The 245,265-nt window shown below is 39.3% G+C and overlaps 3 protein-coding genes across 7 annotated transcripts in view; 1 reads left to right on the top strand and 2 right to left on the bottom strand.

The window, feature by feature from the left end:
- Positions 1-2,596: 2,596 nt before the first annotated feature.
- Positions 2,597-167,423, bottom strand: MYH15 (myosin heavy chain 15). Its single transcript, XM_049709855.1, is given in 57 exon segments — positions 2,597-2,620; positions 2,714-2,910; positions 11,036-11,072; positions 13,177-13,210; positions 14,099-14,103; positions 14,420-14,524; positions 16,305-16,387; positions 16,390-16,471; positions 18,910-19,035; positions 22,770-22,796; positions 22,799-22,975; positions 23,208-23,400; positions 29,290-29,405; positions 32,242-32,291; positions 32,294-32,365; positions 34,478-34,582; positions 34,585-34,826; positions 38,348-38,544; positions 40,923-41,041; positions 51,877-51,972; positions 51,975-52,002; positions 65,419-65,726; positions 65,729-65,807; positions 69,586-69,676; positions 72,795-72,940; positions 74,592-74,695; positions 74,698-74,767; positions 76,158-76,310; positions 76,313-76,404; positions 81,154-81,160; positions 83,032-83,287; positions 87,123-87,259; positions 89,074-89,197; positions 90,102-90,121; positions 90,123-90,220; positions 93,773-93,808; positions 93,811-93,859; positions 94,693-94,760; positions 97,745-97,877; positions 98,948-99,091; positions 99,093-99,128; positions 106,276-106,446; positions 107,057-107,173; positions 125,651-125,760; positions 140,752-140,890; positions 142,116-142,219; positions 151,751-151,846; positions 151,924-151,987; positions 155,036-155,128; positions 157,138-157,217; positions 158,085-158,107; positions 158,498-158,525; positions 159,166-159,313; positions 160,769-160,912; positions 163,302-163,478; positions 164,431-164,623; positions 167,323-167,423. Coding segments are annotated over 57 exon segments (6,054 nt in total).
- A 33,103-nt stretch (positions 167,424-200,526) lies between these two features.
- On the bottom strand, positions 200,527-237,546 carry CIP2A (cellular inhibitor of PP2A). 2 transcript variants are annotated; one of them, XM_004272078.3, is made up of 21 exons: positions 237,254-237,542; positions 232,307-232,454; positions 231,387-231,499; positions 230,449-230,543; positions 229,827-229,923; positions 228,479-228,601; positions 228,176-228,321; positions 227,718-227,793; positions 225,217-225,435; positions 223,544-223,703; positions 222,101-222,242; positions 220,923-221,022; positions 219,299-219,417; positions 216,937-217,132; positions 216,400-216,474; positions 216,195-216,305; positions 214,666-214,862; positions 212,527-212,640; positions 212,193-212,275; positions 211,313-211,452; positions 200,527-210,252 (listed from the first exon to the last, which is right to left on the bottom strand). In XM_004272078.3, the coding sequence occupies exons 1-21, from the start codon at positions 237,353-237,355 to the stop codon at positions 210,082-210,084; spliced, it is 2,727 nt and encodes a 908-aa protein (XP_004272126.1). In that variant the 5' UTR covers positions 237,356-237,542; the 3' UTR covers positions 200,527-210,081. The 2 variants fall into 2 exon arrangements, with proteins under 2 accessions (XP_004272126.1, XP_033288094.1); XM_033432203.2 differs by lacking the exon at positions 216,400-216,474 and having other exon boundaries at positions 237,254-237,546.
- Positions 237,547-237,567: 21 nt separating this feature from the next.
- The window catches only part of DZIP3 (DAZ interacting zinc finger protein 3), a 122,006-nt gene continuing 114,308 nt past the window's right edge, over positions 237,568-245,265 (top strand). The window contains exon 1 of one of the 4 annotated variants that reach the window (XR_004484476.2): positions 237,568-237,878. The gene's annotated coding sequence lies outside the window, so the exon portion shown is untranslated. Of the gene's footprint in view, positions 237,879-237,903; positions 238,141-245,265 lie in introns of those variants that run through there. The other 3 variants (XM_004272077.3, XM_033432201.2, XM_033432199.2) reach the window with 3 other exon arrangements.

Genomic DNA, 245,265 nt, shown 5'->3' with positions numbered 1-245,265 from the left:
AAATGTCGACTCACTATGTTGTACACCTGAAACTAATATAACATTGTAAATCAACTATACTTCAGTAAAAAAATTAAGTGTATGTTTCAAATGCAACTTAAGTTTCTGGCCATAAAACAGTACCTCCTTGTACTTCTCCAGCCTCTCTGTCCTTTATAAACAAGGACTGGTCATTCTTCATGAACCTGAAAAACAGAATATCAGCGTGTTCTGTGAGATTCCTGTGACTTTCATTAGTGCAACACATACCAAGAACCAAACCCAGTGCTTTCCAGACGTAAGCAGGACTTAGCCAACTCTTCATTAGCTTCAAAGGGAGGCAGGGAATTGAGGCAATTGTCTGCATCAGAGAAAGCAGACACCGGTAATTCACCGCAAGGGTGTGCTCGGTCACTCAAATTTTTGCTCGCCTTGCATTGCCAGCGAAGGCAGCACCCTCTATAGAAGACCCCATGAGGGAGACACTAGCCACATCACCGATTTGCTCCATAGACCTGATGCACAGTTCTATGAGAAAACCTTTTCCTTTGGTTTATGACAGTTGAAGGAATTTCAGGCTCTCCTCCTGTGAATGGAAAACAGTCATTGCACTGCCAAGGACGATTTTCCTATTCATCTCTGGCCTCTCAGAAGCAATTTCTGCTTCACTCATTTTATTCTTTGTTGGAAATAATCGTGACAAAGTCGAATGCATTACATCTGTTTCCGAGGCCCTTCGACCTCCTGCAGCTGAGTGCAATTGCCGCACGTGTGAAGTATTTCCCTAAACAAATCCATTACGTGGGGTTGCTGGGCAGGTTCTGCACAGAAGACCCCAATCTGAGGCCATAACACTTCTCAAACTGAGGCCAGAGTTCAAACCACTTAACTGGATCTCTCCATATAGGCCTTATCCCTGAGACAACTACTTGCTCATCGATAGGAAATTTCTGGAGTCTGCAAATGTCTCATATTTCTCATATTTGGATCCAAATATATTCAATATAACCAACCAGTCTCTTCTTCAAAAGAGATCCTTCGCCCTCCCATAAGGTAGTATTTATTATTGGCTGCCCTATCTACTTATCTTGAATGGTTATTAGTAATTCATTTATAATAAATAAGAAAGACCAAGCATGTACCATGTTTTTAAAACTGAAATGATGGTGCCTGTGCTAAGTACTCTGTAGGCATTCTGTGGAGGGTATCCAACCCCCTTTAATTCTCTCCTTCTAAAGCCAGATCACACTTTAAAACTGTGTTTCTGGGAACAATCTCAATGAGGAAGCTTAGGCTACTCTAACTGCCACAGTATGAAGTTTGTGTCCCCGCCCACAAAATTCATAGGTTGAAATCCTAACCCCCATGGTGATGGTAGTAGGAGATGGGGCCTTTGGGAAGTGATTAGGTCATGAGGGTTGAGTCCTCGTGACTGGGATTAATGCCCTTATGCAAAAAAGACCCCAGAGAGCTTCTTCCTTCTCTTTCTACCATGGGAGGTTACAGTGGGAAGAGGGCCGTCTACAGGGAAGTGGCCCTCACCAGATACCAAACCTGCCAGCACCATGACCTTGGACTTCCCAGCCTCCAGAACCGTGAGAATATTTGTAGTTTGTAAGCCATTCAGTCTCTGGTATTCTGTTATGGCAGCCTGAACAGACTAAGATAATGACGCTGCCAAGCCTACAGTTTAGTGCTGTCACTCTATCACTTTACCAGGAAAATTAGGGCACTGGCCCCTACTATTGGATCGGGACTAAAGTTTGGGGGACCAGAGATGTAGACAGTCCCTTTCTCTGTTTTAGGGAAGATAGCTAAAAAGCAGGACTCTTGCATTTGTTCTCATTCATGGCCTCAATTTTTTTTTTTTTTTTTTTTTTTTTTTTGCTGTACGCGGGCCTCTCACTGTTGTGGCCTCTCCCGTTGCGGAGCACAGGCTCCGGATGCGCAGGCTCAGCGGCCATGGCTCATGGGCCCAGCCACTCCGCGGCATGTGGGATCCTCCCGGACCGGGGCACGAACCCGTGTCCCCTGAATCGGCAGGAGGACTCTCAACCACTGCGCCACCGGGGAAGCCCCATGGCCTCAATTTTAAACGTGTCCGCCTGGGGTCTCCATATCAATATGATACAAAGTCACATACTTGCCCACAATAGAAGGAGTTCACTTAGAACTTCAAGCAGATCCATCTGTGCTTCTTTAATCATCTTTGCTCCCTGGACTTCTGACGGTTCTACCCACATGAATCTAGGCCCTGGAGCTCAGAGCCTGCACATTAACCTAGAATTAAGCATTTGAGAATCGTAAATACAGTGTGCATCCCACTCAAATGCTTAGTGCTTCATACTCCCTGGACAAGTATAATTAATAAATATAGGAAAATTTTGTCAGAACCAGTTTTTTTTGTTTTTTTTTGCGGTACGCGGGCCTGTCACTGCTGTGGCCTCTCCTGTTGCGGAGCACAGGCTCCAGATGCGCAGGCTCAGCGGCCATGGCTCACGGGCCCAGCCACTCCGCGGCATGTGGGATCTTCCCGGACCGGGGCACGAACCCACATCCCCTGCATCGGCAGGCAGACTCTCAACCACTGTGCCACCAAGGAAGCCCCAGAACCTGTTTATTGATGTAGTTTTTTAAAAGCCTTTAAGAGAGAAACAAGAAATTTCCATGTGATGACATGAACCTGAAACACAAATGCTTTAAAAGTTAGAGCAGAGCTGAATATCTGACGTACCTTTTCCCCAAACTCTTTTGCTTTAATCTTGAGCTTATTAACTTGAGATTCGGCTATCTCTGCCCTTTACTTAGCTTCATTCTACTCATGTTGCTGCTTCTTATACTTGGAAAGTTATGGACTAGCTTCTGCTTCCTGTAAAAATAAAAAATGAAAAAAAAAAAGGAATCCCTGAGCCTACTACTCATATTTTTGTTCTTCTCTGACATTAGAAAGTTGAAAAATGTGTGAAAGTAAACTAAACTTCTGAGTATTGAATGGAATATCATATATTGGTATGATATATATGGATTCAGATTCCTAGCAGGCACCAGATCCATTTTACAACTGTTGTTCCCTGGAAATTTAGAACATGGTCAGCACTTTCCACAAACTGGATGTAGTCCAGCTTTCACAGATTTGGTATGTAATAGATTAACCGCAGTTATTTGTTTTGTAATCAGTTTAACATCCTATTCTGGGTAGAGGGAGCTTGTCTTTACAATTATAAGGGTCAACAGGTAATTATTAGACATAGCAGTATTTTAGCCCAAAGCATTTAAATAATCAATTCAAAACCCTTCAAGATATATTATTATTAGGCATAAGCCATTATATATGGTGCTTTTCAATTACATTCCATGGAGCTACGGCTACTAACCAGGGTTGACAAGTACATTTCAAGAGATGGTAGTTTTGGCCACAGTTATGTCCAGGCACATCAGATAAAAGGACTGTGGGCTGCATTTATGCTCAAGCAAGGTTTTAGAGTAAGGAAAGCCCTAGGGTGAGGAAGGTCTCAGGGTGATTACGCAACCAAAAATTTTCCATCTTTACATGATACCATGCTGTTATTTGGCTCATTTTTTTGCAATGCACATGTTTGGGCATAACCACAAGGTCAAGGGAGAGAGCTCTGTCTCCCTGAAGGGAAAAGTTGCACAAATTTTAACGATAGGTAATAATTCTAGTATGAGAAAAAACAGAATGAGCGGACTAAGCTGAGCTGGTCCTCTCTGACAAGCTGCTCATCTAGCTTAGGGCCACATATCTCTATTAATCAAAAGTAAATGGGGGGAGGGGAAGATGACGGAAGAGTACGACACGGAGATCACCTTCCTCCCCACAGATACATCAGAAATACATCTAAAGGTGGAACAACTCCTACAGAACACCTACTGAATGCTGGCAGAAGACCTCAGACCTCCCAAAAGGCAAGAAACTCCCCACGTACCTGGGTAGGGCAAAAGAAAAAGCAAAGACAAAAGAATAGGGACGGGATCTGCCAGTGGGAGGGAGCTGTGAAGGAGGAAAGGTTTCCACACACTAGGAAGCCCCTTCGCGGGCGGAGACTGCGGGTGGCGGAGGCGGGAAGCTTCGGAGCCGCAGAGGAGAGCGCAGCAACAGGGGTGCAGAGGGCAAAGCGGGGAGATTCCCGCACAGAGGATCGGGGCCGACCGGCATTCACCAGCCCGAGAGGCTTGTCTGCTCACCCGCCGGGGCAGGCGGGTCTGCGAGCTGAGGCTCCGGCTTCAGTTGGAGCGCAGGGAGAGGACTGGGGTTGGCTGCGTGAACACAGCCTGAAGGGGTTAGTGCACCACGGCTAGCTGGGAGGGAGTCCAGGAAAAGGTCTGGAGCTGGCGAAGAGGCAAGAGACTTTCTCTTCCCTCTTTGTTTCCTGGTGCGCGAGGAGAGGGGATTAAGAGTGCTGCTTAAAGGAGATCCAGAGATGGGCGCAAGCCGCGGCTGACAGCGCGGACCCCAGAGACGGGCATGAGACGCTAAGGCTGCTGCTGCCGCCACCAAGAAGCCTGTATGTGAGCACAGGTCACTATCCACACCTCCCTTCTGGGGAGCCTGTGCAGCCCGCCACTGCCAGGGTCCCAGGATACAGGGACAACTTCCCGGGGAGAACGCACGACGTGCCTCAGGCTGGTGCAACATCATGCTGGCCTCTGCCACCGCAGGCTTGCCCCACACACCGTACCCCTCCCTCCCCCCGGCCTGAGTGAGCCAGAGGCCCCGAAACAGCGGCTACTTTAACCCCGTCCTGTCTGAGCGGAAAAACAGACGCCCTCCGGGGACCTACATGCGGAGGTGGGGCCAAATACAAAGCTGAGCCCCTGCGAGCTGTGAGAACAAAGAAGAGAAAGGGAAATCTCTCCCAGCAGCCTCAGAAGCAGTGGATTAAAGCTCCACAATCAACTTGATGTACCCTGCATCTGTGGAATACATGAATAGACAACGAATCATCCCAAATTGAGGAGGAGGTCTTTTAGAGCAAGATTTATGATTTTTTCCCCTTTTCCTCTTTTTGTGAGTGTGTATGTGTATACTTCTTTGTGAGATTTTCTCTGCATAGCATTCCTTCCACCATCTGTCCTAGGGTTCTATCCGTCAGTTTTTTCTTTTTAATTTTTTTCTTAATAATTAATTTTAATAACTTTATTTTACCCTTCCTTCCTTCCTTCCTTCCTTCCTTCCTTCCTTCCTTCCCTCCCTCCCTCCCTCCCTGCTTTAGATAACGAATCATCCCAAATTGAGGAGGTGGACTTTGAGAGCAAGATTTATGATTTTTTCCACTTTTCCTCTTTTTGTGAGTGTGTATGTGTATGCTCCTATATGAGATTTTGTCAGTATAGCTTTGCTTCCACCATTTGTCCTAAGGTTCTATCCGTCCATTTTTTTTCTTAATAATTATTTTTTAATTTAATAACTTTATTATATTTTATTTTACTTTACCTTCTTTCTTTCTTTCCTTTTTCCTTCCCTCCTTCCTTCCTTCCTTCCTCCCTCCCTCCCTCCTTCCTTTCTTTCTTTATTCTTTCCTTCCTTCCTTCTTTCTTTCTTCCTTCCTTCCTCCCTTTCTTTCTTTTTTCTTCCTACTTTACTAATTCTTTCTCTCTACTTTTTATCCTGAGCTGTGTGGATGAAAGGCTCTTGGTGCTGCAGCCAGGAGTGAGTACTGTCCCTCTGAGGTGGGAGAGCCAACTTCAGGACACTGGTCAACAAGAGACCTCCCTGCTCCACATAATATCAAATGGCGAAAATCTCCCAGAGACCTCCATCTCAATGCCAGCACCCAGCTTCACTCAATGACCAGCAAGCTACAGTGCTGGATATCCTATGCCAAACAACTAGCAAAACAGGAACACAACCCCACCCATTAGCAGAGAGGCTGCCTAAAATCATAATAATTCCACAGAAACCCCAAAACACACCACCAGACGTGGACCTGCCCACCAGAAAGACAAGATCCAGCCTCATCCGCCAGAACACAGGCACTAGTTGCCTCCACCAGGAAGCCTACACAACCCACTAAACCAACTTTAGCCACTGGGGACAGACACCAAAAACAATGGGAACTACGAACCTGCAGCCTGCAAAAAGGAGACCCCAAACACAGTAAGATAAGCAAAATTAGAAGACAGAAAAACACACCACAGATGAAGGAGCAAGATAAAAACCCACCAGACCTAACAAATGAAGAGAAAATAGATAGTCTACCTGAAAAAGAATTCAGAATAATGGTAGTAAAGATGATCCAAAATCTTGGAAATAGAATAGACAAAATGCAAGAAACATTTAACAAGGACCTAGAAGAACTAAAGATGAAACAAACAACGATGAACAACACAATAAATGAAATTAAAAGTACTCTAGATGGGATCAATAGCAGAATAACTGAGGCAGAAGAACGGATAAGTGACCTGGAAGATAAAATAGTTGAAATAACTACTGCAGAGCAGAATAAAGAAAAAAGAATGAAAAGAACTGAGGACAGTCTCAGAGACCTCTGGGACAACATTAAACGCACCAACATTCGAATTATAGGGGTTCCAGAGGAAGAAGAGACAAAGAAAGGGACTGAGAAAATATTTGAAGAGATTATAGTTGAAAACTTCACTAATATGGGAAAGGAAATAGTTAATCAAGTCCAGGAAGCACAGAGAGTCCCATACAGGATATATCCAAGGAGAAATATGCCAAGACACATATTAATCAAGCTGTCAAAAATTAAACACAAAGAAAGCATATTAAAAGCAGCAAGGGAAAAACAACAAATAACACACAAGGGAATCCCCATAAGGTTAACAGCTGATCTTTCAGCAGAAACTCTACAAGCCAGAAGGGAGTGGCATGACATATTTAAAGTGATGAAGGAGAAAAACCTGCAACCAAGATTACTCTACCCAGCAAAGATCTCATTCAGATTTGATGGAGAAATTAAAACTTTACAGACAAGCAAAAGCTGAGAGAGTTCAGCACCACCAAACCAGCTTTACAACAAGTGCTAAAGGAACTTCTCTAGGCAAGAAACACAAGAGAAGGAAAAGACCTACAATAACGAACCCAAAACTATTTAGAAAATGGGAATAGGAACATACATATCGATAATTACCTTAAATGTAAATGGACTAAATGCTCCCACCAAAAGACACAGATTGGCTGAATGGGTAAAAAAACAAGACCCATATATATGCTGTCTACAAGAGACCCACTTCAGACCTAGAGACACATACAGACTGAAAGTAAGGGGATGGAAAAAGATGTATCATGCAAATGGAAACCAAAAGAAAGCTGGTGTAGCAATTCTCATATCAGACAAAATAGACTTTAAAATAAAGACTATTAGAAGAGACAAAGAAGGACACTACATAATGATCAAGGGACTGATCCAAGAAGAAGATATAACAATTGTAAATATTTATGCACCCAACATACGAGCACCTCAATACTTAAGGCAAATATTAACAGCCATAAAAGGGGAAAGCGACAGTAACACATTCATAGTAGGGGACTTTAACACCCCACTTTCACCAATGGACAGATCATCCAAAATGAAAATAAATAAGGAAACACAAGCTTGAAATGATGCATTAAACAAGATGGACTTAATTGATATTTATAGGACACTCCATCCAAGAACAACAGAATATGCATTTTTCTCAAGTGCTCATGGAACATTCTCCAGGACAGATCATATCTTGGGCCACAAGTCAAACCTTGGTAAATTTAAGAAAATTGAAATTGTATCAAGTATCTTTTCCGACCACAGCGCTAAGAGACTAGATATCAATTACAGGAAAAGATCTGTAAAAAATACAAACACAAGGAGGCTAAACAATACACTACTTAATAACGAAGTGATCACTGAAGAAATCAAAGAGGAAATTAAAAAATACCTAGAAACAAATGACAATGGAGACAAGACAACCCAAAACATGTGGGATGCAGCAAAAGCAGTTCTAAGAGGGAAGTTTATAGCAATACAAGCCCACCTTAAGAAACAGGAAATATCTTGAATAAACAACCTAACCTTGCACCTAAAGCAATTAGAGAAAGAAGAACAAAAAAACCCCAAAGTTAGCAGAAGGAAAGAAATCATAAAAATCAGATCAGAAATAAATGAAAAAGAAATGAAGGAAACGATAGCAAAGATCAATAAAACTAACAGCTGGTTCTTTGAGAAGATAAACAAAATTGATAAACCATTAGCCAGACTCATCAAGAAAAAAAGGAAGAAGGCTCAAATCAATAGAATTAGAAATGAAAAAGGAGAAGTAACAACTGACACTGCAGAAATACAAAAGGTTATGAGATATTACTACAAGCAACTCTATGCCAATAAAATGGACAACCTGGAAGAAATGGATAAATTCTTAGAAATGCACAACATGCCATGACTAAATCAGGAAGTAAGAGAAAATATGAACAGACCAATCACAAGCACTGAAATTGAAACTGTGATTCAAAATCTTCCAACAAACAAAAGCCCAGGACCAGATGGCTTCACAGGCGAATTCTATCAAACATTTGGAGAAGAGCTAAGACCTATCTTAGCTTAACTCTATCTTAACTCTTCCAAAATATAGCAGAGGGAGGAACACTCCCAAATTCATTCTACAAGGCCACCATCACCTTGATACCAAAGCCAGACAAGGATGTCACAAAGAAAGAAAACTACAGGCCAATATCACTGATGAACATACATGCAAAAATCCTCAACAAAATACTAACAAACACAATCCAACAGCACATTAAAAGGATCATACACCATGATCAAGTGGGGTTTATTCCAGGAATGCAAGGATTCTTTAATATACACAAATCAATCAATGTGATAAACCACATTAACAAATTGAAGGATAAAAACCATATGATCATCTCAATAGATGCTGAGAAAGCTTTTGATAAAATTCAACACCCATTTATGATAAAAACCCTCCAGAAAGTAGGCATAGAGGGAACTTTACTCAACATAATAAAGGCCATATATGACAAACCCACAGCCAACATCATCCTCAATGGTGAAAAACTGAAAGCATTTCCACTAAGATCAGGAATAAGACAGGGATGTCCATTCTTGCCGCTTTTATTCAACGTAGTACTGGAAGTCCCAGTCAGAGCAATTGGGCAAGAAAAAGAGATAAAAGGCATCCACATTGGAAAGGAAGAAGTAAAAGTCTCTCTATTTACAGATGACATGATATTTTATATAGAAAACCCTAAAGACTTCAATAAAACTGTTAGAACTAATAAAAGGATTCAGTAAATTTGCAGGATACAAAATCATTATACAAAAACCAGTTATGTTTCTGTACACTAATATGAACTATCACAAAGAGAAATTAAGAAAACAATACCATTTATAATTGCAACAAAAAGAATAAAATACTTAGGAATAAATTTAACCAAGAGGAGTGAAAGATTTGCACACTGAAAACTATAAGACATTAATGAAAGAAAGTGAAGAAGACACAAATAAGTGGAAAGATATTCTGTGCTCATGGATTGGAAGAATTAGTGTTAAAATATCCATACTACCCAAAGCAATCTACAAAGTCAATGCAATCACTACCATAATTACAATGGCACCTTTCACAGAAATAGAATGGAACCACAAAAGACCCCGAATAGCCAAAGCAACCTTGGGAAAGAAGGACAAAGCTGAAGGCATCATGCTCCCTGATTTCAATTTCAAACATATTACGAAGGTATAGTAATTGAAACAGTATGGTATTGGAATAAAAACAGACATGTAGATCAACTGAACAGAATAGAGAGCCCAGAAATATTCATATATAAATGGCCAATTTATGACAAATGAGTCAGGAGTATATAATGGAGAAAAGACAGCCACCTCTTCAATAAATGGTGTTGGGAAAATTGGACAGCCATACGCAAAAGTATGAAATTTGACTGTTATCTTACACCATACATAAAAATGAACTCAAAATGGATACAAATTTGAATCTAAGACCTGGAATCATAAGACTCAGACAACAGAAGACAACACAGAGTGTAAGCTCCATGACATTGGTCTTGACAAGGATTTTTTTTCTTATTTGATGCCAAAAGCAAAAGCAATAGAAGCAAAAATAAACAAGTGAGACTACATCAAACTTTAAAACTTCTATACAGCAAAGGAAACTATCAACAAAATGAAAAGGCAACCTGTGGAATGGGAGAAAATATTTTCACATCATTTATCTGAGAAGAGGTTAATATCTAAAAAAATAAAGAAAGTATACAACTGAATGTCAAAAAAATTAAAAACCTGATTAAAAATGGATAGATGATCTGAATAGACAATTTTCCCAAAAAAACATACAAATGGCCAACAGGTACATCAAAAGGTACTCAATATCACTAATCATCAGGGAAATGCAAATCAAGACCACAATGAGGTATCATCTCACACTAGTTAGAATGGCTATCACCAAAAAAATAAGAAATAACAAGTGTTGGTGAGAATGTGAAGAAAAGGAGTCCTTGTACACTCTTGGTAGGAATGCAAATTGGTGTAGCCACTATGAAAAGTAGTATGGAGTTTCCTCAAAAAAGTAAAAATAGAACTACCATATGATCCAGCAATTCCTCTTGTAGGTATTTATCTGCAGGAAATGAAATCACTATCTCAAAAAAGATATCTTCACCCCCATGTTCATGGCAACAGTATTTACAGTAGCCAAAATATGGAAGCAATCTAAGTATCCATCAACAGCTGAACAGAAAAAGAAGATGTGGTGTGTGTGTGTGTACACACACAGGAATATTACTTAGCCATAAAAAAGACGGAAATCCTGCCATTTGTGACAACATGGATGGATCTTGAGGGCATTATAATAGGTGAAATAAATCAGTCAGAGAAAGACAATATATTATCTCATCTATATGTGGAATCTAAAAAAACTGAACTCACATAAATATGAGAACGGATTAGAGGCTGCCAGAGGGGGGTGATTGGGGGTGGGGTAAATGGGTGATTGTGGTCAAAAGGTACAAACTTCTAGTTATAGGATGAATAAGTCCTGGGAATGTAATATAGAGCATGGTGACTATAGTTAACAATGCTGTATTGTATATTTGAAAGTTGCTAAGAGAATAGATCTTAAGAGTTCTCATCACAAGAAAAAAAAATTTGCAACTATGTGGGGTGATGTGTGTTAACTAAACTTGTTGTAATAATCATATTGCAATGTAAACATATATCAAATCATTAAGTTGTACACCCCAAAGTGATACAATGTTATCTATTATATATATATATATATATATATATATATATATATATATATATATATATATATATGTAAAGGAAGGGAGGGAGGAAGGAGAGTTTGGTTTAACCAACTCTTTGTGTTGCCTAGAGCACTCCTCCCCCACTTCCACCTTAAAGTACAATCTGATAGTAGATAATTAATTACTAATTTTAAACTTCCTAAGGCAGGGGCCAATATATAAGAACTAACCTGACTGGGGAAATGAGATATCTACTTTAAAAATAAAATCCCTCTTTGTTTTAATCCGCCTAGCTCTCTACCTCTCAGGTTTAAGAAACTTGAAGACTCACAGAATTATGTGGTCATAGGGAATTCCAAACCCAATAGAGGTTTAACTGCTTAAAACCAATTTACTCAGGTGAGTAAATTTACTGTGTGGTAAAGGAGGCCACACAGAAGAAAACTGAAAAAGGCTAGGTGGCTGCTGCTATTAATGTTCCCCCCACGTGGGGAGGCAAAGCCTCTGTTAGGTTTACGTTCATATCTCAGCTCCCTCCAAGGCATTAAGTAACTGTGGTTGCCATAGTTGTGCAGGGCTCAGATTTCCCTTCAAGAAAACAACCTGCCACTCAGCTGTGAGGCGTGCAGGTACCTGAAACCCTCCAACTGCAGTGCCTTTGGGATCTGCTGTAGCATTTATACTGAGATCACACACTCCCCAAGCAGCCCCCAGCCGATAGTGGGGCACAGCCAAGTTACCAGGAGCTGGCATTTTTGCCCAGCATCGGACTTCTTACAGCAATCTATGTGCTGGAGACTTGCCCAGAGCTGCACTGCAACCGGAGGCTCCTTTTATCCCATCCTCCTTCCTTCACCCTTTCCTTTCACAGGTGTCAGACTCGCAAGGTGCTCTGAAAGCTTCCTCTGCCTCAGCCTGCTTGCTCTCCCCTTTAACTTTCCCAGGTGTTACCTCCAATAAATCTCTTGTACTTTAACCCCATCCTGGCATCCGGTTCCTGGAGAACACACCCAAGACTAAATTTTGTTTTCTTATCCCTAGAAATGAAGATACTATATCCATATTTAGATTGGTAAGGATTAAATAACATCTACACACAGATCCCTGAATATAGGAAGTAGACAAAGGTAACATGGAGCAGGTGGATGGAAAGGTGGGAGGAGGGGAGGAAAACTGTCTTTACCTTCTATAACGAGTACAGGTTCCTAATCCTATGTCCTGCTTTATAGCATACCTTTTTAGACACTGGGGAGAGGAAAATAGGGTGAATTTCCAGATGCTAGAGGGACATATTGGGAAGATAAATGCTCAGTGGGGACTGGCCATAGAACTGTTGTGGATGGGGTGACACTTGATTCCCTTTTCCAATACAGTATGATCTTCCTGGAGGATTTTTCCTAGGAAAGGAAAACCGTATTTATGTCCCTTTCAAAATGACATTTCACAATGGCATCTACAATGTACTGTCACTAAACACCCTGCCTCATAGTCCTTATGGTTATTTTGATGTTAAAGGAGAACAGATTGAGTTGACTCGACATCTACCTTGAACATTTCAAAACCAGGCATTGATATCAAAGAACGTGGAGAGCTCTCTAATGTCTCTTTAAACTGACAGGGTCTAGCCTGTTATCTTGCATAAAAAGGTACTCAATAGGTATTATCTGACTTGATGGCAGAAAATCACTGCATAATTGAATAGATATACTCTAAACATTGGGCAGACACTTGGAAGAAATCAAGAAGTACACCACCATACTAGTACAAGGGAAACACTAAGATTATTACTACCAAGAAACAAAGATAAAAATACAATAGAATAAGATTGTATTCCTTGGGACAACAGAAACCAACGAAAGTATAGCTTTGGTGCATTGTTTATGATGAACCTGTTTACAGAAGAAAACGGTAAGAATAATCCATAGGAAAATAGAAAGAAAAAGCCAGACATAATTAACAAGCAGCATTTTGCTTCCTCGTGTTTTATCCTTGCTCAAGAAAAGAGTAGAATAGCACACCTTTCACGTTCCCCAGGTGTTTACTTCCTCAGCCACACATTCCATGGGCGCATTCCCCAGTGTCAGACTGACCCGCCTTAGAAAAGAACCACTTATTCAGCGAAGAAGAACTGTGCAAATAGCTCATTTCATTTCATCTTAATTAGCCCAAGATGATGCTTCTGAAGCGTTCTGCTTTCTTATCAACACTATCCTTCCTACTGCAAGGAAGGAAGACTTTGATGTCTTTGACACCAACTCAACCTCAGGGACCAGCATCAGGACCAGCAGATCTTGTGTGAGTGCTGTCCAAGTTGCTGTAAAGCGGGCGCCTAGGATGGGTTTGCCTTTTCATTGGAACAAGCTGTACTGTGCAGCGGAGAGGGCTAGAAAGTGACCTTTGGCATCTGTGTTTAACAACTGAAACACGTGCACTTACTCTGTGCTAGGAAGGTGCTGGGCCCAGAGTGATGAGCACTGTGCCTCTGCTACCATGGAATCTCTGGTATTCTCCATTTGAAGGAAAGGGAAGAAAGGCTAGAAAATGAAAACACAAGTGAAGGAGTACGTTGCTTGTTTGGCAATACATTAGTTACTGGTAAGAAGTCTGCCCACCTCTTTTCAGTTATTTGCTTAGACCAAGGCTAGTCCACAGGGAAACAGTCAGAAAGCTGCAGGGACCTCTCAGCATTTGCTGTGTTTCCACCTGGCACCAGCACCAGATAGAGTCCTCGGTGGCCTGGAGTGTTCATGCGGCCAGAAAACAAGAGTGGAAATGTCCCCTGCTCCAATTAAGCTAGCGTCCCATGCAACCTGATGGCTGAGTCACACACACCCCCCTTCCCCGTCTCTGCCAGTCACTTCATTTACACATTGTTCTCACTCAGCCTCTCACAGGAAGGCGTCTTTCTGAAAGTGCTTGCAGACATTATGTGTGAAAAAAACAAGGAGAGTATAAATAGCTTTTCCCTTCTAATTGCAACTTGCTGCTCACATTTTGCTTCCTGAGAGCTCTGAAACGGGACTACCCCAAACCAATAACAGCACAGGAGCCCTGGAAGGGCAGGTTGATGTCTCCCGCTGAAGGAGACCAAAGATGGAGAGCGAACTACAGGAGACCTAGGGGGTCATTTCAGACTTGAGGGAGCACATCTGCCCAGGGTGGAGCACAGCCAGGGGAACAGGGAGTGGCTTTCTGGAGTACCTGGTGGGTCAGCTCTTTGATGCATCGCTCAAACCTGCGGGCTCCCCACTGGGCCTCCGCGATGCGTCGGACTTCGCTTTCCAGTTCACCATCCAGTTCACAGACCTGCAAGCAAACCACGGTCTCAGATGACAGACGGGCAGCCAGCAAGCCAGGCGGGCATTGCATTTGCCTGTCGGCACGATCATTTGAAATAGTGACACCATCAGGGAAGACGGGTGCACTCTCATTCTGGCCGTGGTGAAACAGGGCAAACTCTCTGGGAAAACTGCCTTGCCAAAAGTGAGCTGGCTGAACTATGTGAGCTCATAAAAGGGCTGTTTAGACTCAAGGATGTGAAAGGCTAATCCATGCAGAGGTGATAAACTTCCCCTCTTGGATTACAAAATTACACACACATGTGTATGATGAGTGTACGTAGTGTATATAGAGAGAATAAGCTATATATAGCACTCTTTAAGAATTCAGCCAATGTACTGCCTCATCTTAAGCTAATTTCTCCGTGTTAAGCTCTGACTCTCTAAAGAAATCAGACTCTGAGTTTTTGTCACACATATGTCACCCACAGCCCCATAGCCCTGCTTTGTGGGAGAGCTGTAGTGCAGATGAACAGCTGGCCTGCAGCCTTACAGAGTTATACAACCAAGGTTAACATAATATTCATTCAACAAATATTTGTTGCCTACTATGCACCAGACACCAGGGCCAGGGATACAGCAGGGAACAAAACAGACAAGAATCTCTCCCCTCTATAAGCATCCATTCTAAGGAAGGGAAACACACAAATGAAACAAAATAAAATATAGACTATGTTAGATGGTGATAAGTGGTATGGAGAGAAATAAAGCAGCTCACGGGGTAGGGGGTTGAAGGGGGAGGGTGTGTTTCATATGATTTTGCAATCACACCAACTACACAAGTTACATTCAGAAGGTCTAGCTTTTATCTCTGTGTTCTCTTCCTATGAGTAATTGTTTTTATTAGTCCTTGTTTTATTCTGTCACCAATTCTTTTTGAAAATACAAGCAAATGTGTACATGTCTTCATATTTCCCCTCTTTCTTGCACAGAAGTTTGTATACCCTCAACATCGCCTGTACCTTTTATCATCATTATACCACTAGCCATGATCTCCAGGACATTACAGAGCTCTTCCTCGCTCCTTTCTAATCAGTGTGATTATATGGATGTACCATAAATGTGCATTGGTATTCCATTATACGGATATACCATAAATGTGCAAAGGCAATACTTTATTTTTCAGGGGCCCTTCTGAACCATGAAATCCCAGTCAAATATTCTTTCCATCCTTATAGCATTTGTCACATGACCTATACGGTGTCACTGAAATTGATTCGATAATTTTAAAAATCCTATTTTCAAGCTAGGTCTTCCTATTTATTTTTGAGCTCCCTAAAGGCAGGTACTACATCATTTCTGTCAGGCCTTACTATATTTTCACTAAGTCTTTTTTGATCCTTGATTTAGTTATTTCCCTCCCCTTTCTCTGGCTGTTAGGAAACGGGCATTCTCCACAGAGGAAATAACAGGAGCAAAGGCACAGAAGCAAGACTGCGAGGGTGTGTTTGGAAACAGTTGGTCTCCCTGGCTGTGGGGAGCCCTAGAGCTGGCGCAGGTGAGCGGGAGGTACCGCATTGTCACTTAGCAGGATGGCGGATTGCACCCAGTCCAAGAAAAGTCCTATTTAGTGGCCCAAAGTCAAGAAGAATGAAAGAATATACTGAGCTCTGACACTGTCAAAGATCAGAGCATGTTACAAGCAAAAGTGAGGAGGGAGGCAGGGACTATCTGGTGTGATATTATGGGACAATAAGCTTCGAATTGGGAGTTGTCAAGACCCCATGATTATGCAGGTGAGCTCCTACCCTGGATTCGAGTTTCTGGCTTTGCTTTCTATTCCCTATCACGACAGTCTGCTCAGCGTCATCCAGCCTTTCCTGTAAGTCTCTGTCCGCTCCATGTTCTCTCTCATCCTCTCCAAGCGGGCATTGGTGTCTTGCTCCTTCTTCAGTTCTTCTGACGTGTTTGCTACCTAGAAAAGAAGGAAAGGGACTGAGACAGTCCAGCAGCCAATCAAGCTTAACATTTCTACCCACAGTCTTCTGTTCCTGATGTGACTAGGTGCCATGCCTTGCCTCTGTGTACTTAATCTCTTCCCACCACGCTCTCCCTGACCTCTGTGGCCCTCGAGTTTGTTAACCAGAAGGCAATCACGATAGCAGCAGCTACTGGAGATTAGGGTGAGGGGTGGTGGAAACAGACCAGAGATGAAACACCATGTGAATATTATTATACAACACCTGTATTGAAAGAAAGATGACCAACTGAAGGTACAGCTTTTAACTGAGTAAAGCACCAGGACGCGTCCTGTTAACATCATGCACCAGGAAACGTGTGGAGTGCCTATGAGAACCTTTTTCACGTCTCACTTCTATAATTCTGTGATTCGCAACTGCAAACAAATTTAGGCTCCAGGAATTTGGTAGCAGCTGAGGCTCTCAGTGCCAACAATCTGGCACAAGGAGGGTTAATTCTTGCGAAGCCCACTCTTGGCTTTGGCTATGTACACTAAGGGCTTGGCGTCTGGCTGCAATTGTTAAGAACTGTTTCATGACTCTCTCAGTGCCTTTAATGTAAGAACACTGCCCTCCCAGACAAAGTTTCTCTGTCTATCAGGTTACCAACCATCTGTATAATTTAAGTGTGAGACGTCTGTGTAGATGGTGGGGGCAAAGAATGAATGACGGAGGTAACTGAGTTCTGCTGTGTGGGGTTGGAACTCACAGCTGAACTATTGGAGGATTAAAGCGAGGAAAGAGGTAGTGAGTTCATTTCTCAACACTGCTAAGGAAATCTTATAAAGGTGAGGTTATGCAGATAGAGTCTTCCTAACGTGTGACTGCATATACCTACCAAGCAGGAGTAAAAGCTCTTTTTATTCCTTTCTATCCATGTGGATTTTCGTGAATGTTAAGCATATTATTTTTTCCTTGGCCAAACGCTTTTAAGCTTTCACACACCTCTTTTCCATCAGAAAGCATCTGCTTTGATACAAAATGGCTGAGTGCTAGGCACGCTTCCCCATTCGTCTGGATTCTACAGTGATCTGGTAGCTAGGATTTGGTGCAAAAGTTTTGTTTAGCTCCCCAAATGCTAAATAACTCAGTAAGCTTTTCCCTCCTCTTGAATTTTAAAACGACTAATGTAAAATCGAATTGAATATCTTGTCTCCTCGATTCCCATATACTTTTTAGCGAGAGCATCAGTTTTCATTCACAGGGCAAGGTCAGGGCTGCTGCATGTGTTTGTGTGTCTGATGGACTACACAGACCACCTGATGGGGATGGAGTGGGTGGAGGCTGAAATCAAGCCCAAGCTCTTCTCAGCAAGTACTGGCACTTGCAAGGCTGGGTTCTTCACACACACACTTCTCCTCACCTCCCTCCTCCATGACATTTTTTTTTTTTTTTGCTGAGTATTGCCTTCTGCTTGCCATGCCTTTTGAGAGAAGTCTGCATCTACCCACGGTGGGGGTCCAGCAGGTGTCTTTTTCCAGTTCCCACAAAGGTACAGTCAAGGCAGCCAACCCTGAGCTTAGTCTCATTCAGGAAAAGCACCACTATCAACAATTTTAAACTTGCAGATAACGAAGGTACACCAATCCTGAAGCCCTTCTTCACCAACCTGACTCTGTTACTGAAGCAATAGTATGGGCTGTAAAAAATAAGTGAAATAGGGACTTCCCGGGTGGCGCAGTGATTAAGAATCCACCTGCCAATGCAGGGGACATGGGTTCAAGCCCTGGTCCGGGAAGATCCCACATGCCGTGGAGCAACTAAGCCCGTGTGCCACAACAACTGAGCCTGCGCTCTGCAGCCCGTGAGCCACAACTACTGAAGCTCGCATGCCTAGAACCCGTGCTCTGCAACAAGAGAAGCCACTGCGATGAGAAGCCCGCGCACCGCAATGAAGAGCAGCCCCCGCTCGCTGCAACTAGAGAAAGCCTGTGCACAGCAATGAAGACTCAGTGCAGCCAAAAATAAATAAATAAATAAAAATTTTAAAAAAATAAGTGCAATAAGCATTCTTTGCAGATCATCATAAAGCTATTACAGACCCCAGGAAAAATGGCTATGGGTAAGGAAACACAAGAGGAATTGTTTCTAGACACTTGATATATTGATTTGCAAGTGGAAAGTGGATTAACTTTTTAAAAAATCTCTTGCTTTCATAAGATTTTGCCTATGGCAATTCAGCTGCTCCTTTTCACTGTGTGGACAGGGTGGAAGGGAGGAGCCAGTTGGCCTAATTTTTCAAAATGGGGACAGAGGCAGAGGGGTCAGCTAACCTCCCGCTAGCTATATGGAGAATCAATGGAATCCTTTTTGTCTGCAGCTTTGCCCTTGCCCCTTGGCTACCGCTCCCATCAACTCTGAGAGACAGGAGTAAGCAGACAGTCAATGGACCCACCTCTGTAGGTGGCTTCTTGGCCTTCTCTTCTGCACTTTGACACCCTCGCATCGCCTCTTCAGCTTCCTTCTGCATCCTGGCAACATCAACCTCCAGTTTCTTCTTCTGGCTGAGGAGACTCGTGTTCTAAGGAAAAGCAACATCCTCATTAGGCAAGTTGAGATCATTGGTGCAAAGGCAAGCTGGTCTGTTCAGAACATGCAATGGGAGGGGCTCTGACCAGGAGGGTGTTTTCCTCTCCTCAGCCACACTCATGAAGCCATACTTCCAGGCCCAGGAGACCACGTTAGACTTGAATGCAAGGGATTTCATCCATCAGAGGTTTAGTACCGGAGAGATGACAGCCTGAGTCAGAAAGGAGAAATGGACCCAGACAACCTACAAGCCCCAAACATGTGTTTGGTTTTCAGCTGGCTGAGGAATACGTTTTTCTGCCTTTTGCTCTTTGATGGGGAAGGAGCAAGTGTCCCAGAGCAGAAGTCAGGGTCAAAAGCAGACATGTGGAGAGCAGGGGTTTAGGGAATAAAACTCAGTGTCCTGCATGCTGCTCCAGGGGAAGAACATCTTCCTCACTATCTACCTCTGCTTCTATTAATTTTGCAGTGAGGGGGTGGGCAAAGCAATTTAGATGAGCCTCATCCCCCAGGCCTGAGAAACCTCCATTACACTGGAGGATTATTTGTGTTCTTTGGCTGACGCTGCCCTAATCCTTTCCTTCCTGGGTTGTGACATTAGAGGCTGAAACTCGTTTTTGGTCTGTGTTTGTAGCACAGTTTTTCTGAGGGTGTGAAATCTTAGCATAGAGAATGTATTTAAAAGGCATAGCCTTCCTATTTTTAATTTCTCTTCTGTTCATTCACTTTTCCTCTAGCTAGTACCTCTCCCAGTGGCAAGATTAAGCCTTTGGAAATAGGAAGAGAGATACTCCAGCCTCACAGGTTCTACCCTACCTCCTTGATGGCGTGAAGCATCTTCATCTTCAAGGTTGCTTCTTCTGTCCTTATGGAGAGCCAGGCTCTGTGTGCCTCAGGCCTCCCACTGCCATGGGTGTGGCCTGGAGGGATGAGGGTATTTCCTGGAGTATGCTGGGATGCTCACTGCACATAACTCCATAGGAACTCTTTCTTTGTAAAGAAAGGTACAGTATAAATGGTGATTCATTTATACATAGAATCATTTAAAACCTGCTAGGGAGTTGATGGTTAAAATCTTTTCAAGCTGAATGATTGGTTCGGTTTGGGAAGCAGCGGGTGAGGGAGTACTGTGCAGAAGAGCAATCTAGATTGTCACAGCTCAGGTTTGAAAAAGGACACATGTAATTAGACAAGGATAAGTTTGGCCTCATATGTTCGTTCCAGGCTAGAAATCTGGGGATGCAGAAGGTTCTAGAAAATACTCATTGTATGTCAATCAGAAGATTGACGGTGTTCCAGTAATTGCAAGGGGGCCACCAATGGCTAAGGTGGGGGAGAAGTCCTTTGTGAGCAACACGTCACCTAGGCCAGAGCTGCTCAAAGGGTAGTTTCTGCACTGGCAGCATCACCTGAAAACTCGTTTGATTCCTCCTACTGCAGAGATTCTGATTCAGTGGGTCTGGGATGAGGCCTGAGACTGTGCATTTTTGTGTTAGTTTCTCTTGTACGCGTAAAGTTTCAGAAACTCTGCTCTGGAGATCAGGGCTATTACCTAATTTTCTTTCTTCTTTTTCACATCTATCTCCTTCTCTCTATGTCTGCTTTTGCTCTGGTTGATGTCCTTATCTCTCTCTAGGCTAGTGGTTTTTCATCATACTGGGACCCACTGGTATATCATCAGTTATAACATGAATGGCAAATAATTTGTTACCAACAGATATTAAGTACTACAGACAGTGAATGATTTACTTTTTAAAACTTCAATATTCTACTTTATAAGATTCCCACTCATTGTATTTAGTTAAGTTTTCTTGAGAGATAAAGAAAATATTGAAGTAAGTTAGCCTGTTGGGAATTATGCATAACATATAGCCTATTTGTTTTATACCACATGGTATCCTAATAGGATCGTGTCATGCACATGGGCACAAACTGTAGGCACAAACTAAATGCACTGCCTTCCAGCAGGTACATCTTTGGTTTATATCAATACTTCCTTTTATCCAGTGTTTCTCAGTGGGGTCACAGTTGGCATTCTGGGAGGAGCAATTCTTTGGGATGTTGAGTTATCCTGTATCTTGCGGGAGCATTAGTATCTTTGGACCTTGCCCACTAAATGTCAGTGGTACTCCCCAGTCTCTATGGCAACCAAAATGATCCCACAGATGTTTCTAAATATCCCAGAGAATGGCACATCTGCCCCTAGTTGCATTAATCCATCCTTCACAACAATCACCAGAGTAAACTTCCTAAAATGCAAATCTAATAACTTGCCTCCCAGTTACTCACAATTCTTCAGCAGACCCCCATTAGCCGCATGATAGAATTCAAACTCCATCAGTCTCAAAATCAAGATCCCTGGTGACCTGGCTCTACCTGCCTCTCCCTTAGCATCAATCCTGCTGATCTCTCCTACCCCCTACCGTATGCTATAGTAAGTATATCAATTTTCCTTAACATCCTAAATTCCCTCTTTTCCCCATGCCTCTGACCTTGACTTTTCTCTCTACTTGGCTGGCTTCTTCCATGTCCTTCATGACTCAGATTAAGCATACTGTGCATCTACCTAAGTCTAGGATCATCAGGGAAGGCTTTCTGTAGGGGTGTGCTTGCTTTATCACTACAATCCCAGCAGTGCACTGCAGTGTGTTAACTTAGATCTCCACCTTTTTAGGACGATGGAGATATTTTGCATCTGTCTATACCATGCATACCTGTTCAGCTTACGGTGGGTGCCCTAAAAATGTTTATCGAGCTTTTGTCCTAGCCACTATGGCTTCTCCTGATTCCATGAGAATGGCAACGATTTAAGAATTCTTGCTTTGTGTCACTTACATAACCTTCCATGAGAAGCCAGAGTCCTGACAGTTCATCATATCTGTCAGCAGCCACTCAGAATTGTTTGAAATCTCCTGGCTCTGAAGCAGGAGCATTTATTTTGAATCCTGGGATGCTCGGGGAATACATGGCTTAGCAGGAAAAGGAGAAGCAGGCAAATGATTCTGGAACCCTAGCGAATGTTCCTCTCTCTCTCCCCAGCATCCTAGCTATATGAGTACCCTGACAGTTCATTCTTCTGGCAGGGCTTAGTGTTTTGGTTCAAATTGTGTCCCTCCCCCCAAAAACATATGTTGAAGTCCTAACCCCCAATCCTCGGAATGTGACCTTACTTGGAAATAGGGTCTTTAGAGAGGTAGTCAAGTTAAAATGAGGTCATTAGAGTGCGTCCAAATCTAATATGACTGATATCCTCATAAAAATTTGGAAATTTGCACAATGACAGATACAGAAGGAAGATGATGTTAAGACGCAGAGAAAATGCCATGTGAAGGAGGTGAATTGGAGTGACGTATCTATAAGCTACGGAACACCAATGATTGCCAACAAACCACCAGAAGCTGGGAAAATGCAAGGAAGGACTCCCTGCAAGATTCAGAGGGTGCACGACCCTGCCAATGCCGTGATTTCAGACTTCTAGCCTTTAGAACTGTGAGAGATTACATTTCTCTAATCAGTTTGGGAACTTGGCTGCTGCAGCCCTAGGGAACCAATGCATCTGGGGATGAATGAAGGGCGAGACCGCCACTCTGCTGCCAAAGGCTCTCCCTGCCTCACCGGCCACCTGCAAGGCTCCACGTGGCAACCGTGTACCGTCCTAGGCCAACCAGTGTGGATCCATTGCCTCCCACCAGCTGACATGGCTAATGGCGAGTTTATGGGCCCCACCTGGGTGTAGAAAAGATTGATTTTTTTCCTGTGGCTTTCAGGAGCTCTTCCTCTGCCAGCCTGCGCCCGCATTCTGTCTGCTCATGCGAGGCCCTCAGCTCCTCGAGTTCAGCCTGGAGAAGAGCGTTGCGCAGCTTGGCCACCGCCAACTGCTGCTTCAGCTCACTGTTCAGGCGTGTGCTGTCCTCCAGCTGCGCCCGAAGGTCCTGTGAGAGAAAACACACACGAGGGACGTGGATCCCTGGCAGTTCAGCGGGACCTGCGCTTACGCATGCGTGCTCTGAACAAGCCCCAGCGATTCAACGTAAGCATCTTCCTGCTCTCCTGAAGGATTAGATTTGTTGTCCTCACGTTTATTGCTCAACACAACCTGCCGCTTGGTTTGCTTCCATAAGCAGAGACATCCCTGCCTCACCCCTGCATTACAATTGAAAATACCTTGATCTGGATCTGAAGCTGGCCCAGGGATTTGGTTGCCTCTGACACCTGGCGGTTGACACGGCTGAGCTGGAGTTCCATCTCAGTGAGGTCCCCTTCCATGCTCCTCTTCAGCCCAGTGGCCTCAATTCTGCTCCGAACTTCAGAATCCAGACTCGACCGCAGGGAGTCAATAGCACACTGCTGCTTCCTCCTAATTTTAGAATAATATTCAGGGGAAAAATCATACACCCAAATTAAGAAAGGTTACCTGCTTTGTACACACAATTGTTTAGGAATCAGAAAAAATTAAAATTCAAGAAAAATTCTGTGTAATTAACAAAATGAGTCTAAAGGGTCTTCATTTGGAAACAATGGAGATGGAAGGGTTAGGTCAGTGAGCATTTGTCCATCATAACAGACTAATGTCCATCATTCCCAGACCAACTTCCCGGAAAAATCAAGAAAAGCACCAGAATCTTTTTGAGGTTCCTGTGGGGCAGCCTTCGCCTTATCTAAGACCCCCTCCAGGACGGTCTAGATTCCCTAGAGTGGCTAAGGGTGAAGGAAGGATGCACTTTCAGACAGGCATAATATTTAAATACTTTCAACGGTGAAACATGTCTGAACATGGCAAGAAAGAGCCACCCAGGTTGGAATAAGTCCTGATCGCCAGCAATCCTGCTCTAACAGCCTGTGACACCAAATTCCCCTAGAATAGCATGGTTATCTTTCTCCAGGAGTTTGGGAGTACAACCAAGGATAGGCTGAGAAAACCAACTGCTGTGTGATATTGAATTACTTCAATATGCCTTTATAACAATGAAAGGTCCATGCTGAAATCATTTTTGCAAAGTGACAGAAGCTTACACAATAGATGTGTGTTCAGAGAGACAATGAAAAACTGTGGGGAACCCATGGCAATCATTTCCTAGGACTCTTGCAGTAAGTCTGGGACCATGTGACTGAATGCTGACCAATGGACTACAGGCAGAAGTGTTTCCAAGCCTCACACATACAGCCTTTTACTTGTGTGATCCTGTGCTCTCTCTTCCCCATCTATAGCAAACTTGGTGGCCACACATGGATGATCTGGCATCAGAAGATGGAAGGAACCTGGGTTCTTGAGAGACTTGGGATAGTGGCCCACTCTCCATCCTACCCCACATTGGACTCTGACACAAAGTAAAAATAAGCTTTGATGGTTTTAAGCCATCAAGATTTGGTGGTTGTGAGTCAGGACAGTGTAACTCTTATAACACAGGCCCTGTTAAGCTCACCCTATGAAACAGGGCCTAGAACTGGGCAGATAAGACAAGACATACTATAGAGCCCATCAGCACACAAATAGCAGACACATATTCATCTTGATTCAGAATTAGGTTCCACACTGAGCTGTCTTTGAGCCTGTATTCCGATCTCTGAGGCCAGCAGCAAGTCACACAGCCTACAGAGGAGTAAGAGTGTGGTCAGAGTTTCCCGTTGGGTGACAGGTGGAGGGGCCACTTTTTGTGACCACCCTCACCCCATGGATGGGGCGGAGGTTTCAGAAGTAGTTATGCAAATGTACAGGAAAGAACTCTTTCTGGTTCCAGAGTCAGCACCTCTCCTTTGCCAACGCCATGTCCTGTCTCCCACATGCTGCGGCCAGCCTCTCCTGCCTATCCTTAGGTCCTGGGCTTTTGTTCTGCTCCCAGATCAGAATCCTACAGGAATGCCAGCATGTAATGTTACTAGAGACTGTTATGGCTGAATTTTGTCCCTCCTCTCTTCCCCCCAGCCAAATTCATATGTTGAAGCCCCTAACCCCCAGTACCTCAGAATGCAAGTAAATTTGGAGACAGGGCCTTTAAAGAGGTGATTAAGTTAAACGAGGCCCTTAGGGTAGGCCCTAATCCAATCTGACTGATGTCCTTATAAGAAGAGGAAATACGGACACACAAAGAGACACAGGGATGGGTGTGCACAGAGCAAAAGAAAATGTGAGGACCCAGCAAGTTGGCCACCTGTGAGCCCAGGAGAGAGGTCTTAGGCCCAGACTCGCCAGCAACTTGATCGTGGACCTCCAGCCTTCAGAAATGTGGGAAAAGAAATTTCTGTTGTTTAAGCCACGCAGTCTATTTTGTTATGGCAGCCCTAGCCCGTAATACTACAGTGACACACACTCAGCATCACTGAAAGCTTTAAGACACTGTTCTGTCTTACATGAGGAAACTCATTTTTGCCACAGTTGACTCTCCATTTGCAGGAACACTAAGGCGTCTCTAAGCTGGTGTCAAAATCCTCTGCACAGAGATATATTCTACTTAGGCAGACAAAATGAATGTTTCAAATTGTACTTTTTCCACCGTTGTTTATGAAACTTCATGAGTGCCTGCAGACAAGTAGAAAGTGCTACGGTTTAAGAGGCTTCTGTATAACACAGGCCTAGAGAATGGCCACTCAACAATCAGTGCATTCCATGCAGAGTCAAGAAATCTTTAAAATGAAAGCTCCTTGAGTACGTTTCTTAAGAAAAATGAAGCAGTCAGGACCAGGGCAATATGGTAAGAAGTTCCTTTTCTTTCTTTCCTCTCTTTTTTCTGAACTGTGAAACACAATTTGAGGGAAGAAACCAAATGCAAACAAGAACAAAATCGTTCTTTTATAAAACTTGAAAAAGTTAAGGATTTAAATTGACAGTCAATTCAATCAGTAATATTTTTCTCTTGCCATGTTGCTCGTCTATATCAGGGAAATGAAAGATTTTCCTTAATTCTAATACATGCGATTCAGCTTTAAAGTGATTAACAAGATATTTTGCTAACTAAATGCCATGTCTGAGTTTGAGCTGCTACTTCTTGAAGTCGCACTAAAATATTTTACTTAGAAATGAGAAGAGATTTAAACATATTCTTCTGGCAGAGACTCAAACAATAAAAGAAATTAAGTTGGATAGTACATGTAAATTGAGACCGTGTGGCAAAGTTCACTATTACTGAACTCAGAGGAGTGAACAATATGGAAGGAAAAGATGACAGAATGTTACCAGGTACCTGAGGCCATAGGCTGGGGGTGGGCAAACTATGGGCTATGGGCCCAGCCATGACCATTTACTTTCTTATGGTCTATGGCTGCTTTCAAGCTATAATTGCAGAGTTGAGTAGCTACAACAGAGACTCTATGTCCTGCAAAGCCAAAAATATCTACCGTGTGACCCCATACATCTAACCCTTCCACAGATGATCAAACCAAAGCAAACAAGCACACTTCGATAGAGTAAGGCATTTCGATACCTCATTCCCAAAAGCTCCTTCCACAGCACCTCACTGGGTGTGTCCAGGGAGAGCAGAATGCAGGCCAGGGGCACCCTGGTTCTGGGTCACTGAGAAGACTGCCACACATTTCAGCATTTCCTTGAATACCCTGAGTTGGGAGGGGGATGTATATAGTCAGTGGCCCCAGAAGATTCAGGATGCAACTGACCAACTTGTTCTCGACCCAGTCTGGGGCCTTGCAGCAGGGCCTGACTTAAACTGCAGTCATGGCCGCCAGCCGGCCTTCAAGGAGCCATGATGTCACTCTTCCTTTCCTGTGTGGATGAGGGCAAGGATCAAAGCCGGCCATCAAAGCTCCTCCCCTCCTTCCAGCAGTGACTGCACTGTCACCTGCCTACCTCTAGCTCTGCTAATTATAACATTTGTAGGGAAACAAAAAAGCCCTAACACTCCATAAAAGTTTGGGAAGCCCCGTCTAGAAGAGCAGGCACAGTGTCTTGCCAACATGAAGCGCTCAGATATCTGTTGAGCAAGTGAAACATACAACTCGTGTACCAGCTGCTCATTCTTTCACCACCAACAGGCTTCCAGCCCGGCTCATACAGGATCAGTCCTCACCGAATGGAAGAGCAGCGGGCTGGGTGGCAGAGAATGAGTGAATGAGTTGCCCAGTTTGCAGCTCTACCAAGGTTTTGCCTTTGCCTCTGAGTCTCTCTCCTGTCCTCCTGGTCCCTTCAGCTTCTCGGGTCCTGCTTCACAGACCTCCTTCGGTTTCTATGGAGCTTCCCAAGGATTATGTGAAAGAGGACCTTGAACCTCATCTTTCCCTCAGGCAATATTTCCCTTGAGTTCTGGATTTTACCTGGTTTACCCTTGATTGCTCAAAATCGTCTGCTTTGCTAGTATTTCCCCCTGGCATTCTCTTCAGTTTCCTTAAGATCCCATCCTCTCCTAGCCCTGAAGTCAGATTAAACCCTTGGATTTGACCGAGGCATTGTGATCCAATCTCCACTGGCACAGGGCACTCACACCGAAAGGGTCTGCATGGTATTTGTGGTATTTTGTTAAGATATGCTCATCTTTCCTTTCTGGATGTACCTGTGACAGTTATTATGAATCACTAACTAAAACTCATGAATAGCTTATTCCTCCCTTCAGCCCGCCCTTCTTTTTTCAGCCCCTTTGCAGCTCCTGCCTCGTCTTCAGTTCTTTCTTCTCCCAGTCCTAGCTGTTTGGATCTCCAGCTTCCTTTGCACTGAAATTATTATAATTGGGGAACAGCTCTACAACATTCAGATGTATCTGACAAGATGCAGACTCTCAGGGTTCAGTTGTACTTAGCTGGGTTTATTAATAGGCACAGGTTTGACGTTACCTGAAACGAGGGGGGTTTTTTTGTTGTTTTTTTTAACGGCGCAAGGAGACATTCGTTTTTGTTCCTCATGGAAGGAAGTAGGGCAAATATCAAGGCCCAATGTTTTTGCCCTCCATCAAAAACAAAAAATTCTTTTACACAAGGACTCAGAGCCTCTTAAGTAGACCAGAATTCACCCCTACAGTCAGTCCTACAGAGGAAAGTGCCAGTGAGTGAGAGCAAAGATAACTCAAAGCACACAGAGGACCAAATTTGGCTTGACATCCTCATTAAAAAAATGACCCCCATGGGAGTTTTGTCTGAAGATGGGCTATGGGTAAGAGGCCAGTTCAACTGAACATGGTAACTTTTTCTTTTAATTGTTTAACAAACACGTTAAAAGCAAGTTGCCAGTCGAACCTCAGACTCAAAAATGCTTTTCCATGCTGACATACGGCATTGACTTAAGGGAACAGATCAGATGCATAATACAATCATAGTTAATTCCATGTGTTTATAATTGTGCCTTTGATCTAGAGTGTGAAGTGCTTTGCCAACATCAGCTTACTGATCTTCCTCACCACCTTCTGTGACACGGAGGGGGCTGCTTTCATCCCCTCACTTCACTGAGAAGCTAAGAAGCAAAATTTCTAAAATCATCAGCTTGTTATTATGAAGCTAAGAAGAGATCCTGCAACCCAGGACTCCTGTTTAATTCAGTTTCCTGACTATTAAGACTCAGCTGCTTCAACAGGGATTCATAAGCAGCTTAGCTCTTGGCTCCGGCCCCTCTCCAAACAAATGGCTACAGGTACAGGCAGGGGGGATGTGGAAACTTCACTCTGATCTGACATTAATTTTAATGCCCAGCATCACATCTTTTAGTTCTTTTCCTCCACTGTTTAGCATTACCAGTCAGTGTCTTGAACGCCCAAGAAAGCAGCTTGTTGTAGGGAAACCCAGACAGTATACACAGTCCTTGTCCACATACTTATTCTTTTTTGGTGTGTTATCTTGAGTCTTGTATGCAAGTAGAAGCTGCTCAAAAAGAATTTTATAAGAGCTTCCCTGGTGGCGCAGTGGTTGAGAGTCCACCTGCCGATGCAGGGCACACGGATTCATGCCCTGGTCTGGGAAGATCCCACATGCCGTGGAGCGGCTGGGCCCGTGAGCCATGGCCACTGAGCCTGCGCGTCCGGAGCCTGTGCTCTGCGACGGGAGAGGCCACAGCAGTGAGAGGCCCGCGTACCGCAAAAAAAAAAAAAAAAGAATTTTATAAGAAAATCATACAAAACTGATAGTAATCGTGTAGAGGTATTCCTTTATATTAACAGTGCTGAGCTTACTAGAAAGATTCTAGTGTTGGGTTAGACTGGCTGTTTCTTTGGTAATAGTCCAACAAGGGTCATAAAAGCAGCCAAACACAGTGGGTTCTGTTCAGTTAAGGATTCTAAAATATGCAACTGTTGCTCATCAAAATAATTGTAAATACCTACATTTTTCTATCTCTTCATCTTTCTCTGAAAGCTTTCTTTCAATTTCCGCTTTAGTTTCTGAGAGTTCAAGCTGCAGACGAAGAATCTTGCTTTCATTGCGTTCCAGAGCTTCCTGAAATATATAAATAAAAAGCACTTAATTCAGCCCACTTTTGGACAAAACTTTTTTTTCTCTAAACGTATATCATTAATGGAGCTCTCTTTAGAATTGCTAAGAACAATCTAAGGTCAAATCACATCCCTGAAGATTGGATGAGACAATGAGACAGGATGAGAGACAAGTGATTACTTTTGTTTGTCACGTCACCTATAGATCTGATGTTCTGAGGGCCTTCAGCTGTAGTTCAAGAACTGGAATCTAAAGCATTTTTAAAATAGACATTTTCAATCTTGTCTGTGACTATATTTCAATTTTTTAATTTATTACCCTTGACTTTTTCTAATGTTTCCATCGTTGGGATGAATCAATAAAAGCATCAAAACTAAAACAAGGAAGGTGATAACTCCTACCTGGAAACTTTTATTTATTTCTGGACATCACAGGGGGATAGAAAAAAAGTTGAAAGCATTCAGAGAGCAAGAAACAGGACAGCACTCAAATAAAGGAATTTATGATGTACCTGACACATAATGCTTGGTGTGAGCCATTATCACCATAATTACCACTATTATTTCAAATGGATTGCTTTGACAGGCAGGGAGATTTCCTGCCCCCTTGAGTATTTAAATATAGGCAAGGCACATACTGCCAGGGATGTTATAAAGGTGTTTCAAGTTTGAAAGCGTAGGTTTGATTAAATCTTTAAAGCCTGTTCCAAAGATAAAATTCATATAGAAGAAACAAACAGAACACTGGGGGTGGATGTTTATAAAGGGCACAAGGGGTGACCACCATCTATTGGTCAGTTAACCATTGGCAGACAGTCCTGAGGGCAAACGCAATTTTTCTAGCCCCTTCTGAGGAGTGCTTAGCACATACCATCAAAAGTAAAAGGTAAAACTGAATAGCAATTTCAAAATAAAAATAAGAAAGATGTTGGGACTTTAATATGGCTTACAGCCTTGCTGCTGTTCTCTCAATACTAACTTCAATATAATAGAAAATAAATAAAAAACAAATGCTGGTATAGCAATTTCCTCCGAGGGAATGATGCCCTTCCTTCAGGGGGAAACTGTCACCTCTAACCCTTTTGAATGCACTGAGAAAGTGAAGCTTTGAAGGTGACCTGGGATAATTTGAGTTTTGTGACTTCAAAAATAATCTGATAACGTTTTTCATAAAGGCTCACTCAGGAAAAGAAATAACCCAGTTTTACAAATACATGTCCAAGCTGATGAAGTATTTATGGATGCAGCTGAAGACAAAACTTGAGAAAATGCGAATAGAATATAATGCCATCTAGTGCTACTGAATGGTATGAGCGCTGTGGCCTTAGTCGTCTCACCTTCAATGGGCAGCTCAATTTAACGTACAAAGATGTTAGTCTACACGTTATATAGGACTAAAGTTGCCCCGCCCAATCACAGCTCTCATTGGCTTCTCATGTTGCTTGAAATTTCCACCATAAAAGTTACTTCTTTGGGTTAAGGTGGTGGCTTTAGAAAGTCCCTAGCCAGGGTGGCCAGAGAACAGACGGGGAACAAAAGGAACAAGTGAATGAGACAAAGTTCACCCACTTTACGAGGACCGGCCTTGTTAGGGGACACCACACTGTCAACTGAAAGGATTCTACATAAAATGTAGAGGCCTCAGAAAACAATTTGCATAAAAAGACAAGAGCTGTGTCAAGAGCGGGCCACTTGACACATCTTCTGTCTGGTAGATTTCTTACAGAAATGTGGTGGTGAGGTAAATTGATCGGACATTGCTTGACTCAGAGCAATCCTCTGGGGTCTAATTTTTTCATTATCACACCTTTGAAAAGGCCCATGCCTGAAATGGACTTGCTGTGCCTTTTAAAAATTATTGTCTCTGTTGGAGGGTGAGTGGGTGAGGGATGCATTTTTAATGTGACTGGGTGTTTAGTCAAAGGGTAGGTCAAGAAAATGAAATTCAGCTGCGAGAAAAGAGGCTTTGTAGGCCTTGTTGACTACTTAATGACTGTGACAGGATAACTTCCTTCTGAGTTCACCCTCTTTAGCAAAAAGATTTTCTCAGGGGTCCTTTCAATCACTAGCACACACCTAGGGATCAAGTCAGAGATTTTTCCTGAAATTTAATCCATAACACTGAAAACACTCCTGTCAAACAACCCACACAAAGATAAGCTTTCAGCAACAAATGTTTGAGAACATTGCTTTGAATTCATTTTTCAAACTACCTAAAGGTTTTTTTGCAAAAAAAAAAAAAAAGTGTTTCGACTGATTTTATTTAAAGAGAGGGGCAGGTATGAGGATATTTAGCTATTCAACATTCAACAAATATTTATTGAACCGCTACTGTATGCCAGGCAATGTTCTAGTCCAGTGCTTCTCAAATGTTAGGGTAAATATGAACCACCCAGGGATCTTGTTAAAATTCAAATTCTGATCCAACAGAGCTGGAGAGAGGCTGAGAGTCTGAATTTCTAACAAGCTCCCCGGTGATGCCCATGCAACCAGTCCACAGGCCACGTTTAGAGTAGTGAGGGTCTAGGTACTGAGGATAAATTAGCGAACAAGATAGACATAGTTCTTGTTTTCTTTATAATCAAGAGAGTTGCATCCACGATTGTTTATCCTGTTCCCCTAGCCTCGATTTCCTCATTTGTACAATGAGGACAATAGTTTGCTAGGGTGATTACATAAAATAGTGCATACAAAGAGCCAGGCATAGTGCCTAGCACGCAGTTAACCCCTGAATAAGGGTCAAGGGTTATAAGCGTGTTCTTGCTGTTGTTGTGACTAGAATGCAGGTCTTCTGCACTGTCACAGTGATGGAAGCCTGCTTTGCTCCCTGGAGGTAATACCTCGGCCTCTTCCGATGCCATTTGGACTTCAGTCTTTTCTTGTTCAATTACTTCTTGACCTTTTCCATTTCACTTAAGTTCTTCTTTCCTACTTTCATCTGATTTTTCAGATTAGAAATCTCTTCTGGAGAGGGATGAAAAACAAAGTTAGTGAAAAGAACCAGTCTCAGATCCATGATATCAGCAAAAGAGACTGTTCCCAGAGGCCCAATGGGACCCTGGTCATGCCATCCTTGGTAACTTGATGGCAAGGCCACCGCTGGCACGTATGGGACGTTTGTTTGAATTAGAAAAAAGAATCGCCTCTTCAAAGTATTCTTTTGGCATCTGCCACAAAGTTGCCTACAACAGCTGGTGAGGATGGTGTTTCTTAGAGTATTGTGCATTGAACAACCTGTGTGACTGTACATGGCGGTCCTGCTTGTCAGAGCCATGCCAGATATTGCCCGGTGGGGCTCTAGGACCCAGACCTGGAATCCTATCCAGTGGAAGAGCTTAGCTATCAACACGGGTGGCGGCCACTGTGTCAGCTGTTGCTCAACACCAGAATGGGAACTTACAGCATAAGCTGGGTCACTGTCTGCCAGAAGCCAATGCGTGAACCCTCTGATGAATACACGTCTCTGAAAGAGCAAGGCAGCCAGAAGTGACAAAACCTCCAGCACCTGACACTGTTACCGTCAGTTCCGCCTGTTCATGAAGGAAGCCTCTGCAGCCTAGGAGGTGTGGAGCAGGGCCAAGTGCTCTGGGAATTACCCACAGTCCAGAGGCAGTGGAAGGAACTCAGGAGCTTGACCGCTCCTCTGGCTCTGAGATCCCCGGCTAGGATAGGCTGTGACAAGAATTTTTTAGTTACAAAAACAAACCCATGAGATGGCAAGTCTCATGCGAATAATAAATCCTTCTCTGATAAAACCTCTCCAGAAGAGGGGCTCCCAGGAGAAAACTCAAGGCAGTGGTTCTCTACTCTGACCATACCGTAGAAGCACTCAGAGAGCTTTTGAAAAAGACTTCTTCCCAGGCTCCAGCCCAGAGCAAGTATGGTCCCCACACGAACAGCACCAGCTTCGCCTGGGGACTTCTTAGAAATACAAACTCTTAGACCCCCTCCTAGACTTACCGGATCAGAAACTCTTGACGGTGGGACCCAGCCAACCGCGTTTTAACAAGCCCTCCAGGTGGTTCAGATGCCATGAAAGTTTTCTAACTGTTCCAGCACCTCTCACAGGCCCAGTCAGTGACCTGCTCATGGACTAGGTAGGTCAACAGAGAAAGCAAGTTTCATTTATGCCTCCAATAGTAATGAACTTACTCCCAGGGCATCTCAGGGTTGTAATGCACATCACTGTTGGTGCTGGTATAAGTTGGCAGCCTCTTTGAAGGGCTGCTGGGCAATATCTCAGAATTTGAAAACTCACTCCTTTAATCCTGCAATTTCATTTCTAGGAATCTACCCTACTGAAATATTTGTACACGTCCCCATTGTACACGGATGTACAATATAGGATTATTTATAATTGTGAAACATTTTATCTAAAATTAATAAGGTCTAGTTAAACGTGTTAGTCAGCCTTATCATAAAACACTGTGTCGCTAATAACAGTCACTTGGTAGGGCTCCAGCTACAGGCACATGGGAGGTGGCAGAGCCCATAGTTGAGTGTGTATATGCCGGAATCAAGCTGGCTGGGCTCAAACCTCAGATCTGCTACTCATCAAATGCGAATTTGGCCAAGTTCTTAACCTTAAATGACTCAATCTAATCTGCATTTTACAGATAAACTAACACATAAGGCTGCTCTGAGACTTAAACAATGAATAGTTATATATAGAACAGTGCCTGGCACGTAGTATGGGCTATAGAGATATTTGTTAAATTAGAAAATAAATTAATAAATGGAAAAAATAAAAGGTATAGAATAACGTGTAATTTAAGTAAAAAAATACCTGTACGCATATTATGCAGGTTATGGATATAAAGAAATCCTTAATAGACTTCCTTTACGGACAGGAACTGGGGCTAAAGTTAGGAAAGTACTCTTATGTTTAGAACTCCTTTAATGAAAATAGTATCTGTAGTATAAAAAAAAAGACAAAATCCAAAGTTAGTATTCAAAACGGAAAAGTTAAGACCCAAGCGAGGCCAGGACGATGCTAAGGTTTCTGCGCATCGAGGCAGCCTTGCCCTTGGCGCAGGGCCCTCCCAGGACCCTGCTCCGGTCCCCAGGGCAACGTACCCTTCAGGTTCTTGTTCGCCCTCCGGAGGGTCCGCTGGCTCGCGGCGCTCTCCTCGTAGGTGTGCCTGAGCTCGAGGAGCCGGGCGCTGAGGGCCCGGGCCTCCTCTGCGGGGCGTCTGGCATCGCCTGAGGCTACTCGTGCTCCCGCCTCCAGCCGTCCAAGCACTGGTTGAAGTGCTGCTGCCGCCGGTCCAGCGCAGCAGCCACGCGGTGCGCCTTCCCATGATGCAACAGGGTGTCCCCGAGCTCGAGCTGCGGTCGGGGCCTGGCCCTCTCCAGGGAGGCCCTTCTGGCATGGGCCACCCCCATGGCTTCGGCAGCCTCCTGCGACCGAATTGCCAGCTTCTTCCTGAGAAGGGGAGGTCCAAAGGGCGAGTGAAGCCACAACCCTCAGAGAGCTCGTGCAGTGTGTCCTTATTAAACACAGCACTCGGGTACAAATGGGGGGTGAGGGGGCTCCTGAGGGTGGCTTCATAGTCTGAAGGGGAAGCAGCTTGTGCCTGACAATGACCTCCTTGTGCCTGTGGAAGCAGATGTCTGCTGACCACCACACTCTGGCTTCTGTGTCCACATGTCCTTTATTCCCTCCCCACCCTTTGCCAACCTGGACTTGACACTCAGAACCTCTGAATTCCTGTAAGTATCTGCTTCCCCTGAACCTTAAGTAAGCAATACAGACTTTATCGAAGACTTCATAAGAAATGGGAGAAAGAGAAAGATGGTACTGAACACCCAACAGTAAGCAACCGTTAAAAGTCTTGGGGCACGTCTAGTCTCTAAAGAGCTCCTTGGCTTTATTGCTTCCAAGCAGCATTCTTTGGCTCTCTCCTGCTCAGTCTCCCCCTCTCATCATGGGACTCCTAAACATGCCCGAGTATCTTTTCTCTGAATTTCTTCTCCATCTCAGCTCCACTTCCCAAATTTATATACCCACATCCATCCCAGCGTTATGCTCACTTATCAGGTCCTACTGCTGTCAGGGGTACTTTAGCCCCTGTCTGTCCTCCCTCCAGAATCCTCTGAGATGCAGTGGCTTATTAAAATGCTTCCTCTACCGTCCTTAAAATGTTCATTCGCTTCCTTATGGTTGCAAAGTGTTCTCTTGCTTCCATCTCCTGCAGGGAGAGTGGCAGTCCCATTCTTACTCATTCATCACACCTCTTAGATGAAAGGTACTGTATGTACCAAAGCTTTTTCCAATCTCCAGTTATTAAACAGAAAAAGATCCTCAGGAATTAACATGTTCCACACAGCAGCCCAACAGAGCAGTGTGTTCATAAAGCCCCCTTTTGGTGGAATCCGGCCAAAACCAGTCTGTGCTCAGTGTCTAAGAAAGACCTGGGCTCTAACAACTACTCCTTGCTCACTGGCTTTCTAACCATAGTCACTTCACATCTTTGCTTCATTTTTCTTAACTGGTAAGAAGAGATTCTTCTGTACCACATGGTGACTATCATTAATAATACTGTATTGTGGGCTTCCCTGGTGGCACAGTGGTTAAAGAATCTGCCTGCCAATGCAGGGCACACAGGTTCGAGCCCTGGTCCGGGAAGATCCCATATGCCGAGGATCAACTAAGCCCATGCGCCACAACTACTGAGTCTGTGCTCTGCAGCCCATGAGCCCCAACTGCTGAGCCTGTTCTCTGCAACAAGAGAAGCCACTGCAATGAGAAGCCTGCGCACCGCAATGAAGAGTAGCCCCCGCTCGCCACAACTAGAGAAAGCCCGCACACAGCAACGAAGACCCAACGCAGCCAAAAATAAATAAATGTATAAAATAATAATAATACTGTATCTTATATGTGAGAGTTGCTATGAGAATAGAGCTTTAGTGTTCTCACCATGACAACAACAATAAAATGGTAATTTAGTGGGGTAAAGGAAGTGTTAACTAATCATGCTGTGGTAAAGATTTCTCAACATGTGCATATAACGAATTATCACATTCTACACCTTACTTGTACACCCTACACAATGGTATATGTCAATTATATCTCAATAAGGGAGAAAAAAAAGGAGATTCTGATGCTTTATCCCACCTAAAACAGGAGTCTTGTAAAACAATTACACATATTTTAACTACTTTAGAAGTGCTCAGTTGGAACCAGAAAATAGGAATTTTACTTTGGGTGACCAACTGGTGGGGGACTGAGGGGTTGTACCAGGACACGGGGCTATCAGTGCTCAAACTGGGCAAGTCCAGGGCAAACTGGACAATTGATCACCTTCATTTGATTGATAACGTTGCTCTACATTTACTACCAGCTACAATTTTGCTGCTCAACTTGCCAACCATAAGCACCTATGTAGTTTCCTAGAATACGCAAGAAGGTGTAGGAGATGAAGAAATCAGATTCCTATCCTTGGGGAACTCAGAAGCGGTAAATGGGGTCTCAGGGGAGCTTGATTCCACTAAACTAACTCATCATGTGAACCCCAGCCTGGAAATCTAAGTAGACAGATCCTCAGCTTTCCAATTAAAAAAAATGGAATCCTAGATTTTTTTTGCAGTTCCATGTCCCTTAGGGGTTTTAGTGGGAAATCATAATACAGACAATGCTTTATTTATTTGATGTTCAACTAAGTTTAAAGCAAAAAAAAAAAAGTCTTTGGATATTATCTAATTTGCCCATCATTTCTCTTCAGCTGTCATGTACTACTGGACCACAATTTGTTAGTTCCAACAAATCCATGTGGTCATAAGTAACCTATATACTTTCCCTCTTTTCTGTCCCTCCCTAGGAAACCTTCAAACAGAATGACTGGTAGACACTTTCACCAGAATTCTTCAATTATTAGGAAAAAAAAAAAAAATCTTACTTTAGAAGCAAATACCATATTTTGGATATGAGGCACCATTTCAGTTCAAAGCCCCACTTTTCTGCAGTCCAGAGTTTTGAACACATTTACTGCAGGTATTTTTAGTATCTGTCATCCCAAAGCCCTTTTTAAGTTACTGTGGCTACAGAGACAGATTGCTTGGTACCCCTTCAGGGACAGAACACAGCAGCTGTTCAGCACGTGCACAGCAATGCCTTTCAAAGATTTAGGTGAAGAACTGAAAAAATACTATTTTTGGTTGATGCTAAAGAGAAATGTATTGATCTGCCCTGAATTTCTGCCAAGCTACCAAGCCAGGGATACACTCTTTTGAGTCAACCTTTAATGATTATAAGCCGGGGATGGTTTGACACTTTCTCTCAAAGACACACAGTCCTTTGACCTCTGAGCAAAATGCTTTAGAACTACATCCTGGTACTAAGTCTGGATTCACGTGGGCCCCAAACTTCTGTAGTTCCTGAGAAGAACTTCTAAAGCCTTTATGTAGTGTTGCCTATAAAACCGATATCCTCACCTTAGAGGTGACCCCAAAGTGTTTTCTTTTCAAAGAAACCTTTGTCCCATAGGCAGGATGACAAATCCTAATACGTTTCCAGCTGCCCCTGTCCACCTTCACAGACCACTTTGTAGTGTACAAGTTGTAGACCAGAGACATGATGACTTTAAGGTACGGAGACATGTACACACATGGATTCCATTATTTTGGCGTTCCAAATGAAACACAGGATTTTCGTGCTAGCCTACTTTCAAACCCTAGTTCAAAGTCACATCTATGAAGACTTCCCTTGTACCCCTAGAAATAAACTCTTTTTTTCCCCCAGGACTGCTCTCTAGTCTTTGTCACTCTGTATTCTAATTTTCATTTTTGAACCCCTCTAGAGCATGTGCTTCTTGCCAGTGGTGGCTGTTTCAGCTTTGGTCTTGGGTTAGTTCACACACTTGGTGAGGATTAGCTTAGTGTACACATGTGGCCTCGAAGACACAGTCACTGTTCTCAGAGTCCTCTGTGCAGCCCTGCCCCACTCACTTGGCATCCTCCAAGTCCTCAGTGCTCTGGATGGTGTCGTCTTCATACTTGGTTCTCCACTTAACAATTTCAGCATTGTCTTTGAACAGGGCCCAGAGCAGCTCAGCCTTGGCCTCTTGCTCTTCCTGGTACTGCTCTCATAGCAGGTCACAGTCACGCTTGGCCGACTTCACGGCCTGGGCCAGGGCACTCTGTGACTGCAGGGGACACAACACATGTTACAAAAAGGCACCACAGCCATTAACAAAAAATGAAAGGCTTGGAGGTGACATCATCTTTTTTAGATAAGGTTAATAACCACCTGTCACAAATGCAAGCTGAACCTGAACCTCGTAAGATGATACCAGGGAGAGAATTTGGGACAAGAAGAGAAAGGAGAGAGTATCTAACTGCTGCCGTTACAACAAGGAAGAGGGTTCTATTTAGGGAAATGCCAGCCTGACTATGTGGGCTTCAACAATAGACAGGCCTGGAGTTCTAGAAATAGTGCAGAATGCAACGGTAGCAAGAGGAACACTCACCATCATTTAGGTAATCAGATTTATATTTAGCAATATACAAGAGTTAGATCTTGTTTGGACTAGAAAGGACCAATGAGTTTTGTCTAGCCTTTTCATTCTATTCATAAGGAGAACAGAACCTTTTCTTTCACATGTAAATTCCTAAAAACTTTAAAACTTTAAAGCAGTACTAGCCAATAGAACTTTCCATAGTGATGAAAATATTCTATATGTGCACTGCCAATATGGTAACCACTAGCCACGTGGCTGTTAAACACTCAAAATGTGCCCCAAACAAGGTCAAATTCAGTCAAAACTGAATTTAAAAATTATTTGATTTTAATTAATGTCAATTTAAATTCAGGTCGCCACCTGTAGTGTAGTAGTGGCTGTTGTATTTACTGGACAGTAGAGCTCAGTTTAATGACTACTGCTGGCACTTAAGGGGTGGTCTGGTTAACCTAGCAACATCATTCCCAAGAGATAACCTAGTCTAGTGTGAAGAACCAGGGTCGCTGCCAGTCCTCATGGGTCCTTAATGTAAATTAGGAAACGGCATCTTCTTAGGTAGATGCAGCTCTGAAAGCACAGGCTTGGTTAATGGCAGCCTCAGGCAGACACCTTTGGGCAGTGAATGAGGAGCAATAATACATAGCGACCCTAAGAAGGACACAGGCTTTGGAATCTGGGAAACTTGGCTTCAAATTGCTACCCTTCCTCTTATTTAATATATATTTATTGAGCGCCTGTTCTAAGCAATAGTGTTAACTGAAGTAAAAGAGATGGAGACAAAGCCTTTGTCCAAAGGAGCTAAAAGGAGTAAGAGGATATGTAAAACAAACATGTACAAAAATTACTAAATAAAATTGCTGACTGCACTGAGAACGAAAACAGATTGACATGATGAGGAATGTTTGGTTCTTTCTCATCGTCCCCAAAGGCCTTGGGGAAGGGCCTTCAAACAGTGGGAATAGCAGCTACAAACGTCCTAAGGCCTGAATGATGACAGCTTGTATAAGGGGCAGCAAGGAGGCCAGGGTGACTGGAGGGGAGTAAATGACAGAGGCAGCTGTGGAAGGTAAGGTCACAAAAGGAGGCCGGAGCCAAGAAAGGGGGCCTTGTATGCCAGTTGGAAGCCACTGGGAAGTCAGCCAGAGAGATCTTCTAAACTATAAATCTAGTCATTTCACAACCTGCTAAACTTCCTTCACAGTATACTACCAGCTGTATGACCTTGGATGAGTTGTCTTCTCAAAGCCTTGGTTACTTCATGTAAAAAAATATAATTCTACCAGTTTCATATGACTTATATATGAAGGTTTATATGGCATGAGAGAAGCGTCTAGCATGATGTCTGATGCACAAATCATGACAGTAATTTGAAAATGTACATATGATATAGAAAATAAGGAGAGTGGAAGGAATAAAATAAAACATTTAAAAACTGAAGTCTGAAGAGTTGCAGTGAGATTATATGCAAGTGAAGTCTTTTGGGGTCTTAGTAAGAAAGAGGCCTTGAATATGAACTAAGAACAGACTTGAATACCAGGGCTCAAAAATCCATCTCTCATCTTAGTCACTATGCTTTAACATTAAAGAACCACTTTCACTGTGGTCACCTGCGAGCAACATTATATATTCTCTTGGGAAGAAATGACTAATAATGACTAATATTTATAATATATTGACAATTTGAAAATAATATTGAGCTAATCCAGCCCCATTCATTTTATCCTGCTCTTTTATTTAATTCCACTTCTTTGTGCAATTCAGAATCAAAGACCCATAAAGAACTTTGCCGACTTTCTGTTCTAGCAATAATGCAAAATGAAAATGCATACTTTGTTTGCTCTAAATCTGACAAACTAGAGAAGTGATCTAAATTACTGAGGATGTTCCTTCAGTGATCAGAGTCCTCCCTGGCACGTATAAGATCCAACACATCTTTTTCCATAACTTCTAGGGCACTTTCCCCCCTTCTTTTATATGAGAAGATATTCAGGCTGACCTAGCAAGCACTATTTTTTTTTTTAACATACAGTCAAGCTCCTGGTGAGAAACAATAGATGCATGACTTTGGTCTCTTCTGCCAATTGCCATTTCAGGTCTTGAATCTGCAGAGTGAAGGTAATATTTTCCCTGGAAAGTTGGTTTATCAGAGCTTCCTTTTCTTCTAGCCTTTTTAGGAACTCACCTACAAAAAGATTTCACAAAATAAGTTAATCATGGTCTTCTTATCTACTGCCTCTCCCACTTAACTTGTTGGCTTAAGAGCAACTAATATGATCCACATATTTTTGATATTTATAAAGAGTCAAGGGTCCAGTTATCAGCAAACCATGGCAATGATCCTTTCCAGAACTCTCGAGAGTGAGCTACCATTTATTGAGAATCTTCCATAGAGCAAGTACTTTATATATATTACCTAGTTTAATTCTCATAGCTACTTGATAACATAGGTATTATGTTACCCATTTTTCAGAAGGGAAAATATGGTAACTGACTTAAACGTGATTGAGACACAAACCTGGTTACCAGCTATGCAATGGACGTAGATTCAAGTTAAGCTCTTAATCCTGAGGAACGCATTCTTTCTTCTGTGCCATGCTCCCTTGTGTACTATATGTGGCTCTACACATTTCTGACCACATGATCTTTAGATAATTACAACTTCTTTGCCTCATTTGTAAATTGAGGATGGCGATAAAATATTGTTAATGAAAATTAAATGAGTGTGAATGTACTTTGTAGACTGACTTGCTAAATAACTATTAGAAAGCGTCATTAAATGGTACAGAATGTGACCAAGAGAAGGGTAAATTTTATTTCACTCTAGTCTACTTTCCCAGCTTAGCTTACTTCATTAATGATAGGTGAGAAATGCCTTGGTTATTAGAAATGGTATTAAAGCAGAGCCAATCCTGATCAAAGGCAGTTAATTCTATTATGCAATTAGTGCAATAATAAAAGCCTCAAATATTTATGATTCCCACCCCTCTTGCTACAAACAAGTTCTAAAACTCTCAACATTATAAGAGTGTTTGGGTTAAAACAGCAATTCCCAAACTTTTGGGTCTCAGGAACACTTTATACGCTTAAAAAATTTTGAGGACCCCACAGAGATTTTGTTTACATGAGTTTTATATTAACAGTGTATTCGAAATTAAAAGAGGAATTTAAGGTATGTATTTACTCATTTTAACATAATAAAAATCTTAATGACATGTTAACAGAAGCAACGATTTTTAGAGGGAAAACTATGTTCCAAAACAAACAAAAAATTAGAAAAATAAGCTTATTTTATATTTTTTTAAATCTCTGGCTTAATAAAAGTCAGCTGGTTGAAGAATCCAACTGTTCTGGTTGAAGCATATGAAGAAATCCAGCCTCTCACAGATAAGTAATTAGAAAAGGGAGATGTGTTTTCATAGTCTTTTCAGATAATTGTGACTATTGTTTGATACTGTACCAAAACTCAACAAATAGAAGTTTCTTAAGGGTTAATGGTATAATCCCTATAAATGAATTTTTTATTCTGTTACATTAAAATTCATGCATCTGTCTTAAACTTTGAATGGATCTTTTACCTACACATGATTTTGCAACATCAAGCAGTGGTGATTTGAAAAGTATACGTTTACTGAATTATGCAGATTTTCCAAATGTTAACACATTTCATCACAGAATATTAAAAAAAATCATATCTGTTAACATCACCACTTATCTCATAAGAAAAGCCTTTAAGGTTCAGCTCAAGATGGGGGAGTTAGAAGATCCTGAGTTCATCTCCTCCCATGGACACACCAAAACTACAACTACGTATAGAAAAACTGTCTCTGAGAACAGCCTAAAGACTAGCAGAACAGATTTTCTACAACTAAGGCTATAAAGAAAAGGCCATGTGGGGAATGGGTAAGAGGGCAGAGATGTGGTCTAATCAGAGCTCATACCCCCGATAAGGCAACTAATAAGTGGGAGGGATATCACAACTGTGGAGGTCCCCACTGGGGAGTGAGGGGTCCAAGCCCCACATCATGCTCCCCAGCCCAGGGTTCTTGCACCGGGAAGACAAGCCTTCGTAATGTCTGGCTTTGAAAACCAGTGGGGCTCAGGGCCGGGAGGGCCAGAGGACTGCGGGAAACTGCAGACAATGCTTGTGTACAAACTCACTTGCTCCTGGTCCCAATAGAGAGGCAACAGCTTGAAAAACACCTGAGTCATACAAGAAGGAAATTCATTGGCTAATATTGGGACATATTTTGGAGGGGCAGGGATCTGGCAGAACTTTCTCCAGTGGCAGAAGCACTTGTGCACACCTTTTTATTTTTATTTTTTTAACTCTTCTGCCACCTAGCTGGCTGGTCCAGGACTGGTGGGCACCATTTCTGTTACTTTCAGTCAATCTAGCTAACACAGTGTACCCTGCCCCAACATTCCCTTGAGGACCCACCTTGGAAGGCCCCTCAAAAGCCACTCCATGTCCACTCCATCGGGCAGGTGGCACGAGCTGGCACTGGTGCCCCTCCAAAGTGGCTCTTACCCCATCCAACCTGGTGAGCCACCTTGGCCAGCATCAGCACCCCCTCCAAGAAGCTCCCACTTGGGGGTCACCCCAAGTGACCCACAGCACACCTACAGCAGTCACAACCAAGCTATGCAGCCAGCCAGGCCTGGGGCCAGCCCCCTCCACCAGTGTGCCCACAGCAATTGTGGCCCAACCACAATAAGAGGGTGCATGAAGCCCAAACAGGGGAAACCCCAGGAAAAACTGGCTCTGGTGACCATGGGGAATTGTGCCACACATAAGGCCACTCTCTCAAGACTAGGATATGGAGCTGATCTACCTAATACATAGAAACAAACACAAAGAGTTAGGCAAAGCGAGGAGACAAAGGAATACTTTCCAAATGAAAGAACAAGACAAAACTCCAGAAAAAGAACTAAACAAAATGGAGATAAGCAATTTATCAGAAAAGAATTCAAAGTAATACTCACAAAGATGCTTACCAAACTTAAGAGAAGAAGGGGTGAACTCAGTGAGAACTTCAACAAAAATATAGACAATATAAAAAAGAACCAATCAGAACTGAAGATTATAATGACTGAAATGAGAACACATTAAGGGAATCAACAGCAGATTAAAAGATCCCAGAGAACAGATCAGCAATCTGGAAGATGAGGTATTGGAAATCACCCGATCATAACAGCAAAAAAGAAATCTCTCTTTTTAAGAGAGATTAGTTTAAGGGACCTCTGGGACAACATCAGGCATACTAACATTTGTGCTATAGAGGTCCCAGAAGGAGGGGAGAGAGAGAGAGAGAAAGACATAGAGAGAGACAGAGAACATATAGAGGGAAAATACCTCAACATAATAAAGACCATCTATGACAAAAGCACAGCTAACATAATACTCAATGGTGAAAACTCAATGGTGAAGATGGCTCAAAGATCAGGAACAAAACAAGGATATTCGTTTTTGCCACTTTTATTCTACACAGTACTGGAAGTCCTAGACATAGCAATCAGAAAAGAAAAAGAGATAAAGACATCTAAATTGGAAAGAAAGAAATAAAACTGTCACTATTTGCAGATGATATGATACTATACATAGAAAACCCTAAAGACTCCATCAAAAAACTATTAGAACTAAAAAACGAATTCAATAAATTTGCAGGATACAAAACCAATATACAGAATCAGTTACATTTCTGTACACTAATAACAAACTATCAGAAAGAGAAATGAAGAAGACAATTCCATTTACAATTGCATCAAAATGAATAAAATACCTAGGATTAAATTTGTTTGTTTGTTTTGTGGTACTCAGGCCTCTCACTGTTGTGGTCTCTCCTGTTGCAGAGCACAGGCTCCAGACGTGCAGGCTCAGTGACCATGGCTCACAGGCCTAGCCGCTCCATGGTATGTGGGATCTTCCCTGACCAGGGCACGAACCTGTGTCCCCTGCATCGGCAGGTGGACTCTCAACCACTGCGCCACCAGGGAAGCCCCCTAGGATTAAATTTAACCAAGAAGGTGAAAGACCTGTACTTGGAAAACTATAAGACACTGATGAAAGAAACTGAAGATACAAGTAAATGGAAAGATATTCTATGTTCATAGATTGGAAGAATTAGTATTGCTAAAATATTCCTACCCAAAGCAATCTACAGATTCAATGCAACCCCTATCCAAATACATTTTTGGCATTTTTCACAAAACTAGAACAAATAACCCTAAAATTTGTGTAGAACCACAGAAGACCCAGAATAGCCAAAGTAATCATGAGAAAGAACAAAGCTGGAGGTATCATACTCCTTGATTTCAAACTATGCTACAAAGCTACAGTAATCAAAACTTTATGATACTAGTACAAAACTAGACACATAGTTCGATGGAACAGAATAGAGAGCCCAGAAATAAACCCACACTTACATGGGCGGTTAATTTACAACTAAGGAGCCAAGAACATACAGTGGGGAAAAGACAGTCTTCAATAAATGGTGCTGGGAAAACTGGAAGTTAAATGAAAGGAATCAAAATGGACTATTTTCTCACACCATGCACAAAAATAAATTCAAAATGACTTAAAGACTTAAATGTAAGACTTGAAACTATAAAACTCCTAGAAGAAAACATAGACTATATACTTTTTGACACTGGTCTCAGCAATATGCTTTTGGGTCTCTTTCCTCAGGCAAGGGAAACAAAAGTAAAAATAAACTAATGGGACCTAATCAAACTAAAAAGCTTTGGCACAGCAAAGGAAACCATCACAAAATGAAAAGACAACCTACTGAATGGGAGAAGATATTTGCAAATGATATATACAATAAAGGGTTAATATCTAAAATATACAAAGAATTCACACAACTCAATATCAACAAAACAAAAAATCTGATTTAAAAATGGGCAGAGGGGGCTTCCCTGGTGGCGCAGCGGTTGAGAGTCCGCCTGCCGATGCAGGGGACACGGGTTCGTGCCCCGGTTCGGGAAGATCCCACATGCCGCGGGGCGGCTAGGCCCGTGAGCCATGGCCGCTGAGCCTGCGCGTCCAGAGCCTGTGCTCCACAACGGGAGAGGCCACAACAGTGAGAAGCTCGTGTACCGCAAAAAAATAAAAATAAAAAAATAAAATAAAAATAAAAATGGGCAGAGGACCTGAATAAACATTTCCCCCCCCCAGGGAAGACATTCAAATGGCCAACAGACACATGAGAAGATGCTCAACATCACTAATCATCAGGAAAATGCAAATCAAAAGCACAATGAGATATCATTTCACACCTGTCAGAATGGATACATCAAAAAGACAACAAATAACAAGTGTTGGTGAGAATGTGGAGAAAAGGGAGCCCTCATGCACTGTTGATGGGACTGTAAATTGGAACAACCACTATGGAAACAGTATGGTGGTTCCTTAAAAACTTTAAAAAATTTTAAAACCTTATACAATCTATCAGTTCCACTTCTGGATACTTACTGGAAGAAAATAAAAACACTAATTTGAAAAGATATGTGCACCCCTATATCCATAGCATCATTATTTATAATAGCCAAGATATGGAAGCAACCTAAGTTGTCTTTCAATAGATAAATAATGAAGATGCAGTGTGTGTGTGTGTGTATGCAATAGAATATTACTCAGCCATAAAAAATAGTGAAATTATGTCATTTGCAATAACATGGATGAGCCTAGAGGGTATTATGCTAAATAAAATAAGTCAGACAAACAAAGACAAATACCTTATTATTTCACTAATACATGGAATCTAAAAAAAAAAAGGAACAAACACAACAATACAGAAACAGACTCATAGATACAGAGAACAAAGTGGTGGTTGCCAGAGGGGAAGGTGGTGGGAGGGTTAAGTGAAACAGGTGAAGGGGATTAAGAGGTACAAACTTCTTATTTTAGTTATAAAATAGGTAAGTCATGGGGACATGATGGACAGTATAGGGAATACAGTCAACGGTACTGAAATAACTTTGTATGATGACAGATGGTTACTAGACTTATTGTGGTGAGCAATTTGAAATATAAATAAATGTTGAATCACTATGTTATATACCTGAAACTAATATCATATTTCATGTCAACTATATTTCAATAAAAAAGAAAGAAAAAAGAAAAGTCTTCAAGAATTGATAGCCATCAAGCTTATGATGGTACCTAACTGTTTTCCGAAATCTAATTTTACCTAAAAGCTCCACTTTTATTATTGGCAACAAATATTGTCAGCTGTTTCCCTTGTAGTGACAGGCTCATTTTGTTCATTTTTGAGAAAATATCTGCAATATCTAAGTCTGAATAAGCATAGTTTGTCAAATGTTCTTTCAAGTAAATATGATTCTTCCTGAAAAGATTGCTAGTTCAACTCAGAACTTGCACAATCACACATCCTACTTCAGTATGAAATGGAAGTGCTTTATGCATACTTTTTGTTTTGTCACACAGAATATTAAAAAGATATATACTCGGGGTTGAGATGTAGTATAATTAATTTTTACTTTTTCATTAAAGACATTCTTAAGTAAAACTGACTTTTTTTATTTTAAACTGTTGAGTATGGACCAGCAAATACAATGATTATAACTGCAGTGTGGTGCTACTGCCTCAGCTTGTGATAAAGCTCCAGCAGTTTTAATCGTCATTGCTTTTGCACCATCAATAACAGCAGCAAAAGAATTTAAAAAGCAAACAGAATCTTAGTATTAGAATGAAATAGTTCTAACCTCTTACTTAGTTCCCCTAAAAGAGTCTTGACAATTGCTGGGGTTGCATAGACCAAAACTGAGAAGCTCTGGGTGATACATCATATTTAAAAGTTTTCTGGGGAAATGCCAATCCATTAGGGCAGCAGTCCCCAACCTTTTTTTGCACCAGGGACTGGTTTTGTGGAAGACGATTTTTCCACAGACGGGGTCGTGGGGGATGGTTCAGGTGATAATGCAAGCAATGGGAAGCGATGGGGAGCGGCAGATGAAGCTTCGCTCTCTCGCCCACCACTCACCTCCTGCTGTGCGGCCTGGTTCCTAATAGGTTGTGGACTGCAGCCCAGGGATTAGGAACCCCTGCATTAGGGGGTGAAGACAAACATATCACATATTTTATAGAACTAGGACCCACTTAACATGGCTTAATTGTTCACATTTACTATTGGTCTCCTTTGAAAGCAGAGTATAATCAGTGGCCAGGACAGGCCATGAAAAAGAAACTTTGGTGATAGTAGCAAAAAAAGCAGCAAAAAATCTGGAGCATAGACCTAGTGAGAGGAGGGGAGGTTTGGATAGGTATATACCTAAAATTTAATTTGTACAAAAGCCAAAAGGTAAAGCTAAGAATAAAGGAGGAAATAAAAGGTCCTGCATCCTAAGCAGAATTATCATCTCAGGTCCACTTTCATTTCACTCACCCACCAATTTCCTCATCAAAAAAGTGAGTAGAAAATTAATGCCAATAGGTGGAGAGGTAGGCAATGCCTATGAAAAAACTTGTATACAATACTACCTTCAGAGCTGGACAAAAAGGTATACTCCAGCTTAGTCTCTGAACTGAACAGTCCCCACGCAGACTATATCCTAAATGGCACAGAAGATCAAACTGGGGGTTTTGTAATGAGGCCAAGTGTGATATACCCTGTCACCAGCATAAGAGTCCTACTTAGTGTCCCTGCTAGAATCCAAAACTCTTTCCTCTTCTAGATTTCCAGGTTTGTTATTTTGCCAGTTCATTTTAATTTAGCTTTGACTCTAGATTAACATCTAGAAACAGAGGTGTCCATAGGCAGAAGGATAAACGGTTTTCACTCTCGTTTTAAAGTGAGTGCCTCTGGGCATCAAAAACACATTGTTTATTTTCATTGACCTAGGAATTCTATCTTTGGGAATATATTACTAAAAATAATTCTAATTACAGACAAACAGCTAGTCACATGCTGTTCATAGCAGACAAGCAAGTTACAGGACAAGATGAAGTAACCATTGTCCATCTACTTGATGGATTCGAAGCACTCTTGTAAGTGATTGAGTATGCAAGATACAAAAAAGCTCATGACAAACTGAAATTGAAAAACCTCAAATAGATTGCCACCATGTAAAATATAGGAAAAAGATCTAACTAACAATAGCGGTTGACAGTTAAGAATAAGCCAACGGAACATTGTTCTACTTTCAATTGATCAAATGTTTGTGGATCTCCAATAAGTGGCAGGCATGGTCTAGATGACTGACAAAAATCAGTGATCAAAACAAAGACCCCTGCCCTTGTGTAGGGTACATTCTGGCAGGTGGAGACATGACAAACTTATTTATTATGTCAAGCATGTAGCTTCTTTGAAGGTATTAAATGCTATGAAAATAGAAGCACATGGAGAAAACTGGTTGAGAGCACTCAAATGTCACCTTCCCAACAAGGCCAATCCTGACTCCTCCCAGATCTATTTGATTAACCCTCATCTTTAAGTCTTTGCTGAAATAGTCAGGACAAGGGGAAATAGTCAGGGCAAGACTCTAGGGTGGGAGTGTGCATGGTATGTTCAAAACACAGCAAAGAGGTCAAAGTGACCAAGGCAGAATGAGAGAAGAGAAAGTAGAAGAGGTCAGAGAGATAATGGGGCCCAAGCATCTGACCCTTGTAGGCCATTGTACAGACTATGGCTTTTTTTTTTTTTTTTTTTTTTAGTACGTGGGCCTCTCACTGTTGTGGCCTCTCCTGTTGTGGAGCACAGGCTCTGGACGAGCAGGCTCAGCGGCCATGGCTTACGGGCCTAGCCGCTCTGTGGCATGTGGGATCTTCCCAAACCGGGGCACGAACCTGTGTCCCCTACATTGGCAGGTGGCCTCTCAACCACTGCGCCACCAGGGAAGCCCCAGACTATGGCTTTTACTGACTGTAAAAAAGGGGTGTGGGTTCATACTACCCAAGGCAATCTACAGATTCAATGTGATCCCTATCAAATTACCAGTGGCATTTTTCACAGAACTAGAACAAAAAAATTTTTAATTTGTATGGAAACACAAAAGACCCTGAATAGCCAAAACAATCTTGAGAAAGGAGGACACGGCTGTAGGAATCATGCTCCTTGACTTCAGACTATACTACAAAGCTACAGTAATCAAAACAGTATGGTACTGGCACAAAAACATACATATGGATCAATGAAACAGGATAGAAAGCCCAGAAAAAAACCCACACAATACGGTCAATTAATCTATGACAAAGAAGGCAAGAATATACAATGGAGAAAAGACAGTCTCTTCAAGAAGTGGTGCTGGGAAAACTGGGCAGCTGCATGTAAAAGAATGAAATTAGAACATTCTCTAACACCATACACAAAAATAAACTCAAAATCGATTAAAGACTTAAATGTAATACTGGATACTATAAAACTCCTAGAGGAAAACATAGGCAGAACACACTGTGACATAAATCACATAAGTATCTTTTTGCATCTGTCTCCTAGGGTAAAGGAAATAAAAACAAAAATAAATTAATGGGACTTAATTAAACTTAAAAGCTTTTGCACAGCAAAGGAATCCAGAAACAGAGGAAAAAGACAACTCTCAGAATGGGAGAAAATATTTGCAAGCAATGCAGCCCACAAGGTATTAATTTCCAAAATATACAAACAGCTCATACAGCTTAATATCAGAAAAACCAACAACCCAATCAAAAAGTGGGCAGAAGACCTAAATAGACATTTCTCCAAAGAAGACATACAGATGGCCAACAGGCACATGAAAAGATGCTCAGCTTCACAAATTATTAGAGAAATGCAAATCAAATCTACAATGAGGTATCACCTCACACCAGTCAGAACTGTCATCATCAAAAAGTCGACAAACAATTAATGCTGGAGAGGATATGCAGAAAAGGGAACCCTCCTACACTGTTGGTGGAAATGTTAACTGGTGCAGCCACTATGGAGAACAGTATGGAGGTGTCTGAAAAACTAAAAAAAGAATTACCATATGATCCACAATCCCACTCCTGGCCATATATCTAGAGGAAACCAATGTTCATAGCAGCACTATTTACAATAGCCAAGACATGGAAACAACCTAAATGTCAATCCACAACTGAATGGGTAAAGAAGCTATGATGTGTATGTGTATATATATATGTGTGTGTATACATATATACACATACACACACACAATGGAATATTACTCGGCCATAAAAAAGAATGAAATAATGTCATTTGAAGCAACATGGATGGACCTAGAGATTATCATATTAAGTGAAGTAAGTCAGAAAGAGAAAGACAAATATCATATGATATCACTTATATGTGGAATTTTAAAAAATGATACAAATGAACTTATTTACAAAACAAATAGTAGACTCACAGACATAGAAAACAAACTTATGGTTACCAAAGGGGATAGCAGGGATGGGGGAGGGACATAAATTAGGAGTTTGGGATTAACATACACACACTACTATATATAAAATAGGTAAACAAGGACCTACTGTATAGCACAGGGAACTATACTCAGTATTTTGTAATATCCTACCATGCAAAAGAATCTGAAAAAGAATACATATATATGTATAACTGAATCACTTTGCTGTACACTTGAAAGCAACACAACATTGTAAATTACCTATACTTCAATTTAAAAAATAAATTTAAATAAATTTAGATATAGAAAAGAGGTGTGGGTTCATTACTGAAAATTAGGAAAAATACCTATTTCAATGAGGTAGATGTGATGAAGAGGCATGTTTGTAGACTGTGTGGACAGCCCCTACCATCCTTTGATCTTGAAAGCTGCTCCAGTCAACTGCATGTTGCATTTTCCCTTCAAGGAGGAGACCTGGGCGGGGACTCCCAAGGTGGTACAGAGGTGATCTTTCCCAGACAAGAGCGTGTCTGTGGACAAGGTAACATCAAGGGCCTCATTGTCCCCTAGAATTTTTAAGTGCCCACCTAGGCTCAATAACTGTTTCACCATTTCAGTGGTCTCTCTACCAGTCTATGGGATTGAGACTCGTAAGTGAAGCATCACTGAAAGTTTACTTACCATTTTCACTCTGTAGTGTTGTTTTCTGTGCTGTCAGATCATTTGCCAACTGAGTCACTTCATCTGGTTCTGCATTTTCTTCATTCAAGTGCTCTCATACAGACTACAGAGCTTCTCAGCATTACCCTATGAGTTGAGAAGGAAAGATTGGACATGGTTTATAGAGACCATGCTGAATTAGCTGCATAAGGAAGGAGGGGAGGGGTGGTTCCTGGGACCCTTGTGCTCTCCTCTGCCCTGAAAGCCACAGCCAGCATTGGGAAACCATGTCTTCTAATTTAGGAAAGCACAATACACTCAGGGTCTGGGCCCCTCAGAGGCCCAAGCTTTTCAGATTATAGGTATTAATGGAGAAATGACTCTTTGGGTATCGGGGACCCTCTCTAGCATTCATTGCTTTTCTGAAGAAGAAAACGTGTCAGTGATGAAGTACATATTCACTTCCTGACATTGTATTATATATTTAACCATCTTTCTTTCCTGCTAGAATATGTTTCATGAGGGTAGAGATTCCATCTAATCACAGATTATGCCCCCAGTGCCTTGAATCGTGTCTAGCACGTATTAGGAGCTCAGTTAACAAGGGGGTAGGCTCAGAGGGAAGGGAAAGGAAAGATGGGAAGAGATGGAGGAGGAAGGAAGGAAATCCAAAGGGTTGACCAAGAAGGATAGGAGAAAGCAGATGGATCTGAGCTGCAGTAGCACAATCACAGAAATTTAAACTGTCAAAACAACTGGACCCTCCCGATCACTAAGGCTGCAGGCTCCTGGTTACCCTGTTGAGTTAACATTTCAATACTAAACTCTAACTCTCAGAATTGTTCATGTTTGAAGAAATGGATATGCCATGTGGCCTTTGCACTTCTACCTGGTTAAGTAACCAATCTAATCATCAGACTCTTGCCACACTCTGGAAACTAATGCCAATACCATGAAACCCAATATTTTCAGGACGAAGAGCTGCCAAATATAAGGTGGTGCTATCCTCTTTACCTAGCTATAATTTGCATTCTCATTATTAATATGGTCAGAAGTCATAAAATGACACTGGTGGTACTCTAGAACCACAGTTCCATAGATTTCACATAGCTGTGTTTGTGTTTTCCTCTTTACATGTATTAAATCACAATTCATAAAACAGCCCTATGAGACTTTCGTCTCTACAAAGAAATAGTACTATGGAAAAAGTAGGAAGAGGAGGGACATCTACAACAAAGAAAGGATCACACCAATGGCATTCCAAGAAAATAGTGAAAACTGTGAAATCTGGTAGTGAGTCTAATAGTTTCCATGTTAAACTAATTTTTATGATATAGCAATGGCCAAGGACCAAAGACATTTCAAAGATGACACCAGGTTTGGTTCTCCGGGAAACTTCTGAATCAGCAAATGTTGGAGCTCTTCTGCTGGGGCCTATGCTCTGTTGAAGACTGTTCTCTTTAAGCTTACCCTAATGACTATTTTAAACTCTTTATGAAAGACTCCTAGATTACATCTTATATTCCCAAGGCCAAATGTAGTGCTTGACACAAAATAGGCACTTAATAAATGTCTAGGACACTCAAATTACTGCAGACTTTTGTGAGAGGTTGGCCAACATACCCACCACAGTTTACTTAGAAGTCACCTTCAAGATTTCCTTATAAACCCCAACCCTCAGACTTGTTTTGTTTTGTTTTTTTAACTGACTTGGGATATTATCCACTGATTAGCAAACAAGGGAAGAGGCACATCAGGTGCCTGCCCATTTGGAGGCTGACAAGGAATAGTTCTATTCTCAGATGTTCCATAGCACACCCACGCTTAGTGGTGGTTATGAAACCAGACCTGGCAAAGATTCAATGATCAGCTCCCTCTACAATGCCATCAGCATCACGTAGTTTAGAGCACTGATGGCAAATGCCAGCCACACTCAATTATCCACATTCTCCACTTGCTACTAGAAGCTATAGTAGTGACACAGGTAACAGTTTTTAGATAGTCTGTACTTTCTAATATTTCAAAGGTTGAATATGTTTGCTCCCACTTCTGAAAGTCATTTGATAGTCAAAGTTGGCACACTTGCTGTTTTCCTCACAATATTCCTCAAGAACTCAGATTGCCTCTGTTTTATAAATGAGAAAACAGAGTTAGAGAGGCTAAATACCTTGCCCAAATTCACACAGCTAGTATGCATTGGGTTTAGGATTTGAACTGATAATTGCCTGTGCAGATGCAAAAAAAAAAAAAAAAGTCAGGCACTAGATACCTAAGCATCCATTGTATGATATAACAACAAAGGAAATGTTAAGGATGAATTGACTTAACGTCCTAGTTGGCTCAAATTGTCATGAATCCTGGGTCCCAGAAGAAACTGGATAAAAATATGATGACTCTGTGAACCATCTTTATTTTATGTTCTCTCCAATAATAAATGACCCATGAACTGGGGCCAAGAGGAACACAGCCAGATGGGGGAAATGCCAATTCTGCTTGTGGTCATGAGTGTGCACTGCTACATGCCTGTTTGCTGAGGGTAAAAGAATACAGATCTCTATAAGACAACTTAGTCAGTTTTGTGGATATGGCAAGCAAAGGAGCCAGAGAATCCCCGGTTTTCAAGAGAAGCTGGCTGTGCACATCTGCAGAGTAGGCAGCCACTGGGCACACAGGAAAGACACTTGCCCTTAGGCACCGCTTCAGATGGTAGTTATCCATGGGCATTGTTTACACTGGTATAGTATTTTCAATTGGAAAAGTATTTTCATAAGCAGGGTCTGCAAAAGACAATGAGGTTGTTCATCTAAAGGTGGCCTGTACAGAGGTATAACATTCAAAGGGGTGGTACCTTCCAAAGAACTTCAAGTTTAAGCCTAAAGATAGACACTAAATTTTGATACCAAGAAGGAAAAGGTTAATGAAATAATGCACACTCATCCTAAAGCTGGCTCTTAAAATGATGCATAAAAATGCTGCCTCCTAGAAATTCGGAACCAATGGGAATTCAAAATGATCAAGATAATTGTGAGATTACCTATAACTTCTAAATTTCCCTGGGCCTCTCTGTCAGCCGAATATACTTTCAAAAATGCTTCAGTTTCCACCGTACCGTGGAGTATTGGCATTTCTGGCATTATAAGTCAAGAAAAGATGAAGTAAACAATACAAGATAAAGTTCAGCATAATGGATATGCCTATGAGGGTGAACAGAATCACTTTATCCCACCAACAAATATGTAAGGCAGAATGAAGTCACCCACAGATATACACAGGATTTGGAGCGGAGGCCCAGCTCTGCCATATAATTTTTGTGACCCTGGACAAATTGTTAAACCCATGAGCCACAGAATTCCCAAGAGACATATGTAACAGATTAATGCTAGTAACTGAGTGTACAGATTATGGAAAGCATGTAGTAAACATGAGTAAAATAAGACCTAGCTTCTGACTTAGAGATGTCTTCTACTGAAGCAAAGTGAAAAGACCATACAATGCAGCAGTAAAGGGGGACACCAAAAGTGCTACAAGAATTAAGAAATAGATAAAATTTTAATAAGAAAAGTTGAACTTGAGCATTCCAGGGGGACAGTTTAGCTGGAAAAGGCATATTGGTGGGAAAGTGGATATTTGGCTGAAATAGAGGGTCCAGGAAACAAAGTACCAGAATCTAAAATATTCAGAGAAAGTGGAGTCAGATCACAAGCCACAGGGTACCTTGAAGGGCACAAGTTTGGAGTTCACTTTGAAGCAGGGACATGATTCAATAAAGCCATCTCTCAAAATATTCATACAGATACTGTTTAAAATAGAGGGGGAAAAAAAAGACTAAAAGCAAAAAAACATAATTTAGAAAACCACTGCAATAGTCCAGTTAAAAGATAATGAAAGTCATACACGTGAGTGGGAATGGAATAAAAAATTGCAAGACAGTGCAAAATTGACCTGCTGTAATAATTGACTGGAAAGCCAAGAACAGAGAGGAAACAAATAACCAATTCTAGGCTTAGAGTCTGGGTGATGGAAGAAACAAGGTGCTGCTGGTAACAAAAATGTCCACAGGAAATGTGTCAGCTTCAGGAGAAGGGGATAAGTTTGGTTTTAGACATGCTAATTTGAGGAAAGGGAGACATTACTGAATTTTGAAAGAACCAATTAAGAAAATTCTTTTAAGAGAGACCTTCAAGATGGCGGAGAAGTACGACATGGAGATCACCTTCCTCCCCACAAATACATTACAAATACATCTACATGTGGAACAACCCCTACAGAACACCTACTGAACGCTGGCAGAAAACCTCAGACCTCCCAAAAGGCAAGAAACTCCCCACGTACCTGGGTAGGGCAAAAGAAAAAAGAAAAAACAGAGACAAAAGAATAGGGACGGGACCTGCACCAGTGGAGGGAGCTGTGAAGGAGGAAAGGTTTCCACACACTAGGAAGCCCCTTGGCGGGCGGAGACTGCGGGTGGCGGAGGCGGGAAGCTTCGGGGCCGCGCAGGAGAGCACAGCAACAGGGGTGCGGAGGGCAAAGCGGGGGGATTCCCGCACAGAGGATCGATGCCGACCAGCACTCACCAGCCTGAGAGGCTTGTCTGCTCACCCGCTGGGGCGGGCGGGGCTGGGAGCTGAGGCTCGGGCTTCGGTTGGAGCGCCCGGAGAGGACTGGGGTTGGCAGCGTGAACAGAGCCTGAAGGGGTTAGTGCGCCACGGCTAGCTGGGAGTGCGTCCGGGAAAAAGTCTGGACCTGCCGAAGAGGCAAGAGACTTTTTCTTGCCTCATTGTTTCCTGGTGCGCGAGGAGAGGGGATTAGGAGCTCCGTTTAAAGGAGCTCCAGAGACGGGCGCGAGCCGCGGCTATCAGCGCGGAGCCCAGATACGGGCAAGAAATGCTAAGGCTGCTGCTGCTGCCACCAAGAAGCCTGTGTGCGAGCACAGGTCACTATCCACACCTCCCCTCCCAGGATCCTAGGCAGCCCACCACTGCCAGGGTCCCGTGATCCAGGGACAACTTCCCTGGGTGAACACACAGCGCCTCAGGCTGGTGCAACGTCACGCTGGCCTCTGCCGCCACAGGCTCGCCCCGCACTCCGTGCCCCTCCCTTCCCCCCGGCCTGAGTGAGCCAGAGCCCCCGAATCAGCAGCTCCGTTAACCCCGTCCTGTCTGAGCGAAGAAAACACGCCCTCAGGCGACCTACATGCAGAGGCCGGGCCAATCCAAAGCTGAACCCCAGGAGCTGTAACAAAGCAGAGAAAGGGAAATCTCTCCCAGCAGCCTCAGGAGCAGCGGATTAAATCTCCACAATCAACTCGTGCCCTGCATTTGTGGAATACCTGAATAGACAACGAATCATTCCAAAATTGAGGCAGTGGACTTTGGGAGCAACTGTAGACGTGGGGTTTGCTGTATGCAACTGACTGGTTTCTTGTTTTATGTTTATCTTAGTTTAGTATTTAGAGTTTATTATCATTGGTAAATTTGTTTATTGATTTGGTTGCTCTCTTCCTTTTTTTAAAAATATATAGATATATATTTTTTTTTTCCTTTTTCTCTTTTTGTGAGTGTCTATGTGTATGCTTCCTTGTGTGATTTTGTCTGTATAGCTTTGCTTTTAACATTTGTCCTAGGGTTCTGCCTGTCCTTTTTTTTTTTTTTAATAAAGTTTTTAGCACTTGTTATCATTGGTGGATTTGTTTTTTGGTTTTCTTGCTCTCTTCCATCTTTCTTTTTTTTAAAAAAAAACTTTAATTTTTTATTTTTAATACTTTTTTTAGGTTTTATTTTAATAACTGTAATTCTTTTTATTTATATTTTTTCTTTCTCTCTTTTTTCCCTTTTCTTCTGAGCCATGTGGCTGACAGGATCCTGGTGCTCTGGCCTAGTGCCAGGCCTGTGCCTCTGACGTGGTAGAGCTGAGTTCAGGACATTGGTCCACCAGAGACCTCCTGGCTCCATGTAATATCAAACGGCGAAAGCTCTCCCAGAGACCTCCACCTCAACACTAAGACCCAGCTCCACTCAACAACCAGCAAGCTACAGTGCTGGACACCCTATGCCAAACAACTAGCAAGACAGGAATACAACCCGACCCATTAGCAGAGAGGCTCCCTGAAATCATAATAAGGTCACAGAAACTCCAAAACACACCACCGGACGTAGTCCTGCACAACAGAAAGACAAGACCCAGCCTCATCCACCAGAACACAGGCACCAGTCCCCTCCACCAGGAAGCCTACACAACCCACTGAATCAAACTTACCCACAGGGGGCAGACACCAAAAACAATGGGAACTACGAACCTGCAGTCTGTGAAAAGGAGACACCAAACACAGTAAGTTAAGCAAAATGAGAAGACAGAGAAACACAGAGCAGATGAAGGAGCAAGGTAAAAACCCACCAGACCAAACAAATGAAGAGGAAATAGCAGTCTACCTGAAAAAGAATTCAGAGTAGTCATAGTAAAGATGATCTAAAATCTTGGATATAGAATGGACAGATAGAATGAAACGTTTAACAAGGACCTAGAAGATGATGAACAACAAACAATGATGAACAACACAATAAAGGAAATTAAAAATTCTCTAGAAGGAATCAATAGCAGAATAACTGAGGCAGAAGAATGGATAAGTGACCTGGAAGATAAAATAGTGGAAATAACTACTGCAGAGCAGAATAAAGAAAAAAGAATGAAAAGAATTCAGAACAGTCTTAGAGACCTCTGGGACATTAAATGCACCAACATTCGAATTATAAGGGTCCCAGAAGAAGAGAAAAAGAAAGGGACTGAGAAAATATTTAAAGAGGTTAGAGTTGAAAACTTCCCTAATATGGTAAAGGAAATACTCAATCAAGTCCAGGAAGCACAGAGAGTCCCATACAGGATAAATCCAAGGAGAAACATGCCAAGACACATAGTAATCAAACTATCAAAAATTAAATACAAAGAAAAAATATTAAAAGCAGCAAGGGAAAAGCAACAAATAACATACAAGGGAATCCCCAAAAGGCTACGAGCTGATCTTTCAGCATAAACTCTGCAAGTCAGAAGGGAGGGGCAGGACATATTTAAAGTGATGAAAGGGAAAAAACTACAACAAAGATTACTCTACCCAGCAAGAATCTCATTCAGATTTAACAGAGAAATTAAAACCTTTACAGACAAAGGAATGTTAAGAGAATTCAGCACCACCAAACCAGCTTTAAAACAAATGCTAAGGGAACTTATCTAGGTGGGGAAACATAAGAGAAGAAAAAGACCTACAAACCCAAAATAAATAAGAAAATGGTAATAGGAAAATACATATCAATAATTACCTTAAATGTAAATGGATTGAATGCCCCAACAAAAAGACACAGACTAGCAGAATGGATACAAAAATGAGGCCCATATATATGCTCTCTACAAGAGACACACTTCAGACCTATGGACACATACGGACTAAAACTCAGGGGATGGAAAAAGATATTCCATGCAAATGGAAATCAAAATAAAGCTGGAGTAGCAATTCTCATATCAGACAAAATAGACTTTAAAACAAAGACTATTACAAGAGACAAAGAAGGACACTACATAATAACCAATGGAACAATCCAAGAAGAAGATAAACAATTGTAAATATTTATTCACCCAACACAGGAGCATCTCAATACATAAGGCAAATGCTAACAGCCGTAAAAGGGGAAATCGACAGTAACACAATCATAGTAGGGGACTTTAACACTGCACTTTCACCAATGGACAGATCATCCAAAATGAAAATAAATAAGGAAACACAAGCTTTAAATGATACATTAAACAAGATGGACATAATTGATAGTTAAAGGACATTCCATCCAAAACCACAGAAGGCACTTTCTTCTCAAGTGCTCATGGAACATTCTCCAGGATAGATCATACCTTGTGTCACAAATCAAGCGTTGGTAAATTTAAGAAAATTGAAATCGTATCAAGTATCTTTTCTGACCAGAATGCTATGAGACTAGATATCAATTACATGAAAAAATATGTAAAAATTAAAAACACATGGAGGCTAAACAATACACTACTTAATAACCAAGAGATCACTGAAGAAATCAAAGAGGAAATCAAAAAATACTTAGAAACAAATGAGAATGAAAACATGACGACCCAAAACCTATGGGATGCAGCAAAAGCAGTTGTAAGAGAGAAGTTTATAGCAGTACAATCCTACCTCAAGAAACAAGAAACATCTCAAATAAACAATCTAACCTTACACCTAAAGCAATTAGAGAAACAGGAACCAAGAAACCCTGAAGTTGGCAGAAGGAAGGAAATCATAAAGTTCAGGTCAGAAATAAATGAAAAAGAAATGAAGGAAATGATAGCAAAGATCAATAAAACTAAAGCTGGCTCTTTGAGAAGATAAACAAAATTGGTAAACCATTAGCCAGACTCATCAAGAAAAAAAAGGAGAAGACTCAAATCAATAGAATTAGAAATGAAACAGGAGAAGTAACAACTGACACTGCAGAAAAACAAAGAATCATGAGAGATTACTACAAGCATCTATATGCCAACAAAATGGATAACCTGGAAGAAATGGACAAATTCTTAGGAAAGCACAATCTTCCGAGACTGAATTAGGAAGAAATAGAAAATATAAACAGACCAATCACAAGGACTGAAATTGAGACTGTGATTAAAAATCTTCCAACAAACAAAAGTCCAGGACCAGATGGCTTCACAGGCAAATTCTATCAAACATTTAGAGAAGAGCTAAAACCTATCCTTCTCAAACTCTTCCAAAATATAGCAGAGGGAGGAACACCCCGAAACTCATTCTACGAGGCCACCATAACCCTGATACCAAACCAGACAAAGATGTCACAAAGAAAGAAAACTACAGGCCAATATCACTGATGAACACAGATGCAAAAATCCTCAACAAAATACTAGCAAACAGAATCCAACAGCACATTAAAAGGATCATACACTACGATCAAGTGGGGTTTATCCTAGGGATGCAAGGATTCTTCAATATACGCAAATCAATCAATGTGATAAACCATATTAACAAATTGAAGGATAAAAACCATATGATAATCTCAATAGATGCAGAGAAAGCTTTCAACAAAATTCAACACCCATTTATGATAAAAACCCTCCAGAAAGTAGGCATAGAGGGAACTTACTTCAACATAATAAAGGCCATATATGACAAACCCACAGCAAACATCGTTCTCAATGGTGAAAAACTGAAAACATTTCATCTAAGATCAGGAACAAGACAAGGTTGTCCACTCTCACCACTATTATTCAAAATAGTTTTGAAAGCTTTAGCCACAGCAATCAGAGAAGAAAAAGAAATAAAAGCAATCCAAATCGGAAAAGAAGAAGTAAAGCTGTCACTAGTTGCAGAAGAAATACTATACATAGAGAATCCTAAAGATACTATGAGAAAACTACTACAGCTAATCAATGAATTTGGTAAAGTAGCAGAATACAAAATTAATGCACAGAAATTCTTGCATTCCTATACACTAATGATGAAAAATCTGAAAGAGAAATTAAGGAATCGCTCCCATTTACCACTGCAACAAAAAGAATAAAATACCTAGGAATAAACGTACCTAAGGAGACAAAAGACCTGTATGCAGAAAATTATAAGACCCTAATGAAAGAAATTAAAGATGATACAAACAGATGGAGAGATATACCATGTTCTTGGATTGGAAGAATCAACATTGTAAAAATGATATACTACCCAAAGCAATCTACAGATTCAATGCAATCCCTGTCAAAGTACCAATGAAATTTTTCACAGAAGTAGAACAAAAAATTTCACAGCTTGCATGGAAACACAAAAGACCCCGAATAGCCAAAGCAATCTTGAGAAAGAAAACCAGAGCTGGAGTAATAGACTCCCTGACTTCAGACTTTACTACAAAGCTACAGTAATCAAGACCATATGGTACTGGCACAGAAACAGAAATACAGATCAATGGAACAGGATAGAAAGCCCAGAGATAAACCCATGCACATATGGTCACCTTATTTTTGATAAAGGAGACAAGAATATACAATGGAGAAAAGACAGCCTCTTCAATAAGTGGTGCTGGGAAAACTGGACAGCTACATGTAAAAGAATGAAATTAGAACACTCCCTAACACCATACACAAAAATAAACTCAAAATGCATTAAAGACCTAAATGTAAGGCCAGACACTATAAAAACTCTTAGAGGAAAACAGAGGCAGAACACTCTATGACATAAATCAAAGCAAGGTCCTTTTTGACCCATCTCCTAGAGAAATAGAAATAAAAATAAACAAATGGGACCTAATGAAACTTAAAAGCTTTTGCACAGCAAAGGAAACCATAAACAAGACAAAAAGACCACCCTCAGAATGGGAGAAAATATTTTCAAATGAAGCAACAGACGAAGGATTAATCTCCAAAATATACAAGCAGCTCATGCAACTCAATATCAAAAAAACAAACAACTTAATCCAAAAATGGGCAGAAAAAGTAAATATACATTTCTCCAAAAAGATATACAGATGGCCAACAAACACATGAAAGGATGCTCAACATCACTAATCATTAAAGAATGCAAATCAAAACCACAATAAGGTATCACCTCACTCTGGTCTGAATGGTCATCAATAAAAATCTAGAAACAATAAATGCTGGAGAGGATGAGGAGAAAAGGGAAGCCTCTTGCACTGTTGGTGGGAATGTAAATTGATACAGCCACTATGGAGAACAGTGTGGAGGTTCCTTATAAAACTAAAAATAGAACTACCATATGACCCAGCAATCCCACTACTGGGCATATACCCTGAGAAAACCATAATTCAAAAAGAGTCATGTACCACAATGTTCATTGCAGCTCTATTTACAATAGCCAGGACATGGAAGCAAACTAAGTGTCCATCGACAGATGAGTTGAGAAAAGATATGTGGCACATATATACGATGGAATATTACTCAGCCATAAAAAGAAATGAAATTGAGTTATTTGTAGTGAGGTGGAAGGACTTAGAGACTGTCATACAGAGTGAAGTAAGTGAGAAAGAGAAAAATAAATACCGTATGCTAACACACATATATATGGAATCTAAATAAATAAATAAATGGTTCTGAAGACCCTAGGGGCAGGACAGGAATAAAGACGCAGACATAGAGAATGGACTTGAGGACATGGGGAGGGGGAAGGGTAAGCTGGGACGAAGTGAGAGAGTGGCATAGATTTATATGTACTACCAAATGTAAAACAGATAGCTAGTGAGAAGCAGCCGCATAGCACAGGGATATCAGCTCGGTGCTTTGTGACCACCTAGAGGGATGGGATAGGGAGGGTGGGAGGGAGACGCAAGAGGGAGGAGATATGGGGATATATGTATATGTATAATTGATTCACTTTATTATAAAGCAGAAACTAACACACCATTGTAAAGCAATTACACTCCAATAAAGATGTTAAAAAAAAAAGAAAATAGTTTAAATATAATCAGAGGAAATAAAAGAAATTGCAGGAGTTAAAGGAGTAGGATGTAGTGAGGTATACACCTACTTGTGGGAACTAGTCTCCAAAGATGGCCCTCCAGGGAGCCACAGTCTCTAGTATTTGCAGCCATGTGTAGACCTTACCCCTGTGACTCATCACTGTTGGGAGTCACACAGAATCACTCCACTGTATTGTAAGCCTTCCTCACAAGAGTTTTTGCACCTTTGGTCTCTTGGAATATTTGCTTTTAGTGCCCTGAATTGCCATGTAAGAAGTCCAACTCCCCTATGCCTGCCATGCTATGAGGAAACCCAAGTTAGCTACATGGAGAGGTCACACAAAAAGAGAGATTTCCAACCAGCCCCCAACTGTCTAGCTATCCCAGACCAGGAGCCAGACACACAAATGAGTAAACCTTCGGATGATTCCAGTCTCAACCGCCATCTGCGATAAGCCTGTCAACCTCCAGAACCAAGAGAGAGAATAATAAATTATTGTTTTAACTCTAAGTGATTTGTTACATATCAGTAGATAAATAGAACATTACTTTTTGGTCAAGGAGTCAGATTAAGACAGATATGGACAGACTTTGCTTTTTTCTCAAAATACCATTCTTAGTGTGGAAAAGCCTTTTGTTTTTGGCAGTGGGTGAATAATGCCCATGTGGAAGAATATTTTATTCTTTGGAACAAGAAGGAAATAAATGGATGAGTGAATAGCTTATAAGGTGAAGAGAGAAGTTATAATTAATGGTCTTAATCTTATCAGTAAGATGTTAACATTTATTAAAAGGAAGGATTCAGAAAGGCAGCATTTATTAAAAGGAAGGATTTAGAAAGGCAGGGTTAGAAGTCTGTTTCTCTTCTAAAATAAAACAAAGTGAGTTAGAAGAACAAAGAACTTCTGAGCAGCAATGAAATTCTATAGGAAGTTGGAAAGTATAAAATTCACACCTAATTAGTATGGATTTATGGTGAACCTATCAACAGTTTTATGATTTTATGACTTCCTACTAAAATGTACAGAAACAAAAGAGTTCCTGAGGATGAATGAGAGGCAAAGAGTATGAAGAGAGTGAGGTCTTCCAGGGCTCACTTGGGCTGACAAAAGAAGATGAAGCCTACAAGGGCAAGGAGTGAGAATATTTTCATTGTTGAGGACAGAATCGATACAAAATGCAGAATACAGAAGAGACGGAGGAAGAGAGGTCCTAAGTCCTCACTAGATTTATATTTTAAGATAATTGGAGGTGGGTTGGCAGGGACAGTGGAAAGAAAGAGAAGGAAAAGCAGGGTAGTTGTGTTTCTACTCAACGTGGTCTTTAAAGGAAATTAATGCTAAACGTTTCAGGAGTCACTCAGTATCTGAAGAAATTCTACATTTTTCTGACCACCGTCCATAAAGATCAAGCTTTATTGTTGGTTCGTCTTTCCCGGGTGATTATAAATTCTGCTCACAAGGACAATTTGGCACAAGCTACTTGCTCTGTGTGACCTCAAGCAAGGCTCCTCTCAACTGCCGGGAGGTAAGGCAGCTCTCACCTGTGATCTGATACTAGTCATTCAAGATGAGAGCTGGCAGTGTAGAGATTAACGGGCTCAGTGAAGAAAGAACATGTGATAAAGTTTCTCCTAGTGTTGGCTCGTTAAAGAGATGCCAGAGGACATGAAGGAGAAAAAGTTCTCTCCTCCCCGCAAAGCTATTTGTGCTGCCATTTGTTCAGAAGGACTCAAAGTACCTGAGCCCCACCGTGGAGTGCTCCCAACTCAAAGCCATCCTTCAAGAGAGAAGCACCACTCATGAGCTAGTGGTTTCACTTGTCCAGTCTACTTACTACATCATCACTAGAGAGACCCACAAGGAACATGGACTGGAATTCCAATGAAACCAGAAGCCACTGTCAGGCTACCTTCAGGGGATGGTCATGTGACTTTAACAATCACTGAGATTAGACCTGATCTAGCCAATCTGAAGATCTCTAGCCTCCACTAGCAAATACTCTGAGTCACCAATTTGCTTTAACTTTCTTTTCCTTCCCCTCCTCTGCCTACTTCCATGTCCTAAATCCTCAAGGAGGGCTTGGCAATGTTCCTTACCTTAGCTCTGGTCATCTGCTCAACATGGGTCAGGACATCATTCACTTTGAGCTGCAGGTCACTCTTGTCTTTTTCCAGTGTCTGCTAGACCTGTTGTAGATTTTCTACCTGGCTCTCCAGCTCAGCCAGGCTGTCTCCGTGCCTCTTCTTCAAAGAGGCAGAGGTTGCCTCAAAGTGCAGTGTGGACTCTTCCATGTCTCAGCGGAGCTTCTGGAATTTTGTTTCTTGTTTCTTAGTTATTTCCAGTTGAGCCAAACTGGCCCCTGCTGTCTCCTCCAGCCCCTCATTCAGGTCTTCCAGCTCTTGGTGAGGTCAGTTCTCTCCCTTTCTACCTTGGCTCGAGTGGTCCTTTAAGCTTCCAGTTCGTCTTTCAAAACCTGTATCTGAGCCTGTAGCAATAAATAATTTTGATTTTACTAAGCACTTGTAGCATATTTTATATTCAAGAGCTCTACTGTATTTTTTTTTTATTTCTCACAACTAACACTTTTGGTTCTCATTTTATAGTTAAAGAAGATAGAATACAGAGAAATTAAATGATTTGATCCAAACCAATACCAAGAGCAGGATTAAAATTTGTAATTCCTCTCAATTTCCCAGGCTTTGGTGATAAGCAACCTCATTATACTATATACATGAAGAGGAAATTTTAATAAAGAGCACTTTCCAAAGGAATAGAAAATATTTTTCATATAACAAGGAATCATTTTAAAGAGAGCTTATTAAAAAAATAACATGATGAATGTTATATACAATACCTCATTTATCTAGAATTTGCTTACCTGACAACCTCAACTATTGGAAACTTGGGCAAAGATCTGATTAATAGACTAAATATTTTGAGTTCAAGCAACTAACTCACAAGCATCAATTTAATTTTACACACAATTCTGACAAACCTGGTTACTTGGTTTCTTAGTCTGTAGGTGATTTAAGGTAGCAGGAAAATTGAAATAAAAAATAATTTTAATTTGGTGGAGGAATGAGACTACTAAATTGGATAGTAATCTGATATCATTAGAAGCAGAATTATAAGACAAAGAAAAGAAGTGATAAGAACTCTCAGAGCCCAAAAGTCTTTCAGTGTAACGGCAAAGAGCTCAACAAATCTTGATAGCATCGTTGTGGGACAGTACAGTAAAACCAAGGATGGTGGGCTTCCCTGGTGGCGCAGTCATTGAGAATTTGCCTACCAATGAAGGGGACATGGGTTCGAGCCCTGGTCTGGGAAGATCCCACATACCGCAGAGCAACTAGGCCCGTGAACCACAACTACTGAGCCTGCGCGTCTGGAGCTTGTGCTCCGCAACAAGAAAGGCCACGACAGTGAGAGGCCTGCACACCATGATGAAGAGTGGCCCCTGCTCGCCGCAACTAAAGAAAGCCCTCACACAGAAACGAAGACCCAACACAGCCAAAAATAAATAAATTAATTAATTAATTAAATAAAATTTAAAAAAAAAACAAGGATGGTCATTAACATCACCTTAAATAATTAGGCATAGGTTAGAGTATAGGGAAAAAAGGATAACTTCTATTTTAGAATATTAAAATTTCATTAAATAAGAGTATGATTGCTGAGAGGAAGCTAATTTCTAGACCAGCCCATTAAGTAAGGCTATCTAATCTGTAGATGAGTTATGACAGAGAAGGTGCCAAAAAATGTATGATTTCCATATCCAGGTAATCGTGATCCCCTTCCAATTAGTTATCTTGGGATCCAATACCTTTATTTATAACAATACTGTCACTGAACCAAACATTTCTGAAACATTTCTTTAGAAATAACTTTAGTGCTACAGTAATCAAGACAATATGGTACTGGCACAAAAACAGAAACATAGATCAACAGAACAAGATAGAAAGCCCAGAGATAAACCCACACACCTATGGTCAACTAATCTATGAAAAAGGAGGCAAAGATATACAATGGAGAAAAGACAGTCTCTTCAATAAGTGGTGCTGGGAAAACTGGACAGCTACATGTAAAAGAATGAAATTAGAACACTCCCTAACACCATACACAAAAATAAACTCAGAATGGATTCAAGATCTAAATGTAAGACTGGACACTATAAAACTCTTGGAGGAAAACATAGGCAGAACACTCTTTGACATAAATCACAGCAAGATCTTTTTTGATCCACCTCCTAGAATACTGGACATAAACACAAAAATAAACAGGTGGGACCTAATGACACTTAAAAGCTTTTACACAGCAAAGGAAACCATAAACAAGATGAAAAGACAACCCTCAGAATGGGAGAAAATATTTGCAAATGAATCATCAGACAGAGGATTAATCTTCAAAATATATAAACAGCTCATGCAGCTCAATATTAAAAAAACAAACAACCCAATCCAAAAATGGGCAGAAGACCTAAATAGACATTTCTCCAAAGAAGACATACAGATGGCCAAGAAGCACATGAAAAGCTGCTCAACATCACTAATTATTAGAGAAATGCAAATCAAAACTACAATGAGATATCACCTCATACCACTTAGAATGGGCATCAACAGAAAATCTACAAACAACAAATGCTGGAGAGGGTGTGGAGAAAAGGGAACCCTCTTGCACTGTCGGTGGGAATGTAAATTGATATAGCCACTATGGAGAACAGTATGGAGTTTCCTTAAAAAACTAAAAATAGAATTACCATATGATCCAGCAATCCCACTGCTGGGCATATACCCAGAGAAAACCATAATTCAAAAAGACACATGCACCCCAATGTTCATTGCAGCACTATTTACAATAGCCAGGTCATGGAAGCAACCTAAGTGCCCATCGACAGACAAATGGATAAAGAAGATGTGGTACATATATACAAAGGAATATTACTCAGCCATAAAAAGGAATGAAATTGAGTTGAATGAAAGTTGTTGAGACGTGGATGGATCTAAAGACTGTCATACAGAGTGAAGTAAGTCAGAAAGAGAAAAACAAATATCGTATATTAATGCATGTATGTGGAACCTAGAAAAATGGTACAGATAAACCAGTTTGCAGGGCAGAAGTTGAGACATAGGTGTAGAGAACAAACGTACGTATGGACACCAAGGGGGGAAAGCCGCGGGGGTGTGGGGATGGTGGTGTGATGAATTGGGCGATTGGGATTGACATGTATACACTGATGTGTATAAAACTGATGACTAATAAGAACCTGCAGTATAAAAAAACAAAAAACAACTAATACTGAACTTTCTTTGGGTTATTTGTATGGATATATGTTAATATAAATGTTTCAGACATTAAAAATAAAAAGAAATAACCTTTAGATTGTATTTTTTAAATCATCAGGGTAAGAAAATTTGTATTTTGGATAAATTGAACATTTTTTGGATAAAGTATCATTTGAAGAGAAGTCTGGTGAATATGATAGGCAGTCACTTGGAGATTAATATTGTCTGAAAGCTTGCCCATAAAGCAGTGAGACTGGTCTAATTTGGCTCAAAATATCTCAGAAGGTAATAATCAGAAAAAAGTTCCAAAATTATTTTGAATAATAGTTACATTAGTGAGATAACTACTTACCTTCAAAGGAAAAAAAATCCATCTGCATGTATACATGAGGAGTTAAACGTATCCATGCTTTAAATTACTTTATAATGTGGTCATATAGTATAAAACAGTTGCCTGGTCTAAAACTTATAAATAGCCGCCCATTATCAAATAATGTTTTGAGGCTACAAGTAGCTACAAGACAGATTTTCAGCATAATTGCCTTCTAAGCACAAAAACTAATCATCATAAAAAATTAAATTGGTAGCATTGAATGCTTACCATGGGTCAGGCACTGAGCTTACCACTTAAATGTACTGTTGCATTTAATTTTAGCTCAAAGGTTGTCAGGAGGATTAATGAGTAAAAATGTAGATGTTCAGGGTTTTAGCACAATACCTAGTTTATGTCAAACGTTCAAAAAATTAGCTACTTGTTTTTTTACTACCTTCGTGATTAGGAAATCTAAGCTTAAACAGTAATGTTCTCCAGAGTCACGTATCTATAGAATACCAGGTTACCTTCTCAACCACTGCTCTTTTCTGCCTCATCTATAGTTGGCTAGAGCTATGGGTACCTTGGCAGAGCGTTTGTCACTGAAGTGTCAATCATCACCCATGGATCTAACTACAGGTGCACACAGGTATTTGATAAATGATTACCTGGAGCTCTTTAACCATCTTCTGAAGCTGAGCCACCAGGCCTTTCTCATTCTCCACCTTTGAGCTCATCTGATTCATTTCTAATTCTTTCCTGTTAGGGAAAAGAGGTATCAAGTGGAATTGCTCAGAGTAATAACATTTTGTTTAAATATTCTTTAAATTATAGTAATAACACAGGAAGTCATTCACTGTAAAAAATTCAACTATTACATCTATAGCTGAAGTCTTCTTGGCTATTATACCCAATCTCTCTTCCTTGCCTAGAGGTAACCACCATAATCAGTTCGGTGTGAATCCTCCAGACATTTTTCTGAGGATTGACATATGTTTGTGCTTATATATCAGTAGAAATAGTTTCATTTTCTTTACTCTGAAAGGTATAATACTGTATACATTTGAATTTATAATTCTACAACATTTTTAACCCAATAATACATGGAGATTTTTCCATGTTGGCCTACACATAGATTACTTCACTTAAAAATTAACTGTGACATACTAGCTTATGATTTAGATTTCATGTGGTTATTTATCCATTTCCCTATTAATAAACATTGAGGTTTTCCCCCAAATTTTACTTTTACAAATAATGCTGTTCATATACATGCACCCTTGTGTACATGTGAGTGTCTCTACAGAGTGGATATTGAGCAGGGAATTGGTGCGTCGGGTATAGGTATGTGTTTAAAAACTTATAACCTTGCCCTTTGGCCTCCAATAGCAGTGTGAGGTTATTTCTCTACATTTACACTTAACATTAGCACACTTCTAAATTTTTCCTAATCTAACAGATTAGTATGTCATTGTTTTATAATGAATGTCCTTGTTTACTAGTGAGGACAGCATGTTATCAACTATGAGGATTTTAAAATGGGCAATAAAACAAATGAACTGTGTCCGTTGCCCATTTTTCTGTTAGGTTGTTCATCTAATTATTGAATTATAGATTTTCCTTTAATACTCTTGATATTTATTTTTTGATATCTGCTGCAGATATTTTTCCCACTTTCTAATTTGCCCCAGTTTTATTTATGTCGGCTTTTGCCACATAAATGTTTAAAATGTCAAGGTATCAACATCAAATTTATCAATATATTCCTTTTATGCCTTTGGATTTTTGTGACTCATTCAGTCTGACCTGCCAGTTTCCTAAGACTTACCACCTATATTGTCTTTTAATGGTTTTGTTTTTTAATGGTTTTTGCTGTTTTTTTTTAATTGAAGAACATTTAACAGGAGATCTACCCTCTCAACAAATATTTAAGTGTACAATTTTATTAACTATAGGCACAACATTGTATGTCACTCTAGAACTTAATCATCTCTAGAACTTAATCATCTTGCACGATGGAAGCTTTATGCCCATTGAAGAGCAACTCCACCTTTCCCCCTGCCTCCAAGCCCCTGGATGCCACCATTCTACTCTGTTTCTATGAGTTTGGGATGCCTCATATAAGTGGAATCATGCACTATTTGTCCTTCTGTGACCGACTTATTGCATTTAGCATAATGTCCTCCAGGTTCACCCATGTTGTTGCATACGGCAGGATTTCCTTTAAAAAGAGGCTGAATAATGTTCCATTAAATGTATACACCACATTTTCTTTACCCATCCATCCATCAGTGGGCATTTAGGTTGTTTCCATATCTTGGCTATGGTGAATAATGCTGCATTTTCTAATGATTTTAAAGCTTGATTTTTGCATTTAATTCTTTAATGAAACTGGATTTTGTGTTTGTGTGAATAGCGTGAGGAAGAAATTTAACTTTTATCTCAGAAGATGAAGGGCTTATAATCTGTGTTATTTCTTAAGTATTCTATCCTGTCATCACCATTTTAAAATGCCACATTTTCATGTATTGTCTCCATATATACATAGGTCCATTTAGAGAAAATGCTGTATAATAAATTTATCATTTCCTGAAAACATGGGTTTCTGAAATGCCAGAGCTCTTTGACCTGTGGCCTACAAGGACATAGAGTATCATTTTCACTTTGCTGAGCTGAAACACAATCTTCAAAATTGAATGCTTAGGGAACTCTATCATCATTTTACCTTTCACTGTTCCGTTACATTCATAGGGTTACTTATTTCATCTTTTCCTACTTATCAGGTCGGAAACACCTATCAAGTTCAGTAACTTATTGGCAGGCTATTAATCAAGTCTGACCACAAGCATGTGTAATGGAAACTCATGTACACAGACAGGAAAACCAGAAGCTCATAGTTGCTCACTTGACTTTCTTCTTCACTGTGGGCTCCAATAACCAGTGGGCTCCCAGCTTTAACCTGGCCTTATCTCACTCTTAGATCTCACTGTTTCCCTCTCTTATTTGATCTATTCCAAATAACTGGAAAATTCCTAATCGTTAGAAGAAAGTCTAGCTGGGGACTCCCCTGGCAGTCCAGTGGTTAAGACTATGGGTTCCCACTTCAGGGGGCATAGGTTCAATCCCTGGTCAGAAAACTGAGATACTGCATGCTGCATAGCTCAGCCAAAATTTTTTTAAAATATGGAGAAGAAGAAGAAAGTCTAGCTGAACAGAGGAAGACAAAAGGGACAAGGTGAGAAAATCCATTTCACTGAATGATGAAACTAAACTGAGAGGGCCGTCTTGCCCTGAGCTCCTTGGGAATCCATGTGAACTGAAGATCTACTGATTTTGATCATGTTATGTTTTGCTTTCAATTTTAAGGTTTAATACTTATACAGTAAATTATTTGACCAAAAAAAGTTAGATAAATGTTAATGAGGTTATATCTGGCAAATAAGTTTTGTTTTGTTTTTTTTAAAATGATCAGATGTTATATGGGACTTCACATTAGGATTTATTTTCTATTTTTTTTTTTTTTACTTTAGGCCATTGGTCTCATGATGAGTAAAAGAAGTGAGCGATTTTTATTTTGACTTGTAACTTCAAATTCCAATAATTCGCATCTCCTGTGCCTTACACCTTTCATTCGCATCTACTGGTCAGCCTTCTCAGTTACTTTCTTGTAGGTTATTACATAATTATAAAAAGAAAGTTCACATAAAGTCTAGCAAAAGAAAAAAAAATCAATTTCCTAGGCTTGTTATCCTTCTTATCCTCCCCTTCAGGTCTTAAGACATCTGGCCCTAGGGTCATGAGGATAAATGACATGAGAGAGCTGTTTCCTCCAATAAAAGGTCTCCCAGAATCTCGAGTCAACAGAAAGGTGACTCACCTCCTCAGCTTTCCTGCTAGCTGCAGCTGCCTGCTCTCCAGGTCCTCCATGCTTTCCCGGTTCAGCTTTACCTCGCCCTCCAGTTTGCACCTTTCCTTTTCCCAGTTCATTCTCGCTTTGCTCTCCTGTTCAAGGGCACCCTCAAGCTGACAGAAGGAGACATTATTGAGCCCAATAAATAAGTAAAGTTTATACTTTACTAGATGTGTTCATTAACCACTTACCTTCTGGAAAAAGAAAGAAAAATACAAGCAGAGTCTGTAAATGATGCCCAGTTATGTAGATATTTTAAAATAAATATTGTACACATCAATAGGACAACAAAAGAATCTAGAAATCACGGTGATGAAGGAAAACTTTAAAGATTAAGGAATACGTGTTCTAGCCTACAGAAGAAGCCAATAATAGATGCCTAGTGAGCCCTTGTTTGATTGCTTTCCAGTGATGGGAAGCTCACTTCTTCACATGGCAGCTCATTTCATGGGTAGATAAGTCCATTTACTCAGGAGCACTTCTTCATAAGAAGCCAAAGTAGTCTCTGTAAGTTCATCCCACCGGCCTCAGCCCTGCTCCCTGGAGCAGCACCAAGCAAATCTGTCTCCACATGATCATTCACGAATATTAGCAGCTGTCCTGAGTCTCCCAACTCAGTATCACTGACCCTTTCAAACGCATCTCACATGGCATGATTTCCACACCCTCCTTTACCACCTTGGTACCCTCTACGGTCCATAACATTGTGTCATATTCTGGTACCTCCAACAAGGTGATCAGAACATTCAAGTTCTGTCTGTAGTGTTGCCAACCATGATGTTGAGGTTAGCTTAGCAGGAGGCTAAATAACAGTTACAATATGGCTAGTTTTCAGTGATATATTTACTTTGCCACAATAGAAGCTATTTCCTGTGACTAGCAAAAGATATAAAATTCGAATAGGGGAGAAGGGGGAATTTCTGGAGGGCATATGCAAAAACCTGAAAATAAATGAACTCTGCGAGAGAACAAGTGTGTGTGTTGTTTGCACACAACCAATAAATCCCCATATTGAGGCTTTGTGAGATATGTATCAGTGGAAATAGGAAGAGAAGTGAGACGACTAATAGGTAATAGAGGAAACTGATAGAAAGGCATGAGGAAAAAGAAGCAGATAATAAAAAAAAAAAACCCTAACCACCCTTGTCAGCAATTTAATAAAGGCTAAGCTTTGGGGACTAATAAAACAGTGAATGCACACACTGTCAGCTGGGAGGAAACAGGAAGAGTGATGAACCTAACCACTGAGACTCGTCTGAAGCATCTTTATTTCACAGGGTATTTGGAGACAGAACAGGGGCACCATCTCCAGAATCTTACAAGTGTTTTCCAATAGTGTTGGTAGAACACAGCTTGTGACTTACATATCTTTTTACTTTAATAAACCTCAGTGCATGGCTGGAGACACAACAGGGCCTTAAAGCAATCCTTCAGTACTAGTGTCAGATAAAGCGCCAACATATCTGAGGGGCAAAACACCAGGTTCTGTGGGGAACAGTCAGTCAGATTGATACCCCTTCACGACTCATCTCAGTGTTCTCCCACTGCCCAGGGTTGTGTGAAAGTTGCATATAAAAACAGACAGATTACATGCTGGGGCCTTTCTTCTACTGTAGTGGCTCACCTCTTATTTCTAAATAATGAGGGAAACTAACCATGCTACTAAGTTTTCCTGAAAATGTCAAGATAAATGAACTAAGTAAAACGTGGAGGTTTGTACAGATGTAGACACACAGCTAACTAGCAAGACATATCACTACTGACCTCGTTCGCTGGCTGCTCTAGTGTCAGCTTGGTTTTGCTCAGGGTGAGGGTTTTCTCCTCTTCCGCGTGCAGGTCCTCCAGGGTCCGCTGGCAGGCCTCCCGCGCACCCTGGCTGCTCGCTGAAGTTTGCTGACGTCCTCACTGAGAGACTCCACCTCCTCAGTCAGATTCTTAACCTGTGGGGAGAAGACGACAACAGTTCCATGAGAGCCACTTATGGAAGGTGGGGTATAAACACTAAGGGCCATCTCCTCTCTTTTCTAGGACCAAAAATCTCATGCGGTATCCACTGTCATAAAGAACTAAATTTAGCCAAATTCCTGATGGACTTTTTAAAACTCTAAATTCACTTTTTCTTTTACACACAGACACAAATGATCTGTTAGCTCTCCTGGTCGGGGAATGGGGTATTCTGGTTAATCAAATATTATCAGCATAGTGGCTTCCCTGGTGGCGCAGTGGTTGAGAATCCGCCTGCCAATGCAGGGGACAAGGTTTCAAGCCCTGGCCTGGGAAGATCCCACATGCCGCGGAGCAACTAGGCCCGTGAGCCACAACTACTGAGCCTGCGCGTCTGGAGCCCGTGCTCTGCAACAAGAGAGGCCGCGATAGTGAGAGGCCCACGCACTGCGATGAAGACTGGCCCCCGCTCGCCGCAACTAGAGAAAGCCCTCACACAGAAACGAAGACCCAACACAGCCAAAAATTAATTAATTAAAAATATATATATATATATATATATATATATAATCAGCATAGGTCAGTGGATGGCCAGTATTCAGAGTGTCGTATTATTTGTATAACAAGAACACCACTAAAGGTAATTTAGCTTTCTTTAGAGTATTCGGGGCAATATTAATCTTGTGCCTCAAATCCTAAGAAAGTGGCAGTTAAAGAGAGTTCCAGCTGATAAAATAGGCAAAAGTGTAAGCCATTTATATCAGGTCCAAGTGCTTTTTATGAAAGGGAACTGATGTACAAGAGTTGCTATTTAATCATATGCCAAAATTACGATATTATTCTGGAGGCTTTTTTTTTTTATCAAAGGTTTGATACAGACCCCTCAGCTGACTTCAGTCTATACACAGATGCACAAGATAAAAACCTCAGTTAAAATGAACAAAACATTAAGGTCCTTAGCTGGAATTAAAATGACATCTCAAGGTCAAGCTCCAAATCAACGACAGAGGTGGGAATTCAGACGTGTCCCAAATCACCTTTCAATAAACTGCATCCTGTTCCCTCTCCTTCCAAAAAAGGATACTTAGAGAGGCCCAATGAAACCATTTTGCTCTTTCTATCAGATTTCACATGCAATTAGATTGGAACAAATGAAAACGTTTCATTTGGGAGATTAAGTGGGGTTCCATAAATTCAAGTTGGAACTTTGAATTAGGATGGCACAGTTCACCAGATCCTTCATTTGATGCCAGTTCTGACTCCCAGTGCTGTAAAGTTGCGGACCACTGTGTTAATTAATATAAACAGAGCAAGTCTGGTCCTGGAGCCCGATTGAGAGTGTGGAATTCAGGCATCTAGGCCTTCCTGACATTATAGAAAAAGTACCTTGTACTCTGAAGCACGCTTCTCCTTCTGTGACTTTGCCAATAGTGTCTCCAGGTCATCGATTTCTTTCTTCTTCGACGCGGAACATTCATCTTCGAGTCTCCGCCCTCCGGCAGTCAGCTGGGAATTTACCTCCTCTTCTTCCTCCCCCCAACCTCCAACGCAGGCAGCGCCTGGACGCTGGCCTCCAGCTGGATCTTGGATTTAATCAGCGACTCGCGCTGCTCTTCAGCATTTGCCAGGGTCTCTCGTTCCCGCCATGATGAGGAGAAAATTGTTGCCAACAGCTGGAAGTAATTTAACAGCCAGGCGAAATGCTGCTTAACACACAGCAGAGAGATAATTGCCTGTCCTCTGCCCGGCACTTTCACCTACCTTTCCTAAGCAGTTGAAATAATATTCCCAGTTCCCTGACCCTATGGTTGAGAAGTGGAGGAGTTGCTTGTGTTTGGAGGTGCTTTTGATCTTTCAGGCCATTCAGTAGATTAGATTACCTCTTCTAAAGCACTTAATAGAATCCTGGTGGGCTAAAGGAGCTAACGTGCCTCCAAAAATCAGTGGTGTGCTGATTAAATCACAGCTACTGGAAGCATCCCTGCAGGCATATAGTTTGAGGGCGGTACCTGCTCAGAATATGGTCTTTTAAGAAAGTGGTGTTCCCTCAGACAATAGAATATTTATAATATTATTATAAGGACCCTGATGCACTTATTTAATATATAAGCATCTTCTAATAAATAGAGCTGGGCTGTATATTTTTTTATTCATAAGATGAATTTACAATTCATGAGGTTCCTTGAATATCACTAACTAGACTTTACTATTATTTCCAACTAAAATATTTTTCTCGAAGGTTCTGCCAGCAGTAAATTCCCCAAGTTATAACCATAGAGTGTGCAGTCCTCCTTCCTCTTATTTTTTCAAACATACTGCTGCCAGCTCTCTCTGTGTGGCCCACTCTTTCTGTGTTATGGTCCAAGTCAAAAAAGAAGGGGCCGATTGCTTTTTGCTACAAAAGCACCTGTGTAACTTTGAACTCCTTTCACTTGTCTCCATTTAGAGGCTAAATAAAACCTCTTTTCTGTGAGCAAGTTCTTAATTACTAGAGGTCTCGTTGTGACATAACTTCACACATATCTCCATATTTCATCTTCAGACCTCATCCATCCTCTGCAATTTGGGCAATCAATTACCTAACTATTTGCTTGGCTTACGTTGTTTCATCTACTTAGATCAAGAGCAGAGAAGGGCAAAAATCCAGGCTATTGGATCCTGGCTAACTCTCAGCCTGTCTGCCCAACAAATGGGGCTCAAAGAGGCACAGATGGGGGAGGTATAAAACAGTGAATCCCCAACATCATTGAACACCCAAGAGAAGGGCTAAACTAAAAACAAACAAAAATGTTAAGGATCCATGCATATCAGAGAAGCTTCCAATGCTTGAGCAATAATGGGGATATTTGATCTTAGCTCATCCCAGCTTGACAGGCAGAATAGCTCTTTGCTCTCTTCCATTCAGCACTTGTACAGGACCTGTCACCATCACCAAATGAAGCCAACAATCCAATCGACCATCATCGATCCTCTCATTTAACATGATGGCAGGTTTGGGGCCAGCTGAGCAGTGGTGTGACAGCTTAACAGTAGGGACATCCTTTCCCCAGTGGCAGTTATTTTCTCATGTACTCACAGTGTTAATTGAAATGGGTTCACTCAGTGCTTCCGGTATTTTGAGTTAGTGAATAATTTGAAAAGAATCCTTGTTTCCTTGATTCCTACTGTATGGAGGTGTGTTTCTTAAAAATCAATGAGATAAAAAAAATCAATAAGATAAAATATTTCATAGCCAGGTCAGCTTTTTAAATCAGTTACAATTTGAACTCATCTCAGCCTTCCAGGACTTGCCCTGCGATTGGCTTCATGTGTCTCCTATGCTCCCCACAATGATCTTTATTCATGTATCCCAGACTTTTACCCACCTTTCCCTTCACAAGTTGGGTGTATTTCTATCCCCACATCAGCCCAGGTAGTACTGGCCACTCTTTTTGTTGAGAGGAAGAATGATGAAAACTAGGAGGCCAGGTCTCATCCTAGGCTCCCTGTGTCCTAAGCCAGACAAAATATGATATTACAAACTGTGATTCTCACAATATGGATCTTAATGTAGGTTTGGAGCGGGGCCTAGGAATCTGTATTTCTAACAAGCATCCCAGGTGAGGCTGATACACACTAAAGTTCTTGAACCACTGCTATATTAAATATGTATCAGAAATGTGGGTCTGAATGTAAACTCTCGTAAAATATGGCCTATTGGAACACTGATGGGTAGCAGAGTCCCAAAAGAAACGAATAACTTCGGTCAGCCTAAAACTACTAAATTTTCTGTTTTCTGTAAGTCCAAAAAGCAGGAAAAAATACAATATGTTTATATAATGTATTTGAACCCAGTATTATTTAACTTAGCACTGTGCTAAGTGCAGTGGAGAGTACAATAAAGGTGGATAAAATTTCATACCTGCCTTTGGGATGTAACAGTAGTCCTGGTAGCTAGAGAAGAGGAATAAAAAAGGGAGTGAATAAGGGCACATCGGCATCAGATTAGAGATGGAGGCTCAGATGCCTGGGCCAAGGGTTTGGATCCTATAATGCACATATTGCAGGATCTGAAGCTTGTTCATCAGGGAAGCAACATATTTGTTCAAGACAATGGTTCTCAATCCTGGCTGGATATCAGAATCACCCATACAGATGATTTGGACCCACACAAGACCCACTTAGTCAAAGTATCTGAGAGTGGAGTCTAGGCACCTTTCTTTTTATTTGTTAATGCTTCACAAATAACTTTGATGCAAAGTCAAGGTTGAAAACTGCTGTTTTAAGAACTCACCTCATTGTGATATTGACTTGGACTGGGAAAGGGCAAGTAGGGAGATCTAAATCAGGAAAACCAGTTAGGGGCATACTGCAATAATCCTGAAGATCTCAGTAAAGCTTTTCTCAGGACCTATTAAGATCCTATCTTTTTTTTTTTTTAACACCTTTATTGGAGTATAATTGCTTTACAATGGTGTGTTAGTTTCTGCTTTATAACAAAGTGAATCAGTTATACATATACATATGTTCCCATATCTCTTCCCTCTTGTGTCTCCTCCCTCCCACCCCTCTAGGTGGTCACAAAGCACCGAGCTGATCTCCCTGTACTATGCGGCTACTTCCCCCTAGCTATCTATTTTATGTTTGGTAGTGTATATATGTCCATGCCACTCTCTCACTTTGTCACAGCTTACCCTTCCCCCTCTCCATATCTTCAAGTCCATTCTCCAGTAGGTCTGTGTCTTTATTCCCATCTTACCCCTAAGTTCTTCAGGACCTTTTTTTTTTCTTAGATTCCATATATATGTGTTAGCATACGGTATTTGTTTTCCTCTTTCTGACTTACTTCACTGTGTATGACAGACTCTAGGTCCATCCACCTCACTACAAATAACTCAATTTGTTTCTTTTTATGGCTGAGTAATATTCCATTGTATATATGTGCCACATCTTCTTCATCCATTCATCCGATGATGGGCACTTAGGTTGTTTCTATCTCTGGGCTATTGTAAATAGAGCTGCAATGAACATTTTGGTACATGACTGTTTTTGAATTATGGTTTTCTCAGGGTATATGCCCAGGAGTGGGATTGCTGGGTCGTATGGTAGATCTATTTGTAGATTTTTAAGGAACCTCCATACTGTTCTCCACAGTAGCTTTATCAATTTACATTCCCACCAGCAGTGCAAGAGTGTTCCCTTTTCTCCACACCCTCTCCAGCATTTATTGTTCCTAGATTTTTTGATGATGGCCATTCTGACAGGTGTGAGATGATACCTCATTGTAGTTTTGATTTGCATTTCTCTAATGATTAATGATGTTGAGGATTCTTTCATGTGTTTGTTGGCAATCTGTATATCTTCTTTGGAGAAATGTCTATTTAGGTCTTCTGCCCATTTTTGGATTGGGTTGTTTTTTTGTTATTGAGCTGCATGAGCTGCTTGTACATTTTGGAGATTAATCCTTTGTCAGTTGCTTCATTTGCAAATATTTTCTCCCATTCTGAGGGTTGTCTTTTGGTCTTGTTTATGGTTTCCTTGGCTGGGCAAAAGCTTTGAAGTTTCATTAGGTTCCACTTGTTTCTTTTTGATTGTATTTCCATTTCGTTAGCAGGTGGGTCAAAAAGGATCTTGCTGTGATTTATGTCACAGAGTGTTCTACCTATGTTTTCCTCTAAGAGTTTGATAGTTTCTGGCCTTACATTTAGATCTTTAATCCACTTTGAGCTTATTTTTGTGTATGGTGTTAGGGAGTGATCTAATCTCATACTTTACATGTACCTGTCGAATTTTCCCAGCACCACTTATTGAAGAGGCTGTCTTTTCTCCACTGTATATTCTTGCCTCCTTTATCAAAGATAAGGTGACCATATGTGCATGGGTTTATCTCTGGGCTTTCTATCCTGTTCCATTGATCTATCTTTCTGTTTTTGTGCCAGTACCATACTGTCTTGATTACTGTAGCTTTATAGTATAGTCTGAAGTCAGGGAGCCTGATTCCTCCAGCTCCATTTTTCATTCTCAAGATTGCTTTGTCTATTCAGGGTCTTTTGTGTTTCCATACAAATTGTGAAATCTTTTGTTAGAGTTCTGTGAAAAATACCAGTGGTAGTTTGATAGGGATTACATTGAGTCTGTAGATTGCTTTGGGTAGTAGGGTCATTTTCACAATGTTGATTCTTCCAATCCAAGAACATGGTATAACTCTCCATCTATTTGTATCATCTTTAATTTCTTTCATCAGTGTCTTATAATTTTCTGAATACAGGTCTTTTGTCTCCTTAGGTAGATTTAGTCCTAGATATTTTATTCTTTTTGTTGCAATGGTAAATGGGAGTGTTTTCTTAATTTCAATACAATCTTACCTTAAGAAACAGGAAACATCTCAAATAAACAACCTAACCTTGCACCTAAAGCAATTAGAGAAAGAAGAACCAAAAAACCCAAAGTTAGCAGAAGGAAAGAAATCATAAAGATCAGATCAGAAATAAATGAAAAAGAAATGAAGGAAACAATAGCAAAGATCAATAAAACTAAAAGGTGGTTCTTTGAGAAGATAAACAAAATTGATAAACCATTAGCCAAACTCATCAAGAAAAAAAGGGAGAAGACTCAAATCAATAGAATTAGAAATGAAAAAGGAGAAGTAACAACTGACACTGCAGAAATACAAAAGCTCATGAGAGAGTACTACAAGCAACTCTATGCCAATAAAATGGACAACCTGGAAGAAATGGACAAATTCTTAGAAATGCACAACCTGCCAAGACTAAACCAGGAAGAAATAGAAAATATGAACAGACCAATCACAAGCACTGATGTTGCGACTGTGATTTAAAATCTTCCAAAAAACAAAAGCCCAGGACCAGATGGCTTCACAGGCAAATTCTATCAAACATTTAGAGAAGAGCTAACACCCATCCTTCTCAAACTCGTCCAAAACATAGCAGAGGGAGGAACACTCCCACACTCATCCTACGAGGCCACCATCACCCTGATACCAAAACCAGACAAAGATGTCACAAAGAAAGAAAACTACAGGCCAATATCACTGATGAACATAGATGCAAAAATTCTCAACAAAATAGTAGCAAACAGAATCCAACAGCACATTAAAAGGATCATACACCATGATCAAGTGGGGTTTATTCCAGGAATGCAAGGATTCTTCAATATATGCAAATCAATCAACGTGATACACCATATTAACAAATTGAAGGATAAAAACCATATGATCGGGCTTCCCTGGTGGCGCAGTGGTTGAGAGTCCGCCTGCCGATGCAGGGGACACGGGTTCGTGCCCCGGTCTGGGAAGATCCCACATGCCGCGGAGCGGCTAGGCCCGTGAGCCATGGCCGCTGAGCCTGTGCGTCCAGAGCCTGTGCTCCGCAACGGGAGAGGCCACAGCAGTGAGAGGCCCGTGTACCGCAAAAAAACAAACAAACAAACAAACAAACAAAAAAACCATATGATCATTTCAATAGATGCAGAGAAAGCTTTCAACAAAATTCAATACCCATTTATGATAAAAACCCTGCAGAAAGTAGGCATAGAGGGAACTTACCTCAACATAATAAATGCCATATATGACAAACCCACAGCAAACATCGTCCTTAATGGTGAAAAACTGAAACCATTTCCACTAAGATCAGGATCAAGACAAGTGTGCCCACTCTCACCACTCTTATTCAATATAGTTTTGGAAGTTTTAGCCACAGCAATCAGAGAAGAAAAAGAAATAAAAGGAATCCAAATCAGAAAAGAAGAAGTAAAGCTGTCACTGTTTGCAGATGACATGATACTACACATAGAGAATCCCAAAGATGCTACCAGAAAACTACTAGAGCTAAGCAATGAATTTGGTAAACTAGCAGGATACAAAATTAATGCACAGAAATCTCTGGCATTCCTATACACTAATGATGAAAAATCTGAAAATGAAATTAAGAAAGAGCCTGTCTTTTGATTTGCTAATGGGTTACGTGCTAACTACAGAATTTGAATTAAGATCCAGAGCTTCCTGACTCCCATGATAGATTTCCATCTGTTTATATAGTTAAAACCCATCTAAAAGTTTGTCCCTTTTTCAAAGACATACTGTCAATGAAATCACTTCACTGTAAAGGGTGTCTCTCTAAGTGTTTCCACTGTCTGTGTTGGATGAAATTCTACAGTATTTGCATAGCACGTGCCTCTATTTTTTTTCAAGTCAATACTGCCTGCAAAACAAGGGAATCTAATTAGAAACTTGATTTGAAGAAGAAATGGTGGGGCTAGTCACAGCCTGCAGCTGAAGAAGCAAGTCATTCTTTTCCTGGTGTAGGGAGATTTGCTTGGCTTTCAGCTCCTCCCTCGGAGATTCTGATTTCGCCAACGCTTTTTGCAGCTGCACACACTCTTCCTTCAGTCCAGCTACCTCCTTTCCCATTCCAGCAGATCTAACAAAAGGCTTGATCTTGAAGAAGAGCCTCATCCACGGCCAGCCCTTCACAGCCATGAAAGCTCTTACGTTCCACTGGATCAAAAGAAGTGCATCCCTAAGTTGAGGGGGAAAAAAAGAAAAGAAAAGAAAGTTAACCTAGACTATTTAAAAGAGTTACTTTCCGGATTTCCCTGGTGTTGGGTGGTTAAGAATCTGCCTGCCAATTCAGGGGACACAGATTCGATCCCTGGTCCAGGAAGATCCCACATGCTGCGGAGCAACTAAGCCCGTGCACCACAACTACTGAGCGTCCGAGCCACGTGTTGCAACTACCGAACCCGTGTGCTGCAACTACTGAAGCCCACATTCATAGAGCTCGTGCTCTGCAACAAGAGAAGCCATTGCAATGAGAAGCCCGTGCACTGTAATGAAGCGTAGCCCCCACTTGCTGCAACTAGAGAAAGCCCACACGCAGCAACGAAGACCCAACGCAGCCAAAAATAAATAAAATTTTAAAAAATAAAAAAATTTAAAAGTAAAAGAGTTATTTTCCAAATTAAGATCCCTAATAAGCACATCTTTTTAGGAGTCATTATAAATCCTCATTAGTCTTCAAAGCACTTCTACATCCAAGCTCTCATCTGATTCTATCAAAAACCCTTTGAGGGACTTCTGGGGCTAACAATGTTGTGGACTATTTGTCCTGAAAATGTTTCCACTACAAACATCCTTTAAATGAGAGCTGACCCTTAAAGAGGGTAAGAACTATAGAGGGCGCTAAAAAAAAAAAGCAGAGCGAAGAGTGAATGCTTGTACAGTTTGACCATCCTTATGGAAGGAGGAAGCCAGGCTTGGTATTGTAGGGTTTGTATTTTTATATCCTTGTGGATAAAGAGACAGGCTGTGATTTTCAAAGAATTTCACCCTTAATGAAAAGGAGGATTTAAAAATTCACCCACTGGCACAGAGAGAAGTCAAAGAGAAGCACATCTGATTTGGTCTGGGCTCAGGGTGAAGAAAAAAGATCCTACGCTAAGAATGTTTTTTATATACTATGAACCAGCACCACCGGCGTGTTTGAGATTTAAATTATACTACCTGATTAGTGTAGAAATACACAAGAAATTAGCATAATCATTTTTTTACACTGGTAATAAATACCCTTTGGGCCCTTGGGGGAAAAATACAAAAGTGCACTGAAGAAAATACCCTAAAATCAAGCACTAGAGATTTTCTTAAAGTCCCCTTGAAGATGAGCTTACAGTTCAAAATTACAAAACACATATAGAGGGGCTTCCCTGGTGGCACAGTGGTTGAGAGTCCGCCTGCCGATGCAAGGGACACAGGTTCGTGCCCCGGTCTGGGAGGATCCCACATGCCGTGAAGTGGCTGGGCCCGTGAGCCATGGCCGCTGGGCCTGTGCATCCGGAGCCTGTGCTCCGCAACGGGAGAGGCCACAACAGTGAGAGGCCCGCGTACTGAAAAAAAAAAAAAAGAAAGGAATTAATCTAAACTGGTTCAAGAAGAAAAAAATCTCAATAGGCTTATATCTATTAAATAAATTAAATCAAAATTGTAAAATCTTTCATGAAAGAAACACCAGATCTAGATGGTTTTATAGGCAAATTTTACCAAGCACTCAAAGACAGATAATCAAAATAAATTGTTTCATGTTTTGAAAAGAGAAAATATTGCCTAACTCTTTTATGAGGTTAAGGTAACCTTGATTCAAAGTCAGATAACAGCAGAAGAAACAATTACAGGCCAAACTTATTCATGAACATTGAGGCAAAAATACTATAATACTATAAACCATCCCACAATGTATGAAAAATATCATATTTTATAAACAAAGTGGGTTTAACTTTTTTTAATCTATTAATTTAATTCAACACATTTATGGGTTAGATGCAAAAGAAGAATTTAACCCTTTCTTGGTAAACGTGCTTAACAAAATAAGATGGAACGAATGTCCTCTATACAATAAATCATATCTACCAAAAAAAAATCTACAGAAAACATGATATTAAGAGGAAAGCGATATCTTTCCCCAAAGTCAGAAATATGACTAAGTCTGGCAAAAGTTTTTGAAGTTGAAATACCACAAGTTGGTGAGAATATAGAGCCATGGGACTTTCATATACTTCTGGTAAAGAGCAAAACAGAAAGCATTTTGGCAACATCTCATAAAGTTGGAGTTGTGTATAGCCTAAAACCTAATAATTCATACCTTAGAGAAATGCCACTCAAAGTGTGGGCCTCAGTCAGCTGCTACCTAGGTACTATCAGCCAATGGACCAGCATTTTGAGTAACATTGCCCTCAAGAAACTCTTGCATATATGCAGGGGAAGACATTTACAAAAACGTCACTGCAGAACTGTTTGTAATAGCAAAAACTTTTAAATAACTTAAGTTTACTTGAGCTGGGAAATGGATAAATAAATTGTGGTATATTCATATGATGGAATACTATATACGAGTTAAGATCAAAAATCTAACCTTAGATTTATCAACATTAATAAATTTAAAAGCTAGTACTGAATGTAAAGAACAAATTTTAAGATAATACACAGAGCATATTTATGTGAAGACTAAAAACATGCAAAATCATGTAACTTTTTAAGGACACCTGCATATCTCCACAGAACTTGGATCAAGGGAGAAATACGCAAGGGGCTTCAACTGAGTCTGTTAGTTTATTTTTTAAATATATTGTGAGTAACTACAGAAGAATGTTAAACTTTATATGCTTTATATATGAAATATGAATGAAACAGAGGGATAAAAACGAATTCAGGATCTCAGGAGCTAGGAATAGGATCTGGATCAAGGGAGAAATACACAAAGGTTTCAACTTTTTTAATTATTTATTTTTAAGAGAAAATGTTAGGAACTGATGTACTTTGATGATAGTTCCATGAGTATGCATTATAATATTTTCTGTATTTTTTGTATTTTAAATATTATATAATAATTCCTTTAAAGTCATTCTATGATTTAGAGAGAATGGATAGTAAAGACCTCATTTTAGAGATGAAGGAAGTGAACTTGAGAAATTAAGAGTCTTACCCAAGTTTACAAAACTGGTCATAGAAGGCATATCTCCTGAACCCCAAACTCTCATAAACTCCCACACCACATTGGGCACTGTATGGAGGTCACAGAAGACTCTTAGTAAATGTCTCTCTAATATCCTTGACATCACCATGTAATAATATTTTTCTTCTTCGGGGAAACAGAGGGAATTAACAGACTGTCAAGTAAGCAAATTATACCAAGACCTGTGGACCTCTCTCCAGAAGGTAAACTGTGCTATGGTAAAAAGTAAATACGACAACCACAGAATCCCTTACTCATAGTCCCTCTATTTGGAGATTTTGTTAGCTTGCTTTCCATGATTCTATTAAAGGTTTTCTTCTATTAAACAAAATCTATGCCTCAGTGTCCAGAGGTGATGATAAATGTCCCTAGTGAACCTGCCTGAAATGAAGTAACAGAGTTATGGTTACATGTCACCAAGAGTAAGTTTCTGACCCAGGGGAGGCTGTAAAGTGATCAGAACACCTACCTACTTTGCAGCAAACTTCCCCACAGAGCTGGCTGTGAGATGCATGCAAACACTTCTAGGTCTGCTTCTGTTTTGAATTATGAGTCACACTGCTCTCAGAGATCCAGACTTGGCCAATTATAAAGAATCCCTCCAAAGGGAAGACTGGAAGCAGTGCAAGAAATATCTGAATTATGCTTATTCTTAGTTAGATAGGGTAGTAGAAGCCCTTTGTGCTCTGTTTGGTGTTCCATAATTTTAAAAATTTCAAGTTAAGTCCCAGACTAAGCAGAGGTGGCAGAGCTCTTTACCCTGACCTATTGTAAGGCAATGAGCTAAAGTCACATTGACTGAGGCACACCATTACTCTAGCAGTGGGGACGCAGGGTGGGGATATCATACCTCTCTCCCAGAATCCTCTGGAATTTGATTTGCATCAATTTTCCCCGTACCCTGGCTTGGAACAATGTAAAGACTTTAGATGGTCTCTCATCTCTCATTGCTTTCAGTTGGCCCAGAAAGCCGGCTTTTAAAAACACCTAAAAGAAATGTCAGATGTTACTTCTACTCATAGTGGGCATTCAGTAAATGCCTGTTGAAAGGCCCTGTGAGCGATTGATGTATTTGTTTAGCAGTTCTACTACTTGTTAATATTTCTTAATGTGTAAAATGTAAATTCTAGAAAGTTTGGTTTTTTAAACCTAAAGTTTGCCACACACACACAAAAAAACAACTTTATTTAATCCTGTGGTTATATTGGTTCCTTAAGAACTTAGACTATCCTCCTCCTGATCTATTAGTAATGTCTAGGTTGTCTAGGGAACTTGGTTTACGTTTTAAGATAGGCCCAGGCAGGGGTCTGCACAGTTTTTCTGTAAAGGGCCAGATAGTAAATACTTTTAGGCTTTACAGGTCACACACAGTCTCTGTAGAACCTCCACTCCCACCCCCATCGCCCTCCTCCTCCACCTCCTCTCTTTCTTCTATTTCTTCTTCTTCCTCCTCTTTAAAAATAACCCTTAAAAAATGTCAAACCATATTCATCTAGGGGGGCCATATAAAAAATAGGCCATGGATATGACCCTTAGGCCATAATTTGCTGACCTCTGCTCTAGAGAAAGTCACTTTTGTCTTAGACAATAAAAAATACACATAAATATTTTTTCAAGAATCATTAGTAATGGCCAAGATGAGGTGAGTGAGGTACCTAAAGCACAAATTTTAAGGAAGCACTCACTTTCAGGGTTGTACAAGTCAGTACTTATACAACCTGAAGAGTGAGTGCTGCCTTACATTCTGTGCCTTAGGAGGCTGTCTCAACTCATGCTAGTCCTGCCCTAGATGAGTAGTATACAGCAAAAATAACTAAACATACAAGGAAGCAAGGCACCAGGAGTGAAAATCAGCAGAAACAGACTCTCAGGTATTCAAAACGTGGGAGTTGAGTAATATTTTATAATCATGTCCAACAGAGTTCTTTTTCTTAAGCTCTTCATCCCAGACCCTCCAATTCTCCTTCAAATAATTTGGCCTTTATATGGATGTCATTAGAAACAACCTGATATTGACTAATGGATAAAACCAAATCTGTTAGTCAGAAGTTTCCCAAAATATGTGGATCATGTTAAGATCTTCAAGATGAAGCAGAATTTAGTGAATCACATTTAAGGAAATTAATTTTGGATTAATTTTTTGGATGGTAGGGTTGAACTTAACATTTTTTTTTTTTCCTGCGGTACGCGGGCCTCTCACTGCTGTGGCCTCTCCCGTTGTGGAGCACAGGCTCCAGACGCGCAGGGTCAGTGGCCATGGCTCACGGGCCCAGCCGCTCCGCGGCATGTGGGATCCTCCCGGACCGGGGCACGAACCCGCGTCCCCTGCATCGGCAGGCAGACTCTCAACCACTGCGCCACCAGGGAAGCCCGACCTTAACATTTTTAGACAGTCTTTCAGAATTAATTTCCTGAAAGTGTACTTGTGGATGAATCAGTTCACATGCAGACAAGCAGTTATCTCCAGTAAGTTGGTTCAATTTTGTCTAGCTCTGATGTGTATACACATTTTCTAGCACACTAAAGTTGATTCAGTATTTTATATCTTGGCACAAACTTGCTTAGATGAATAATTATAAAAATGTAAATGTAGTCAAGACTGAGGTTCAAAAAACATTGAATTTTGAATTCGCTCTCTCAAATAGTGCTGAAGTTTTCAGTTTCATCGGAGCTCTGTTTGTATTAGTTGTGGTCACAAGAGCTGTAGAATGCCTTATAATTGCACTTTCATGGGTATTTTAAGACACACAGACTTTCCTCCCACTTTTCTCCAAAAGCATTCTTTGTAGTTCTCTGGTTACCTTAGTGATTCCAAAGTGGTACTGTGTATGGTCTATCTCCAAGGAGCCAAGTAATTCTTCAGCTGCTTTTCTGCTGCTCACAAACTTGCTCTTTGGAAAGGCCCTTTGGTTCAGAATGTAGTACCTAATTTAAAATAAGTAAAGAATAAATCCTGAGGTTGAGGTGCAAATAAAGGAAAATCTGGACAAGTGAGACAAAAGGAGGTATATATAGACTTCCACCCCTCCTACCAATATGTTCAATTTTCACAAAACTCTTGGCAGTAATAATGAGGATACGAGCAATAATTCCTTACTTTGGAATAATAGTTTGTACTTTTCATAGTGCTGTAGAGACCACCTCACTTGATTCTCGGCTCAATTAGGGAGGGAGGGAGGGAGAGATTAGGAGAAAGAGAAAGAAAGAGGCAGGCTTAAGTACATCTCTATCGTGCAGATAAGGAAACTGAAAAGCAGAGACGTTAAAGGTCTTTTCCAAGATTCCCTCACCCTAATGGTGAATTGGTGGAAAGCTAGAAATATACTTCTTAATTCTGACACAGGTACTCTTTCTACTCTACTCTACTTTGCTCACATTTGCTTGATCACCTATAATTTACACATTTAGAATTTGGGAAATAGAAAGCAAAGGTGCCTCTTCTGCCTTCTGCTGCACTCCCTGCTGGCTTCCTTCCTCTCACAGGATTGCTAGTAAAGCAACAGCCTGCTTGGATGGCAGCTACGATTAAGTACATACAACATTTCAGAGACTCAATTCAGCTTCCATATCGTTCTTCTCTATATATTTCTTCTATATGTGGGTCTATTATCCAGTAATAGAGATTTAAGGATATTACATCTACATAGATGTTGGATTTAAGGGGAAATAACAATGGAACTCTGTCATCATATATCTCACCGCCACCAAAACACATCGATCTGTAGTCTGGAGGATATCAACCAAACAAACAATGCATGCCTAAACACTCCAAGAGAAGAAAACGAAATGGACTGCCCCAGGCTTCTTGGATCCTGGGATGTATGTTTACCTTTGTTTAAAATCAGCATACAGCGGGTCGCTTTGGAAAACCTTCACTGCATATCCTGATCCCTTCCAAGACACCATTACAGCGCAGCTGCTGTAGAACCAAATAAGCATCCATTACATCTGAAGAAAAACGGTCACAATGAGTCCACGTCTAAAAAAATGCTTACCCTAGATTTTTTCCTAATTGCTGCATCTGAGGTTAAAAGAGTTTGAATCTAGTGTTCTCTACATCATAGGTAAGAGGATTCACTCACTCCCAGCCTCATGGCACTCAAAGTACCCATCCTATTATGTAGGAGTCTCCGAATAGGATTTACCTGGAATGAAACCTTTAGTTCACAGTTAGTCAAGATTTTATAAGCAAATACTCCTAGAAGATGAAAAAAATACATTTTTGCTAGAAGGTAAATGACTGGCATTATACTCATTTGCCAGCCAAAAACCAGCTAAAGAGGGGATAAAACACAAAAGAGAACTGGCATCTCCAAGTAAGAAGGGGAGGGATTACAAGAAGGGGGAATACAATGAAAGGGGAAGGTGAGAACAGCCACAACATTGTGTTTACTGTTCTGTATTAGGAAAGAATGGGCCACATCCCGGCCTACTTTCTCTCCTGATTATCTTGAGAAAGCCTAAGTTGTATTCGATAGTATAAGCATTCTCCTAGTACCCCTTTGTTCCTGAGATGGAGCCCACTAGAACTGCAGCTGCAATCTCTGATAGGAGCCTTAGAAAAGCCAACCAATGAGCCACTGTATCTGGCTCTCAGCAAGGCTTCTGGAAGAAGCCAAGCAGCACTCTCCTAACAAAGACCTGCTAGAGTGATATAAGGAAAATGGAATGAGATGATTCTCTGCTTATGCCCGGGGTCACAGAAATAAACTCTAAGCCATATATTCATAGTCCTGCACTCCCATCCCTTTCATAGACAGAAACAGATCATCTGTAAGAAGGAGCAGAAGTGGAGTTCTATGACACAATAGGGTCAAGCATGCTCATTCCCTTTAAGGACATATGAAGAACTGTTTTGATTAGATCATGAAGCTTTTCTTATGACTTTCTCTTAAGACTTAGAAAAAAAAAAAAAAAAACCTGCTGAAATCAGAGCTGATTCGATGGGAGTCAACTCTAATAGGTAACAGAATTGCTCCAAAATAGAGGTAGCTAATTAGATTCCTTGCTAGATGGAAGCAGTGTCCCTAGATGCATTCAGAAACCTAGCTGATAAGAAACAATGAGGCAAAAACATACAGCGTGAATGCACATGAAGGGTTTGCGTTGCAAAAACTCAAACTGCAGCATCATTGTTTAGCATCACACTTTCCCAGAATAGGTCACAGGCTGTCAAGATGGGAGTCTTAATTACAGGAGGTTAATAAAAATGCAAGGTACTACAGAACCTCAGAAATCAGAATCAACAACATCTGGCTACATATTCCAAGGGTGATTAGTGCTCTGAAGACATAAGTGTTTGTCACATATACAACTTTGAGGCTGACAGCCTCCAACCAAGCTCCACAGAAGCCTGTATTTCCAAACAGAAGCCTGGGAATCTTCAAATCCAAGATGTAAGGAAAGTGATCCATGTAATTAATATCTGTAAAAACTTTGTTTTGTTAATTAAAAACATAAATAATTCACAACCACCTATCTATCTCATCACCACCCTAGCACCATCCATTCATCAAAAAGTATTCACTACAAAAGCCAAGAAATGGAAACATTCTAAGTGTCCACTGATGGATGAATGGATAAAAAAGTTGTGATATATGTGTATAATGGAATATTATTCAGCCATATAAAAGGAGGAAATCCTGCCATGTGTGATAACACAGAAGGACCTCGAGGGCATTATGCTAAGGGAAATAAGCCAGACAGAGAAAGACAAATACCATACAATCTCATTTATGGTTCTAGATATTTTCACCATAAGCTTCTTTGTCAAAAGCATTTTTGCTACAAATGTTTTCACCGCATAACTAATTGGCCATGCAGCAATTTTGCCATAAAAGATAAAATAACTGGTTGAGAGTTTGGTTTCAACTGGTTGACAATTTGGTTTCATTTCTCCATTGACACAATACTCCCATTTTCTATACATGAATCTGAAAGAGGCTGAGGGCCTCAGAGGTGCAGAGTTGAACCCACATTTTCCATAGAACTTGGAACATCTACCAACAGACATGTGACAATATGCCAAAAACAAACAACAGTGTGGAAGGCTTTCATAACACAACACAAAGCTGTTACAAACATGTATCCTAGTATTTGGAAACCGATACCTCTCTCAATGAGGGAAGAAATTTTAGCAAAAAAGAAAGTGTGTGATGCAGAACAAGGAGATGAATCAACAAGCCAAAAAATGTACAATGAACTATGAACAAAGACTTGGAAGATAAATGCTTAGGTTCAACCCACAAAGTAAAATCAGATATTTGTACCATATTGTCGTGAATCTACACACATTTTAAATTTATTCAAATATTTTATATTTCACAATAGTCTTTTTAATTTTGTTATTCATTTTTCATGTTTCATTATGTCCTTTTTAATGTCCCTCTTTTATTTTTTGTTATTTTATCTTTTATGACAAAATTGCCTTATGGCCAATTAGTTATGTGGGGAAACCGTTTGCAGCAAAAATGCTTGGGGCAAAGATGTTAATAGCAAAGAAGCTTATGGTGAAAATGCCAGACACACTCACTTAAATGTGGAATCTTCAAAAACCAAACAAACTCATAGAAAAAGAGATTCGATTTGTGGTTACCAGAGGTGGGGTGGAGGAGTGGAACTTGGATGAAGGTGGTCAAAAGATACAAACCTCCATTTTTCAGATAAACAAGTACAAGGGATGTAATGTGCAACATGATGACTATAGTTAACACTGCAGTATGGTATGTTGAAAGTTATTAAGAGAGTAAATACTAAGAGTTCTCATCACAAGGAAACATTTTTTTTTCTCTTTCTTTTTTTTGTATCTATAAGAGGCGATGGATGTCAACTAAACTTATAATCATTTCATGATGTATGTAAGGCAAACCATTATGCTGTATACCTTAAACGTATAGAGTGCTGCATGCCAATTATATCTCAATAAAATTGGAAGAAAAATAAAATACTTCTTAAAAAGTATCTACTGCCCAGAAGTACATAACTAAAGAGACAGGTAGTTTTAAGGAAAGGGAAGATATTACTATTATGAAGGAAGACTAGAGGGAGTTCTCAACAATTAGAAATGGATTTAGAAACTCTCTTGATGGTCAATTTAGATAATTTAGAACAAATGATTTCCTTTATGCTTAAATATCTACTTTAATCCCCAAATTGATTATTCAATCCCTTCTTATTATATTTTGCCCTTGTAGACAATGGCACAGAAGCTCATCCACATTTTAGCGTGAAATTCAAGGAGGAATTTAAATGATAATGTCAAGCATTCTAATGTTATCCAATTGAGTCTGCTTTATGAAATCCTTCTGTATGTCCACTTGAATCTCAATTCAAAGGCAATCTTGAGGAGGTTTAAAAAACTCACTTTTAACTTATTTTAGCTTTTCTATCTGAAAATCTACCCTTATATAAAACAAACTGGTAAATATTTCATTAAAAGACATTCAACATAGCTTAAATCAAATGAATTTCCTAGTGTGGATTACAAAGAAATCTATTTACCTGACATTTTGTTCACATTGGGATTTATGCATCTCAAAAATGAGGTGCTGTTGATTTCAGGTTAGTCATCAACTTATTTAGGTTTTCCTAAAACAGAGACCATAACCAACACAAAATCACTTTGCAAATCATTAAAAACACCAATCTATGCCACAAAAGTCTCCATGTTGACCAACTTAGTCTTAAAGCCAGATGCATAGCAACAATGAAATAATGAATTCAACATTCTTCCTTGCTTACCAAAATACATTATTTCCTTCCCTTGACAAGTCAATATTTATCTGACTGACATAGTTCTGTTGTGTATCATATCTACCTGTTTTAAATTTGGTAGCAATACTTTATGAATGGGCAATAAAATGGCTTGAAGAAAGAAACTGTTTCTCAAGTTTCCTGCCTGGAAAATTTTTATCTTAGCTCAGTTTCTCTGGAAGCAGAATCTGAGATGGAGATTCTCGTTCAAGAGATTTATTTGGAGAAGGAGGGAAGTACAGTAGGGCAGGGGGAGAAAAAAGCAGTGGTATGGACTCAGTTTAGTCTGAGTCCTGCAGAAGCTCTGAGCACAAATGCACCAATTATACTACAGTTGGTACCTCCTTGAGACAAGGGAGGGGCCAGAATCTGAAGAGGAGAGGAAGGAGACAGATTAGCTTCCCATTCGACCAAGGGCAATTCTGGCAACTGTGAGTTATTATGAGCTAATATTTTCATAAGTGGTAAGATGGGCTGATAAAGGGGATCTAAGTAGGACACTGACAGTGTCCACAAAAGTCCATTAATATCAAGATAATCTTTAACTTTTCCAACTTGGTTAACTTCAGATACTTTATCCTTATTTGAAGATGTAAAATTTCAAATAAGTAATAACATATGCAGATTGTGAGGTAGTTAATATATGAATAGATGCAATTAAAAATTACTTTATGCAGAGATGCAACCATTTGGAATGAAGCTCCTTTCTTGCCTTTCTTCTCCCCAAACTGTAGAGCTAAAAAAAAGAAGAAGAAAAGCACTAAAAAGGCCCTTTTCTGTCACATTACCAAACCCTGCTGATGAAAGCATAAATGTGTCAAAGTTCTAGAAGCAATATGGCTATGTCTACCAAAAGCTTTAAAAATATTCATGTCTCAACACAAAAGTCTATTTCTGGTGCTTTTCCTTAAGGAAATAGGCAACTGTGCACAGATACTCACTGCAGCATTGTTTAGTCATTAAAAAAAAAAATAAGCAAAAAATTTAAATGGTAACAAATGTCTACCAACAGGAGATTGGTTACTTAAATTATGAAAGAGTATGCGTACAATGAAACACTGCAATCTTTTAAAATGATGATGCAGATCCATAGAACTGGCATGGGAAGATTGCTCGGATTTATTTTGAGAGAAAAATTAGGCTACAAAATAGTTTGTATATTATGATACTGAGTGTGTATACATGTTTTTAAGTGTGATTGTATTACGGGTGACTATATACATAAAAAATGTTGGGTAGAGTATACACTAAAATATTAGCAATAGTGATCTCTCTATGTGAGATCAAAGGTAACTTTTATGTTCCTCTTTTTAGTTTTTCTATATTGTCTGTGTTTGGGGCAACACTCATGCATTACTTCTGTAATTTATAAAAACAATCTATTCCCACTTTCTTGAAGCAAAGGAATCTATGCAAAGCCAAACTGTTTTACAAACATTTGTGTAGCGCTAACTCATGAAGGTACAAAAGCATAACAACAAAACCCATAGGCAATCTGGAAAAAAAGGGCCAGCTGTCAATATGAAAAACTGATAAAATACTCTCTAGCTTGAGTAGCAACTGTGCTGGGGCAGATGTCATGAAGTTTAATCACTGATGTCCTATTGACATGCCCCAAGCCTTCCAAGTGAATCACTTGACTTCTTTGTACTTCCCCATGGAAAGGGGATACTACTACCTTCCTTTAATTTTTTAAAAGAATTGTAACTGGTTTACAGTACTTGGATTCTCCAGAAGAAAGTATGGTTATTATGAGTAATTTAATTGGGATGAGTCAGAAACTTGGAGGCAAGTCCTTTTTCAGGGGGTCCTTAAAAAATAATGAAAAAGGACATTCTGGACAATTCTCTTCTAGTTCAAAAGAACACAGCACACCCGGAAGAGTCAGAAGATGATTTCCTCTCTCATTCTCTGCCCAAACCACTCTCTGATTTCTTATGACCAGAGAATTACTCATCTGGGAGCCATACACTTATGTGGCCACTGTTTATCAGACTTCTCAGAGGTACTTTAGAAGCTATTAGAATCAAGCAAACGCACTACCTGCAGATTTTCAGGGTCCATACACAATAGATTCCATTTCTCAAGCTCCTCTTGAGGCGGGCCAACAGGATTTCAGGCATGCTTCTGAATTATGTCATCATGTGCTAATGCGGCTGGGAAGTGCTAAATTCTCTCCATTCCCTGGCCATGCCATCAGGAGTCCTAAAGCAGGCAACACGGGACAGGAGTGAGCTTGAAGCTGGGTGTAAGACAAGAGGGTGAGAATGTCAGAAAGTAAGAGGACACATCCCACTTAAAGAACAGCTAGTACAGTTTGCCCCATTGCTACAAGGGCATCTGAAACCAGACTGGCCAGATTTTCTATTTTCCCATAATTTCAATTTTTCAAAAGAAGGAAACCCAAATGTGTACGTGAGAACTTCCAATTTTTTTTTTTTTAATCAGTGTGGACCAAACGTGTTTGAAGACCAGTTCTGCTCAGGAGATGCCAATCTGGCAGCTGTGAACTGTGACAACTGTGTCCCTCTGCTGCTGGCAGTAGTCCAGATGTGAGGGTAATGGCAGCAACCTGGCCTCTGTGTCCTCCAAGGCTTTGTATCACGGTGCAGAAGTCTGAATTGGATCCTGAATCCAGGTAGCCTGTCCATCTCTCTGTTTTGTTTGTTTCCAGAAGACAGTGAGAGTGGAATAGGCACGAGGCTAGTAAGCACAAGTCCTGTTTCCTACCTTACCTTTGCCATTTAGTAGTGTTAAATTAATGAAGCAAGGAGGCCATCAGACTGAGGTGGCTCTAATGCTGTGTGGCAGCCTATGTAAGCAAACAAAATCTAAGTCTGTTAATGCCCCAAGGTTACCAAATCAAAATGCTAAGGACAACCAATCGCAAACAGCCAACTGGGCTTTAGATACAGCTAATCAATAATTTCTTTACTTTGCTTCTACCTTTTTTCTATAAGTCTCTCCCTGAGCTCCTGTGGGTGGAATGCTGTTAACCACTTCTGATTTGGTGCTGCCCAATTTCAATTGCTTTTTCCTCAAATAAACTCTTAAAAATTTTAATATGCCCGAGTTTATCTTTCAACAGTATGTTTGTGAAACTTTAATTCTGTACTTGCTCCTATAAGATAGGGAGAGATTTCCCTTTACATGAATCTAAAAGGGCTAGGACAAGGATTGAGTAAGATAATGTATCTAAAAGTGCTTTGTAAATTACAGACTACTAAACAAGATTGGTTGTTAGTTGGTCAGCAAGTATTTATGGAGTGCCTGCTAAACAGGCATCTGCTACATGCTTGAGGATACACTTGAACAAGTGAGACATAATCTCTGCTCTCGTGAAGCTTACAAAAACCCCATTACTATAATATAAAAGCACTGTGAAAGAGAATTCCAAGATATTTGGGGGATATGTATTAAAGGAGCTTGTTATCTCTCCCAAATCACTTATCAAAACATGGTTTTCTGCTGTCTCTTCAGCTTGGTTAGGTAGAAGATAAAAGCAGGCTGGAGCAGTCTCCTTGAAATCTATCTACCTTAGAGCACCATTTCTCCGAAAAACCACCAGCCAGAGGACGGAAAGGCTAATAAGAGGGGATGACGCAGACCACAGGGATCAAACACAGATATCACAGGAAAGAAGCCAGGATTTTATAAGTGCTGAGGCAGACATGGGTTCCATTCGGAGGCTGAAAAATTGAGGAAGATTTTTCAACTCACCAGTGTTGGTACTGATGTAATTTTCAAAGAGTTTTGCCCGGAGTCTGTTGGACGACTTCTAAAATATAGCCACCACTGTTTCATTAAGAAAGGCTTTGTTCTTTTCAAGCCAGCCACTGATGTTATAAGGCACCTTTGGAAAGGCATGCAGTTCAGGTAACAAAAGAGGTGAATGCATAAGTTACTTAGAAAATTATGTATTCCTTTTAAAAAAATCATAAATTGTGTGGGTCCTTTAATTTTAAATCAGTTTGATGTAACAGTACTGAATAAATACTCCAGAAATCTATGTGTAACCCAAAGAGATTCTCAGGCTTTACCATTTACATTGTGGAAAGAAAGGACGAGAAGGGGAGGGAGGGAGAGGGAGAAAGAATCAGGGAGGGAAAGAAACACCAAGGAGAGGGAGGAAGAAATAGATGACATTTCCAGGAGAAACAATTCACATCAGCCCTCCTTCATAGGCAAGAACAGATGCAATAAAACAACTGTCTCTGACACACAGTGAGCATTCCAAAAACATTATCAATGATATTTTACTATAAATATCATTATAATTAATATTCAAGGATATCAAAGAAGAGATTTACAAGCATATCTAGGTACAACTGGCAGGTCATTTTTAGGTCAAAGTATTATTTTATCCTTCGTCAGTTCTCTTTTTGTGCCATTCAGAATTACTGACCAGAAGCATAAAAGCAGAAAGAAGGGGCATGTGCACGCACACATACACACACACACACTCCAGTGGGGAAATGAGGAGAGGGAGTGAGGGTTATTAGGAATCTTTGTTGGTCATAGTTTGGAGACCATTACTTCACAGTACTCTTTATGAGAGAAGGGGAAAAAAATCTTCAATAAAAAGATCAATTGAAATCACTCGTTCACACAATGTTAAGTTGAAAGGAAGGACAAGTAAGGAAAAGCCCATGTCTTTGATGGTCTCCATAACTTTCTGAAGCTGTCTTACTTTGAGTTGGGGTGACAGAGTCGATTTTGAGATTTTTGACCTCTGTTTTTATAGTATGGGTGTTTCATATCCTAAGTGCTAAAAGGCTACACCAACTTTTTTTCGGGACCTGAGATTTATTTTGTTCATCTCTTTAATCTAAACTTTACTTATATATTATCTAAGGATTTGGGCTGAGTACATTTGAAACAGAGGCAGGAAAATTCAGGGCTGAGGGTCTAGAGGTAACTTACCACTCCTGCACAATGGACAAGGTCAAAGTGAGCTTCATCTTTCTTCTTATTGTCAGGCTTGGGCTTCTGGAAATGAACTGGCTTTCCAAAATGGTTGTCAGAAAGTTTGGTCTTGAAAGTCACATCTGCAGCCTGATGAAACATAACATTCCTCTTCAAGGATGGAAAAGATGCCCATTGGCTGTTGGAGATACAGATGAACAGCAGCTGAAAAAAACACCAGTAAGCAGTATTTTCAGTAGAGGGTCAATGTAAGTTCTTTCCTATGAACCTAATTAGTTGACAAGGAGAAAGGAGCTTCACTACATATAATTAGCCAATCATCCATTCAACAAATATTTATTAAATACCTACTAGGTACCAGGCACCAGCAGGAGCTGGGGATGAAGCCATGAGCCACATTCACAAAGTGTCTGTCCTCAGGGTACTTACATTCTAGTGGAGCAGACAGACAATAAACAAGTAAACACTAAATAAATAACTTAGTTTCCCATAAAGGCTCTGAAGAAATCATGCAAAGTAAAGAGAGAGAATGACTGGGGCTATGTGAGAGCTATTTTAGTAGGAGAGTCCAGTAAAACCCTCTGACCTGAATGAGAAGAGAAAATCCTGAGAAGACCTGTGCACAACTGTACTGGGCAGAAAAATGAAGAGTGCAAAGGCCCTGAGGCAGGAGCACACTTGGCAAATTTCAGGTCCTACCAGAGGCAAGTGTGGACAGAGCAGAGCTAGTCGGAGAGAGTGTGTGGAAGGAGAGATGCAGTACTGGATCCCAAAGGCTTTATAGGCCATGGTAAGACATTTGGATTTTACTTTAAGTGTAATGGGAGGCCTTTGGAGATTTTTTAAGTGATGTGATCTAATTAATACTTGAAAAGGATTATTTGTTTAGGAAGGGGTTGGCAAAGTAAAGCCTATGGGCTAATCCTGCCTATGGTCTGTATTGGAAAGCCGGTGAGCTAATAATGGTTTTTACATGTTTAAAGGGTTGTTTAAAAAAGCAACCAAGAAAGGATATGTGATAGAAAACTGATGACAGCATCAGAAAGCTTTTTCTCTAAAGGGCCATATAGTAAAGCTCTTAGACTTTGTGGGCCACAGAGTCTCTGCTGCTCCTTTGCCATCAACTCAGTCATTTCAGTCCTGAAAGCACTAATTGACGATATGTAAATAAAACAGGTGTGACAATGTTGCATTCAAACTTTATTTACAAAAATAGGCTACAGGCTGACTTTGGCCCACAGGGTCATAGTTTGCTGAACGCTGATCTAGTTGATTGATAGCGTTGGAGACTGTGAGAGGTCACTGAAACGTGATGCTGGTGGAGAGTAGAGCTGAGTCATAGCTTGCTGATGGATAGAACGTGGGGTGTAGTAGAAAGAGGAAGGATGACCAGGTTTTGGTTTGAGCAAATGGGTAGTGGATGCTGCCATTAACCAATATAGGGTATATACAGATGGGGAAAAACAGGTATGGGTGGGGGGGAAAGATGAAGGATTCCTACATTTGCGAATCTATTTGTGGATTTGTATGTTCATTTATCTACTCCACAAACATTTTTGAAATGCCTTCTATGAACAAATCACTGTACCAAACACTTTGGGTTATAACAGAAGAATCAGACATGGGCTCTGGCTGCAGAGCATCTAACTGAGAAGACAAGACATGCACATAATATGTAGACTACAAAGCAAACAGAAAATATCATGAGAGTTCCAAGATAGAACCATGACCCCTTGGTCCAACAACATAGATTTCATGATTCTCTACCAATCCTTTGTACCTAAGAACCACAAATGCTCAGGTTTGGGAGAGACATAGGTCTGGCCCAACCCACCGAAAAGCTCCTTGAATTCCATTTACAATTTCTCTCTAAAAAGTAAGTTAGCCTATGCTTGAATATTTTCATGGAGAAGGAACACACCAACTTCGAGTCAAGGCTCTGGCTGGGTGATATATGAAAGGAAAATTTGTTTGTGGTTTAGAATCCTTTGTTCAAAATTATGCCACTGGAGCATACGAATGGGTCTAATTTGGATTATTACATCCTTGAAGAACATGTTTTTTATCCACCTGAGTCTATCATTCTAATATACGGACTATGGTTTTCTACCTCTTTTGTCTAGTCTCATAGACTTAGAATCTACACTTTATAGAAAATGTATTGAATGACATTCCATCAATAACTCTTGTACTGAAGGGCTCTGGCACATCTTCTTTCCTCCCAAGCATCCAGGTGGGGGATGATGCAGTGAGTAAATATGCAAAGTCTTGCTCCTGGCAGCACTGACCTTGCAAGTTCTTGGCAAAGTGAGAAATGTGGAGGAGAACAAGCAGGAGGAAGGAGAACCTGATAAAACTAAACAATTGAGTCACCGGTACAGGGTCTTAGAGGTGTGGACTCCATCTTGTATTGCATATTTTCCTACCACAGAAATAGTCAACCTTCAGTGAACACTAGAATGAATCATTTAAAAATGTAAGCATCTCCTGGGATGGTGCCTGTTAACAAGAGGGATGTGGCAAAGCCTCACAGGGAGCAGCAGCCCCCATCTCCAGTAGAGCCACCTTCCATACATGAGGACCATCGTGTCCCTGGGGCACCAATGAAGCCATCTTCTGTTTGGAGATGAATGGATGTTTTATGCAAAGCAAGTAGATGTCACAGCTCAAAACGTAACAATTAAACCACTGAGGAGGGAAAAAACGCTATTTCTTCAGGGTCTTCTCTATTTCTCCAATGCTTAGGAAGTATAAAACCCCTAATAAATTTGAGGCCTTCTAGCAAATTAATTTCCAAATAGGTCAGGAAAAAAAGTAATTATGTTCTGTCCCGTAGCATCAATTGTCTTCTAGCACACAGTATATGGTCTAAGTCAGTTGCCCTGACTCTGAACATTAATGCTGTAACCTCTCCTTCTTCAAATCTTATCAATTCTGCCTTCCTCTCTTTTTACATCTGTTACTTTCTTATTATTTCCATGTCTGCTGTCCTGATTCAGGGCTTCTATTTCTCACCTGCTGTAATAGATTCTTAATTGCCCTAACTCTAGCTTTCCTCCCATCCCAGACCCCATACATAAACCCACCAGATTAAACCCAAGCATCTATGACTGCCCCATTGCCCGATGTGGAAACTTCTCTGGCTCCCCATTGCCTAAACAACTGTCAAAATTCATTAAGATCCCTTCACAGCCTGACCCTCCGTTTTTACTTCTAGATACTTCCGTTTGTATACTCCGAGCTCTAAGCAGATTTTGAAATGTGTCCATTGCTTTCCTGTCTCTAAGGCTTTGCTCTTGCCTGTCCCTTCACATGCTCACTATCTTCCTCTTTTCACCTGCTGAAATCATATCCATTTCTTCAGACCCAGTTGAAAATTTACCCCCCTTCCCAGCAGGCCTTCCTAGATTCCTGCAGGCAGAGGTGACCTCTGCTCTTCTGAGCTCTGTGGGCCTTTGTCTGTGCCTTTACTGCATTTATCCTGACACATATTTCTACATTTATTAGACTTACAAATATCCTATTTGACTGCATACATCCTAAGGGCAAGGGCTATTTTTAACAAATGCTTAAGTTTTCCACAGCATTTCATTCAAAGTTTTATAAATAGTAATGTAGTATTAGGCCTAAAATTAAGGTCCAATATTTTGTGGGCTTTGACATCAGGGGAACACCAGGAAAGCCTCAAATGACCTGATCAGGGGTTCCCTTCCCCATGTTCTACAGTGGGTTAGGTCCTCCAGCCATGCAACATTCTTTATCATGGGAACAGGCACAGAGCCTGCTTCTTCTTTTTTTTTTTTTTTAATTTTATTTATTTATTTATTTTTGGCTGCATTGAATCTTTGTTGCTGCACACGGGCTTTCTCTAGTTGCAGCGAGCAGGGGCTACTCTTCGCTGTGGTGCACTGGCTTCTCATTGCAGTGGCTTCTCTTGTTGCGGAGCACGGGCTCTAGGCGTGCAGGCTTCAGTAGTTGTGGCACACGGGCTCAGTAGTTGTGTCTCATGGGCTCTAGAGCGCAGGCTCAGTAGTTGTGGTGCACGGGCTTAGTTGCTCTGCGGGCATGTGGGATCTTCCCGGACCAGGGCTCCAACCCATGTCCCCTGCACTGGCAGGTGGATTCTTAACCACTGCGCCAACAGGGAAGTCCCGAGCCTGCTTATTCTTGAGCAAGGGATTTCAGTTACCTGCAAGCCCATATTCAAACAAGACAATCACATCCTCCAGTGGGAATCAGTGTCACCTCACCCTATTATTACTACAAAGCCCGGCTCCCACAGCTCTCGCTTTTTCATTCTGCTCCCAAGTGTAACTTCCATGTGACCTCACATGGCAGGCAGTGTCCTCCTCCCCCAGGCTGTGAGTATATGTGACTTATAAGCTGCTGTCAATCTCATCTGTCCAGTGTCAGGGGTCATATGTTCAGCCATTCCCATAACACTAGGATAGGAATCCCTCTCTCACCTGTGGAGTGAGGAGGAATTGATCAAAATAAGTAGTTGCTAAATATATTTACTTGTTAAACTTTGGAAACTAGTAAAATTTTGGTCTTATGACATCTTTGCAATTATATCCTCAGTACCTTGAGTGCCAGGATGATGTCTCTGGTTTGTGTTTCTCACAACCCTTAGCAGAGTAGGCCCTGAGGTGACTAAAATCTAGGTCCTCAGCAAATTTCTGTTAAGGAATTGATTGATAGGCGAACACTAAGACATACAGGTTCAAGCTTTGGGACCTGGGCTGCTTTGCTGTGGGCAATAGTTAGGCAGAAAGTAAGAGTTGTGAGCCAAAAAACACAATGTTATATGTTTAAAGAAAATATTCATGTGCATACAAGGGATAACTAACTAGATATTAATGTGATTCATTTTATAATAAAAACACCAGAATTAGCATATCCAAAGAACTCTACTTGGGAGACAACAACAGTCATTGCCAGGATGCTACCAGGATTTAAATATTTTAGAAACTTCTATGGGATATCTGACACCTTTGACTATTGGCATGTGGAAACATCCTGTTGTCTGACCATGGATCATTGCATAGAAACAATCACAAGTTATTTGGGTCAAGTCAGACAAATAAGGTGAAAAATGTGACAAAGTTGGTAATACAGTCTGGACTCGAAAACAGTTAAGATGATCAGTATTAAAGTTAATTTTCTCTCAAAGATAGTGACAATCTAACAATTTATCCCAATCCCTGTCCCATGAGGGACTTTTTCCAAAAGGGCTGAATTGTTGGAAGAAGGACGTAGCCTCTCAAGGTGACTCATTGAAGGGGCAACAGTTTTTAAATATATAATTTTGGATGTATTTGTTTTAAAAAATAATAAAAAGAATCTCTTTACCAATACCTAATGTAAAACCATAAATGTAATCAATGTTAATACTTTGATATGTAAATTATTGATGCTCAAGTTCTAAACAAACTAGAACATTTCAAGTAATCAGATAAGTGTGAGCTAATCCTGTAATAGATCTGTTCACTGCATATGTATAGAAGATTACTGTATGTTTGAAGACCAAATTAACAAAGTTGGTATGAAAATACTTTTTTTTAGTTTGATATAAACTTTTCTGTACCTGTAAAAACACAAAACTTACATGTATGAAAATCTCTCTTTTCCTGATATACACACACACAGATGCATTCTATAAGACATATTACATGTACTGATGTATTTTAGTTCCTTTGAAAACTTCCCATGATGCATTCTGTTTCAAGGAGTGAGTTTGATCATTAATATTTCCTACAAATTTCCTTCACGTACCTGAGCAAAGACAATGATCTTTTCAAAATATAGAATCGTTTCAAGAAACATTTTGGTATTCTGCATTTGCCTGACCTGAACACCTTTGAAATCATTCACAGGAAACCAAAGACTTATCTTTTCCTTCTATCATCTGCTCAGTTTTGTTTCTTTTTTCTCATTTTATCATATCAGTAGAAAGTACAACAGGAAATTACATCTAGGTTGCTAGTGTCTTATTTAGAATAACCTTGTCATAAATAAGATAACAGGCTTCAGATCAACTACAAATCAGCAGCATTCACAGGGCTATTAGGATCTGAATAATGTCTGCATCCCACCTTCCTGCCTGAACACAGTATCTTGTCATAATCAGAGTAAGTAGATATTATAGGTGACAACTGCCCAAAGATAAATCTGCCCCTAGAAGGGGCTCCAGTTCTATTGTTTCATTTCTAATTAGGAAACTATAGCTTTAATAATGCCACCAAATATTTACCAGATCATGGTTAGGTCATTATTATCATTATTTTTAATCAGCTCACAAGCTGGTTCATTATCATTATTTTTTTAATCAGCCTGTCCTCCCCCCAGGAAGTTCACTGGTTATAAAACAAGAAAAATCAATGTGATGTCCACTCCTGTTAGGAATAATGGCTACTATCAAGGAAGATTTAGTTTCATCTAAGTCTAACGTATAAAATGGGTGGGACAGTGATCGATACAATCTGGACCCCACAAAGGACAGTGAAAGGTCAGTCACCCTTGCCCCTTCCTGACAGGATTGCTGAGAATCAGATGTGACAGCACAGCATAGCTTCCTAGACCTGTGTCCAGAATTCACTGCAATCCATGGCTATAGCAAGACACAAGGGCATGTAGCTGCTCACACCCCACCATGGTTGCTCCCTTGGACAAAGCCACAGGAAAAACCATACTGAATTTCCCCAGAAAATCTGGTTTATCTTTTCCAGAACACATGGAAATAGTTCAAAGTAGAGGAACATCATCGAATTCAGAAACCATACACTGCAGCTAATTTACTAATAAGCCATGAAGTATTGTCATAAATTACTTAAACTAACTGGTACTTGTCCAATTAAATGAACAAACTACATCCTTCAAGGTAGAGGCCTTGAGGATTTATGGCAATGGTTTGTTTGCATGCTAATTTGCCAAATTTTGTTAAGCTGCTCTGGGTCTACTCATGCACCTTATGTTAATCAGCCAGGCCCTACAGGGTTCATCTTTTCAGCTCTGTGTTTTTCCAGTCAAGAACAGGACCCTTTTTCATCTCAACAAGCTTCCTCACCTATTAACAGTGGAGGTCATGCGTAAGCAGCAAATGTGTAGCGACAGTGTGAGTTAGAGATGATGGAGTAGGTAACTGACGTGAGAGTTTAGTTGCGATGCCACGGTGCTGCACAAAAAAGAACATTAAGAGAAAATGTGCAGAGCTCTCCTGCCCTATTTCCCATCCCCTTCACAGAGCCTGGGTCCTGACATGGATCAACATGGCAGGCAGGGACAAGTCTTAAACGAAGATGGATGAGGAGAAAAACACGCATCACCTTCTCAATGAGATCTTTGCAGGCTTGCAAGTCCAGGACAAACTCAATGGACACCCAGTCAATGCCTTCTCTCCTCTTTTCCTCTTGCTTCAAAACCAGCATGTGCTGACTGAAGAACTGTTGTAAATTTTCAATGGTAAAATTAATGCAAATTTCTTCAAGGCTGTTATACTTCAAGGCTGTGATTAGGTAGGAAGAAGAGATAAAAATAAAATTGAGAAAATGGTTATTATTGAAGGTGATGGTTAATTAACTTAATTGTGGTGATTATTTCACAGTGTATATGTGCACCAAATCATTAAGTTGTGCTACTTAAATATATACATTTTTTAGTTGTCAAATATAACTCAATAAAAAAATGAAATAAAATTGAGGTCCACTTGCAAAAATGTAAAGAGAAAACCATAACCACTATCATATGTTGGCAAGTAGACCCAATAAGTAAAAATAGCACAATTAAATTCTTACCTCCTTCATCTATACCTGCAAACTAAAGATTATGACAGTCAAATAACACTTAATGATACTACAATTCAAAATCATAAAAGATGTCTTTATTTACCTCTATTTAAGGCTGAATTAATTTCTTAGCACTATTAATTATAATAATAGTTATTGTTATTTGCTACTATTAATAATAGCTTTTTCCAACCAAAGTAACTCTTCAGGTTTGCACAGAATGAATCTCACCATGCTTTGACTAAATTTTCTGAAATTCAATTCACATAGTCTAATCTCCTTGTAAATATACATTGACTTCATTCTTACTAAATATACTTACATTAAGCATCTCAAAACCAACGATGTCAAGAATGCCAATGAAGATTAGCTTCAAGATGGCGAACAAGTAAGACATGGAGATCACCTTCCTCCCCACAAATACATCAGAAATACATCTACACGTGGAACAACTCCTACAGAACACCTACTGAACGCTGGCAGAAGACCTCAGACCTCCCAAAAGGTAAGAAACTCCCCACGTACCTGGGTAGGGCAAAAGAAAAAAGGGAAAACAGAGACAAAAGAATAGGGACGGGACCTGCACCAGTGGGAGGGAACTGTGAAGGAGGAAAGGTTTCCACACACTAGGAAGCCCCTTCACTGGTGGGGACATGAGGTGGCAGGGGTGAAGCTTCAGAGCCACGGAGGAGAGCGCAGCAACAGGGGTGCAGAGGGCAAAGCGGAGAGATTCCCGCACAGAGGATCGGTGCCAACCAGCACTCACCAGCTCGAGAGGCTTGTCTGCTCACCCACCGGGGCGGGCAGGGGCTGCGAGTTGAGGCTCGGGCTTCGGTCGGAGCGCAGGGAGAGGACTGGGGTTGGCTGCGTGAACAAAGCCTGAAGGGGGCTAGTGCGCCACAGCTAGCTGGGAGGGAGTCCGGGAAAGTCTGGAGGTGCCGAAGAGGCAAGAGACTTTTTCTTCCCTCTTTGTTTCCTGGTGCGCGAAGAGAGGGGATTCAGAGCACCGCCTAAATGAGCTCCAGAGACGGGTGCGAGCCGCGGCTATCAGCACGGACCCCAGAGACGGGAGCCTGTGCAGCCTGCCACTGCCAGGGTCCCGTGATCCAGGGACAACTTCCCCGGGAGAACGTACGGGGAACCTCAGGCTTGTGCAACGTCACGCTGGCCTCTGCCGCCGCAGGCTCGCCCCGCACTCCGTGCCCCTCCCTCCCCCTGCCCTGAATGAGCCAGAGCCCCCGCATCAGCGGCTCCTTTAACCCCGTCCTGTCTGAGCGAACAACAGACGCCTTCGGTGACCTACCACAGAGGTGGGTCCAAATCCAAAGCTGAACCCCGGGAGCTGTGCGAACAAAGAAAAGAGAGGGAAATTTCTCCCAGCAGCCTCAGGAGCAGCGGATTAAATCTCCACAATCAACTTGATGCACCCTGCATCTGTGGAATACCCTAATAGACAACGAATCAACCCAAATTGAGGAGGTGGAGTTTGGGAGCAATGATATATATATATTTTTTCCCTTTTTCTCTTTTTGTGAGTGTGTATGTGTATGCTTCTGTGTGTGATTTTGTCTGTATAGCTTTGCTTTTACCATGTGTCCTAGGGTTCTGTCCATCAAATTTTTCTTTCTTTTTTTTTTAGTATAGTTTTTAGCACTTGTAATTGGTGGATTTGTTTTTTGCTTTGGTTGCTCTTTTCTTTCTTTCTTATTTTTTATTACTTTTTAAATTTTTTTATATTTAATAATTATTTTTTATTTTAATAACTTTGTTTTATTTTTCTCATTCTTTCCTTCTGTTTTCTCCCTTTTATTCTGAGCTGTGTGGATGACAGCATCTTGGTGCTCTGGCTAGGTGTCAGATTTGTGCCTCTGAGGTGGGAGAGCCAAGTTCAGGACATTCGTCCACCAGAGACCTCCCAGCTCCACGTAATATCAAACGGCGAAAATCTCCCACAGATCTCATTTTCAACATCAAGACCCAGCTCCACTCAATGAACAGCAAGCTACAGTGCTGGACATCCTATGAAAAACAACTAGCAAGACAGGAACACAAGCCACCCATTAGCAGAGAGCCTCCCTAAAATAATATTAAGGTCACAGACACCACAAAACACACCACCAGACGCAGACCTGCCAACCAGAAAGACAAGATCCAGTCTCATCTATCAGAACAAAGGCACTAGACCCCTCCACCAGGAAGCCTACATAATCCACTGAACCAACCTTAGCCACTGGGGGCAGACACCAAAAACAACAGGAACTACAAACCTTCAGCCTGCGAAAAGTAGACCCCAAACACAGTAAGTGAAGCAAAATGTGAATACAAAGAAACACAAAGCAGATGAAGGAGCTAGGTAAAAACCCACCAGACCGAACAAATGAAGAGGAAATAGGCAGTCTACCTGAAAAAGAATTCAGAGTAATGATAGTGGAGATAATCCAAAATCTTGGAAATAGAATGGAGAATATACAAGAAACTTTTAACAAGGACCCAGAAGAACGAAAGAGCAAACAAACAATGATGAACAACACAATAAATGAACTTAAAACTTCTCTAGAAGGAATCAGTAGCAGAAAAACTGAGGCAGAAGAATGGATAAGTGACCTGGAAGACAAAATAGTGGAAATAACTTCTGCAGAGCAGAATGAAGAGAAAAGAATGAAGATAATAGAGGACAGTCTCACAGACCTCTGGGACAACATAAAATGCACCAGTATTCGAATTATAGGGGTCCCAGAAGAAGAAGAGAAAAAGAAAGGGACTGAGAAAATATTTGAAGAGATTATAGTTGAAAGCTTCCCTAACATGGGAAAGGAAGTAATTAGTCAAGTCCAGGAAGTGCAGAGAGTCCCATACAGGATAAAACCAAGGAGAAACACGCCAAGACACATATTAATCAAACTACTGAAAATTAAATACAAAGAAAAAATATTAAAAGCAGCAAGGGACAAACAACAAATACCATACAAGAAATCCCCATAAGGTTAACAGCTGATCTTAGAGCAGAAACTCTGCAGGCCAGAAGGCAGGGGCAGGACATATTTAAAATGATGAAAGGGAAAAAACTACAACCAAGATTACTCTACCCAGCAACGATCTCATTCAGATTTGACAGAGAAATTAAAACCTTTACAGACAAGCAAAAGCTAAGAGAATTCAGCACCACCAAAGAAGCTTTACAACAAATTCTAAAAGAACTTCTCTAGGCAGGAAACACAAGAGAAGGAAAAGACCTACAATAACAAACTCAAAACAATTAAGAAAATGGTAATAGGAACATACATATCGATAATTACCTTAAATGTAAATGGATTAAATGCTCCTACCAAAAGACATAGACTGGCTGAATGGATACAAAAACAAGGCCCATACATAGGCTGTCTACACGAGACCCATGTCAGACCTAGGGACACATACAAACTAAAAGTGAGGGGATGGAAAAAGATATTCCATGCAAATGGAAATCAAAAGAAAGCTGGAGTAGCAATCATATCAGACAAAATAGACTTTAACACAAAGACTATTACAAGAGACAAAGAAGGACACTAAATAATGATCAAGGGACCAATTGGAGAAGAAGATATAACAATTGTAAATACTTATGAACCCAACAAAGGAGCACCACAATATATAAGGCAAATGCTAACAGCCAAAAAAGGGGAAAATGACAGTAACACAATCATAGTAGGGGACTTTAACACCCCACTTTCACCAATGGACAGATCAACCAAAAAGAAAATAAATAAGCAAACACAAGCTTTAAATGATACATTAAACAAGATGGACTTAATTGATATTTATAGGACATTCCATCTAAAAACAACAGAATACACTTTCTTCTCAAGTGCTCATGGAACATTCTCCAGGATAGACCATATCTTGGGTCACAAATCAAGCCTTGGTAAACTTAAGAAAATTGAAATCATATCAAGTATCTTTTCTGACCACAACACTATGAAACCAGATATCAATTACAGGAAAAAATCGGTAAAAAATACAAACACATGGAGGGTAAACAATACACTACTTAATAACCAAGAGATCACTGAAGAAATCAAAGAGGAAATAAAAAAATACTTATAAACAAATGACAATGAAACCACAACAATCCAAAACCTGTGGGATGCAGCAAAGGCAGTTCTAAGATGGAAGTTTATGGCAATAGAGTCCTACCTTAAGAAACAGGAGGAATCTCAAATAAACAACCTAAACTTACACCTAAAGCAATTAGAGAAAGAGGAACCAAAAAACCCTGAAGTTGGCAGAAGGAAGGAAGTCATAAAGATCAGATCAGAAATAACTGAAAGAGAAACAAGGGAAACAATGGCAAAGATCAGTAAAACTAAAAGCTGGTTCTTTGTGAAGATAAAATTGATAAACCATTGGTCAGATTCCTCAAGAAAAAAAGGAAGAAGGCTCAAATCACCAGAATTAGAAATAAAAAAGGAGAAGTAACAACTGACACTGCAGAAATACAAAGGATCATGAGACATTACTACAAGCAACTCTATGCCAAAAAAATGGATGACCTAAAAGACATGGACAAATTCTTAGAAAAGCACAACCATCTGAGACTGAACAAGGAAGAAATAGAAACTATAAACACACCAATCACAAGGACTGAAATTGAGACTGTGATTAAAAATCTTCCAACAGATAAAAACCCAGGACCAGATGGCTTCACAGGCAAATTCTACCAAACATTTAGAGAAGAGCTAACACCTATCCTTCTCAAACTCTTCCAAAATATAGCAGAGGGAGGAACAAACCCCAAACTCATTCTACAAGGCCACCATCACCCTGATAACAAAACCAGACAAAGATGTCACAAACAAGAAAACTACAGGCCAATATCACTGATGAACATAGATGCAAAAATCCTCAACAAAATACTAGCAAACAGAATCCAACAGCACATTAAAAGGATCATACACCATGATCAAGTGCAGTTTATCCCAGGAATGCAAGGAGTCTTCAATATATGCAAATCAATCAGTGTGATAAACCACATTAAAAATTGAAGAATAAAAACCATATGATCATCTCAATAGATGCAGAAAAAGCCTTCAACAAACTTCAACACCCATTTATGATAAAAATCCTCCAGAAAGTAGGCAAAGAGGGAACTTGACTTACCTCAACATAATAAATGCCATATATGACAAATCCACAGCCAACATTATTCTCAATGGTGAAAAACTGAAACCATTTCCTCTAAGATCAGCAACAAGACAAGGTTGTCCATTCTCACCACTATTATTCAACATTGTTTTGGAAGTTTTAGCCACAGCAATCAGAGAAGAAAAAGAAACAAAAGGAATCCAAATCAGAAAAGAAGAAGTAAAGCTGTCACTGTTTGCAGATGACATGACACTATAAATACAGAATCCTAAAGATGCTACCACAAAACTACTAGAGCTAATAAATGAATTTGGTAAAGTAGCAGGATATAAAATTAATGCACAAAAATCTCTTGCATTCCTATATATTAATGATGAAAAATCTGAAAGAGAAATTAAGGAAACACTCCCATTTACCACTGCAACAAAAAGAATAAAGTACCTAGGAATAAACCTGCCTAAGGAGACAATGCCTCCTTAGGCATTACAATAGGCATGACATGGAAGCAACCTAAGTGTCTATCAACAGATGAATAGATAAAGAAGATGTGAACATATATACAATGGAATATTACTCAGCCATAAAAAGAAATGAAATTGAGTTATTTGTAGTGAAGTGGATGGACCTAGAGTCTGTCATACAGAGTGAATTAAGTCAGAAAGAGAAAAATGTATATATATATATATATATATATATATATATATATATATATTCCATATATATACAGAATCTATAAAAAAAAATGATCATGAAGAACCTAGGAGCAGGATGGAAATAAAGATGCAGACCTACTAGAGAATGGAATATCTTTTTCCATCCCCTCACTTTTGGTCTGCATGTGCCCCTAGGTCTGAATTGGGTCTCGTGTAGACAGCCTATGTACGGATCTTGTTTTTGTATCCATTCAGCTAGTCTATGTCTTTTGGTGGGAGCATTTAATCCATTTACATTTAAGGTAATCATCGATATGTATGTTCCTATTACCATTTTCTTAATTGTTTTGAGTTTGTTATTGTAGGTCTTTTCCTTCTCTTGTGTTTCCTGCCTAGAGAAGTTCTTTTAGAATTTGTTGTAAAGCTGCTTTGGTGGTGCTGAATTCTCTTAGCCTTTGCTTGTCTATAAAGGTTTTAATTTCTCCAACAAATCTGAATGAGATCCTTGCTGGGTAGAGTAATCTTGGTTATAAGTTTTTCCCTTTCACCACTTTAAATATGTCTTGCCACTCCCTTTTGGTTTGCAGAGTTTCTGCTCTAAGATCAGCTGTTAACCTTATGGGGATTCCCTTGTATATTATTTGCTGTTTTCCCTTGCTGCTTTTAATATTTTTTCTTTGTATTTAATTTTCAGTAGTTTGATTAATATGTGTCTTGACATGTTTCTCCTTGGATTTCTCCTGTATGGGACTCTCTGCACTTCCTGGAATTGATTGACTATTTCCTTTCCCATATTAGGGAAGTTTTCAACTATAATATCTTCAAACATTTTCTCAGTATATTTCTTTTTCCCTTCTTCTTCTGGGACCCCTATAATTCGAATGTTGGTGTGTTTAATGTTGTCGCAGTGGTGTCCAAGACTGTCCTCAATTCTTTTCATTCCCTTTTCTTTATTCTGCTCTACAGTAATTATTTCCACTATTTTATCTTCCTGGTCACTTATCCATTCTTCTGCCTCGGTTATTCTGCTATTGATTCTTTCTAGAGAATTTTTAACTTCATTTATTCAATAATGTTCATCATTGTTTGTTTGCTCTTTAGTTCTTCTAAGTCCTTGTTAAACGTTTCTCGTTTTTTCTCCATTCTATTTCCAAGATTTTGGATCATCTTTACTATCACTACTCTGAATTCTTTTTCAGGTAGACTGCCTATTTCCTCTTCATTTGTTTGGTCTGGTGGGTTTTTACCTTGCTCCTTTATCTCCTGTGTGTTTCTCTGTCTTCTCATTTTGCTTAACTTACTGTGTTTGCAGTCTCCTTTTCACAGGCTGCAGTTTCATAGTTCTAGTTGTTTTTGGTGTCTGCCCCCAGTGGCTAAGGTTTGTTCAGTGGGTTGTGTAGGCTCCCTGGTCGAGGGGACTAGTGCCTGTCTTCTGGTGGATGAGGCTAGATTTTGTCTTTCTGGTGGGCAGCACCACGTCTGGCTGTGTGTTTCAGGGTGGCTGTGACCTTATGATTTTAGGCAGCCTCTCTCCTAAGGGGTGGGGTTGTGTTCCTGTCTTTCTCATTGTTTTGCATAGGGTGTCCAGCACTGTAGCTTGCCGGTTGTTGAGTGGAGCTAGGTCTTAGTGTTGAGATGGAGATCTCTGGGAGAGCTTTCGCCATTTGATATTACATGGAGCTGAGAGGTCTCTGGTGGACCAATGTCCTGAACTCAGCTCTCCCACCTCAGAGGCACAGGCCTGACACCCAGCTGGGGAACCAAGACCCTGTCAGCCACATGGCTTTTGGAAAGTCTGATGTCTTCTGCCAGCGTTCATTAGGTGTTCTGTAGGAGTTGTTCCACATGTAGATGTATTTCTGATGTAATTTTGGAGAGGAAGGTGATCTCCACGTCTTAATCCTCCACCATCTTGAGGGTTTCCCCCCATCCCAGATCTATAAACCAGAATTTTTACTCTAACACAATCCCCTCTGACTCCTACACACCATAAAGTTTGAAAAATACTGGTAGAGTACGTTAGGAATCTCGAATCCCCAGCCCTCGTCCTTCTGCTGCTGTTGCTAATAAATTGTATAACCTTTGGCAAGTGACCTAACCTCCCTGGGCTGCAGTCTCTTCACCTGAATTATGCTCTTAAAGATTCTTTCCAGCCTCAGCTTCCACCTTCTTTATTATATTAATTCCCAGGGCCGTTCTCAACTCTGTGCAGGGAGAATGGCAATTTAGTGCGTCATTCTGACTCAGATTCTCCTACTATAAAACTCAGGCTGCATTTCCCCTCCCTGGAGGTGTGTGGCAAAAGCTCTCTCATAACCTACTAGGGAGAGCTCCAACCTCTGTGCCTGCTGCTGCTGTACAGATGCAGATCCTGTTGCCGTGATGCAAAGGCACTGCTGTAGTAGCAGGTTTCTGATGGACTCCAAGTAGGAGTGACTTTCAGCTGGACAGTCTCCAAGCCTGGAAGCAGAATGTGCTCCAACGACTTAACATTTAAAATAGGCCTATTGCATCCATCCTTTAGCTGCCCAGGAGAGTGAACACAGCAGGAGACAGTTTGTGTCTGGTAGTGATTTAGTTATGAGTCACTCACTCCCTTATCAGTTATCTTGAGTCATTTCCACAGTAATCCATAAGCCGATGGCATCACAGTTTTTTATTATTGGCGTCAAGAGCACACCCGCACAAATAAAGCACCAGGAATGATTTTTATCCTCCAGAGCACTGAGGAATCATTCTCTGTCTATAGCAGTCACTTTGAAAGTTAAAAAGAACATGACTAACTTGTTCACTCCCTTTTAATTCCCTAAATACTTGAGAAGTAGGAGTGGGAGAGAAACTGGCCATGGGTGGGGAGTAGCAAAGAAACAGGAAGAAAGCCTGAAGTTGTAGCAGAGGAAGAAATGGATGGTATGATGTGTGCTGAATCAATTAATAAAACTGATAATCCAATATACTGCTCACCAATTAATCATTTTCATCACTTTCTGTCCAATGAAGGACGACAGAGGCAGGAAAATCTACATGCCCACTTTTCAGGGACTAAATGGACGTATGTCTGAGCTCTTTTCAAAATAACCTCACAGAAGACTTTGATTACTTGGGGTTCGAGAGTATATGACAGAAAAAAACAAAACTGAAAAGAAGTGGAGTCAAATAGCCATATTTTTAACCACCTTGATCCCTCACTTTCTCATCTGTAAAATAACAATATTAAAATATTCTTGTCTCATGGTTGTTGGGAGAGGTTCAATGAGACAGTGGATGTAAATATACATAGCACAACATTTGACACTTAGCATCCAATAAATATTAGTTTCCCCTTTCCCATCCCTTTTCCACTTTTATCACTTCCTCCCCCTCAATCCAGTATTTATTACCCATGTTGCCTTGAGCAGTTAATCGTTCTAAGGTTCACTGTCTTTAACTATAAAATGGAAATGTAAATAAGATCAATTTTGCAGGCTTGCTGTTAGATTAAATAAGCTATCCATACAAAGCACATAGCATAGCACCCATAGTGAACATTCAATGGCTACTTATTATTATTATTGTTTGATCATTATTAATCTTTTTAAAGTAAAATAACTTATTTCTGATCAGCACAGTTAGAACTCTCCTGAAATCATAAAATACTAGGCCTGAAGAACCATACTTCCTGATAATCACGTATAGTGTCTCTCAACTCGGGATGGTGCCTCCCCCTAAGGGTGGGGGGCATTTGGAAACAGGGTGGGCATTTTTCCGTTGTTATAGTGACTGAGAGTATTACTGGTATTTAGCACCTTGGAGCAGGAATGCAAAGCCTCCTACCATGTGTAGACATGCTCATACACAAAGAATCATCCCCTTTAGATGCCAATCACCCCACCACTAAGACACACAGAAGAATTTAACTTCTTCATGGGTGCTCAGAGAGATGGAGTATTTGACCAAAGTCCAAGAGTTAGTTAGCATTAGAGTTAGAACTAAATTTTGTATAGCGTGTTAACACTGCAAGAATTTTTGCCATCTTTTGCAATTGTCATCAACAGCATATACATCTCTATTCTTAGCCATGACAATTGTCTCTATAAAGTCAGTACAATTCCTAAGAAAAGAAAAGCCTTACAGTGTGCTTTCTTGCTTTGTCTCCAGGAGATGGAAGAAGAGAGAGAGAGAAATAGAGAGAGTGCATGAGCAAGAGGGAGAGTCGGGGAGGGAGGGAGAGGATGGAGGATGAGGGTTTCTTTTCTTTTACTGTTGAATAATAATATATTAGCTTGCTTCACTGATTCCATTATAGTAGAGGCTGGGGTAGTAACTCAGTCCCTGAGAACATAATATTAAAGAGACGAAGGTTTGATTTCAGTCCTCCTATGGGCTCATTAGTTTTACACAGAGCAAGTCCTCTTCTATAATCATAGCATGTCATGCAGGCATGTGGTGGCGAATGTCTTAAAAGGCAAGAAGCTGCCAAACACCTATAACCTCACTACCAAGAAATAGCTTAGCTACTTGTCCTGCTGAGTATGGTTCAACGTCAGCTCAATATTTTATTTTAACATTTATGGCTGTGATTAGATGGCCACTGTCTTGAAAGAGCGTGGGTGAGGTGCTGGTGAGCACAGGGAACTTCCAGGGGCTGAGTGAAGAGGTGTCTCTGATGTCCGTGAAGAACAGTCAGGGATCAGTGTCTTTCAAGGATGTAACTGTAGACTTTGGCAGGGAGGAGTGCCAACTGTTGGACCTTGCTCAGAAAAGTCTGTACAGGGATGTAATGCTGGAAAACGATTTCAATTTGATCTCAATGGTGTGTCAAGTTCCCAAACCAGAAGTCATTTTCAGCTTCGTGAAATATCAAGCCAGAGCTGTCTAGAATACATAGGAAGTACAGAATGGCTAACATACACCTCTGCAAAAAAGAAACATAGGCAGACCTTGAAGACAGCAGAGGAATAAGACGTGGAGATCACCTTCCTCCCCACAAATACATCAAAAGTACATCTACATGTGGAACAACTCCTACAGAACGCCTACTGAATGCTGGCAGAAGACCTCGGACTTCCCAAAAGGCAAGAAAATCCCCACATATCTGGGTAGGGCAAAAGAAAAAAGAAAACACAGAGATAAAAGAATAGGAACAGGACCTGAACTTCTGGGAGGGAGCTGTGAAGGAAGAAAAGTTTCCACACACTAGGAAGTCCCTTCACTGGTATGGATGGGGGTGGGAAGCTTTGGAGCCACAGAAGACAGCACAGCAACAGGGGTGCAGAGGGCAAAGCAGAGAGGTTCCCACACAGAGGATCAGTGCCAACTGGCACTCACCAGATTGAGATGGTTGTCTGCTCACCCACTGGGGCAGGTGAGGGCTGGGAGCTGAGGCTTGAGATTCAGAGGTCAGACCCTAGGGAGTTGACTGGGGTTGGCTGCATGAAGACAGCCTGAAGGGGGCTAGTGCACTAGAGCTAGCCAGGAGGGAGTCCGAGAAAAAGTCTGGACCTGATGGAGAGTCAAGAGACCATTGTTTTAGGGTGTGTGAAGAGAGGGGCTTCCTGCTTCATGTGCCCACAGATGGCAGAGCACCACCTAAGTGAACTCCAGAGACAGGCATGACAAATGGCTAACATCTTGGACCCCAGAGGCAGGCAAAGACCTCTATTACTGCCGCCACTGCACCAAGAATCCTGTGTGCAAGCACAGGTCACTACCCACACCCCTCCAGAAGCCTGTGCAGCCCGCCACTGCCAGGATCCCATGATCTAGGGCCACCTTCCCTGGAAGAACACATGGTGCACCTCAGGCTGTTGCAACATCATGCTGGTCTCTGCCACTGCAGGCATGCCCCGCATTCCAATTATGACTACCATACTCCTCCCTCTAACTAGCCTGAGGGAGTAAGAGAGCCCTAATCAGCCACAGCTTTAACAACCTCCTCTCTGGGTGGGGAAGAGATGCCTGAGAGCGGCCTACACGCAGAGGTGGGGCCAAAACCAAAGCTGAACCCCAGGAGCTGTGCAAAGAAAGTAGAGAAAGGGAAATTTCTCTGTGCAGCCTCAAGAGCAGCAGATTAAATCCCCGCAATCAGCTTGATAAACCCTACATCTGTGGAGTACCTGAATAGACAACAAATGTCCCAAAATTGAGGCGATGGAATTTGGGAGCAACTGTAGCCTTGGGGTTTTCTTATTGCGTTTGATTCGTTTTTGGTTTTATGTTTATCTTAGCTTAGTTTTTAGTGCTTGTTTTCATTGGTGGGTTTGTTTACTGGTTTGGTTTCTCTCTTCCTTTTTTTTTTCTCTTTTTGTGAGTGTGTGTGTGTGTATGTTTTTTTGTGTGATTTTGTCAATTTAATTTTGCTTTTACCATTTGTTTTGGGGTTCTGTCTGTTCACTTTTTTTTTCTTCATTTTATTCCATGCCATGCAGTTGGCAGGGTTATGGTGCTCCAGCCGGGTGTTGGGCCTGAGCCTCCAAGTTGGGAGAGCTGATTCCAGGACACTGGGCTGCCAGAGACCTTCAGAGTCCTTCCAGCTCCACATAATATAAATTGGTGAGAGCTCTCTCAGAGATCTCCATCTCAACATTAAGACTGAGCTCCACCCAATGGCCAACAAGCTCCAGTGCTGGAAAACCCACGCCAAACAACTAGTAAGAGAGGAACACAGCTCCATTCATTAGCACACAGGCTGCCTAAAGTCATATTAAGTTCAAAGACACCCCAAAACACACCAGCTGCGGCCCTGCCCACAAAAGAGACAAGATCCAGCCCCACCCAAAAGAAGACAGGAACCAGTCCCCCCCCACCAGGAAACCTACACAACCCACTGAAACAACTTCACCCACTGGGGGCAGACAAGAGAAATAAGAGGAACTACGAACCTGCAGCCTGCAAAAAGGAGACTGCAAACACAGTGAGTTAAACAAAATGAAAAGACAGAGAAATATGCACCAGATGCAGAAGCAAGGTAAAAACCCACCAGACCAAACAAATGAGGAAGAAATAGACAGTCTACCTGAAAAAGGATTCAGAGTAGTGATAGTAAAGATGATCCAAAATCTTGGAAATAGAATGGAGAAAATAGAATAAATGTTTAACAAGGACCTAGAAGAACTAAAGAGCAAACAAACAATGATGAACAACACAATAAATGAAGTTAAAAATACTCTAGAAGGAATCAATAGCAGAATTACTGAGGCAGAAGAATGGACAATGACCTGGAAGATAGAATACTGGAAATAACGGCTGCAGAGCAGATAAAGAGAAAAGAATGAAAAGAACTGACAACAGTCTCAGAGATTTCTGGGACAATATTAAATGTACCAACTTTTGAATTATAGGGGACCTAGAAGAAGAAGAGAAAAATAAAGAGTCTGAGAAAATATTTGAAGAGATTATACTTGAAAACTTCCCTAACATGGGAAAGGAAATAGTCAATCAAGTCCAGGAAGCACAGAGAGTCCATAAAGGATAAATCCGAGGAGAAACATGCCAAAACACATATTAATCAAACTATCAAAAATTAAATACAAAGAAAAAATATTTAAAGCAGGAAGGGAAAAGCAACAAATAACATACAAGGGAATCCCTATAAGGTTAAGAGCTGATCTTTAAGCAGAAACTCTGCAAGCCAGAAAGGAATGGCAAGACATATTTAAAGTGATGAAAGGGAAAACTCTACAACCAAGATTACTCTACATAGCAAGGATCTCATTCAGATTTGACGGAGAAATTAAAACCTTTACAGACAAGCAAAAGCTAAGAGAACTCAGCACCACCAAACCAGCTTTACAACAAATGCTAAAGGAACTTCTATAGGTGGGGGAAAACAAGAGAAGAAAAAGACCTACAAAAACAAACCGGAAACAATTAAGAAAATGGTAATAGGAACATACATATCAATAATTACTTTAAATTAAATGGATTAAATACTCCAACGAAAAGAAACAGACTGGCTGAAAGGATACAAAAACAAGGCCCATATATATGCTGTCTACAAGAGACCCACTTCAGACCTAGGGACACACACAGACTGAAAGTGAGGGGATGGAAAAAGATATTCTATGCAAATGGAAATCAAAAGAAAGCTGGAGTAGCAGTTCTCATATCAGACAAAATAGACGTTAAAATAAAGACTATAACAAGAGACAAAGAAGAAAACCACATAATTATCAAGGGATCAATCCAAGAAGAAGATAAAACAATTGTAAATATTTATGAACCCAACAAAGGAGCACCTCAATATAAAAGGCAAATGCTAACAGCTATAAAAGGGGAAACTGACAGTAACACAATAATAATAGGGGACTTTACACCCCACTTTCACCAATGGACGGATCATCCAAAATGAAAAAAAATAAGGAAACACAAGCTTTAAATGACACATTAGACTACATGGACTTAACTGATATTTATAGGACATTCCATCCAAAAACAACAGAATACACTTTCTTCTCAAGTGCACATGGAACATTCTCCAGGATAGATCATATCTTGGGTCACAAATCAAGCCTTGGTAAAGTTAAGAAAATTGAAATCATATCAAGTACATTTTCTGACCACAATGCTATAAGACTAGATATCATTTACAGGAAAAAATCTGTAAAAAATACAAACACATGGAGGCTAAACAACATGCTACTAAAGAACCAAGAGATGACTGAAGAAATCAAAGAGGAAATCAAAAAATACCTAGAAACAAATGACAACGAAAACACGATGACCCAAAACCAATGGGATGCAGCAAAAGCAATTCTAAAGGGAAGTTTATAGCAATACAATCCCACCTCAAGAAACAAGAAACATCTCAAATAAACAACCTAACCTTACACCGAAAGCAATTAGACAAAGCAGAACAAAAAAACCCCAAAGCTAGCAGAAGGAAATAAATCATAAAGACCAGATCAGAACCTCCTAGAGAAATGGAAATAAAAACAAAAATTAAAAAACGGGACCTATTGAAACTTCAAAGCCTTTGCACAGCAAAGGAAACCATAAACAAGACCAAAAGACAACCCTCAGAATGGGAGAAAATATTTGCAAATGAAGCAACTGACAAAGGATTAATCTCCAAAATGTACAAGCAGCTCATGCAGCCCAATAACAAAAAAACAAACAACCCAATCCAAAAATGGGCAGAAGACCTAAATAGACATTTCTCCAAAGAAGATATACAGACTGCCAACAAACACATGAAAGAATGCTCAACATCATTAATCATTAGAGAAATGCAAGTCAAAACTAAAATGAGATGTCATCTCACACCAGTCAGAACGGCCATCATCAAAAAATCTAGAAACAATAAATGCTGGAGAGGGTGTGGAGAAAAGGGAACACTCTTGCACTGCTGGTGGGAATGTGAATTGGTTCAGCCACTATGGAGAACAGTATGGAGGTTCCTTAAAAAAACTACAAATAGAACTACCATATGACCCAGCAATCCCACTACTGGGCATATACCCTGAGAAAACCAAAACACAAAAAGAGTCATGTACCAAAATGTTCATTGCAGCTCTGTTTACAATAGCCCGGAGATGAAAACAACCTAAGTGCCCATCATCGGATGAATGGATAAAGAAGATGTGGGACATATATACAATGGAATATTACTCAGCCATAAAAAGAAATGAAATTGAGCTATTTGTAATGAGGTGGATAGACCTAAAGTCTGTCATACAGAGTGAAGTAAGTCAGAAAGAAAAAGACAAATACCATATGCTAACACATATATATGGAATTTAAGGGGAAAAAAATGTCATGAAGAACCTAGGGGTAAGACAGGAATAAAGACACAGACCTACTGGAGAACAGACTTGAGGATATGGGGAGGGGGAAGGGTGAGCTGTGACAGGGCGAGAGAGAGGCATGGACATATATTCACTAACAATCGTAAGGTAGATAGCTAGTGGGAAGCAGCCGCATGGCACAGGGATATCGGCTCGGTACTTTGTGACCGCCTGGAGGGGTGGGATAGGGAGGGTGGGAGGGAGGGAGATGCAAGAGGGAAGAGATATGGGAACATATGTATATGTATAACTGATTCACTTTGTTATAAAGCGCAAACTAACACACCATTGTAAAGCAATTATACCCCAATAAAGATGTTAAAAATAAATAAATAAATAAATAACAATATAAAATAACCCAAAAAAAAGAAAAGAAAAAAAATGATGAAGAAGAAAAAAACTATCCTCTATAGTTCACCCCCACCAAAAAAAAGTATTAAATATAATATGACTTAAAATTCACAGGAGGAGAAACAAGTGAAGGTGAAAGTATTGCTAAAATTAATATAAAATTTTCCTCAAAACAAGAGCTATTAGTACTGAAAAGTTCCATTTAAACAGTTTTTAAAAATCAAGTTTGTCTCTTAGGGGAAAACATAGACAGAACACTCTATGACATAAATCACAGCAAGATCGTTTTTGACCCACTCCTAGAGAAATGGAAATAAAAACAAAAATAAAATAATGGGACCTAATGAAACTCAAAAGCTTTTGCACAGCAAAGGAAAACATAAAAAAGACGAAAAGATAACCCTCAGAATGGCAGAAAATATTTGCAAATGAAGCAACTGACAAAGGATTAATCTCCAAAATTTACAAGCAGCTCATGCAGCTCAATATCAAAAAAACAAACAATCCAAAAATGGGCAGAAGACCTAAATAGACATTTCTCCAAAGAAGATATACATATGGCCAGCAAACAATGAAAGGATGTTCAACATCACTAATCATTAGAGAAATGCAAATCAAAACTACAATGAGGTATCATCTCACACCCATCTGAATGGCCATCATCAAAAAATCTACAAACAATAAATGCTGGATGGGGTGTGGAGAAAAGAGAACCTTCTTGCACTGTTGGTGGGAATGTATATTGATACAACCACCATGGAGAACAGTGTGGAGGTTCCTTAAAAAACTAAAAATAGAATTACCATATGACCCAGCAATCCCACTACTGGGCATGTACCCTGAGAAAACCATAATTCAAAAAGAGACATGTACCCCAATGTTCATTGCAGCACTATTTACAATAGCCAGGGCATGGAAGCAACCTAAGTGTCCATCGACAGATGAATGGATAAAGAAGATGTGGTACATATATACAATGGAATATTACTCAGCCATAAAAAGAAACAAAATTGCATTATTTGTAGTGAGGTGGATGGATATAGAATCTGTCATACATAGTGAAGTAAGTCAGAAAGAGAAAAACAAATACTGTATGCTAACACATATATATGGAATCTAAAAAAAATAAATGGTTCTGATGAACCTAGGAGCAGGACAGGAATAAATACACAGACACAGAGAATGGACTTGAGGACACAGGGGTTGGGAGGGGAAGCTGGGACGAAGTGATAGGGTAGCATTGACATATATACACTACCAAATGTAAAATAGATAGCTAGTGGGAAGCAGCTGCATAGCACAGGGAGATCAGTTCAGTGCTTTGTGACCACCTAGAAGGGTGGGATAGAGAGGGTGTGAGAGAGATGTAAGAGGGAGGGGATATGGAGATATATGTATACATATAGCTGATTCACTTTGTTATACAGCAGAAACTAACACAACATTGTAAAGCAATTATACTCCAATAAAGATGCAAAAAAAAAAGAAACCCAACCATTTATGGAGCACCTACTGCTTGCAGGGCACTGTGCTAGATGCTGAGGTATTAAGATGAATTAGACACAGTCCATGGCCTCAAGGAACTCTGATTACCACAGAGGACAAAAATGTAAGCAAATTATTCCCATAGAATTGGTATTACGGTAGAGGAAGAATTATTGATTTATAGAGTAAGCTGAACTAGGAAATTGATTTTGATTAGTTGTTGAACTGTTTTAAATAACATAGTCACACCAGATGCCTTAATAAACCAAAAGAAAGAGAGTTTATTGTAGTCAAAATAACTGTCTTCTATCACAAATTTCCACATTTGTCTATCTCATTTTCAGATTTAAGATGTATATAGAGTAAGACAGTCTAAGCGTCACCTGAATACTAGCTGTACGTCCTTTGGAATGTTATTTATGTTCCCTAAGCCTTGGTTTCCTCAACTGGAAAAAACATAAGTTAAGTATCCCTGCCCTACTTAACTCTGAGTATTGTTGTAGGAATGGAAGGAGACAATATGAATGCTTTATATATATTATATATGATCAAACCACTTCTTCTTTCCAGAAAGACTACATTTCTGAGCCCCTTGTAGCTAAGGAGAGAATTCGACTAATTCTCACCAATAGAATATTAGTAAAGGTGATATCACTTCTAGCCCCAAGCATTTAAAGTGGGTGTATTTTCTTCACAAATCATCTTTTCCCCTGTGCAGCAACATGGGAGGCCTTGCATTCCAGATTGCCTAAGTACAAAATTGAAGAAGGTGGTCCAATCTGTATTGGACTTGGTATGAGTAAGAAATAAATGCCTACTTTATTGTCACTGAGATTTTACTGTGTGTGTATTACTGCAGCATGGCCTACCTCATACTGACTAACACCTAACAGATGTAAATTATTATTTTGAAATGCACTAGCATACTTAGATGGTCTCATTACCTGGCAGCTCTGGGACTGTTTATTGCAAAGCCTCAGGATCAGCAGTCCTTAGAGCACTTGTTATTCTATAGTTAAAACATTCTCCTGAATACTGAATAAAACCTATATGACCTTCCATCTCTCACTTCTGGTCTCATTTTCCCCTCTCTTCAAATCAAATGCTAACTTCAGCATATGTTCTGAAACTCTTAATGAATGTGTCTGATTGCCTAAAAAGTCAATATTCCAAATAGGTGATAGATGTCAATTTGCCAATTTTATTCATGTCAGAAACCAATAGCTTTAAAAACTTCTTAGCTGGACAACAAAGATGTTGATCACAACAAGTAAAGGACTTGTCTGCATCTGCAAAGAGACTTGTTACCTAAGGGAAAGCTGTCAAAATGGTATATTTCAGACTAGAAAGACTCAACACAAGAGCATTTACTGTGGTGTACATCACAGATGAAAACATTTGGAATACTTACCAAAGTCACTTTTTTATAGAAGTTCTTGTTGCAGACATCATCAGAAGTTGAAAAATACACAAATACGAAATGTATACAATTACTACAAGATCATAGAATCGTAATGCTCTGGAAATACCTTACCTGTTCTAAATTTGGCCTCTAGTAACATATTCATTACCAATTTTGATTCTAGGATGGATCAAGCCCTTCACCAGCTCAGAGGAGTTAACGCCCATGAGGAAAGCAGCTTTGTCAGCATCTGGTCAGAAGAAAGGAAGGAAAAGAAGGGAAGGAGGGAGGGAGAGAGAAAAAGAGAAGGAGGAAAGTTGGGAGGGGGAGAGAGCAAGGAAAACACTATTAAAATTCATTCCACTATAGCCCAATAGACTATCCAAAAGATGGAAGGATGGTTTGTTTAGAATGATATAGCAAGGTAGATTGTAGTTTGGGAATAAATGCATGAATCCTAAATGTTTAAAAGCCTCTATTTCTTAGAAATGCAAATCAAAACCACAATGAACTGCCACTTCACACCCACTAGAATAGCTATAATCAAAAAGACAGACAATAACGAGTTTTGGTGAAGAAGTGGAGAAGTTGGAACCTTCATACGCTACTAGAATATAAAATGGTACAGCTGCTATAGAAAACCATTTGGCAGCTCCTCAAGAGTTAAACATAGTTACTATAGGACCCAGAAATTCCACTCTTAGGTATACACCCAAGAGAAGTAAAAAGTATGTTCACACAAAATCGTTGTACACAAACGTTCCCAGTAGCATTATTCATTATGGCCAAAACATGAAAAAAACACAAATGTCCATCAGCTGATGACTGGATAAACAAAATGTGGTATATTAATACAATGGAACTTTTTTAGTCGTAAAATGGAATGAAGTATTGATGCATGCTACAACATGGATGAGGCTTGAAAACTTTATAGTAAGGGAAAGAATCCTGACACAAAGGCCATATATTGTACGATTTTATTTATATGAACTGTCCAGAATAGGCAAGTCCATAGAGACAGAAAGTAGATTTGTAGTTGCCAGGGGCTAGGAGAGAAAGGAATGGAGAGTAGCTACTTTAGGGTACAGGATTTCTTTTTGGAGTAATGAAACGTTCTGGAATTAAGTGGGCGTGATGGTCACACAACATTGTGAATATGCTTAAACTCACTAAACTGTGCATCTTAAAAGGATAAATTTTATAATACGGGAATTATAACTCAATTTTTAAAAAGAATCTTTTTCTTGATACTGGCCCTCTTCTGAAAAGAACTATTTATCTGAAGGACATGAAAAATCTCATTTTCGTTATTTGCCTATTTTCCCCTTCTACATTACATTTGTAGATCCTTTCAATGAAACCGGAACTTGGACCATGTCATTGGATAATTCAAGACAGCTGCCAATCAACAGAAGCCAGAACACTTGCCCAGTATCTTTCAGAAACCTTTCCTTTTCCTGTGAAATCTCTGCCCCATAGTGCCCTCTGCTGCCTAACAAGAATACTTACAACCCATACAATTGTACTTTTATAAAACAGCACTTCTATCTTCTAAGGAAAGAAGTGAAGAATAAGTGTTATCAGAAGGAAAAGTAAATAGACATGTATCACACCAGGTGTTAAAAAATGGCAATAACACAAAAGAATGCCACAGGCAAAAAGTTATAAACACATTTCAAATTGCAGATTTTTTCAGTTATCAGACAAAAGAAATATTTTACTCAATTGAACCTCTCTGCTGTCTTCCATTTTTTTTTTTTTTTTTTTTTTTTTAGCGGTACGCGGGCCTCTCACTGTTGTGGCCTCTCCCATCGCGGAGCACAGGCTCCGGACGCGCAGGCTCAGCGGCCATGGCTCACAGGCCCAGCCGCTCCGCGGCATGTGGGATCTTCCTGGACCGGGGCACGAACCCGTGTCCCCTGCATCGGCAGGCGGACTCTCAACCACTGCACCACCAGGGAAGCCCTGTCTTCCATTTTAAATGAATCCTGAGATATGCTAGTATATCTGATGTAGTAACTCCATAAAATTAATGTCTTAATATAGAAGAAAATCCAGTCTTTCCTTACTTCACTAAGAAGTACAAAATTTCCTGAGCAGTAACCACAAATAGAGAACAAAGTAAAAACAAAACACATTTAGAGAGCTGTATGTCATTTGTACTAACAATATCCATTTCCTTTCTGTCAGCCTTTAAAATTTTCAAAGGCTTGAAAAGCTTGAAATGTTTGATTTGCTTGTTAAATAAAATCAATGTATACTATACATACATTTCTAGAAGCTCTACACCTACTCCATATCAATGATAATGGTCTAGGTACTCAGTTGCTGTGAAACCTTTCAAAATGCAAAGCCTTTTGGGAAAATAAATGGAAAAATCAAAAGTAAAGCAGATATGCTCATCCTATGCTGAGTTATTCCTGCTAGGAGTGCCATGTTTGGAGACAAAAGCCTGATTATTTCAAGTTGAGAAGCCAATGGGTCAGAATCATAGACTTTTTGAACCAGAAGAGACTTTAAAGAGCATCTAACCCAAAATGAAAATATTTCAAAGGAAGGGAGAAATGCAGCGTGCCTGATGAATCTGAGCAGAGATGAATAGTAACCAACAATGTGAAAAACGAACAATTCCACAATATCTGTCCAGAAAAAAAAAGACAGGAGTCCGATTTTCTATGCATTGGAAGCATTCAGATGGACAATATAGGTAACAATAGTCTCAATCTCATACAACCTTTTCCCAGTGTTAAGGACAGTCCTTTGAGTCTATTTTTATCCATGAACAAAGGAAACCAAAATTCTCTGTACAGTATCCCAACTTAAGCTCTAACAGAAATAGCCTTCAACATTACAGAATTATTTCTCATCTACTCCAGAGACACTCAAGGATATGCAGATAGAGGAGTAGTGGATTTATCCCACAGGTGTACATTAGACATCTCATGTTCTCCTTTTTTTTTTTTTTACAGAAAATAATAGTTGTCATCATATTCCAAAAAAAAAAAAAAACTTCATTTGCATTAAAAGTTAAATCTATGAATAAATGTCCTGACATTTAGGAGATGCCATCATGAAGACAGCATCATCTGTAAACATATTTTCAACATGTAAGCTGATGTGTTCCCCAAAGAGGCTTTATGAAATTCCTATCAATAAACATCATTTTCTAGGACGTTGTGAATAAAACCATGAATTTTAACTTAGGTTTTATGATATTACCTGGGAGAGGTTTAGCTAGAGGGGGTTCTCAAATGGTGGTGTGGATTAGAATAGCCTGGGGAGCTCATAAAGGAACAAAGGACTAGCTCACTGAAGAAGGTTAGGGTCTGGGCCCATTTTTTAGCATGTTTGCCGGGTGATTCTGATACACATGAGGGTCTGAGAACAGTCCTTCTCAGAGGGCCCTCAACCTTGTCTGTACATTGGGGTCACCTGGCAAGTTATAAAAACAAATCCTTATGCTTGCATCCTCCCTCAGAGATTGGTTTCCTTTGGTCTGGGTGAGGCCTGAGCTTCAGGAATTAAAAAGCTCCCCAGGTGCTTTCTGATGTGCAACCAAGTTTGAGAACTACTCTCTAGAGAAGGGTAGACAGGTTTGGTAAATACATTTAGAAGATGGAGAGAACAAAGTCTGACTGCAACTGAAAACAGGTAAGGAGGTAGAGAAAAACAAGAGGCAATCCTTTCCAGTGTGACAATTCTATCCCAGTTCTATCTGATCTGTAAATAACCAGATACAAAGAAACAAAATCCAGTTTTGTCAAACCACAATCTGGCTAATGTGGAAAAGGGTTTTGAAAATGATCTTCAATTAGTCTTTTATGTAGGGTTATAATACGGTTTCTGAGCTGTTCAAACTTCCTTAATTTATTGAACTGAGTTTCTGAGCACTTGCTATGTGCAAGGCCTGGTGCTAGATGCTATAGTAAGAAGATAGATAAACAAGAAAAAATCCTTGCTGTCAAGGGGTTTATAATCCATGAAAGTAAATAAAACACAGGCAAAAATAGCACGTCAATAAAACAACTGCCTATAAGAGACAAATCATGAGTATCATGAAAGTTTGAAAGAGAAAGAGATCCCTTCTGGACTGCATGACCAGAGAAGACTTCAAGAAAGAAACAGCATTTCATCTGAGCTTTGGAGGATGAGAAGGGTTTTGATGGGCAAGTATGGGAGAACAAGCATTTCTGAGATAGGGAACAGCATGACTTAAAGGCCCAGAGGCAGGCAGTGCAGCGATGGTCAAAGACGGTGGATAGTACCAACAAGTTAGGAAGTGAGATAAACAGAAATGTGGGTGATTTGTGGTCTCAGGAGACATCTGATGCCACTGTAGGTATTAATTAAATAATGGGGATATGTTAAAGGGCTGTTAGCAGAGAAATGGCATAATAAGAGTCAGGCTTCAGAACGATTAATGTTGTGGAAGCATGCAAGATAGACGAGAGTGAGATTACAGAGAAAGCGAACCCACTGTGGGACACTGGAGTGCAAAATTGCTGAAAGTCTAAACTAAGAACGGGAAAGGGAAAAAGAGAGACTGAGAAACATGACCAAGAGGTTTCTAACCCAAGAAGCAGAGAGAAGAGCAGTACTGTGAATATGAATAGAAAAGTCAACAGGAAGACATCACTTGGGGGACGCTATGATACACTGAGTTTTAGCCACGCAGGGTTTAGGGTAGCAGTAGAATATGCAGTAGAAAGTTAGAAATATGAGGTTGGGACTCAAGAAGGAGGTAAAGGCAAGGATGTCCCCTTAGGTTTGGGTCCCTTCCCCCTTTCCATCCTCTTCTCCATCTGTCCAGCTCCTTCAATTCCTTCTTAAATGACTGGGAGGAAATGTACAAGTGCTTAATATATTAATATTAAGAGCCCTTAGATATCAATAAGAAAAATCCCGTACCTCAATTTTAAAAATGGGCTAACAATGGAAATAAAAATTCAAAAAAGAAACAATACAAATAGGTAATAGCCCACAAAAATGTTAACTTTATTAATACTTAAATGTAAAATAAAATCTGGCTAACTGGCAGGAGGAAAATTGTAACTGCTAATATCGGTGAGCATATTGAGAAAGTCACTCAACTAGAAAAAGACAAAGGATATGTCCTATGTCCCTGAGTGGGTAGGATTCATTTAACAAATAATTATTTACTACTACAGTAAGGGCTACTATGATACAGTGCCAGGCACTGTATTAAAACCTAGAAATACAGCAGTGCATAACAAATTAGGCCCCTGCTCCTAGGGAGCTTACATCTGATGGAGACTGGGGAGTAAGACACCCAATAAAAAACAGCTGTATGAATGACACAAACAAAAATATTCAGGGTAAGGAGATAGAGGATGATGAGAAGGAGGTGGGGGCAGTCATGGAAGGGTTTTCTGATAATATAACATCCAAGAAGGCACCTTGACAAAGTGAGGGAGTCAGCCATGAAGATACCTAGGAAGAGCCCCAGATAGAAGGAGGAGTTAGTGAAAATGTCCTGCAACAGGAGAGCTCGAATGATCCCAAAAGAGCCAAGAGACCTGTGGGCTGAGTGAGAGGAGTGAGTGAATGGGGAAAGGGTAGGTAGGTGGGGGTTCTGCACCTGATTCCACTGAGGTGCGTGGGTCCATGCTAGGCAGTTCTGTGGCACCAGCTGGATGTCTCAACTCTTACACCAACCACCTGGAGATAGCATCAGATTCCACACGTTAAGAGTTCAGTCCTACAAGACTGCTTCCCCCAATTCAGATGCCAATTGTGAGTCCAGGTTGTCACTTAGGCTACTGACCGACCAGCTACAGATTGGAGGTTCCAACAACACCCTCCTTGGGTTCAGTTAATTTGCTAGAGGCTCACAGAACTCAGAAAGACACTTTACTTATTAGATCAATGATTTATTGTAAAAGAATATAATTCGGGAATAGCCAAATGGGGAAGATGTATAGGACAAGGTATGCGTAAAGGGTACAGAGCTTCCACGCCTTCTCCAAGGATGCCAGTTTCCCCAAATCTCCACGTGCTCAGCAACCAAGAAGATACCTGAACACTGTCCTTTTAAGATTTCATTTTTTAGGCTTCATTACATAGGCATGGTCGATTGAATTATTGGCCATTGGTGATTGAACTCAATCTCTAGCCCTGCTCCTCTGCCCTGACAGGGGTGGGATTGAAAGTTCCAACTCTCTAATCATAGGGTTAGTTCTTGTGGTGACAAGACCCTATCCATAGGTACAGTCCAAAAGTCACCTTGTTAACATAAAAGGCATCTTTATGGCTCTCATCACTCAAGAAATTCCAAATTAAGAGCTCTGTGCCAGATATTGGGACAAAGACCAAATATAAGTTTCATATTATCAAGCATAATATGGAGATGGGATTATAGAGAGATTTAGAGAGGTAACAGAAGGAGGCTATGATGAGGATTGAGGGTTTATTTTGAGTAAGATGGAAGCCACGCATGAACCTAGCACCAAGGAGGGAACATGGGCTAGTTTACTCTATGAAAGGATCACTGCTGGCTGCAATATGTAGAACTACAGTGATGGGATGAGGGAGGAGACAGGGAGATCAGTAAGGAGGTTATCACAACAGTCTGGTGAGAAATGGTGGCTCAGGCTAAGCGGTGGCAGTGAACATGTGATTGTGGGTAGTTGTGAGTTTTACATATATTTAAAGGTAGAGACAACAAGAAAGAGAGAAGTTCAGGATGACTCTAAGATTTGAGTCAGGAGAATCCAGTTGACATTTATTAAGAAGACTGAGAAATGAAGGGGCAGGAAGAGATGAAGAGTTCAGTTCTATACATGTTGAGTTTGAGTTGATCAGCTAAGAAATGAGCAGAGAAAAGTTTCAAGAGTTGAGCTCAGCAGACTTATAGCAGTTAGAAGTAAGGAAGATGAGGACGCTCCAGTAAAGAACCTGAGAAGGAACCACCATGGAGACTGTATGAGATGTGTTGTTTCATTTGCTTATCTGTATTTTCTAATTAATAACTATGCCTTGTTTTTGTAATAAAAATAATTTTAAAAACTTTGTTTCAAAGCGTTGGAAAAGCAAAAAAAAGAACAAGGACAAAAACAGCAAAATAAGGCAGCAAGATGCCATGAAAGCATATATTAATACATTAATATAGAAGATGTTTACACAATATTCAGGGCACATTTCCTTACTGTATTTTCCTCTGAGCTCAAGTGTCCTCTTCTCTGAGGGGACTTTCTGACCACCCTATCAACGATAACCCCCTAACTCCTATTATTTTTTATTCTTTTACTCTGCTTTAATTTTTTCATTCTGACTTCACGCATATTTGTCCATTTATGTATATATTGTCTATCTCCCACACTAGACAATCAAGACAGGGATTATATCTTGTTCATAGGTATATCTCTAGCACCAGGAATAGTCCCCCACACAGACTGCCCCCCAAAAATATTTGTTAAACAATAAAAAAACAAACAATGCAACCAAAAAATGGGCAAAGGAATTGAATAGATATTTCTGCAAAGAAGATATACAAATGTCCAATAAATACATGAAGATACTCAACATCACTATTCATCAAGGAAATGCAATTCAAAACCACAATGAGCGTGTCTCCCCACAACTAGAGTACCTGCTGGCTGCTGGTGGGGGACCCTGGTGCCCAAGGAGATGGGAGGAACCCCCAAATGAACTAGTAGGATGTGGGGGTACTGAGGGAGGAGGAGAAGTGGAGACCAGACAGATCAGTGACCCTGAGGCTGGGGAGATCAGGAGAGGCAGGTGGGAGAGGCCCTCTAGGAGGAGCAGGAGAGGAGGCAATTGCCCCAGCCACTCAGGCCTGGGGAGCCTGCCGGGCTCCCAGGCTGGTCCCCTGCCCTCCAGGGCGCACCCCCTCCCCCTGGCCACATTGGTCCTGGGGACATAGGAGGGAGGTCAGGAGATCAGGAGAGGCAGGTGGGAGGGGCCCTCCAGGAGGAGCGGGAGAGGAGAGGGCATTTGTCTCGCCCACTTGAAACCAGGAAGCCTGCTGGGCTCCCAGGTGAGGTCCCTGCCCTCTGACATGGGGGCGGGAGGCATGCCTGGGCCCCTTCTGTTCTGTTGAGCCTAAGCCCCGACGCCCCCACAGCCCCCAGGGCATTTTCCAGCCCTGTGGGTCCTAAGGATACACCCCACCCACCGCCCAAACCTTGCCCTTGCTTAGGCCCCACCTTCTACAGCTAAGGCCCTCACCCCCCCCTTTTTTTTCTTTTCTTTTTCTTTTCCCTCCTCCTCTTTTTTTTTACTATTGTGGTACGTTGTACCTTCCAGTTGTTGATTCATCTATATTTTAATTTTTTTATTCTTTCTAATATATCTGTTAGTTTTCTAGTCTAATTTTGTTTTTTACTTTGTTATTGTACTCTCTCTCTCTTTTTTTTTTTTTTTTTTGCAACCCCATGTGGCTTGCGAGCTCTTGGTTTGTGAGCATGGGTTTGGGCTGAAGCTCCTACAGTGGGAGCTCCAAGTCTGAACCACTGAACTAACAGAGAACCTGAGACCCCAGGGAATATTCATCAGAATGAGGTCTCACAGAGGTCCTCATTTCAGCACCAGGACCCAGCTCTACCCAACAGCCTACAAACTCCAGTGTTGGAAGCCTATGGCCAAACAGAAAGTAAGACAGGAATACAATCCCACTCATAAAAAAAAAAAAAAAGAGAGAGAGATGACAAAAAATACGTCACAGATGAAGGAGCAAGGTAAAAACCTACAATACCAAATAAATGAACAGGAAATAGGCAATCTACCTGAAAAAGAATTCAGAGTAATGATAATAAAGATGATCCAGAATCTCAGAAATAGAATGGAGGCACAGAATGAGAAAATACAAGAAATTCTTAACAAAGATCTAGAAGAACTAAAGAACAAACAAACAGAGATGAACAACACAATAACTGAAATGAAAAATACATTAGAAGGAATCAATAACAGAATAATGGAGGCTGAAGAAAGAATAAGTGAGCTGGAGACAAAATGCTGGAAATAACCGCCAAGGAGCGGAATAAAGAGAAAAGAATGAAAAGAATTGAAGACAATCTCAGAGACCTCTGGGACAACACTAAATGCACCAATATTCGAATTATAGGGGTCCCAGAAGAAGAAAAGAAAAAGAAACGGTCTAAGAAGATATGTGAAGAGATTACAGTCCAAAACTTCCCTAACATGGGAAAGGAAAGAGTCATCTAAGTTGAGGAAGCACAGAGAGTCCCATATAGGATAAACCTTAGGAGGAACACACCAAGGTACATATTAATCAAATTAACAAAAATTAAATTCAAAGAAAAAGTATTAAAAGCAGGAAGGGAAAAACAAAAAATAACATACAAAGGAATCCCCATAAGGTTATCAGTTGATTTTTCAGCAGAAACTCTGCAGGCCAGAAGGGAGTAGCAAGGTATACTTAAAGTGTTAAAGAGAAAAACCTACAAACAAGATTATTCTACCCAGCAAGGATTTCATTCAGATTTGATGGAGAAATCAAAAGCTTTTCAGACAAGCAAAAGCTAAGAGAATTCAGCACCATCAAACCAGCTTTACAGCAAATGCTAAAGAAACTTCTCTAGGTGGGAAACACATGAGTAGAAAAAGACTCACAAAAACAAGCCCAAAACAATTAAGAAAATGGTAATAGGAACATACACATCGATAATAACCTTGAACGTAAATGGATTAAGTGTGCCAACCAAGAGACACAGACTGGCTGAATGGATAGAAAAACAAGACCCATATATATGCTGTCTACAAGAGACCCACTTCAGATGTAGGGACACATACAGACTCAAAGAGAAGGGATGGAAAAATATATTCCATGCAAATGGAAATCAAAAGAAAGCTGGAGTAGCAATACTCATATCAGATAAAATAGACTTTAAAATAAAGACTGTTACAAGAGCTAAGGAAGGACACTACATATGATCAAGGGATCAATCCAAGAAGAAGATATAAAAATTATAAATGTTTATGCACCCAACATAGGAGCACCTCAATTCATAAGGCAAATGCTAACAACCATGAAAGGCAAAATCGACAGTAACACAATAATAATAGGAGACTTTAACACCCCACTTTCACCAATGGACAGATCATCCAAAATGAAAATAAATAAGGAAACACAAGCTTTAAATGACACAATAGGCCAGATAGATTTAACTGGTATTTATAGAACATTCCACCCAAAAGTGGCAGGATACACTTTCTTCTCAAGTGCACACAGAACATTCTCCAGGATAGATCACATCATGGGTCACAAATCAAGCCTCAGAATATTTAATAAAATTGAAATCATATGAAGCATCTTTTCTGACAACAATGCTATAAGATTGGAAATCAATTACAGGAAAAAAACTGTAAAAAACACAAATACATGGAGGCTAAACAGTGCACTACTAAATAACGAAGAGATCACTGAAGAAATCAAAGAAGAAAAAAAAATACAAAGGAACAAATGACAGTGAAAAGATGATCCAAAACCTATGGGGCACAGCTAAAGCAGTTCTAAGAGGGAAGTTTATAGCAATTCAATCTCACCTCAAGAAACAAGAAAAATCTCAAATAAACAATCTAACCGTACACTTAAAACAATGAGAGAAAGAAGAACAAAGAAAACCCAAAATCAGTAGAAGGAAAGAAATCATAAAGATCGGAGCAGAAATAAATGAAATAGAAACGAAGAAAACAATAGCAAAGATCAATAAAACTAAAATCTGGTCCTTTGAGAAGACAAACAAAATTGATAAACCCTTAGCCAGACTCATCAAGAAAAAAAGGGAGAGGATGCAAATCAATAAAATTAGAAATGAAAAAGGAGAATCACAACTGACACCGCAGAAATACAAAGTATTATAAGAGACTACTACAAACAACTATATGCCAATAAAATGGACAACCATGAAGAAATGGACAAATTCTTCGAAAGGTACAATTTTCCAAGACAGAACCAGGAAGAATTAGAAAATATAAACAGAAATATCACAAGTAATGAAATTGAAACCATAATTAAAACTCTTTCAACAAACAAAAGTCCAGGACCAGACAGATAGAATTCACTTCACAGGTGAATTCTATCAAACATTTAGAGAAGAGCTAACACCCGTCCTTCTCAAACTCTTCCAAAAAGTTGTAGAAGGAGAAACACTCCCAAATTCATTCTATGAAGCCACCATTACCCTGATACCAAAACCAGAAAAAGATATCACAAAATAAGAAAATTATAGACCAATATCACTGATGAACATAGATGCAAAAATCCTGAACAGAGTACTAGCAAACAGAATCCAACAACACATTAAAAACATCATACACCATGATCAAGTGGGATTTATCCCAGGGATACAAGGATTCTTCAATATATGCAAATCAATCAATGTGATACACCACATTAACAAATTAAGGAATAAAAACCATATGATCATCTCAACAGATGGAGAAAAAGCTTTTGACAAAATTCAACACCCATTTATGATAAAAACTCTCCAGAAAGTGGGCATAGAGGGAACCTACCTCAACATAATAAAGGCCATATACGTCAAACCCACAGCAAGCATCATACTAAATGGTGAAAAACGGAAAGCATTTCCACTAAGATCAGGAACAAGACAAGGATGTCCACTCTCGCCACTCTTATTCAACATAGTTTTAGAAGTCCTAGCCACGGCATTCAGAGAAGAAAAAGAAATAAAAAGAATACAAATTGGAAAAGAAGTAAAACTGTCACTTTTTGCAGATGACATAATACTATACATAGAAAATCCTGAAGATGCCACCAGAAAACTACTAGAACTAATCAGTGAATTTGGTAAGGTTGCAGGATACAAATTAATGCACAGAAATCTCTGGCACTCCTATACATCAACAATGAAAAATCAGGAAGAGAAATTAAGGAAATAATCCCATTTACCATCGCAGTAAAAAGAATAAAATACCTAGGAATAAACCTGCCTAAGGAAGCAAAAGACTAGTACTCAGAAAACTATAAAACACTGATAAAAGAAATCAAAGATGACATAAACAGATGGAGAAATATGCCACGTTCTTGGATTGGAAGAATCAACATTGTGAAAATGACTATACTACCCAAAGCAATCTACAGATTCAATGCAATCCTTATCAAACTACCAATGGCATTCTTCACAGAATTAGAACAAAAATTTTTACAATTTGTATGGAAACACAAAAGGCCCCAAATAGCCAAAGCAATCTTGAGGAAGAAAAAGGTAGTTGGAAGAATCAGGCTCCCTGACTTCAAACTATACCACAAAGCTACAGTAATCAAGACAGTATGGCACTGGCACAAAAACAGAAATATAGATCAATGGTAAAGGATAGAAAGTCCAGAGATAAACCCAAACACATATGATCACCTAATTTACAACAAAGAAGGCAAGAACATACAATGGAGAAAAGACAGTCTCTTCAATGAGTGGTGCTGGGAAAACTGGACAGCTACATGTAAAAAAATGAAATTAGAACACTACATAACACCACACACAAAAATAAACTCCAAATGAATTAAAGACCTAGATGTAAGACCAGGCACTATAAAACTCTTAAAGGAAAATATAGGGAAAACACTCTTTGATATAAACTACAGCAAGATCGTTTTTGACCCACCTCCTAGAGTAACGGAAATAAAAGCAAAAATAAACAAATGGGAGTTAATTAAACTTAAAAGCTTTTGCACATCAAAGGAAACCATAAACAAGACAAAAAGACAACCCTCAGAACAGGAGAAAATATTTGCAAATGAAACAACAGGCAAAGGATTAATCTCAAAAATATACAAACAGCTCATGGAGCTCAATATCAAAAAACCCCCAAATAATCCAATTAAAAAATGGGTGGAAGACCTAAATAGACATTTCACTAAGGAAGACATACAAATAGCCAAGAGGCACATGAAAAGATGCTCAACATCACTAATTATTAGAGAAATGCAAATCAAAAATCAAAACAATGAGATATCACCTCATACCAGTCAGAATGGCCATTATCAAAAAATCTAGAAATAATAAATGCTGGAAAGGGTATGATGAAAAGGGAACCCTCCTGCACTATTGGTGGGAATGTAAATTGATACAGCCACTATGGAGAACAGTGTGGAGGTTCTTTAAGAAACTAAAAATAACTACCATATGACCAAGCAATACCACTACTGGACATATACCTGAGAAAACCATAATTCAAAAAGAGACATGTACCACAATGTTCATTGCAGCACTATTTACAATAGCCAGGACATGGAAGCAACCTAAATGTCCATCAACAGATGAATGGCTAAAGAAGATGTGGCACATATATACAATGGAATATTACTCAGCCATAAAAAGGAAACAAAATTGAGTGTAGTGAGGTGGATGGACCTAGAGTCTGTCATACAGAGTGAAGTAAGTCAGAAAGAAAAAAACAAATACCGTATGCTAACACATATATATGGAATCTTAAAAAAAAAGTACTGATGAACCTAGTTGCAGGGCAGGAATAAAGATGTAGACATAGAGAATGGCCTTGAGGACACAGGTAGGAGGGGGAATCTGGGGTGAACTGAGAGTAGCATTGACATATATACACTACTGAATGTAAAATAGTTAGTTAGTGGGAAGCAGCAGCATAGCACAGGGAGATCAGCTTGGTGCTTTACGATGACCTAAAGGGGTGGGATAGGGATGATGGGAGGGAGGCTCAAGAGGGAGGGGACATGGGGACATATGTATGCATATATCTGATTCACCTTGGTGTACAACAGAAACTAACACAGTATTGTGAAGCAATTATATTCCTATAAAGATCTATTTAAAAAAAAACCACACAATGAGACACCACCACCTTATACCCATTAAGATGGCTCTTATCAAAAAAAAACAAAAAACAAAACGAAAAAAAAACACGGAAAACAACAAGTGTTGGTGAGGATGTAGAAAAATTTGAACCCTTGTGCATCGCTGGTGAGAATGGAAAATGGTGCAGCCACCATGGAAAATATGGTGGTTCCTTAAAAAATTAAACATAGAATTTCCATTTAATCCAGCAATTCCACTTCTATGTATATACACAAAAGAAGTGAAAGCACAGACTCAAACAGATATTTGAACACTAATGTTCACAGCAGCATTATTCACACTAGTGAAAAGTGGAAGTAACTCAAGTGTTTATAAAGAGATGAATGGATAAACAAAAAGTAGAATATACATACGATGGAATGTTATGCAGCCTTAGAAAGGAATGAAATTCTGACACTTAGCACAACATGTCTTGAAGACATCACGCTAAGTGAAATAGACCAGACACAAAAGGACAATATATATTGTATGAATGCACTTATATGAGGTACCCAGAGTAGTCAAATTCATAGAGACAGAAAGACTAAAATTTTCCAGGGGTTAGGGGTAGGCGGTAATAGGAAATTATTGTTTTATGGGTATAAAGTTTCAGTTTGGGATGATGAGAAAGTTCTGGAGATGAATAATGGTGATGGTTGCACAACAATGTGAAAGTACTTAATGCCACTAATATGTACAGTTAAAATGGGTAAAATTTTATGCTGTGTATATTTTACCACAATTAAAAATATAAAATTTTTAAAATTATTTGTTGAAAGATTTGAATGAATGTTTTTTCCTTTTTGTTGCAATTGCCAGGAATTTTAATATTAAATGAAATAATTATGACTATGATTCCTTCTTTTCATAATTGTGATTTTCTATTTTGATGATCATTCTAGACAGATAACTCATTATAGATCTTTTTGGTAAGCAGGCATGACTATAGATTTTTAGAATATGAATAACAAACAAAGGGAAAAGAAGCCATTTTGTTTTCAACCCAGTGGAAAACTCCTGCTTTGGAATTCTACAGGTCTTTGTTCACACCTTCATTATGTCACTTCATGCATCTCATGGTAATTTGTTCCTTTTTCTGTTTTTCTCAATAGTCTATATGCTGAAGGCAGGCTACGTCTTAGTCAATCCTATGTCACCCAAGTTTAGCAAATTTACTGGCATCATCAATAATTAATTAAGGAATGTGTCTTATCCTGAGATACAAGAATTCTAATTCAGAATGTTGGCTGAGAGAATAATTTGGTGGCACAGCAATTGAGGGAGATTGCTGATTAATTTCAACATTTTCCAAAAACTAAGAGGTGAGTTTAACTGCAAGGAAAAGGGGAGCAGACCTGGGGTCAGGGATTTGAAGAGCATACATGCCATGTCTTTAAAGTAATCCTTACTTTCTGTGCCATCTGCTTCCACTTGCTCTTCTCTGGGCTTCTGTTTAAATTTCATGTTTCTGAAGTGCAGGATGGCTCCAGTGAGTTTGTAGGATCCGTACTTCTCATCAGGAAGAAAGCCCAAAATGTCCATGGCTTGCTGTAAAAAGAGAAGCAGATGGCCAAGTCTTCAGTTGCCTAATGGCTGCAGTAAGCACCTCACCCCCGCTGTGTGTCACACCTCCCTCCACTCAGTGGGCTGTGGGCTGCCAGGAGACAGATCACCACAGCCCCGAAGTGAAGTGTGACAGCTCTGCTCAAAGCAATGCAAATTGGCCCTGTTGGTGCTTGGTCACCCACAGTCTGCTTATCCCTTTAAAAGAGAATTAGGAAGTCTTATGACTTGACTTGTTTAATTTCCAGTAGTTTTAGAACTTTCCTCGGCTGCCCTGACCCCCTCCTCTCCTTTCCAATAATCTATCATTAACTGGCTATATGAGCTAAATTATTTTGCTTTCATGGTTATGGAAGAAAGTAGCACCATATCTGATAGGTTGCTTATTTCTGGGATCCCATATGTTCTCCCAGCTTTATTCCAGATACATTTTAAAGACTGGCAAAAGGAAGTATTTAAGAAAAGAAAAACCATGTCACCAAAGAACAGCATCCTAGGAAGCCACTGCACATGGTAAGAAGTGTGTTCTCACACACTCCAGGAGGATAGAAATCGGTACAATCTTTCTAGTGTTTAATTTAGAATATGTATCAAGAGACTATAAAAAATTCATAATCCTACCTAGTAATTTCACTTTTAGGAATCTAGCATACGGTGACTCTGATATATAGAAAAAGCACTCACCTACAAAGACATTCACCACAGTAGGAAAAAAAAAAACACAACCTTGAGTCTAACAGTAGGAGAATGATTAAATAAACTATAGGATTAATGTCTGATAAAATATTAAGTATCCATTTAAGTGTTTATGAAGTTTGTAATAACATTAACAATGCTTAAGAATAATCAAAAAAGCAAAGTATATATCACATAGCATATGCAGTATGATTATAATCTTTGATTTAAAAAAAAACACCAAAACAACTATGTAACAACAATCCCAAATAGAAAAAAATAAAGACTAAAAACAATGGATGTCACTGAGTTGAAGCATCTTCCTACTTTTCCATATGTACCGAAGTCACTATATTGACAAAATAAATAAGTATAAAACTTTGGACAGAAACCGTCCTGGAGGGGCTCCTTCCACTCTCCACCCCCAGGGGAAGGAAGGTCACTTCTCCAGGACCCTTTGGAAGAGAGGAGATCTATGATGCTTTCTTTCATTTCTCATTGTCATTACCATACTTTGATAACTAACAAGCCTTACATCTGTGGCCAGCAATTCTTCAGCATCATCTGAGCTCTCCAGAGCAACTGCTCCATGAGAGCAAAAGTGAAAGTCAGAGGGATTTTCAGACACAAGGAGCATATCTGCAGTGGGAAAACCATCAGTTAAACAGCTTAAAGAAATCCACAAGGCTTTAGAAAATAAGTGACCAATATTCACAGTTTACTCTTACGGCTTACAGCATACTTGTAAACAAGCCAAAATAAAATCCATAGTCTACACCCAAACCTCTGCAATCAATTTCTGCCCTCTATTAACTTGTCAGTCATGTGTTAATGCCTCCCAAGAGAAGACTAGGCAGGCCAAATCTGAAAGCAGATTCAATTGCAGCAGCTTGAATTGGTGCGCAAAAAAAACAGATACTGCATGTTGGCAAAACTTTGAAAACAGGAATTTGGCCTAGATACATGGTTGAGGGTCAGAGGACGAAAAGTGGTTTGTAAATTATAACAGGCCTGAGCTTCAAAAGCTAGGAAGCAGGCCGACGCTGGGGTCAGCACCCAGGGAACATTAGCAGTGTCATCCTGTCACATCACGTCCTCCCTATTAGGAGGCTGAGTCTGTCTTTCAAGGGATCCGTAAATCAGCTACTGTGTTCAGTGCTGCACCTCTGATATGTCTAAGACTCCTCACATGATTCACTTAGTCAGGAAGCATAATGCAAGCTGAAGCCAAGGCAAGCTGTCAGCAGCACATCTGCCACCGACGTGGCCAAATCACATTAACCTCTTAAAGCCTGACACTCGCTCCCAGTGAAGTTTTTTGAGCCAATCTGAGTTTTGTTTAGCACTCAATGAAGTGAAGCTCTATTATCCTGAACCCCAAATCTCAGAAACAAAGAAATTGGGCTACGTGAATGTTCATAGCAGCTCTATTTGGAAACAACCCAGATGTCCATCAGTAATTAACAGAACATTGTCTATCCACACAATGGATTATTATTACTTAGCAAACAAACGAATGAACTATGAATATGTGCTACAACATGGAAGGATCTCAAAATAATTATGCTGAGTGAAATAAGCCAGAAAAAGAAGAGTATATACTGCGTGATTCCATCTTATACAATTCTAGAAATGCAATCTAATCTATAGATTGCAGAGAGCATATTAGTGACAGAAAACATATTAGTGGTTGTCTAGAGACTGGGTTAGAAGAGGAGGGCTTGAGGGAGTGAGGATGGGCAGGAGGGAGGGATTACAAGAGATAACGAGAAAACTTTTGAATAGATACCTACATTATTTTGATTGTGGTGATGGTTTCACTTCATAGATACACATGTCAATACTTACACTTAGGTCAATAATACTTTGATAAAGCTATTTGATAAAAGTAATTAGGCTAGCCCAAAAGAAATCAGGCTGAATGCAAGGACAATATATAACTTAAATAGAAATATAATTCATAATAATTTTTTTAAGTATTTACTTCAAAGGTGATTCAAATGTCCCTGAAATGTTACTACTTCTCAGGAATCTCCTTATATTCTTCCTTATGCTTCACTTCATATTAACAAATATTTGTTTGAGATCCAATAATATGCCAGGCATTATTGTAAGTTTTAGGGATACATCAGTGAAAAAAAAATCCCATTCCTGCCCTCATAAAGCTTATATTCCAACAGGAAGAGACAGAAGTAAAAAAAAAATAATAATGAGTAAAATATATGACATGTAAGATAGTAATTGCTATGGAGATAAATAAAAGCAGGGAAAGGGAGTAAAATGTGTTGGAGATGCAGAGTTGCAGTTTTTAATAGGGTGATCAGGGAAGGCCTCCACAAGTCAAGTTTGAGTTATGGGAGAGAATCATGGATAAGTAGGGAAAGAATGTTCCAGAAAGAAAAAAGCCAATGCAAAGGCCCTGGGGTGGAAGGTTGCCTGGGATTTTGAGTTGCTACAGTTGGTCAAAGAAGGGGTAGATCATGAGGTCAGAGAGGCATCAAGAGTGCCTCACAGGCTATGTTGAGGATTTGGGCATTTCTGCTCTATGTGAGATATGAAGCCATTACAGGTTTTTGAGCAGAGGAGTGACATGATCTGATTTTTTTTTTTTTAATTTACTATGGCTGCTGGTTAAAGACAGAGGGACAGGGTGGGAGCAGGGATACCAGGAAAGGGTTAATTCAGGAGGGAGATGGTGGTACTTGACTGGGAGAATAACAACAGACATGGTGAGAAGTAGCCAGAGCTTGGGTTTTGAAAGTAGAGTCAATAGGATTTGCTGATGGAACAAATGAGAATAATGTGGGAGAAAGGCTGATCAAGGATAACTCCAAGGGTTTGTGCCCAGGCAAGTGGAAGGATGGAGATGACTTCAGCCTACCTGGGAAACACTGTGGTAGGAGCAGGTCTTGCGGGGTGGAGTTTAGGAACTAGGCTGTAGGGATATGAAGTGTGAGATGCCTATTCAACATCCAAGTGGAGACATAAAAGAGTCAGTTAGCTATCAGTCTGAAATACTAAAGAAAAGTCTGGACTCATGATCCAACTTTGCAAGTCATCAGATAGAAATGATCTTTAAAGCGGTCAGCCTAGATGATCTATCACCACAAGATAGAGCCAAGGACTGAGCCCCAGGGTACTCTGAAGTCATGAACTGGATGAAAGAGAGAAACCTGCAAAGCCATGCCCAGAGATTTAGGAGAGAAACAAGGGAGGGTGGTCTGCTAGAAGCCAAGGTGGGGAGATTTTCAAGGAAGAGGGAGTCAGCAGGGGTATCAAATACTGTCCTGACTGTATACTGTCAATAATCTCTCTATATATTCTTTTGCAAGGTTCATTCATGACTTTACTGATGACTCTCAAATCTACATTTATTTTCTGAGCTCCAGACCTAGTCTCCAACTTCCCATTGGACATTTCAATGTGGATGGCCATAGGTAGCTTAAACCCAACATTACCACAACCAGATGGATGATGTTTTCCTTATCTTCCCTGAAGGTATTCCTCTTCTGTGGTTCCTTATGCCAGTGAATGTCACCACCACACCCAGGCCAGATATCTGGGTGTGACAATGTCCTGTCCCTTCACCTCCTTCACAGCTCAGATACAGACATCATCTCCATTTCTTTCAAATCAAAGCATTTGTTTAATCTTTTTTCTCTACCATAGGTATATGCTATGGGAGGATGTAAGGATACAAAACTAAAATAGTCCTTTCCCTCGAGGAGGCTAGAGGAACCACACACCTAAACAGGAAACACTGCCGTGTGTCTTTAGGGGGTGGGGCATGTTTCAGTGGCTGACTCGTTAAAAAAAAAAATTTACTTTCCAAGATTGCTTTGCCATGAATTACCTGTTAGATCATTCTAGATCAACCTTTCAGAGAATTTTCATTTTACTCTCATGTTTATTATGTCATTTTTGATCATTTTCATCCTGGTCATGATGATCAAATGTGCTATATCTGACATTATTTTCTGCATGTTAAATATAGGAAAATGGAAGGCTAGAAAGGCTCACTACTTGCCCAGAGTCAAATTAATGATAAAACGAATTTAGAACACAATCTCTAGTGTTTCTGTTAGACTATGCCACCCACAACTGAAACCTGTATGGGTAAACATGACGGGATTCCATTTCCTCCTTTGTCATAGACAGAAGCAGGGTCTTACTTCTGTGCAAGCTCAACATCGGACAAACACAGAGGGAGACAGAGCAGAGGGCAAGAACGCCACATGCCCAAGGACTAGAGGACCAGGTGGAGGGAAAGAGCCAAGATTCAGGAGGGGGCTGGTAATAAGACAGAATGGTGAGCCCAAGTGCTATATATGCATTTCTCCCTCAGCCCCTCCCCGCTTCCAGATGCCTCATTTCTGGACGTCACTCAGCACACGCGATAGACTTTCCTGCCATCCCCTTACAACCAGAAACATGGCTGCCGCAATGGTAACCATTCACTGGAGCAGCTGCCCTCAGCATGAAGTGGGGGCTCCAGAGAATGCCGAGGCCAGAAGCATGACTGTTTGAGGAACTCTGAAAGGCCTTTAGATCAAACATCTCCCCTGCCCTGGGTCTTATCAAAACTTATTTTCAAGGAACAGTAAATTTTAATTGGTTTGAGGCTTGAGGTTATCTCAGAGGAGTATCATGTAAACGGGGATTCCTTTATTTAGTTAATTTCTTTCTACCGCGGGAAATGGCCTTAAGAGAATGAGAAAAAAAACTAAATGCATTTTTATGAGACACTATTAGAGTCAGAGAGACTGTCTAGGCCAGTAAGGGCCCACACGGAAGATTGTTGACCAGGCTGGGGCACCTGGAGGATGGGAGGAGGCAGGCGGGGACAGGGAGTGTGTCATGAAGGATGGGGGTAGGGCAGAAAGAGAAGGGGTGAGGGAATGCTAAAGGTAAAAGTCAACTGCTTCACAATTCCAAAAAGTGCAGGTGTCAACCGTTATATAGGTTCATTTCTAGGGCCCACTCTCCAGTAGGAGATGCAGAGAACCCATTAAGGGTGAGTGTTTTATCATTCAAGGCTTTGTTTCAGACACAGACCTACTAGAGAATGGACTTAGGGATACGGGGAGGGGGAAGGGTGAGCTGTGACAGAGCGAGGGAGAGGCATGGACATATATACACTACCAGGCGTGGGGTAGGTAGCTAGTGGGAAATAGCCGCATAGCACAGGGAGATCAGCTCAGTGCTTTGTGACAGCCTGGAGGGGTGGGATGGGGAGGGTGGGAGGGAGGGAGACGTGGGAGGAAAGAGATATGGGAACATATGTATATGTATGGCTGATTCACTTTGTTATAAAGCAGAAACTAACACACCGTTGTAAAGCAATTATACTCCAATAAAGATGTAAAAAAAAAAAAAAAGGCTTTGTTTCATGTTATCCTGACATTAAATTTTACTTTCTGAATGGCTGAATGTTCTCCAGGACTGTGCTCACTATGAAAAGGAGTGAAGCTGACACTGAGCCAAAAATAAACAGTTTAGGATCTCACAAATGAAGTTCTGTAGCTAGTGCCTCTATGCCACATTACCCGTCATTACCTGTTCCTCAGTGGTGTCGTGTACAGCTGAAGAGGTTGTGCACTGCCCAACTCCAGAGAGAATCATTCACATAGTCTATGGTTTGAATTGCATTCTCTGGAGTTGGGAAGCACACAGTCTGCACAACCATACACACATCTTATGCCGCTTAATAACCAGTGGGGAGAAAGTGAGTAAAGATATGAGACTAGTTCAAGAGAGACCTAATGGGTAAAGAGGATAAACTGAATATGCTCCAGAATAGGAGGTCCAGATGCTGACCACTTCCTTCCCCAGAGGCATTCAGGGCACCAGTAGACATTCTCAGGCACACCTCTTGGCAACCACCACTGTGTATTACTGTCACTTTATGGAGTGAGTTATCAGGGCATTAGGCAAAGTGTCAAGGATTCTAAGAGTCAAGGACTTGTTTCCTGACCTCCTCTCCTGAAGTTTACACACCACTTGAATAGCAAGAGTGAGCACGATAAATAAATATAAAGAAAAAAATCAAATAAAAGAAGAGAAAAAGGAAGATATATGCCAGACCAAGCTATACAGATGATGTTGAGAACTAAAGGATTTCAAGGAGCCTTATCTGAAGAGACTGGGGAAGTGGGTTCTAGCTGTACCTGGAACAAGAATCAGCCTTAACTGAAAGGAAAGGGGAGATGAGATCTTCCAGGCCAGGTAGAGGCTAAATGAGGACTGGCTCTGGGGTGACACATCACTCCATTTCCTTGGCTCCTTGAGTGGGTGGCCAGCCTCTGCTGTCATTTTTCACACCCGATTCGTTTGTCATGCACAAATACTCCTATTTTTGGAAATTTGGACACAGACCTCATACTGCTTAGCTGTGCCCTCTTGTGTCACTCCTCAGGACACTCTAAAGCTCTTCTCTGGCAGCCATGAATAGAAAGAGTTTAAAATTTTTAAATACCCCAAGAATGACAATTGGTGTCATAAACAAATGAACTGACAATACCCAACTTTCACCACCAGATGTCAGCCTTTGTACACTAATCAATTTCAGCAGCCCACAGACTGAACAAAGTACGTGAATTCATGATAAGCATGAATTTTCCATAGCAGCCCAGAGTCTTCAGATGGTTCTATGAGTAAACAGAGATGCTCCAAAAAATCTTGCAGTCACTGCTGGCACTCACATTGGACCCTATGTGTCAGATACCCTGCACAGCATAGAAATGAGTGTCAAGAATGTTAGATTTGGCAGGGCTAGTCAAAGGAAGACCAAAACAAAAAAGAAAACAAAAACAACCTGTTCCAGGGTTATGTAGAGAGAAGGTGGGAAAGAGAGTAGATGCTGCTTTCGTATCACCAACTGCACCCATGGCAAAAATAACTGTCCAGTTTGTAGAGCTTTCTCCTTTTGGAGAGAAGAGTTTGGAGTTGAAGACCATGTAGTCAAAACGCTGCTGGATTTATACCATACATCATCTAAGCATAATGGGCTGTGGGGGATTCTTCCCCATCAATTTGCTCACCTGGATCTCCAATCTCATCCCAAAGTCACTCCTGTGGGAGTACTGTTGTCCTCAGTGACAGATGCAATACCTTTGAAATCCAATCAGCTTGTCAATCTCCCCTTCCAATGACTTTCCATAGCACTCGAGATGTAAACTCTCATCATAACCTGCAAGGTGCTGCTTGGTCTGACCCAGCCTACCTGCCCGTACATTACCCCCTCCACCCCTCCATTCTGCCCCCGACGATGGCCATTGTTCTATCCCAAGAATAAACCAAATGCATTCCTGCGTCAGGGCCTTTGCACTCACTGTTACTTCCTCCTGGAAATTTCTTCCTAGAAATCTTTGCCTACTTGTTCCCTTACTCATTCAGGTGTCTGGAAAAACATTGCCTTCTTCTTCCCCCCCCCCCACCCCCCTCGCCAAGAAGCTTTCAGGATCTTAGTTCCTTAGTTCCCTGACCAGGGATCAAACCCCGGGCCCCTGCAGTAGGAACATCAAGTCCTAACCACTGGACAGCCAGGGGATTCCCAAAACATTGCCTTCTTAGAGAGGTCTTATCTGACTCTTCTATCTAAAATATAACCTCCTGGGGAGTTCCCTGGTGGCCTAGTGGCTAGGATTCCAGGCTTTCACTGTCGCCTGGGTTCAATCCCTGGCCAGGGAACCGAGATCCTACAAGCTGTGTGGTGCAGCCAAAAAAATAAAAATAAAATAAAATAGCAAAGGAAACATAAACAAGACGAAAAGACAACCCTCAGAATGGGAGAAGATATTTGCAAATGAAGCAACTGACAAAGGATTAATCTCCAAAATTTACAAGCAGCTCATGCAGCTCAATATCAAAAAAACAAACAACCCAATACAAAAATGGGCAGAAGACCTAAATAGATATTTCTCCAAAGAAGACATACAGATTGCCAGCAAACACATGAAAGAATGGTCAACATCACTAATCATTAGAGAAATGCAAATCAAAACCACAATGAGGTATCACCTCACACCAGTCAGAATGGCCATCATCAAAACATCTACAAACAATAAATACTGGAGAGGGTGTGGAGAAAAGGGAACCCTCTTGCACTGTTGGTGGGAATGTAAATTGATACAGCCACTATGGAGAACAGTGTGGAGGTTCCTTATAAAACTAAAAATAGAACTACCATATGACCCAGCAATCCCACTACTGGGCATATACTCTGAGAAATCCATAATTCAAAAAGAGTCATGTACCACAATGTTCACTGCATCTCTATTTACAATAGCCAGGATATGGAAGCAACCTAAGTGTCTATTGACAGATGAATGGATAAAGAAGATGTGGCACATATATGCAATGGAATATTACTCAGCCATAAAAAGAAATGAAATTGAGTTACTTGTAGTGAGGTGGGTGGACTTAGAGTCTGTCATACAGACTGAAGTAAGTCAGAAAGAGAAAAACAAATACCGTATACTAACACATATATATGAAATCTAAAAAAAAATTTTAAATGGTTCTAAAGAACCTAGGGGCAGGACAGGAATAAAGATTCAGACATAGAGAATGGACTTGAGGGTACGGGGAAGGGGAAGGGTAAGCTGGGACGAAGTGAGAGAGTGGCATGGACATATATACACTACCAAATGTAAAATAGATAGCTAGTGGAAAGCAGCCGCATAGCACAGGGAGATCAGCTCGGTGCTTTGTGACCACCTAGTGGGGTGGGAGGGAGGGAGACGCAAGAGGGAAGAGATATGGGAACATATGTATATGTATAGCTGATTTACTTTGTTATAAAGCAGAAACTAACACACCATTGTAAAGCAATTATACTCCAATAAAGATGTTAAAAAAATAAAATAAAATAACATCATCCAAACCCCATTTCACTGCATCTCCTCACCCACTTTATTTTTCTCTATAGACCTACCATTCTCTGGAATTATATATTTCTTTGTTTACTTGTTTGTTACCGTCTTCCATACTAGAATGTAAGCTCATGAGGGCAGGGACCTGTGGGTCTTGTTTACTTCTCTATCCTCCATGCTTAAAAAGCAGTGTATACACAGCAGCCCCACAATAAATATTTGTTGAGTGAATACAGGAAATTCGTTCTCTTACCCTACAAGTTGCTTTTCCATTTCTGTTCATGGCACTACTTTTATCCCAGTCAAATTACCAAACCTGGGAGTATTTTTGACTCAACACTTTCCCTCATTTCTACATTTTATCATTGCCTAGACTTTTCTATTCTTCCATGAGTCCATCCCCTTGCCCTCTATTCCCACAGACAGTGCCTTAGACAATTGTCTTGTCATCTCATCCTGGGACTATTGCAATCACTTCCCTCAGTATTTCTGCCTCCAGTCTATCCTGCCCATCACACCAGCCTAACTGCAACTGCCCTCAACAAATCACGACCTCCTATTACCCCATCCCGCCCCACAAAACACAGGAACACATACACATACACACACTCACACACACACATGCACACAACACCCTCCCAAATTCCTGAGTTCAGACCCCATCAGAATAAAATCTCTACTATTCCTCTATGAAAATCCTTTCCTCCAGTTCATCTGGTCTCTCTGTTCCCTGATCTTGCCTTACCTTTTCCTGACATTGTGTACACTGTTCCTCTTACCGGAAATACCCTCCACACATTACTCTGGTTACATCCCCTTCCCATTCTCCATATCCCAACCCAAGTCCTCCTTTCTTTATAAAACTCCCATTAACCACTAAACACTATGGTGATGTCTCCCACCTCTGGCCTCTTGTCTCTAGCACCCACTTAAATGATTAGTGGTTTTAATCATTTAAGTCTTTAAAATTATCTAGTGCTTTTTACACACACACACACACACACACGCACACACACGCACAAGCATGTGTGCAGACATGCATACACACACATTCATTTACCTCTGCTGGGCATCCTACCCACCTCCAAATACTACCAAATTGAAACAAAGTGTTACCATTTACTCTCTACCCATGTAAAATTATAGAACACTGGTTCTATAACTGGTTCAATTTCTTAAGTTTTAGGATGAACAAACTGAGTCCTAAAGAGGCTAGGAGACATTAAACAGCAATTCAGTAATCTGACTATTGTCTCTTGTTTTAGAATGAACTTCAGCTCCAGAATAATACACTTACCATGAAGTTCTTTTTTCCCAGACAGAATTTGATAGAATATATGGTAGTTCCTCTCTCCAGGCTGCTGGAAAACAACCCGGGATTTTTCAAGCAAATCTGCATGATGAGACATGAGTAAAGATTCAAACGTAGGTGTAGAAGAAAAGTAATTAGACAGTGCTATGGCTACTTACAGATGTCGATGTCTGCAGATGACAGCTTGCCTCTGGCACAAAAGTGCATCCCGATGAACTGGCCCTGGGTGGACACAGAACACAGTCTCCTATTGAAACATTCCAAGCAGTTGCAATGGCTTCATTACACACATCACTCCCAAAGTGACTACTTGCCCCAAAGTTAAAAAAATGCAACACGGGTCTGTGATGGCACCAATTAATGTCGAGAGGCAGCTGGAGTGTCATCAGGACGAGCAGTGGTCCTGGAGTCTAGCCTCAGACCTGCTCATTGCTGGCTGTGTCTTCTGTTTCTCTTCTTCTTATTTTTTTTTTTATTGAAGTGCAGTTGATTTAAAATGTACTAGTTCAGGTATACAGCAAAGTGATTCAGTTATACATACGTGTGTGTGTGTGTGTGTGTGTGTGTGTGTGTATTCTTTTTCAGATTCTTTTCCATTACAGCTCACTACAAGACACTGAGTATAGTCCCCTGTGCTATACAGTAGGTCCCCATTCATTATCTATTTTATATATAGTTATGCGTATATATCAACCCCAAACTCCTAATTTATCCCCTCCTCCTTGGCTGTTCATTCTTGCGTGCATTATAGAATCTCTCTGGGCCTCAGTGTTCTTATCTAAAAGTGAGAAAAATAATATCTGCTTGGCGTATTATTCCATTTATTAAACAGACATTCGTTGAGCATCTGCTATGATCCAGAAAACCTGCTAGGCACTGGAGATACCACATTAGAAAAGTAGGTGTGTTCATGGCTCTTCTAGATTCTAGGTGTAAGCAGCTAATGTAACAGCTCTAATGTAGGAACATTTGGTGTGTTTTGAAATCAAAAGAAAAGGCAGTTGTGCAGGAGTGTAGCAAGTAAGAGAAAAGGGGGCAGAAAATGGAGTCTGAGGCAGGCCTGTCAATGAAAAGCCATAAGATAGGATCTAGTGGGGCAGAGAGTCTGCCCAAAAGTGACAGAGCCCAGGTGCATCAAGACGCAGCCAAGGAGGCAGTCCAGGGGGTTAGAGCCCGCAGGACGAGGATGTTAGTACAGAGGGGAAGGCAGACTGGTAGACGTATACCCATGCAAGGAAGGAATCAGACCAGGACTGCAGCCAGGCAAGAGAAGGAGAGTGGCCAATACAAGGTGATTAAGCCATTAAGTTAAAAAATGCAGGGCTTCCCTGGTGGCGCAGTGGTTGAGAGTCCGCCTGCCGATGCAGGGGACACGGGTTCGTGCCCCGGTCCGGGAGGATCCCACATGCCGCGGAGCGGCTGGGCCCGTGAGCCATGGCCGCTGAGCCTGCGCGTCTGGAGCCTGTGCTCCGCAACGGGAGAGGCCATAGCAGTGAGAGGCCCGCGTACCGAAAAAAAAAAAAAAAAATGCAGGCTACTGGGAGTCACACACACAAACATACACATGTATATATATACACATATGTGTACCTTTATGCATATGTACATTTACATATAAATATGTGTATTGTCAACTGAAAAAAATGCACAACCTAAAAGTTGAGAATTATGTTTATTCGGTGGACGTTCTGAGGACTTAAGCCCAGAAGACAGCCTCTCAGGTAGCTCTGAGGGACTGCTCCGCAGAGGTAAGGGAGGTCCCTGGATATATAGGAGTTTTTGCAACAGAAACCAGGTAGTCAGAACATCAAAAGATTACTGCTAATTAAAGAAAATCAGACATCTCAAGTTAATGAATTTAGTGCTTTTTGATGTATGGGAAGATGCAAGAGTCTGGCTCATTGAAATTGCCCCTTTGATATGCACCTTAACTATCTAGGGCCAATATCTTGCTTTTCTCCAACCTGAATCCCCTCAGGGTACACAGTGGTGGGGTAGGGGGCGACTACAGTGGCTGATGGCTTGATGGCTGCAACATCCTTTTTTACTGAAATGGCAGGTGACATTCTTTGTGCATAGTATACATACAGAGTATTAATCAAAAGAATTTAACCTGCATTTCTTGATTTTCTGAACCTTCTTTCCTTCTCCCTTCTTTCCTTCCTTCTTTCCATTCATCCATTTTGTTTACTTTGCTTTTCTACTTCTTTATTCCCTTCTATCCTTCCAACTTTTTTCTTGTTCTTGGTCTTTTTCAGTTGCTTTCTTTACTTATTTACGTTTCTTTCTACTTACTGTTCTTTTCTTTCTTCCTTTTCTTTTACTCTCTTCCCTTTCCTTTATCTTCCTTTTTTCCCTCCCTCTCTTCCATCTTTCCTTTTGCACTCTCGTTTTTTTTTTTTTCAGCTTTCTTTCTTTCATATTTAAGCGGAAACTGCCTCCACATCCTAACAAATCCCCAATCTAGCTGTTGTTTTATTGCCCAGTATTAGTACCCGCTATGCAGCCGGACGTAGCAAGCAGATGTAAGTGTAGTCAGGGCAGCTCTAAGGCTTTGGAGGGAAACCAGCCAAATCAGCAGGAGGCTGTTATGTAATTACGCCTAGAGTCAAACAGGAAGCCTTCTGCAAATGTCCTTGTAAATTATATCATGGCTCCCTGCCACTCATTCTTGGCATAAAACGGATTAGTGAAGCTTGAGTTTGAAATCCAAATCCTTTTTCTATCATGGGACTGCTAGTTATCAAAAGCTACTTTAAAAAGTGCTTTCTCCCCGTGCCCCTCCAAAAAATCCTCAGTGAAAAATATGCAGGGGCAGGGGGGCCATAGGCAAGAGTAGAAACAATAATTGTAGTAAGTGAATTTGGAAGTGCTTCCTAAAATGACTTATTACAAGGAGTATAGGAAATTATGAAGGAGAAAGTATTTACAGATCTGTAAAATGTACTAAAATATAAAACATTATTAGAATTTGCTGAATGAGCTTCCCTACTGGGAGTATAAAGAAATTTGACACTATTAAGATAAATATTTTCTTCCTGAAATTGACCAAACCGCAGAAGCTTCTCAAGCACATATTTCTATGTATTTTTAATTGTCTTAATGATGAAGCTGGCGGACTTCCTTGAGGAATCTAACAATATTATGAACATTAATCAATAACCTTCTTTGATGTTCTAAAAATTTTTTTGGATCTGTGTGCTCAGGCATGAGTTTTACCATTTGCTAAAAACTAAAGACTCTGATATATTGCTCAATCATGTTACTTACAAAGCGAGAGGAGTTGTCATTTCTCAGGGTTTTGGCATTTCCAAATGCTTCCAAGACAGGATTCACTCATTTGATTTGATTTTGTAGAGTCCCCTGGGATACAGGTAAGAGAAATACAGCTGATGAAACTTTTCCCAGAATTCTGTAATATGGCAAGTCCTCCATACCCAGGTCAAACCTCTTTCTTGTTTTGGTAACCAGTAGCCAAAAACTACTTCCAAATTTGGTGATGAAAGGTTATTTTGGAATGGTAACTCAAAAATAGATGGATGAGGGCTTCCCTGGTGGCACAGTGGTTGAGAGTCCACCTGCCGATGCAGGGGACATGGGTTCGTGCCCCGGTCCGGGAAGATCCCACATGCCGCGGAGCGGCTGGACCCATGAGCCATGGCCGCTGAGCCTGCGTGTCTGGAGCCTGTGCTCCGCAACAGGAGAGGGCATAGCAGTGAGAGGCCCGCGTACCGCAAAAAAAAAAAAAAAAAAATAGATGGATGAAAGATTGACAATATATGATGCCCCATGACTATATGTGGGAGTTCATTTACTTGCAATGTTTCTCTTTTGGTTGGCATTGGCCTGAGTAGGAAAAGAAAACTGGTATTTTACCAAAGTAAACAACAACAACAAATACCATAGCCTATTTCCAAACTTCATTCCATATATTCCCCCTCATTGCTAATCTGCCTCTCTTCCCATTCAATCCTCACACCTGGAAATTTATCCAAAAATAATACAGCAGATGCGGCATTATTAAATTACATTTTTGCTTGCTATTATTCCTAAGTAACCTAGAGGTTCATACCAAGCGGTGACTTGAAATGGTATTATTGGTCTTGAATTTGAATCATATTGGCTCAGGCTGATGGGCCAAAGCAGGTCACCTACACTGAGAAAGTCCTAATGACCACTTAGCACCTAAACTGCAACATAGCTTTGTTTTTTTCCAGTCAGCCTCAAAGATACATTTTATGGGGGGCATTTTATAGTATGTGGTATTTAAGAATTTATAGATTTACAAATACTATATTCCTTCTATGTATTATGGGTCTACTGTCCTTTAAAGAAATAAAAGGGCTATATAAGCAAAATTTTTCACAGAACTTTTATGTATTATGTATTGTGTTATGTATTATCATAGGGCTCAATGGTTAGACCAAACAAACAAATGCACACAAAACAACCTAAAATGTACACACAAATGAAGGAATATCTAGTGAATAATAGAATCCAGTGATACCTAGAGAAATCGATCAAATTCAGGAATGTGGTGGTTGGAAAAGAAACTTTCCATGGTGTGGAAATTGGACTAGATTGCTATTTTGATACACTTCTTATCTTGCAAATACAGCAGGAAACATCTAGGATCATACGGAAAAAGCAAAGCAGCAACGCCAGACATAGATGAGAGGCTCCAACAGCTCAGTAACTCATTGATTTTGAGTTTTGCTCAGCATTATCTAATCTTATTTTACATACCAACTCTCATGGTCTAGGTATCCTCAGATTATTACCATCAACCTGTTAATGGAGCTAAACAAAGTAAGCTAAAGCAAAAATTACCAAGGATTAAAATAATTAGAGAAAGAGAGAAGGTAAAGTTTTCAGAACGTAGAATGTGATTGCAGTTGAGTGTACATCCATTGGGCATTTGGGATTTGGTCCAGAAGTTAGTGGTAAAGGAAGCAGAGTTCTTTCTATTGGTACATATTTGAGGGATTCTGACAGCTCACAGCAGCTAAAGAAATACCACAAAGAAGATATTTCAATATTAAGAAATATCAAAAGTGGCCATTCAAGGCATTGGTAACCCTAGTTTTGGGGGAAGGTGGTTTGGATCTTAAGTAGCTAATTCTCAGAGGGTCCAAGCAACAAAGATCAGGCCAGTAAATGCCCCTTGAAGCAGATCTGAAACAAATTGGTTCAGAGTACTTGATGATCCTCCCAAGAGGCAAAGGAAAAATGGGGAAGATGACTTTTCTATAATTTTTTAATTGTTCTGTGGTGCGGTTTCCTCCTTTCTCCCCATAAGTGATCGGGGCAGAGCCTCCATGATTAGCAGATAGGGCCACCCACCTTTTCTGCCAAGATTTATAAACACTTACTGGCTTTTCTTCGGATTCACCCGTGGTTGCTATGGTGGCAAAGTACTGGATAATATGACACAGTTCAATGACACAGCTAACTGGTTGAGATTATAAATGCAATGAAAGATAAATAATTTGAACCATATAAACTAAGGCAAGAGGGAAAGTTTTATAGAAAAGTGGAACTTAAGAGGGAACTTGAAGGAGATGCAGACATTTAGTTGTTTGGGAGAAGGAAAAGGACATCTCAGGCTGGAAAAAACATCATGAGCAAAAATCTAGAGTAGGGAAAGATCAAAGACTTTATAAAAATAAGAAGCCTGTTCCTCATGGTCCTGTTAACAAAAAGCTGTGGAGTATCTTTGCTAATTAGAGATAGGTCTCCTCACCACCAACTATTCAAGAGATTGTCACATATGAAGGCTACCATCACATGGCCAGGTCCCTCGGAAGAGAACCTACCAAACATTCTACCAGGAAGTTGAGCTTTAGATTTCCCTTTTACCTTTGATAATCAGCTAACTTTGTAACGTGGAGAGAACACAACGGTGAATTTATAGCCTCTCACCCAAAGCATCATAGGATCAAGGCCTGCCTTTATCTGCCTGAAACTCCAGAAAATAGTCTATCCTCTGCAAAGGGCTAAACTTTAGCCACCCTTCTAGCTCTAAGATTCTGAGACCTATTATTTTTCTGGGGATGGCTGAAGTCAATGGACAGCCCAACACACGTGGCAGCATCCTCACTGCATAGAAAGAGCAAGAATTTGAGCATTTGACTGCTTCTAGAGTTCCAGCCTCTCCCCTCAACCACCAGGCTGACAGTTCACCTGGCCAGCCAATGCTCTGCCTATCAAAATTAACATACAATATGGTATCAGTGAAATCCTTTCCATCCTTCTTCTTCACTCCCTTTTCTTGTCCCTCTAAGCCTCACCATCTTTTAGTTCCCACTACTTAATGTACCTTGGCCTGCCCCATTCTGGTTGCTCACAACAGCAAGTTATCTATTCTGTGGTCATACCCACTGGACTTTCAGTCTTTCCGCCCAGTTAGCCAGACCAGAGAACTTTGAAAATGATTATTTGGACAGGGAGCTCTCTTCATCAAGAAAATGATTAAGACCAGCATGTGCACCGCAGGTTCCAAAGGATCTTCTAAAATGTGAGGCAGCCTAGCTGGCACCATATTTGGCTAATCACTGACTAAAGTGTTATGACAATTTCCTATCTTACTCTTGCCTAGAATGTATTCGGTACCTAAAGAACAACAATTCAAAGGCAGTGAATTTATGTTTCATAGCCAGTGAAATGTAGGTGTCTGCTTCGATTGAAACACTCACTGCTGGCCAAAAAGAAAAAGCAAGGCAAGCACTTCACGTGAAGAGTACAGACTGATTCTTTCGATCTACAAAAGAAAGGAAAATGTCAGATCATTCTTCTCTCAGAGCTGCCATGTATTGGCACGAACTTATTCAAAATTTCCTTGGTTACAGTTTGAAGTCAGACACAAGAAGGATTTGCTCTGTATACAGTTAGAAAAAATACCATTTCAATGGTACAAAGTAAAATGGATTTTCTCTTGACTCTATGTAGGCCAGCCATAAGATCATACAAATTCTATCACTCTCTCCTTGCTCCAAATACAAACGGTAAATGACGAATGGTTGACATATCGCTATTTTAAGCCTTTTATTAAGCCTGGTGTAATAATAGCTACAGAATAACCTCTTTGTGCCAGACATTCTAGCAGGTACTTTTTGTAATAAAAGCTGACATCTACAGGGGGCTCACTCTGGGCCAGACACTGGGCTGAGCACTTTCAAGGCATTATCTCCCTTAATTTGATATGCGAGCTAATCGTCCCCATAACCCTAGGAGGTAGGCCCTATTTTGCTCACGTTTTATCCAGAAGGAAGCGGAGGCTTCAAGTGATTAGGCAACTATAAAGGCCATGCTCCGCTCACAATGCCTACCTGCCTCTTAGTGACACGGAGAAAAAGGAGATCAGATATTTTTACCCTTCATTTTGTAGGGCAGCCACTTACTGTGAAGCATATCTTGAAAGGCATTATTGGCCACAGCGAAGATGTGAGGGGGAGCCTCTGATCGCCTCTTCCCTTTGTAGATGGCTGCCACTGCTCTGTGTTACTGGAAGCCACTTTTGAGGCTCACACAGCAGAGACCCGAATATATCTGACAGAAGATCAGAAAAGATTTCCAAAAACAGGTTAGGCATACTTCCAGATTTGTCAGCTCTTTCAATGTCAGGTAACATTTGCTCGAATATTTACTTACAAAGGAACTAAAAGAAAGAGAGCTTTTGGACTCTTGCGCAGTAGGGACTTCTGATAGGAAGAGACAGAACCAGGTTAGAGTAACAAGGGGGCCTGGGATTACCTCTCCCCTCGGAGATCTGTCAACCACTAGCTTGTCTGACACACACACACACGCGCACACACACACACAACTTTGGAAGACAAGGAGGACGCTGACAGAAGCCTTGTTGATTTTGGTAACCCGCTCTCAGGCATTTGAGGCCCAAAGGGAATCTGTGCCTCAGCAAGATTAGGAACCTGATGCTTAAGGCACTGGGGTAATAGCTCATGTGGGTCACTCAAACTGTGGTGGCTGGACTGTGGCTCCCCAAAAGGTATGTACACGTCTTAATCTCCAGAACCTGTGAACGGCATCTTTTTTGGAAAAAGGATCTTTGCACGTGTAATTAAGGTAAGGACCTCAGGATGATATCTGGATGGGCCTTAAATCCAACAGCTAATCACCGTATAAGAGACACACAGAGGAGAAGGTGATGTGGAGATGGAGGCAAAGATTGGAGTGACGCGGCCACAGGGAATATGCCAAAAGCTACTGGAAACCGGCACAGGTAAGGAATGATTTTCCCCTAGAGGTTCCAGAGGGAGTGTGACTGCTGAGCTTATTTGATCTTGGACTCCGGCCTCTAGAACTGTGACAGAATACGTTTCTATTGTTTTAAGCCACCCTGTTTGCGGTAATTTTGTTATAGCATCTTAGGGAAACAAAGACAGTCACACTGTAAAACAGAGTGCCCAGGAGCAAGCTGGCTGCATGGCAAGGCTGCTATAGCAATGGGTCCCAAATGCCATCATCTTTGCCTCATCTGCTCAGTGCAGCTCCTGCTGAATAGATTCTGAGTGAATTAAAGAAGCTGAGCAACCAATCATCACCTACTTAATGATGATGAAACAAAATTATTCCATTTATTGAGTACTAACTAGGTAACAGGCACTGAACTACATGCTTTACATTCTTTTATTTATCCTCCAAGCTACCATGGAGAGACAGACATTATTATCCCACTTTACAGATAAGGCGACTTCGAGCAGAAAACTACTAGTGAAAAACAGAGGTGGCATTTGGACACGGGTCTATCATGCTCCGAGCCTCATGCCTTTACTTTAGGATGAAAACCTGTGGGAAGGGATATGAATACTGACCAAATAAAACTGGGGAAACGCTAAGATAATGTCCCTTCCTAGTGGGCATTTCTCAAGGATTATTCTCATATGAGTATGCTTAAATTCAATATCTTTTTCACCCAAAAGAGGGCTGGGACATCGCCAATGTGATGCCAGCATTCTGTTTCAGTAGTGAAGCATATACACGTACATAGATCATCCAATGGTTATAGCGCCTCTTCAGGGCATGCAGCACAGATGCTTCATTGAGGTGAGTCAGCATTGCCATGTCTTCAATCATTTCAAACTCTGGGGGATTCATCTGCTGGATTTCGTCCTCCTTGACACTCAGACTCTGCAGAGAGGAGAAAAATGTAAGATATATTCCCCTATTTCTTCTATGCTCATTCATTATTGCCATGCATTGGGAAGAATTTTCAAGGAGTTAAGAAAAAGGTGCCTCATTAGAGGACGGAGCCAGAGGAAGTTAAACCAACCTGTTTTTCCCAAGAATTCCTCTGACTCATGTTCTCTCCTTGCCCGAAGATGAAGTTTTTTAAAAGTGGTTTTGTTGGGCTTCCCTGGTGGCGCAGTGGTTGAGAGTCCGCCTGCCAATGCAGGGGACATGGGTTCGTGCCCCGGTCCGGGAAGATCCCACATGCCGCGGATCGGCTGCGCCTGTGAGCCATGGCCGCTGAGCCTCCGCGTCCGGAGCCTGTGCTCCGCAGTGGGAGAGGCCACAGCAGTGAGAGGCCCGCGTACCGAAAAAAAAAAAAAAAGTGGTTTTGTTGAATCAAAATTTTCTAAATTGCAGTGCCCTGATCCTGTGGCTCCTCAGACTGAGATTGCCCCTGAGAGAACACACATTATATTGCTCATGATCTAGCCTGATCTAACCTCCCCTCGGCTCTGATTCTATTTTTCTCTCCTTTCGTTACCAACTTTAAGTATTACTCTCCACCCACTGGCTTTATTGCCTTTGTTAATGTTACAAAGACCAAAGGTGATTGGAAGTGTAGTCGCTTCTAACATCAGGAGGAGGAAGCCTGGAGCCAGGGAGACGCTGGCCCCAGAGTGGGGCTGGGGGGAATGGGACCTCCATTAGATGGTGAAAGGTCAAGCAGAACAAAGCCACCCACCTTTAGACTCCTCTTTCTATATCATTAACTTGTTGCTTTCATGTTCTTCTTCCTATGATTTCTTTCATCGTTGTAACCACATTATATTCACAGATCATCATAAATACTGTTAAAAAGACAGCAGTTTTAAAACATGTGCTCAGAAGAACAAACTTCTCATCTGGAGGCCTAATAAAATTGAACTGGACACAATCAAGAAAGTGAAAAGACAACACACAGACTGGGAGAAAATAATTGAATCCCTTAGTTTCCTTATTTAAGACATTCTGAATTTTTCCCTTGCCTAAATATGTATATTCCTATTGATAAGGACCAAGTTCTGCCCTTAATTCCATTAATTAGTTATATAAAAATCTACCTAACTTGTGATTTTTTAAATGTACAGACACCATCAGAAGGCATATTAAGACACCATAAGTGGTAGTTTTTGAGTGGCCTCCAGAATTTTACAATTCAGATGGCAATGCTTTAGATCATAAATTGTCTAAATACAAAGATAAGGGCATGAAAAAGACAAACTTTCTTGATAATGATCGTACCTGTTTGTTTTAGGATGTGGCTTGTTATGGAGTCAGGAAGGGCAGAATTGGAAGGAGACTGGTGAATTGCATATGGGCAGGAAATGATCTGTAAAATCTATAATGGAGTGTTCATCCAAGTCAGGGCAGAAATAGGGCCCAATTCTCTGCCATGGAGCTGGCAGGCACGTGAGGTCAGTGATGCAAGGCAAAGGTTCTGAGAGTAGGCTGGCTGTACAATATTGCTCTGTTGCTCTGAATACCTTGGTGACAGGCAGAAGGGGTTGGGGACTGTTACAGTCTCACTACACATTCTCTCTATGACCTCTCACAGTCTAACTTATGCCCCAACACTTGACCTAAGCTTCTCTTTCAAAGGTCATAGGTGACCTCCTAATTCTGAAGGTCAAGGCTCTCTCCAAGCCCTAAATCTCTTTCTCTAGCGTTTGACATTACTGACCATTCTCCCATTTCTTGGTTCCTCTGACACTGTTCTATTTTTATTCAGATTATCCCACTCTTTCCTGATCCTACAAACATAGCTTGCTTCACAGTTCCTAAGGTCATTATTTACTCCAAGAGGCACCTTTAAAAAAGAACTTGAGGGCTTCCCTGGTGGCGCAGTAGTTGACAGTCCGCCTGCCAATGCAGGGGACGCGGGTTTGTGCCCCGGTCCGGGAAGATCCCACACGCCGCGGAGCGGCTAGGCCCGTGAGCCATAGCCGCTGAGCCTGCGCGTCCGGAGCCTGTGCTCCGCAATGGGAGAGGCCACAACAGAGGCCCGCATACCGCAAAAAAAAAAAAAAAAAAAAAAAAGAACTTGAAATACGATAGAAGAAGTGGAAAAAGTTGTGCATTCTAGAGTCAATGAGCTTTACCACTGGCAACTCTGATTCTTCAATGTTCGTCATTACATCTTTGATAGTTAAGTGGAGGAGCTTCTTAAAGATTAATGAGTTTTCTAAAGTGTATCAGTGGCATCTCCTACCCCAGGTTTTTAACAAAACAGTTGGAGAAAGGACACACCTAATTATTAAATTAAATAGAGAACTTAGTCACCAATGGGCTGAAATAAAGATTTCTTTACCTTTCCATCTGTTGTCTCAACAATTATTCTGTCATCATCTCCACCCCCTTTAATCTCAGCCTCAACATAAGCATTCTTCACATCATGAATCCAGCATTTCTTCTTCCCTACAGAGGGGAAAAAAAATGGATATTTAACTACAGTCCCTGTAGGAAACGTACATTGGACACTTTCATACTGATGGACATGGTCTCATTTCTGCTAAGTCTGCTTGTTGACCTGGCGTCACCAATATAGGAAGTTGCAAAGTTCGATAAGATCATGAACGCTCACCCTGAAGATAAACCTACATAAGGACTGTTTAGGAGCAAGAAGCGTTTCAGAAAGTGGAGATTGGGAACATTTTGCTACCAGACGGTTACCTGCAAAGCCTTACCCACCTCTCCCAATCCCCACACTTACCTCCCATTCACAGCCCCAGGTGCTTGGTGGTTGGCCTGGTGCTCTCACCCTTCCCAGCTCCCTCCAAAAAACTTCCCTCAGAAAGGTCTGGTTACAACTAAGTGAAATTTAGGTTAGTGGCCATGTCTGTCCATCAGGGTTTCTTTAGACCTTATTTTTAATTTTGGAATGAAAGCCTGCTAAGAGAATTATACGGTAGACTTGGAGGGGGGAGAATTGAGGAGAGAGAATATGGATGATTGCTGTCATACAGCAAAACTGATTCATATTATTTTTCCCCATATATTGTTTTTCTCTCCCCCTGCCTCCTCAACCCCATGTCTCACGCCTTAGCAAAGCAGCCCTCTACAAAGCAATGAACCGATAAGAGGCTCTGGGTGACACGAGCCAGAATTCTTATGAACGTCTGAGGCAGCTTCTCTTGGCCTCGCTGGGATGCTTCTCAACTCCTCTCCCACCTGAGGCAGATCTCTAGGGAAGATGAATAAGAAAGAGTCTCTTAAAGGAAAGTGAATCTTACCAGAAGCTCACAGAAATCCCCGTTCACAGCTCCTCAGGTAGATAGGGGGGAGGGGGCAAGGAGAGCATTTGGCTGGAAGAGGGAAAACCTGTGCCTAGGGCTGTGGGATGCACAGGGGAGACCCTACTGCAGCCACAGCACTGGTGGGTAGTGCCAACTCCATCCCACCTCCCCAACACATGAATCACAAAAGCTAGCAAGCCTCACTGCTGCAGGATGGGCAGCCTCACCAGACGCTCTCCCCAGAGGTGGACGATAGGACTTGAGGACTGAGTGTGGAAGAAGGAGGTGAAGCTGGGCAGCACGCACCCCTCTTCCATCACACTTGTCTCTGAAAAGAATTTCATTGCTCACTACTTTCCTGCCATCACGACCTACACTGTGCTCTCTTTCCCTTTCCCTGGTTACAACCAATTCACCACTCAAACTGCTGGGCAAGAGGATTTTTGTATTCCTATCTGGTTGATTTTGCATTTGCTTCTACTTGTTGTTTGCATTTTAAATACTGGTTTTAATTGTATTGATCATTTTGGTTTTTTTTTGCGAAAGCTAATTTGGCTTTGTGTTATGTCTATGAAAATAAGCTTGTTTTTGAAAAGCACCCATTTGCATACATTGTGTGTGCTTAAGGTACTGCATTTTAAACCAAGTGTTATTACTTGAAAGAAACATGGGTACACCTGGCACAGATTTCCCTTTTGTCATTTTTATTTTTTTTAGAAAAAGAACCTGGGAAGAGAGATTAACAGACTTGTCCACAGTCACATAGCTAATTAGTGACAGTCATTAGAATAATGACACTAGAAATTAGATCATTTACCTCCTAAATCAGAGCTTTTCCACTAAAGCATTCTTCCTCTATATTATATGCTGAGCTTTTTTCCCTCCAGTTTTTCTCTCAGAAATTATGTTCATCACCTGCCTCATGATTAGCTCTTTCTTTTATCACCTCTGGAAGCAGTGGGAGAGAAGAATTTTTGGAAGCACTTACCTACTTGAGACCGAGTCCCAGAGAAGGATGGTTCTGAAGATGAAGTAAATAAACTCAGTCAACTTTTTTTTTTTTTTTTTTTTTTAACATTTTTTGTGGTACGCGGGCCTCTCACTGTTGTGGCCTCTCCCGTTGCGGAGCACAGGCTCCAGACGCGCAGGCTCAGCGGCCATGGCTCACGGGCCCAGCCACTCCGCGGCATGTGGGATCTTCCCGGACCGGGGCACGAACCCGTGTCCCCTGCATCGGCAGGCGGACTCTCAACCACTGCGCCACCAGGGAAGCCCCTCAGTCAACTTTTAATTCCTTGAATTCTCATGAATAATTGCAAGCATGGAAACATAGACAGCAATGGCTTTGATTCAGGCCACCTGGATTTTAGGCCTGGCTTTGCTAGTAACAAGATACAAGGCAATGCCTCAACTCTTTGGGCCTTAGTTTTCTCATCTGCAAGCTCAGGAGGTTCATCTCTATGATTTCATAGTTTTAGATGACTAAATATATTTTCCAAAATAAAGGTAACATGTGTTTATTGCAAAAAAGCTTTACAAGTAGAGAAATGTGTAAAGAAAAACATTTTAAAATAATCTCCCATAATGGAACAACTCAGAGATAACCACTGTTATCTATCTGAAGCATTTTTTTCAAGTCTTTTTTTCTATGATATTAATCAAAATTGAAGTAATATTGTATCCAGTTTTGTAGTTATTTTAACTAGATGGTTTACTTGTTCTATAAAAATCACTTACATTTGCCTTGAAATGGTGTTTTGTTTCTATTTCTGAAAGCACACTTCCTCCCTGACACCCAGCAATTCTAGTTTTCTAGGTGGCATAGTAATGCATTGTGTTTATTTTTCACATTTATTGTCTTCTTTGATCCTCATGAAGGAAGGTAGGCAGAGAAAGCATATGTTCCCATTTGAAAGATAAGGAAACTGAGGCTCAGTAAGGTAAAGTGATGTGCTCTAACTAGCCAGAAAGCATCAAGAACAGGGAATTTGAACCCAAAACTACTTGCCAAATACTCTTATCACACAGCTTCCATTTGGCCTGAGTTCAAAAAAGCAGACTCCATTGTCTACTAGCCCAGGGGGATGAAAAACTTCTGCTGACTCTCCTCTTTGTGCTGTCAGTGCATTTCTATGAGGAAGGATTGTTTGACCAAAAAAAAAAAAAAAAAAAAAATTAGAAATTATGTGGATTGTTATAGTTTAAGGAATTGTTTACAGTGCTGACTCTACTAAATGTATCATCCAATTATCTTGAATGCTTTGGCATTTTGATTTTCTCTCTGGTACCACTAGGATCTTGTCCCTCATTATCTAACTATTTGCGATAAGCTTCTGCATGACCAGTTCTGACCTCAGGGATAGTTCTGTTATTGTATTTGATTTGACGGATTATAATTAGCTACTCTAAAATCCAATCACAGTAATGACATCCAATGACTGGAAACTGGGAACTGATCCAGGACTGGTCTATGATTGAAATAGGATGTGCTACTTAACTGGCTTGAATTATAATTGGTCATATTAAAGTCTAATGTTGACTAATTCGGAGTACTAGAACAACTCTCAGTCGGGGTTTATGCTGTGCTGTTGAATACTTTTTGGAATTGAGATATATAGGTGGCTTGATGCTGGATCACACTGTGAAACTGACTCTAAGTCTCCAATTAACCAAAATTCAGAAGATGGCCATGCAGCCCAGACAAGTAAAGAAAGAGGGGGGAAATGTAACATTTATTTAGAGATTTGAATGTAGTACTCAGCCTTTATCTTACGGGTAAATCCTCATTAACCTTTGTCCTTGCCTATAACTGCTAAGAAATTACTCAGCAGGGTGAGAAAATCCCCCAATTATCTTCTGTTTAGTGTTGGCTGAGTGACCCTCCTGACCTAGGAGACAGCCAGGGGGCAAAGTTCCAGCATCAGCAAATCCTGAAGAGGGCCCAGGACAACTTCTGTTTCTCCCACCTTCCTGGAGCCTTTTCCTTCATTCTTCCTACCAGTGCACCAACCCCCCTGCAGTCTCAGCCCCCTCGCTCTCCTCTGCTATTTACCCACATGAAGAGGCTTCTGAGAAAGACTTTATCTGGGGCCATACCGGGGTGCTCCTTGAAGAGAAAACCTCTTGTAGGGCCCAGTAAGCAGGGCTTGGGCCTGGGTTGCCTCCCAGGCCTCCTGATCTTCCTTGCAAACTTCCATCTTTACCCTCCACACCCTGAGCTCCTCAACTGCTCAGTGGTTCATGGAGACAGATTGCACCCCAAGCAAATAAGTTAGGCTCCAGAACTGATGGCTTCTCTCCACTGATCAGACAGTTGCCGTCTGGAAGCAGTAAAATAAAGTGAAGCCAGCAGGCGCCACAAGTCTGGCCATCGAAGGCCGTGGCCTGGAGCAGAAGCAGCTCAGCCTCACTTCTTCTGAGATAGGCCGCAGCCTCGCCAAGCTCTGACAGGTCCGTCCTCCTTAAAGGGATCCACCACATCAGGCTGAGGCCTAAACGTGAGCCGAAAGGATTCACTCTGCAGAAGACGTGTAGGAAGGAACCAGGGGAAAGGAGACATCAGGCACTGAAGTGAGAAACTAGTCACCACAGATGGACCAACGAGGGTTAAGTCTTCTTTTTCACTACCTCTCTGCTGTGTCTCAAGTATATGACAAAACTGTACACAAGGAATCTTACTCTAGCAGGATCAACTTATCCACTAGTCACAGAAGGCCCAGTGCCTAGAGTCCATGATGCTTTTAAGGGCCCACAAAACTATTTTAATTTCTTTTAAAAGCAGAAGAAAAATATGAATATAATCTTAATGATATACAATAATGAAACCAGCCTGGATTCTGTTAATTGGTCTTTATACCAATACAGTTGTAAAATGCAATTTTTAATACTTTTTGTGAAGGAAGGGGCCCAGAAAGACAAAAGTGCCTACAGCCCATGAAAGTCATAATGCAACCTTAAAGCACAGAGCTCTGACCTGGGTGGGTGGTGGAATGGGGCAGACTGAGAAATGTCGAGCTGTGGACACCAGGGCCCTTGTAGGAGTGGAGGAAGGGCTTGCAGGTATCTAGGTGCATCCAGGTGGATGGAACATCGTAGGCAGATCATGGTGGCAAAGAGGGGAATGTTCAGCATTAGAAAGTAAAGGAATAAAAAGGTGAGTACTGCAGCAGAGATGAGTGTCTAGAGCAGATGGTATATGAAACTGCTGGCAGACAGATCTTTAGGAAGCTGTCCCGGGGCAGCACATGCTGAAGGAGGGAAGCAGGCTGTGTGGTGAATGGAGTGAGTGTGTGTAAGGAGTTCATCAGCTCAAGCAAGGCAAGTTCCAGTCTTAGAGGGACTGAGTTCCTGGGCAAATTATCAGGGCTAAATTCATTGAGCATTGAGTCTGTACCAAACACTTTACTTACTTTATCTTTAATCTGCACACTTTACATTTGAAAATGAGAAGAAGAAATGAAATCTGGGCTATCACGATCCCAAATGAGAGGTCATTCTCTCCAATTGGACAGAAAAGGTCTTAGGCTTTTTCCTCTCCACTCAAGCTTGCACAGCAAGTCTTCTTAGCCCCATTTTATAGATGAGAAGGTAGAGAAGGACTTTCCAAGGTGGCTTAGCTCTGGGACCTCATGCCTGAACAGCGCCATGGTCTACCCTGTCCGGAATGAACTGCAATAGCTTTCTATTTCATACGTGGGTGGAAATTAACAAGCCTAATCATGTATTTTACTGCACTTAATCTATTCTTTGCTTCGTGGTGACTTGGGTGCATCCATGACAGCACCTCTGGGATCTAAGGAGTGCGGTTTAAAGCAAAGACTGATGGTCCAGGACAAGAGCTAATTTTATCTCTGCCAGAAAATAAGCACGTGACTTGTAGGAAATCACTTAATCTCTCTAGGTTCAGTTTCCCTCCCTACACAATGCAAGTCCCTGTAATCTATAGGGACATTTTTCAAGATAGAGAGAAGAAAAGTACTCATGAGAAGCACGTGAGCCAAAGCCCAGAGATGGGAAACGGAGTGACATTGCCCAGGAGAAAAAGATAAAATTGACCTTTCTGCAGGTGAGCAGTCAGATTTAGGATTTGTAATAATAATACTTCATAAGTATTTGAATAGTTAACATGGAGCTCGATGAAGAAAAGCTCTGAAAGTTAGGCAGAGAAACTTTGGAACAGACTATAGGAAACATCATAGACTCTGGGCAAGGACACGAGGGGAAGCAGTATTTTAGGAAAATGGCTCTGGCAGCATATTCAGGGTGAATTGGAACGGGGAGAAACCATAGTCAGGGAGACAAGTTGTGAGTCTGTATTTGTGAGAGAATTAAACCTTCTCCTCCTCTCACTACGTGTGACTTCCTGGTGACTTGTTCAATAGACAGTAGAGCTCAGGAAGTGTACTTTGATATGGAAGATATCCATAAGTTTGTGTGTGGGTGTGTGTGTGCGTGTGTACACATTTCCTGGAAAGATACCTAAGAAACGGGTATGTCTCTGGGGAACAGGATATGGGTGGGAGAAGGAGACAGTTACCCTACACTCTGTACAATTCTGGTCTGTTTCAATTTGTGGCATGTGCATGTACTTTCATATATAACAGATTTTTTAAAGTAGTTCTTATTATAACATCCAAGGATAAAGAGCTCACATCAAAATACAGAGCACACAGCTGTGTAAATCTCTTTCCTAGTCTGCACCACTTAGCATAATTAAAGGTGTAGAAAGCAGCCCTGGATAGGAGGAAACTGCATTGCCAGGAGTATAACTGTTTGGAGGTAGGTAACTGAGGCCAAGAGGATGACCTACATTAGTACCTTTGAAGTAACTACAAAGTGCAGATTACATGTATCCATTATTCACAGGGTACTTAGGCAACATTGCTCTCAGAAAGTTAGCCTCAGACAGAGGCCTTAGATACTTATGCATGTTCGTGGTACAGCCAAACAACTATTACAGTTCTGTTCTAGCACTCACTTTTTCACTTTCTCAGGGACTGAGTAAATAAGTATATAAACCACCATGCTTCCATTTACATTGACATGATAACAATTTCCAGAGTTAAATGTGTCTTGGTTACCTAGTAAAGACAAGGAGTGGGAAAGCCTTATGTGAAAGGGAGAGTTGACATGTGAACTTTTCACCTTGGCCTGGAAAGGCTCATACTGGTCAGAACCTAGCTGCCCTTGATAGGCGATAAGTTAACTGTCATGTGAGAAGTGACGCCAGTGTGGGCGACTGGCCATTCCAGGTGTCTGGGGACTGAAGCATTTCCCAGGACTTGGGACTTTCAGTGCTCAAATCAGGAAAGTCCCAAACAAGCTGGAACAATTTGGTTACCCTCCTTTTAAGTCTAGAGCATTTAGTTATTTTTAAGAATAAAATCTCTAGTTTGGAAATTAGCTATTTTTGTGCTGGTTGTATTTTCTGTGGTTCTCTCTCTCTCTCTCCAGGTATTTCGTCAATAGCTTTTTGAAAATGTCCATTTATTCTCTCATCCAACATGTACAAATTGCCCACCTACAACTGCCCACACTAGGCTTGGGGGCTACAGTAATGGGCAGGATAAATATGCTCTTTTCTCTCTTAGAGTAATAGACTGGGACTGGGTTGGACAGGGTCGGGAGAGGGAGTTCCTTCTGTCATGAATTACAGCTACACTTTAGGCAAATTTGAAGAGAAAAATCTTCATGCCCCCCCCCCCACCCGGGGAGGAATGGTGCTGGTCATGCAGCAGAGGTCAGAATGAGGGAGCCCAGGGGACGGTGGAAGCCAGGGGAAGAGGTGAGTTTGTACAGCTGTGACGCCCAGCTCACCACTCAGCTGAAACCTTAGGAGGGGTGATGATTTTCTTGACACGAGAGGCCTTTTCCTCACACTGTTCTTTCACAGGCTCCTTCTCTCTCCCAGCATCCTCTGCCTGCCTCTTCAATGGAAGGGTTCCCATCTTTGGAAATGAACGCTGCGAGTCATTTCCAATTTCTCCTTTTCTCTCATGCCCACATTCAATTGATCACCAAGTTCTCTTGATTCTATAATTCTCAGGTTCTTAGCCACCTTTAGCAGACACGGTTTGGAGTGTCCACTGAGCCCACACACTTCTCTGAGAAGTGCCTGCCTTCATACACAGAAAAGGAACCACAAACTGTCATGTCTGTAAGGTGACACTGGTCACTGGCCCAGCTGATTACACCAAGTCTGAGTACCCAATCCAATCAGGGACAATCACGGTGTCTTTTCCTGGAAGACAGATTTGAGACTTAGATGCCACTCTCATTCTGGGTCTTTTGCTTGAACTGAGTGGTGCAGGCTTGGGGGTTGAGGTGGGCATTGTGGTGTGGTCACGTGGTGCCACATGCATGGTAATCAGCAGAAGCATCAACAGAGAGGGAATCATAAGAATGAGGAGAAGCAGCCATAAAGAGATGAGGAAAGAGAGAGAAAAAGAGATTGCTTGCCTGTGTTCCAAATAGCTTTCCCGGTTACAGACCTCTTGAGACCTAGATTCAATTCCTGCCTTTGGCTTTCAAAAAATCTTTCAATAACCTTCCAATAAATCCCTATTCCTTTCCCCTAAACTCAGCTTTAAATGGTCTTAAGTGAGTTTCTGGTTTTGCCATCAACATATCCTTAACGAAGACGTTATGTCCCAGTCTCTGTACTAATACAGGTTCTCATTTTATCTCCTAAGATGTTGTGAAGATTATATATAAATAAAAGTCAGCACAGTGTCTGGTGCATTGTAAAATTTCAATCAGTGTTAACTACTCTTATTACTATTCACAAGCATTTGTTCAGGCTTTGAATGCGAACTTGATTAGTGAATCTGAAATGTGTAAAACTGTAATAGAGGACAATACCTTGGGGAAGTAGGGAGGGGAGATGGAAATTCACAAAGTGGCAGCTGTAGTTGGGTGGATGCAGGTGAAACAACGGGATCATTTACTTGGGCAGTGCTCTATCCTGGGAGGTCACGTTGACTCTAGTCCTCTCACTGATGACCACAGTGAATCCATCACAGGGCAATCTTACCTTTTTCAATCAGGGCCAGACAATACATTTCTGGAGGGAAGAGACACAGAGAGTGTCTCCTTTGAAATCCTCACCACCTTGGCATTTTAGTGCTTTTACTGTAAGCAGAAATTCAATCGAAGCCTATTAAGTAAATTGTTAAAAGAGTTAAAGCCTTTTCACGTTAGCAACCTCAACAGTTTTCAAGTTGGTTTCATCATAATTGATTAGATTCAATTGAGTTCTTCATCAAGTTAGGTTATTATGCATGTTTACTTTCAAGGGCTTCCACTGCTCAGAAACCGTGATGCAAGTAATAAGAAGAAATAGTAATATTCCTCTGAGTAAACAAACACTAAGAATCTCTTGACAAAGCCTCTTCCATTATTAAAATTGGAGACAAAGTGCCTGAAAACGAGAATGGATTTATCCAGATGTCAACAGAGGAAGGGGAGAATTATCAAGCACTTAAATGATTCCCTAAAAGCTGGAACGTGTGTCTCAAGGCAGTAAGTGAAATACTTTTACTTACAAGGCCCAGTGAACGCCACAAACCTGGGGAAATGCTGCAAGATGCTCTTAATTAGTGGCATGACTGGGGAGACAAGTGATGCCGAGATCTAATATTCACGCTGCTGGGATAATCTGTTACGTGCTTCAACTCAGCAATATTTACTCAGTAGAAAATTGCTAATCGCTTCATCTTTATGCATAAATCCACCCCCCCTTAACCAGCTATAATACCTACATTTTATTTATTTATATGCTGATTAGCTTTCTAAAAAATCAGGGACTTTAAGCAAGTTTATCTCCTTAGGAGAGAAATGTTAAAATATCGAGTTGAATTGAATTACAAATCAAGCAGATCGCAGAAATCATTGATTCTTTGGAGCACTCGTTTCAAAGGGTGATGATGATTATGACCCCACGTCTCCAGGCAATCCAGTGCACACTTGCCACTCTGCCCCCCTCCTCCTGGTCTCTCCCCAGCCCACCACCTCCATCACGCCACAGAAACTCTTCTTTCTAATGATCTAAAGACAAATCCTAATGGTACTTTTTGGTCTCTAATCCTACTCCCTGGTTCTGGGATACCTTCCTCTTTCTGTTCTCTTCCCCTGTGTCCATTGACTAATCAAAGACCCATCCCCAACCAACATAGTGCTTATCAGTGACATTCCCCTTGAGCTCCCTCCTTCCACTGGTGCCCCTCTCCCAGCTTCTGGGGCCCCTTCTATCCTGTCCAACACCACCTTGCCACCTTGTCCTACTCCTTCCTGTCTCCCCACCTTGGATCAAAACTCTGATTCTCTGTACTCAGCTATTTGCTATTTACCCAAAGAAAAAATTCTGATTAAATTCTGTCATGCATTCATTTTTGAGTACGCCCTCTTAGGCTCTGTGGGTTAAAAGAGCAATAAGACCTCAAGAAGTTCCCATCCTATCTGGGGCTGGGCTACAGAGATGTGTATCACCTCTTAGAAGCCCATATGAGAACTGCTAGGATAGAGCTGTACACAGGGTGATACAGGTCATGGAGGCATGACTCTCTCACTTATAATTGTATTTTAAAAATAAAAGTTTGCACTCAAAGGAAAGAATCTCATATGCCCGTGAAATGATACCTGTGGATTCAGTAGCAACGCTATTTTATAAGTGCAAATAGTAGTTACCATTTCTGAGGATTTATTGTACACCAGGCACTGGGTTACGTGCTTTACATATATTAACTCTTTTAAATCTCACAGCAGTTCTATGAGGGACATATAAATAACCCACATTTTATAAAGATGCACACTTGGAGAGGTAGCAAGTGATGTCTCTGGTTTGGAAACTGGATACATGAGAGTCATCCTTGATTCCTATTTCTCCCTTCACCTTCATATCCAATCATTTGCCAAGCTCTGCTGACTCTCTATCTAAATATCGATCAGAACCATCTGTATTTTTCTATTTCCCCGCCAGCACCTTGATCAAGGCCATTATCATTTCTCTCTTGGCTTATGACTTTACTCTCTGAATTGGTCTCTTGACAGCAGCCAATCCAGAGTGAGCCTGCATATACAGAAACACAATCATATTACTATCTTATTTAAAATCTTTCCATGTTTGTTACTAGAGATAAAGTCCAAAATGTTAACAGGGCCTGCAGAGCCCTCTACCCGCTGGCCCTCCCAGCGTCCCCACCCTGTCTCCCTTACTCTCATTGCAGACTTGACCTGGCTGGTGCATTCCTGGTGAGCACCAAGAGTGTCTCTGACCTCTGGGCATTCACACATGAGGTGACTTCTGGCTGGAACCTTCAGTCCTGCCCCTCCCCCTCTGGCTAGTTCCTCTTCACCCTTTGGGTCTCCATTAAGCAACCTTTCTACAGGAACATGTTCTCTAGGCTGTGTCCCTCTTAGATATGTTCTTAGATCCCTTTACTATGTGTATCATGGTAATCTTCATTCTATATTGTTACTATTATTTAATTGTCTAGCTTCTTAACTAAATGTAAGCTATCTTAGGGCAGGGACTAAGGGCAGGGACTTAGGGCAGGGACTCCATTCAGAGCAGACTCCAGCCATTTGCACGGAGTAGGGCCTTAATAAACGCTTAGGGAATGAACCAACAAGCAAATTAGACCCACCAGTCTGACTCCTCAGTTCACGCTCCTAAGTGTGATGCTGTACAGCATCCTGGCTGAACTCCAGCTTAAGGAGGGATCATGTTAGTGGTTAGAAAAGCATCACTACCCCATTCTCTACTTTGGATGAGAAATGAAAATCTAGGTCTACGGTTAAAAGGAGTATGATGAAGATAAAAGTCAACTGGTTGATTATATCAAGAAAACTGAACTTGCAGGGAAAGGTTTAAATAAGTAGCTTATTTTTTAAAGAAAAGTATTTGTTAAGAAATCTGTATTTTATTATTCCAAAATTTTTGAATCCATAGACTTCTAGAACTAAAAGTTATTTATTATCAGCTATCTTAGTGCTCCATAATTTATAGGTGAGCATAAAAGGTACCAGCAAAGGGCTTCCCTGGTGGCACAGTGGTTGAGAGTCCACCTGCCGATGCAGGAGACAGGGGTTCATGCCCTGGTCCGGGAAGATCCCACATGCCGCGGAGCGGCTGGGCCCGTGAGCCATGGCCGCTGAGCCTGCGCGTCCGGAGCCAGTGCTCCTCAACGGGAGAGGCCACAACAGTGACAGGCCCACGTACCGCAAAAAAAAAAAAAAGGTACCAGCAAATAAGCAATTGTCCCAAGTTTACCAGGCAATGACAGTGGAGCCAGGCTGAAAGTATGGACAGTTTTGAGCAGAGTTTAGAAAAAACTACTCATGATAGATCTATGAAGAGGAGCTGAAAAAAACTAAGATTAGGGGCTGTATCTTTGTGCTTCAGAGTTGAAGGCAAATATATTCTCCCATAATACACTAGTTATAACCACACTCAGAGAGTAAATATTAGATAGAATAGAACATTGTCACGATCTAGTAAAATATTCCTTATGGTCAGTGACCCATAATCGGCATAACAGCTTAACACCGAGTTTAGAATTGCTGGTGCTATTATTCAGCCCAAATGATATGCATTAAATATTTTAGTAATTCTAAAAGGTGATGTATAATATAAATCAAAGGTATTATTTGTATTATTCTCATTGATTTTGTATTTTTCTAAATGATATGTTCTTAATCCAGGATAATTAGATGAGTTTCGACTAAGTACAGTTATAATCAACATCTTCACATGATTGATATTCAAAGATATACTCCTCTAAAATAAAACTGGAGTATTATGTATTCTAGTTCAATTAAATTAAACAAATACTTTTTGAACACCCAATAAGTGCCAAAAATTGGCAAAATACTAGGGATACCTGAATAATTAATACATGGCTTCTGCTCTCAAGCTTTAAATCTAGTAGGAGATAAGACTTGTCAACAAATTGTTTCCAGCGTAAGTGCAATAAGGGACATACATTTGCTAAGAGATTATAATGAAAATAAAACAAATTGTTAAAATTCTTACCTCAGAAGGATTCCATTCAATAAACACATTGAGTTTTTTGTTTTTTCCTTAAAATATTTCATTTCATGTAATGAATAACCCCCAAGGTAAAAATATCAGTAAAAATAGCAAATTGTCTTTCGTGCCTGTCATTCAATGTACTGGTGGAAAACAGAGAGATAAAAACCTACCTTGAAGAGAGCAAAGGAAATGAGTAGACCAGTGCTGAATCAAGACTTTATACACTTTTGTAAAGGTCAATAGTGACAACTTCAGACAATTTTGCCACTGTTTCCAAATTTGTCTACTGGTTTTTGAGAAGTTGACCCCATGGATCTGGATTTGGCACCCAAAATGTCTCTGAAGCAAGGGTGTAAGATGCCAGAAAACTATTCCATTTCTATAACCAAAATCCGCAGACTAATTTAACTCATTCTTTAAATGCTTGCTGCATAGTAGGATTAGACAATATTAATAAGAGAAGCAGCAACACCCCTCTGGTGACATCAATTTTGGAGTCTTGGGGTCTAATGCTACCTCTCCCAGTGATTTTGAACAATGAAGTTAAGGGTCTCAACATTTTCCACGTTGGCAAGTTAACAGTTAACAATAATTGTCTACTATTTATTTAGACCATTCTACCAATACTAAGAAAGAACACATATTAATGATTTACTATGTTCCAAGCACTGTTCTAAGTACTTTGCATATATGAATGCATATAACAACACTAAAAAGTAGGACTTTTATTATTCCCACTTTACAAATGAGAAAATAGAGGCAGAGGTGATAAGTTAGTAATTTTTGGAGACAAGATTTGAGCCTAGAATTTGGGGCTTCAAAATCTATTCTTGTAACCATTATGATATACAAATATTCACTCATAATTCTGACAATGTTCTTTAATATCTTCCCCCAAAAATGTAATTCTAGAAAGTGTCCTTTCTATCCAAGGAAATATATTGCTATCTTCTTCCAATTGCCAGAACATTTTCTTTTGCTGCGGTTGCTAGGTAAAGCAAACAGCTGATTGCTATAAAGCTAAAAACAGCTAGACAAAGCCTTGGCTTTGAATCACTTTTCCAGGACTTGAAAGCCTTTTGCGAAACCTGAAAATGTCTCCCCGGAGCAAAGGAGTTTCTGAACTATGTTTAAAATAACTTGGGAAGTGATGTAAAAATGTGGAATTCTCTGAGGTTATAGGAAACAGCTCATGCAATCAGTTCTCAGCACTGTTGGGCCAGTTCTGCATAACTTTTCACCCAAACCAATTAATTCACCACTTTCCGTTGAGGAAAAAAGAAGAGAGTCGAGAGATACCTATGCTGAAGCCTATGACAGCAGTGTTACGGGCAGAAATGGGCTAGTAATAAATGCTGAAGCAAGTACTGCATAATTATAGCTAATCAGTTATGCTAAAGTGAGCCAATATGGCAGCCTAATTGAGATGATCCTTGTTGCTTCTTACAGGAATGCAATTTAATTAGAATGAGTACACTGACATCAGTAACCTCACAGAATCCCAGGCAATATGAGATAAGCAAGAGAAGTATCACCCTGGCTGGCTTTCAGTCTGTAGGAAATGGACATTGAAGCTGTCTACTTGGCCTATGGGATACTGGAAGTCATTTTTTCTGTGTGTTTAGGGCTTGAGAAAACGGGTGTGTTATTGTGTTTGGACATTTAAAGAAGAATCAATCCAGATAAAGCAGACAAAAGAGTTTAACGTGCATTTCAAGGAGCTCTGAGTTTTCAAAATTCCAAAAGCAGAAGAAACTAACCAGATTGGATTTTCAGAGGGGTCTAATTTGGAATAAATAAGAGGCAGCCATTAAGAGTCATAAACCTGTTTCCATTGTGAATAGTCAGGAGGAAAGACGGGTTCCTGTGGACTCTGAGGGCAGGTGGTGGGGAGGAGGTACATGCTGAGCGACAGGGAGTGTTTTGGTTCAGTCTATTGAAAAAAAAAAAATCCCAAGAAAAGGCAGGATCAAGGAGTAGCTGATGTGGCCTAGCTGGCATTTGGTAGCTGACCAACCTACAGGGTAGATAGGCAAGATAGCTCTGGATATTAAAATGTGGTCTCTGATATCTTCTGATAATTCCAGGAGAGTGAGGCAGGGTTACTCATTCTCTGGCTTAAATAGAGAATGGGGATCAAAACAAAAGCCTTCTTGTAAAGTTGTGTCTTAAAAAAATAAAACAGGTGAGAGCTAAATTTTGTCAACAGCTGCTATATTCAAATGATCAAATCCTGCACATAATTGACTGGACAATAATATTAAAGTCATTATGTATTCCTAACAGAGAAGCACCTTTGAAGATTTGCTGTATATTGATGACCAGAAGTCATTCTAGTTAAAATGTAGTTGATCAAGCACTCTAATACACAGACCCAAAAGTCAAATCTCAAATCTTACTATAATAATTGTGAAGACAAAATGTTTTGCAACATTGACTGCACAGATGTTACTACCATTTGAGAGCCAAATAATTCACATGATGTTGCTTTGAATCACAATTTATTACAAGTAATTCTTTCTGTTTTTAACTTAGATGGAAGGGTCAATATCATAAAAGATGTTACAGTATGTTAGTGAATGGAGGAAGGGAGAGAGGAGTTTGCTGCAGATTTAAAAGAAGGAAAAAAAACAGCACTATCAAATCCTCTCCCTTCCAGGGTGCCCATCTTTTTCCCCTCCCAACTCTATCGGTGCGATTTGAGGATGAGCACATTTGTCAAAGGACTTGATGTGTGGATGTAAAGTGATGCTTTCATGTTTGTTAGAAAATAAGATCATAGGTTTATGAGGAGGATAATTGTTAAAGAAGTGTGTGGTATTTAAATGAGAATGAGTTACAAAAGTATCATAGTGTATTTAAAAATTACTTGATGTGGGCTTCTCTGGTGGTGCAGTGGTTGAGAGTCCGCCTGCGGATGCAGGGGACGCCGGTTCGTGCCCCGGTCCAGGAGGACCCCACATGCCGTGGAGCGGCTGGGCCCGTGAGCCATGGCCTCTGAGCCTGCGCGTCCGGAGCCTGTGCTCCGCAATGGGAGAGGCCACAACAGTGAGAGGCCCGCGGGAATAGTGGCTATCTCTGTGTAGTCGGATTATGGATTCTTTAAAAAATTATTTTGCAGCTCCATATTTTCTTTTTTTAAAAATTTATTTATTTAATTTATTTATTTTTGGCTGCATTGGGTCTTCATTGTGGTGCGCTGGCTTCTCGTTGCGGTGGCTTCTTTGGTTGCAGAGCCCTGGCTCTAGGTACCTGGGCTTCAGGAGTTGTGGCCTGCGGGCTCTGGAGTGCAGGCTCAGTAGTTGTGGCACATGGGCTTAGTTGCTCCGTGGCATGTGGGATCTTCCCGCACCAGGGCTCAAACCCGTGTCCCCTGCATTGGCAGGTGGATTCTTAACCACTGTGCCACCAGGGAAGCCCTATATTTTCTAATCTATAATAAACATGCATTTTTTAATATCGTTATTGAAGTATAATTGCTTTACAATGGCGTGTTAGTTTCTGTTGTACAACAAAGTGAATCAGCTATAAGTATATACATATATCCCCATATCCCCTCCCTCTTGAGACTCCCTCCCATCTTCCCTATCCCACCCCTCTAGGTCGTCACAAAGCATCGAGTTGATCTCCCTGTGCTATGTAGCTACTTCCCACTAGCCGTCCATTTTACATTCACTTCGTGACAGCTTCCCCTCCCCCACCCGTGTCCTCAAGTCCGTTCTCTACGTCTGCCATCTTTATGCCCTGCCACTAGGTTCATCAGTATAAACATGCATTTTTGTGTAATAAAAAATTATCTTAAAATAAGATGCTGGTATTTCTGGATGTAAATTAGGGTCATAATTGAGTGTATGTCTTTATATATTCACATATATAATATATAGTATATGCTTATACATATATAATTAACATATAAATAAGTCAAACGTATTATACACCTATCTTTGTTTTTTGTTTTTTTGGTTTGCCTTTGGCCTCTTGCCGTAATCTGTATCAGAGTTTACAGTTTCTTATACTTCCACTCACATCTTTCTTGCTTTCCCCCCTACCCCACCCATGACCCAGGTTAACAATTTGGAATTCATCCTTTGATACTCTCCTCCATGCTGAAATGCTCACATAGGTATGCAAACACATCACACATTGCTCTTGGTTGTTTAACAAAATGAGATCAATTATATATAGGTCTCTAGGTCTTACTTTCCTCACTCAGTAACGTCATTGAAAACCTGTCAAACCAACCACAGGAACTCTAATTCATTTTAATGGCTGTATGATATTCCATGGTGTAGATGTACCATAATTTATTCAGCAATTCCCCTATTGAAGTTTCTAGATTTTTTTTGAAAATGAAAAATATTGTGATTGGCATCTTTGTATGTGTGTCATTACTCAAAGTTTTATTACTTTGGGAAAGTGTCTCAGGAGTGGGAATATTAAGTCAGAGAAAATGCATTTAAAATTTTAATAGGTATTGGCAGATTGCTTTCCAAAAAGGCAGTAACACTTAACAATTTCACCTGCCATGTATGAAAGTACACTTTTTCCTGCATTACTGACAGTAATTGCATTCTCATTCTTTTTAATTTTTGACAATCCAATAAGTGTAAAGTAATATCTCATCTTAACTTTAATTTCATTTCCCAGCCTATTAAAGAAATTGAGCATCTTTTCAAAAGCTTATCAGTCATTTGAATTGATTTTTGTCTGTGTTGTTTATTCTATTTATTTTGCCTATTTTCCTATGGGGTGTTTCGTTTTTCTTTTCAATTTGCAGCTGTTCTTTGTACATTTTGTATGCCAGTCCTTTGCCATCTGTATTATCTGTTTAATTTACCAAATAATTTGTCTCCTGAATTTGTTTGTGGTAAGAGTTGTATTATATTTTGATACAGTTAAATATACCTATCTTTTCTTTTTATAACTAAGAATATTTATTTGTCTAGCTTTGGAGGATTATAAATGGTTATATTTAGCCAGTATTTCTTGGTAGTCCCAATATTAGGTGCCAAGACGAACGACAACAATAACAAAATTGCCTTTTGCAAATGGACAATTTGGGAACAGAAAACTCCAAAATAACAACTTAAATAAGACAGAAGTTTATTTCTGTCATAAAGTGAAGTTAAGAAGGACTTAATCCAGAGCTTGGATGTATACCCCACTGTAAGGGATCAAGTTTCTTCTTTCTTGATGATCTATTGTTCATGGCTTCTATTCCCCATGTCAGCTCATGACTCAAAATTCTGTTGGCGATCCAGCCATTTCGTCCATTTCCAGTACAGAAGAAAGAAGAAGGAAAAAAGCGCCAAGCCCTTTAAAGATTTTTCTCAGAAATTGTCCACCATTTCCATTTACATCACATTAACATCACATTAAGAACTCAATCACACTTAATTGCAAAGGATGCTTACATTTCCCTGGCCACTAGTGAAGAGAGACTACGAAACAGTCTTTACTTCAGGTGGCTTCTTGCTCAGCTAAAAACCGGGGGTTTCAATATTTTGGAAGATGACTAAAGTTTACCACAAGAGACCTTCAAAACAATAATTAGTCAAGAGACTTTGAGACTAATGATTTTGGGGAAAATATATCTTTTATGAAGGCTTTATACTACTCTAAATAGATAAATAAATGATGAGTAAATACGTTAATGAATTCACTTCTAATATTTTTCCAGAGCTCATTTACTTTCCCTAACCTCTCTCTTCCAACACAACCACTCTCCAGTCATCTTCTTCTCTAGCCAAGTGGCAACAGACATTTTATAGCAGATGATGCCCACTTATTTGGAAAATTGTTATCAACCAAAAGTGACCGGACACCACTGAATAAAAAAGTGACTTTTTTTTTTCCCTATCCATTGCTCTGGTTCATCAATTGCCTGATGCTCTCAAGAATCTGGAAACTTCCTTCATGAGTCTGGTAAAAAGGATCGAAGAAAGAATTCACTGGGAGAAAAAACATTTTCCAGTTAGAAGGTTAATGCTGCTGGGTGTTTTTTAATGAGTGGCTAGTGGCTAGATTCAAAAGAGTAACTGCTGTTTAGATGCTCTCATGTCTAGCTTATTTTTTAATAAGATTGCACATTGCAAAAGAATGTAATAAATTTTATCTTTAAGAAGTAAAGATAGAGGCAATGCAGATGCCATAGTTTATAATGTGGGTCTGTTATCTGGCTGCCTTTTGACCCCAAGAGATAAATTTCAAATTATATTTCCCCACCGTTTGCCATGTATTGAAAATAATGCAAACTTTTTAAGCAAATCAAGTCTCTAATTTTGAAATAAGGTATCTGAATTATTAAAGAAATGGTCAGGAATTACAATTAGGGCCACATGACAGGCAGACATATGTCTTTTTATTTTATTCTTTGATCATGTCTAATAGAAATAAAAGAAAAAAAGAAGAAATAAATATCCGGTGCTGAGCTGCTCATTTACAATTCCACTATCTCTGAAAACTCCTGGATCTGTCATTCAGCAGGATGACTTTTTCCCTCATGATTGAAACTGAATTCAAATACATGAACTGGGCCAATAAAGTTAGACTCTTAAGGCAGTGATGCTTCAATAAACAAACTTTCCATGCAGCACTTTACTAATCAATTCATGCCACCAACAAGCATGCTAAAATTATAAATCATGCAAATCAGAGCTACCTGATTTTGCAGCTGTGAGGCATATACTTCTTTAGTCCTCACAGTAAACTGAAGATGGCAAAGTCGTCAAGTCTGAAATTTATTTTCCCTGTTCTGCTTCCTTTTCCTATCTCTGTTCTCTCACTTGTGAGGTTAATGTTCTCTGATTTTTTTACGCACTTCCAGTCAGTTCAGCTAATGATCTGATTATTGGGCAGCTGCGCATGGGGCTCTGTGCCAGTCATGAGGTGAACACTGGTAAATAGGCAGATCCCTGCCCTCCAGGTGCCCAGGCCCTAGAGCAGAACTGCACAGTCCTATGGTGAGACCTATTACAAATTATTTTAAATGGAATAGTACTTGTAATACTTATGTTTTCCAGTGATTTTTTTGATCAATTGTATATTTCTTTTTTTTTTTTTAGAGAATATAATATTTATTTATTTATTTTTGGCTGTGTTGGGTCTTCGTTGCTGCGCGCAGGTTTTCTCTAGTTGCAGTGAGCAAGGGCTACTCTTCTTTGCAGTGTATGGGCTTCTCATTATGATGGCTTCTCTTGTTGCGGAGCACGGGCTCTTGGTGCCCGGGCTTCAGTAGTTGCAGCACGTAGGCTCAGTAGTTGTGGCTTGAGGGCTCTAGAGCGCAGGTTTAGTAGTTGTGGCGCGAGGCCTTAGTTGCTCCGCGGCATGTGGGATCTTCCCGGACCAGGGCTTGAACCCGTGTCCCCTGCATTGGCAGGTGGATTCTTAACCACTGTGCCACCAGGGAAGCCCCTCCAGTGATTTTTATTTAAAAAATATAAATTAGAATATGCAGAGAATCAGTGATATATATAATAAGTGTTTGATATGACATTAAAAAATATATAAATTAGAACAGATTTGAAAATATCCATACATTAATACATATTACTTGCAATCACTCACACATGTTTTCTCCAATGGAAGCATCTAGCTGACACCTGGTCATAAACTCCAGCCCATCTTGGTCTACACCCCAAACCCTAAGCCTTGATTTTATGAAAACTTGTCATGTATGTGACTGAGGAAAGAGATGAGGACTAGACTTATCTGATGCACTTGTCTCAGAAAAAAAAGAATTTGAAAACAGATCACATGCAGTGGGTTAAAATTCATTTACATTATCTGTAACTAATTCATCTTGAAGAGCTCTCAACTATGTTCTCACACCTTAATACTTAATATTAAGTATTAATATAATACTAGAATATATTACTATGCTATACTATAATAAATTAATATATAAAGTATTAATATAATACTTAATATTTCTAATTGGGGAGTCCAAAAGGTATCCTGCTAGAAGTGGCTCTTAAAATTTAGCGTCTAGGGCTTCCCTGGTGGCGCAGTGGTTGAGAGTCCGCCTGCCCATGCAGGGGACACGGGTTCGTGCCCCGGTCTGGGAAGATCCCACGTGCCGTGGAGTGGCTGGGCCCGTGAGCCGTGGCCGCTGAGCCTGCGCGTCTGGAGCCTGTGCTCCGCAACGGGAGAGGCCACAGCAGTGAGAGGCCCGCATACCGCAAAAAAAAAAAAAAAAAAAAAAGACCAGGCTCACTTAACCTTGCTCTGGTGACTTAGACACTGGCACACATAGTACGCCTCCAGACTCCAAGAGAGGAAAGTCTTCCCCCCAGGGCTCCCCGTCCCAGCACAGATCTACATGGAAATATCCTTTACTACCTCCCACTGCAAAGGACTCTCAGCTGTAGAGGCTATGTTTTATGAGACAATTTATGTTATTCTAGGTAGCTTCTCATTTTTAAAAAAATCATCACCCGTCCCACCCCCAAGTAATGTCTAGAATGAATTTCCACCATTCCTATTTTGTGTTGACCATGTCTCAGAACTTCTCAGTATCTACACTAGTCAGGCCAATTTGGGGTTTGACAAATATATCACCATAGACAAAATCTTGTTTTGGTTTATCAGAAGAGCCTAGAGGTTAAGCAGTAGGCTCTGAAGTCAGGCTGCCTGAGTGTGAATTCCAACTCCACTCTTACTAACAAGGTGACACTGAGCAAGTTCCTGAGTTTTCTCATCCATATTATGCCTACATCTTAAGGTTTTTATTTTAAATAAAATTATATCTATAAAGTCCTCAGAACAGTACATGGAAGAGAGAAGGTATTCAGTGGGTGGCAATAATTATTATAAAAGAACTGTAACTACATTGGGGCATATAGGAGTAGAATTTATTCAGTTTCTCACTAATTAAGAATGGCCATGTCCTGGCAAGACTAATAGGCAGGTATATAATGAATTTCTTTGGATCTTCAACTTCTTGCAATAGTCTTAGTGGTGAAACAGGTTGAGCTCACAGACACATTAAAATCAGGGATAATGGCTGTGACTTTCTGCACTCAAACAACATAGTAAGGAATTTTGTCCTTAAAGAGCAATGACCCAATTTAGGAGGTTGAGCATACGTCTCAATTCATTTCAAAAGCACTAAACTCACATTGAGTGTGGCAGGAAGATCTAAGCTCCTATAAGACTCTGTGCTCTGGGTACTGTTATCATCTCCTGTTTATAGGGAAGGAATCGAGCCTTGGGGAGGGAGTGACTGCACAAGGTCACAGTGTTAATATCCAGCAGGACCAGTACTCAAAGTCAGGCAGGCTGACACCAGAGGCCATGATCTTCACCCTTCTGGCCCTTTGTCTCTGGGTTGGTCCCAGAGACAACTATTTTCAGTAAATAATTAGATTCATGCAGCTTTGGTGTCAGTGGAAAGAGAGCAGGTGACATGACATACTCCGTCCTACCAGGTACAGAGAACAGACCTGGAGTGCTGGAAAATTTCAGCACCACGACCCTTGGTGTCTGAGAAAAGGAAAGTGAGAAGTTGTGTGTTGCTGGATTGGACACAGAGCACACAGAATAAAATCACATGGAATGTTTCACCATCTGTCTGGATTTTTTAAAAGTAGGCTGATTACACTTATAATGTCATCTCATGATTACTCAGAAGTTACATCATAGCCTATTTTTATTCTGTCATATAGTAATTTGTGTGCTGCAAATTAAGACTAGCAAGAATAAAACTCCAGGCTCCTGCTGTCAGGCTATTCAACATTTTCTTAGACAGATTACAAACATATGTTGAATATCCACTCACTGCCCAGTCTTGGTGCTAAGCTTTTGGGAAAAATATAAAAATATCAGACACAGTTCCCATCTTAAAAGAGCACATGATCATATCGGTAAGATGAGGTAAATGCAACTAAAATTATTAGACCAAAATAGAGGATCAGGTAAGAGGAAGGTAGCAAGGAAGATGGTGTTGCAGTGACAGCATGGGAAGACCTGTGGATAAAGAGGTGGAGACATACAAGCTGTATTTAGTCATTCTGCCTGCAACATGACAATACACTTGAAATTCAGACTGAGGGCAGATTGTGGAGGGCTTTGGCTATCTGGCTAAGGAGTTTAGATTTTACTCTAGATTTTAAAAATATTCTTTTAAAGGCCAAATACATTTTTCAAACTAACTACAATGTAAGCATCTTGACTGAAACTTCTGTATTTAGCAAGATGGGGAGACGGAGTAGATTTACCCTCTTACCTAAAACAGCTAAAAATATTCACAGGAGATGTGATACAATGGTTTACTAGTCATTATTCAACAAGCAAGGAAGGGCAATGATCCTTTAGAGATGAAACAGACAAGGTGAGCCCCATGACAGCCCCAGGTGACTGCTTGGAGAGTTGCCAGGCCAGGGCATAGGGAGTTTTCAGCCATCTCCCTGAGTTAAGGAGATGGACCTGGGAGTCTGAAGTGACCAGGGTGGCTAGGGTTCATAGAACGGAGCATTGGAAAGGAGAGAGCTGCTCAGAGAGGGAGTTCTGGGTACCTTCAGAGGATCTTCCCCAAGTCCTCAGCTGAGTAGTGATCAGTACATTCCTGTGAAGAAAGAACCACCCTAAAGGACCAGAGGAGGATTGTCAGAGTCCACCAGAAATAGTTCCTGTTTCCCCAAGTCAGAGTGGAAAATCTCATACTTCATGGGAAATCAGGAAGAATATTCAAAAAAGTTTTGCCTCAATAGCAGGGAAAATTTGCCCAAGACTAAGCACTGTGCTAGTACTTCCTATAAAGCTTCAAAATCTGAATTGAAAGGGTCAGTTTCCAAGTAACTCAACTGCATACCAGAAAAAAAGCTCAAAAATATTTAGAGGAATACAAATATGTCCAACACCCAATAAACTAAAATTCTGGCATCCAGTTAAAAAATTACCAGGCATTAAAAGAAGCAGGAAAATACAGCTTAAAATGAGAACAAAAAAATCAATCAAAACTGACCTAGAAATGACATGGATGATAGAATTAGTAGATAAGAACATTGAAACAGTTACCAAACTGTATTCCATATATTCAAGAAACTAGTAGAAATATTGAACATGATATGTAGAGCAAGAAATCATTGCTCTGGTCAAGAAATGTTAATGCTAATGAGCTAAATCATGTGTTTCAGTGAAGCCCAGTTTGAGAATTATTGCTCCGGGCTATCGGAAGCCATTAAAGACTTTTCAGCAAAATTTGACATGAAAATAATGAAATGAAAATATTTTAGGAAGATTGAATTGATAGTGAGATTCAGGATGGAATTGACGGGGAAACTAGGAGCAAAGAATTTAGGCAGGAGATAACTGTAATAATATAGCAGGGAAATGATATTTTGGCCTAAAAGAATAGAGGTGAAAATAGAGGTAGGGAATGGTTTGTTATTTTATTTATTTATTTTTAGCTTACATTTTGTTATTAAGGCCACCTAGTGTGCCTGGCAGTTTGTCCATTTGAAGGGAAGGATCAGTGGGGCTGTCTCTTAGGCTGATGACTTCAGAAGTCTGCAGGATAGCATTCAAGCCCATTTTGATAAACTCAGAGCTACACTAGGTATCCTGGAACAATGTCAAAAAAAAAAAGGCATTATCTTTGAAATTTCATGAAAACTGGGTCTTCTTTTTAGAAATAAGAAATAGAATAATTCATATGGTGTACGAAGGTTAATATTGTAAGGGTACTTGGTTTTAAGTATAGGCTGGTTAATTGACTGGGGTCAAACTTTGTGACAAGCCAAGTTATGAAGGAAGAGACATGGATTTAAGCAGAAGTTTTATGCACAAAAGACACTGAGAAGGAAAGAAGCAACTTAGGAAATGGAAGGTGGTGAATTAATGACTAAAAGCAGTGCTGTCTAATAGCAATGGAACTCAAGCCACGTGAATAATTTTAAATTTTCTAGTAGTCACATTAAAAAAGGTGAGGATAGGGCTTGCCTGGTGGCGCAGTGGTTGAGAGTCCACCTGCCGATGCAGGGGACACGGGTTCGTGCCCTAGTCCGGGAGGATCCCACGTGCCGCGGAGCGGCTGGGCCAGTGAGCCATGGCCGCTGAGCCTGTGCGTCCGGAACCTGTGCTCTGCAACGGGAGAGGCCACAACTGTGAGAGGCCCGTGAACCGCACAACAAAACAAAACAAACAAAAAAACACAAAAAACAAACAAAAAAACACGTGAAGATAAACAGGTGAATTTAATTTTATTAAACAGGTAATGTTTTATTTAAATCCATATATCCAAAATATGTGGACAATCTAAAAATGATTGAGAAATTTTACATTGTTTTAATATGAAGATACACACATTAATCTAGTGTGTATTTCACCCTTATAACACAACTCAGTTTAGACGAGTCACATTTCAAGTGCTTAGTAGCTGCATGTGCCTAGTAGCTCTTATATTCAGCAGCGGAGCCCATGATCATCAGGCAGCCAGCATTTCTCTCTTCTCCAGTTCTTTTTTTCCACCTCTAATTCTTTCAAGCATTTATTAAGTGCAAAAGACTTCCCTTACTCAGGTAGATTTTGGTATCTCAAAGCACTATGCACAGTCAGACACACTGCATAGAATAGAGACCCATAACAAGTATTTTTGTGGAAGTGGTCTCTAGTTACTGCTTGTAGAAATAAAGGAGGGAATGAATAGAGCAAAGCTCCACGTGATTGTAATCCAGGGTCAAGGTAATAATAACCGTGTGTGTGGAGGAAAGTGAGGATAAGAATACAGGCAATTTGATTCTGCTTTCTGCTCTAATTTTGCACCCTTGGAATAATTACTTAACGTCTCTAAGTTTCAAGTTTATAAGTGTAAAGAAACATGCAAAAACACTTGGAAAATATAAAATGATGTAAAAACAAAGTAGTAATATTAATTTTCTCAATTACAGGGCATTTTATTTACAAAAAAAGTTAAGTGAGTCTCAGATGGAAGGAATGTAAGGGAAGCAAATATTACCTCCATTTTACTGAGAGGAAGGTGTGGTGGGACACTGCACAGGGCCTGATCTGCCTTAGGCTGATAGCGAGTCTCTCTCCAGATGCCAGCACCCTTGGCCATTCCCACCCTGCCCAGAGAAGTTAGGCAATTCACCTAAATCAACAAGCTGGTGTCAGGAATTGCATTTAGATATTCTGCTTCCCAGTCCTCAACCCCCTTCTCCCAACTCTTCTACACTCCTTCCCCAAGGATGTGGACTTGAGATGTGACCAAAGAAATAAAAAGACTGTATCACAGAGAAGGAATTCCTGATGCCATAGAGGCGAAGACATGAAAACTGAAAAATAACTCAGATTTGATAGGGAGCTCCTCCCTCACCTTAGAATAAGCAATTTCAAGGGAGCAATCAAAAGGAAGGGAAACTTATGTATGAGACAAAATTTTGTTTTGGCTGATTTGTTCTTCCTAGTCTCTATAGATCTTTTGCGACTGTGCTTTAATTCAACTCAGGTGTAGCAAAACAATAAAACATTTCAGAGTCTTTTTTTTTTTTTCCTTCTCATGAGTTTTGAGCAGGACAGGCAAAATGGGCAAGACTGTTTCATCTGGAGAACAGGATACCCTAGAGAAGGTCCCAACGGCAGGCATGAGAAAGAAGTTCAGGCAGAAGTAACGGCCAGAATTTCAGAGAAGTCTGGTACATGAGGAGGGTTAAGAAAAACTGATAGGGACAGAGTAAAGGCCAAAGTAGGAGATTAAATAGTTAATCCCACTAGGGGATTGTAAGTATAAAAAAGTTTGGGAAACGCCTGTAAGTTAATGATCACTCAAGAAAGCAGGTTTGCTTAACCACAAAACCTAGCAAGCTTGCTTAGCAACAAAACTGCAACAGAAGCATGAGACATGTCTCAAAACAATAAAACAATGGTGAAATGAGATCCACATCCTGCCCAGTGAGGTCAGTAACTTAATGATTCCTCGGACATGCTTCTCTGTGTGCGCTAAAAACAAAAATCTAAGGAAAAGGTGACATTATACTGAAACCTGAGATGATTTACCATATTTTAGTATATGTTACAACCTTTTTGCTCATTTCCACTGTGCCATGACAGTCCCAGTTTGACCATGTAGGGACAAGAAAACTCCCCTGCCCGACATGGAGGGGGAGGAGAAGCTGATGAAGGAAGCTTGATGTCTACTCAAGAATGAGGAAGAAGGTGGTCTTCTACCCCCTCCACTTTTCCTTTGATTAGAAAACTGTAGCCCACTAAGTTCTGGGGGTGGCACTCCCTTGCCCTCCCGCTTGTATCTCTCACAAGTGTCTTATACTAATAAATTCTTTCCTTACCTGTCACTCTGCCTCTCGCTGAATTCTTTCTGTGCCAAGACAGAAAAACCTACACTCTACCAAGTCCTGAGATGCATTCTGCTGGTTTCAAAACAGTACTGAGTTTACGTTCAGAGAACCCAACTGCATATCATTGTTGATTACTTACTAGCTCAGGGACCCAGGGCAATTTATTTAATCCTTCTGAGCCTTAGAGTCTCTGTAATTAAATTAAACTGAAGTACTATCACCAGGCTCACCTGAACATTTCTGATGATCAAAGAAGAGAATGTATAAAAAATAAGAGTGGTTTGTCAAAGGTAAGGCCCTACACAGGTGTTGGTTATGATGATCTGATCGTCCAGTGGCAGATACACTTGATTCCTTACAGCATAGGGCAGGGAGTCATATTATGGGAGAGAGTCAGGTTGTACTTCTTGGAAGACCTGGACAGTAGACAAGGCCCCAGTCATGAAGGAGTTAGGGTTCTGTATAGGAAACCAGAACACAGGTGGCAGGTTAGGAATCCACTTATTAGAACTTCATTTTAAGTAGGATTTAATTAAAAGATTAAAGCCTGCGTAGTGGAATCTAGACACCTGATTAGAGCTAGAGCTTCATCCTGCAGGGTTTTTAAAATGGTTCTCGATCAAAGCCAGAACTGACCTCAAATTGTTGGGTGGGGCTGAAACTATAGATGGAGAGAGACCATGCCTTCCTAGATTTGGTGGTAGAGAAATACTAGATAGAGAGCCAAGTAGATCTTTATTATAAGCATTAAAAAAAAATCACTTACTCTGAAAAAGATAAGCTCATTAATATGAGAAGCTTTTTGAAAGGTTCCTGTTTTTTATTCATGGGTTACTACCAGAGCATTTCTTGCCATTAATCCAAGGAGTCCAGTGAAATATATGATCCTTCTCCAGCTGCTGCACAAATGATCACACTGCTCAGTAAGAGAATACTAATGAGATGCCTAGGTTCTTTAAGAAAGCTGAATGATAGTAATCATCAAAGCATACATCAGAAAATTCCAGTTGCATATGAAGATAAAGCAAATGTCAGGTGTATTAATTCATTTAACTTGCAAATAGAAAATTAGACCAGTCTATTTGATAATACATTATCTTCCAATAGGTTTATCCTTAGAAGGATGCTTGATAAAAATGCTATTAAACCAATGACATCCAAAACTAAATTAAAATCATGTGGTCTTCCATTAGTTCCCCCCCACTCAAAAAAAGTATTCAATTATTATCAAACCAGAAAGTGATTTAACTTTCTCACTTAATTTTTGTTAAAAATTCATGTGTTAAGAAATACTGATTATTAATTATTCTTTTTACATATTGTTCCTAAAATTTAAAGAGATTTGTACAAGAAATCATTAAAGAGATGAGAAGAAAACTATTTTCTTTTTGAGAAGGCAACTTTTGATAATGTGTTTTTTGCATTTGAGTCACTTCAGCACTTCTACTTTATCAAAATTTAACATAATACGCCTGCTCACAGAATCTGACATCATCTGGGGTCTATTATCCCAAAATAAGTGTGGAAAAAGACAACACAGCATTGATACTGTAAAAGAGCAAATTTCAAAGCGTGGTCGCCAGATCAGTACCATTACCATCACCTGGGAACATATTAGAAATGGAAATTCTTAGACCCATTCCAGACCTACTGAATCAGAAACTGGGGATGGGTTTCATGGGTCCCAGAACTCTGTATTTTTTTTTTTTGCGGTACGTGGGCCTCTCACTGTTGTGGCCTCTCCTGTTGCGGAGCACAGGCTCCGGACGCGTAGGCTCAGAGGCCATGGCTCACGGGCCCAGCCGCTGCGCGGCATGTGGGATCTTCCCAGACCGGGGCATGAACCCGTATCCCCTGCATCGGCAGGTGGACTCTCAACCACTGCGCCATCAGAGAAGCCCAGAAATCTGTATTTTAACAAACCATCCAGGTGTTCTTGATGTACACTCACATTTGAGAACTGCTAAGGTACTAACAACGTGAGAGCCCAGGAAAAAGGTACTAAATTTTTTTTTTTTGTAACTAAGGTAACCATGTTGAGAAAAAAATATTAATGATCAGACTTATTATTTGATAGCCTTATAATTAATGACAGACAGGCAGAAAGCATCCAAATCTGACATAAGTATCCTGTAGCCAAGACCCTCCCCTTCCCAGTTCAGAATAATTGGTGAGGGTTATTTATATGCATAATGACGTTTCCTTTGTTGTTTTTGTTGTCTCAACAAATAGCATTAGAAGATACTTGCATGTGCAAGACAGGAAGAAGGACAGAGGGTTGGTGATACCTGTGTCTATCACCTTTTATTAGGAAAACAGGTTTTCAAGAACAACACTCCACTTTGCAGATTTCTATGGCTCACTGGCCAGAACAGCGATAATCCCTAGCATCACGGGATAATGGGAAAGCAAGTATAGAATTATGTTTTCCCATATGGTAGAATTTACGGTTCTTTAAGAAAGAACTCATACAGGCAAGAAGGGGTTGACATGAGTAATAAGTCAGTCTATAGAATTATAAATAGGAAATGTCAGTCCAGGTAGCCATAACTAAAGTAAATATTTACAAGAAGGATCTTTAAGCTGCAGTGACAGAAGGGCAAGTGAAATGTGTCAAGGTGGAACCCCAAGTCTCAGGTCCCCATTTCCAGTGAGGTGCTGTCCCCTACACCCAAAGACTGGACCACATTAGAATCTACACTTGTGGGGTTCCTCAGAGATCATCACTTGCTCTTCCTGGGAGGAGTAACTTATCTGCCTGGTGAAACTTGGGAGAGCATGACATCCATGACTACATCATTCTGGAGAAACACAGACAATGCAGGTCCACCTCTCTTTCTCTTGGGACTTTCTGTCCATAAGTGAAGTGTATTCTCCTCTTCAGTGACTTCTCTGTTGTGGTACACACTGGACAGCCCTCCTCAGAGTGGGGAGAGGGTTACTGCTTTGTCCCTGGTGACTGAATGGGAAAATTTCAATTGGGATAGGAGGGAGGCTGGCTTGCTTAGCTCTGAAACCTACAACCTATGAGGAATACATTAATAATATCGAATAAACTCAAATGTAAATGTTGGAAGGATCAGAGATAGTAATTTCTGAAGGTAGAAAGGAATATGAGTGTGATAGTCAGGGTTCCATCAGGAGAGCAGAACTACTATGGGTATTATGGAATAAAGGGTTATTGTAGGAATAAGAAGAACAATTGTGGAAGAAGATGACCCTCCTCCAAAGGGAAGCTGGTGGATCAGAGACAATCTCCTAGCCAGCCCCCTGAAGCACTGAAGCAAGTTGGGAGCTTGAAAGAGAATCTAGGCAGCTGCCAGGGGAGACTGTGAAGGAAAGCTGGTGACATCTACAGAAAGCTGCTGCCCCCATGGACGGTGGTCAGCCTGGGGTGCTGTGGCTCAGTAGGACTGGCAGGTGGGAGGAAGAGTTGCATCCAGAGGAGAGAGTGTGAAGGTAACCTGGATCTCTTGCTGTCTCTGCGTCTTTCGCTCACCACACCTAACCATGGAAACCTTCAGAAAGTAATGGCAGCTGCTTTGTCTCTGTCTTCCAAATCTTATGCAGTTTCTCTATTGACTCACTCTAATCATAAACCTTAAAAACAGGTTCTGATATATTTACTTCCAGCCACACTTAACTTACAAATAAAGACAGTAGAAAAATTATGCTTCCACTTAAAATGATTCATCTATCCCTGTACAAATCAAAACTTACCCTCTCCCCAGAGGACATAGAGTTCCACACCACCTCAGTCACTGGAGATGTCCATTCCTCATTGGGTTGCATCACACTACCCCTCTGATATCCTGTAACCTAAATACCAGGCCATAAGGTTAACCATTATTAACACATCTTAGGTTAGATAACAGGGGAAGAGAAGGTGGGGGGAGAGCAAAGAAAAAGAACTGAAATGGAAAGAAAAGAATACACACATTCACTTCAAAGTTGGGATGAAATACTCATAACTACTACAGGCCCTGTTTTTATAACTGAACATGTGGTTACTGCTGGTATTTCTATCTTCCTTCTAGCACTATCCATTCCATATCTCTTTGCTCTTAGCAAACACTTCAGGTCTTAGGCTGTTGCCTACTGGGGTGATGCAAACTGTCATTCCTAAAAGTCTGGAATCATTAGCAATTGATGAAGTTTTCTATTAATTTTCTCACAGACATAGGAGTACTAAGAGGCCCCTCAGAGACTCTCCTGTGTTCCAGACCTTGTCCTCCATTGTGTATTGTGCAGGATCATTCATCTCAGCCAGTACAGTAACCCCTTCTTTTCCTGGTGGTTCACTGGGCATTAGAAACTCAAAGAGCCAGGTGTTGGTCTCAAAGTCCAGTTTAATAGAACATTTGTTGTCCCCCCTCCCCAAGGTCAGGCATCTTCCCCAATGGGCAGTCAAGAGCTGTGAGATGGATCACTGAACTCCAAAGAATCTATATCATACCGATTCACATTTCAGGTAGGGTCTTAATTTCAACAAAATGACATCAAGTGTCACATCAAATATTGTTCAAGTGAAGCTTATTTGACTTTATTTATATTGAATTTGTTTATATGTTTTGGTTTTATAGCTATATAAGCATAAGGCATTTATACCAAGATTATATTGATATATTTTTACCAAACATTATAATAAAAATAATTTACATAAGCAAAAAAAAAAAAAAGAACATTTGTTGTACCCCTTGATGAAAGAATTTTACTCTGGGAAACAAAAACTCAAATCTAGCAGAGCCTAAGCTTGATGGAGCAGGAAGCTCCAATTCTGCTGCATCAATGGGAATAGAGGAGCCCATCCTACTTACATCCTTTGCAGGGAAAGCATTTGTTAAAAATTTTAAATTCTTTTAAACTAAAAATAGAAAGCTTTAAAATCCCATAAAGCATTTCTTAAAAAAGAAATCAATCATACTTAATGGTGAAATGTTAACATCATACTGTAGGTGGTTCTCTTGGATTCTTTCAGGTAAATTCAGTAATAGTTTGGGTACAAAATATGAAACTGCTTATAGAAATCAATAGCTTTCATGTATATATGTGTACACATATATATTAAATCAGAAAATATAGTAGATAAAAAGATGGCGAAAAGATTAAATTTAACAACCTATAAAAACTATATACATATAAAATATTATTGAAGGTCATAAAAGACTTGAATCCATGGAAAGGCATATCATGTTAAGAAAAGTTGATTTAACATTATAGAGATGTTAATTCTAAATAATCTATGAATCTAACATTATTCAAATACAAATGTCAAACTTTTTTTAACTAGACAAGATGATTCTAAAATAATGCGGAAAAAATAAATGAACAAGTATATTCAGGAGAATTCTTAAATAAAAAATGAGGAGAGATCAGTTCTATAAAATATTAAAACATTATCAAGCTGCAATAGAAAAATTAGACAAGATTAAAAATTTAAAAAATCTTCATAGAAAAATACACCATAAACAAAGTCAAAAGTCAGTCAACTAACTGGGGAAAATATTTGCAACTTTTATCATAGGTAATTAGAAAATTTACTTACTAAAGACTGTCTGCAATCCAATAAGAAAATAATGGATGACCCAAGAGAAAAAACTGGAAAGGGGTTAAGCAATTTACAGAAAAGGAAACAGAAGAAAAGTAATTGTTACATGTACAAGAGCCATGAAAAGTTTAACACCATAATAAGTGATACTGTTTGCTTACAATAAAATGATGAGGATGTGGGGAAACAAACATTGCTGGTGGGATATTCTGAAATGCACATATATTTAGACTAAGTAATCCTACTTCAAATGACATTCATATAAAGATATTAATTGCAGAGTCTTCATTATAGCAAAAGATGAAAAATAATTTGTATTCATTAATATGAGTTGAATAATGATGGCATATCTATCAGTGGAATATTATGAAATTGTCAAAAATGATCAAGAAGTTCTACGCATGCTGATACCCTGGAACATTTTCCTACATATTGTGTGTTGAGAAAGGGAAGGTATAGAACAATATGTATAGAATGTTTTCATTTCTGTAACCCACAAAAAACATGTATATGCATATACATGTTCATATGTATTATACCTCTATTTAAGACTATATAAAGAAACCAGTAACTAGTGAGTGATTCTGTGGAGAACTAGATGGCTAAGAGAGAGGAGTAAAAGGGAATAATTATCATGTATCTTTTCTTAACATTTAAAAATAATATACTTTTATTACTTACCCACTTCTTGGGACCCCTATTATTTACACCTTGCATTAGTCTGATATATTTATTACAACTGATGCCCCAATACTGATATATTAACCATAGTTTACAGTTTACATTAAAGTTCACTCTTTGTGTTGCAGAGTTCCATGGATTTTGACAAATGAACGTCATGTACCCACTATTACAGTATCATACAAAATAGTTTCATTGCCCTAAAAAAACCCTAAGCTCCACCTACTTAGCCATCCTTCCTGCTATTCTCACCCCCACCTCTGGCAACCCGTTTTTACTGTTGCTAGGTTTTACTTTTCCAGAATGTCATGTGGTTAGAATTGTTGATCTAAAACAAACTGCTAGTTGTTTCTCCAGCAAAAATTGGTTTATTCGGATCAACAAAGAATTGCAGTTTAGGGTTTGCAACATTAGTGAGCCAAGTGCCAATTCCTCACACAGTAAGGGAAGAACTCTTTTATAGAGGGGAAAAGGGACTTGGGAAGGCTATAGTAAACAAAGAGTCCATGGCTTTTCATTGGTTGAGTCGTTGCCAGGAAACAAGAGGAAGTCTTTCTTTTTCCTGTTGGCTCTGCTATTGTTGTAGGGTGTAAGAGCTCCCCCTTCTGGCCTCCTGACTTTATTTTAATTGAGATTCCTGTTTATTAATTTTTAGAGAATGATACAGTATGTAGGCTTTTCAGACTGACTCCTTTCACTTAGCAATATGCATTTAAGTTTCCTCCATGTCTTTTCATGGCATGATAGCTCCTTTCTTTCTATTGCTGAATAATACTCCATTGTATGGATGTAACAGTTTACTTATTAAATCATCTTGGTTGTGGCTTATAATTCTTTTCAAACGTTGGATTCAATTTGCTAATTTTTGTTGAGGATTTTTGTACAGGCATACCTCATTTTCTTGTGTTTCACTTTACTGCGCTTCCCACATGCTGCATGTTTTACAAATTGAAGGTTTGCGGCAACCCTGCGTTGAGCAAGCGTATCAGTGTTATTTTCCAACAGCATTTGTTCACTTTGTGTATCACATCTTGATAATTCTCATAATATTTCAAACTTTTCCATCATTATGTTTGTTTTGGTGATGTTTGATGTTACTATTGTAATTGTTTTTCGGTTTGGATTTTTAAATGATGTACATTTTTTAAGACATATGCCATTGCATGCATAATAGACTACAGTATAAACATAACTTTTACATGTACTGGGAAGCCAAAAAATTTGTGACTCACTTTATTGAGATCTTTTCTTTATTAGCAGTGGTCTGGAACTGAATCTGCAATATCTCCAAGGTATGACTATATCTTTGGTTCATGAGATATTGGTCTTCTTGTAATGTTTGTCTGGTTTTGGTATTAGGGTAATGATGGCCTCACAGAATGATATGCTTCTATTTTCTGGAAGAGATTGTAGAAAAATTGTATCATTTCTCTCAAATATTTGGTAGAATTCACCAGTGAAACCACCTTGGCCTGATGCTGTTTTGGAAGGTTAGTAATTATTGATTTAATAGATACAGTCCTATTCAGAGTATCCATTTCTTCTTGTGTGAATTTTAGTAGCTTGTCTCTCTCACAAAATTGGTCCATTTCATCTAAGTCATTAAATTTGTAGACAGATAGATGCTCATAATATTCCTTTACTATCCTTTTCATATTAATGAGATCAGTAGTGATGACCACTCTCATTGAGTGGTCCTGTGTCCCTGGGCTGTAACCTTTACAAGTGCTTCTCAGCATTTTTTCTCCCTTAGGTGAGACTTGAAGTTCTAAAAGGGACTGGAGTTAGGTAATTACCCTTCCTCCAAGCCTGATAAGGCTTCAGTTTTTTCCTTGTCTGATAGGACTTTGTTATGGAGAATGTTCTGGGCTTATTTCAAAAGGGTTACTTTCTCTCTCCTCCAGGCCAAACATGGGGAAGTTTCCTCTGTGAGAACCTGGTGGGGCTCCCAGAGGTAAAACTCAGGAAAGTGTAAAAGCATGATGGTTCCCAGAAGTTTATAACTCTCAAGCTAGTTCACACAGCCTCTCGCAATTACCAAAGTTATTATTTAAGCGTTCCCATCATGCTTTTGCTGCAGGTAGGTCGATCTATATTCTCTGCATTCATTTATCTCTCCTGTTTTTGAGGTGGTGGTTAGTCCTGTGACCCCAATTCTCCAAAGGATCTAAAAAAGCCATTGATTTTTCAGTTTGTTCGGTTTTTTCTTGTTGTGACGGTAGAAGAGACAGCTTCCAAGCTTTACATGTCGAAGCTGAAACTGAAAAGCTCATGTATCTTTTCTTAAATTTTGAATTTTGCACCATGTGTTTATATAATCTATTCCTATCACCCACCCCTTCCCCAAATAGAGAATCTCACAGTTGTTAAAATTAAGGTGCTACTATTGTCCACAGAATGGAAGAGATCCAAAAAGAACATAAATACATTTGATTAATATGTAATCATCGCTGAACTAACCTTACAAAGAAACACAGCCCCTGGAAATATTAGCAGAATGATCAGAAGTTAAGTACCCACGCAGGCGTCATAGCAAATGAGACATTTTACTACTTGGATCCATCCACAACATCAATACCTCAAGTCTCTGAGATCAGCAGCTCAAAGACAGCAGCAATTCAAGTCATGGCTTCAATCAGTCTAACCTCAAGCTCAAGGGTATTTGAGTGAAATGCCACTCAGACTAAATGGTTCAGCGTGACCTTGCTTATTCTCTTGGTATTTTTACACAGCCAGTTTCAAACATCTCTTACCATGTTACAGTATCTCTCCTCTTGATTCTATATAGATTTCCAATATTCTTTAACCCTTCCTTGATATTACAACTAAACTTTTATATTTTCATTATCTCTGTAAACACAAATGTATAAACCTTAACTTTGGAATACATGGCCCTAAACATTTTTGGACTTTTTAAAAGAGGATAACATGAAATTGACACTTCTAAATAGAAATATTAACAGAGAATAAGCAAATTCTATATTAAGTGGAAAATCAATGAGGCTGTTACAAATATGTGGCTTAAGTAGCCAAGTATCTTTTTAAAGCTTGTTTGCTTTTAGCGTCCATAAATCTACCAAAAGAGCTAGGAATATAACAGGATCCAAATCCTAGACATATTGTTTTGTTATTAAAGTTTGGCAAACTTTTCTCAACTGTGTCTTTCCCTCGTACTCTCTTCCAGGAAATAAAATAACAATGTGCAACTTCATAATAAATTTTGTAAATATGTTCATCAGTTGGAGAAGGCTATGACACCCAAGAGAATGTTGATTTAAAGTATGAAGGATAATTCTTTCTAAGAGAAAAATGTTTACTTAACACTGCTCATAGAAGTAAATTAAGTAGGAAAGCAAGTAGACTAACTTTAGTCAATAAAATGTTACCCCTAGGTGTAGACAAGAATACTTTGAATTGATTTAACTCCTAGTACTAACCTCACCACCCTGCACTACTTTTGAAAATGCAGAATCTCTACCATTAATTTTACTTTCTATAATTGGCTATAGGTTTGCAGAGAAATAAGAAACCATGGACAAAGGAAATAAAGGTTTCTATTCCATTCTTCCAAAAGGGTTTAGATAAACACTTATTGAGAAACTACTAAAAGCCATGCCCTTTATGTTTTTTAAAAAATATAACAATACTATGAAGTATGTATTATCCTCATTTTATTGATGAAACTTTCTTTACGTAGAGCCAAAAGTTAAATTTAGATGTGGTTATAAAACTCATGTGTTGAAACGTGGTTTTAAAAAGTTAAATTTATTTTAAAATTTTAGAATGTAAATAAACAATTTCATTACTCAGAGGCAACCACTTCATCATTTATAATATGTATATGTACACATACCTATTTATATGCACCTACAAGATATATATATTTATGTCCTAAAGATAGGCAGAGAAATGAATCCTTGTTTACAAATAGTCTGGTGTCCTGCTTTTTGCACTTAACACAACAGGAATCTCTTTCCATGTACTTATACATTTCAATATCTTTGTTTTTGAAAGGCAACACATTATTCTATTGAATGAATGTACTTTACTCCTCTAACTGTATACATGGATTGCTTCCAATTTTGTGCCACAATAAACAGTGCTGTAATGAATATTACTGTACCTAAATCTTAGTGCACATCCTTATTTCCTTACGATAAATTCCCAGAAGTGAAACTGCCCATAATACATGTTTTTTTAATCACATATCAGTTTGTGTTTGAATCATCGGGTCTTTTTTCAGAAAATGCAATATAAAGTTTAAATATCTTTGTGAAACGCATGAGGCCTGGGCTCACTGTTCTTTAAGAATCCAGAGCTCTAACATGCTGATTAACTGTGAGCTTTATAGAAACTAGTCTGTAGTAGTTAATACTAGTCTTTACTTTTGGGTAAAGAAAAACCCTGCTTAACTGAACATGAACAGTGTTGTCTTTTCTAAGGGCTAATCATAAGCTTTTTTATTTGAAGTTTGCAAAAAGAATAAGGCTACTCTAATACGTTGTTATCTTTTGGCTCTTTGAGATAAGTGAGGTGAAATATAACTCTTGGAATAAGTGTGTACATAATGTTAACAGAGAGGCAGAATCATGTTCACTACTAAATCCCTGCCAAATGCTCAGCTACTTAGTGAAAAATTAGTTTCTAATAACATAATGAAACTGTAACTCAACCTACTCTATTGACTTTGAAAATGTCATTCTCTTATTCAGCACTGGCTAGACTTCATATAAAAAACCCTCTGTGGTATCCAAATTAGAAGGGAAGAGATAAAACTGTCATTATATGCAGATGACATGATACTATATACAGAAAACCCTAAAGACTCCACACAAAAACTAGAACTGATAAACATATTCATCAAGGTAACAGGATACAAGATTAACATACATAAATCTGTTGCGTTTCTTTACACTAAAGAAGTCTGGCCAAGGAGGTGAAAGACTTATACGCTGAGAACTATACATTGATAAAGGAAACTGAAGACGATTTAAAGAAATGGAAAGATATCCCATGCTCTTGGGTTGGAAGAATTAGTATCTTTAAAATGGCCATACTACCCAAAGCAATCTACAGATTTAATGCAATCCCTATCAAACTACCTATAACATTTTTCACAGAACTAGAATAACCCTAAAATTTATATGGAATCACAAAAGACCCAGAATTGCCAATGCAAACCTGAGGAAAAAGAATAAAGCTGAAGGCATAACCCTCCCAGACTTCAAACAATACTACAAAGTTACAATAATCACAAGTGTGGTATTGGCACAAACACAGACATGGATCAATGCAACAGAATAGAAAGTCCAGAAATAAACCCACACACCTATGGTCAATTAATCTTTTGACAAAGGAGGCAAGAATATACAATGGGGAAAAGACAAAATCTCTTCAGTAAGTGGTGTTGGGAAAATTGGACGGCTGCATGTAAATCAATAAAGTTAGAACACACCCTCACACCATACACGAAAATAAACTCATAATGGCTTAAAGGCTTAAATATAAGATAGGACACCACAAAACTCGTAGAAGAGAACATAGGCAAAACATTCACTGACATAAACTGTAGCCAATGTTTTCTTAGCTCAGTCTTGTAAGGCAAAAGAAATAAAACAGAAAATAAACAAATGGGACCTAGTCAAACTTATAAGCTTTTGCACGGCAAAGGAAACCATGAACAAAACAAAAAAACAACTCACAGAATGGGAGAAAAATATTTGCAAATGATGTGACCAAACAAGGGCTTAATTTCCAAACTAAACAAACAACTCATATAACTCAATAACAAAAAAACAAACAATCCAATCAAAAAATAGGCAGAAGAGCTAAATGGGCATTTCTCTATAAAGTAGACATAAAGATAGCTAACAGGCACAAGAAAAGATGCTCAACATCACTAATTATCAGAGAAATGCAAATCAAAACTACGAGCCATCACCCCACACTGGTCAGAATGGCCATCATTAAAAAGTCCACAAATAACAAACGCTGGAGAGGGTGTGAAGAAAAAGGAACCCTCCTACACTGTTGGTGGGAATGTAAATTGGTGCAGCCACTATGGAGAACAGTATGGAGGTTCCTTAAAGAACTAAACAGTTATCCTATGATCTAGCAATCTCCCCCTGGACATATATCCAGAGCAAACTCTAATTTGAAAAGATACATGCATCTCAATGTTTTACAATAGCCAAGCAACCTAAATGTCCTTTGACAGATGAATGGATAAAGAAAATGTGGTACACACACACACACACACACACACACACACACACACATACACAATGGAATACTACTCAGCCATAAAAAGTAAATAAATAATGTCATTTGCAGCAACATAGATGGCTTAGAGATTATCATACTAAGTGAAGTCAGTAAAAGAAAGACAAATATCATATGATATCATATGTGGAATCTAAAATATGATACAAATGGACTTATTTACAAAAGAGTAACAGACTTACATAGAAAAACTTACGGTTACCAAAGGGGAAGGTGGGAAGGGATAAATTAGGAGTTTGGGATTAACAGGTACAAACCACTATATATAAACTAGATAAACAAGGTCCTACTGTATAACACAGGGAACTATATTCAGTATCTTGTAATAACCTATAATGCAAAAGAATCTGAAAAATATACATAACTAAATCACTTTGCTGTACACCAGAAACTAATACAACATTGTAAATCAACTATACTTCAAGAAAATAAATTTTTTAAAAAACCGAAAATAAAAAAAGCATATGAATGCTGGGTCCTTGGGGAATTAGATAACAAAAAAAGTGCATTTAGTTGGGATGAAAGATACTTCTTTTCACATTTAGTTTCTTTATGAAGGGCTATTTGTGGCTCAATGTGCAAAAAAGCTGGGTTCTGAGAATTAAGGTACTTCTTCATTCATGATGATAATTATGTTTTCTCTAGGGTATTTTTGAAATGCTTAGATAAACACAAGCATAAACAAAATAGGCCTCTTTGTACGACAGGAAGAAAGTCAATTAGCTACAAAATGCTAAGCAGAGTAAGACTGCATAAAACTTCAAAGTAAATTGCAGATTCAAAGGAACCCTTTTTTTTTTTTAGTTAAGAAGTGGATTTATTTAGAAACACACTCCAGAGTGTGGGCCCTCTCAGGTGAGAAAGGCACCAGGGTATGGGGTTGTCAGTTTTTATAGGAGTGGGTAATTTCATAGGCTAATGAGTGGGAGGAGTATTCTATTTTAGGAAGGGGCAGGGATTTCCAGGAATTGGGCCACCGCCTACTTTTTGATCCTTATGGTCAGTCTTGGAACTGTCATGGTGCCTGTGGGTGTGTCATTTAGCTTGCTGATGTGAGTGTATACTGAGGCTCAAGGTCTAGTGGAAGTCTACTTGTCTGCCATCTTGGATCCATTTGGTTCTAATCAGTTTATGTTGTGTCCTTGGGCTGTATCATTCTTTCAAATGTTCTGCCCTGCCTCCTCCTGTTTCATTCCCCCCTCAGAGATTTTACTCCCATATTCTTATGGGAAGCAGAAGGGCGATGGTCTGTCTTCTGTAACTGCTTCAGGGCTGAGTAGGAGCGTCGACCCTACCTGTCAGGGAGTAAAAATCTCTGGATGCCTGATCTAGGGGCCCCAGGGGCAGGAAACCTTGTTTTAAGTTGGTATAGGCTGGAATCCTCGCATAGCCATCAACTTGGTGTGGAAAAACTGTTTCCATAGCCCTTCTATGAATCTCCTTGATGATGAAGCAATTTTTGTAACAGCTTCAGAGTACAAAAATATCTATAAATGACAAAAGACTTAAAAGGCATGGTAAAACGTCTGATTACAGTGTAATCGATAAAGAAACTTGGTTATAAAAAACAGAATTACAACTGATTACATTTAACTTAACATACCAAATAATCCTAGTTAAATATTTCTCTTTAACATACCTCAGGGGCCCTCTAAAGTACCCCAAAGTTAGCTGGAAATCAAAAGAAACAATTAAAATTTGGTATTTGGGAAGTTTTTCAAAAAGTTTTAAAACACTTGGTCAAATAGGATCATAGGTCACCGTGAGACAATACTTATTTCTTAGCCAAAGTTACAAAAGAGCTCAAAAGCAAACACAAGTCACTTAAAGTCAAAGAAACTCACATAAATCTGTTGTCAAAAGAAGCATTTCAAGAATACTTCGGAGGGAGAAACCAAATCCAGTCTTGTTCTAGCCCATTCCTAACAAAATCCATTTACCAACTAAATTCAATCGAACCTTACAAAATCCTAATCATGCATAACTCTTTTCAGTATTTTTCATCCTCACTTCTTTTACTAAAAACACGTATCTTACTTTTCTTAAAAGTTTTTTCACATTGAGTTACCTTTCTTGTTGACAAATTTGTAACAGATAGAATAAGGTCTTATTTGACCTCTAATAAACCAAGGTATAACAGAAGTATTATGTTTAACGTTGATGACTCTAGAAACATGTCTATATTAATCAAACCAACAAGCTTAATACACCTTCAATGCCAGATATCAGTTTCCAGATGACATGAACCTGAAAATTCATTCTGGCCAGATTGTTTTTTATTTGAGTATTTATATAAGCACCTAATTTTTTTTTAATGCCAATTAAGTAGACCTCTCTTATGAATTCATTTTTGGCAATATCATACACCTACAACACACATATAGATACATATGAACACACAACAAACACAGAGGCCTCATAGTTCCCATTCAAGATTTCAGCCCTCAGTCAGGTACAACATAAAAGCCATCAGTTACAAGGGGTTGGATTCAAATTGGGCTTCTAGCAGATGGAACAAATCAAGGTCACCTACCTGGATGGCTAAACCCTTTTCACTAGTGTTTACAGAAAAGACACTTAAGATTTCTATTTATCCTTGACAAGTCAAGTTCTAAATTACTTTACCATCTTTTTAAAATTTGCCTTTAAAAAGATGGCAGAGATAAGGGTTCCTCAGAAGACCAGATAGGACATGTGCATCTCAAAGAACCCATGCTTTTTTAATTTTTACAATGCTTCCTCTCAACTTATGGATTACAGAGGCATGCGATTTCAAGTACTTATCAGGCTCATTATCGGTATTATAAAAATAAAATAAACCATCTACCTTTTAAAGGCATAGGTCATATTTTTTTGTTCATCTTAATTATTTCTTTAAAATTTATTATCTTGAGTGTAAACTCAGTGAATGCTAAAAATATACAATCAGTTTCTTAACTCAAAATATTTATCATTACAGGTAACATGCATTTAATATTTATTGGAGATCACTGAGAGAGCCAAGGCCAAGTGACTGAAACAAACAGAATCTTATAATCCAAATGAGCAATTGTGAAATTAGGGAGCTTGGGAAGGAAGATCATATCAAAAGGGCTCTATGGTTTGAAAAAATATTCAATATGCTTAACATACATATTATTTATTTTCTCAAATTACAGAAAGCAAACCTCAAAATTCTTGGCTTATGGGAATATGCAAACAAAAAAGTACATACTCTATTAATTGTAAAACTGTAAGCACTGTATTTTGTCAATGATGTAACAGATAATGCAATTTAGACTGTTACGCCCAGTATATCATAGTATTAACAAAATGTTCAATAGTCTCCTATTAAAAAAGTAAAAGCAAATAACCACTTGGCAACCATCTGAGTAATAACTGATTCAAGTGAGAATCATCAATGGACACGAAAACTAGTAGGCAAAAGTTGGAAGAAACAGGATATTTGCGGTATCTTCCCACAAGTTATTTATTATTTCCAGAAGGAAAAATAGTAACGCTACATTGAAGGCACTACTTTGTGTGTCTTATTGTGTGAAGATAGGTAAATATATTATGATGTTGAAAGCCAGGGTATTTCTATATACTTGTTTAAAGCAAAAACCACAACATTGTTTTGGGGGTCAATAATGTATATACTTATACATGTCAACCACAGCATAAAGGATGAGGATAAGAGAATCCACATAGTGGTCAGGTTTCTACATTTTATGTTAAGTAGTACAATATTAACTCCAAGTGGAATGTGAAAGTTAAGGACTTACTTGTCAAAACAGGTAAAAAAGCAAGACCCAATTATATACTGTCTACAAGTCATGCATTTTATAAGACACAGGTTAAAAGTTGATTAAAAAAAAAGGATATACCTGGCCAACAGAAAACATAAAAAGGCTATTAATATCAAATAAAATAGATGTGAAGACAAAGATTACCAAAGATAAAGTGATACATTTCTTAATGATAAAAGGGTCAAATTAATCAGTAAGATATAACATTTAATAGCAAAGTTTCCACTGCTTTTATAAATAGAATTTTATCAGAACACAGCCATGCCCATTTATTTACGTACTGTGGACGGCTACTTTCATGCTACAATTGCAGAGTTAAGTAGTTGTAAGAGAGACTGTATGTCTCACGAAACCTAAAATATTTACTACCTGGCCCTTTACAGAAAATGTGTGCTGATTTCTGCAAGGGAATTAAGTCACACACAGGACATGTGTTTTATCCAACAGTAGGCAAGTCAAAAGCAAAGTAGTAAATACGATTCATAACTATTTGAAAAGAGGAAAAGAAAAATATCAAAGTAAAATAGGGTTATGTATTTCAGTGACTATACCTTGATTAGAGGTATCTATAACATATAAGAATGAGCCTCAAGTAGAAGTTGAAATTCAGTTACATTTTCATTTAACTAACAGTCCTAACTCAAGATAGAACCTCACTATATCCTTAACATAAATAACTAGTTTTTGCAACATATAATAAAGAAAACTAAAAGGGCACTAATCTGACAATTTTCCCCCAACACAGCATTAAGTTTTAATGAGCATTTTTTTCCTGCCCTGACATTAAACAGATGACAGTTTAGTATAACTCCAATCAGCCATGGAAACTCTATTTGTTCAAGTAGCAAGTTTAAACAGTATAAGGAAGTGTGTTAATGTACACTTGGATTCAAACTCTTTATAGCAAAATTCTTAGAGAATATGAACAATTCTAATATAATGATGCATTTACTTAGTTTTGTATTCCCCATTAAGAAATGGGAATACACACATAGAAATCATTTGTAAAACTCTGACAATGGTAGTGACTCAAACTTGCTTAAAATAAAATTTTTTACAAAAGAAGAAAAAATACATTTACACATGCACACTTGTTTTTCTGATCTGAGGTACACAGAACCAAAAAGTAAAAAAAAAAAAAAAAGGTAGCCAACATACTAAGGTTAAGAAAAACAACACAACAGGAACAATATGAAAGATGCTACGAGAGACAGAAAGACTATGAAAAAAGAGAAGTGAAGGTGGATGACAATTAGTACTCACCTTTGAAATATGGCTTTTCTTCTTCAGGGAGAAGAGATTAACAGGTTAAAACTACTGTATTAAAGAAAGGCTGAAAAACATATGGAGTCTCTACCTATATAGGTCATTAAGAATAGGCAAACTGAGTGGCTTAAACAAATGCATACTTGCAAGAATGGCTAGATCTGCACTGTCCAGTAGGATGGCAATTAAATTTAAAATTAAATAAAATTAAAAATTCAATTATTCCACTGCACTAGACACATTTTAAGCACTCAGCAGCCTCATGTGGCTAAAGGCTATGGTACTGGACAGTGTAGATACAGATCATTTCCATCACCACAAAAAGTTCAACTGGGTAGCCCTTGGCTAGGCTCAGTGTCTTGAGATGTCTAAACTGTAAAGTTAGCTTGATTTTCCCTAGAACTCTTTGTTTCATTTATGTATTTATTTTATAGAATTTTTTTGGTTTTTATCTTACAGGGCCTTTTGTTCTTCAGTCATATCTATCCATTTCAACATTATTTTTCATATTAAATTGAAAATGCATGCAGTTTCAAAAAGGAACAGAATGTACCCCTTATGGAAAGAGTAGCAATTTAAAATGTGTTACACAACACAATGTTTTTTAAAAAATTTGCAGAACTGTACAAAATGTATACAAATATATAGAACTATCAGTTTGATATTATTTAATGTAATTAGTGAATTATAAAAATATATTCTCTAAATATAAATTCAGATATACTATGGTTGAAAAATAGAAGTAAATCTAAGTTACCTAAGTCAAACAGAGATACAAATAGTGAAGAAAATACCAAGTAAAATCAATGGTTGTAATAGCATAGCAATAAAATCAACCAAAATTTTTAATATAAAAACTCTTCTTAAACACTACTCAGAACATTTGATTCAAATGAAGAGTACTGAAAAATTCCCTTGTATCAAAGAAATACATAAATAAGGACATTTAAGTCATGCTTTAAAATTTAACAGCCTAATTAAAAACTATGTAAATGAAAGACAATATATCAAATGAAATTCACATCAGAATTAACAACAAATAAATTTCTGAATATGTGGCAAAGGTAGAATCCACATTACCTGTATGTAAATTGTAAGAAATTCATAAATATTGATAATTCTGTAAGTTACTACAGTTTTTTATGTGACAAACAATATAGTCACAATATATCACCTATTTTCTAACTTTTATACATTATTTCTGCAAATATTCACTGCATGTTTAAAGATTTAGAACTTATACCATATATCTTACTACATTTTCAATGCAGTAATAAAGTTATTTTAGATTCACTCAGTGGGGATGAAGGGGGAATCAGGTGAAAGTGATCAAAAGGTACACATTTCCAGTTATAAGACAAAGTACTAGAGATGTACAGCATGATAAAGATAATTAACACTGCTTTCTTTACCTCATATATGAAAGTTGTCAAGGGAATAAATCCTAAGAGTTCTCATCACAAGGGAAAAAAACTTTTTTTCTATTTCTTTGATGTTGTTTCTATGAGATGATGGATGTTCACTAAACCTACTGTGGTCACCATTCCATAATGTATGTAAGTCAAATTATTATGTTGTATACCTTAAACTCATACAGTACTGTGTATCAATCATATCTCAATAAAATTAGAAGGAAAAATAAATTCACTGACATCTGATTTTAAAAATCTAATCACAAATGAGAATAAATTAAACAAGCAGAAGAGAGTAGAAAGCAACTAAGGAAAAAGAAAACACCTTAGAAAAAACAATAATGGAGGCTAAGAAGAATATTCTGAAGTAAAAACCAAAGAAAGCTTTAAGCAATAAAATCCAGAAACAAGAAGTAAAACTTTAAGACCAAATAAAAACATGTATCAGATCAGGTTCTTTACTAAATTAATAATTAGATAATAATTTGCTCTTGTTTTGGAGTCACAAATTACCTTTCCTACCCCACCTTCCCAGTAGAAAAATACATAATATCTATATACTGAGATTCACAGTTTCTGGATTTGTTTTCCCACCACTTAAACTGTGGATCATTGCTATCATATGAGAGTGTTTGTTCAACTCCTCTTGCTGAAGTTTCACCAGGGACTCTTTCTCTTCCAAACGACCTTCTAACTGAGCCTTCTGAACTTCTAGGGAGGAAGCCTAAAAAAGGGGCATGGGGGAGAGAAATTGAAGAAAACAAACTTAGCATGTTTTCTCTTCACAGAAACATGCTTTAAGATGTCCTTACTTTTTATTTGTAAGACAACCATATCAAAAGATACATTACGATATGTATTATATTTTAATTAACAATTATATGGTAAGTTTAAGATCAATAGTTGATAAACAATATAATACAAATTGGGGAGACACATTCAATTTGTCTTTTTAAGTCAATGCTAGCAGTTGGACTTTTGCAGAAAATACTACATATTATCATTTAGAATTACTATTAAGATAAACACATTAAGGCAGAACCAGGATATCTGTAAATGTGGCATTAAATTTTATGCCTCTTCTGTCACTTATGCTCTGTAGTTGTTCAGTCTTTTTAAAATCTTGGTCTGTTCTCATCTTCCTGGTGGTAGATGGTCCAGAAAGCACTATTCATGGCTACCGCACTCAAGCAATCATGATAATGTAGAAAGAGCAATGACCTTAGAATATATAAGTCTACTGTTTCACTTAGCTATGTGACTAACCCTGAGCAAGTAACTTAACCCAAGATTCCGTTTCATTTGTAGGATGAAAATATTTATTAATACTTATATATTAATATATTTGTTAAAGGGAGGAAGATTAAGAAAAACATTTCAAAAGTCCTTTGTAAACTATAAAGTTCTAAACAAATACGAACTACGATTATTATTATCACCATCCCTATAAGTAGAGAGATGCAGCTATATACATATATACAGGTAGCTACCTGTATGTGACATTAAGAACTGGGAACCCCCTTCTGTATCCTTTGCCCCCTTTAAAGCAGCAAGTGCTGTAACACAGTATACATTTAATTAATGTGTAATAATTTTAGGAAGTACAAGTTTTCACACTGTGAGAGCCCTCATAACAAACCTATTGTCAAATCACTTTGAGATTCTAATATTATCTTCTAAACAAAATTACTAAAGAAACAGAATATTAACTTATCCAAATTTACCTTTTTCACAAAATAAAACTTTTTCATTTTACTGCAAATGAGAATGCAACAGATTCTTACCTTAATGCTCAATTCTTTTCTTATTTGATCTGTTCTATTTAACTCTTTTCTAAGGACACCAATGGCTTCTTCTTTATCTTCCGTTTCTCTTTGTAAGACTTCAATCTTTTCTTCTTGTACTTTTATTTTTTGTGCCAGGTCTTAAAACAAACAAACAGTCAGCTTTGTACTCTAAGGTCCTATACTGACATTACCCTGAAAAAGTTTAGAAGCTATTATGTTATATAAAAGCAAAAAAGAGACAACTAGAAAGAAGAAGAACATCTTGCTAGAAATAAAAGTTATACAGTACTTGATGAATAAAAAAACACCATGAAACTCTTCTCCTATGCCAGTATTCTACAGAAAATGCCAAATCTCCATGTCTTTCCCTCTTCCTCTGTTCTAAACACAATATACAGTAATGAGAGGAAGGACAATCCTCAGAGTTAAGGGTTAGAAAAGAAAAGGCAAGAGAAAACAATGAAAAATTATATAGGTAGATGTCTGTGCTCTAAGTCAAGTGAGTTAGAACAAAAATGTTTTTGTGGATCATTTCAGAACTACTACCATTAAGAAGCTAGTAACTAAAAGTTACCTAGCACTGCCACCTGCTGTTACATTCTTTAAAAAATCTTTATTTTTAAAAAGGGCAATCATTTCCTATAACTCCTAGATTTCAAAAAAATGTATTGCTTTTTCAATTTGATCAATCTAACTAAACTACTTTGTAAAATGTTATGGCAAGAAAAGGAGAGTTGTTTAAGATGTGATTTAAGGTTTAAAAAAATGAGAGAAGTAGAAAATAATGAAACAGCAAACTAAAAACCACTCATGCTTTGATTTTCTTCCAACACAAGATAGGTTAAAATATAGACAATTTGTTAAATAAGCTACTTACTTGCTAGCTTACATTCTCTGTCTACCAGTTGGTTCTGTACTTCTTTTCTCTGTTCTTCTTTCTCTATTAGATGGGCAATAGTTCTGAAGTTATAAAACAATACAGAAGAAAACATCAGTGAATCATATCATTTCTTTTTCTCCCCAACAAGTATTTTAAGAGGAAATTCCGAAGAATGGTAATCACCCTTAACTTCTGCCAAATGTGCACTTTATATCTGCAATAAGCAATAATTCCATTAATTTTATCTATAAAAATCAATGTTCTATATACAGGGAATCATTTTGTTTTTGAAAAATCCAAAATAATTAGAATAAAGAACTAGAGATTTTACTTTTCATTTTGTTGCTTGAGTGACTCATTCAACTTTTTCACACTCTCAATTTGTTTATTTAGAGAATCACACGTGACCTGTAAATCTTTGTTCTTCTTCTCAGCAGTTTCATTCCTGAAAAGACAAGGAGATGAGGTGATATTTTTATGGAGGAACACATATGATGGAGAAAAGAAACTCAGGGTCTTCCTTACCATTTCTTCTGATCAAATTGCATATACTGCAGGGAAGAGGAGGAATGTTGCATGAACAAGCGGGACATAAACAGAGTTAGTTTAACTCTAAAAGATAATAAAGATATGTTTTGGCTGACTGAGGAGGTAAAAATTACTATGAAGTAGAAACGTGGGGCTTTAACTTCATATTTATGGATAAAGAGCTTCATTTACAGATAATGTTGCATTACATAATTTGCTATAAAATACATGCCTCTATCTTTATAGTTAAGTCCAGAAACTGAAACAACTTCTATAAAAGGATGACATCTTCAAAAAAAATTAAACTTGCACCTCTCATCACTGGCCTCTTGGGCATAATATATGTTTAAGTAAAAATGTCAAATTAATGAATTAAGTAGTTGAGGACTCTAAATTTCTCTTGCCTCTATAGCTCTGCATCTTATAGTCCTGCTTATTTTTACCTGCAAGGTAACCACATAAAAGAATTCCTTTCCAAAGTAATACTTTGACACCTAACTATCTTAAGCATAAAATGTTTTCATGCCTCTAACTACAAAGACAAACTGGTGGCACTGGCCAAATGTGGCCAGTAAAGTGTTTTACTTGTCCCACACAGAGTTTTTAAAATTCTGAATCTGAATGCCTTTAGATATTCCTACCATTACAAATGATCTTCCCCAGCCAGCTTCATTTATTTGTTACTCACTTGGCCCCTCAAAGCTGGAGTTTTACTTCTGGGCCCACCCCTCAATCACCGTCTGGAACATAAGCAGGTCCTAGAAAGCCCATTTTCTCTTGGACCACTGCCTACTTTCTCTTATACCCTGACTTAACACAAATAGTCCACTTTATCGGGCCTGCCTCTAACAATCAGACTTCAGAAAAAGCTGTTGGGGGAAAATATCCTGTTTAAAAATCACCTTGTCTTCACAAATTTTCTAGATGCTGTACATCTTCCACCCTTCATTTTTATTGATGGGCAAATAAAATAAGCACACGGACCTTGCAAAGATAAAAATTTCTACATCTCTACATTAATACCACAGAAAGAAGAACATTTTTTCAAACCTTAACCAGTCTTAAAGTATAAAGAAAAACAAGAAACAAGTTAACTAGAGTGTTTTTATTTTTATTGTTTGGTAGAAAGTATATAACTGTTCCTGGTCTTCCTTATAATTCTTAAGTTTTAAAACTGGCTTAAAAGATAAGAAGTGTCAAGGGAGGGAAAAACGATCAATCTCATCCTTTTTTAGTGGGTGGGCATATAAATTGGCATAGCCTTTTTGGAGGGAAATTTGGCAATCAATCAAAAATTTAAAAGCACTCACCCTTTAAACCAGCAGTTCACCTATAAGAATTTATTCTGCAGATACAGTCATACATATAAGTAAACTACATTCAAGGACATCAAAGAGAAATACTGACTACAAATTAAGAGGTGAATTAAACATGAACACCCAAATTTCTATGCTATTAGGCTGAATTATATGACAACTGTTAATATTCAACCACTTTTGATCTTCAGAAATGGCCAATTCATATGGTTCAACCTGATATGAATTGTGACAACTAAGGTCATTCGACAATTATTTATGGAGTGTCTAACCATGTATCAAGCACTGTTCTAGGCCCTAGGGATTTCTCAGTGAACAAAACGGACAAAACTTATCCTTGAGGTGCTAACATCCCAGATGACTGATGACTCTATGAATAAAGGAAAGAAGTAGCGTCAACTGGAAAGAAATAGAGACACCCGTATTCTGTTTCCCGCCATGACACTGAGTTTGAGTAAGCAATACTTCATTGCACTATGACATAAGTTTCTTGCTAACTACTTACCTTATAGTATCATCAGAATATATGAATCCTCAGAATTGGATTTTAGGGACACAGAAGAGAAATGCTGTGTGTTCATTCTAGATTCTAACCTTACACAGAAACTTTTACTTTATTAATTTACCTTTGAAGAAGTTCCATGTAGGATTTTGTCAGTACTTCGTGTTCTTCAGCCACAGACTCTAACTTCCTATTATGTTGAAAGAGATGCTCAATATCACTCTGGGCTCTTTCTGATTCAACCTCCTGTGACTTCAGCAACACACCAAGCTCTTCATTTTTTCTCTCAACTTCTCTCAACATATTGGCAAGTGTCCGTGCCTGAAAGAAAATGGAATAGAGACTCTTCCACTATCATTTACATAATATGCTCAGTTTCTACAATTTAAAAGATTTGCCAAATAAATCTGTCTTATTGTCAATTTAATCATTAGGCCAGTCTAGAGGGGTAGAGGACAAGTTCTGCTCCCCAACATCAAGGGTGAAAGTGGGGTCATACAATTTTCACATAGTGTAACAAGTACTATAAACAAGGCAGCCAGCACAGGGAGGGAGGACCACCGGAAGTGCGGGAAGGAGAAGACCAGAGAAAGCTTCCTGGGAAAAGGAGGTATTAAAACTAACATCTGAAGGATTATTAAAAGTTAGAGAAAGAGAGGAAAAGGTATTCCAGACACAGAAGAGCAAGTGCAGGGACAGAAAACAGAAGAGTACGTCAAGTTTCAGAAACTGCAAAGCAATCTAATATGTCTGACTGCAGAGAATGCAGTAAGTTCTAAGGAATTTAAACTCTCTTCAGAGCTAAACGGTGAGACACTGAAGGATATTCAGCACAGGGGCAATGGAACCAGAGTACTGCCTCAGGGATGACTGTGGAGGAAGAAGGGAAGGTAGATCTAAATACAGAAGAAAGATGCCTTTGTATGTTGAGGGTGGCTGAGAGGAAGGAAAGGTAGGAAGACCAATCAGAGGCTCTGCTGAGATTCATGTGAAAAATGAAAGGAATTTGACCTGCAGCAAACAGTGGTAAGAATAAAGACAATGCAAAAAAAAGTAGCTATTCAGAAGGTAGAATTCAACTGAACTTGGTGAATGACTAATTGTAGAAGGTAAACTGTGTGATTTCCAGGTTTCTTGTCTGGAAAACTCTTAAGAACAGTACAGGGAATACATAAGAAACAATACATTTTTAAAAAGGGAGGGTGATGAGTTCAGTATTGGTTCTGCTGAGTTTGAAGTATTTGATGTATATTTAAATGGAGCTACACAGGAGACATTTAGTGCCTGAGAAAAAGGATCTGGGCTCAGCATATAAAATTGGGGGCATTAACATTCTGGTAATGACTGGAAACCATGAATCACCTAAATAAGGGAAAAGGGATTAGAACATAATCCTGGAAAACTCAACATTTAAGGGGTGAGTAGAAAAAAAGGATATAGGAAAGAGTATACATTAGGGTAGGAAAAAAAAATCAGAAGATAATTGTGTAACCAAAATTAAAGGGGAGACAGTTTCGAGACAGAGGGATACTAGTTAAATGCTAAGGACAATTTACTTCAATCAGAGTCATGAAAATAAAACTAATATTTTGTACGTTTTATTTACTACATTTATTTTTCTACTAATCAGATGTGTCTTTATATTGTACACACTTCTGTCTCAGCTTGAGTTCTTTGACAGCGATATTGAGCAATCAGTCTATCAGCTTGTGCAAGGGCCAGAGCTTTTGCTTCCAAGAGATCTTGTAGCCTGCTTTCTTTGGACTGTAAGAAAACATATCATTAATCTTCATCATTTACTGGAAAACATCTCTTAAAGCTTAACTGTTACACATAATTAAAATAAGCTTGTACTCACAGCTAATGTGGATAGTTTCATCTCATATACATCCATTATGTCAGATATTCTCACATCATTAATCTCATCCTTTACCTGGGTTTTAATAGTTAAAAAATCAGAAATTGTTAACGCTCAACAAAATAAAAATACAGATGCCTAATCTGAGACTAAATCACTGAAACTTAATGTCATACCAGGCAGGTCGCAACCATTTCACTAACCTGGCTATTGCAAAAGAATATCTGGGTAAGATCTGATACTCTCGTGGAAATTTAAAGTACATTCAAGTCGGGGGTGGTGCGGGGCGGCGGGAGGCTGAGCTGGTTAGGGGGGACTAAGGGAAGATGACAGCCATGTTAAAATGTAGGAATTTTATGACTGATTTTTTCCTCTTTCCAAACTTTCCAGAATACTGCCACTTTTTATAGTAAAAGATAAAGTTTCAATGATCAAATCTGCATCTAAAGTTGTTTAGATAAATGTTATAAGAAGGGCTGATATTTAGTTGGTATGTTCCAGGCAGAATCCTACTTATAATGGCTATTTATCACTCACCACAACTCCAGACTGAAGCTTCTCTATTAATTCCTCAATGTTCAATCCAGGAACTCTATCTTTCAAAAGTGGAGGAGTTAAACATTTTACTGATGTTGGAAAACTGTGATTCAATGATTGCAAAGGCATTCTTCTGGGCATATGTTCTGTTTCCTGTTGTCTATAGGTGTTGTTTGCTGCTATACTTTCTCCAAGCCTGAATGGGAATCAAAAAAAGAGAAATAATTATATGAAAATATAGCAAAAGGCAGAGTTGGTACAGAATTAGGGACTCAATGAGAATGGGTCTTTTGGGGAGTGTAAGTCTTCAAATATTTCTGAAATAATCTTGGAATCTATGATGAAGCAGGATTTGGGTAAATATCCTAAATTTGCCAGAGGAAACTCTTTTCTACTCATAACCCTTTATAATGACAACTCCACCTCTGGTCTGGAGGCATCAGAACTAGTTTCTGAGTGTGGATTATTTGTAAAACTTAAATACAAAGTTACTGGTATTGGTAAGAACATCCTTCTAACCATGGGCAACATCACCTAGCCTTTACTTTTTCCTTTGCCCTTCCCCTTTCTCAGTCAGTATGTTCTCACCAACCTGACTTCCATTCTGCCCCTGCCATTTATCCCATCTTGTTCTTCCCTCGGGGCCTTTGTACGAGTTGTTCCTTTACCTAGAACACTCTTCCCCCTAGATCTGCATAGCACCGGCTCCTTCTTATCATCAGATCTCAGTTCAGACTCACTTCCTCGGGCCCTCCACCCATAGTGACATGCTCATTATGAAACATTTTGTAAACCTCATGACAGAAGGTCCCCTAATTTACTGCAATATTCAAAATGCCTAGAAGAAGGCCTGGCACAAGCTGGCCCTCACCTTATTTAAACATTTGTTAAATGTTTAAATAAAACAAACACACTCCAAAAAACCAACCTACACACCTACCTACCTACCCATCGAGTATATAAATGCACCTTATTAAACTAAGATAATGTAAATATAGGCATAAATGGACATAAATAAAACAGCATAAGTGGACATCTGAGATAGTGTCCAAAGAGAAAATTATACAACACAAGACAGGGAGGGATGGCAAAGACATAGTGAAATGATAGGAAGGCTGCACATACAGAGACACAGGGTGAAACTCCACCTTTCAGTCAAGCTGAAGCTTTCTACTCTGAAGCGTGGGGGATTTTGCTTCATGTCAGATTACCACAGTTGAAGACGCAAACTACCACAAAATAAAGCAGCCTCATACACGTCTACCTTGTAACTTGAGAAGCTCTCTATTTATCCATTTAGTTGTTAAAAAATATGATAAAATGAAAGGAATTTCAATTATATGGTCTCTAGGTCATGTTTTCCACAGTTTTTCATCTCTTAATTTATGACTACTTAAATTATTAATTCTGAAAAATGAGTTTGCTCAGTCAGTTAACAGAAATAGCAGAGGTTGGCAAACTTTTTGTTAAAGGACAAGGTAATTAAGTATTTTAGGTTTGAGGATCCACAGTCTCTGTTACAACTACCCAACCCTAACGTCGTAGCATAAATGTAGATGTAGACAATACAGACAGTATGAAAATGAATGGGTGTGGCTTTGTTCCAATAAAATTTTATTTATAAAAATAAGCTCCTGCCTGCTGTCTAGAATTTGCTGATCCCTGGCATACAGGAATGTCTTACCACTTAACAACTGTCTCAGTTCATTCAAACCACTTTTGCAAATTCATTCATATAAACTACCTAAACTTATTAAAATTAAAGTAGAACCCTACTAGACATTTTGTCAACCATTTAGTTTACACACAGCACCGAAAATCTGAATTTTTTTCAAACCTAATTGCAAATATTCTCTTAATGTTTAAAATAGATGAACATAGTAGATAATTCTGCCCGGCCATTATCCCACCTTCTGATAATAACAGATTTTTTTCTTTAGGAATCCCTTCCTTGGTAAACGACCCAGATCTGGTCAATGAAAGCGATGCTTAGACTTATCACTCAAACGGTTGGGAAAGAAAAACTCTTTATATGGAGAAACTAAACTCGTAGGATGTAAGCTTAGTACAGAAGCTACTATGTTAAAAAGAGGTGTTGAGACAGAGAGGCGTAGCATCTGGATAATACATTTAATCACCTGGATGGATCTAGCTATTCCCTAAGTGAGTATACATCTGGCCTTTTTAATTGTGGGAATCAAATTTTTTTTAATTGAAAAACTTTTTTCACTTGAAAAATTACTATTACAATGAAGTCTTCAATTCACGAATTTTCCAATCTATCTATATTCAGGACTACTAAAGAAACATGGCAGGGTATTCCAGCACCACAAGAGACACACTGCAAATGACTATAACTCACACTAATGCAGGAAAATCTGGCAGTGGAGCAGCTTCCAATAATATTCCCAATCCAGACTGTACTTGTTCTCTACGGTCTGATGTTAAAGCAAAAGCCAAGGGAGTAATCAGGCGAGGATCCTAAGTAAATCAGAAACCAGAAAATAAAAGGCAGAAAGAATAAATAATGTCAGGTCTTTAAGAGTAAGGTGAATAAATAGACCTAAATCATAAAATAATTCTAGGCAAATTCGAAAGTGTTTCTACCTGATGTTTGAATGTATTTAATTAGTCTTTACCTTGTTATAACTGTCTATACAATCAATAGTAAGGTTGGCTTAAAAAACTCTGGCAAAGGTTTTGAATGCTTTATTGTGCCTATGAAAATCATGTCTTAAATACTTTGAGTAATTTAAATATCACCTACAATTGAATGATGTTTTGAGTTACTGTTTTATTTTTCTAGCTACTATTTAAAAGAAAAACTGGCTAGAAGAACAAATGGCTAATCATTTCCAAATTAAAGTAAAAAATAAAAGTAAAATTCAAATTAACTCAATAAAAAATTTTAATTTAGTGAATGTAACAATTATACTTTAAAGTGTAAGTCCGTCATGTCAGTAAATTTTACACTAGTACTAAGCCTCAAATCATCTATTCTGAAAAAAATTTTTATTGACATAAAATCAGAGAAAAATATTAAAATATAAATCTTTATAATTATCAACATTTTAGAATGTTAAGTGTTTTATAGGTACTCAAGTATAATCTAATGCCACAGAACTATTAAGAGATGGATTTTATCTCCAAAACCCTCATGGTAACCCTTTATAACTCCTCCCATCAACAGGGATCATTATTTCTACTTTGTAGTCAAGAAAACTGGAGCTCAGAGAGGTGAAGTAACTTGCTCAAGTCTGCACTGACTAAGAAATGGTGGAGTAAGCATCTGAACCCCCATCTCCTAAGCACTGTGCTCTCAAAGTGTATAAGTAGACCCTGCCTAAGGATCCAGTTTTGGCTTCTATCCTGTCTATACAGGCACTGGAGACATCTGTGTTATTATAGTAACTTAATTCACATGTTTGTTAAATATCTGTTAAAAGCCAAGTTTTGTGGATATCAAGGTAAACACCTAGAGCTCTTATTCAGCTACTATTATTATTGAAATCTGTAAGTTAACTATTTTCTGCACACCTCTCTAATTTTATTATCACTCACAATCAAGTCCGTTTCTTCCAGGAGTCTCCCTCTTGTCTTAAAACCCTACCTCATCAACCCCAAACAAAAACAAACACCCCAGAACAAATACCACTCCCCCCTACCACAATGCCAATAGAAACAAATGAAGAAACCGGAAACATGACACAAAAAAGGAAAAGGCTGTGGAAGCACCGCTACCGTGAACATCCCATACATTAGAGTCAGGAGCACTTATGTTCAATTGCTGTGGAACTACGTAAAATAACTGTGTAGTGAGAATATTATAATTATGTAAGACAATTAACAATTTTTAAACTTCCTTCCAATGGCCAGTTCTAAGAAAAACATTAATCTTCTAAAGACTAAGAATATTACAACAGAAACATATAATAGGAAACATTTATATATAAATCAACTTCAATATTTGAAGAGTTTAAACTCACCTGAAGGATTTTGTAGAAGCTTACTTCCATACCAGGAACCAACTGTTTAAGTTTGTTCATCAAATCAAGAGTTTTCAAAATTACATCAGCAGCAAGTTTGCTTTAAAAATAAGTCATATTTAACTTAAATAACTCAAAAATTGCTTAGCTTATTTCTGTCCATACATCTAAAGAAAATAAAAACCCAAAACCTTTGTTCTTATACCTCAAGAAGATTAAGCATTGTTCAAGAGAAGAAAAAATATCAGAGACCAACATCCTTATAACCCAAGATCCAAAGAGAACAAACTGGCATTAATAGTTTAAGTTTAGACAGTGTTTCTTTTTCTAATCTCAAATACCAATACGCTTCAACTTTCTGCATGAAATTACTAGCAGCATTGGCAACATGATTCATTTAATTCTTAGCCTTGTCACTAAAATATTAACAATAGAGGGCAACCTTAGGCAATAAAGAATATCTAATATTTACTGAATAAATTATACTAAGCTGTTTTTCTCAGCCTTGTAACTGAAAAGGAGTACAAAAAAGTAAAAAGAGATAATTCTTGTTCTTGAGGAATGTAATTATTGACAGTTTTGACATTCATGGAAATTGGAACAAATCACTGTTCAGCATTTAGCAGGTCCTCAACAAAGACTTGTTAGATGGACTTAATTTATGGGGGAGAAAAGGGATAAAATAATCTCATTACTATCTGTGAAAATCCACATTTAACCATAAGCCTTTACATGCTAAAGAAGAGTTGTCTTTGTTATTAGAAACCTTCAGCAGTGATGGATTTCTTTGAAATAAAAACAATCCCTGTGTTCTCATGCTTTTTCACTTCAAAATATAAAGTTAAATGAATATAAAAATACTCAGGCAATGTCAAAAAGGAACTCTAGAAAAAAAATGTTCAGAAGTATAAAAGACCCTTAGAGAATCACAACAAATTAAAATAAGACAAACCTAAACAATGAAAAATAAATCACAGATATTAATACCTCTGTTCAGAAGCATGTTATCTATGAATTAAACGAATTAAAAAAAATTCATCATGAAAATATTTTTCTTAATTCTCTGTTATACCTTGGCTTAACAGAACATACCCAAGGATGACCCTCCAAAAGGAATGAGAATCATTACATCTTTTGATTTTTATTACCATTTTGCCATTTGTATTTCATATACTTACCACAATTCAGAATCTGCTACCTTTGTTCCAAACCCCAGATCAATCTTGCCATATGTAAATTGTTGCTCTATCAGAGTGGTACATTTGATAGTTGTCAGAATTTTTGCAATATGCATTTTTAGAGCATCATCTCCACACAGAGGTAAGTTTTGTTAAGGAGCACAAACAAAAAATTCTCAAAAACAAAACCCTTATATTTTTATAGCTGTTTACAGCTTTTAGGATGATTTCATACAAATTATTCTTGTTCCTGCAATTTGGTGTAATTATTGTTACATTAGCTCAATGACAGATTAGGAAACTAGAGCTCAGAGCATTTAAGTGACTGACAAGTGGCAAGAGATGGGACTGACATCAAAAGTTTCTGACTCAAAGGTAAAACAGAGGAAGGATCTGCTTTTCTACTGGATGTTAGCTTTTTATTAACAGGTGTCACAACGGTTCAATAAATACTTGTTGAAATAAGGGAAGTTATTTTCTCATTTGTTATTCCTCAATTTCTCTTCCTGTACTGTAGTTAATTTGAATATCTATCATTTAAAAAGGGTTAAGTTTGGTACCACTCAATGAGAGAAGGCCTGAATATTTTACAGATAGTATCTCTAAGGTCAAGCAAAATAATCATGTGTTTTTACAGCAGTGGCTTTCAACTTTGGCTGTACGTTAGAATCACCTGGGTAGTTTAAACAGTCAATCACAAACACTCCTCCATCCCAGGGTTTCACATTACTTTAATTAAATCAGAATCGCTGGAAGTAATGTTCAAGAGTATTTTTAAATGTTCTCCACATTATTCTAATACATAGCCAGAGTTGAGAATCACTGCCATCAAGAAAGAGAAAAATTAAGAAGCAGCAGCTCAGAGAAGAGATTAAAGAGATGCAGAGTTTGCTCTAGGGCAGGAAAAAGTTGAGCAAATTCTTGTTGCTCTGAAATACAAGGTTATCTTTTTTATAACCAAGTGTTAATGTCATCTTTATTGAAACATTTATAGAGGTGTTAATTTTTAAAACACAAGCTAAAAAACTAAGCCAAAATAATAACTACCAATCTTTCTTTCTTCTCTGCTACACTCCATCAAAGAATGGCACCACACATCATCCAGGGGCAACAATTTGCATCAAAAGAGAGTATCAGGGTAGTTATTTTAGAATATATCTCCTAATCTCAAATTATGATAAAAACGTACAGATCAAGTTTAAAGAGCATTTCTGGAAATATTCTTTAGCTTAAAAGTTTTACACAGAAAAACAAGGGGAAAAAAGTCTAGATAACTTTTTAAGAGACTCATCCTTGAATATCAGGTCTGTAAGTTTAAACTTGAGTTCAGTAATTCTGAACAGATTCAAGCATGAGAAATGACAAAATTATAAAGACAAAAATGCAGTAAATACAATTCTAAAAAAATAAGTAGTTAGTTTCCATGTTTATACTGAAGGATATTTAACAAAACTTCAATGGCCTTGACCATCCTTTCACATTTTTTCCTTATTAAGGCCTCATCTAGATTTTGTTCTGTGAACTGAAGCTGATCAAGGAATGTAGGCAGCAGAAGGGTCACAAAACGGTCAGCTGAGGAACAGTTAGCAGTATCTATGACATCCTGGAGAATTAACCACCACCAATGATTAAAAATAAAAACAGAGATGGAATACAGAATGCATAAACGGTCATCACTGAACTGCAACACTCTTTAAATTTCTTATACAGGTGATCCTTGAACAACGTAAGGGTTAGGGACGCTGACCCCACCATGCAGTCGAAAGTCTCAGTACAACTTAGTTGGCCCTGGCCTTCTGTATCTGTGGTTCTGCATCCACGGATTCAACCAACCTCCTGAATTGTGTAGTACTGTAGTACTTACTATTGAAAAAAAATCCACATATAAGTGGACCCAAGCAGTTCAAACCTATGTTGTTCAAAGGTCAACTGTAATTACTTCAAAAATTCTTTGACCTGTGTCTCCGATTTAAAATCTACCCTTTTATCCAGTTTTGAGGGCTATGATGACTATTTTCTCAAATGGAACAGTAAGGTTTTGGGTTAATCGAATGCAAACAAGACTTATTAAAGTGGACTGTATCTGTGATTTAAAAATTATTCTAAATTAAAAGTATGTACTGAAAACAAATATCCCGAATTTGCTAAATGTAATTACAGTAACAATAACAGACAATGGTCTTAATACTTTACAACCACAAATAATTCCCATCAAGAATCTCAAAGCACTTTTTAAATGCAAAAACTGTTAACAGTCAAGATCAACATGAAACAATAATTTGTGCATAATCCTTAACAAATATATTTAATCACTCATAAACATTTTGGTTTGTGCACCGGATCCAGTCATGAGAGGGTAAACATTCTACTAAGACACTGGGGTAGACAAAATGGGTATAAAAACAGGGAGAGGGCTTCCCTGGTGGCGCAGTGGTTGAGAGTCCGCCTGCCGATGCAGGGGACACGGGTTCGTGCCCCGGTCCAGGAAGATCCCACATGCCGCGGAGCGGCTGGGCCTGTGAGCCATGGCCGCTGAGCCTGCGCATCCGGAGCCTGTGCTCCGCAACGGGAGAGGCCACAACGGTGAGAGGCCCGCGTATCACAAAAAAAACAGGGAGAATAGTACAGAATACTAAATGACCTAGAGAGTAGAATCTACCAGAATGTAAAGGCCTCTATGGAAAGGATTTCTGTCTATATCCTAAGTACCTGGCATGCTCCACTCTATTTGACTGACTTAATCCAATGTTCTATATATCCATTCCATAAAGACAGTAGACAGTATCTACTGAGATGGAGAGACAGAATGTGACTACTGAAAGAAGCACAGTCATTCACCAACAACCCATATAAATCTTAGTCAATACCTTTACTTATTATACTGAAAGGAGTATATATGCTATTTAGTGAGAAAACAAACCAACAAAATTCTCGCTAATATTTGTGACCTTGCCAGAAAAAAGGAATTCAGTAGCTGAATGGTAGGGAGTTTAGTAATCGAGAAGTTTTCCTGAAGTGTATGAACAACTGGAAGTTTATTATGAACATTTTACAAAACAAACTGTTCACTGAGAATCATAAAAGTGGAAAAGTCAATTTGTTAATCACTCTAGTACCTCAAATATTTCCTTGAACAACTCCAGTGCTAAAATAGAACAGTTTTCTGATCCATCCAAAGGTTGGCTTGACCAACGAAGTAGAGCTACAGGAGGTTCTAAACACTTAGAACGGCTTCCCAGAATGGTGCTGCCAGATGGAGGCTGTTCAAATATCATCTGCGTAAGCACATGGCGCAGCTGAGTCACTGAACAGAACGCAAGAAGTAATTCTAAAACCTGTGCAATATAAAGCCTTCATTAAATGTCAATTTCATTAGACTTGAATGCACAAAGCAACCGAAAAATGAAGCTGGAAATGAAATACATTTTTAAAGAAAATAAAATAAAAATTGCTTCCAATTTTTCCGAGTATTATTTTTCAAAATGTGTCACTAGGTTCCAGGTTACAAATAAATTTGTTAATGGTAGTTACTTCTAATAACAGGATTGTGAGAGCCAAAGAAGAAAGGGCAACTTCAACTAATCTTATATACCTTCTACAGTACTTAATTTTTTTTCAGCACAAACATGTTGCTTCAAAAATGAAAAAATAAAATTAGTAATTAAGAATACCTGCTATCATGCTAAGATTTAAGAACTGCTATAAAGCATACTTTAGGATAATATTTAAAAGTGGCATCCCATAGCTTTAAAAGCTTAAGGATGGCTACTTCCATATTGTTTACACAGTGTGGCAATCAGCCCCTTAGCCTGCCTCCCTATTCTACTTCATTTCTTCCTTGCTTCATAACTGAACCTTATTCCATTACATAGCATCCCACATCAATTTGTTTACTAGCTGTTAAGTTAAATTCTACCGTATTTCATTTACTACCAACTTATCATTAAAAAAAATTATTGGTACCTCTTTGCCTACTCACTTATTTTCTACCTTTCTTCATCTGTTTCTTATAAATGGCATACAATTGGGATTTGTGTTTTAATCAACCTGATAGTGTCTGCTTTTAACAGAATGCAGCCCATTAGCATTTACTATGTTACATATGATAAACTCTTTGACTTATTCTCTTTTAAATATAAATTGTAGTACTTGTTTTTGAATAGATAATACATTCTTTTGGTTCCAAAGTCAAAGGTACTAGCCTGACCTTTAACTACACTCTCTGGAAGCAACAGACAATATTACCAGTTTCTTATTTATCTTACCAGATATACGTTCTGCACATACAAGCAAATACTTTCTCATTTACACTTTCTCTGTAAGTATAACATACAGGGAAGTAAACATATCAATTGCTACTGCAAAGCTAGATGTTTTCCTCAAAGTGAATACACCTGTATAACTAGCAACTAGGTCAAGAAAGAGAATTCCACTAAAACTCCAGAGTCCCCTTGTGTCCCCTCCCAGACAATGCTCCAACCACTACTCCACATCAGATTTCTGACACCAGAGATTAATTTTACCTTAGCTATTCTTGGATCTTTGCATTTCTGTATAAATTTTTCAATCGGCTTGCCAGCTTATATTAAAAACTCACATGGAACTTTATATATAAATAGAATCTTATAGTGTATACTCTTACATCTGGCTTCTTTAGCTTAGCATTATCTTAGTGAGATTCATTCATATTTTCGCATGCAGCTGCATTTCACACATTCTAATTGCTTATAGTATTCCAATGTATAAATATACTACAGTTTATTTCCACTGTTGATGGCATTTAGGTTGTTTACAATTCTTGGCTATTGGTAACAGTACTGCTATGTTTTGTACATGTCTTTTGGTGAACACAAGTATTCAATTCTTTGGGGTAAATATTTAAGAGTGGAATTGCTTGGTCATAGTTGCATATGTCCGATGTTAGTAGATAATACGTTTTCATAAATGGCTGTACCAATTTTTGGCCCATGAGTACAGCGACACTCTCTTTATATTTTTTACATTCTCTCTATGCTTGATATTATCCACATTTTTAATTTTAACCATCTGGTGGGTACGTACTGGTATTGTATTACCATTTAAATTTGCATTTCCCTGAAGATTAATAAAGTTGAGCAACCATTTCATATTTATTGACCAATTCAAGGTTTTTTTTGCTCAGGTTATCTTTTGGGTTCAGTGTTTTTTCTCCTTTATAGGTGCAAATTTTTAAATGATACACTTTAGATAAGAGTCCTTTGTTCAATATATGTATTGTACATATCTTTTCCCGCTCTGTAAATAGTACCAGTTTTAAACTTTCATTTTCTATTTAACATTTTCTACATGTCTTTTGGTGAAATGTCTCTACTGGCTATATAGCTAGGAGTGGAATATCTGTGTCATAGGTTGTACATGTGTTTAACAGGCACCGTGAAACAGTTTTCCAAAGGGATTATGCCAGTTTATGAAGATACAAGGAGGGTTCCAAAGTATCGGTAATGTTCTGTTCCTTGCTCTAGATACCGGTTATACGGCTGTGTTCATTTTGTAAAGGTTCAGAGATCTATGCACTTAGATTTTTCTGCACATTATAGTTTTTAAAAACTTTAAAACGAAAAGCTGTGCTTTTATATACCTTTGAAGAAGAATCAGGATCCTTTCCATTAAGAAGACCTAATACTTGATTAAGACATGAAGAAAAGTGTTCATACCTAAGTTCAAAATAAAAATACACATCAAGTGATAATTATGAAACTGATACATTAAAAATGACTTTTATATAAAATAAATCATACTGTTCAGATGTAAAACTAGTTTTGAAACAGATTAATCAAGATATGTATATTTTGGAGAATGACACAACCTTATATACCTAAGACAAAGACTGAAACATACACACACACCCTTGTTATACTTTTACATTTCAAGTCAGGAGAGCAAAAAGAATGGGAATAAAGCACATGAAAACATTTTGATTTTAGTCTATTGCAAATCAGTAGAGTCCAAGTTTACTAAATCTAAAAAGGCAGCTTTGTTTACTACAAATACATCTTGGTTTAAAAAAAAGTCCTAAAATTTGTCAGAGAACCATACCTGATAAGATAATCAGCAATTTTAGGATTCTTAAGAAGATCCATCAGTAGATCAACTGAATACTTTCTAGTTAGTGTGCCATCACCATTTATGAGAATATTAAATATTAGTTGAAAAGTCTGATGAATGTTTCGAGCATGGAACAGCTTAAAAACAAATCAGGAAAAGTATATTATACAAAAAAATTTAAGTTGACCATCCTAAAACTCAACAAAGAGTCTCAATGACTTTTAAAGTATCAGAGAATATAAACTTCAGAATTATTTTCGTAAATTGCAAAAAAGAAAAAAAAAAAAAACTTACCTTTTCCCCAACCTCTTCGTTTAATGTCAAACTGGATAATATTGAAAGTGCAAACACAACCACAGTTAAACTACTATGGGCCAGGAAGCTTATAAGAGTTCGATAAAAAGATTTCACATTATTCTGAGGAAGAAAAAAATTTTTAAATAAATTAGAATAAAAAAAATTATAAGTCTTACATTTTGTTTTAGAAAGTATATCTTACACAGAGTAGGTAAACTTTTATTAAACATTATCAACTTAAGAGATCATTCAAGGAGTGAGTAAGATGATACTTTTACATATTGCTTACAGTAGTACAGACAGGTACAATCTAAGTGAAGAGCAGTGTGTAGTCATGGGTTTATGAGCAAATGTTTACCTTCCTCAAACAGTTCCATGGCTCAAAATAACCTCCACCAACAAAATAAGACCAGGTCAGAAAAATCCAGCACATGAACAAATGAGATATTATTTAATTTAAAACAAGTAATACTGAATATTGCATAGCAAGGGAACTGTTCACAAAGCACCTTAAAGAATCAATGAACTTTCCTGATTTAATATATTTCTAACAGTAGTTCAGTTAACCTCACTTGAGTGCCTTCACTTATCTCGAGTACTGGTAGTGATGTTAGGCACTTACTCATAAATATTTCTGGGAGAGCTGTAATTGATTTTGTGGAAATACAAGAGTGAGGTAAATGCAACTGCCAACGGCGTATCTCCCCTTTTTAAAAAATAAATTTATTTATCTATCTATCTATTTATTTATTTATTTATGGCTGTGCTGGGTCTTCGTTGCCGTGCGTGGGCTTTTTCTCTAGTTGCCGTGAGCAGGGGCTACTCTTTGTTGCGGTGCACAGGCTCTACGCACGTGGGCTTCAGTAGTTGTGGCTCGCGGGCTCTAGAGTGCAGGCTCAGTAGTTGTGGTGCACAAGCTTAGCTGCTCTGCAGCATGTAGGATCTTCCCAGACCAGGGCTCGAACCCGTGTCCTCTGAATTGGCAGGCGGAGTCTCAACCACTGTGCCAACAGGGAAGCCCCGTGTCTCCCTTCTATCAGCACAAAATAATTTAGCATTTCTTGTATTATTCAATATAACAGATAATGGGGTGCTACGGAGAAGAAAAACTTTTAGTATTTAACATTTTTATTAACTCTTAACTTGTCTTAATTAAACATATATGAAGGTTGGAATACGTCAAGTTATTTGTATGTCAATATGATTCTTTGTTAACTTTGATGGGTCAGCTGGATAACACAGGAGAATTCTTGTAAAATTTTTTTTAAGAAAAAGGTGAAAAAAATTTTCTTTAAGCATAGAGTCCACCACAAAACTAGAGAGAAACATTTCATAAACTTCTTACCAAAGTCTTTATGTGTGTTTGAACAGAAAGATTGTGCCGACAAAGATTTGCCAATAATCCTAGACAAGGCATTGTCAACTCATCTTCAGAAGACTGACTGTTGTTTCAAGAAAAATAATAAAAGATAAAAACATTAGGTTCCTTATAAATTACTCAAAATTATATAGTCATTTACACATTTAAATTCCTTCCTTTTTCTAAGAAAAGAAAAGTCTGATTAACATGTGAAGACTGCCAAGCTTTGAATAGTACTGATCATTTATTTCATGTTTTGAAACTAAATGATCCTACTCAATTGCAGCATACAAATATAGAAATAATTGTCAGAGTAACCATGTGCTATCTTATCAGTATATTCTTTGGTCAATAAAATTAAATATAAACATAATTTTCAGTTTCAATAAGTTTTTCTGTCTCAATCAATTCATTTCATAAATTTTTGTTATAAAAATTAAAGCTGCTTTACACCACTTGATCCTTGAAATCATCTAAGAGGAATAAATAAGAATCAGCCTCATTCAGTTTAAAAAGTTGGAAAAACTTATTTAAGAAAAATAGAACTATTACACGGTTTTAGTTAAACCAGTAGATTATCTGCTTACATGTTTGGTTGCATACTCACATATGATCAATCAGGAATGTAATTAATTCATCTATATTGGCACCAGAATGCAAAATTTTGACGTTATATGTTAACCTCTGCAGAAGCTGAATGCACTGAGAATAAGAAAATAGCAGTGAATATAAACATATAAAAACACATTTGTGTGCTCAAAAGAATGAACTCCTGTGCATATTCTGAGCATGTAAGCATTTTAGGAGGCATTTAGAGCAAGAACTTTTCCATATCTTAAAAAGGTTCTCTCTTCACATACAAGTAATGAGATCGTAAACACACACAAGTAATTAGACCTTAGAGTTCATCTCCTGATTCACACATTTCTATATATTCTATCTCAAACAGCATCTTGTCATTAACCTGGCTCACTTAATCATCTTAAACTTATATGCAAGTTGAAACACATATTCTATCAATTCTAAGATAGATATTTTTCTTATTTTACCATCTTTAAAATTACATGTCAGTTTAACTTGCAATGTTTCTTTCTTACAACTGATGGCATATTAGGTTGAGAAATATTATGGGTATAAGAGCTTTGAGTCTATGCTAAATAATACCAAATCTGTAGCTTCAGTTTTTGTAGAATGTTTCCTCAATAGATTGAGACTAGGTGCCAACTCAAATTACAATTTTAACATGAATAGCTGACATCTGTATTTATAAGCCTGTCAAAATAGTCATAATCTGGATTTTTCTTAAATTATAGTGCTAGATGTGAATAAAATTCTCTTCTTTAGAAACTCTTAAATAGTAGTACATGTGTGACCAACCAGCTTTTAAATTTATTAATGGTGAGAACTGTGCCTAATCATGCGGTATTATACCAGCATATAGTACACTGTAAGCCAGCAGTTTACGATAGATACTATCAATTTTGATCTGAAAATAAGGAAGGAAGAATGAGCATTAAGTGGAAAGTACTGTGTGGGTGTACATACCTGCAAAAACACTGAATCACTGTGGCAAGTACTGCTCCGACAAACCACTCCTGCCAGCACACTATTCAGGCTGTACGTATTCTGAAGACAGTCTCTGGTTTCATTGTCTACAGCTGTAAGTTAAAATAAAATGACACAAGATAGATCATTTTTATAAATAATAATTTAAAATTTATTTCATATTAAATTTACCATTATATAAAAATATCAAATATGATATGGCTATTTTGTTTACAAACACCTTCCAATTCAGAAATTTAACCAGGGTGGCTATTATATTGGACAACACAAATATAGAACATTTTCATCATCTACTGGACATGCTGCTCTATGTTATCACTTCTGTATCACTGGGTTTTTTTTTTTTTTTAAATAAGCATGTATTAATTTTATAATCACACAGAGAAATATCTCCTCTCCACCCCCAAACACAAATCAAGAATAAAGTAACCACTGAATGAAAATTTTAAAACTAAAGGTAAGGTAGGGAAAAACAGAAAAAGTAACACTTGCATTTTTAGCCTTAGCTCTAAGTTCAGTGTAGTCTATCAAAAAAGGATGATGTTTTGATCACTAGCTATGACTTTCCAGAGCGCTGTAGCTCACACAGACATTATGTACATGCATATTTTTTTAATTCAAAAATAGGCCCGCATTTCCCAAGGTACATTCTTTTCTGTAGACCACTGAACCCTTGATATGCTTCAGATTCTTTGTTCTAATAATCTTAAGAAAGCCTGCATATAATTTTCCCTTTTCAAGAGATCCACAATACAAAATAGTTCGGAGAGGTCCTGCAATGAAGAAATCTTTTGAATGTGAATCATTCTCCAAAAGATTCTATAACTAAATCTGCCCTTTAAAAAAATATTAAATTCATACATCTTCTAAAAAATAAAAAAGAGAAACTAATACATTACCTAGTTGAGATAGCAAACTGACGATACTTAAGATCAGTGAAGCACTTATGTTTGGGTCTTCAAGTAGCTCTACAAGGCAACTTAAGCATTCACTTGGTAGTATGTGATTTGATGTAAACAATCGGGTGAGCTTCTGTCCAGAAATTACCTAGAAAAGAGTCATTAAAATGTGTTAGTTAGGGCTTCCCTGGTGGTGCAGTGGTTAAGAATCTGCCTGCCAAGGCAGGGGACACGGGTTCGAGCCCTGGTCTGGGAAGACCCCACATGCCGCGGAGCAACTAAGCCCGTGTGCCACAACTACTGAGCCTGCACTCTAGAGCCCGTGAGGCACAACTACTGAGGCCATGTGTCACAACTACTGAAGCCTGTGTGCCTAGAGCCCATGCTCCACAACAAGAGAAGCCACTGCAATGAGAAGCCCACGCACTGCAACCAAGAGTAGCCCCTGCTGACCGCAACTAGAGAAAGCCCGCGCGCAGCAACGAAGACCCAACACAGCCAAAAATAAATTAACAAAACAAAACAAAAAAGAGCCCTCTTTAAAAGTCATGAGGGACAAAAAATAATTTTTTAAAAAGAGAAAATATTAAAAAAAAGTGTTAGTTAAGAATTGGCAATTTTCACTTCTCCATTTCAAATAAAAATCCAGTTCTTCCAAAGTGCCATTGCCACACTCTTTCCCAATTTAGAAAATTCATACATGTTGTTCCCTCTGCATGGAAGATCACCTATCCCTTCACTCACTAACTAATGTAATCATTCCAGTCTCAATTTTGTTTCTTCCACTAAGCTTTCTCTAATCCTCTCCCACTAACTAGGTTAGGTTTGCCTGTTATACTATCCTATAGTACATTACACTTTTATTTGCTAAGTCAGCAAGCTTTTGCCAACTTAGCAATACTTATCCTCCCCACTACATTGATGACTCCATGAAGGCACAGACTACAAATCAGCATTCTACTGTCAATATATTTACCGCATAAATGAATTCCATCTTCTTTGAGGGAGGCAAATGGAAAGTGGAAAGCAGCTAAATCCAAAGGATTATTCATGGGATTAACTATGTGAGTATTCCTTCTGCTCCCTACCAGACAGTACCTAAGCCCAGAAGTTAGAGATCACAAAGAAGAAGTTAAAAAAAATTTTTTTGAGTAGGCAGGTCAGGAATTAAAAAATTTCATTATTTGTTATTTCACTATTTACTTCTCTCATAACACTATAAACATACTACCTACCGCCTACTAGCACCACCTCCCGAAAGGGTAAGCTGGGATGAGGGCTGGGAACAGTTGTCAGACAGCCACTTACTTTCAAAATGCTTTATGAATATTATTCATTATTAAGAAAATCTTTTCTATAAATATAAAAAAACAATCATTTACTTTAAGATTAGATTAAATCTGTTCTAAACGTTTTTATTCGTTTTTTGCGGTACGCGGGCCTCTCACTGTTGTGGCCTCTCCCGTTGCGGAGCACAGGCTCCGGACGCGCAGGCTCAGCGGCCATGGCTCACGGGCCCAGCCGCTCCTCGGCATGTGGGATCCTCCCAGTCCGGGTCACGAACCAGCGTCCCCTGCATCGGCAGGCGGACTCTCAACCACTGCACCACCAGGGAAGCCCTAAACGTTTTTATTCTTAAAAGACTTTTTTTAAAAAAGACTATAATCAGAATTGTTTCTTTCTTTTCTATATCCCTTTTATACCCTCGCCCAGATGTCAGTTTTTCTTGTAAAGCTTTGCCGATAAGAGATCTTCAGAATATCTGTTCCCACAGAGTATGTATTTTAACATTAAAGTAAAAGTCTATCAGACTGAAAAAACAGGTCCAAAGGTGAAATTAGATAATGATATAGTAAATATTTTGAGGTAAGGAACCTTCTGAGCATTGCCCTTTTGCCTGCTTATACAGTTAGCCCTCTAAAATATTAAGACATCTTCTGCTTTAAATACAATTTCCCTAAGGATTGGACCTGTATTTCAACAACATAAGTATTCTAAGATATAATAATTATTTATTATAAGGTAAAATAAAAAAAAACACTTTGCATATTTTCCTCTTTACTCATACACACTGAATGTTTTAATGCAAATAGGACTTATTTCAGTAATAACTAATACTCTAGCACTTACTCTGGCCTAGCTATTGTTCTAGGTACATTATGTATGTTAATTCCTTTCAGCTTCATAATAAACCTGTACTAATTGTTTTACAGATGAGTAAACTGAGGCACACATAATAGACAGCGGTACAACTGGGATTCACTGTTCCTGCATCCCTGCTCCATAATCATTACATAAGATTAGTGCTGTGAAACACCGTCAAGAATGAGACCAGGGCTTTCCTGGTGGCACAGTGGTTGGGAATCCGCCTGCCAATGCAGGGGACACAGGTTCGAGCCCTGGTCTGGGAAGATCCCACATGCCGCAGAGCAACTAAGCCCGTGCGCCACAACTACTGAGCCTGTGCTCTAGAGCCCGCAAGCCACAACTACTGAGTTCACATGCCACAACTACTGAAGCCCGCGCGCCTAGAGCCCGTGCTCCGCAACAAGAGAAGCCACCGCCAATGAGAAGCCCACACACTGCAATGAAGAGTAGCCCAAGCCCGCATGCAGCAACGAAGACCCAACACAGCCATAAATAAATAAATAAATTTATATTAAAAAAAAATGATACCAGCTCAGCTCTGCTGATCATAAAAAAAATCCAAAGCTAAGGTTCTGCAAGCAGACAAAAATAGTGCAGCAGAAGCGCAGCAGGATAGCAGAGTGAATAATCGTTCACATGATAACCATCTATCACCCTTTGTATCCTCAGATGTTGGTCTCATGAGGTTGCTCTCATGAGGTCTCATGAAAAACATTCACCATTAATACTGTCAACCAAAAGAGTTAAAATTTAAAAATCTGAGACCACCAAGGAGTGGTGTGGATGAATGACAGCAAAATTCACATATTGCTGGTGGGAGGATACATCAGTATAACTTGTGGAAAACTGGTGTTTTAACCAGAACTGAACATAAACTTACCCTAAGACCCAACAATTACACTATGAGGTATATAAGGGAAATGAATACATACATCCACAAAAAAATGTGTAAAAATGTTTATAACAGAGTTACTCATAATTCCACCCAGAACTGGAAACAACCCAGATGCTCATGAACAGGATATATATAAACTGTGGTACCTCTGTACAGTGGAATTCTAAATAGCAATAAAAAAGAATGAAATACTGGCACGTGGGCCACATGAATAAATTTTACAGATTATATTGAGAGGAAGAAGCCAGACACAAACGTACATATTAATCCACTTATCTGAAACTTCAGGGATAGTTGAAAAACTTATAGGTTGTTGGAAATGTTCTGTCTCATACGACAGGTGGTAGTTACTTGAGTGTACACTTACGTTTAAAAAAAACTATCAAGCTCTTCACTTAAGATTAATGCACTTTATGTAATGTATGTATGTTCTCTCTCAATTAAATGGCCGAAGAATTTTTGGTAAACCTCTTGAAAACTTTGGGAACACAGTACCAAGAAGCCAATCTCCAAGCCTCAAATTTCTTTGAAGTCTCTTTCAATTCATGATAACACCCTGTTCAGATTCACAACACAACTGTTTACTCTCAAAGAGAGGTAATGTTTCAGATTAGAATCTAAATTTCTTAACTCCAAATTCTTAAATAAAACTGACAGCTCTGATTATTCTGTGGCTTCTGGAGTCCACTACTGCACTGTTCTATCCTCATTGAGAAGCAAAGCCCTAGCATTTATTTAACAGCTAACACCTTCATTGTTAGGTTTGTAGGGATTTGTTGAGGTAATGAATGAAAAAAGAAAAGTGTTAAGAGGTAAGCTCCTGAAGTGGTAAGAAGAGGAGCACCAGTGAAGCTTGAAAAAATTCACACAGTTAGTGCACTACAGTCACAACAAAGGCTGATGTTGCTGTGCCATTCACTGTTGCCTTCTCTGTAGTATTTTGCAAACCTTTGGTAATTTAGCCTTTTATCATAAGGTTAAAAAAACAAATAATATATCTAAAAATTATGTTCAATTTTATGTTAACAGAAGCTGCGACAGAGAGAACTTTAATTCTATGTTAACAGAAGCTGCGACAGAGATTAAAATAAGCTCTGATTGAGCTTAATTACTTTTTATTAAACTGAGGTCATTATTAGTTGGAATTCCCTGAATGCATAACTAATGACAGCAGGAGTTTAAGAGCCTAAAAACAAATAGGATCACAGAAAGCTGTGATTATAACTTTTAGCATAAGTACACTCTAGATGCAAATCACTAGGAACTAACAGAAAAAGTGACAATTCAGCATTTTAGGACTGAAAAACTGAGCAATAAATTTTGGTAAAGAAAAACTGTGATTACTAGTAAGGGAGATTGCTTCCTAATCCAGAGAAAGATTAAATAATAATTTTCAAGCCCGAGTTCAACATGAGTTCAAATAAAAGCAGTAAGCAACAGGTTCAGATTGTAAACTGCCTAGTGACAGGGGTAAATCAAGTTTTAATCGTTACTCCCCATGGCCTCCACCTCTGAGAATTGTTGTACATTTTGAGAAGGCTCTGTTACAATGGAAAAACCAACATAAGAAGCAAAGGAAAAGATAACAGCTCTAGCTCTTTCCTCTACCAACTCCAAATACGGCCTAAATCCCCCAACCTTTTGTCTCAACCTCCCTCTTTCTAGGGCTATCAGTAGTTACTCATCCCTTGCTGCAGTCAGCTGAACGCGGAGGGGCTTGGGGCGGGATAGAGGAGGGTGGGAATTCAAAGCTGACAATCTTTAGCCTTCTTTACCAATACAAAAAGGCAGCGGAGGGAGCGAGCTGTCCTTTCTTTTCTAGGCTGAGACCACTACATCCCGGCCACCAAGTGACCGAAGGCTACGAGGAAGCCCGTCTCGTCCGCCACCCCGAAAGCCCTCACCTCCAAGTGCCGCAAAAGCTGGGTGGCGTTCGCTTCCGACTTAACTGCTTTATACTGACTAATGGTCAGAAGCAAGGACTTCAAGCAGGCGGTGTTGTCCATCAGGACCCGCCACAGTCCCGCTTCGGGGTTACCACCACCGTGCCAGCTCGGTCCTCTAGCTTGACCCGCGCTTTTTAAAAAATTTTCCGCCCCCACCCACTCGCTCCCAGAAGCTTCCGGTTCCGGTCGGGCTCCGGAAGTCCCTGGGCAACCTGGGGAAGTGACCCTTCTAGGAAGGGAGGGGAGGGGCGTGGTGGTGGAGGGAGGGTGAGGTGGGGATCGAGGCCCTTTGTGAGTCCGTGAGGCGGGCTGGGAGTTGTCCTTTTAGACCCCCTGATCCGAAAAGCCGCGAGGTTTCAGTTCGAGATCCCGTGAAGACGAGACATCTCGCGAGAAGTGCAATTGCGGCTCCACCTGTGAAGGGGCGGTGGGCCGGTGGGCCGGTGGGACGCCCGGGGGGTCCTTGTTAATCAGTGCGGTCTGTTTGCGTTTGGTTCCTCGGCCTTCACGCTGGATGGCCAGTTTTTCCTTTGTTCATCATCCTCTACCTGAGAAATGGTCGCTTCCCCCTAGTCTAGACACGGTGAGGAGCTCTGAGGAGGAGAATCTTGGGCTCTAGATTTTGAGGCGGCCTGGGAGGGGCCTCTTTTTAAAACCGCTCATTTGTCCACCCCTTCTACTCAGGAATGTTTGTTTCTTAGAGTAAACCTATGGCCATTCGGATTCGGTGGCAAGTTAGTCATGCCCTTATGATAGTGCTTGTCAAATTTGTTTGAGAAAGCTGGTCCAGGTGACTCCTGAGCCAAGTGTTGCTCCGGAGGGTGTTCTGATTAGCGTCAGTTTTTGTAAGTGAAGATGCTGTTTTTATCTGGCGTAGTTGATTGTTTTATAAATCTTGGTGTCTAAGGAAATGGCACTGTTCGCGGTTTTTCATTAGAGATAATATTATGCATGTATATATAATGAAATGAGTCAGGCTGGTTCTGGAGCTTTTTGCTTAATGTATGCTAATGTTGAATGAAGCTTTAAAAGCCAATTTGGATAAAATTTTAAGAATAGGGTACACGTCCTTTTAATTAAACCATTTGTCAGAAATAATGTTTTGTCAATTCAAAGAAAGTATTCTACCTCACTGTATTTTTAAAGGCAGGAATTATTTTTATATTAAGTTAAAAATTAAGCCTGAAAGCTTAAAATAATAATTGAGGCGTAAATCATTGGGTAATTAATGTATTTATGCATTTATTCATTCTGTAAACAATTGACTGTATAAAGTGCGCTAAACCTGCCAGTCAGGGAACCGGCTGGGAAGGAACTGTCTAATCAAGGAAATGTACTAAGTAGATCGTGCATATGGAATTCACCGCACAAATTAGAGGCACCATGCAGTTGTGGTAAAGAGTGAAGCCAGGCTGTCTGCTTACAAATCCCAGCTCTGCCTTTTACTATGGGATCACAGGCAAATTCTCACTGCTTCAGTCTCTTCATAAAGTAAAATTTGACTAACAGTAGTATCTGTTTCATAAAGTTGTTCCTTCAGTAAATAATTAGAGCCTAGAATGTGCTAGGCAGTGGTCTAGGCACTAGATTCAGTGAATAACGTAAAAATCCTATTGTCAAGAACAAAAATCCTACCATTACCTTCTGATAGGGGAAAGAAAAACAAATAACAAGCACAGTAAAGAAAGCGAGATGGAGAAAAAAGAGAATTATTCTTCTAGAGTTATGGTTAAAAGGAAGGGAAATGGGAGGTCAGGATAGAGAAAACAACATTGGAGGAAATATCAGTACTACAAGGAGTTGAAAAAGAGACCTATGCTCTCTAAGGGGAAAGATTTCTAGATAGAATAGCAAGGGCAAAGGCCTTGAAATGGGAGCCTGAGAATGTGTGTAAGGAACAGCAAGGACACCACTATGGCTGGAGTAGAGAGCAAGTGTGAGAGTAGTAGAGATGAAATCATGTCAAGTTATTATAAAATGAGTTAACCAACGAAGAATTTAGAACAGTTGCCTGGCATAGTTATGTTCTCAGCAAGTATTAGTTACATCTTAGTTCCTTGGCAAATACAGTGATAGTAGTTTGGCAGTGTCAGATTTTTCACTAATAATGACAAATGTATCATGATTATCCCCATTTTGACCTGAGGGAAAGGGTCAAAGCTGTTTGCTGTAAGTGCCATCTTTCTTCGAAATCTTGCGTTTTAACTTGAGCAGTCACAAATTTTGCATCTCTTCCGTATTTATTTTAATGTAAAATAAGGTCTTTCTCAAAAAATCTTCACCAAAAATTGATGTAAATTTAGTAGGATATACCACTTGTGGTAGCGGTGAGAAGTATCTTTTGTTGGAGATACTTGCGTATCCTAATATGAGAAACAGAGCCATGTTTTAAGACACAAAAAGATGGGAAAGGAGGAGAAGGAGACGAAGCTGGGTCCAAATGACTGAAGGCTTTATTAACCTTGAGCTTGGACTCCATCCTGAATTCAGTGGTGATCTCTGGTTTTAAACTGGGGCCTAATCTAGTTAGGTTTGTGTTTTAGATTGATTACCCTGGTAGCTAGACAGGCTATGATTCTGAGGAGGATAAGACCAGAAGTAGGGAGAGTATTGAATATACTGGAATCTTTCCAAAGGATAGCCGAGATAATTGAAGTGGAGAGCAAAAAGATGACAAATTTGAGAAATATATATGAGGTGGAATAGGCAGGACTTAGTGACTGATTTCAAATGTGAAGAGTGAGGAGAGGGATGAAACTAGAAGGGATTCCAAGTTTCTAGGTTGGGTGATAGAGAAGATATAGAAACTGCTGAGGTAGTCAATATTAAGTATTCAGGTTGTATTTTATGTTCAATGAAATTTAATATAGCTTATCATATAGTCTTGTACCATTTTCATTAAATTTATTCCTGGGTATTATATAATTTTTGTTACTGTGAGTGGGTTCTCTTTTTCTCCTATAAATTTTTTATTTGTTATTGCTACTGTTAAAAGAGAAACTGATTTTTGGTATATCTTTTATCCAGCCTACTGACTAAAATTCCTCATTGATTCAGTTTTGCTTCCTCTCTTAGATTTTCTAGCTATATATCATCTGCAAATAATAATTTCATCCCTTCCAATATTTGTTCTTATACTTTATTTCATTAGTGTAATCTTTAAAGTATGGAATAATCATAATGATATTGAACATCGTAGTCTTATTACTTAATTGAATGGGAATGACCAGTATTTTAACACTTAGTATAATTTGTGCTATTGGCGTGAGATAAATATTCTTTAAAATGTTTTGGCGATTGCCCTTTATACCAGTTTTATTTAAAGATTTGCTGAAATGTCTGCTAAAAAAATTATTAAATGTTTATATATCTTATTTTTTCCTTTAAAATGATAATGCAGTGGATTATATTGATTTTATTTTTAGGATAATAATAGCTAACACATATTGAGCATTTGCCATGTGCCAAGCACTGTTCTAAGAACTTAACTGTTTAATCTTTATAATGTCATGCTTTAGGTACTATTATGATCTTCATTTTACAGACGGAAAAAAATGAGAGCGAGGTGAAGTAATTTACCCAAGGTCACACAAGAAGTAGTAGCAAACCTTATATTTGCTATGCTGCAGATATTTTATTCAGGATTTTATATTTATGTTTGGGAGAATTTAAAATAAATTTTCTTTATTCACTCTTTTGGAATTTGGATTGTATGTTACTTTTGAAAAATGAATTGGAAATTTTCCATCTTTTTTCCTATGCTATAGAATAATGAGAATCAAATAGAATCATTTGATCCTTGTAGATTACGTACAACTGGCCTATAAAATCAAGCTTGATAGCTTATTTCGTGGTAGATCTTTAGAAAATATTTGAATTTGTAATATGGTTATTGATCTGATAATTTTTTCTATCTTCTTGTGTTAGCTTTGGAAATAAAAATTTTTAACATACCAACTATTTCTCTAAATTTGAAAATTTATTGATGTAAAGTTACATCAGTATACAATAATTCTCTTAATCTCTTCTTTGTAGATTTGAATTTCCATTTTCATTATAATGTTATCTGTTTTCTTAGTGGGGCTTTCCAGGGGTTTGTCTATTTTATTCAGCTTTTCAAGAAGCAACTTTGGTTTTATTAAATTTTTTTTTCTTCAGAATCACTAATTTTACTTTTATCTTGAAAAATTTCATCCATATAAATATATTTTTCTTTTATTTGTTCCTTTTATAATTTTTTAAAAGTTGAAGACTTAGTATATTTCCATACTATATTTTTTATTAAAGATTGTTCATGCCAGAAAAATTTAAAAAGACAGTAGCTAAAGTGAGCATCCACATTGTAGTTAAAAAAAGTTTAATTATTTTAATCATTCTGGTAAATATTTTTAAAATGCTAATATTCATTCATTTATCAAATATTCACTGAATGCTAGTTATTTTTCAAAGGTCTTAGAGTCTGTTGGGAAAGTAGCAAACCAGAATAAGTGCTTTTCAAGAGAAATAGAATGCTGTAGGAACACATATTTTTTTAAGGCAAAATATTAAGTATCCAATTCCTTCATCAAGGAGTGGCATGAAATCCCTCTTCTTTGTACATTTTTATTCCTGTCTGTTCTTTGTATTTGATGTAGGTATTTTTCCTAATTTATAGTTCAGGAAACACATTTAAGGGAGTTAAGCAAAATTTGCTTAGGAGCTTACAACTCAAGGGCTGGGAAGCTCCTTTATTTCTTCTGGAAAAACTTTAAAAGAGCATATCTTCAATGCTGAATAGTAAAATGGAATTTTTTAATGTCTCATTACCAGGTTTTAAGTCATATTAGATAAATCATACTGTATGATTCATGAACTGTATGTATCATGAACTGTATGTGTTATGAACTGTATTTTTGATGAATGTGCAGAGTTTGTAGAATACTGAATATTGTACTAAGGGAATTGTATCAGAGGTGTGAACACAGAGCTGACTGTTAATTCATTTACCCCCCATATATTTAATGCTAGCTTGAGTGGCATGTACCTTTCTAGGTTCTGGGGGTACAGCAGTGAATCAAATAGACAAAAAATGTCTACCCAAGTAGAGCTTTTATTTTAATGGGAGATATAGCAAAAAAAAAAAAAAAAGAGATATAAGTAAAATATATTAACGTTAGTAATAAGTGCAGTATAGGAAAAAACAGGGAAGGGGGATAGGAAATATCAGAGTCAGGATGGAGAATTGCAATTTTAGTTAGGGTGGAGTATTGATCAGTATTTGCTGCATAACAAATCACCTCAAAACTCAGTGGTTAAAACCATGAACATTTATTTCTTGGTCTGTGGGTTGAGTGCAGTTAGTCTGATCAAGGCATGACTTGGCTGGGTAGCTCTGCTTTAGCTGTTTTGTGGGGTAGGGGAGATATCTTGAGCTCAATTTCAGTTATGACAAGGTGTCTACTAGACATCTGGGAGCTATTGATTGGGCTGTTGAATATATTATTTGTAGTTAAGGGAGAGGTCAAGGCCAGAGATAAAAATTTAAAGCCTGGAGACTAAATGATATAGGGTGAGTAGGATAGAAAAGACTGAACCCCAAAGTACTTAAGTATTTAGAGGTTGGAGAGATGTGAAGAACCAATAAAAAATACTGAGAAGTAGTTGCCGGAGGACAGGCGACCTATCTTGACCCCATGGTTGTCTATAGGGATCCATCTTAGCTGCAGTATCTGGGCTGCTTTGACTTCTAAAAAAAGACTCTAGGTCAACAAAGAAGGAAGTCTTAATCTACATACAGGTTCACTCTTCTGCCTTCAGAGGCCTTGAACTATGCAGAAGGATGGGTGGCTTCATTCTTTAAATTAATATTGCATGCTTAAAGTACGCCAGGTACTAGGCACTGGGGATGTAGCAAGGGATTTAGAAAAAGAAAAAAAATTTTCCTGACTTTGGGAATTCCATGCTAGTGAGGGCATGAGGCCAAATCTAAAACTAAGAGCTTATTCAATAGGCATAAACAGCAGAACGGAAATTCCATTGGCCCAGGTTCCAAAGATTCAAGGCAAAGAAATCAGTGATAGAAAATTGGCAGAGGTCTAGGCATGGGGTCATTTGGATACTGTGTCCCCACTATGGTTAAAACAATTCAAATATGTACTAATATTAAATTGATTTTACCCTTTATACAGAGCCAGGAAACAGTCTGCACAGTTAATGTCAACTCTGAATTTTTAGAAATGTTAACCTTCATCACAAAGCCAGAAAACCTAAATAAACCAAAATTATTCTCCCTTTGTAATTATTCTTCTTCCTGTTTTCTCTCCCAACTATCAAGTATTATGATTAAGCTAATTTGCCAAACCATGAAATTAACTTTCTTACTTTTCAGACAGTTCATGATTTTTTAATGTACATTTCACAGACTTCAACTCTGGATTAAGAATACAAGGTTTGGATAATTTGGGTAAATGTTTTATCCCGCATTTTCACATCTAATTTCATAGCCCCAAATCAGAAGTTTTCCTTTTAAAAAAAAAAGGTACTATCCATTGTTTCTGAATCTAATTTTACAGATAAGTAAAGATGAAAATGACATACTTTTGTTTTAAGTTAAGGTATGGTAATCATTTTTAATTATAACTAGTATTTGTTGAAAGCCTCCTTTGTGCAGAGCAGGGCCCTTTGCATATCTCATTTAAAAATTTCTAGTCTTTTAGGAAATAGATATTATCAAGTTCATGAAATGGGTATATATCTGTTTCCTGAATTAAAATGTGAAGTCATTTTCTGACACAGGGCTGTCCAAAGTAGAATATGCACACCTGAGATATGTGAAACTGACTGTTAGGGTGTGGGAACAAATATTAGAACTTTACTTTTTGCTTTTTTTTTTTTTTTTTTTTTTGCGGTACACTGGCCCCTCACTGCTGTGGCCTCTCCCGTTGTGGAGCATAGGCTCCGGACTTGCAGGCTCAGCGGCCATGGTTCACGGGCCCAGCCGCTCCGCGGCATGTGGGATCTTCCCGGACCCGGGCACGAATGCGTGTCCCCTACATCGGCAGGTGGACTCTAAACCACTGTGCCACCAGGGAAGCCCCTTTTTGCTTATTTTAATCTCATTTTTTAAATTTTATATTATAGTAGTACCTACAATAGCATGAATAGCATAAATGAATTGCTAGTCATATATTTTCAGTGTATTCATATATCTTCAGAATTTACTGCTTTAGAAGTATGTGATCAAAAAAATTGGGGACTTCTCCAAAATCTTTAACCTTGACAGAGAATCAAGTTGGATTTGGGTAGGGTCGTTGGTGGTGGGAGAGTCAAGTACATATTGTATTCTCCATTCCATTCTTGATTATCATCTCCACGTGTCATGTCTTTACATTCTGTCTTGTTTCCTTTCTTTCCCATTATTGTCTAACAACTGTTATGACAACATAATATTTTTAAATTGCTGAAAATATTCCACTTTTGGAGAATTTGCTTAGGGGTAACATACGGTCCTTCTAACAGTCCAAGCTACATTTTTGAACAGCATGGTTTTGGCAGTGCTATCTGTAAATAACCTGAAACTGATGGGTAGTTTAATATTTGGAATTTTTTTTCAGGTAAATTCTAACCTGTGCATATTTTTGTAGGTACAGTACATTCCATATATTTTTAACAAATTAATGTATATATTCTGTAGGTTTGCTTGTGTAAGTCCAGGAATAGTGACTGAATAGATCTGAAGAGAATCAAATACCTGCTTCAGACAAGATGCTAATTTTGGCAAGGATGTTCCCTATATTGGCAGATTTATAAATATGGGGCATTGGGTATGCATTGCAAGTTTCTTGCTTCCTTGTATAAACTGCCAGATAATGCTAACAATGATCTTTGCTAAATGGCAAGAGCTGAGATGGACAGTGAGTACCCTGATATTTTGGGGCAGAAAATATGTTTGGTTTCTGATAACTTTTGCAAAGATTTTCCAACCATTGTCT

The sequence above is a fragment of the Orcinus orca genome, chromosome 5 (assembly GCF_937001465.1).
Source record: "Orcinus orca chromosome 5, mOrcOrc1.1, whole genome shotgun sequence".
Taxonomy (NCBI): domain Eukaryota; kingdom Metazoa; phylum Chordata; class Mammalia; order Artiodactyla; family Delphinidae; genus Orcinus; species Orcinus orca.
The sequence above is the reverse complement of the archived record's forward strand: the minus strand, read 5'-3'. Positions and strand labels throughout refer to the sequence as shown.

Bases quoted from the DNA above. Each gene is read 5' to 3' on its own strand.
- CIP2A (XM_004272078.3), bottom strand. From the start codon at position 237,355: ATGGACAACACCGCCTGCTTGAAGTCCTTGCTTCTGACCATTAGTCAG. The intron at 219,418-220,922 runs GTGAGTTTAAAC...TGATTTACTTAG, and splicing joins GCTTCTACAAAATCCTTCAG to GATCCTCGCCTGATTACTCC. The intron at 212,641-214,665 runs GTAAATTAATAA...TTGTCTTTTCAG, and splicing joins TACATGGAACTTCTTCAAAG to GAATGAAACTGCTGAGAAGA.